This window comes from Parus major, chromosome 1, assembly GCF_001522545.3.
Source record: "Parus major isolate Abel chromosome 1, Parus_major1.1, whole genome shotgun sequence".
In the NCBI taxonomy this organism is placed as follows: domain Eukaryota; kingdom Metazoa; phylum Chordata; class Aves; order Passeriformes; family Paridae; genus Parus; species Parus major.
This window is the reverse complement of record NC_031768.1, coordinates 32,516,801-32,805,158: the sequence shown is the minus strand read 5'-3', so window position 1 is coordinate 32,805,158 and position 288,358 is coordinate 32,516,801. Positions and strand designations below refer to the sequence as shown.

At 40.0% G+C, this 288,358-nt stretch overlaps 7 protein-coding genes and 1 long non-coding RNA gene across 24 annotated transcripts in view; 4 read left to right on the top strand and 4 right to left on the bottom strand.

Annotated features, from left to right (window-relative positions):
- SLC9A7 (solute carrier family 9 member A7) overlaps positions 1-66,431 on the top strand; it is a 69,194-nt gene extending 2,763 nt beyond the window's left edge. The window contains exons 2-17 of one of the 2 annotated variants that reach the window (XM_015635859.2): positions 29,462-29,661; positions 30,977-31,054; positions 31,730-31,806; positions 32,454-32,566; positions 33,872-33,977; positions 34,266-34,407; positions 37,395-37,500; positions 37,860-37,948; positions 38,049-38,162; positions 40,540-40,651; positions 41,998-42,151; positions 47,634-47,693; positions 52,344-52,407; positions 54,993-55,075; positions 58,301-58,406; positions 64,685-66,431. In XM_015635859.2, coding sequence (XP_015491345.1) covers positions 29,462-29,661; positions 30,977-31,054; positions 31,730-31,806; positions 32,454-32,566; positions 33,872-33,977; positions 34,266-34,407; positions 37,395-37,500; positions 37,860-37,948; positions 38,049-38,162; positions 40,540-40,651; positions 41,998-42,151; positions 47,634-47,693; positions 52,344-52,407; positions 54,993-55,075; positions 58,301-58,406; positions 64,685-64,933 — 1,853 coding nt within the window. In that variant the 3' untranslated portion in view covers positions 64,934-66,431. The remainder of the gene's footprint in view (positions 1-29,461; positions 29,662-30,976; positions 31,055-31,729; positions 31,807-32,453; positions 32,567-33,871; positions 33,978-34,265; positions 34,408-37,394; positions 37,501-37,859; positions 37,949-38,048; positions 38,163-40,539; positions 40,652-41,997; positions 42,152-47,633; positions 47,694-52,343; positions 52,408-54,992; positions 55,076-58,300; positions 58,407-64,684) is intronic. The other variant, XM_015635869.3, reaches the window with a different exon arrangement.
- Positions 66,432-83,022: 16,591 nt separating this feature from the next.
- CHST7 (carbohydrate sulfotransferase 7) lies at positions 83,023-87,297 on the bottom strand. The gene has a single exon (XM_015644344.3). It carries the CDS (start codon positions 86,955-86,957, stop codon positions 85,554-85,556), a length of 1,404 nt encoding a protein of 467 aa, XP_015499830.1. The 5' UTR covers positions 86,958-87,297; the 3' UTR covers positions 83,023-85,553.
- Positions 87,298-115,585: 28,288 nt separating this feature from the next.
- TUBGCP5 (tubulin gamma complex associated protein 5) lies at positions 115,586-139,387 on the top strand. 5 transcript variants are annotated; one of them, XM_015639714.3, is made up of 24 exons: positions 115,588-115,824; positions 118,346-118,399; positions 118,483-118,591; positions 120,575-120,671; positions 121,273-121,383; positions 121,915-121,994; positions 122,463-122,598; positions 123,978-124,095; positions 125,497-125,586; positions 126,299-126,392; positions 126,708-126,954; positions 127,077-127,279; positions 127,937-128,052; positions 129,368-129,636; positions 130,525-130,723; positions 132,117-132,305; positions 132,873-133,055; positions 133,311-133,395; positions 133,496-133,616; positions 134,280-134,458; positions 135,216-135,341; positions 135,951-136,039; positions 137,139-137,239; positions 138,339-139,387. In XM_015639714.3, the coding sequence occupies exons 1-24, from the start codon at positions 115,673-115,675 to the stop codon at positions 138,383-138,385; spliced, it is 3,195 nt and encodes a 1,064-aa protein (XP_015495200.1). In that variant the 5' UTR covers positions 115,588-115,672; the 3' UTR covers positions 138,386-139,387. The 5 variants fall into 5 exon arrangements, 4 of the variants coding, with proteins under 4 accessions (XP_015495200.1, XP_015495217.1, XP_015495207.1 ...); XM_015639721.3 differs by lacking the exon at positions 115,588-115,824 and adding an exon at positions 115,900-116,015; XR_002002233.2 differs by lacking the exons at positions 137,139-137,239; positions 138,339-139,387 and adding an exon at positions 135,632-135,815 and having other exon boundaries at positions 115,586-115,824; positions 135,951-136,040.
- Positions 139,388-145,892: 6,505 nt separating this feature from the next.
- On the top strand, positions 145,893-220,887 carry CYFIP1 (cytoplasmic FMR1 interacting protein 1). Of its 3 annotated transcripts, none has more exons than XM_015628422.3 (31): positions 145,893-146,054; positions 164,515-164,638; positions 165,196-165,285; positions 165,833-165,910; positions 166,965-167,066; positions 168,544-168,725; positions 169,779-169,875; positions 170,014-170,142; positions 171,568-171,672; positions 171,834-171,925; positions 173,185-173,302; positions 174,018-174,140; positions 176,649-176,774; positions 177,060-177,226; positions 179,000-179,147; positions 180,550-180,697; positions 182,364-182,520; positions 183,084-183,180; positions 183,554-183,630; positions 183,727-183,835; positions 184,410-184,529; positions 186,379-186,578; positions 193,298-193,385; positions 204,272-204,415; positions 205,907-205,997; positions 213,740-213,870; positions 216,153-216,225; positions 217,347-217,441; positions 218,575-218,813; positions 219,675-219,822; positions 220,259-220,887. In XM_015628422.3, the coding sequence occupies exons 2-31, from the start codon at positions 164,522-164,524 to the stop codon at positions 220,421-220,423; spliced, it is 3,756 nt and encodes a 1,251-aa protein (XP_015483908.1). In that variant the 5' UTR covers positions 145,893-146,054; positions 164,515-164,521; the 3' UTR covers positions 220,424-220,887. The 3 variants fall into 3 exon arrangements, with proteins under 3 accessions (XP_015483908.1, XP_015483899.1, XP_018862290.1); XM_015628413.3 differs by lacking the exon at positions 180,550-180,697 and adding an exon at positions 181,003-181,156 and having other exon boundaries at positions 145,894-146,054; XM_019006745.2 differs by lacking the exons at positions 145,893-146,054; positions 164,515-164,638; positions 165,196-165,285; ... (10 more) ...; positions 177,060-177,226; positions 179,000-179,147 and adding an exon at positions 181,003-181,156 and having other exon boundaries at positions 180,613-180,697.
- On the bottom strand, positions 197,009-202,216 carry LOC107204782 (fibronectin type III domain-containing protein 9-like). 2 transcript variants are annotated; one of them, XM_015628518.3, is made up of 2 exons: positions 201,802-202,216; positions 197,009-199,457 (listed from the first exon to the last, which is right to left on the bottom strand). In XM_015628518.3, exon 2 carries the CDS (start codon positions 199,333-199,335, stop codon positions 198,628-198,630), a length of 708 nt encoding a protein of 235 aa, XP_015484004.1. In that variant the 5' UTR covers positions 199,336-199,457; positions 201,802-202,216; the 3' UTR covers positions 197,009-198,627. The 2 variants fall into 2 exon arrangements, with proteins under 2 accessions (XP_015484004.1, XP_033369551.1); XM_033513660.1 differs by lacking the exon at positions 201,802-202,216 and adding an exon at positions 199,616-200,401.
- Positions 220,888-222,393: 1,506 nt separating the features above from the next.
- Positions 222,394-236,497, bottom strand: NIPA2 (NIPA magnesium transporter 2). Of its 8 annotated transcripts, none has more exons than XM_015628436.2 (8): positions 236,285-236,497; positions 233,258-233,314; positions 229,370-229,430; positions 228,788-229,003; positions 226,908-226,964; positions 226,040-226,130; positions 225,360-225,520; positions 222,394-224,418 (listed from the first exon to the last, which is right to left on the bottom strand). In XM_015628436.2, exons 4-8 carry the CDS (start codon positions 228,924-228,926, stop codon positions 223,781-223,783), a joined length of 1,086 nt encoding a protein of 361 aa, XP_015483922.1. In that variant the 5' UTR covers positions 228,927-229,003; positions 229,370-229,430; positions 233,258-233,314; positions 236,285-236,497; the 3' UTR covers positions 222,394-223,780. The 8 variants fall into 8 exon arrangements, with proteins under 8 accessions (XP_015483922.1, XP_015483967.1, XP_015483928.1 ...); XM_015628481.3 differs by having other exon boundaries at positions 228,788-228,944; XM_015628442.3 differs by lacking the exon at positions 236,285-236,497 and adding an exon at positions 236,171-236,202.
- Positions 236,498-236,586: 89 nt separating this feature from the next.
- On the top strand, positions 236,587-240,520 carry LOC117244246. Its single transcript, XR_004496954.1, has 2 exons — positions 236,587-236,923; positions 237,042-240,520. It is a non-coding gene; the product is annotated as an uncharacterized LOC117244246 (long non-coding RNA).
- NIPA1 (NIPA magnesium transporter 1) lies at positions 240,160-255,684 on the bottom strand. 2 transcript variants are annotated; one of them, XM_015643022.1, is made up of 5 exons: positions 255,467-255,684; positions 252,119-252,166; positions 248,056-248,146; positions 246,667-246,827; positions 240,160-245,429 (listed from the first exon to the last, which is right to left on the bottom strand). In XM_015643022.1, exons 1-5 carry the CDS (start codon positions 255,624-255,626, stop codon positions 244,918-244,920), a joined length of 972 nt encoding a protein of 323 aa, XP_015498508.1. In that variant the 5' UTR covers positions 255,627-255,684; the 3' UTR covers positions 240,160-244,917. The 2 variants fall into 2 exon arrangements, with proteins under 2 accessions (XP_015498508.1, XP_015498518.1); XM_015643032.3 differs by lacking the exons at positions 252,119-252,166; positions 255,467-255,684 and adding an exon at positions 250,431-252,050.
- Positions 255,685-288,358: the final 32,674 nt, after the last annotated feature.

Sequence of the window (288,358 nt, the reverse complement as noted above, 5' to 3'; positions counted from 1 at the left end):
ATTGAATTTAGTGCTAAAATTGAATGTTGAAACCGTATCAAGGGTGCTGCTCTGTGAAAGTTAAATACTAGCAAATGTCAGCTGCTCCAGCAACAGTATTGCTAGCATTGCTGATGCAAGTTATTGTGGAGCAATTAAAAAATAATCCAACAGAACCCAAGCAAGCACCACACTGCCACAACAGAGAAATAAGGAAATTGAAACTTTGCTGACACATGTCTTTCAGCTTGTGATAATGATCATGATGCTTGCTGTTCTTAGTGTTGGTCAGAGTTGGAGGATAAAGCGTTCCAAGACATGTTTTTCCTGAAGAGGTTCGGTGGTGACTTTGTTTTACGGACTTATGTGCTCTGCTGAGAAGCATCACCATGTGGTAGGAGCAGCAGGACATGGACCATGCCCCTGGACAGCTCAGGGTGGGATTAAGGGTGAGAAGTGATGGTGGGCCCTTGTACTCTGCTCCTTAGGAGGCAACCACCTGGATAAGCAGGTGTTTCCTAGCAGATCCAGTGGCAGCACTGCCAGTAGGCAATTTGTCCCTTTTGATAAGTGGCAATTCAGGCAACTGGCCACCCACGAATCAGCACAGGTGTCAGCCCTGCCAGGTACCTTCTTGTCTGTGGGGCTGTTCTGGAATGTCTGGGGCCACACGTGCTAGTGGTGCAGATAAAAGTAAAAGCAAACTGGACTTCGGTACAGTGAAAGAAAAACAGTATATGAAGGGGAATATAATACTTCTATTGCCTTTTGTGGCAAATGAGAGAGAAGCTGTATGTCTTCAGGAAAAAAATATTATATCTGTTCTGGAATAGTATGTATCAGACTAAGTTTCTCTGTTCACAGAGTAGATACAGAAGAGGTCTATTTTTAGCTCATCTGGCTCTCTGTTAGAATTCTAGTATCTACACTTGCTAGAGATGACCTGACTCATCTCCACTGCCAGCAAAATAATGTCAGTTTTGGTTTTTAATAAGCCACTTTGACATAAGCCTCCTAATACTAGATTTAGGATCATAACTGAGCACCCAGTTTTGAGAACATTATCCTTTCTCTGTCAACCTGCTTGTTCTTCCTGAATATTATTTTAAATCACTTCACTAAAGGCTTTAAAAATTAGTCTTGCTCAATTTTTTGGCTGCTCAATATGTTTTAATTGTAATGAATTTTTTTTTCTGTAAGCTTGCTTTATGGCCTGTGGCTGGGTGGAAAAATTATAAATTCATCTTGTGAGAGAAATTTAGAAGAAATGCTATGTAGCTTTTATTAATCTGCATGTATTTCAGATCTGCTCCTCAGGCAGGGGTAGTTGGATAGCTTATAATTGCTGCTGTTTCTGAAATACCTTTGGAGTACAATTCATCTCTAGTCCTCAGGGCAGTGATTTTGGGTTTCTTTCTTTGTTTCTGTGGGTTAGGATTTTGTTGTTGTTTCTGTGGGTCTGAGGGTTTTGTTCATTTGTTTCTATAAGGGTAGTTATAGGTTTCTATAGGTAATCTTTAATTAAGATAAATTAGTTCATTTTCATGTTTGTTAACTTAATCTTCACCAGAAGTTCTGTCAAATCAGCACCAGAAAACCCTCTGATCATGGCATAAGCCAAAGAAGAGCGAAATGGCAACATGGATTTCTTTTGCACGAGGAAGCCTTTGTTGCCACACCTGGCTGCTAAAGCTGGTACTGCTCTGCAGCACTGTGTAATTACACAGGAACCATGCAGAGGCTGGAGGGGGAAGGTGTTCCTCTGCATGTACTGTAATTCTCATCTGAATTAGAAAGTTATCACAAACAGATGCCAGATCTGTAATACTGCAGAGCTGACACGCCTGCCTGCCTTCTGCTCCTGTGTGAGTGCTCAGGTTGTGTTGGCTGGCATGTGCTGAGCTGAGGGGAGGTAACCTGATGTCTGGTGCACAAGCTGCTTTGTCAGAGTGAGATGGTTCCATGATAGGTTAATGTTGCACATCTCTGGGCCCTGTAGGAGCTTGAGGTTTTTCCTTGCTCCAAAATAAATTTTCTGAAGTGGACACACTTCCAATTTTTCATTGCTACTTTGCAATAGAAATATGTCTCTATACAGGTCTACCAATGATTCCCCCTGAAAGAACACGAGGACTGAACTGCTCTGTAGATGGAGAACATCTGCAGCAACTCTAGTAACTTCTGCTCTTGGTGAAGATGAGGAAACAGAAAAGGAGATGGTGAGGGGGTATATAAAAGCTATCAAGTCCAACAGCATGCCCAGAATTTCTTCTCATCTTTTCCCCATCTCAGTGCTTCTTTACTTAGTCTTTGGAGATCTGTATTTCTGGCAAGAAATTGTTGTGAGAGAGGTCCAGGTTCTCACTTGTCTCCTTTTTTTTTGGTAAAGTAGGCCTTTGTTTTAAAGATGGTCATAGAAAGGTGATAAGGAAAGTTTCCTTGGCTGTGTTAACCAAAAACTGTGACAACTAGTGTGTAATCTTATCTCTGAATTTCACAATACTGCATTGTAAATTTTCTGTTATGAACTGTAATTGGTCATTCAAACAGAATGAACAATTCAGATACTTTTTTTTAGAAATGTAATTTAAAAATATTGTGCTGAACAGAAGTATTTATAGCTGTGTATTCCTTTGCAGCGTACCTTTAATAAAACTTTCTTAATTCCTGTGCTATAGAAAGATTAGAACACCTGAACACTGAAATTGCCTTCACACAAAGCAATTATCAACACAGCAGGGAACGCTTCTGGGTCACCTGTACAGGCAGTCCTGGGCACCATCTAGGAATATCTGTGCAACCTGTGAAATGCCTTTAACTGAACTTGTGAAACACCAGAAGCTGAGTGTCCTGGGCTCACTAAGAGAGTTACTAGAGAGAGCTCTAGACCTCTGCTCTGTGCCCTCCCAGCACAACTGGAAGCAGATGTAGTCCTTGCCTCTGACTTATCCAGACTCTCCCTTCTCAATGGATTGGCCTTGACTCCAAGCCAGGATGTGTTCCTGCAGCCCGCATAGATAGCTCTGGAAGCAATGATGGGAATTGATTCCCTGTGACAGAAAATTGTCATGGTTCAGCTAGCTATGATCCCTTTATATCCTCAGTCCCCCAAACCTCACTTTGTAGGTGCATAGCAGCCCTTAACCCTGCTCCTTCTTTCTCAAAGTTGAGCTCCCTTTACCAATCAGCTCTGCAGAGTACTTCAAAACATCTTAATAGAGTTGGGTGAAACCTTTTTCTCACTTCTGGTAGGGAGCTATTTCCACCCCCATCTGCTGCTATCTGAACAACCATTATCTCCATTAGGTAGAAATGACAGCTTCACCTTCAACTGCTTTAGAAACCGGATACCTGAAGCAGGAACCTCAGCTCCACCATTATTAAAGTATAAAAAAAAGGTTAGAGGACACAGTTTGCACTCCAGAATTATGTATGGCCTGTTAGGGGCCAGAAATAAAAATATTTTGCTGTTCTTATCTAGGCCTTTAACAGGTGTTGTGTACCATGGATGCTCTCTCCTTGCTTATGTGCTGAATGCTGAGCTGTCCCTGTGTGTTCAAGAGACAGCCTCAGTATTTAACTCAAATCTGTTGTTTCCATGCTGACAGCCAGAAATACCAGCTTGTAGACTTAATTTTTTTCCCCCAACACAGTGTACTTATTTGTGACTCAGGATTAAAGCTTTATCCCCATTAAATACTGAATATAGCCTTTCTCACCCTGCTTTAGACTAAGTGGTGTCTACATTGAAAGAATGTGATACAAGCAATTCTTTTAGAAGAGTATTTATGTTGAAGGGATTTTTACTAGTGTTGTAAAGAGTACACAGTCATTCTCAGCAGTTCAGATCTTTTCTGTCTACGAGAGATAGGTAATTTAACTAAAGTGCACTGCTTTTTTCTCCCCTATTAAAAAGCACTTCAGCCTGCAATTAGCCGAGTGTGAAGGGAGAAAAGCAAAATTGTGGGAAACTGCTGGTTTGAGTTTTTTTCCATGCACTGAAATCAGACAAATCACTTTACTTTAGGAGGACCTAAAGGGCCTTGAGAGCTATGGTGGAAGAAACTGTTGGGCTTTGCTTCTTTTCTTTCACTGGGGAGAAAGAGTTGAAGACTCCCTCTAAATTAAAGTTGAGGAGATGAACTCTGCTCTTAGCCAGAGGAGATCCGTGATTTCTTGTGCTTTCCTCATGGCTTTGGTATTCCATGTTGCTTTCCGAAGGCTGTGTGGAAGCTCTCCATTCCGTTTGATGCAGATATATGTGTGAGTGATCCATGGAGAAAGATCACACCCTGTCCTGGCAGAGCTCTTGTGGCTGCAGCACTGCTGCCAGGGGTGTCCGTGGGCTTGGCTACATTGCTGGCTCAGCAATGGGGCAGATCTGCTGCCACGGGAGGGTCCTGACCCTAATGCCACACTGGTGGGACATGCAGGTTTGCTGTAGCCTGGGCTACTTCTCCACACCTGTCACTTTCTCTGTTTGTAGCTTTTTCAAAATGTCTCTTCCTTGTTGAAATACGTCTGTAGTAGATGGTTTTAAAGGCCCCTGAAACCACCAGAGTACCTGTTGAATGTTTTAAGTGTATTTGAATATATTACTGGTTCCTCCTCTGTTGCCTTGTAAACTCCTTGGAAAGGGAAGTTTGAACAGCAAAGCTGTGGGTCTTGGTGTGCTGGATTTTTGGAAGTGTTTAAATAAAGTTGACTGCTTATTCAGAATGCCATTCCATAGCCATCTTTATTTCTCACTTAGACTTAAAAAAATAAGCTAGGATTGAGGAGATTTTAAGTAAGTTTGACACGTGCACCTGCTCCTTTATTGTGAAACTGGGGGACTGTTTTTATCAAAAAAAAAAAAAAAAAGGGTGGAAACAAAGGAACATGCTACAAATGTATTCTAAAATGCAATTAACTTGTCTGTGCAGAAGATGACAGTCTTTAATGTGCTGGCTGTTTATGGGAGTGTGGTGTGTGCACCTGCATCTCTTGCCATCAGTAGCTCGGTGAAGAGAAAGCTGCTTGGTGTCACCTACGTGTGAGAGTCTTCCCTGTGTCAGCTCTGCAGCAGGGCACGCCTCGTCCACGAGCGGTGCCGACATACTGGGAACGTGGTTTCTGCTTCTGAGGCTCAGAGGCTGCTCCGTTAGTTCAAGAACCACATTAAATGTGAAAAGTGCTGTTAACCTTTGCCACTGCTTTGAATATGAGATGCTAACAGAAAGAGGTTGTAACTGATGATAGTTTAAAAATAGCAAGGGTCCCACATGGGTATGACTAGCTTTTGGTTTTTACTAGGAATCTGTTAGAATGAGTGCTATTTTCTTCCACACTAATTCTAAGAAATTACTTCCCCCACACATACACTTCTTAGCACTTGATATCAAGTCCTCCAGTAGTGAAAGGGGGCCTGCATTTTAAGTGCCATATGCCTCTCTGCCATTGTTTTACCACTTCACAATCCTTCCTATTTCTCACTCCTTTGTAACAGTCTTCATTGTACTTACTGATTGTGTAATGGCCTTTCTCCTGAAAGGGTTTTCCTTATCCACGAGAAAACTTGACTGTTCTTCTTAAAATGCCTTCTTAGTGAGAGAATACCAACTTATTTTAATTGGCTTTTAGCCTTGCTGTGTAATTGAACTCTTCTTGGGAGCCTAACTTCTAAAGGCTCCCTCTGAAGCATCAAAGTGGCAAACACAGAGGGCTCCCTGGCTAGCTGGGAGGAAAGGGTATTCACAGGAAAATTGAAGAGTGAGTGGAGTTGACATCACTGGTTACGCTGCAGTTTTGCACTCTCTGGAAAATACAGGAATAATATGGAAGAAGAAAACTGGTGTAAAGGCTTATTTCTGTTGGGGAAGTGCCACCCAATTGTTTCTCCTGGATTATATTTGATATTTTAGATGATTATTATGTAATATTATATATTAAGAGATGAGAAGGCTGACTGTAAGTGACCTTTCACAGACATGCCTGGCAGGGTTGGCTGTAGCATCCTCTCCTGGCTCATGAAATTCAAGTGGACACTTCTTGTTTGGTTTGTCTTGAAGATTTATACTTTGAGAGTCATCTTCATAATCTGCACAGCATAAAGGGTGTGGCATTGTCATACTTATTTGCAATACTAGTGTCTTACAGGGAACATATTCCCACCAGACACAAGTTACAGTGAATCATTCTTGGAAGAAGAAAAGTATTTTGAAGATATGTTGGTGTGAAATAACCTTTATGCTAGAATTGACTTTTATGTAGGCAGCTGAGTGTCAGGACATTGTTTCAGGGTAACCTTTATTTCTTTTGATCTCTGCACAGCAGTATGTCTGACTTGGCAAAAATTTGTTTATGAAGCTGATTTTTATATCTAGAGACTTTTAACCTTCTTTCAACCGTGTTCACTTGCGTTAAAACAATGTATGCACACACAATCTTTCTGATTATCTTTTGCAGCGATACATAGATTATAAAATTAATATTTTCCTCAGTACTACATGACTGAAGAGTTAGTGAGTGATTTCCTAATGATGATCTGCTTGTTAAGCTGCAGTAACAAAATATAATTGCAGCATACAATGATTATACATGTGCCTGCATGAAACAGAGAAATGTCAACATAGATATCTTGGTGATACTTAGTACTTGATTATGTCCCCCATTTCCTCAGGGAGCCATAAAAAGGGGTTTATTGCTATTGCTGGCAAATGCTTGAGTCTACTTATTTCAACATTTTCATTTTTTGATCCTAATGGTTTTGGGATCTCTTCCAAAGTATAAAAGATGGGATAGTTACATTATTTTTGTTCTCTGTACTTCAAACAAAAATATCTAATCTCATTACATCAGGTGCTTATGATGTTAGATAGTGTTTTTTAAACCCTAATTATAGATAGGGGTTGCATAATAATAATAATGCAGTAATTGCATTATTCTTTGTTCATACATATGATATAGCCCCTCTTCTGAAGACCTAGAGTTTGGGGCAGGAGGTGTAAATGTGACCTAATCTGCATTTTTGATCACTTAACCTGTGAAAGCTAAGGCCCCCCATCAGGGTCTCAATCTTCTAGGTACTGCTTGAACTTATAACTATGTTCTTAAAACAAAAACAAACCCTAAAATCTGCCTCTGAAGCACTGGGTTTGCTATGCTCACGAACCAAAGTCAGAGGTTGTCTTTACTTCTCTGTTACCAGGCCACAAGTTGTTTTTCTGCATCTCTACCACAGCTCTAAGAGAAAGCTGAGACTCTCAATTTTTGGAGCATGATGTCTACAAAATTTTTTTAGCCTCCTTTTGCTCTTCTTTCTTCATTTTCATGATGATGACATATAAGCCCAGCTCTCCAATGGTTCCTGTGGGTATTACTATTGTCATGTATTTTAGCTCTCCTAGAAATTGTATTATGCTGACTGTCCATTTCTTTTGTGGGAATCTCCTAACACTCTTTCCTTGTTACTTCATTTCTCTCCATGGTGCATCCAATAACTCATCTTAAAGCTGACAGCCTAGATTCCTCTCCATACATCAGACATACTTTTTTTTTTCCAGTCTAAACTAAAAATCTTTGCTCACTTCCCTACCTCATGGGAATGTGAGGATTGGCTCAATATCAGAATGGCTGAAATAGCTTGTCATTTTTATCTTCCTCCTGCTACCACGGTCTTCATCACCGAGACTGGTTCTCCTGACCGCTAATGAAACTATCTGTGCCTTGTCTTCACCTGTAACCTGTTTAAGCTGTGGAAGTTATTTCTAGGTAACATGTGAGTAAGGCATGAATTTGTGTGTCTGTCTACATATCTACAATCCAGGCTTTCATTTCAACATTGGCTCCTTTGATGTCCTGGTTCTCGAGGCACAGGAGAATTTTGTTCAGATTAAACCTTTGCTGTTTGTGTTGTAAGAAACTTCCCAGACCCTCTCTTACTTTGTTTCAGCATTCTCAGCTGTCCTCAGTAAAGTGAAAGATAAAGATGCCACTATCTCTAGGACCATTTAATTGTAGCAAGAATCAAACTAACATTTTTAACTTGCTAATAGACTGTGTCAAGACCAAAACCTGATTTTTAGCCCTTATACTTTAAAAAGAGGCTTAAAGTTTGACTTGTGAGTCTTGCCGCCCTCCAGGTCTCTTTTGCTATTGCAATGTATGGATTTCACAGCTCTGAGAAGAAAACTTGGACTATTATGATTATTTACCCCCAGGATTATGTTACAGAATTTTCCTTGTGCAGTCAGCAAGGAAAATTGAGTTTATTTGCAACATTTATAGTAAGCAACAAATTTATAACAAGTTTATAAGAAAATCACTCTTTCAGTAAGTTAAGGTTTCCAAGATCTTCAGAACACTTAAATGCAGAAAAGGGCAATGCATAAGAACAATAACTGGAGCTTTTGTAATTATGTCAAGCTGCCAGAATCCCAATGATACAACATGTGCATGGCATTTTTGATCCTTGAACAGATCACATTTGACCTGTGTGTGTTCACCCACACAAAACATGCATACCTCAGAGCTGAATTACTTTCCAGAATAGCCTGTTCTTGTGTAATACTCTGTCTGAGCACAGAGACAGACTTCTGATGCTTCACTTGATTGGAAACAGTATTTCTTTGCATTTGATTTAGTGTAGAAAAAATACCATTTTACGTGTGGATATGGTATTTCTTTAATGATACCAGAAAAAATTGTCAGCTAAAACTTAGGTTCTTCTTTCTATTGTCCTGATACATGAACTGAGTGTATGTTGCGTGGAGAATATAAAAAGGTCTGTGAATCATATACTGAGATAAATATATGACTGGTGGAAAGCTGATACACCTCAAGTTAATAGTTAGGTATACTCCTAAATTTAACTGCTCTTACTGTAGGTGGTTTTCCTGTTACATTGTATTTGCCTTACTGGTTGAGAGGCTTGAAACAGCAGCTTGTTGACAAATGCAGATTTATGGGAAGTTCCTGCTCAAACAGGGGCTTTCTGAGGTTTGGAGGCAGTGGACTGGTGCAACCAGGAAGGTGTTGAAGAGCTGTTAAAAAGGTTTGGGAAGACATTACTTATTTCTGTTAGCAGCAGTTTGCCAGAGATCCATTCCATAATGCTGAGCTTCAAAGATAAGGAAAATTAATTTGAAAACAGTATCATGTTTTTAAATTGTCTGTAATGTCTGGAGCAAAGCTCATTTTCGTCCTGTAACTCAAACTGACCAAGTTCCTCGGACTAGAAGTTACTACTGGGATGTTACATTTGCAGGAAATGTTCTGTTAGACAAGTGGTTGTATTGACCAGGAAAATTTATCTATGACTTAGGATTTCATGGTCTTGAGAATCAAGCAGTCTTGTTGTAAGCTTCAGTGAGCAGGAGGTCAGCCAGTACTGAAAAAGTCACCTAATCTGGCCAGAAGAAGTTGCAGAACAGATTCCTTCAGCAACAGGTACCTCAAGGAGAAATGCTTGGCTGAATTGTGTCTGTAGAGAGAGATGAAGGCAGAGGACTCAGGCTTATTGAAATGGACTAAAATGCTGACTATGGAAAGAAATAAATATTTGGGGGGTGGGATATGAATTTTTTTAGGGGTGGGAAATAAATGGCTGAAAAACTAGAAGTTTTCTGCAAAGAAGAAAAATATTCTGATTTACTAGTCTAGTTTTCCTTGCTATATTCCTGTGCTATTTATTTGACCTTTCTATTTAGTCTGTGGGTCGCAGTCCAGTAACCTCAAATCTTTTAGATAATAAATAGGATATCCTGAAAAAGAACACTTTCTCTTAGGAACTTTACTAAGGAGGGGAGTCCTGGCTGTGACTGGGGTTAGGCTGTTGAGGTGTACGGTGACAAAGGTTTTTGGAAGTCAGTGCCTGTTACACCATCTCTGAGCCACCACAAGTAAATTGCTCAGACCTTAAAAATATTTTCAGTCACCTGTTCATGATGCTGCTTTTTTTCTTTTTATTCCTCATTGCTTGATATACCTACAGGAACAGTATGATAGCAGGGGCCAAGGGAATAGTTGGACTAATGCTGCTCATCAGCTTGAAGCTAGAATCCAGTTTTTGTCACTGCTTGTTTATATGGGATGGGGAAAAAAAAAGTGTGCGTATTTACAGCTCCATGAAATACCAAGTATCCAAGCAATATAAGACCTTTTGATTTTAATTTTTGCCTCTTAAAGATGGAAAATAGTGCTAGGTCTCAAGTGCAACAGGAAAGGTTTGCTCAAGGTTGTTTGGGAAACTCAGTGCTGAATCAGATCATGAGCTGTGATTCTGTCCTTACTCAGTGATTTCCATCAGCGTTGTCTTTACAGTTCCAGGAAAAGCGGAACCCCTACTCTGAAGCAGTTGATGCTGTGCATGCTCTCTGCTCTTGTAATGATCACACAGCTAAACACGATCTGACTTTGCATATCCACCCGTGCCTTTTTTCTTTATAATAGCCATGCAAAGCAGGCAGGCTGCCACGTCTCCTATGGGAGAAGTGGTGTGAGTCAGAGAGTGTCAGGGTGATGGAGTGCCCTTCCCCATGGTTGGTTCTCAACCTAGCACAGAGGAGTGGAGTGATTTCTTGTGGCCCTTTTTTTCTGGTCAACTATTATGAAAAGAGGTCACTAATTTTCTTTAAGGGTGTCTGAGTATTGGTAAACCAATTAATGGGGGGTTTCCTGGGGTTTCCTGCCTTGTGGTGTTTTGGTGTTTGCCACAAGTGTCTTAATATTGGGCTTTGTGTGCATTACTCATGTTACAAGATCCTCTCAGTCCTTTATTTTCATTTGGTTTGGTGCAAATTTTTAGTAACTGTTGTGGCAGAAGGATTGTGTCACACCTTGTTAACTTTCAGTTGAATTTAATGGTAAGTTTTCCACTTAGACTGCTGGAAAATATGATCTTTTACTCAGAGAATAATCAAAACTAAATCCAGTCCTCAAAGCAAATACTTCTGTAGAGACCAGTCAGTATACAGGATAATGAATATGTGAATTTTATCTATGTAGTGATATTATCTGCCAATCTTTTTAAAAAATTGTTATGTTTGTGGCCTGCAACTTGGCAGCCTGGCACTCTGAGTGTTTTCCCAATGATCTGGCAGCTCAGTCTGTCAGCATTTAGCATGAGCAATTGGGCACACCTTTTGTCAGAGCATTGCTATTGTAACAAATATGTCACTTTCTCCTGCACCCATCTGGATCTCATAGCCTGAAACATGTTGATAACAATGATAATGCTGTGCTCATCCCTGAAGTCCTGTTCCAGCTATTTATTCCAGAAGAATACGGTAGGCTGAAGAGTCTATCTGATTTCTCAGGATAATTAGCTCCAATCCCAAAACTGGTTCTCAATACCTAACAGCTAGGTAACACTTCACTGTAAGGCGTAGTTATCCAATTTGATCTCCCATTTATTGTTGCTTAACCTGCTCATATTTCATAACAATTTCTCTTGCTTAAATTGATACAGGTTGTTTAACATAAAAGCAGAAAAAAAAAAATCTTTTTACTGGGTGGCATTTGCAATTGTATAATTTATTTTTAGAATTTGGGAGAAATTTTTTTTTATTTGTGTTGGGCTTTAGCAAAAGCTTTGTGAAGCTGGTTTGCCTGCTACTGAGGAAAGGCTCACTGAAGCAGGAATTCTCTTGAGGTCCTTGGCATGAATAGACATTACAGCAATAATTTTTCTTTTCTCAAGAACTATTTTAATTGCTGTAGCTTCAGAACACATCATTGTCAGGACCTGACATGAACATACTTTTGTACAGAAGCAGCAGAAAGCTCCACAATACCTGCAACAATGTTTCAGCCTATCTGTAACCTCTCTTTATTTCTGTCATTCCTTCTTTCTTTGGCTTACTGATCCCTAAATGAAAAGGAATGGGGAAAGGTAGCCCTTCTGTGTATTTGGGAGGGAAGGTACTGTGAAAAAACTTTATTCATACAGAAACACGTGATTTTTGAAATACAACTTTTAAATGATACAGTGCTTCACAAATCATTCTTACTCAATTTCTACCATTTTCCTGTTTTGTTTGTAATGTGTATGTTTTCTAGCTGACCATTGTACAGATCAGCAAATCTTCAGTGCATCCTCTGAAGGCTTGGATTTTCTTTGGCTTGATTTTCATTACAGCCCTATTGCCATTCTTTGCAATCTGAAGAAAGCCTGCATTCATAAGTATTACTGCATCTGCAATGGATGAAGAATAAGTAGGAATGATGAACTCCAGCGGTCATGAATGGGCAGATTGTCCCGGACATTTATTCAGTTGTCAGTATATTGTGGAGTATTTGGGCTGAAAAAAATGTTAGCATTGGGTAACATACTCTTTTTTTTTAAAAGCACAGTAGAGTACTCAGAGAGGGTGTATAGTCCAAGACACACTAGCACAGTACACGCTGTCTCTCTTCCTAAGTGTGATTGATTTGTTTATTTCTCACTGAAAGCTTGTAATTTTAGATTTTAATTCTGCTTTCCATTGCTAGCTCTGCTTATCTTATCAGACAAGCCTTATCAAAAGGTGCTTCCAATTCTGAGTGGGATGCTGCACTGTGTTATGCCAGGAGCACTGAAGAAGGAATACTCAGCTGTGCTGGTGGAATATCAGAGTTGATTCTGGAGTCTGAAATGTTCCCTTTGCTTCTCAAATAAAAATAGTACTGTGACCAAGAGTGCCTTCAGATTCCAATTTACCCTTGATGGGGCAGGTGTTGGTAAATGCAGATTTTTTTTTTTTTTCCATGGTGTTTGGATAAAGCACTTCAGCAGTTCTGTCCTCGGTGATAACAGTCTCTTCTGCATAAGATGTTAACTGAGAAGTTGCTGTACTTTCAGGTGCCATGCAGCACTTCCCAGTGCTCTGTTACTGGGGCAATTTAGGAATATCTCATGTTAACATCTGGTTCAGCTACAACCAACACTTCAAACAGATAAAACATAGGAAGCTAGTACAATGTAATTTAAAATAGTGAATTACAGTGAGATTGTTTGGTGTTTTAGAGGGTATGTGTGAGTAGTGTGTCTGGTACAGACATGTCTTGACTGCCTGGGGCTTCTGATTCCATTGGCAGTAGCTGGTTTAGCAACTGCACAAATCAAATACATGTAGTAAAAATACAGCATTTCAGTGGGTGTCATTTATTGCACACAGTATTAATATTCTGGTCTGAAGAAGGTTTTCTTGCCTTTGAGATTTCACTATGAAATCTCTTCTGGTTGAGTCAAGCAATTATAGCCAGACTTCGATGCAGCTACTGAAGTGGTGAATGTTAGTGGTGCTTTTCGAAGACAATCTTCTCTGAACAGTACTTTGCTACTGGTAGTTTGCTATTGACAACTCTTGCATGAAGGCCTTTGAATAGCAAACTAAGAGCTTGAAAAATAGCAGCTGTTTCAGAGAGAGAGGGCAGGAAGCAAGCAATGCGGAAAAGATTTTCCCTTGATGAAGACACAGTGCTATCTATATAAGCCACCTAGGTGCATATTTTGAACACTGGTTTCTTCAGCTTTTCTGTGAAATTATTTTGTATGTACTTGCAATCTTTAGGATCTTTGCTAGTGCTAGACTTGAGCACACAGTGTTGTGCCCTTTTGCATTTCTCTGCTAATGTACCTGTGTTCCCTTGTTTGACAGGAACTGGTGTGACTGCGTTTCCTGACATCAGGACATCTGTGATTATTGCTCAAATATGTTGTTAATTTAATATTTGCACTTCTGTAGACATCAATTGCCCAGCTGTTACCTGTCAGGCTGGATTTGTATTTCTATAGCCATGTCACAGATACAATTTTTTACATGTTCCTACTTGATGATTTTGACAGGTCACACTGAAGGAACTGGACTGCATAGTATGTTTGTATGAACCAGCTTCCATTGTTATTCTGACACAGAAAATTTAATAACAGTGTCCAATATTACTATACCCCATGTTCAAGTAGACTCCTAGCATATTTCACAGGTCTCTGGATACTGCAAAAATAATGACTGTTGTACTCACACTCTGAAAGTGTACCAGATCAACCTGTGCGCTGCTTCTGCCCATTCTAAGAAAATGCATCATTGTGTTTGTGCCACTGAGCCTCACCTGTGCTTCCACTGCACTAGTCCAACTTGTCCTTTATCTTAGACTCAAGGATATTGTGTTTCCAGCAGCAGTGAGGAACAGCTCCTAGATACTGTTGGAGATAGTGTATCCAAAAGAGCAGTTCACCTGGAACAGTTTACTTCAGAGGCCTACTATCCTCATGGTGGTGTCTGTTAGCTTCTAGCAGAGAGGTTCAGTGTGGTATATATCAAATTGTCATCACGTCACATGTTTCTGTAAAGTTTTCTTCCTTCTGTTCTTTGGGAATGTGATGGCTGCTCCCAAGTTTCACACGATCATTTGCAGAGCTGTGCTATGACTTTATCTTGCAGGTGAGGATTTGTGGCAAGGAACAAGATCTAAAGCATTTCTGCAGTTTCAGCTGCTCCTTTCTGATGCCTGCAATTGGGGTTTTCTTTTCTTATGCTCCCACATATACTCTCATGTATCAGTGAAACTTAGAAAGCCCACAACTCCTCTCAGTTGAACCCCTAAATACTTATTTGTTCAAGAATGTCAAGTCATGCCTCCTGGTGAAAAGGGACTTGTGGTTGTTGGCATCACCTGGTAGCTCTTATAGGCTCAAGCCTGGAATCTAACTGCAGACAGCATTTAAGACTTTGTCACTCTTGGAAGAGACCCATCTTGCTGATAACCTTAACAAATTTCAACAAAGTAGACATGATCCTAGCAGCCAGCAACCTTCTGTGAGGAGTAGCAAGGCTAATCTTAGAGTAAATCCAAGGCATGTGTTGGAATGAGGCTGAATTTTATGTTTGAGCTGTCTAATCCAGCTCAGTGTTCTCATGCTCTGCCTGCTGATTTCTGGGAGTGGAGAGCAATTTTCTAAAGCAAACTGAAATTAAGTTTATTGTGCTGCTTGTGCAGAGTGGAACACTTTAGTTTGCTTTAGAAAATTGTGTTCTGCACAGAAACATGCAATTGGAGTTAAGATGAAGCAATGATAGCAGTGATGGAGGGAAAAGCCAGGGGATGCAGCTCCATGCAGTTTTGGTTACAGCTTCTTTGCACTTTGCTTCTTGGGGAGTATTTTTGTCTTTGCTTTGTTGTCAGTCAGTTTGCCATCACCCAGCCCTTTTCCTCACTCTCTGAACAATGTCACAGTGCCCTTCCCTGCCCCAGCATTCATGGGTTTTCTGGTGTCCTGTGAGTCAGTGCTGTAGTTCTGATCAAGGTAAATGTGGAAGTCTAGTTAAACATAAGAACTGTTTCTAATCTTTCATAACTAATGCCATAATTGTGATGGAAGCCTCTTTGGAAAATATTTATAATTTTATTTGGATTTTTTTCTTCCTTGTGTAGTAAATGATTCTTTTAACAGCTAAAACAGCTGCTCTTGTTATTGTGACTTTTTTTGTTATTTAAGAAGTCTTGACTTCTTCTTTATTTTTTAAAATCCCCTTTAAAAATCTTTTATGGAGGTCTCTAGTTAATCTTTTACAGTAAATTTATTTTAAAGCACAGGCATCAATGAGGATAAGGCTTAGTCTAGCAAGATAGAATTATACAAATTTTATTTGATAGAACTTGCCTTGTTTTTATGAGACATTTCCTCAGAAACTAGAACTGTGAAATACTGTTCTGGCAGAAATATTTTCTACTACTTGTCTGGAAAAAAAAAAAAATCAAATTGCTTTTTATGAAATCATGCCTTTTGCAAAATCTACAGCAATATTAGATGAGGATACCACAGTGACTGCTCAACCTGCCGGTATTGGATTGCAAAGTCTTGAGCCTTGTTGACATCTGTGCAATTTGTCTGGCCTTAATATTTAATAAGCCTCATACTCTGCAACCTCAGAGTGAGAGCAGCTCTTTTAAAAACCACCTTTTACTTTTGTCAGAGTCCTTACCCAACTCTTTAAAGCTAGAGGTGTGCTTGGAACACCATGTGTGATGGGTAGAGCAGTCATCAATTTTATGGCTCCATGCTCCTGTTGTATTAAAGTTTCAAGGAGTTTGCAGAATGAATACTTTGTACAGCATTTCAGGACATTGCTCCTGCTCAGTGGGGACTGTGGCAAGACTCAAGTTGCCTTTTTAGGAGGATGAGTATTAGGAGTGTCCAGGTAGTGCTGCAGCCTGCATGTTCTGATTGCCCACTTGTTGCTGAATGGTTCATTGGGACCTAGATTTTCCACAGGGCACAGAGGAGATGAATGAGAGGGGCAATCCATATCTGTCAGTGAAATAGCAACAGTGAAAGCAGCAGATAAAGGTCTGCTGAAGTGCTAGGAAAAAGCAGCTGAGCCTGCTCCATAAAGACAAACACATTTTTGTGTTTGTCTCCACTAAAAAGCCATATAGAATCTTAGAGAAATACAGTCTGAAAAAAATTGTTTCAGCAGCATCTATGAACATACGGACTCTTTCATTCCAAACTTCTGATTTAAACTCTGTTTTTGTCTTTGTATACACAGGAGTCAATTTTTAGCATTGTTAATCATCTGCAGGTTCCCACCAGTTGGACTTACTTGTTAGAGTGGAAACTGTTCATCCTTTGCATTGTGTACTCCAAATTTGCTAGCTCGAGCTGGAGGCTGTTTTTGAAACTACTGCCTCTCCCAGTTTTTGGACAGTCTAAGTGAAGAATCTGACTTCCTTCATACTGCAAACCCTTAGTCAGTAGAAAGTAATGCACAAATTAAAAGTATTTGTCATTACATTGGTGTATTTCACCAAGGCAATCCATGCTGTAGGTGATAAAATTTTGAATTACTTTTGTGTAAGAAGCTGCGTAGCTGAAATTGAAAAGCTCTATTATGTGGTTTGGGAGTTTTCTAAAACTCTTCCAAAACATTTCAGTCTTTAAACCCACAGAAGTGGCTTTTTTTAGGTCTCAAAAGTGGTTTTAGCAAGTAACATTCAGCTGACATCTAAAGTAAAAAAAAAAGTAAATTTTCCTTTCTTTTTTTTTTTTTCCCTGGAGGCTTGAGTAAATTGTTATATATTTAATATTTCTTTTTCTCTGTAGTTATGACAGTTGCAAGTTGCAAATGCTTTGTCCTAGTAGGTCTTTAAGTTTTGAATCTGAGATTGAACTTTAAGATTTGTTTGCCAGACTTAAGTCGGTTTTAACTCTTCAACACTTTAGTTTGTTTTGTTTGCAGCTGCATACTTCTTCTTTTTCCCCACTCATGGCGATGAACAGCCTGAAAGATTAATGTGTGGGAGCTGCTGCAATCTGCTAATGTCTTTTAAAAGGCAAATCGTTAAATCAGAACTCTCTTCAAGTGCACCAGGGACTTTGAGTCTGAAAAAAATGAACTTCATTTAAAGCACACCTCTGGCTTTTTTTAACGTGAATTGCACAAAAGACATTCAATGTCTGCCTATGAGGTTTATGTGAACTCAACTCTAATACTCTGTGACATATTAAAACGTGTCTTCTGAGGTGTAAAAAGTATCATGTTGTGCTGAAAATGCTCTGTTGAACTGGAAGCCTCAAGCAGTGGGTTGAAAGGAAAAGTTATTTATCTTCTGACTTGGTGCTTTGAGCAACAATGGGAGAAATGGGAAATCCTAGGCTGGTTTCTTTTTGTTTTAACGCTTGGCTGCTTGGGAGAGGAAGAGATGACAGCTGTGTTTCCTGTTGGCTCTGGGCAAGTGCCATTCACCACTTCTAGTGGCTTCCCTAAATGTCAAGGGTACTGGTACCAAACCGAAGCTTGATGGAGGCAAAAAGGAGTTGAAATGAGTTGCCCTAGATATTTTACCTCCACTGAAGTAAATCTGAGGTCTTTATGTATTAGCTGGTCAAGCATTTGTGTTGTGAGGATATTAATAAGTGCACATACACTGCCGTTTAACCTGTAAATTCACATGGTAGAAAATCTTGGAGTAAGAACTTTTTAAAGTTTCAAGAGGAGTTTCTTCAAGTGTCTAATTAGTCATCTATCTCTTAACCATGTTGTCCAAAAGCAGCAGTACTAGCATGTAATTTTTAGAAACAAAAATTCAGTTGCATGCTCTCTGAGGTAGCTCTCTCCATGAGCAGTGTTGATGGATATAGATTGTCTCCCCACTTAGGGCAGGGTGGAGTAACCTTTTATCTATACATGTCATTGTTCTGTGGGGCTTTTTTTTCCTTCTGTTTAAACTACTTATCTGATACCAGGGCCCCAACAGGCGTATTGCTAATAAATGAGGTGCTTTTTCTGTGGTTTGGGATGGCCGTTGCAAGCTGGACAAAATGCATTATAATATACTGCATGCTGCTGTCACTGGCACTTGTATTGTTATGTCACAGAATTTTCTTAGTCTTTGCAGAAGTGAAATTGGATAGAAGCCAGAACTAGCTGATACTGTATTTTACTTGAAAAATCGAAATGGAAAAGTGAAAAGAAAAGGCTGTGAAGGTTACATTTGAGAAGAGATGTGGCAGGTTACTTAAACTCATGTATGCAAAAAGGGTAAAGGATGTGCATGGAGAGCAGCAGTGCTTGGATTCATGGCCTGATACTCTTTGTCCTTTGTTGTGAGCATGGGTGTGGGCTCATCCCATCCTCTAGTCAAGGGGGAGTTGTTCATTCTTCTGGTGACAAATGTATAAATTCATGGGGTTTTATAAGTATCATGTGTGATTAATTATCTAAAAAGCAAGTTGACTTAAGCAATTTTTCAAGTGGGATGGTTAGACATAGTTTTATTGATGAAAATGGTTATTTTTGAATTCATATAAATCATGTCTTGAGACAAAAAATTAAGGAATTTTGGAGGGTCTTCTGGTGATGCTTATCTGAAACAGACCTGAAAGTGGCGTGGTATGAAAAAAGTGAAATGAAGATCCTTCTTCTGGCTTGGTGTCTTCCTGACAGAGTACTCATCTACCTTGGGATGCAAGAATTGCTTTATAGTGATTGTTTTGCACATGTCCAAACTCAAAATTTTAGTGTAGGGCTAAGAGCTGTTGTGTTGAAACTGTGTGTGAAAACCTGCTGTCTTAACATAAGAATTTCTTATGATTGTTCTTGAGGTCGTATTTGTTCAAGAGAACATGCAGGAGAGAAGAATGAATGGCCAAAAGACAGCATAAATAAAAAATATGGTTTACACACTCAAAATGGGTTGTTTAAGAGGAAGTTCATGGGGTGCCCAATGGTTCTGCTCATGTAGGTGGGATCAGCCTTTGGAGGGGGGTTTTACTCCTTTTACTCCTTACCTTTTTCAGTCGTCCTGAGGGGTCTTGCACCAAACCCTTGTGGTGTCACTAGCTGCCCTGGATGCCAGCTGGTCAGATTATTCCATGTAGCAGCACATGGCTGCTCTTCATCTCTAGTAAATCTGATTTTATTAGCCCTCATCTGACACCTTTTACCTAAGAGGAAACATGAAATCATGGGTTCCCATCCACTTCTGTGCCACTAATGAGACACACTGGGGTTAGAGGGTTGGTGTGCAGAGAAGAGTTGAAATGTGATTGCTCAGGCACCTTATTGGCACCACTGCTGCTAAAAAAGGTGTAAGGGATGGCAGAAGCACAGGCTGCAGCAGTACCTGACATCTGTTGGGAGCAGGCAAGGAGGCATCAGTGTGTAGCAGGAGCAGAGCAAGAAGTCAGTGGCCAGGAACTGTAGGGTGAGCTTGGCTGGAAACAGGTAAAGCTTGTGCCAGTTTAGGAGGAAAGAAGGAGGGTGGTAACAGGCTGTGTAGGAGGTTGGGAACTGCAGCTGTGGGACCTCTGAACAATGTGCTGCTTGTAAGCAGGCTGAGCTTTTGGATGGCTTTTTTTGTTACAGCTCAAAGTGCTTCTCCAGCTCACGGGAATCAGTCAGGAAGGCAGAAGTGTCATGAAACTGCTCATGAAGTGCAGGCTGTGGCAGAAGTCATTTGCTGGCTTCTGCAGATAGTGCTAAAACAACTGCTTAAATTTGAGCTACATATGGAAAAAAGTAATAGATTCCTTTGCTCCTGCTGTCCATAAGGTCTTAGAAGCGCATTTGCCAGCCTTTTTTTTTTTTTGTTCAAAGCACATATAGTGGGATGGATGTTAGAACAGCTGTACAGTGGGAATGACAGTTGTGGTGTGGTTGTGAGAAGGCCATGGTCGATGAAGTGCCTGTGCTCAGAGCAGTCACTCAGAAAGGAGAAATTGAAAACATGGGGCTTCTTGGCTCTGCTTTGGGATGTCTGTAAAGGGCAGGTTGCTTCTCTGAGATGGGATAGATCTTCTGTTGGACTGTGTGTGCTTGGATGCTGTAATAACAAGGCTTCTATGGTCAGACATAATGACCAAGAAAAGCCAGAGTTGTCATCTTGCTGCTATTTCTGTCTTTTGGGTCAGTGCACTTCTCTGTAAGTCACAAACCATTTTATCTACAAGTGCTTGGTCTTCTGCCCACAGCTAAGAACATGGGGCTTGCCTCAGCAAAAAATTATTTTCTTGAAAATTCAGTCAACCTGAAACCTTTGTCTACTCTACATGTAGAAAGTTATGTTGTTAGTAACTGGAAAGGGCTTGGTGCAAAAAGATCTTTGGGAAGAGAGAGATACTGGAATGATTTCAGTTGTCTCAATGAGAACTTTTCTGGTACAGGTTCTATTTCATTCACCTTGGTCAAATTTCTTCTTGTCCTTTTCCTCCTAAGACTTTGTTTTGGCTCCTGTCCTAGTCAGAAGTTCCCAGAAATGGCTTTTAAGATGAAGGCCTCCACACACATTACTTTCTACAAATTAGCTAAGGCCAGAGGCTGGGATGTCAAAATGTTCCTAGTAAGAAAACAGATCTGGCTACACTCCTTATAGATATTGTGGGACCTCTGAACCCAAAACTCTACCAAGATGGATGTATTATGTATTTCCTGCCTGCCCCTTCCCCCTTCCTCCTCTCCTTAAGTCAAAATGAAATGACAGTGTCAGCAAAGAGAAAATTATGCTTAATGAGTTTCAATTGGGTTACAGATTGAAGCCTGACTCCTTGCAATGACAGATTAATAACTCCTTCTGCTGAAGTTTTGGGGAGGGGGGAATAATTATTTTCTGGTTTTTTGTTTTGTTTTGTTTTTTTAACTGGAAATCTCATTTCTTGCTAGTGCCTGAGCCAGGTGATACTACTGTAAATCTTTTTGTAACAAAAGACTTGACATTATTATTTTTCAGACTCTGAGGAACTTGTGGCCTCCTGTTTGAGATATGCTGAGTGTTCTAACATTCAAATGGGAGAAGAAGCAGTAACAGAACACAGGGAGTAAATAGAGAGCTTTTTGTTATACACCACAAAAACAGGTACTGGTCCTGCTGCTCTTCTTGGTGCCTGCCCACATGGTCACTGATGTGCCTGGGGGAAAGAATCTCAGCATTTGGGGTTTTACTCTTCTGGCTTACAAGTGTGTGCTGAAAGAAATGCTTCGGGTCTGCTGCTGCAGGGGACTGGGAGCAGTTGCAGTTGGCACTCTCTTAGGTGTGAGGGAAGGAAAGGGAGTCACAGTGGGGCAGAGGATGGTGCCTTTGTGATGGTCCATTGCTGCTCACACCTCTAGGAACAAGTGTGGTACTAGTACATGTATGGCTTCCACTACTTGGGTTTTATAAGGAGGCAACTTATATTTTGAGAACTATACAGGAGCTTTTAAAGTATTATTTATAAAGCATTTAACAGCAAATGCTTTGTTAAATCTGTGTTGCATGAAACAATGATTATGCAGTAGCTAAACTTGAAAACACTTGAGTTGAGATTAGTTGCAGACTCTGTAGTTTCTGGCAAATACTTGTGCCTTTTTTAACTGTGTTATTTTATTTCTGAGTTGAGATTGTCTCTTTAAATTGTGTTTTGTGGCTTGTCCAAGGTCTTTCCCTGAGTCATTACCAAGGCCAGGGTTGGCTCAGGAGCCTTGACCCATAGTCCTATGCTTGGACCAGAGGCCACATGTGATTACCACAGGACAGCAGCTTCTTCCAGGGCTGCCTGTCACTTCAGGCTGTTTGACAGATGCTGTCAGGTTGGGGTGTGTGTTGTAGGTTTAGGGGTTTGTTTTAATGCTTCTAAACTTTTTTTTTTTTTTTTTTCCTATCTGGATTTTAGATTCTGAGAGAGAAAAAAAAGACTAATTTTTTCTTACTGGTTATCATTTTGCCACGTGTTTATTGTCATCTTTCTGTGGTTGCCCTCTTGCTAATAGGGTCCACTCATCCCTCCAAATTATATGGAACAAACTAATTTATTTGGGGTTATTGCTCTTCTATGAAAATATAAAACTGTATGTGAAACAAAATAGTTCTTCTGAAAATAACTTTTGAAATTCCAAAGCAATCTTCTGTTTAAATCTCTTGATAGTGGAATTTTTAAAACATTCTTCTTCTACCTTGAACCTATTCTTTAACCCTACCATCAGTAAAAATATGCATTACAGAATAAAGCATACCTGCCTGCCCCTGTAGTTCATAATTTTTTTTTACCATTTTGCTATACATGTTAAGTTTATGAATCACACCACATGGCACAACATGTAGAAGAGCTAGATCCCTACTCTCCTGTGAGGTTTTTGGATCCCAAGGCTTGCTAGAACGCACAAGTGCGGAGTGCACACATATCTGGCAGCACAAAGCTAGCAGGTTAATTTGGCATTTGGATCTGCACAGCGTGCCAATAACTTTTTTGTGTAATCTGTTTATTTAAATTCAAAACTATGCTTAGTTGGGCTTATTTTAAAAGTGGATAAAATGCTTATTACAAAGATGTCCTTGATAGCATACTGCTGTGTCTGCCTACAAGGAGGAGGAACTACCCGCTTGTTTACTGTCTTTAACTTCCTTATCTAAAATAGCCCTAAGGCAATGACAAAGCACGACCTAGAACCTCGTATTCAGAATTTTAAGGTTTAGATATCCTCAAAATTTTTTCTAGGCTTCAAGAATTGGCATCCTTTGCTTTCCTTTCCCATTGGAAAAGGCTGGGCTGGTTTTATTTATTTATTATTTTTATTAGAATGTAGTGAGGATCATGTGCTTATGCTGCTGAACATAAACTGTTTCCCATTTTTCAAAGTTTTCATCTTCTGCAGTGCTGTGACAAGCTGGTGAATGCCACACAGGCAACATTGCACCGTTGAGAAAACAGTTAATAGATCGGCCCTGCTGAGTGCAAGAGAGAATTACACAATCACAATTAGGTTGGAAAAAACCTCTGAGATCAAGTCCAATTTGGGACCGAATGCCACCATGTCACTAGACCATGGCACTGGGTGGCACATGCAGCTCTTAAATGGCTCCAGGGATGGTGGCTCCAGCACCTCCCTGGGCAGACATGTTCCAATCTCTAATCAGCCTTTCTGTGAAGCAATTCCTCCTGATGTCCCGCTTCAGCCTTCCCTGGCACAGCTTGAGGCTGTTTCCTCTTGTCCTGTCGCTGGTTCCCTGAGAGAAGAGGCCAACCCCCGCCTGGCTACAGCCGCCTTTCAGGTGGTTCCAGAGGGTGATAAGGTCACCCCTGAGTCCCCTTTTCCTCTAGTTTAACAATCCCAGCTCCCTCAGCTGCACCTCCCAGGATCTGTGTTTCAGACCCCTCACCAGCTCCAGCACCTCAATGTCCTTCAAGTGAGGTGCCCAGAACTGGGCACAGCACACCAAGCATGGCCTCACCAGAAATACAGATGCTACCAGAGGCTTGGGGCTCTGCAGACACCTGCTTAACCCTTCTTCAAGGGGTTCTGTAGTGGTGTTCCTCTGCCCTCCTGTACAGGGTAGTACAGTGAAGGACAAGCAAATGCTTTAGAGAGTGAGTTAGAGAAGCTAGTGCTTCTGGAGATCGTATGTAACACATGATCTGATTTTTAAAAAATTTTAATGTTCAGTGTTATTGTCTCAGTTCTGGATCAAAAAAAATGCTTGAATTATTTTGTGCAAGTGTTGAAACTTCCTCAGAACTTGCTGTGAAATTTGAAGGTGTGGACTGGTTCAAAGGCTGGCACTGTAATAGGGAAGATATTTTATCTGTTGGTTTTTAGGCTATTTATAGTAAAACTTTCCAAGTGTGGTATCTTGATGCATGCAAAAATCCAGAAGAAAAATTATCTATGTGATAAACGCTGTGTATTATTATTAGTCTCTCACCTTGAAATTACATGCAGGGCTTGATTTCATCCTTCTTGCCAATTTTTTTTCAGCTTTGTTTCTTTGCCCTCAAGCTGGTAGAAAGTTCAGTTTGGAAGTAGGGAAGAAAAATCTAGACTTTTAAATGTAAGAAATCCTTTATTTCCCCTCCTTATTCTTTGTGTGTATTTTCAAAAGCAAGCAGTATTTTACTCTATCACCAAAGAAGCTGGTGTCCAGGTACATAAAATGTGCTGTTCTGCCTCTGTGTGGGCTGCACTAAGGGATGACAAAGTCTGCCAAGCCAAAACTGGCTGTCACCTCTGACAGTGTTGCCCAGCTTCACAGACCTCTCAGTGGTTTGCTGTAGTGTGACTTCCAAAATACACTGCTGCAATAAAAAAAAAAAAAAAAAAGAGAAAGAAAGAGAAGTACTAGTAACAAGTGCTTTATGTGATGTATCACAGTACCTTCTTTCCTGTACTTCTGTGGAATTAGCTGAGTATCTCTTGGTCACCCCTTTTGCCTGCTTTTGATAGGGTCAGTTGAGGCCCAAGGCAAGTGGCAAGTCAGGGTGAACTGAGGCAGTAAAAGCAGCCCCTTCCTAGTCTGCTGGATCTTTTGGGGTTTTATGATGAGACTCATTGGTATTTATTTTGCTCTGAGTTAGGAGTGCAGTCTGTCACTTAGACAAAATAAAAACCCAGCTCCAAAGCAACAAGAAAGCCCCAAGACCTGATCCAGAAAGCAATTGACGTGATTTTAAAGGAATTTTTGAAGTATGAAATATCTGAGGGGTCCAAATGTTCATGGGAAAGACCTTGGGAGGTAATCTTGTCCAGCCCTTTGCTCACAGCAGGACCCCACAGCTTGGGTTGCTCATGGCCATACTCAACTGAGTTTTGGCTATGTGCAAGGAAGGAGATTATGCAGCCTTTGTGACAGCCTGTTCTGGTGCTTAGCCATTTCATTGTTTTGAAAAACAAACCTTATCTGATATTTTTCGCCTGCATTGCAACAAGTTTGTTGTCTCTAGTTTTAATCACTGTGAGCTTTCCAGAAGATTCTGTCCCCCTCTTCTCTGTCTCTCCAAAGAGTAGCTGCAAACAGCAGTAAAATCTCTACCAAGTCTCCCTCAGTTTGAAGGTTGGAAGGGAGGGACCCTCAGTTTTTAGCACCTGGCTTTTTACCAGAAGTGTATGAAAGAAACTGTTTCTGAACAGGTTTGAGCTCACAGATTGATCCACTCCACTGATTCTCAGATCAAGTTGGATTCACTGATCAATCTGTGTGATGTGAAGTGTGAATGCCTCTGGTTCCTGCAGTCAGCTGCCAGCTGGCGCTCCCTGAAACCTCAGGGCTGCTTCAGCAAAGAACTGGGCTGGAAATCACACAGACCATGACTCTTACCAGATAAAGGTACTTGTGGCTATGTGTGTCTTTCTGAATTCATGTTCTCGCTTCAGTGGCTTCTGTACTCAAACAAAACCAAAAGTAAAGGTGACATTTTAAATGGTGTATTGTTAGATTGGTGTTGACCCACCCACTAAAGGAGGTTTAGATTGGATATTAGAATCATTTTTTTCACTGAAAGGGTGGTCAAGGATTGGAATTGCCCAGGAAGGTGGATGAACCTCCATCCCTGGAGGTGTTTAAAAGATGTGTGGGTGTGGCACTTAGGAACATGGTTTAGTGGTGGACTTGGCAGTGCCAGGGTAACAGTTGGATTCAGTGAACTTAGGTATTTTCCAACCTAAATGATTTGATGACTGTCTGAAATCTAATACTTTTAATTATCAGTAGTGATTTGTTTCAGAAGGGACAAAATATTCCCAGATTTAAACCCTTCATTTCTAGTAAGAAGTACACAATCTGTGTAATCAGCATTGTATGGGCAAGCTGCTGGCATAAATGCTCTCTCTGCTAAATGCAAGTCATGCATATAGGTTATTAAGTATTAGTTTCTGAGATAATCCTTTGTAAGAGTCTTTGAGCAATGATGTAAACTTGCCCTTGCAATAGCTACCACAATCCAAAACTTTGAAAGTAATGCTCTTCTCAAATTTTGAAGTATTTGTACTCATTTATAGCTTTTTCTCTCTTGTGGCAGTCTTGCAATAAAAGGCAGTGCTGGATTTGTTTGGCCTCGAGGTTCTCTTTTTGAAGAGGTAGAATGTTCTTAAGCAGTCAGAAAAATATTTGCTTTTGTTCCAGGTTCTCCATATACTCTTCAGCAGGAACACCTTGGGTAGGAGTAACACAGAGTTTATGCACTGATTCTTCTGTATCTCTTCCTAGATTCCAGCAACCATTCCAAATAAACAACAGAGCTATACTGAATCGATGCTTATGTTAACAGCCTATAAGTAAATCTTAGTCTAGGCTTGTCCATTGAACAATTCCAGGTATCTCTCTTTCTATTCCACTTTTCCTCTCCAGCTGCAAATCTGATGTTTCAGAAATGGTGGAAATCCATAGAGAGAATTACTAAGGATGCCCTGGTCCTCTGTATAACACCTAGTGGCAGACAGCTTAGAAGGGCATCCTTCCTGAGGCTATAAACCAGGCAGTTTCTTCTGCCTGAAAAGCATTTGGGGTTTTAGTTTTTTGTGATCTTGGGGGGATGACTGAGCTGTCTGAGCTTTGTTAATGTTGTTTTATCAAGTGAGATGGGATGTAGAAATCACTTAACAAGTCCAGTAATTTTTTAGTGTGTTAAAGACATGATGTTCATTGGAAAATGGAGAATTCTTCCATATAGATTGTTGTGAAGGCTTCAAATGTTTTTAGAAAAAGCACTAATGACTTCTGTCAAATGTATGCTTTAATGTTTCACTTTAATGTTCCAAATTTGTTGGTTTGGGCCTATATGATATATATAGCAGTATGCCTGTACCTTTGTACAGTCAGGGAGCTTTCCATTCTTCTAATTAATCTTTTGAACTAACAGATGTCTAGTATTTTGCTGATGAAACTGGCTGTGGAATTTGTGTATCTTCCCCTTTTGTTTTCATACATATTTCCTTTAGTGACTGAGCTGTGGGTAGCTTCACCCACTGCTTCTGACAGCCTTTTGCCTCAACAAAGGCACCTGGTCCAGATGCGTCCTGCTGCAAGACAGCACCCTGACAGCAGAGACCACATGTTCCTAAACTGCATGGTGCTCAGTGCAAAAAACTCATCCTTTTTGCTGTTTTACCAAGAGGAGGTATATGAAAATTCCCTGTAGCTGTGCTACTGGGCCAAGGGAGAGTGAGGATATGGGATAGAATGTTTAACTTCAAATGCTAAGTACTAGTTATGAATATAATTGTCATATAACTGGTATGTTTTATTATGGAGGAAAAGGTACAAGTGGATTATATCCAGTTATATAGTGCAATCACCTCCTGCTCTCAGGTTTCTCTTCCTAATGCAGTAGTAATGGGGTTTCCCATCTGCTTTTACAATGCATTCAGTAAGGACAGTCTCTGACCCTAAGAAGCTACCAGTGTCCCCCTCTCTATTCTCAGCTGAGCAGCAATATAGAATTGGCTTTGTGCCACAGCTATGTGTAAGCTCATCTGTACAGTTTTCTTCTTGCATTCTGATTTACTACAGGACTTCTGGCTGATTCTGGTTAGATCAGTTTTTGCCAGTCAGTCTTCCTGATGTATTCTGTGAGTGTAGCTCTTCCTAGATGTGAGGAGGGTGAGAGCAGCAGAAAGCTTAGGCTGCTTGCCTAAACAGCAAGGTGAAGGTGTCTGTAGCCATAACAGGTAGTGCAAGTGGTTTGGAGGTGACTGGCTGTAAGCTGTCACTTTGTGTCACTTTGTGTTTCTGCCTCATCCATCATGTGTAGCTGTAAAATGTTCTGGTGGTGTTAGGAGATGCTTCTATAAATCTATGTATTTAAATTGTTAGCATTTGAAACTTCAGTAAGTAAATTTATCTTGCTATGGGGATCTCTGTGTTCTCTCAGAGTATGTACTTCCCTTTTCTAAATAAAATATATCTTAATATTCCAGTTTATCCAGGAATTATCATGTTGCTGCTCTGTTCTTAGAGAAGGAAGGCTGGAGAGGAGCCTCCCACTAATGTCACAGCTGTTACCTGTTGTATCTTCTTTCATTAAAACAGTTTATCACTGTGGGCTTTAGGAGAATGAGGTGTGTTCCTTTGGTTGGCTTTTTGGGGGTGCAGTTGGGTTACTCTTTGCACTGTGCCATAACAATAAGTCTATTTGGGTTTTTGTTGTGTGTGGTAGGTTTTTTTGTTTGTTTTGTCTCATTTATTTTTTGGTTATTACCTGTCAGCTTCATTTACTATCTGGGGAAGCTATGGATGCAGAGGGAGGGTCACAGGGAGCAAACCCAACATTGACTACTGACTTGTCAACAAAAGCATCAAACATCCATCTTCATCTTGCACTTGTCTGGAACACAGATTAAATTGCAGATCACCCTGAGGCAACAGGGGAGCCTTTAGTAAGTGGGTATCAATTTGTTTACTTAGCAGACCAAAACCACTTTGACTGCTCTTATGTGTTCTCTCTGCAGATGTTTTTTCTTAGTACATTGCAACAGGAATGGTGCTCAGCTAGAACTTTGTGCTTCTCCAGCCCCCTGGCACTAAGTTATGAATTATTTTTGTCACTGTGTCTGATGCATTTGTTACTGATAGTGTTTTCTGGTTGGATTTTCTCTGCTGCCTAAGTAATTTGCCCTGTATTCCTGAACCCTGGATCTCTTATGATTGCTCATTTACACCGCATTTTATTTTTGTTTATATGAAATGTGGAAAGTGCTTGCGAACAACATGTAGCAGCTTCCTCGTGCATGTCATCTGTCTTTTAGTTTTAAAGTTTGTGGAGCACACAGAAGATTATGCAACAGGCATTGTTTGCTTGTCTAAAATTGTAAGACTAAAAACGGCATCCTTGCTGCAGCCATAAAATAATACAGCAAACATCACCATTCTAGATCAGGTGTGGTCATGTGTTTCCAGCAGTCCTTGTTTTCTGGCAATTGCTTGGTTCTGTCCTAAGGGCAGGTGAAATGTATTTGAAGTGTCCTAATGTTTGGCCTCTCATGTGACTGGGGGCTTTCACTTCTGAGGTGTGAATGAGGGTGAGGAGGACAAAAACTGAACCGGAACCTTTTGTTTGTCACTTCAGTCAAATGCTGGATCCTTCAGATTCATTGGTGGTTTTGATGTGCTCAGACCACCCTTCCCCTGCAGAAAACTGAGAGTAACAATTCACTTCAATGTGTTTATGATGCCCATATGCTTGTAAAGTTCATGCACAATCCCTTGGATGACGTTTGAAACTCGTAAAAATGCAGGAGTAGCAAATCAGCCTCACGGTTTTTTACCTCTCTTCCAGGACTCATAGTTGGGGTGATCCTGAGGTATGGGACTCCCTCCACCAGTGGCCATGACAAACCATTCAGCTGCTCGCAGGAGAACAGGCCCTTCACCACCCTGCTGGTCAACGTCAGCGGCAAGTTCTTCGAGTATACGCTCAAAGGGGAAATAAGCCCTGGGAAGATCCACAATGTGGAGCAAAATGACATGTTGAGAAAGGTGAGGCTACACCATTTCACCTGCTTGGCCTAGTGTTTCTCCTTCATCTGTGCTTCCCTCCTTCCTCCTGCCTCCATCCCATTTGAGCCTTAGGTAGTGTGAAGTGTCAGTGTTCCTGATACGAACAGCACTTCAGTGCTTACTTCAAAAGCACCTTCTGTATTATATCACTGCTGGAGAAACACTGCTCTGTTACATGTATGTGGTGTTTTCCTAAAGGTCTCTGTTTGAAGACTTAATGTATGTTTCTAACACCTGTAGAATTCACAGAGACCAGCTGAACCAAAAGAAAAAAAGCCTTTTGCTGCCTTGTGTAAATGCAATATAAGGAAAATTATAATTTCTTAGTGAAAAATGATTGTTCCTTGTTGGTTTGCTTTTTGGGTTTTTTTTCCCTAGGGTCTTAAAATCTGTTTATTGTTGGGAAATAGTTAGTGCTTCCACCCTATAAACCACCAAATAAGACAGTCTGGTGTTGGAAGTGAAATTCACCTATCAGCAGTTGTTCAGATGTGTTATTTGCCTTTTGATTCAGTGTCAGGAATTAATCACTTTTGTATGTATCAAAGCTAGACTTTGAAGCATAGGATTGTGATCTACAAGTATTTCTTTCTGCAGATTATGAAGAGAGCTTAGTTGTCTGTATGTATCTGTCTGTCGTAGGTGTCTCAAGTTAGCTGAAATGAGTCCTACTCTGGGAGGGCACATTTGTAGTGTTTGTCTTCTAACTTGTACTTAGGCAGTGGGTGAAAAGAGCATAGATAGTCTCATATGTGTGAAGGTCTTCTGTTTGCATTTTAACTGCTGTGTTTTGTTCTTTAGTGTAGTGTAGCCCTTCATGGATATCTGGAACCCGTACTGAAATACATGGAAGTGGTGTATTATCCAAATTTCTGAAAACCAGTCTTGTATCTGATGTGATTGGCTTACAATAACTATTCAGTGGTTAAACTTGCACAAAAAGTAAGCTAAAATAGCATTTCATCTGCAGCTATACTAATATCAGGTATCACAATAGGAGAGGTCTCCTTCAGCATCATTTCTACTAGAAATTTTCAATTTAAAATAGGGGACTGTGTTTGGGACTGCTTCCAGATCTCGAGTAGCTGATGTGATGCCTGTTCTCTCTATTTACCAACAAGAGCAGCAGCTTTTTGCTGCTACATACAAACAGAGCTGGCCAATGTTTTAGAGGCTAAACTTACCTATTTCAACAACCAAAAATAGTGGTTGTCAGAAAATGAATGAGGAAAAAGTCCTAACAATTTGTATATATCTGCTTCTAATTGAAATTTCATATTTTATTTTCTTTTAGGTAACATTTGACCCAGAAGTTTTTTTCAACATTCTATTGCCTCCTATTATTTTCCATGCTGGTTATAGCCTGAAGAAAGTAAGTGCAATAACTTCTGAGGAGAATAGATCCTTTTTTTTTTTTTTTTTAATGTGAGATTGCTGATTTTTTCAGGATTGTAGTCTCCTTTCAGGCATTTATTTACAGTAAGAAAAATCTCATTTCCTCCAGAAGTGGTTAGGTCATATTGGTTTAAGAGAAAATACATATATTTTGGAGTATAAATGTATTAAACTCCACTTAATTTTTCTGATTTGTTTTTCTTTGAACTTAGCCAGACATTAATGTCAGTTTCATTTAAAGTAAAAGATGTTCTATTATGAATTGTTTTGGTCCTTTGTCATGGGGTAACGACATCCTTCTTAAATGTTCAAAATGCAGTAAATTATGCTGAGAAGCAGACCTAATCCTGAGTCCCAGTGGAGATGTGCCAGACCCTTAATGGCAGAAGGGCCTAGATTCTAGTCTTGTTTGAGGACATCATGAATTGGTGCTGGTTTCTGTCAATAAGCTACTTGTAGGATCTAATACATGGCACAGATCTGGTTTATTCAATTTATTGAAGCTGGATTGAATTCACGTAGCAGTAATTGAAATGTTTCTCTGAAGCAGAGGTGTGTTTCTGTGTGTTGATGCAAGTGAAATATTGGGCTACATGGTTCTGAATGGCAATATAACTTTTCTAAAGTATATAAACCTCTTTTTCCTATGCAGAGACACTTTTTCAGGAATTTGGGGTCCATTTTGGCTTACGCTTTTTTAGGAACAGCAGTGTCTTGTTTTATTATTGGGTAAGTGAACTCTGATATCTGCTTCTCTCTACACTAAAGTTTAAGCTGAGAAAGCACTCTCTCTCTCTTTGCCTGCATATGTATATTTTATGTATGCATATACACACACATTTAGTTCAAGATAGCTGGTCATGTTGGTTTGCTTGCCTACAATCTCTTAAGCTGCTCATATTACTGTGCCTTGTATACAGATATTCTGAAAAAGAGAAATCCTGAATTGTATTGGTGACCTTGGCTTGTCTCTCAAAGAATTTCATTAGAGAAATAATCTATTATTATAGACTAATCTTACCTCAGAGCTTTTGACCTGTATATTGTGTTGGGAGAAATAATACCAAGGGGAATTTTGAGCAGGGAAAGTTTGGTGGAAAACAGATGACACATGTAGATTCTGTGCTAATTGTGTGAAGATTTCAGACTTTGCTTACTGGTTTTATATGATGTCTTCTGGATCATTTATTACTTGACTTGCTTCATAGGGAAAAGGGGAAAGTTCACTTTGAGAGCTTTGTGCTACACTGTGGCAGTGTCCCATTGAGCTGGAGCAAAAAGAAACCTCTCTGAAATACTGTCACTTGTGCTTTCCCTTGGCCTGCCTGAAATGCACCAGCTTATTTAATTTGGAATGTTTTCTTCTTTCTCTTCAGGAATCTCATGTATGGGGTTGTGAAACTAATGAAGTTGGTGGGTCAGCTGTCTGATAAATTCTATTATACAGACTGCCTCCTCTTTGGAGCGATAATATCTGCCACTGATCCAGGTAGCTTGATAAACACTTTTTTAATAACCTTCCAAAATAACCATATTGTTAGGATTTTCAGCTGTTTATTAACAGGATTCTATTTCTGTTATATCAGATTACTATCTCTGAACCTCTTCTCTGAAATGCATGCAAATTCTGAGCATTTTGAAAGCTATTCTCTGCTGATTTTTTACTGAACTGGTATGACATCATGGTATATTTGGAGAAAAGTCTAACTCTCCTGTTCAAATACTTAAATATATTTTTTGTTAGGTGGTTTCTTGTTAAGTGTGCATCAAGTTTAAGACTGCAAATAGATGGAATTATTGCTTTTTCTGGGTAGCAGGACTTCCTTCTTCAGCTACATTTTTTGCAGATGGGTAATTTAAGAGCAATATTTGAAGCTTTTAGGTTATTTAGGTGGGGATTTTTTCTTCTTTCAGATCAACTTCATGTTTCACAAGTTAAGGCAGAAGAACATTTTTCTGGCCAAGTAATTTCAGCTTTTGCCCAAATAATGTAGACATCCTTCAGAGTCAAACAGGCTCACATTGAAGTCTCTGCTTGACAGATCAGTTTGTAGGTCAGGGGCCAGGGTGGGGAGTGCTGAAGTTATGAAGCTTGACATTTAAAGCAGTTTATTTGAGGTGCTGTGTGGTGATTAGTGTGAAAAAGGGAAGTAGCTCCTGTGATTGAGCTGGGCTCTGAACAGCTGGTGGTTGCATGCAATTTATGCAAAAAATCACCATGTGATTTCTGAAGTGTGTATATGGGAACATTTTCAAGATAATGGTCTTTCATCTCAGAATTTTCTTGAAAGAATTATTATAAATATTTAGCACGCTTGTCCTTTTTAAATTATGTGGAAATTCACACCTGTGGCATAGTGTATACTTAGGGGAACACTTAGGATTATTTGTACTGTTTTACAATGGTTGAAATAATAAACCTGTGTCAACAATCCAAACAGCTTTTAAAAGCAGGAAGAGCTGCACAACATTTTGCTTGCTGTCTTAAATGGAACATGTTTTAAAATAATACCAGGGCTTTGGTAGAAGGGCTTTGTCTGCCCCATGCCCCTTGATCATGGGGGCCTTGCTATGAACACTGCAGATGGGAAGACAAAAGAGCCACCTCCTAATGGAGCTGCCCTAAAACTGATGGAGGAATTGCTTACTTGTGGGTAAACATGGCTATGGCTTCCCATTTTAGTTTTGATCCCATACTTCAATTCCTGGGTTGTGTTGCTTTACCCAAACTGTAAAGTCTGTTCCACAGCTCATACAGTCATTCCAGTGTTGTTTCCTTCTTTTCTTTCTGTAGTTACCGTGCTAGCAATATTTAATGAGCTGCATGCTGATGTCGATCTCTATGCCCTTCTGTTTGGAGAGAGTGTGTTGAATGATGCTGTTGCCATTGTATTATCCTCGTAAGTAACTATGTGAATTTCTACTGTGAAATTACTAAATTGCTTTTGGCATTTGTCTGAAATAAATGCTTTTTCTGAGAAACATTATTTTAAGTTTAAATGGATTGCCTTTAACTGGATTGGTAACCACTGCAAACATTTCCCAAGGCCCCTAATGCATGCATAAGCCAGAATGACACAGATGCCTTCAGAATGGGATTGTCTCTCTGTGGCTCAGGTAGTGTTGTTACAGAATTATTTTTTTTTCTGATGCCACTTCTAACTTGTCATTGTGTTCTCTCTTTCTAGATCTATAGTTGCCTACCAGCCAACAGGTGAAAATACCCATGCTTTTGATGCTGCAGCATTTTTCAAGTCTGTTGGTGTTTTTCTGGGAATATTCAGCGGTTCTTTCATGATGGGAGCAGTGACAGGGGTTGTGACAGCTCTGATATCCTTTTTCATGTTTGGTTATTCTAGCTGAGGTGGCACATATGGATATTATCAGGGCTTTTCTGTTTCCCATTATAGCAAAACTAACTCTAGCTTGTTTAATTCTCAGTATGAAGATGTGGCCAGTATTCATGTCACTTCTTTTCTATAGAAAGACATTATAGCACCCACAGAAATCAACCCTTTCCAATAAAATTGAGACCATAGTAGAAGTCTTAGTGATGTTGCTGCAACAAACCAAGGGAGGGCCATTAACAGGCACATCCTAATAATGTTTAGTTTTTTATGGAGTTAGAAAACCTAGTTTTTATTATTAGTCTTGAAAGACATCTCCTATGATAAATGGTATTTGATTTGTCTTCAGCAAAATCTCTGTTATTTCTGGAAGGGGTAAAATGTGATGTTTTGTACTATGATCATGAACCTGTGACTCTGAAGCAGTAATGTCTGGACTGTTCTTATATACACACTGTCCAGATTTTCCTGGCATGTCTGCATAATGGAAACCCTTTAAGGATATCAGGGAAGATGTGCTGTTGATGCTTTAATGTTCAGTCTCAGTTCCACTGATCTGCAATCAAGGGGACACAGAACCACGATTCTTCCTTTGGCTTTTAGGCTTTCATCCATCCATAGCTCTCACTGCTCAAATGCAGTTGTTGTGGGTTTTGCCTTGCTGGCTGGCTACTAGTTAAGGCTGAAATGCATTCAGATCCATTTTGTAAATTTATGCTTCTGAAGCAGCAACTAATCCTTGCTTTTTCTAATGGTTGTGCTCAGGAAGATGATGTGAGGCTGTTCAGAACAAAGCCTCTGTGGTGGCGTGTTGTGTGTGTGGTGGGGATATTTTCCTTTTTGTTCTGTTTTGGTTTTGTTTTTTTATCTTTGATTGTTTAATTATATGACTGTTTTCTTTTGGAAACATCCTTAATGTCACGCACTGCTGCAGAAGCAAACAAAATTAGCATTTTACTATTCATAGCTGATTAGAACCCATAAATTATGGATTAATATTCCTTTAGCGTGAAGTACCTATATCTGTAGCTCTCTGAGTAAGGGGTTTCATGCAGTCATGCACTGTCCTTTGATAATAAATTGAATACATGGTTTCCAAATGATGTAGATAATATGCAAGGACTTTTTCTGGCTTTCAGCTTTCAAGCTGCCTGTGGTTTTTTTTAAATAGTTAAGTTATAGTACCATATCGTATATTTTTACTAAATTGCAGCATCTGACTGGTTGAAAAGATGTGAAATACATGGCCATGTCTAACAAATAAAGAAAAGGGTTAAGAAAAAATAAAATATCAATAAATAATTATTTCATTTCAGTTAATGTTTCAATTTGACCAATTATAAGAAATAATGAAATGTTTTTCTTTTCTTGCCTTTCTCCCACCTTGATCTTCCTCCAAAATGATGAACATAGGTTTTAATTTCAGATTCAACGAAGTATTTTGGTATGGTTACTTACAATTACAGCAAGGGGAATAAACAGTTTGATTCGCAAAACTGCCAGAAAAGACTGGAAATAAGGAACCGATTCTGACAGGGACCCTTGCCTAATTTCAGGGGAACAAGTTTGAACCTCCTCCTCCTCTCCCTTGGAGTGACTGTAGCTATCCAGTTTCCTTAGGCATCCATGAATTTCCCTTGAGCCAGGCATTGGGAATATCTGAGGACTCTGTGGGGAAATGGGTTCCAGTTTTTTTTATGTTGGATGTTGCTGCCTCAGAAGCATGATCTTACATCTGTTTAGGGGAAGTGGTGGGGAGGAAATCAGCTGAGCTCAAAAGTTTTAGAAATGGTTTCTGTGCAGAATTAATAGCTGCTTAAAAAGTATGCTGCATTTTATATTTGGTGTAATGCCAACACAGAATTTAAATTTTTTTTTTAAATGATGCTCTGGGCTTTGTTTTGAGGGCAATCTTCTGACAAAGGTCATAGCTGTGTGTCTGGAATATATGTTTGCCCTAGTCCAAGTCAGCAGGGGATGTCAGCAAGAAGTAGGTGTGAGTGGAGAGTTGGTACTGATTGCCTTCATATGAACTGTGCATAGCTGTTTGCACCTCAGATACAGTGTGCTGTTCAGTGTTTACCTGCTCCAGAGTAGCACTTAGGAAAAAAAACCACCAAAAGGATTCTGTAAATAGGTGAACAACTTTTTTTTTTTTGTAGTGTGTGAAGGGCTAAATTTAACACTACTGAAATCTGTTCCACTTCTTCAGTAGCTGTATGAATTGTTAATTCAGTGTGTGCTTTGATGTTCCTCAGGTTTTACTCTCCTCTGCAAGATGAACTTGGTTTTTCTTTGCTTTGAAACACTGAGCTGGTCTGAGTTGGCTTTTTCTCTAAAACACATCAGCACAAGGAGAGGTAATACATTTTGTAGGCAGAAATTGTTTTGCCTTAAAAGTACTGAAGTAGCCATGTTTGCTGGAAAAGACTTAGTAACAAATCTAAGAAAAATTCTTGTGAATCTCACTAGTCTTAGGGTTTCTGTAGTCAAGAAAAGCTCTGTAAATTAAATGTTTTTGAATGCATTTTATGCTTTATTTGGAGGTGGGAGTGGGACTCATAATTGAGGTTGGCAGGGGGAACAAAACATCATTCCCCCACCAATTCCCTGAAAAGCCAAGGCCCACACAGTCTAAAAGGAACAGCAGGTGTATATCCCCTCCTTGCCAGTACTTCAAAGGGAACCATAGAACAAGATAATATTACCACTAAGAGGTGGAACCACACACGTACATAAAGGACATATATCCATTGTGTCGTGGATAAACAACAAAAATATCCAAAACTGATTGCTGCAAGTTGAGTCTGAAGTTTGCCTTGATGTGTTGGAATTTGCATTTTTCAGCATCAAAAGTGCTTTGTTTTCTAACAAGCATGGGCTGTTAGTTCATAAAAGTGTTTTTCACAAATACTCTGGGAACAGAGAAGCCAAAGGATTTCTTTTTGATCCCTTAACAAGTGACTTAACGTGACAAAGTTTACCAAGTTGCACTGCTTCCCCCTGCTGGAAACGGCTCTCTTCTTCCTGATGTCCTGGAGCACTTTCTTGCTTGCAGAAGCTTGTGGATTTACTGGTGAGTTGCTTGGATTCAAGTACGTGGAGACAGAAGTCCATCTCAGCAGCCATTTTTCCACTTTCTCATTGAAGCTTTTCAACGAGGAATATGTTTGTGGTTAAAGTTGGGTTGTTGGGTGTTTTTGCATTCTGTTCAGTGTTGAAGCTGCAGCTCACTGTGTAACAAAGGCAATGGTTTGATTCAGACACCAACTCCTGGTATCTCACTCACTTGAATGGAAGAGTTATAGAGTTATAACTGTATATAAGAGTTATATAAGGTTAAGAATTATGTATAAATTAAATGGATCTCGTGAAGGGCAAGTGTGGTAAGCTGACAGTAAACAGGCTGATTTTCACATGTGGTTCTGTTCACAGGTGTGGTGGCTGTCCTCTTCTGTGGCATTACCCAGGCACATTATACATACAATAACTTGTCAGTCGAATCAAGAAGTCGCACAAAGCAGGCAAGGATGTCTTTTACCTTTTTTACAGTGCATTGCTGTACTTTTATTTTTAAAGCATCTTTTTTACTTGGCCTTTAACATGTGATGGTTTTCTCTCTAGCTCTTTGAGGTGTTGCACTTCCTGGCTGAGAACTTCATATTCTCTTACATGGGCTTGGCACTGTTTACTTTCCAGAAGCACATATTCAGTCCAGTTTTCATTATTGGAGCTTTTGTATCCTTTTTCACATTGTATGAGGTTTCTCTATTGTCTTAGGGGCCCAAAAACTTGTGATGTCTGTTGGCTTTACCAAACAGAGAATGGTGGCCGGCCTAAGTTTTCCTAATGTCTCACAGGCACAATAATTTTGAGAAAAATCTTTGGTTATACCTTACATCAAAGCCCTCAGGCCTCTGTGCCACACAGTTGTTGGCTCTGTACCTAAATGTTAGAAGCCATATAGTTTCAGTAGATAAATAAATGAGTATGCTTTACTGCATGCTTTTGCCATTGACAGCCAACACTGTGTTCTTGTATTTGAACTTTGGAGACCTGGAAAAGGATTCATTTTTCTCTCTGCTTCCAATGGCCCCTTGAGAAAGTAAGGGGCAAACTTCAAATACATAAAAAGGAATGTGGGTGAATAGATCATCTTTAATGAGCAATGTCCCCAAGGTTGGCATCTCTGGTGATGGGAGGAGAAAGGAACTGAGCTGGGGTGAAGACCATGACATGAAGGGTTCCCATTTAAAGATTCTGCCATTTTCTCTGGTTGACTTGGTACCTGACTCTCAAATTCCCCAGAACTGAACACTTTGTAGTAGTCACACTCATGTAAGCTCTGCATCCTGCCCCTGTTGAAATGGATTGTATAACTCTCACCTCACTATATACCTGGCTGCTTGAAAATTCAGCAGAATTGTAAGTATGCATGAAGAAACGGGAACTAATTTTCCAGTCTTCATTTCCCTCTGCCTGCTGTAGGAGTAGGGCTAATGGCAATGGAGGCAAAACACTGTAAAAGGACATATAAAGATGGCCATGTATGAGATGCACTTCTTTCCTCTTTTCTCTACTGTTTCCTCTACTACTTCTCAGGATTTATCACACTGTCTTTATTTTCCTTTGGCCATTTACATTTTCTGGAATAGTAATAAATTTTCTCCTGTGTTGCCTCCCATCCACTTTTCTGACCTTAGAAATGCTCCAGAGCCTTGCAGACATTGGATAAAAACATGAACAGAATAGTTGCATCTGGTATACTAAACAATGTAATTTTTCATGCTTAGTGTGGCCTTCCATCTTCTCTCAAGTAGTGCTGTCTGCCCTGGGTTTGTTTTCAGTAGTTGTTGCTCTACCTACTCGCCTTTTAATACATTCTCCACATATTTTTCTACCACTACACTTAGCCTCTGTTGCCTCTTGAGTGCTTTTCTACCTTTGTGAGGAGGGCATCTATTACTAGCACCCATGTTTTACTCAACACCTGTGGTCCCCATTGAATTAACAGCTTGCAGGGGTGAAATGTAGAGACATCACCAGTTGTTGAAAGGCTGGACTGTAAAGGCAGAGCTAGAGCCTCAGCATCCTTGGCAAAATCTTAGCTATTATGTCTGCATACATCACTCCTGATGGCTTCTGATGTCTGATTTCTGCAGTCCTCAAAAGGACTTGTATAGAAGTTGTTTGGAATAGTTACGTGAGGGTTATTGTACAAAGTAATAATCAAAATCTGATTTTCCTAGAGATATTCCCTGCTGACAGTATTGCATTGCTTTAGCTATGGCAATAACCCAGTGGTGTCTAGAGCTCTTATACTCTCTTTATTTCTTTTCCATGGGAGATGTATTATTCTTCTAATGTTCCCATCCCAGCAGCAAATGATCAGTGTTTGTTTGGCTTCTGACCGTGCTGGCATTTTACAGGATTTCAGCCCACCACTCTATTTTTTCCCCAAAGTGCTCCTTATACCATGGAGACTGTTTTCAGCTTTCTGCTTCTTCACTGGAACCACTGGATGTTTTGCACCACACTGGGGATGCTTACCACCTACTGTCATAAATTTCTGCAATACTCTTTCACTATTCTTTTCAACTTCATTGTAATGCTGACAAATGGCTTTTGGATTTATATTCTTAGTAACTCTTTACTGGTAGGTGTTTGCTAGCCAATAGGAGATTTTGCCTCTGCAGGAGTCATAATGGGGTGGCTGCTTGCTGGTCTTAAGTTGGTTTTCCCCTCTGTACACAGGACTGCATTTCTGTTCTTCCAAAACTCAAAATTGAGTGGTGATGGTGGTGGTGATAATTATTTAAAGTGTGAATTTTCAACATAAAGTCTTCATTTGTACAACTGGTCATTTTAATACTAGGTATAATTTCACTGTGCATCTGAAAACTTATATTAGCAAAAATTTGCATTTTGTGCAATCACTTTTGAATGCACAAGTTGCATAAAATTGGGGAAGTCTGCTTTAGATACACACCTACAGGAAGAACACTTGATATCATGATGTAAATCTCCCCCTAAAACAGAAGCTTTGTATTAAAGCCAGATACTAAAAACTGTATACCTCAACAAAAATAAATCCTTAACCCTCAGCTGCAAACAGGTTGCAATCTTTTTGGGCAGAGCTGCACATATTTACCCCCTCTCCTTCTTGTTGAATTTGGGCAGGAGGCATAAGATCAGTTGGAGCTTTCAGCACATGATGATGTTTTCAGGTAAGAGCAAAAATTCTGGGCAATGCAAAAAGCCTTAATTTTAACTTGTAAGCAATCAACTCTGCTACCTTCTGTTTTTATGATCCACGTTCATGCATCCTAAAGGGAAGGCTTACTGATTGTTGCAGCATGCCATCATGTACCCTTCAGCCTTTACAGAAAGTGTGCCATACCTGGGGTGGGTGACACCTTGAAATGCTACATGCTCACAGCAGGCAGCACCTCATGTTGGGAATAGAGCATTTTCACTTGAAGTGCTTGTGAAAGACATGGGAGAGTTGGGTTGTACCCCTTCCAAAAGGCTGTTTCTAGCTGAGATGATGTTCGCTTTGTGCAGATTCACATTGTACAGATTCCTGCTGAGAAAATCAAGATGTATTTACCAGTGCCCTTTCCCACTTAGTTGGACAAAGGTATTTGACTTAAATTGCCTTGTAATTTCTGTCACACAGATGACTGTTTAAGTTTGTAAGGCAAATTATGTATTGTGTGTCCAAACATGTGCATCCTCCAGAAGTTACAGGGAATCCTCTGTACACAAGAAGGTATAAAGAGGATAGAGCCCGGCTATTTTCAGTGGTGCCCTGTGCCAGGCCCAGAGGTAATGGGCACAAACTGGAGCACATGAGATTTTCTGTTTGAACATCAGGAAAACTTTTTTACTATGTCCAAGCATTGTACAATTGCCCAGAGAGGTTGTGGCATCTGTATCCGTGGAGATATTCAAAAGTCATCTGGATGTGGCCCTGTGCAACCTACTGCAGGGTTGTTAAAACAGGGGAATTGGACCAGATGAACTCCAGGGATTCATTAAAACCTTAACCATCTTGTGATTCCTTTACGTAAGAAGTCTCCAGATGGCCTGATGCCATGCCTTCTTCTTGCTAGTGAAGTTTCATAACTGGGAGCAGAGGAGAGGAGGAGAGATACAGTCTGCCTGTGACCATGTAATTAACTAGAGTATTTTTCTAGCTGATAACAAAACGTCATGTCAAGAACTCACATTTCAATTATGGATTCAACTTGAAAAGTCTGAATTTTCATCTGGATTCAGGGAGCTGCTAGACTCACATGATGTCTTGTTGTTGTTCACAACTTGTTTCTGTCTTCCTTTCCTGTTAATTTTCTAAAAGTATTTACACCTTTTCACAGCACTTGTGGATTCTATAATTTCTGTTGTAAATTATCTCAGAGCATAATTTATCAGGGAATCTGAGGAAATTAAAACCTGCTGGAGCTCAGTGCTATCTGCCTGACATTTTGCGGGAGGGATCAAGGAAAGGTGCTGTGCTATCCACAGTCACGGCTGCACTTCTGAAGCTGTGTTATTTCATTCTTTCTGATAGGTCTCAGGGGAGCCATGGCATTTGCTCTGGCTATACGAGATACTGCTACCTACTCCCACCAAATGATGTTCTCAACAACTCTGCTCATCGTGTTTTTCACTGTGTGGATTGTGGGTGGAGGTACAACCCCCATGCTCTCATGGCTGAACATCAGGTCGGTATGCAGCAGTGTGCTGGGGAAACTTCACTTTTCAACAGGCAGCTGTGCCCATTTGGCATAGCTCTACAGGACTTGCTTGATGCTGGCTAGAAGCATTTAGAACATGGTATTTATATATATATATATATATATATATGTAGGTATTTAGGGCATGATATTTTAAAGAGGAAGGTTCTAGTGCAGTCTGGTGAAGAAAATGTACTGATGCCGCCGGGATTCAGCCTAAAGGTGCTCTGGTGTCCTGCAAGTAGGTATCTAGGTCTTTGCAGTCCAGCAGGATATGGAATAGTATTGCCTGATAAAGCAGCTCTATATTGAAAGGAAAGAATTAATCTAGTCCTATATAAACTTCATATTATACTAAGACTGTTCCCTTTCTTTTGGCTCTTCATAATGGGCCTGTTATGGTTTTTAAGTTCAGTGGATTCCTTACTGGGTGGTGCTAAGCTGAATGTACTTTAAACAAAACCTGATGTTATCTTAAGCAACTGGGATAAATGGGATCCTGCTGGTCTTCAGGGTGTGTTTCCTCCTGTTTTGAGGAGATCTGTGAAAATGGTAAGTTCAAATGCTGGTTAATAGTTACAACTTTTGACTGCATGTACTTTTATATTTGAGAATATTTATCAAGAGATGTGCTAGAGAATCACATATCAATCATTGATAAAGACATATATATTATAATTTTGGAAGTTTTGGAGGCAAAGATAAATAGAGGGGAATTAAAACAATACGAGCTGTACAAGCCCTGGGTGCAATCAACCATTACCCTGGGGCTTCTTCAGTCATCAGCAGTAGGACAGGACTGAATTCTTGCATGTGGCCCAGCCTTTGGCCAACTGCAAAATCCTTCTGAGGTAGCAGCTTTTTTTCCTCCCATCCTCTTCCATCGAAAGCAGGAAGCATCCAAGGTTATGTACTTCCTCCTTTAGCTAATCTAGTTCAGCAGTGGGGCTCCATAAGCCTGGCTGATGAGCTGGTCCTGCAGGCAGAGAGGACTAACCCTGTCTCCATTCCAGGCTTACCCCTCAAGGCGGCTAGACTTGCAGAAGCCATTAGTGTGACCAACCAGACAGAAGAGCTGTAAAGGCTGAATTCCTAGAGAAGTAACTATCAAAAGATAGCTGACTGAAGCATAGTTTCGAGTGTTTAGCTGTAGTTTTAGGGGGAGATTTACCCATCCTTGCAAGTAAGCAGTAATTTTAACAGCCACTTTTTTGGCGTGGCTGACAGGAAAGAAAGGGTGAACTTTCCTATCCAAGGAAGGGTAATACATGTAACAAGGGAACTCTCCATAAAAAGCATTTTAGAGAACCCCATGGGTCTGCCTACAGCTGGCTCGGTAGGCACTGACCTGCCAGAGATGGAGTCTGTACTTTCTGGGACCCCATGAAATCAGATTTGTGCCAGGAGGTGGCGGCCGTGTGCCGAGAATTAGAAACGGTTCCGCTGAGATCCCTTCAGTGGCTAGAACACTTTCTGCTGGGGAAAAAAAAAAAAAAGGTCCTGATTTTACAGATTAAAAACAAAACAAATAATTTTCCAGCTGAATTTTAAAATTATGCCAGTTATCTTTTTTCCATCCCCTTCTACTGAGTGGAAGAGGTAAACAGGAGGTGATGAAGATGAGATGCTGTCCCAGTGCCTCGCTCAGCAGCAGGGTGTATAGTGCTGATGCATCCTGAGCCTGTGCAGTAGGTAACTTGTCCCTAGGATGCTTTCTGAGCCTTGATATGTGCCCATTAAATTCGATTGCCAGAGGCTGGAAATAAGTGGTTGTCACATACAGGATTATTTAGCAGAAGAGAGGTTATAAGATAAAAGGTTGTTTGCTTCCCAGATGAAGTGATGTAGAAAATTAATGCCATGTGTATGTTGGACTTAAATGTCAGGATTTTTGGGGACTCCTAAGAGTCCAGTTCTGATGTGAAGGTCATGCCAGGTGTAACAGGAAGAAAGGCAGGCTAGTCAGCCATCACCAAGTCCTCATGAAGCAGCTGGCCTTTCTTTAGTGTGAATGTGAATAGAAGGCCCATGTCTGGGTGTGTCAGAGGAGCCAAGCCAGACACCAAAACCAAAAGGGCTTATTTGAGGTGGTGCCTGCATTTAAGTAGGGCTGTACTGGGGAGCTGGCTCCAGTCAGGAGTGTCAGCCTGGCCTGTTACCACTGAATTCAGGGGAAGCAGCTGTGTGCATGCAAGGGGCAGCGCCTACACAGGATCCAGAACTGTTTTTCTGAAGCCAAGAGGAAGAGGCACATGCCTTCTGGCCACACCATTAGCTGTGCAGCATTTGGGATGCATGCTTGGTTCTTTACTTACTGTTGGTGCCTTCCCATGAAATATTAGAAGTAGGGTAGAGAGGCTAACGTGAAAATTAAGTTTTGGTAACGTAAAAAGCAGTATAAGGAGGAAAATAGCCAAAAAAAGTCTCTGCCTCCTCTTGCTAAATTTCAGATATTGGGATGAGCAGGCATCTTTTCAGATGGGGTAGGTTACCAGGGACACTGACAAGGCTTTCATATACAGCTAAGTGAAGAACCTGAGGTTTGTAGCAAAGGCTTAACTTCAGCTTACTGCTTAACTGGTTGGAAAAGTGAGGTCACAGCTTCAAAATCTGAGTAAAAAAATAACAGGATCTTTAGATACTTTTGATTTCTGCCACTTGACGCCAAGGAAATTAACACCAGAAACTGGAGTTAAAGCCATGGTATCATGTGTCAGAGTTCCTTGGCTGACTGTCAGTGAAACACATCCAAGCATATGAGTGGTAAACAGTTACATTTTCTAGTAGTAGATTTTTTTCTTAGGAACTAAAGCATGACCTGAATATTAAAAGTATAATCTCATCCTTTAAGACCTAAACAAAGAAACAATTTCCTGGCTGAAGCTTTAACAGTTTCAGCAAACTTGAGAGCTATGTAAACAAAACTACTGGCAAAATTCCTCTTTTCAAAAAAAAAAAGCCAAACAGCTGACTTCTTGTTTCATTTATCTGTCCCAGGAAAAAAGAGGGAACTCCTAACATTTGTATTGCAAAACAATGTGTTTTCCATTTTTGATTAGAGGTTAGTGACCTGGTTCTTTTCATGTTGAACGAAGCAGCACACGGATTAATGCCTTCCTCTCCATAACCCGCTGCAAATGCGGAAGTTATTGCTTATTTTAATGAAGTCATTTCAGTTATACTTAGAAACATTTTTATTAATCTGAAACCATTATATCTTACACTTGAAAATTATTTAGGTTTCTTTCTACCATAAAAGCTAAAGGTTCCACAGACAACGTCAACTTAGACATTTAGTGCCTTATGTCTGACTTTGCATATACAATCTTTAAAGAGCTTACTATTTAACAATTTTTATTTTTCTGTAAAAGAGCAAACTGAAAAAGAAATGTGGAAATATTAACTCATCCAGCTGCTTTGTGGGCTAACCTATCTGTGATGGTGGTGAAAGTGTTGCCTTGCTCCAACACATACTCCATTCCCTTGCCCATGGTGGTGCGATGATAAAATGTGCATTTCATACCTGAGAGTGCTGGGATGGCAGGAGGCAAGTGCTGATGCTGGGATCCAGCCTCATGCTATGTTCCATGAGGTGGGGGATGTCTGATAGGAGGTTGCATCCTCCTGCTTTGCAGCCTGTTTCCATTATTGTATTACTTAGATCCTTCACTGTGGCCTTCAGCCACCCTCTACTGCCCTTGAAGGCAGATGTACAGACACAGGGGCTGTCCCTTGCCCTCACTGTGGGCTTTTTGCTTGCCCATCTCTTTCTGTCTAGTTGTCTTTCCCTAGTTTTTCTGTTCTTCCTCCTTCTTTCCCTATCTCTAGTTATTCATCATCGGTCTTGAATTTCCCTTAATAGTGGAGTGGCAGTGCTGCCTCCAGGCCTCTGGCCTCGCCCCTCTGGGGCTTTCCCTTGGTAGGAAAGAGATTACCTCTTCCTCTGGAAGTCTGGAAGTCAGTATGGAAGATGCTTCATTTTCTCTCTTCTTGTTCTCTGAAACACAGCAATTCACACCACAGAGAAAAAGTGTGGGGAAGGCACTGTAGCAGTTGGGTTGAGACACATCTGGAGCACACAGATGATATGAGTTGAACTGGCAATTCTTGGCCAGCAGTTTCAGGAGTCATTGTCTTAGTTAAGTGAAGTCAGAAAAGATCCAAAAGCATCCCAAAAACAACCTGAGACAACTTCTTCTAATTCCATAGGTTTTAGGGATTGGGTTTTAATTTTTTAAAGACATGGTGGTGATGGGAGTTCTCCTCTTTCTCAGACATCTTCTGAGAAACTACTGAACTCTTCCAAAATAGCTAAAATTTTCCAAAAATGCTGCACTCATTACAGACATCTGGGAAAACTTTAGTATACTCACTTGGCAAAGACACAGGAAAGAGGAAGAAGTCATAGAAGAGAAGTTACTGGGCAGTTTTTAATTTTAGTTTTTGCTGTGCATGCAGAACCATCTCAGTGATGGCCTTGGGGAGCAGAGTGCTCTGACCTGGAGTGTATGTTGGCATGGGAAAAGAGCTATTGAATATGGAGTCCAAAACAAAGCTATCTGAAGTCTGGTATTTGCCTCAATATTCAAGGATTAGATGAGTACATGCTCCTCGTATCACAAACTATAGCCTTAAATATTTGGTTAGTCAAGATGTCAGCATGCAACCAGGGTGTGTACGCCTGCTTTTTCTAAAGTGAGGCCTCTGTGGATTTCTGATCATCTGGGCTTTTATTTCACATAAGCCATGTATAGTTCTTGACCTTGCCTTTGTGGAAAAATATGGGGGAAAAAACCCCACAGGCTGCTAAGAAATGTATGTGAAAAATACTGGAAGCCAAAAATGCTTTCATTTGCACCTAAAAAGAAAACCCCACAAACACAACTGAAAAAGGCAAAGCAAGGAGTAAAAACAGACTCTGTTATGACTGGAGATGAAATCAAAAATGGAGAGTCAATTTTTAGTTAAAGCAATGGAGTGATTTAGTGCTTGTTACCAGTTGGTTTGGAATGCTCTGAAAGCAGGCAGTATTGGATGACCCTCTCTCATACATGTGTAGCTTCTCATGACTACTTCCTGTGATGTCTCTTTCTCTTTCAGACCATGTGCAGGTCTGAAGTGCTAGGAGTTGTCTTAGATTGGCTCTGTCTGTGTGCAGCACCAAAGAGAGCTACTGAACCTGGTTTTCTGGGGGATGTAGTCTGTCATTAATACAGATATGTTGCCAGTTGGGATCTGAACAAATGAAGGATGTTACTGGATATGTCAATCATACATTGCTGCTGTTGCTAGTTTTGGTTTTTTGGTCACTTTGTCGTTGCTCTGCCACTGCTGTTCATGTATGTTTTGTCTTTTCTGATTTGGTATGGATTTTTTTTTTGTTGGTTTGTTTTGTTTTGCTGAAGAACTCTGTAGAGCTCCCATCTCATGAGCATTTTGTTACTCACATTGCATTCTTGTGCTGTACCAGAGTTGGTGACCATGTTCCATCGGTGGAAGAGATGAGTGAAAGCCACTGGCTGTATTTCAGGTGACACTGTGCTTTCCTTGATACCACATTAACCTGGTGCTTGGCTTTTTTCATCTTTGTAACACTGAGTGTGTGCTCTTTTTCTATACTGTGGCATGCTGCTGCTGCTTCTTTTCTGAGAGTGCTGCAGGTGTTCCTCACTCTGAGTCTATTCACTTATTCTGAGCTGTGGGAGTGTGGATCACACATCATGTCTGAAAAAATGAAACTATAAAACATATTCTTTCACTCTGTGTATAAATATTTAATAAAGCAAAACTTGAATCTCTGGCCTTGGAAGACTTGAGAGCGGAAAACCATGGATTTGATCTTCTGATCTTTAATCACAAAGGTATTCTTCAGCATTGCTTGAGATTGAGGAAACAACTTTTCAGGTTGGAAGGAGCTTCCTAGATGATTTAGCCCAGCTTCTTTGGGGATATATTTTTAAAAACAGAGATATCAAACAGAGAAGAGTAGGATTCTGTTTTGGTGTTTTTAGAACAGATAAATGGTTAGAGAGAGAATTTAAAATAAGATAAATCTCCAACTGACATCTATAGGGGATGTGTATTTATATGTGTGTGTATGTGTATAAAAACAAACAGAATATTCATGTAAAGAAAGCTCTTTGGGATGAGGCAGTGGAAAGTTTTCATTACCTTGTCACACTCAAAGATTTTCATTTGCCAGAGATGCAATGTGTTAGTTTGTACAGACAATCTGAGAACTATTAACTATTACAGTCATTCTTGGCTGTTACCATAGTAATTACACATGCTAAATCTAATAATGCCTGGTATTTTGGTAACTTGTCATCCATGTGTTGTAGAGCCCTGGAAAAGTTTCTGAAGTATCAGAAGAAATTATTCCACCCATTTTACAAAGATGTAGTAGAGAACTTGATGTAGTTCTGTATGCCTTTTTACTGTTCATTTCCATCCACTTAGTTCAGTTTTGTGTGTGAACCACTTTCTCCCACACTGTTTAAATTACTGAATTATACATAAGCTTAATGTTTTGAGAGATCAAGTCTGAGTAGCTTCTCTCCTACTTGTGATGCTGGAGTTGTAGCTGTAGGGTAAAGACCAAGAAGTCCAGGACTCAGTTAAGGGCAGAAATGCTGTGTTTTGGTGTTGGACATTAGGAGCTCCAGACCAGTCCCTTTGCTATTACAGAGACCTTAAAGCTTTTTTTGCCTTAAAAGAAAAGTTTCATTAGGAGGGAGTGAAGAAATACACTTAAGTTGGATTTTTACTATAGCGTACTCTTGCCTACAGATTCCAATGACTTTCCAAAGCTGAAATAAAAATGTCTGAATTTTATGTACTAGTAACTGTCTGTACTGAAGGAATAAGGTGTCTATCAGATACCAAAGTGATTCCAATGGGGGAAATAAATGTATTTTTCACCAATTTTGAAACATATATGCATTGTCACAGCTAAAAATACTGCTCATATTCTTCATCTGAAATCTTCTTTTAAAGAGTTACTTATTTTTACAGCCTTGGGGAATCCCCACACAACTGCTGCAAAGGGCTCTCAGAAAGAGTGGAGGGGAAAACAAAGATGCTTGCTGGCATCTGCACAACCTTGGCCTTGGCTGTGCCACATCTGCTGTGCCATTCAGTCCCCATCACAGAGGTGCCTCTTGAATAAAGTGCTTTTTTCACTCTGCCTTTCTGCTATGGGGTTTGAGCAAAACAGCCCAGCCTTCAGCCAGGCTGCCCTCTCTGTGCCACTGACCTCTGGGAGGGGATCTGTGTAAAACCATCCAGTAACAGTTTAATTTAAAAAACAGGTTAAGTAAATGAGAGCTGATATTGACCTTTGCAGCACATTTAAATTGCAGGAAGCTTTTAAAATATATTAAGCACATGAAATTGATTTTTTTTTTCTCTTCAGCATAAGAAGAAAATCAATGTTGAGGACATACATGCATTAGCTTTACTCATATTTTTAATTATTGAAGTAGTTAAGCAAGGGTGAAGTAACTAAATGTTTTTTGTGCTTTTCACTGTAAAGGAGGTAGGGACAGACTTGACTGGTTTTTGGTATTGTTTTATTTCAGGTCATAAAGGTGACACTTTCTTAGAATTCTAGGGGCTGGGCCTACAAAAAAAAAAAGAAAAAGTGATGCTTGTCATGAGATCAGGGTATTTAACCTTGAAACTTAAGCAGGCAGGCTTGCTACCAAAAAGTAAGGCTTCCTGTACAATTGATGCTAGGGTAGTGGATAAGAGCACATTGTTTGAAAGATACAAAAATTAGTTGTGAGAATTCAAAATGGAAACATATTTGGTGTTCATCTCTGAACTGAGGAGCAGACTTTGAGAGTGAATTTTTTAAAAAATGTGATTTATGGAAAAGCATGAATTATCAGCATTCAAAATAGAAATTAATTTGAATAACTTTGGAAATAAATTAAATGGACAAGTCTGTGTGGATATACAATTTCAATATTGAAAGGAACATCTGTGGTATGATTTTTTTCCTGAAATTGGAACCATTTTAATATAGAAAAGTTTTCTTTACCTCTTCAGCGCAACAGTGAACCCAAATTCCTGGTCTGTGATGTACTAGGACTTTTCACTGAACAGTGTGGTCATCCTGCCTTTGGACTTCAATTAAGTCCCGTTCCCCTGCCTAAGGGCAGCTAACATCCACAAAACAAATGCAAACCTTGAAAGTCAAGTAAAAGCTGAGACACTGAATTGTTTGGTTTTCTTATGTACTGTGAAGTGATTAGGTAGCCCATGGAATAAAAACTATTTGGAGAATTCAAGCTATGCTCATCTTTTGGAACAAGCTTCTTGAACTCCCCATTCACACAGCCAACATGAGCCTGGACCTTCCCCCAGGTGCAGTTTTGAAAGCCACAAATATTTTTCTTTTATTTTCATGTGTACCTATAAAGGAATGCATGTATATACATATATTACTGTACTGAGTCAGTTTCCTGATGTTGTTTGTCGGCTTTCTGGATTAGATAACCAGTTTCCCTGCCAAAACCTGTTCTTATGTAGTGATAGCCAAAGCAGTTACATCTCAGCCCTTGTAAGCTCCCAGAGCTCTTGTGTGTGCTGTTTTATTTTAGCATGTGTTACAAATCCAGTACTCAATCTGTCTATCGTGTGTTCCTTTAAACTGGTGAAGCTTTTCAGTTCTGAGGCTGGTCAGTGCCAAGGAATTTCCAGTCTAAATGTGCCTAAAGTTTGAGATGACTCTGTATGTGGAAAAAGAAGTGATGAGGAAAGAACAAGAGGCACAGAAAAAAAGAAAAAAAATCCAAGCAAAGGACTGGGTCAGCACTAGTTTTATAGGAGGCTGCTGGAGAGCAGCTTTCTGGATTTTCCCTGAACTACATTAACTCATGTGAGTCCACAAGGATGACTTAAAACTTTTCTTCTTCTAGTGTTCCATCAAAAAATGCTGTCCTGGAAGCTGTATGAAAGTGTTCTCTTTTTTTTGTTGTTTTTTTTTTTGTTGTTGTTGTTGTGGTTTTTTTTTTTGTTTTGATCCAAGCATGGTATCCCTGGGACAAATCAATGATATGGTCTGACTAGCAAGGTTCTCTTGGTTTCTGGTGATTCATACTGTTGCATAAACACCATGGCTATAAATAGCTGACAAGAAGTCCAAGTAACAAGGAAATTGCAGCAAACCAGTCCCTTCTAAGAGAGAAGTGATGACATTAACAAAATCTTATTGTCTGAAATGGCTGTTGCATGTGTTTTCCCACACTTGTTTTGCAACATGGTGGAACTGAAATACAACCCATTTGAGACTGAGAATCTTATCTAAATTTTGAGGTTGGAGGTTTAGGTTCTACGAGAGATGACAGACATCAGGAGATGAATAGGATATAAAATAGACAAGTCCAGTCTACCCCTAAACCAGGCGAGAAAAACCTGAACATAATTACAAGGATTAAATGCCAGTCTTGGCTAGGAGCCCTGTGTGCAAGGATGGTTCAGTAATAAGATGCTTTCTAACTATGCAAAAGTGAGCAGACAGTTTCTTCTTAACATATTATCCTGTCAACACCCACCATCTTGATACACAAACCCTGCCTCACTCAGATGGAAGGCTGGACTACAGGCCACTTGTTAGCCCACTGTGGCTGTGTTATGCTAGGTGAATGAAACTTGAAGCAAATTAATGTTGTGACCCTTTATAAAATATTTTTTGCATTTCCTATAGTGCATTAAAACATAGAGTGTGTGTGTCATTTTAAAATAATGTATTTCAGCCTTTCTCGGGTTTATCTGGCAGTTATTTGCTGTGGGAAATATTTAAGCTGGGCTTTATCTTTAGTTTATGTTTCCTTCCTGCTGGAGCATGAGGGATGCTCTCCACTGAAGAGGATGCCACCTACTTTTTAAGGCAAAAATAGTATTTGCCATTGTTCTAAAAAAATTGGCAGCAAAGGTAAGCAGTTAAAGTTGATGCCAACACAGAGTTAAAGCAGTTTCTTGAGTGAATAAGTATCTTATTTATAGCTATGTAACTGCAGGTTAGTAATGGACAGCTCTTCCTCAATCTATTCTTATAACCTCTCTTGCAGCTTTGCTGGGTGCTTAAAGTGCTTTTAAAATGCATTCTGCCAGACTTATAGCATTTGCAACCCTCAGTAACACCTCTTGCTTTGTTTTCCTAATGTTTCTGTAGGGTTGGGGTTGACCCAGATCAGGATCCTCCACCTACTAATGACAGCTTTCAAGTCTTACAAGGAGTAAGTAATTACATAACTTTGCTATTAGGCTAATCTTATTTTATAACTAAGACAATAGAAAACTGCAGAAGTTGTATGCATGGATAAAACCTTTCTCTCCTAGCTGGCAAGTCAGTAGGGGATTTTGCTTTGCAATATTCAAGTAATGCCCACTGAAAAACATTCAGTGCTTTTGGGTGTAACACTGTTGTGGTCACATTTCCGTGTACAGATAAGGCATCAAAAACCTTCCCAAATCTACTAATGTGGTCTATATAACAATGCATTTTCCTCTTCCCCCACCTACCCAACATGCTTGCTCTTAGCATGCTACTGCATAAATAGTTCTTCTCAGTTAAGAGGTAATACTCTTGGCACCTCTTCCTTAATTGATACCAAATTTTGGCCCTTGGACTTGCTTAGAATCCAAGATTACGTTTGCTAATCTGATCTTGACTCTCGTATACCAAACCACATGCCAGCAGGATCCTGCCTGGACTACCTATCACCTGGGTGAAGCAGAAGGAGCACGGGCAAATTGTCATTTGTATTCAGCAAACTATTGCTGTGAATCTTTAGTGAAGCTTTCCATGCATCAGTAACAGCCCAAGAGTTGACTTTTCTTCCCTGAAATATGCTATTGGCAAAGAAGATTGTCAGAAGAATGCTGTTCATAGCAGAATTTTCAGTTTTGCTCATCTATAAACTTGAGTTGATTCACAGGAGGAGGGAAAGGTCTAGAAAAAAACCCAAAACAACTCAAAAATTCCTCAGGTTTAATTGGCAGTTTCCTCTGTCCAGACCTTGGTTTGCACTCTTGCAGAGTTCTGCTTGATGCTGACTGTTCAGCAGCACAGCCGGGGTTCTTAGGTAGGCACCTACTTGAGGAAGTTGAATGGCAGGTAACTTTGGATCTAGAGGATGCTTAGGGAACAAGTGTTGTATGATGATGCTGGTGTTCAGGCTGGTCAGAGATAGATGAATGTATCTGGGATTACTTTTTCTCATAGTGGTTTTTCTGCCTTGTTTTTTTTTATTTCATTTTGGTTTGGTTTTTGTTTTTGGGTTTTTTTTTGTTTGGTTGTGGGTTTTTGTTTTTGGGACTTTTTTTTTTTTTTTTTTTTCAATCCTTTCTTTTTCTTTTCTTGTTACATGTTGTACAGGTAAGAGATACTTGCCCAGGAAGCATCTCTTTCATTTCAGAAACTGCACTTGGCATCTCTGTGTTCTTTGCAAAAGCCTGTGTCCAGCACACAAAATAGATGCTGAAATGGTGGAGCTGGCTACCAGTAAGGGCGAACTTTGTTTCGTAACTATCTGGAAGCAATCAAAAATCCAAGCCTCAAAACACCTTTTACAGAGAAGGCCACAATTATTGCATATAACCGAGGTTAGGAAGTGGTATTGTGGAAAGACGGCTTTGGCCGGTTCAGACTGAGCTTGTCAGTAACTGAGGAATTGCTTTAACAGGAAACAGGACATGGGTATTCTGTTCTCAGTCAGTGTCTGCTGTGGAAATACCATGTTTGTTTTTTCCCATGTAAACATAAAGAACTTACCCATTTGTTTTCCTCTTTAGCTGTGCATTGCATCGCTAATGTAGTCCATTAGTCAGTTCCCTTTGGATTCATCTTTCTTTCACCAAGCCAAGATTAGCAGTATGTCACAGTTAAAGAAAATATATCATTTGGGAGGGGGAGGGAGAGAAAGAGTATTAGGTTTTACTCTTGGTGGATCATGGATTTTTTGCAGGTCAGAAGTACACAGCGTAATCCTGTCTTGTTCTTTTCCAGTAGTTTGGAAGATGATTCATACAAGGCATTCATTTGTTTTCCTGTGTTTAATTCTGGCCTCTGGCCACAAATAACCCCCCCCCATCCAAACAACAAACAACAAAACAAAAACACAAAGCAAAACACTCAAACCCTAAACTAACAAAAGTAAAAACAAATGCAGCTGCAGACCAGCTGGTGTGATGATTTGCAGCACAGATAGATATGAGATTATATTTAACACTATTAGCCCTTTCAAGGTTGATCCAGCATTTCTGAGATTTGCATGACCTCCCTCAATTGTGATCTTTATATGCATTCTCTGCTGAGCATGTTTCTTTTAAATGTGATATATTTAATCAGATTTCTGAGAATTTATCAGATATGGTAATTTTCACGCTTAAGAAAAAACCATCAAACCTAGAGTTAGACCTAGACCTAGAGTTAAGGAAGCCAACCAAGAAATAAATAGGAATCCTTCTTGGAATATCAGTGAGGCTTGTTTATCAGTTTGGAAGTTATTTTTCTATCTGTTACTATTCTAAGAGTGACATAAAATTTTAAGCTCCAGGGAACTTGCTGGTAGAGGAGTTGTTAAAGTAAATTGAATGCAATGAAGACAATGTAGTTCTCTGTAGTCATTTCTGGTCTTTCTAGGGAAAGTAAACTCAGTATAAGCAAGGCTCTAAACAGCTTTCTTCTGCATTTCAAGCACAGTATTGATGTAATTTGTTGTTTTTTTTTTGACAGGACATTATATTATGAATTATCAGAGGGTATAGTTCTGTGTTTTTCTGCCTGAAGTAATTGAATATGTTTCTATCTTACTTTTAGGATGGCCAAGATTCTGCGCGAAGGAACAGGACGAAGCAGGAAAGTGCCTGGCTCTTCAGGCTGTGGTATAGCTTTGATCATAAGTATCCTTTTGAACACAGCTTAGTTTTAAGGCGTGAAATGTTCACTTTTTCCCTTTCCATGTACCCATATGTAGCCTTAAGCACTTGATCTTCCTCCTGTTTGACTCTCAAGTATTTGACGGGCTCAAGGCACAGAACTGAAGCTGGAACTCACTGGCTCAGCAGTCAGACCTTTCCTTTCCCTAGCACAGGGCATGTGACACTTGCTGGAGGACAGAAACCACTCAGAGATCAAGTACCTTCCTAAACAACAAGGCAGACAATTAACTATTTCAGGTCCTCTGGTTTGTTCTGTTAATCTGTTCTTATTTTCAATGGCGCTCATAGCACAAATTAAGTTTCCAGTTCATTGCACATGTCTAAGCCTCAACTCATTGCTCTGCAGAGCCATCTGCTTTTGTGATGAAGTCCCAAAATCTGTGGTTGATTTCTAAAGGGAAAGTTCTGGAACTAAAAATCTACATGAGATCCAGCTTACCTCCTTAAATATATCCAGAAGGTACTATGGGTGTTAAAGCAGAGTCTCTGAGTGTATACAGAACTGTACAACCTTTCTGAAGCTATTATTATACTATTTAGATAACCTTGTTTAAGATTCTGAGCAACTTTTGTGTAGCTGTCCTGTATTTCATACTTGTGGGTTTGGGTTTGGTTTTTTTAAATCTACTTAATAACTTAATACTGATTAATAACTTAATCAGTATGTCATCAATTATGTCACATTAAGTATGTCACAGCTGCTCCTCCTCAACAGCTTACACAGTCACTTAGCAGAAAATGGCAAAGATAATCCTGTGGCCATGGCAAATCACTTACACCTAGAAACCCAAAGAAATTTCAATACTGAATTCCTAGTAATTTCTGGGGCAGCTAACTATACACAATGACCAGTGATAGGGCCCTAATGTTCTTGCAGCTGGCATGTGAGTCTTTTCACTGGAGTCTTGGCCTTTGAATGATGAAAGATTTCTGGGCTGGTTGAAACACAGTAGTTTCCTTCCACGCCTTGTGCATGAGGCTTTCACACCCAGGCTAACCCAGCTAGCATGTTGAAAGTGTTTGGATCCTAATAGCACTTCCATCTTTAGGATAAATTCTGTTTGTGACCAATGCTTTCAGATGCAGTAGTACTGACCCAAAGCACAGAAGGGAGTGCACTTGCTATTTTAAATATTCATAAATGTTCATAATTCCACATTAACTCTTCAAATTCTAGTGACTGGTCTCAAAGTGCCTCAAGATCAATTTTTATTATTTAAAAAAAGAGAGAGAGACTTTGGTGTTAAAAGCATGAAAGGATCTGGCTGTGGCTGACTGCTTCTTTTTTGTCTTTTTAAGAAGGAAACAGAGCTGTCCTCTTCCCCTGCCTTTACAAAAGGGATGTGCCCGATGAAAGAAGTAGTTGGCGATGCTGACTTCCCTCAGCTGATGCTTGCAGAGAGCAGTCCCTCCCTAGCAGCTGCAGCAAAGGCGGGGGGGAGTGCCCAGAGAAAATTACACCCTAACTACCTTACTACTTTTAAGTTTCACAGAAACTTAAAGGATCCTGACAGTACATTCCCTTTTTTTTTTTTTTTTTTTTTTTTTTTCTCCCCAGTGGTGGCTAGCAATATTTAGGAAAAGTTTCTGTGAAGTTTGTGCCAAGGAAACTGACACTGAGAGGCAGGACTGTCTTACTGTAGGCAGAGATAAAAGTTTGCTCCTTCTGTTGGAAGAAGGCATTCAAATAAGCATTGGCTGGGTGGGCTTGAATTGTGCAGATGGGATGATCTTTAGAATTGCCGCCTCTATATCCATGGCTACATGGTTTTTTTTGCTGGTGCATTCACTTGGTTTCTGGGTAGAAAGGCAGATAGTCTCAAAATTCACTCTTTGCAAGAGAAATTGCAACTTGAAAAATATGTAAGTGATGGAAAAGCGTGCTCCAAAGCTCACTATTGCCTGCATGCTCTGTATGCATGGATAAGTGGGAACTTCATTCCTGTAGAATGCAGAGTTCACTTAATGTTGTGGGCTGTTCCCTGGGTTCACCCATAGCTGTTAAACATGGAGAAAACTTCAGCTTTGATGAAGTAGCAGATTTCTTTAACTGGGCTTGTTTTTTCATGGCTGAGTTGCTGCCTGTCTGGCCTGGGTCACATGGAGCCTGGGTTAGTGCAAGGGTGAAGAGCTTGTTTCTTTCCAGGAATGGGTGTAACCGCACTTTTAGTGAAGGAGGAAAGGAGGAAATGTAACTCTGCTGGAATAAACAGCTATGCCAGGCACTGCTAAAACAGTCCCCTTTTAACCCCCTCTTTGCTTAAGCATCTTAATGGGTTAGGAGGGAAGCTTTTGCATTTACAAATGGACTTGATTCTCTCTGTGCTTAGAGGCCTAAGAAAGTAATTAGAAACCCTGCAACTTATATATTTGTATTTAAAATAAAATTGATTGATTCATGTGCTAGTCAAGATCAACATGCTGCTCTTTAACACAGACATGTATTTTGACTCTTGGGTATTTTTTTCAGGCATGTCATCAGTGTGGAGTACTCATGTGAAAAGTGTGGATTTACCTGAGCACAGACCTGTAAAATAGGAGTAAAGACACTTTCCTTTCCCATGGCCACGTCCCCTCAGTGTCATCTTGGTAGCACTGCTTTCCTTCAACACTGTGGTACATGGTTCTTGCATACAGTTTTCCCTTTGCCTGTCTGAGGCTCCATGTGGTAAATGTATTTGCACTGCAGAAATGTCTGTGGGTATTACCGGGGTAATATCTCTGGTTGCACCTCTGTGGCTCAGTAACCAGCAGATCAAGTGGCTATACTGCTTTGAGGATGTTGAATGAACAGAATTTCTGTATTTCCCTATGCTGAGCCACACAGGAATGTCACCTTGCTACCTATAGCTTGCAACCTTGACACCATGCTCCCATCTTCTGAGCAGAAATACCCTCAGACCTTTCAACACTGAAGCACCTTTGCTTTCTCCTTTTTACTTGAGAGCACAGAAGCCGGAAACATTGCAACTGTTTGAAACATGTAAGAAGAAAGTTAGCTAGTGGTCTTTGCAGAAGTTTAGTGAGTAAAGAAACTGCTCTTGAAACAATCAAGGGGAAAATGTTGGGAGGGTGTACAATTCTTGCATATCACAGTTTAAAGGCAGAACCACATTTATGTACAATTGTCTCTTTATTTTCAAAAGTGGTTTTTGAGGACTGGTGTGTTTTCCTTAACTACTTAAGTTATTTAAAGCCAATTCTCACTCACAGTGGCCCTCCGTTGACCACAACACTGCCCAGCTGGTGTGGCCTGATAGCCCGCTGTCTGACAAGTCCCCAGGTTTATGATGTAAGTAGAACAATTCAGTACCTCTTGGTTTTGTTTTTTATTTATTCAACTTCAGCAAATTGGTGTTTTTTCTTTTTAGGTAATGTCCTGGTTTCAGCTGGTCTTACAGACATACTGCAAGAAAGTGCTCATTTTCCTAGGCAGAAAAATTTAAGATACTCTCCCCTGAGGCAAAAGCTGCTATTGTTCAAGATCAGGAATTATCTCATTGTTCAAATACTATATTATAGTATTATAATGTATTAGAAAAATATTAGAAAAATATAATTTGTATTTATTTTTATGTTATATTAGAAAAATAACATTTAAGGATATTGGGAAATTACATGCCTAGTCAACAACCCAGTTCAGTGAATCACTTCATAATATTCCATCCCTTCTCAAGACTTTTGGACAAGATTCTTTGCCTGTTACTGCTAAACTTAGAGGTCTCCTTAGAGATGTCATTGACACACTTACCCAGCTGGAAAAAAAACTGGTGGAGTTTCCCTTCATTGTTTCCACTGCGAAATTTGAGATCAGATTTCAGAAACTGTTAATCAGTTACTTATCTCAGTCTAGCAGGTTGCTACACTGCCTTTACAGCAGTGTCTTGCAATAATTAATGCTCTATTTTATCATTCTTGCAGGATCCTGATCCTTGTCATTCGTATCTGTACAGTGTTTCTGAAATCTACAACTTTTCATGAGCTGCTTGTAAATAAAACCATAGTACTATGTGGGACATCTCAAATCTGCAGGTTCTCTGGAATATTAATATCTCTATGCTTAGGTAGTCTTGGACCAATTGTTTATTAATCTTTTCTGAGAAAGTTATGAATTCTAATTGCAGCCTTGAAATATTTTCCTACATTTCTTTCTGGGTATCATTAGCATCTTACTTGTGCCTGATAGAGAAATTTCAAAGAACTTAGAGCTACCTGTTGCCCACTTGGAACTGTAGTAATGCAAAAAATTGGTCTAGTTCCCATCTTTGCAATGGACTGGAGGTCTTAAAACATGTCTAGATTGGAAGGCATGCATCAGACCAATTAACCCACATTTGCATTACCCACATGTCTATGTATGTTCCAAGAGAGAAATTGTCCAGTAACTGAGGATCTAACCAGAATGAACATGCAAGCTTTAGCTCTCATTTTCTCTTATAGCTGGCTCTTTTTCTTCCCTCTTCCCCCCTTCATCTCATTACTCTTCATTGTTGGCTACTACCAGATGTGGAAACTTACTATTTAATAGATTGGCTCAGTGATACATACAGGACATTAACTTCATTAAAAATGCTTGTAAGGTTGCATACTTTGTTAAGGTGTATAATGTGCAACTTTCCTATTGTATTCTCTTTCCTGTTCCTATTTCAGTGCAGTGCTGCATTTGTCTTAGGAAAGAATATAATTTTGATGTTTTATTTCTAGCTTTTTTTCAAGATTTCTGAACCCTGCAGTTGCTTTGGGTCTATTTGCTTCTTTACATGGCTGACTTTGCCACAGCACTTGGCTATGACATAACATTACTGGTTAATAAGCTGTGAAATTTTTTTGCCTTTCTGTTATATGCAAGTGAAGCAACAGAGACAGACATGTTTTAGTGGGGACAGAAATGGCTTTGGAATAGTGCTTTTGGGAGGTATTTCCAGGAAAATTAAATGGTACCCTGTGAGAATTAAAGACTGAATATTTTCAGTTAAACAGGAAGGGAAAAAAAAAGTCTGTAAATACTTAATAAAGTATAACATAACTGTAAAATATGTTTCCCAAACAAGTATTAAATCCTGGATCTCACTCCAGGTACATATCTGAGTTATGACATCTGTGTGAAAAACGAGGTTCACTCGCCTAATAAATTTTAAAAGGTTTAATATAAACAAAAAGACAATTAGGAGACAAAAATAATAAAGCAAAGTGTTAAAACGACTGGGTGCTTGGCTCTCTGCCAAGGGCACACCTGGTGTTGTGGAAACGCCCTTTATATGCCATCCCCTGCTACATGGATTTATGCATGTTCAATCTTTTCCAGGAACTGTTCTGCATGGTCACTCCTTGGGTCTGCCTTTTTAGGTTTTAATGTCTCTTTTATCATCTTTTTATTTGGGCTGGGGTTCTTTCTTCTGCAGGGAGTCAGCAGCCTGGGCCCCATCATCAGTTCACTGGAGGTTATCTTGCTTTGTACAGACAGATCCTAACCCTAATGTCCAAACTTCTTCTTGACCTACACTTAAAAACCTTTTAGCTACCATCAGGAGAAAAAAGAAAAAGACAGTAAAAGCTATTCTAACAAATATTCATCTTAACACTTGCAAAAAGCCAATATCACAATATGTATAACATCTATATAGAGAAGAAAGCAATAAATATGTGGCTATGCTGACTGTATATTTGTAGATTGCTTTTAGCTTTTGTTGGTTTTTTTTGTTTTGTTTTTTTTTCTTCTCTGATTTTATCACAACCTTACTTAGAATTCACTCTCACTTCCACAAGTGGGAGTTGGCCTTTTTAATTAAATGCCACAGGGGGGTTCAAAAGTCTGAAAGTCAAATAATCCTGCAATGCAGGCCACCCACAACTTATTCCTCAGCATGAGATTGTGTCCTCTAAGCCTCAATTTGCATGGAGTATGTGTAGGGCTCTGAGTCAGCCCACAGGGGTGAGGTACAGTGGATTTTTTCCAGAGATGATGTTAGTGTTCCTTGCTGACATTCTCCCACTGCTTTAAGGCTGTTCCACTAGGCTGTTTCCAGCCCAGACAGACAAGTTGGAATTTAAAGCACGGAAAGTTGCTGCAGTTAGCTGTTAAATTTTGAAAATTATAATTTTAATCACTATTTTTGTCTTTCTGGTGTTGTCTTCGGTGCATGACCAGTTGGCAGGGTTTTCCAGCTTATCCCAAACTGATGTAGGTCAGTTATTTTGCTTTTTCTTTTGAAACATAGTTTGAAACTTCTAGTAATTTTCTGTTCTATCAGTCATTTATTCCAACTGAAAGAAGTATTCCTGAGGATACTTTTTTGCTGTTTGTTTGTTTCGGGGCTCTTCTACACTTTAAAAAAAGTGTATTTCTTGTGCATACACAGTGACAACTTGGTATGGAACTAGAAGTAATTGAAGTAATTTATAAATATGCAGGCCCAGTAAAGAAACTTGATTTGCAATCTTTGGAGGAGATAACTCTCAAAATGTATAAGAAAACTGTTCAGCCAGGCTGCCTCCTTCCCCCTCCTTAGTGCTTCTAGCTCCATAGCAAAAATGACTTAGTTTCCTTGGAGATTTTAAATTCAGCTGAGCAAGAAACTAAATGGAGCATTAGGTTTAAGTTGGAATATATTTTGCATGCATGGTACTTAATGCTTTCATTTTGGAGCCACAAGATAAGTAACTTCTGATGCAAGTTTTGTTATCAGCAGGGCCTGTGTTGTGTTCAGCACCAGCATTTGTGATGGCTGCCAGCACTTTGCACATGCATCACACTTTGCCTGTGCTCTTTTTTTAACATTATCTCAGGAGGCAATAAAGACTGGCTTTGCAAGCAGCAACTCGTTTTAAATAAGCTTTTGTAACAAAAAACATCGCCAGCATGCATTCTTAGGAGCATGAACAGCTTTTACCAGGAAGAGTCTGCAGGGAGGTGCCTCAAGGTTATGGTCAGCACATCAAAGCAGAGTTCAGGCTTTTGCAGAGTTTTGGATTCAAGTCTTTAGCCATTCTAGTGTGTCAGTTTAAGCAGTGTCATTCAGACCTGTGTTTTCTGGGTGAATTGAAGCTTTTCCTACAGAACCTAGGGGATTGCAGAGGCCTGTTTAGGGTTATTCTTGGGAGTATTTCAAGTCTCTGTGGATCTATTTGGATACATTTCCTGTCTTTCTTGAAAGAATTGTTCATGCTGCATGAAGCACGATAGGTTTATTCACCCATCCTCTTTGTTTGCAAACATAGTAAATCTGTATAGTACATGAGATTTTTCGTGGGTGTTCTCTGGGGAAATACATGAAATAAAATCCATGCTGCTTGCAGTAGTACTTAGAGTGGAAACAAATAAGTGGATCTTGGCTTGTACGAGGCAATGTTTGTTCACTACCTTGAGAAAAAGCTCAGTGTTTTCTCTGGACCTGATCACGTTTAGGTACATGTAAGCGTAGCCTTGGACAAACCAAGAAAGACAGTCAGGACTTGCCATATAGTATAAAGTGTGTGACCCTCTTTCAGTATCATGCTTCCAAGAGCTCCTCAGCCTTTTGGGGAAGCTCAAGTGTTCTTACCAGTTTCTAACCCGATAGGTGGCTTCAAGGGTTTGCTGTTCAATAGCATTGTGGAGACAGGAGGTGCTTTGGGAGCTTGCTGCAGCCACTTCACACGTGGCCCTGGTAGAGCAACACCTCCTGGTGATCTGCTAGCTCTGCCTTCCCCTCCTTGGTGCTTGTCCAAGGGCAATCACAGTGAAAGGGAACGTTTGATTACACCTTTGCAGCTTCTTTGGCTTTTTAAAACATAATCAGTCAACAGTCACAAACTGCCTGTTTCTTGTTCATTCTTCTGATTTTCATCCTTATGCCCTTCTTCAAAACAATATATATCCAGATAGCAGTTTTTCTTAAACTGATTATTCTGTGACCCTTTTAATCATTTTGGTCTTGCACCTCAGACCTTTAACTTTTTTGCAACTAAAAGATTGCAAAGGCTGTTTCTGCCGATTATAGCTGAACCCTTTAATTTCTCCCTTTTTTTTCCTATTTAAGATGGTGCCAGTAGGTCAGCATTTTCTTTGTGATCAAAAAGACAAGTGTCCTAACCTGTATTTTCTCTTTGAGAACAGTGCTCTCTATCAGACTAACCCTGTCTCAAAAAAGCAATGATAAATTTGAGTGCCATTAGGGTTCTAAGAAATTAGCATTCCTTGGAAGTAGAGCTTGTCTTGCACCCAAAGCTGAACTGCACCATTTCTTTCGCTGATTTTGGCAAACTCCTGACATCTCTTCTAGTCCTCATTAGTTATATATTCTGTATCATCTAGAGGCTTCTGCTGCTTTATTTTGTCTGATTATCTTTCTGACATAATGACAGGAAGCTTTCCCAGGAAGTTTTATTTAGCCAGGAGCTGCATTTTTCATCATGGACAGGTTAATCAGCATTTTCAATCTCCAGTGCCCTGAACTCCTGCTCTGCAGTAGAGGCAGCACTTTCTGTTCACGTTGATCACAGACATCCCATCTCCCATGGCCTGTGCCCCCCTTCCTTTGCCGCAGTGGAAGAAAATAATGCATTTTGAGAATGTAGCCTGATCCGTGTCCAGCCTACCGAGGGAACAGCAATACACATTTCAGCTCCTGCTACGCAGTACGGAGCCATTCATGTGGGGAAATAATTGCTTTCAGTTGCAAGAAAGCAAGCTTATAGTACTGATTAGAATTTTCCTCAAATTTGAAGGAAGCCCATTTTCTGACCAATTTTTCAGGCTATTTTGCCTTCTACCATGTTAAATGGGAGTGAAACGCAGTACAACTGCGTTTTGCTGTATTATGCTATGATAGAGAAATTAAGTGCTTTATTACAATTCAGCAGTTTCTATTCTCTGACTATATATTTCATTCCATCTCTGCCAAAACAAATTCACAGGGTTTTGTGAGTGACTTTCTAAAATTATTTTTGAGAAGAAAACACATCAAAACTAGTTACAAAACTATGAAACAAGCACTTTGTTGTATCTATCCTTTATGGCTCAGGAGCATTCCAAAGAACTAGGTCAAGTAATTCTTTATTTAGTAACAGGTAAAAGTAAGGACATAGTTTGAATGAATATTGTTAGTTCTTGATGTATAAAAAAAAAGTGGCGAGGAATCCTTGAATATAGAGATTTTGGGTTTTCTGTGTTCTTATCAACTTGCGTGAAAAGTTTACTAATGAATTTGACTAACTAGCAACAGAAGCAACTCTGTATCTGGAGTGGCTCAACTGTGCTTGATCTTCTGTACTGCCTTTTAAATTGTCATGCAAAACCCAATATGTACCACTCATCTCTTGTACTTCTGGTGTACTTCCAATGTTACTGAATCCCAGGTCACCCGTTCCATAACCTAGTTCTTGGCTTCAGCTCCCTCTCATCTCTCCCCAGTAGCTGTAGTTATACAGGGAACAGTAAGCTGATTTGCAAACACTGGGTTCAAGGTTATTTTTAACATTTCTTAAGGTGGAACCTTATCTCTCCTGCACTGACATGAAGGTAAATTCTTCAGTAATGTTCTGGGCAAAGAAAGGTGCTGCGCATTGTATAAAGATTTTTCTCTTTTTCAGAATCAGGAGCAGCTCCGAGAAGAGGATTCTGATTTTATTCTGAATGATGGTGACCTTACCGTGACATATGGTGATACAACAATAACTGCAAATGGTTCTTCTGGCCCACATACAGCTACCACTAACCTTGACAGCAGGAGAACAAAAAGTAGTTCGGAGGAAGCACTGGAACGTGATTTGGGAGCAGCAGATCATGAAGTTACAAGCAGGGGTACCCGGCTAGTATTTCCTCTGGAATACAATGCATGATTACTGACTCAGTAAAAATAACTCTTGCTCTGTGAATGGATCAAGGAAGACTGCAGGCCACTGTGTCACTTGAGGTGGGGGTGTTCATTTAAACAAATTAACACGCATAAGTGGTTTTACTAGGGTCTGAAGATGTCACCTATTTTTTACTCAAGATGCTGACAGTGGGGTTTTCTATATGTCTGAAAACAGACAAATGAGAAAACTGGTTATTCTCCTCTTTCCAACTGCTTATCAAATCCAAGTATAACTAGCATGCTGCAATTGTCTTGTTCAGCTGCAGCAGCTCTCTCTCTGAAGAGAGGTACATGAAAATGTTGTCATAGAACTGAGCTTGTCTTGGCTTAGCTTGAGAATGTGAAAGGACAACTATAAACTTGATAATTATTAAGAGACAAAAAAGATTGTGTATGTATCTGAATGTGGAGAGATCCCTTGTTAACTTCTCTCATGAGGCTGAGGAAACTCAAGTGAAATGGGACAGTAAACTTCAGGGTTACAGATGTGTGACTGAAAGACTGGGGAATCTGTTACTGCAAAATGTACTTAATCTATTTCAGGGAAAAAAAGGGAAAATAAAATTTCTTTGCTGGCTATCTGTCTAAGTAGGAAGGCAATGAGAGCTACTTGTCCCTTTAGCTTTGGGCAACTTGACTATTACTCTTAGCCTAACTTCTAGTGCCTCAAAAGAAAAACATCCAGCTTCCTGTGGTGTAAGATGTACCTGAAGCCGACATGAGCCTGGAGCCAGGCTCCCTCGGGTAGCAGTCACAAAGTAAAATTTTCTTGCATATGAAGATGGTTGGAAACTTGGGCTGGGGAAAACAGCAGATAGGAGGAGGAGAGAAAAAAAGAGAGAGGGGCAGTGTTGAACTTGCATGGAACCAGAAGGTTTCATATTGCTCAGAAGAATCCATGGACTCTGCTTACAGTTCTTGTGTGTGATAAACAGCAAACATCTAATTAAACAGATGAACAAATACTACTGTTTTTACCATTTGTGACTATCCTAAAAGAAAGCTGTTTACCCTTGTTCTCTTTCTCAGAGTAGATGTGAAACTTCAGTGGGGCATTGCACAACAGCATATAAGCTACAGAAGTGATGAACTGTAGTTATCATCTTAAATGTGAAAAGGGAAAACTCTCTGACTAGTATTTAGCCCATTTACATGTAGGCTAGCTTTAACTTATTGCTAAATGCTTTTTAATTTCCAGATGAGGAGATAATCATTGTCTTTGCCAATAGCTGAAAATGTATGCTTTGAAGAGCCTTTCAGCTATTTGAAGCATGCTAAAATGTGATTTCATTCTCATGTCTCAAAAGATTTATTTTTTTAAAGAGTTTGTGGCCCACTAATGTGATGTAATATCAGTTTGTCCAAAAAGTGTGTTTTTCTTGCTGCCATTTCAGTTGTTCCTCTCATAAAATTGTGTGTGAGTAAATACCCACTGTTTTTCCTTAACTATTAAACTTATTGGGCTAACCTCAGTACGTGAACTTCCTGCTGCAGAGAAACTTTGCAGTTGTGTTGTCTAGTCTGCTTTCTTTCAAATGTGTTCTCTAATGAGCGATCTACCTCCCTATGTCCCTCCAAGGTAAATTTATAAAGGGTATTGATTTGTAATAACTGTCTCACATTATTAAGAAAAGAGACGGGGCAACCAAGAGTCTTTTTGTAGAAAAATTTTAAGAACAATACAGAATCACAGAATGCTCCCACTTGGAAGGGACACACAAGGATCATTAAAGTCCGGCTCCTGGCCTTGCATAGCACCATCCTCAAGGGTCACACCGTGTGCCTGAGAGCGTTGTCCAAATGCTTCTTGAACTCTGTCAGGGCGGTTCTGTGACCACTTCCCTGGGGAGCTGTTCCAGCACTCAAACACCCTCTGGGAGAAGAACCTTTTCCTGATACCTAGCCTAAACCTCCCCAGACACAGCTTCAGGCCTTTCCCTGGGTCCTGTCACCGGTCACCACAGAGAAGAGATCAGTGCCCCTCCTGCTCCCCTGATGAGAAAGTTTGATTCTTAAATGGCTTTGCCCTTAAATGGTGCAGAATAACAAACCCTGGTGAAGATTGCTGAGCAGAACAACTCCTTTTCAGGCCTGCATGTGTTTTGGAATAAAAAGTCAATTCCCTTCACCTCCCTGGGAGCACAGGCAGTTCATCAGTTAAAGCTGAGGAGCCGTGAGCAGATCCTGTGACTGCCAAGAGCACTGCTACAAGCAGGCGCCCAACACTGGAATTTTCAGGGTGCTTTCCGTGAGAGGTGTTCCAAGCACTGCTGCTGCTGGCTCCAGGAGCAGCTCTGATCCTCTATCTCCAGTTATCAGAAAGGAGGAACACTATGACAAGTGTGTTTACACTCTGTGTTACATGTCTATTATGCAATGTAAACTGGCTTTTCTGATAAGCCCGAACAAGGCTGTGAAGGGTGAAGTTTCACATACTTGGTACTTGACCAAGTCTAGCCCTATTCCAAGGATGCATGTTTTCTGGCCTATGAAAAGACAAAAAAAAGTAAAATTATTTACTTTTACAATGAAGAAATTGCCTTTGGGGAAAGGACTACAGGAATTTCAACTGGAGGAGTGAAAAAAATTTCTTTTTTAGCTGAACTTCCGAAGAGCTGATCTGAAGCAAGTAAATAGCAAAGGTTAAAATGACGTCTATTATTAATGAAATCATGGCTACTATGTTTTACTCCTGGGGGGGGAGGGAAAGCTCTCACAGCAGGAATTCTAGCAACTTTAACAGATAGTGTGAGCTGTTCATGCTACTTAGGAGACCAAATTCTGTGATTTTTTGTCTTTATAATAAGATTGGCATGGTCCTTCATGTATAATATCAATTTAACTCCAATTGCAGTCTCTTTTTAGACTTCAGTACTGGTCAGAAGAATGTTTTTTAGTCTTATTCTGGACAGTAAAACTCTAAGAACTAATATGCTTCACATGCCTTTCAAAGAGAGGTTCAGTGTTTCTTTTAACTCTGAAGCAGCTCCCTGGAATAACATGCTTGACCTCAGCCTTGGCAGACATGGTGTCTGCTTCTGCACAAGTGTGGGAATGGAATTTGGATACTCTCAAGCCTAAACTTCATATGCTTTTCTTTAACATTTGGGGGAGGACCTCTTTGGGGGAGAAACCAGAGGAGTTACAGATGCATCAGCAGGGAGCTGAAAATTACTGAACTCATGACCCACTGAAACCTTAGAAGAAAGGGAAGACAATCCCTGACTAGGAGACACAGACCATCCAGGAGAAAAGCAGCCAGTAAATACCCTGGACTGGCTATAAACAATCTTGGTCATAGACTTGCAGACTTGCAGAAAGTAGGACAAAGCTGCTGAATAAGTTGAACACATGAATCAGTTGAAACCATGTAGATTAACAAATTCATATATCCCTATACTGAAAAACACTCTGTAAAAAGTAGCCCATGCAAACTTTATTCTCAATGCAGAAGCAGGGTCTTGCTTCCCAAGGTTTAGGGGAGAGATTAATATGGTGCAGTGAAAAACCACATATTCTTCTTGGTCTGGAATTTTTGGGAGTGCCATTCTGAAAAATAACTTCCACTAGAAATAAGCCTGCAAAGTGAAAGAGGAGGAAAGTGTGGAGGAAACAGTGAATTACAAAGCCAGGAAATGGTTTAAACAGGCAGCTCTACTGTGGGAACAGCACTGCAAACAATTACTATTCTTAATCTTGCAGTCCTAAATGCTGAGAAGTTATGCTGGCTTCTGCATACCTTATCTAAAACAAGGGCACTGGGATAATGTAAAAGTAATAAAACCACCCCATCCTAACTGATCATAAAATCAAAGGCTTTTACAGGGCAGAACTGACTTGCTTCTACTCCAGAGCAAGGAAAATAACTTTGAACAATTTTTTTAAAGTAACCTCACATCATTTCTTATGTTTTCTTGATTCTAAAATGCCTATGGTAATGTTGAGACCAGTTCTATGGTAACATTAGTGTGATAAATATGGAGGTGCCTTATGAAACATGCACACATACAAACAGGATACAAATGCTTATCTAATGTTTGAATCTGTGTTGCAGACTCAGATAACATTTCATATCTTCATTTGATACTTGCAATTTATATAAGGTTTTTGTTATGGAAATCAAACACTTGCAACAAAGCAATTGAACATTAGAATCAGTTCAGGTAATAAAATTACTTTTCTGGTCTGGCTGCTTTATTCACTCTTCCTCTGGTATTTCTTGATAATAATCTATTTTGCACTGCCCCACATGGACTTGCTGACGTCCAAAATGCCAGTGGGTTTGAAGATTTATCTAGGGACTGAATGTTAACTGGGTGAGACAGCTCATTATAATTTATACTAGAATAAAAGACTTTATTAGTTGCCTGCACTGTCTCTGTCAGGGAACTTGCTGGTGAAGAAAGATATCTGCAAGGAGGGAGAGAATCCCTGGCTTATTGGGCACCTGCTAAGATGCCATGGGAAAAGCCAGTGCTTCCCTGAGGTTCTTGTGCAGTAGTACAGAGCCAGAAAGGATTTCTATTGGTACTTGCAAGGGAGCAGCAATCTTTGTCCTAGGAAAATTAAAAATATTTGGGTTAGTTCTAGCTTTTATTAACATAGTAATTTTAAATTTAATTTTCTGAAGCCACATTTCCTGCATTTTTTTAACCTTTTGGAGCTCGAAAATGTCACATAGAAATACATTAGATACAGATTTTAAAAAAGGAGAGACAGAGGCAGAACAGTCAAACTTCACTTTGGTGCCTGAGTACAATTTCAAAGCTATGCTACTCTGCTAACTTATGCAAATTTGATTAATTAAATGGCAATAATTTGAAATGCTGCAATTAAAGGTCGCTTTTCTGCTTCTAATTGAAAAAAAACCCCTCCAGATTTGCATTCCCTCAGAGAAAGTGAATGCCCAACTTAAAAGGTTTTTGCTGTAATGTTAAAATACTTAACTTTAGGCTATGAGAAATGAATTGGATTTATTTTTTAACTAGTAAAATCTCTGAAGTTGTTATTATTGAAGCAAAGAGAAGTAGGTCATGCAGTTCCATGTTGTAATATATTTATGACTTTTGTTTCCAGACTTTAGTTTAATCAGGGAGGTTATCCTCCACTGCCTGATTTTGAATTTCAGTCCTAAATTGCTTGGCTTGAATGTCTCGATGTTGACACAGATTAATACCAGAAAGCAGAACACCAGAAGGCATTCTCTGGATCGTATCAGCCGATTAGTAATAGCTGTTGTGAAATAACAACTCCCAGCACACAGGGTCATTTGAGGTAAGTTTGTCTGATTTGAGTTTGGGATATCAGAAGTAAAGAAAGAGAGGTAAAATCACATGACCCATAGCTGGTTCTGGTGGACAAGGAGAATGTAAGCCATCTAAGGATGTTCCTAATTTGCTCCCTTCCTTCAAGGAGACAGGCTGCTATGCCCTGCCTTTGCAGTTACAGGCTGACTGCTACAGGTTACCAGTTAATTAGGTTTGGTAAGTTCATAATACTCAAAATGAGAAGCAGCACTTCACCTGAATTTTCAGGTTCTTGTAGCTCTTACCCTCTTGTCACTTAAGATATAAATGTATCAGAAAGGTTTCAGGCGGTGTCTTAGGATTATCTCAAACATAAAAGTGCACTAGGTATCCAAAGCATATCATGCTGTCCTGACTAAGACTGCTGTGGTAGATAGTCTGTCCAAAACTTTTGGTACTTCAGTTCCCCTGAGGCACCTAAAGCCTGCATGGTGTGATAGGTTCAAGCTGGGAGCAGTCCAACCACTGTCAGGGAGGGCTGTAATACATCTTAAATCCTATCCTCCCAAAGAAACACAGCTTTTTATGTGCAAAAAACTGGGTGCTACTGCACCAAATGTCTTTAATGATGCTGAAGTAATTGCTGCAAGAAGAGATTAGTAGAACTGGAATATAGTACTGTATCCCCTGAGACATCTTCATTGTGTTGGCAGCTACACACCTGTCCTTTCAATATTTGCACTTGAAGCAGTGAGGATGTAAGGAGAACAGCAACTCCCTGCAGTAACAGGGCTTGGGTTCTTGGCCTTCAGCACACCAAAGGTGTGCAGGTCTCCAAGTCCCAGTTTGGGAGCTCAGTATCCTAAAGAGGTTAAATGGCAAGGAATTATCATTTAAATACAACAGTGGGTGGGAGGAGAGAGAAAGCAAAATATTGTGAAAGCTCTCCATGTTGTGGGGATAGTAGCAGTAGAGGATGGGGAATAAACACCTGCTGGGCTTTCTGCCACTGGCTGGCTTGTGTACAAGCTTGGCTAAACTTTCATTCATGTGGACAAAACGCTGCAGTAACTTCAGCTTTGGGTCTCTTGATTGAGGCTTCATCCAAGGAAAGAGATGGTAGTGCTGCTTGGAACTCCTGTTCTATCAACAAATTTCAGGTTAGTTATGAAGATGGTGTAACTTGTGGGCAAACAGTAGAGGTTCTCAGAAGCTATGAAAATAGGCCTCAGGAAAGAAAAAACAGAGAACTTAGAGCTAGCTGCAGCTGCAAGGCCTGAAAGTAACAAAGATACAATAATACAATATGCAAGGACATGAAACAATAGTTGAGATTTTAGGCTTGGCCAAGATAGACCTTAAGACTGCAGAAAAATATGCTTACCAAGATAATAGAAAGTTTTAAGCTTAAAAATAGAGTATTATGTATTGTTAATAGAAAACAAACAAGCAAGCATTGTTTGAAGAAGGTGTACGTGTGCTTTTAGTGATTGGATAGAACAATTGTCTGTAAGCTTTAGCAATATGCTATTGGCTGAAAAACCTATAAAATGTTCTGTAACAAAGAGATCTCCGGCTGCTCGTGGCAGACATGAGCTTGTTCCATCTCCTGAGTCTGTAGCTGAGACTGGTGCCCAAAATAAAAGCTGGTGATGTGTCACCCAGCAGTCCCATCCCATTTGTGAAAAACCTCCAACAGTAACTGTTCTAGGTCAGCATCATCTTTCCATTTCTTATTACTTCCTTACTTCAAATAGACCTCGGATTCTCTGGGAAATAGCAGGTACAAGCTGCTGTTGGCTTTTGTGGAGTTCATTGTTTCACACTGAGTTACACCACTGGTTGCACTAGAACAAATAATCATAGTTGTCATTTGTAGTCAAGTCAGAAATAGGTCTTCTCTTCTTATTTGGCTGATAGTAATGCAAAACTTACTGTGGCTTGACACATTTGTGATACACATGAACATTGTATTTTATCTCAGAAATGAAAAAGGCTGATACTTTCAGGTCTTTCCTCAAGGCAAAGCCAGTGTCTCAGCTCTCTTCTCACAGTAAAGAACTGATTTGGAATTCCCTTCCTTAAAATCTAATTAATAGTTTCCACCTTGGAGCCCACCAGTTGTTGTGATACCTTTTTAGGAAGGGCTGCAAGGCACAGCAAAAAGTAAACATTATTATGTAGAGAAATAAAATACAGATTTACATCAACATGGCTGGGATAGAGAGGTGTTATAACTTTTAAATCTGTCATTAGAAAGAGTGAATGATCATGCAGACAACGAAGGTCTGGATGATATACTTCATTTTGTAAGATATTTGGAAAGTCCCTTCTCAAGAAGCCTTGGCCCATGCTGTCTTAGTCACTGAAGGAAGATGAATCTATGAGGATTAATAACAATATTTATTCTCTGTTCTGTTTCTTACCTTTTCATCAGTTTTCACAGTGGAAAGAATTTACTAGCACTGTCATCTAGAGATTTGCAGGGCTGGATCTGGAGAAGGGGACCATAGGAAAGTGAAACGTGGGGAATATTCAGGTAATTTTGGAACCCAAGGTTGATTGTAAAATGGGATGTTGCACTTAGTGAAAAGCAGCTCCAGTGTGTGTGTGCCTACAAGTGCAATGGCCTATAAAATAGCTGCTTGTCTGTCAGAAAGAGCTTGGAATCATCCTGGTTAGTGTTCAGAAGACAGCAGGAGTGATTAAAAAGACAATGCTGAGAGCTGAAGCCAAACTCACAAGCCATCTGTTGAGCTATAAATCCAGTGCAGGAGCTGCTCGCCGGTGCTGTCCAGAGCAGCGATGTGTGGGTGGCTTTGCCAGTGCTCTGGGAGGACGTGAGGTGGAGCCCTGGCAGAAATACCAGAGGAGAGTCTGCTTTATCCCTCATTATCCTATCTTATATAGTTGGTAATTTTTCAGTATGCTAACATCAGCTGAATATTTGAACCAGATCAAACAAAGGAGGAGTGGAAATAATGAAAAGAGATGGTGATGAGAATTTAACTCTGCTTGAAGAGCTACAGAAGTTCTGCACACTGCACACTTTCTTTCCCCAGCCATTCTGTATTTTCTTAAACCTACTTAATAAAGGATATTTGTCAATCTAACATTGCTTCTGTTCCAAGACTAGGGCACCTTTGCCATGACTAAGTTCAATATTCTCAAAGCAACTGAAGTTTGTTAATCCAGTTATTGATTAGTTTTCCTAACCAAGAGTGAGTTCACAAAGTAAAAACTATTCCTGCTAAAGTAATCCACAGTCAAAGGCAAAGTGATTTCTGAGAAGTACTAAAAGTAAAATAAGCCATGTGTGTTTTGAAGTTAGGAGCTGTTTTATTTTTCTTTTAAGAAGAATGTTAAGAAGAACAAAAAGTGACAGCTTACATTCAGTTTTTGTTTAGGGTAACACTTGAAAATGTGATTATTTCTATATACACTATGTGTCCTGAGACATTTCATCAATAAAATAAAATTATCAAATCCATCCATATTAAAAATCTTAAACAAAACCATGTCTGCTCTCTTATTATGGGACAAGAAATCAAATTTAAATACTAAATTATTACATACAATCTGAAAAAGGGAATTATAACCTGAGGCTAATGTACAGCTATCCTGAAAGCACCTTTTGTTCGAGAAAGGATGAGTAATTAAACACATGTCACAGCTATAGAGAGAAACTTGGTTTATGGCATGAAATTTTCTATAACAATTGCAGTACTGAAATGCACCTGTCTTTTGCTAGAACTGCCAGCCTCGTCTGCTCAGCAGTGCTTTTCGTTTTTACACTGCAATGAAGAGAAAGTGCTTCTCCATGGTTTGCTATGCCCCACTTCTCTCTGTACACTGGTCATCCTGTGCAGAAAATTGTTTCTGTGCTATTACAGCAGTGAGTTTGTCTCGTGTGGTAGGTTTTAAAGCAGCAAACAGAAGTTGCACTCAGTAGGAAGCAGAGCTCTCCTGGTAGCCTCCACTGTGCGGCAGGCAGCCACCTCCCAGCCCCTGGACCAGACACTGTGGGGTTGGATGTGGCTGTGGAGCTCCAGCCACCTGCTCCCACCCAGTCCCTCTGTACTCAGACCTCCATAGCCCAAAAGAGCCAGCTGGGCTAACTGAAGAGTGGGATTTGAACTGTGTGTATCCATGGTCAGTGATGTGGTTTCACACCAGCCAGCAACTAAGGCCACCTGCTCACTTGCCACCAGTGGGATGGGGGAGGGAATCACAGGGACAGAAGGGAGAAAACTTGTGGGTTGAGATAAAGACAGTTTAATAGGGAAAGCAAAAGCTGTGCACACAAGAAAAGCACAACAAGGAATTCATTCACTATTTCCCACAGGCAGGCAGGTGTTCAGACATCTCCAGGAGAGCAGGGCCTCATCTCACACAACAGTGACTTGGGAAGACAAACACCATCACTCCAAACATCTCTTCTCCTCTGGGGCACCTCTGTGGCCAGCTGGGTCAGCTCTCCTGGCTGTGTCACCTCCCAACTCCTTGTTCACCCCCAAACTCCTCTCTGGTGGGTGAGGAGCAGAAAAGGCACTGATTCTGTGCAAGCACTGCTGAGCAATAAGGAAAGTATGCCTGTGTTATCAGCCCTGTCTGTAGCACAAATCCAAAACACAAAGCTGCTCTGAAAAAATCTTGACTTCCCCAGCCAAAAACAGCTCAGTTGGGCTTTTCAGCCAACAGCAGGAATTTGGGGTTAGACCCCAGAGAGGCAGTGGTGTTGAGCAGCTTCAGTGAAAGAGAGGGCCCCCAAAGTGCATAGTGCATCTTCATCTAATGGATCATGGGAGAAAGTCCCTTCAAGCACAAGAAACACCCATGTTGGTAAAACCCTACTGGAAAAATAAACAGGGAAAGATGTGATTTACCCTGGGCACTGGTATTTAAAAAGGGAGGAGAAGGGAATGCCAGCAAATTCCCAGATTTCCCTTCACTAGGAAGAAATTAATTGCTACAACACTATGGTCAAATGTAAACAGAACTTCCCTCAGGCTATTGTAAGCTATCCATAAGTGCATGCTTCAGTACAGGTGCCCTGTCTGTGTGGGGCAGGACAACAGCAAGTAAGAAAAAAAAAAAGAAAAAAAAAAATCCAAAAAGATTCTAAAAAACAAAGATGGTCCATACTGGGCTTTTAGCCAATAAAATCTGCAAAGACGGATATGCAATTTTTCTTGTAGAATTACACACTTTATTTGGAGAATAATACTATGCTTGTATGAAAGCACTTTGTTACAAAAATCAACCTGATTTTACCTTTTAGCAGTTATTCCAAAGCTTGACTGTCAAGTCAGGATGTGAAGGATTTCAAAGGATGCAAACTTCACTCGGTATTAATTGTACTTATGATATTACAGGTATTCAAATTACTGTTTACAGTTACATATGTCTAATACTACAGTTGGCTTAGATTAAGGAGTAACTATCATCCTCCCTGGATGGTTTTTACCTTCACTAGTTTAAAACCTCTCAATATCGGAATTAACTTCTCATGGGTAGAGCAGTGATGGAGCCCTGCAGGCACTCAGAAATAAGTCCCAGGAATAATTCTGTAGGGCCCTAGACTACTTGTGCATTCCCCAGATCAAAGCAGAGTTAGAAGATGAAAAAGTTTCGTTAATTAAATGTCTAGCTCAAAATTATTCTAGCTATTCTGTAAGAGATCACAAGAGACTTGTCTTCCACTTATCCCTGGACCTTTTCTTTCATGCAATAGTACAGATTTTTAAAATAATGTTTATTAAAGTCACAGCCTAACTGAAGGACAGGATTTTTGCTGTGAGGGCTGGGGCATCACTCACCTGCTCAGCAGCGAGTAAAGGAGTTTTACACTCTGCATACTGAGGAGTGCTCCAAGGTCAGCCCTCAGGAGTTCAGTGTCTCAGAACTGGAATCCCTCCTGGCAGGAATCTGTGAAGCTGTAAGTACAGGCATGACCAGACACACTTTGACAGCTCCAAGCAACCTGAAACTCGGTTTAGAAATAAGCCAAGTTTATGCAGTCTTAAAATTGCTGACTAGCTGCTTCCTTCAGGGGTAGCATTACCAATTTACAAGCAACATGTTAAACTATGGTAGAGAGCTAAAAGCAGCAGGAGGGCCACTTTCCAGGACAGAACTATCAAGGCAGCTACACATTAACTACACAGCTTGTCAAGATTTTAATTCCTTTCCTATTAAGGAACAAAGTTTTAAAAATATTGGCTAGGTATTATTATTATCACCCAATCTGAATAGAACTGCTTTGATTGTAAGTCCTTAGAAGAGTCAACTAGCAAATATTTTAATAAGAATTTACAGAGTCAATAGGAAGATATGGTTTCCAATTTAAAATTTAAGGATGCAAAATGAAATTCATGCTAAAGCAGCTCTGCATTTACTGCAGCAGCTTGAGGCTGAGTCCTGCTTTCTAGCAGTTTCCACACTTTAGACATTAAAAACCTTGTAAACAGACAAAACCAATTTTCCGGTAAGCGGAAGCACCTCTTTTCACGCAAGAAATTGGTGTTATATAAATGACTGAAATATTTATCTGGTTATCTGATTTGAGGGCACGAAGGCAGAACTGGGACTTAAGTATGGAAGTGGATCAATAAACAAGGATGAACAAACCAAAGTGCTCTATTGAAACAAAAACTGTAAAATGGAGATCTCAATTGGAAATGAATAAGTTTGAAAGCTGAGTGTTTGGGGGAGAGTTGTTATTGTTGTTTAAAAATACAGTTCTATAGCTATATGCTTGTGACAAGAACAAGTTAGCACAGAGCAATGGTAGCAGGCTGTTTTCTGCATCCAGTAAGAGAAGCAACAGCCTTAAACTAAATCAAGACAGATTAAAACAGATGATTGAGAGCAGTTTTTTAACAGTGGGCATACAGACATAACAGAGTAAATGACTGCTAAATGAAGTCTTTGTCCTTAATGATTTTAAAACCATCTTGGAACAAGTGACTCATCTCTAAACCCACTGGAGAAAGAGTTAAGTATCACTAAACGTTCTCAAAATGGTTTTATTAAAAAAGGGAAAAAAAATAAGGACCGGGGAGCGGGGGGGAGGGGTGAATACTCACAACAATTCAGTCAAGTCATCCCTGCTCAAGCAGCAGCTGAAGTGATTGTGAAAAGCCACTGAAAGTTTTTTAAATCTTCCATCAGAGAGGCCTCTGCTCTACTTGGATTGATCTCCCACAGTCCTTTCCCATTACTTTAACAAGTGCTGCACTTCAGATCCTATCCAGAGCCCACCTGAAACTAGTTTCATGCCTGTGCATAAATAAACAAGGGACTAAGCATTTCACAGCTGTATGGCAAAGCATTAAAGGCAGCTCAGCCACAGCAAGGGCCGTGCTAGGGCTGGGTGGTCCCACATCCTGCACTTGCTGGCACAGCTGGGATTTCTACCCGTGGCAAGTGAACAAGCACACAGCCTTTGCTTACGCAAACACATCCCACCTTTCCTTTCCCTTCAGCTCTTCTCATCTCGAGAAAAAAAGGGGCAACAACTGCTTTGTTAATGGTGCTGGCTTTGTGCTCCTCTTGATTTATTGTACAGTTCCAATATATTTTATTCAAATACTGGCAGAGGCACAATTACCAGATTTCCTCATAGGAAATGTTATGAGACGCTAACCTATTGCAGAGTACTCCAGAACAAACTGGAGTCTGGTGTTAAGAACATTTCCATGAAAGTCAGCACTCCTTCCTTTTCACAGAGCACAAATGAAGCATCTTTAAACTAGGGCTGTGGTCTTTGTGTACATTAAAGCTGATTTTTCAGAAGATGTCAGCACTCTGTACAGATCTTCCTGTGGATCATGGGACTTCTGGACTACCAGCTTCATACCTAGTCATAACACGGTAGTCTACCATATCAGTTCCTAAATTATAGGAGTTCTCTTTTAAAATGAGTTGTTTCTTCCATCCCTTCCTGCCATGCTGTTCTCATGGTTAAAAAAAACCCTACCTTCTTCCAACTTCCAGGCTGAAATGATTCATTGCTGATGTGTAAAAATCTATTCTTATGCCAGTATTGTTCATAGCTTCATTACCTCTCTTCCACACTGCTGTTCACGCTGCTGTGCGCTGCTGTCCTCTTTCAACCTTGACTTTGAGACTAAATAAACCACACAGCTTGGTCCTCTCCAAGTTATTCCACCTGACATTTCTCTGTATCTATTAAAAATGTTACTTCACTCCCTTGGGGCTCAGGTGCCTATGACAAAGAACAAGTTAATACCACCATATATTTGCTGTTTAAGTGACTAGCTCACTCAGGGCTTCAGAGTCACCCCTTGAGCCACCAGTGCTCCCTGACCAGGCACGCCTGAACACTGACTGCTGCTGCTACAGCAGTTCTTCAAAGCCAGCTCCAGCATACCAAAACTGACACTCAGCTTCTGCCCGATTTGGACTTGGCCTCTTCAGAAAATCTAACTTACTTGTCTAACATCTCACAGACACTGTGGCACCAGGGACTAAGTCCAGCTCCTCTGAGAGCTTTTAAATACCTCAGCCATGAGATACTGCCTCCATCCTTTTACCTCCTTCAGTCTCCTAACAGATTGCTGCCTGCTTTCTAACCTCTGGCACGGACCAAGCAGTGCTCGTGGTGCCAGACATGCTGCACGATCCATTCCTGCCCCAGGTGTGTCCAACCCTGAGTGCTGATCAAGTGCTGCACTGGAGAAAAAACAGCCACTTGTGATACATGACTGATGAGGAGCATGAAAGGAGAGGCAGCAGACACTGAGTCTGACTCTTTCAGTGCTTGACTTTGCAGCACAGACATTGAACGCCTCTGTAAGCGTGCATAGACAAGAGTTTTCCTGGCATTTTTAAAAAAGCTTATACTGAAAACAATAGATGTCAGTGATATACATGTGAGTCACTGCTAGAACTGGGACTTTTAAATCCAATGCACAGATGCCTGTCACTTGAACCAAGGACACAGACAAGGACCTCCCCCAGACTCCTGGGTTCTGGTGGCTGGTGGTAATGCCCACTGCAGAAGTGACTGCAAAGGCACTCCCAAATGGAGCTCAGACAAAAGCAGCTCTCATATCATCCCTTGTACTCACAGACCGAGCCCAACAGTAGCAGAAGGTGGGCAAAAACTTTATTTTTACAAATCTGAGCTTTAAAACTTCAGTTTTGCAGGAGAGGACTTCTTCCTGTGCATCCCACCCTAATGCTGCTAGGAGAGCAGGTGGGCAGTTGATAAATTCCTTATACGGAGGGAAAGAGGGGAGTCTGTTTTGCAGGAGACATGTGTTTATGTGGGCTGGAAAAGGTATAGGGGAAAGCAAGTCACCATTGCCTTGTGGACCAGCTTGACACCCAGGGGCTGGTTCACTGCCAGTTGTCTGCACAGCCATTTGAACTGAGACATGGCAAAAGCTGTTGAAGAGTTACCAGTTTCCCCCTGCAATTTGGACTCAGACTCACCCTGCTCTCCATCTTCTCCCCCTTCCTTCCCTGAGCTTTCCTTCTCTATCCCCTCCAAACAATACACTCAGGGCAATTCCCAGTTCTTGGTCCCTACTTCTAGCTTGTTGTGTCCATGTTCCTTCCTTCCCTCACATACTTCTAGCCAACTTTTCCAACTAAAGCAGTCACAACTTCCTGTCTCTCCTCATCAAATCCCAGTCCCTAATTCATCCCACACCCAAGTCATTTGCCCAACAAATCCCACTACCCTCAACTAAAAGTGAATTACTTTCCCCATTCCCTCATGTTTACCCCATTTATCATCAATGTCTTCCCCCTCTCACCTATAGTATTTTCCATTATTAAGCACTGGAAAGCTGAACACTGGATTTGGGGGTCTTCCTTAGGAAGAACTACAACAGGGAAAGAGGGGATAGGGAAGAAGGCATCAGTGGGAACCAGGAATGGCAGCCTCCTCCCTGCTGAGCCCAGTGATGAAGCCCCTGCCATAGTTACATGGTTTTGATTCCCGCTGTACCACATTGAGTTTTCTTTGGGAAAGAAAGAGGTTTGCACATGCTCACTGGAGATAAGACCAATGCAGTTTTTATTTGGTATAAAATAAAGATATACACACATACCAAAACCACTTTTACTGAGCACGTGCTATCCATTTTATACAAACATTAATATATTTGGCCAAATCAGAATAGAAAGCAGAGGTAAAAATAAAAACATAGGGGACATCCTCTACAAAGAGGTAATTTCCCCCTACCCAAACTGGAGTTCCTGTCCCGAAACACTGAACTGGCAAATGATTTCCAAGCAAAAATCTTTGAGAATATTTGAACACAGGCTAAAGACAACCACACCCTAAGTTAAAAAGAATATGCAACTGTTTTGACTGAAATTCCAAGAGACTTAAACCTTATGCCCATCACAATTCAGTCTATATACAGCTGAAGTTTGGCAAAGTTGGACCTTTAGAAACAGGGCAACAAATTTGGAAGCTCCAGGGAAAGACTGGATTCCCACTTAACAACAACAAGAAATGGCACTGCAGGTGCCCCTGGTTAACAGCAGAGCTTAACATCTCAGTGCTGGAAGCAAAAATTTCACAGTATTCAATATCCAGACTGCAGATCCTAAAACATTAATCAGCTTCCAGCCTGTTGCTCAGAGCTGAGACTGCCAGATATACATCTCAGCAACAAACAACAGGCCCCTTAATCACTGAAACCCACCACCTCAATGTGTTTGCATCCAGCATTCACGTCTTTCAAACACAGCCAAGAGGACAGTCTGGACCTGGCCCCTCATACACACACACACACACACAGAGCCAGCAGGGTGTTGAAAACTGCAAGTGCAAGGTTTGACAAATCGTATTTCTCCCCTGTCATTCTCCATGGCGGTAGGTGTCACGTCAAGTTAAATGGGAAAGACAAAACAACATCTCAGGTAATCCCAGTGCTGCACGGATTGCATGGTGACTGAGAAATGACTTGCACCATCAGAGAGTCTCAGTGACAGCTCTCTGTGTCCAAGGAAGGAACAGAACATGCTGTCAGGCTTGTTGGTTCTCAGGGTTTCAGTTGTTTAATTGTGTTACCATAACAAACCCAGAAACTCTGCAGTATTTTTATCATTGAGCTTCACTGAAAGTGGTGATACTGAGAACTTAATGCAGAAACTCAGGACTTTCCCTGATGCCCAGACTGATGGGGGAGGAGGGGGATAATATGACTCATGCAATACTGAAGTTGTTAAATAAGTAACTTCAGAACCATTCTAACACTTCTATGAGGTACTGCAACTGATGCCAAACTATTTCTATTGTACCTGCAGTATGTAAGTACATACTGTGGATATCTACAAGGACTCCCACAGTAATATCCTGAGGAGTAGAAATAAGGCAGGGCCCAAGTATTTCTTGGCCCTGGACTCCCATCATTTCCCACAAGAATGTCATTAGTTTGCCTCCCCAAAAGAAACAATTTAAATACAGGTATGATGTTGTAAAAGAGCAGTTAACATGGAAATATCCCAGCCTTTTATGAATAATTACAGTACTGAAGTTTCTATCTCCCTTAACTCAGTGACAACCAGAAGTTAAGTAAAGTAAACACAGATGACAGAAATGTCTTGTGAGCATTTGTCAGTTTTGTACCCATTCCCCACTATGATTTTTTAAATAAATAGAAGTTCTTAATTCATTCTAGCACAATGTAGCACAAGTAGGCAATTTTCATCAATCTCAGTCTGAAATACTAAAACTTTATGGTTGAGTCCTGCACTCCAATTCTAAGCTTTCCAAGTTCAAGTTGGCTATAAAAATACTGTTCTCTTGCTTATCATGCTATGCTCTGCTCTAAATGAGAAGTTACGGCTCAATTTTCTACATCATCCAGTAGAACTGTGACTTCACCTCAAACTGCCCAAGCCATAAATGTCCAGCTGCTCTCAAAATGCAGTCTAACTATGGATGTCCTGCTTTCAGCAAGTTCTGGTTGGTACCAAAGATCTCTGCCACTAAAACTCCATGCTGGATGTCATAATCAGTCCTGTTTCTGTCTTTTCAGGTAAATACCAACACTGACATTTGCTTTTTCTTCATGGCCTGAGTTTCAAGACCAAGTACATGCTGTAATGCTGAATGATGGTGTCCAATGCCATCAAAGCACCCTGAAGAGAAAAATGGGATGCATTTGTTGGTGAGCAAATAGTCCTCATTGGGCAGGAGAATTTCAGAAAAACCTTCAAACATGTAACTGAAGCTCACATGTCACACCACCAGTCATTAAGCAATTGTCATCCACATACTGTTCTAAGATGTCACTCTGCCCTACTTGCTCCTTTCTCAGCTTTGGATATTCCCTATGGATTTTTTAGATGAGTTTTCTAATGAATTCAGGTGCACTGAATACAAACCAAAAATTGCACTTGCTATATTTTGTACATTTTGCCCAATGGAGCCCTTTTCACATTATACCAAAATGAAAATAAAAAATAAAAAAAAATCACTCATGGAGAGCAACCAGGCTAGTGAAAAACTTTTGCTGACAGAAATAATTCCTGACACAGAAAATGCACCTATCGTAGGATATCCTGAGTTGGAAGACACCCACAAGGATCAGCAAAGTCCAACTCCAGGCGCTGCACAGCCCCAACAGTCACATCGTGTGCCTGGAGCATTGTCCAAAAACTCCTTGAGCTCTGTCAGGCTGGTGCTGTGACCACTTCCCTGGGGAGCTGTTCCAGTGCCCAGCCACACTCTGGGTGAAGAACATTCTCCTGATATCCAACCTTAACCTCCCCTGACACAGCTTCAGGCCATTCCCTGGGTCCTGTCACTGGTTACCAGAGAGAAGAGATCAGTGCCTGCCCTTCCACTTCCCCTCATGAGGAAGCTGTGGACTACAATGAGCTCTCCTCTCAGTCTCCTCCAGGCTGAACACACCAAGTGACCTCAGATGCTTCTCACCCTTCACCACCTCTGCAGCTCAAACATGGAAACAGTTTCAGAAAATACCAAATAATTTCCAATAAAAGGATTTCCCCACAGCTATAAGAATCTAGTAAAGCTAGATGTTAGCACTTCTTAGCTTATCATGATGAACCATTTTAAGTGAAATGAAGTGTGAATTTTGAAAGACTGATGAAAGATATTTACCACCTGAAATGGCATGATGAGATTCCCTGTCAGGATGAGGAGAATGCTTAACTGTTGCATCACACAATTCTGTGACTGCAACTTGCTAAGAAAAAATCAACAGGATATACTGGATTTTAATCTCACATTCAATTTAAGAAAATAAGTACCATATAATCTTTTGGCATGCACAAAAATCTTAATTTCTTTCCAAACCTGTCAGTGCAAGCCAGGCTGGGTGTAGTCCCAGAAAAGCCTTCCAAAATAGGTTACCTGACACAGGTTACCAAGGCATTGTACAGGTATTGTCTATCTATACAAATACCATTATTAAATGCCACTGAAACACCCAGAGACAAATTTTGGTGTCACAGGCACTGTGAGAGAATGCAGAAACATCCCTTAGATAATACACAAGATTTCCCAGCACAAAATGAAACCCTTTAATTCTTACTTCAAGCAGAAGCCCAAGGTTGCAAAACTGTAGGAAGTACGCTACAGGAAAATGGATAAATTTGTTTAAAAACATTTTTATGGCTACATTTTCCTGTCAGATAATGAAAGAAACCTGCCTCTTGTGCCAACATACTCTCAGATGGGAAGATCAAGGGAAAAAAGGGCTAAAATAAATGAAGGTTCATCCTAACTTACTGTCATGCTGTACAACATAACATTCAAGAGCACAAAAATGTACAGTGTAATTCAAACACCTCCTCCATGATAACATAACATTTTTGAACTGCCTTTATTTTCAGCATTTTATATAAATACCGCTTTCTTTCTGATCCTGGATTATTCTCAATTTGAAATCCATATTCTGGGTTTGTATGAGGACCACATATAAGCATCCCTAAAATCCTGTTCATTCTTGTGGGGCCATTTAAAGACTACCAGACTGTAACAGACTCAAAAGCAGTCTCTATGAAATGAGGAAACTGCAGCCCTAAACTACAACTGAACCTTCTATCTCCACTTCAAGAAATTAAGAAACAAAGATACTTGCAGATACACACACACACCTTCTGGCACAAGTTGCAGGATATCTGCAGGAACACATAATTTTAAAATCCAAAATAAAACTCCAGGGGTTTTTTTGTTTGCTTGTTTCAATTGTTTGTTTTTTCAATGAAAGATTTTATTTGTGAACTTCAAGATTAATTTGTCTTAGCCTCTTAGGAAACATTTGTTTTTGTCCAGGAGTTGCCAGCTGAGAGGATGTTATTGTTTGGCAGGGATGTGATCAGGAGGACCCTGAGCACGGCACAATGTGTCAGCCCGGAAGAGAGAGAAGAAAAGTGATTCTCTCATCTGACGGAGAAAACAAAACGGAAATGTCGAGCATTTGCCTTCCAGTTTCATTCACCCCTACACGTGTTCCAAAGAAACATGTTAGTCACCAGCATCTCACATGAGTATCACCAAACTATATCAATATATGTATATAAAAAAAAAAATCCTACTTTCAAAACAATTCCAGATTTCTTATGAAAAGCAAAGATTTCTGCCACAAATATCTTTGAAACACATAAGCAGGCGAATGCTTTCCCTCTCTGCATGACTGCATACCCTGCTGCTCAGAAGGATGGACAGAGTTGGACACAGTTCCCCTTCCCTCAGCCCCCTCCCTACAGCACCAGCAATGAATAGGGGCAGAGACCATCCCTGCAGAGCAGGTTTGGAGCAGGAGAGCTGAGTCCTACCCTGCAGCAGGCACCCTCCTGGCTGTCCAGGGCCCTGCTGACCTCGCAGACTTCACAGAAGCCTCTTGTGTTTCAGCAGCAGTAGGCCAGAGGTCAGTGTGATTCAGAGCTCCAGAAGGGCAATGCTCTCACAGAAGCACCTTCCAGGCCCTCTAGTTCCTTGCTGAGAGTCTTCACCTGGGGGATTTTTAAATTTTCATGCAGTTTGTTTGTAGCATACCCGTGCTTTATACAGGGTCACGGTTTCATGCTAAAAGGCTCCAAGAGTGATGCCGTACTCGGAGAGGACGCCTCTCACCAAACCCTTCTCATAAATAAAACATCCCCCTGCCCTCTCCACGCAGCCCAGAAGGAACACACACAAACCACAATGAAGCCAAAGTGGCAGGGAGTGCCTGGGCTCTGCAGCGCTGCCTGTACCCGAGGCGAGGCGAGTGTCCCTCAGCCGGGGCTGCCCCCGAGGGAGCGCCCGGCCCACCAAGTGGGCGCCTACCATGGCAGCGGTGACCCCCGCGCTCAGCTCTGCCCGACGGCGCCCGTCCGGGACGTGGGGCTCGGGCGCTACCGGGTGTCGCCGGCGCTGAGGGGGTAGGCGAGGATGCTCATGGCCTCTCCGCACGCCGCCTCCACCTGCCGCACCTGCTGGCGGCTGAGGCGCTCCCGCCAGGCGTGCACGGCCTCCCGCGCGTCCCGGGCGGAGATGAGGAAGGGCCGGTCGGAGGAGTAGGCGGCTCCGCGGGTCATGTTGAGCACGAAGTCCTCCAGGGCTGGCGGCACCGTCAGCCCGGCGAAGCGCAGCAGGCGGCGCAGCTCGGCGCGGGGCTCCCGCACCAGGTCCTCGTAGCGGAGCTGCGTGTAGCGGCGGCGGAGCCAGTCCGGGGCGCGCCGGGCCAGGAGGAGATCGCGGAGCCAAGACTGGCAGATCACCTCCAGCGCGCCGCCGAGGAAGAACTCGGCGCGGTGCTGCGGCTGCGGCGGCCGCCCGCCGCCCAGCAGCCCGGCCGGCAGCAGGAGATGCTGCTGCTGGTGGCGGGCCGGGCCCCGCGGCTCGGCGCGGTGGCGGCTGCGCAGCACCTGGACGCTCTCCCGCAGCAGCGCCTGCCGCGCCTTCAGGCGGGAGTTGTGGACGGCGCGGGGGTCGCGGAAGAGCTGCACCACCCGCAGGTTGAGGCCGGGCTCCCGCAGCAGCGGCAGCAGCGCGCCCAGCTCCAGCAGCCGCACGTCCTTGATGACCACCACCGGGTACTTGCGGCACTCGGCCTCCAGCTCCCGTAGCGCCCGCGGCGGACACGTCTCCTCGCAGGTGGCGCCGTCGACGAGGCCGATCTCCCCGCGGGGCCGCGGGGCGGCGGGGCAGAGCGGCGGCGAGCAGATCACCTTGTTGGTCCGCCAGCCGAAGATGCTGGTCGTGGTGAGGTTGTCGGCGGCGGGCGGGGCGGGGGCCAGCGGGTCGCGGGGGCCGGACGGGGCGGTGTAGAGGCGCAGGACGGAGAAGTCGCATCGGAAGAGGGCGCGCAGCATGTCGCGGAGGGCTCCCTGCAGGCTCAACGCGTCCCCCGGGTAGAGCGCCTGCCAAAGGTGCCACATGGGCTCGTACAGGTAGAAGACGTCGGGGTGCTGGTTGAAGAGCTCCCCGAGGAAAGAGGAGCCCGTTCGCCAGGTAGCGTGCAGGTAGATGTGCCGCTTCCCCGCCGTCCCCGCGCTGCCGTTACCCGCCGCCCCGGCCGTGCCCGCCTCATCCTCCTCCTCTTCCTCGTCCAGCGGCGGCCGCTGCTCCCAGCCCCACTCACTCAGCGCCTCCTCCAGGCTTGGGCAGCGCCGCAGCAGCGGTTCCTCGTCCGCTCGCCCGCGCCTAGCCCCGTAGTCCAGCGCGTAGGGCACCAGCAGCAGCAGCAGCAGCGTGTACAGCACCAGCACCGCGGCGAAGCGGCGATGTTCGCCTCGCCACCGTCGCCGGCCCTTCATCGCTGGGGCCGGCTCGGACCCCGGCTCCGCCGACCCTCTGTCTGCCGGCGGGCGGCTCTTTGCGGAGAAGCAAAGTTAGCGGCGGCGGCGGGGATGTGGGCGGCGGGCGGTCCTCCCCGCCGGGGAGCACGCCCACGGGCACGCCGGCCCGGCTCCGGGCCGCTGGCCGCGCCGCCCGCCGCTCTCGCAGCCGTCTCCTCCTTCTCGTCCTGCTCCTCCTCGCAGCGCGACGCGGAAGCGCCCGCACCTGCCCCCGCTGCCGCCTGAGAAGCCACCGGCGGCGGGGCGCGGGCTGCTGCTGCTCCCGGTGCCGCTGCGCCGGGCTCCGGGCCGCCCCTCGCCCGGCCTCCCTCCCTCCCCCCGGGCAGGGCCGGAGGGCGGGCTCGGCACGGCGGGACTCACCCCCGCCCGGGAAGGGGCGCACCGAAAAGGAGGTGTGTTAGCCAGGACAGGTACCGAGCAGCCGAGGGGGTCCCGACAAGGACTGATTGCTCCTTCTATTCACCAGCGCCCCGGAGAAAGAACAAATAAGACACTACAGTAAGGAGAAGAGGTGCAAATGTATTTTTAGGGTAGACCACAGATATTAAAATCTGCAGTGAGTTTCAGAAATGCTGCAGTTCGGCGCTGTAGAGAGCTGCGGGGTTTCTCAGCCGCACTTTTGTCTACGTGTGTGTGCTGATGGGATGCGGACATCTCGATCATGACTCATTGCTCCAGTTCTCACACCTGTAAGTTCCAAAGCTGTCTGAGCGGGTCACCCTTTGCAGCTGGAAGGAAAAAATGGGCACCCACAGAGGGACGTTCAGCCTATTGTGGATGTCTTCCTGATGGTCCTCGCCAGCAGGAGAGGAGAGTTAGGAGTAGTAACAGTAGGAGCATAAAGTTACCAGTTCAGAAGTGGACTTCTAGTTTTTTCGACATCTAAGATTAATTGACATCTCCTGGGAGATGGAAAGTCAACAAGATGTTGACTTCAGGTGTTTAAATTAAAATGTATAGTCTCAGAGTCTCCAGCCCAGCCCCTGCCTCACCTTGGAAGATGCTCACATAAGGAGATGGACCATGATCCCATGATCCTGGTTAAGGCATCCAGACGTCAGGAAAGTGAGGTCCCTTTCCTGCTGATAGTGTAGTGGGAGCTGCTGACAGTCCTGACCTCTGCCTCCAGAGGTGGTATCCTCTGTAAAACACTACTAATATTTAGGTATGGTGTGCAGGGAGAAATTCAGAGAGGATAACCCAGTTCTTGCCCTCGGTGTATGATGCTTTGATTCCCAGAAGAGCCTTTGTGGTATATAAGCACCTTGTGGTTAGATACATGACACAGCCTTTGTCAATGCACAACAGAGAGCAGAAACAACCCATTAGTTTCATGGGTTCTAAAAATTCTCCATCTGTAGTACAGATACATAGATACACAGCCTGAAGATTCTGGACATAGTGTGAATGTCTAGTTATTAAATAATAATCTAATTATGAATTTGTCAGGCAAAGCCCAAGGACCAGAAATCAATGCGAGAGAGAAAAAGCATACTTCTCTTCTGTCCAGGTGGGGAGCCAGTAGTCTGCCTGCTCATGCTTTACTTGCCCCATGTTAACAAGTGTTAAAGGCTGGGCTTCCTTCCCTTTATAGCATGCTGAGTGAGTACATGGTGCCAAACAAGATTTGTGAGCTCCTTAGCAGAAGAATGTTGAAATTATAGCATTGGAAAGGAAATTCTGGAAAGTAAAATTCTACATTTTACTGTTTATATCTTTAAACACCAAGATACACCAGTATCTCACACTTAGCAATGTGAGTTTCACCTCTGACTCAGTAATATCAGGATTTCATCCAGACTCTCAAGCAACTAAAGGAGAACAACAGAATAAAAACACGCTTGCCAAAATCAGGTTACAGTCTTGCAAAAAAAGAACCCTTCCTCATCCAAAAACCATGCATACTAAGTATTTTGAGTCTGACTTGTAGCTGATTTGTGTGGCTTCATGTAAAATAGTAATTTGGATAGATTTACCAAGATGGGATCCTGAGAAGTGCCAGTGAGAATGGGTAACTCTGAGATGCCAGGATTTCCCCTTTTTAAGATAAAATACTGGGTTGGCAGTAGCATCAGCACCACTGGTGGCCAATGAGCCCTGCCGCAAGACATGTTACTTTAAACTAATTCTGTATGGGTTTCTATGACACATCCTTAGGCCTAAGAACTAAAATCAAGGTCTTAAACCTGCCTAACTGAAGTAAAGCTGTCTTTCAAAGAATCAAACATCTCACAGAGTAAGACAACCTGTCAGAAAAATGTGAAACCATAGAAATAAAACTACATATGTCTTAAGCTGATTTTTTTTGCAGACAGTGGAGCTACAAACTTCTGTGGCAACTGTTCTAGAATAATTAAATAAAATAATTTTACCACAAGTTACATAATTTAGTAAAAATAAAACCATAGTTGTTAAAAGATTAGCAGATCAAAAAAAGAATGATAGTAAATGTTTTGTTCTGCACCTTCATAACAGTTCCTCTCCTGCAAGAGGATTAGACCGTGTTTACTTCAGTTGTTTTGGGTTAGAGCTTTTTTGGCACAGAGGGATTCCAGCAAAGCCAGTATTTATTTTGCCACCCAGCAGGTGCCTGAACTAGGCACTAGTAATCGTTGAGTTCCAGCCTTCTTGAAGCAAGTGTGTACTTCACAAAAAGTACCTAACCTGAGCATTAGGGAGCGGACTGCTGGTCTGAATGGAGTGGGAAGAGATCAGCTTTCTCTTTTATCAATTTTCAGTTCCGTACTGTGTTCTCACTTCAGCACAGATAAGAGGGGTGATTTTCCTATTTAGGCTTTTTCTATAAACCACAAAGACACCATTTACATAATACAAATGATCTGCATCTCCTAAGATCAGGACAGTTCTGTAACCAAGGGAGATAGCCAAGTTATTCACTGATCTGTGAAGTGGTCTTCCCATTTGGCATCCAGTTCCTGCCATTTTTTTGGTGATAATTCTGTGCTTAATATTATTTTTTTAAAGAGGGGGAAAATAATATGGCATAACATGTTCTACATACTTTAGTATTGCAGTATTTCCTTTCTAGTTTCCAGGCTTGTCACTGTAAGTACTGGCTGTTTTTAATATAACATAACATTGGCTTCCTGTGTATTATCTCTCTAACTTAATTTTTGCTCTTCTGTCTCCCACAGTGCTTCTACTGTCAAGAGAGACAGTAAATGCTGGAATGCAGCATTTCAGCCTCAATAATTTTTATCTTCTCAGCAGAGGCTTCAAAATAGAAATAGTTGCCTCTATATCTTGCAATCTTTCAGCTCTCCCATGCTCTTGTCATTTTCACAGAGTACTTTGTGAGTAAAAATAGCTTGATTTGCTGATAAAATTAAACATGCTTTGCACACAGAGCACCGCCCTCAAACATCCTGACTGTTAATGAGCTCTCTGCTTGCACATGTTGTCACTCACAGGCTTCAGCCAAGAGGAAGTCCGTGGTTAGTAGCAGCTTAAAAGCCTTCCAGAAGCCAACAAGCGAGGACAAATGTCCTTATTTTTGAAGTTACTTTGTCATCAGATGTTCCAACATGTGCAATACCACATGTTTTGCATATGGGACCAGACTTAGTAACTCACATTTCAGAAATGACATGTTGAGAATAGTGGAAGGACAAGTTGGTCCAGGCGAGATGGCTGGTTGCGAAGGGACTTTTTATAGTGTAGTTTTCCCCAAAAGTTGAACAGAGATTGAGGACCTGCAAAAGGTCAAAAATGTCACAGAAATTCTGAGAGACTCAGCGGAAATTTAGAGGATCTGAGGAAGGTGGGAAGTAAGAGAAAAGCAGAGTAGACTTCTAATCCAGGGTAAGCAGTTGGGTGGAAGCAGCTTCAGATGCAAAACCACATTCAGAAGGTAGCAATTCAGCTTTCTGCACGTACACCTGATGTCACTCTTGAGCATCTGCAAGGAAGACAATGAAATGATGCAGGGAAACGGGAGCATTCTTAACTACCTCAGTCTTGTCTACTCCTGATCATTACACTGGCAGAAATCCAGACCTCTGAGTTTCTCTGTGGGCTGATTTGAGAGAAGCCAGGTGTACAGTTACTGGTCACAGCCAGGACGGCTTCATGAGAGGAAAGTCCTGCTTATCAAACCTGATTTCCTGTTATGACAAGATAACCCACTCAGGTGATCAAGGGCTTGGATTTCAGTAAAGCTTTCAATACTGTTTCTCACAGGATGCTCCTGGACAAAATGTCCAGCACACAGCTGGATAAACACATGGTGAGCAACTGGCTCACAACAGGTCAGGCATAAAGGATTACAGTGAATACAGACATCAGGCTGGTGACATGCCACTAGTGGGGCACCACAGGGCTCTATCATAGGTCTTGTGCTCTTAGACATCTTCATAAAGGGCTTGGATGCAGGACTGGAAGGGATATTAAGCAGGTTTGTAGACAATATGAAGCTGGAAGGAGCTGCTGCCTCCCTCAAAGGCTGGGGGGCCCTGCAGAGAGACTTGAACAAATCAGAGGCTGGGCAATCACCAACAGTATGAAGTTCAGCAAGACAAAGTGCCAGATTCTGCAGCTGGGATGGGGCAGAATGTATGGACAGACTGGGGAATGAGATGCTGGAAAGCAGCACCATGGAAAGGGACATGGGGGTCCTGATCAAGCTGAACATGAGTCATGAGTGTGTTCTGGCAGCCAGGAGGGCCAACTGTGCCCTGGGGTGCATCAGGCACAGCATCACCAGCCGGGCAAGGGAGGGGATTGTCCTGCTCTGCTCTGCTCTGCTCTGCTCTGGGGCAGCCTCACCTGGAATATTGTGTGTGCAGTTTTGGGTGCTGCAATATAAGGAAAATATAAAACTATTAGAGAGTGTCCAAAGGTGGGCAACGAAGATGGTGAAGGGCATTGAGGGGATGCTGTCTGAGGAGTGGCTGGGGGCATTTAGTCTGTTCAGCCTGGAGGAGACAGAGGAGATACCTCATGGCAGTCTACAACTTCCGCATAAGGGGAAGGGGAGGGGCAGGAACTGTTCTCTCTGGTGAGCAGTGACAGGACCCGAGGGAATGGCCTGAAGCTGTGCCACAGGAGGTTTAGTTTAGATATTAGAAAAAGTTCTTCACCCAGAGGGTGGCTGAGCACTGGAATAGGCTCCCCAGGGAAGTGGTCACAGCACCAAACCTGACAGAATTTGAGGAGCATTTGGGCAACACTCAGGCACTAGGTGTGACTTGGGGATGATCCTGTGCAGGGCCAGGAGCTGGACTTTGATGATCCTTGAAGGTCCCCTCCAGCTCAGCATATTCTGCAATCCTGTACAGCTTCAGGTTTTGGCTAATACAATTACACAGCCACCATGCAACTCATACCAACCAATGGCTCTGCAAAAGAGCAAGGGTAGCAGAAAGGCATGAGAGTCCTCTGTACCCCTCAGACTGAGGGAAGCTGGCAGCTGAGTTTGGGAACCAACAGCATGTATGGAGTTGGAAGGGAGCAGATGCATTGCAGATGCATCCCTTCTCTCACAAATTCCTCCAGTTATTCCTAAGAACTGGTAAAGTTGTAAAGTTAGGCCTGCTACTGCTCTCTGCTTCCTGACATATGGGCTGGGTACAGAGAGTGAGCTGAGAAGGTGTTCAGGTTAAGCCAAATTCAGCACTGTAGCCTGTGCTTGGGCTCAGGGTTGCTTGATAGCCCAGTGCAGCATTGTTGAATCAGCAGGCTGATGGGTACCTAGCTATGGGAACTCTTCTGTGCCCAAGAGAAGCAAAGACGTTTTATTTCTGCTTTTGATTTATTTAAAAATTGAGATATAGTTAATATACTACACTGTAATTGACAGAGCAGAGGTTGTCTGTGGCTTTCCAAGAACATGAGATCTGAGTATTGAAATGGCAAAAAACAAAACAAAACAAAAAACGAAACAGGAAGGTTTGGGGGTTTTAAATTTAAAACATAGTTATGCCTTCAGTGATCTTGTGAGCTTCTCCAACTTCCTCTAAGAAAGAAAGCTAATGCCATCATTGAAGATGATAGAAAATGCTACTAGGAAATGTAATAAGAAAATGCAGGAGGTGGAAGGCAGAGCAAAGTAAGCTTATGTATTTGTTGAGGTTCCAGAGGAAGCTCAGAAGGAAGTCTATTAGTATTTATAACAGTGTAAATTCAGATAAATCAGCAACAGTGAAAGAAAAAAGCACCTATTCCGTAATCCAAGTCAATACTAATGTAACTTGAGTTTTCCTAAATTCTGCCAAGGATGACTCTAATCTGAAGACTTTAAATCTCTTCCCTGTCGAGTGGGCTCTGTTGTCCCATTATCAGAAAGGCAGTTCTCTCACAGCCCAGAAACACACTAGACCAATAGCCAGCACCTCCATCACACCACCTGGCAATTTACAGTAGCTGCTACAATAAAATTATTCCTATGGTAATGTGTTTGGGGTCTCACAGCTTTGAGTACAAGAATTGCCTCTAACTCATAAAATGAGTGGGAAATAATAGTTTTTAATGGCAGAAACTGTGAATCTTTTTCTGCTTTCTCTCATTGTCACAGGCTTACTATTACTGAATTAGAGATGCTGATTAACAGCAAGCTTTTGCAACTTGACAAGTTAAGCCATTGTGTTGGCATAATTAGGGAACTAATTCTTTCACAGGTCACTCAAGCAAAGAAATGAACTAGAAAATTTAAGACCTATTTTTAACGAGGGATTTTTTTGTCCCCCAAAGCAACCCCTCTGACAGCTATTGTAACAAAATACTTGCAATTCTCCTGCACTTTCTTAAGGCAACACTTTCATGCACAGAATATATTTTTTTGGACTGAGTATCTATCTGCCTTTTTATTCACTTCAGTATATGTGCAAATCCGTACTGGCATATGCAAATGAAAATGCTGAGTGCTCAATCACTGCACCTACTTTATAAATATGTCCCATCAAGTTTTCTAAAGATAATTTTGTAAATTCAGAATTTCTGAATAATTTCTGCAAATTATTCCCAGGAGACATTACTGTGCCTGTATGGAAGAAAGACAAATGCCAGAATGTATAATTCACTTGAAAATTAATCTTGTATATGCTTGTGCCAGATTTTTTAACTTTCATGAGGAAAATGTTAGCAGGGAAAAAGATACAGATTCTGGGAAATTCCTGGGTTTCCAGAACTTCTGGGTACCAGGTGAACTCCCTGCCTGTCATTACTGGTTATTAATGAGGAAGTCTTCTCTGGGCTTGTTATGCTGTTAATTGGGGGTTTCCAACTGGAATGGTAGTCAGCAGACCACAATTTCTTTTTTCAGCTGTCTAATGAGTGCAGCAGATTTGAAAATTGGTGTTAGTCTCTTGCTTTGGGCCTTCACTACAAGCTTTACAAAATTTGTCCAAAACAATCATAGCACAACTAGGCACCTGCAGCACACCATTTATTTAGTGGGGCATCCTTATGCCTGTATGCTTTAAACACTGGATGAAAATCATTTTGGTTTTACTGTAAACTTGTGTAAACAAAGAACTTGCACACTGCTTTCTGTAAAGAGAGACTGCTTAATTATTCTCTGGGCAGTTTTTGGCATGCAAATGTTAATTGTCAGGCTTTGTTACTTTAGCTACATAGACAATTTAATGCACTTTCAGGTTTTATATGACTGAAAATTGCCTCACAAAATTTACTAAAGCTTTAGCACAGAAATCATCTGCTCTTCAGTAGCTTCACTCTTATTATACCTATTAGAAAAATGAAGAGAAAATATACAAGCCTAGCTCATGAAACAAGTGGGTGAACAGGAAAAAAAACAGAGTAAAAGGTCATTACAGGATATAGGGGCTGATTTTCTAAGGAGAGATAACTATTGTTCTAGCTGACTAACAATAAAAAAAGTTACATGCAATTGCTGAACTGCTGCAAAAATTTATTTCAAACATGCAGCTCAAAGAAAAAATATTCAAATACATCCTAAAAACTTCAAGCTGATTTCAGCACAGTTTCTGCAATACTCCTCAGGTTCTCTCAGAAGAATTGAGCTGACTATGGAAATGTTCTGGGAAAACCTGGTCCTCTGTCCAGGCAGATTTCACACATTATTTATTAGCTGCTGAACTTTACTGTAGGCAGAAGAGCATGTAGGCATTGCTGGTGGTCAAATCAGGCTGCTCCAGCTTGCTGGCCATGAGGAATGGCCAAAGCTGGAGCACATATTTGAACTCCCTATACCTCTGCTCTGCTTACAGGAAAAATTATTCTAGTTTCTTTTGCTGTATTCCTTGGTGGTGGTGGTTGATTTTAGCTTTGTCCTTCCTTCACTGTCTTCTATCCTCTTACCTATGGGGTTTTTTTATGTTTATCCTTTTGCTGGATGGTCCTATCACTCAGCCTCCAAGAAAAAGTATTGATCCATTTGAAGCTGAAGCAGCTGCCCAGGCAGGAGCTACAGAGGACTATAGAGGACTTTTCATGGTTTGTTTTTTTTTTTGGTACTGTGGTGAAATGCCCCTGCTTTACATCTTGTTTTGAGAAATAGTCACACTTTGTGGTTTTACTGGGTGGAGATTTTTATTTGTGATTTCTTCTCCAACCTGTCATTGGGAAATATGCCCTGAAAACACTGCAAGACTACTGGCAAAGCAGGAAGAAAGTTTTACTAAATTTTCTAATATTTTAAGTATTTGAAATTCTTGTCACAGCTGCTTCCATCTGAGTTCTGAGGAAGGTAAGTTACCTCAAGGAAGGTAACTCTAATGGGGACTTTACCTGACTGATAGGTCCAGGCTAGGCTGAATTGAGATCCGTGACCATGGGGGGGGAGTGGGGGAGCCCCATGGGATTTGTGCAGGGACAGTGGGTGCCCTGAGGGGCTCAGCATTTTGAAACTGACAATTTTCCACACCTTTGGCTTTCTTTTCTTCTGGAAGTCATTTTGCTGACACCCACCTACATCTGAGCTGAGCTGCTGCTGAAAGGGACCAGGCTTTCCCACTTGCACTCACTCAGAATTGCTAAAAAACATACTAGTGGGTTATTGTCTGTGTATCTTCTTGAAAACATAACACAAACATGGCAAGGGTCTGTCTTCTCTGAGCCTCCTTGATGCACACACAACTGTTTTGCAAAGGGACTGGGATGTCCTCTTGAGTATGGGGACTGAGTCCAATAACTTCACCATGAAGAGTCGTGACTGCTCCCAAACTTAGCCAAAGTAGGGAGCTAAACAGTTGCTTTACATTTTAGTTATTTGGGGGTTTTATCTACTTGGTCTTGGTGCTAAGCTTCCAAAGAGGTTTCACCCCAGTTCATGGTCTATAGAATGACTTGAAATAGAGGCATCTCTTAGCAGTGATACGACCTTGTCTCTTGAGTAACTCAGCTACAGCAGACTCATCTGGGGAACACTGAGGACCTTCCTTGAGGCTCTGGTTTAAGTCACCTCCTGAGAGATACCTCCTAAAAACACAGACTTGGTCAGGAGTACATAGTCCTCATCCAGCTCTCCTGGCATTGTGACTTACTGATAGTCAGTTATCGAGGATATCAGTCAATTTAGCCATGCCTGGTGCTTTGAAAAACTCTAATTAAAGTCAGTTCCTTCATTCTTAACCCATTTTGTTTCTTGCTCTTATCAACCTGGGTGGTTTTTTTTTCTTTTCAGTATGAACTGCCTTTATTCAAGAATGTCTTGGGCTTTGATGTGCTGCACCTTACAGCATCATCAAAAGGGTTTTGTATGGAAATCTAAATCACTGCTTTTCACAGTAGTTTGGCTTTACTGACTAGAAGGGTTCAGATGAAGCCTAGGGATTTCTCAGTGCCCTCCATCTTCCTCTGGGGAATACTGACAGTTATTCTGCAAGGAAGTCAAATAAATCACTTTGCTTAAATATTTTGTCTGGGATCTAAGATGCTCTGTGTCTATTTACTTTGTTAACTTACCTTTATCCTGTGGAAGTCCTAAAAATTTAGTTTCTCTTTAAAGGGCTTCTGCAAAAACAAAGTAATTAAAATTATCTCTGTTTGTGTTAAGAGACATGTTTTCCTTCCCTACATGGCTCAAATAAGAGCTTCCTGTGATCTGATTTCCAGCCAGACATGTTGTAGGATGGAGTTTTACTGCCTCAACCACAGTTCCTTCTGTCCAACAACATGCTCTAGTAAAAAGTAGTTGATGTCTTTTCTGATTTAATTAGTGATGCCTCCAAATGTCTCCTGATGAAATTATAACTGATGTCAACACCAAAGTTTGGCTTTGCTGAATGCTGTCTCAATTTCTGCTGCCATTGAATCAGAAGACTGTCAAGAAATTTAAAATAACTTGATGTGCTTAGTAATTATAGTGACAAATCTCAAATCTTCAAATGATGGATTTTTGTCAGTCATCAGTACTCTCAGCAGTCAGTAGATAAGTATCTTCACAGCTGCAAAAATGCACAGGTTTTCACTATAATCCAAAACACCTTGAACAGTATCTATAGGAAAGGAAAAGCAGAAAAGGATTGTAAATTTAAAAATGTGTTTATCTATTTCAGTTTGGAAAAGAAAAAAACAGTCCAAATGAAACTGCACATGGCTAATATTTCAATCCCAATTAATTTCCAAACAAATTGAATTGCTGTCTTTCTATTACCATTTTAAGATGCATAATTTTGAAGTTCAGGAATCAGAAAGGACTAATTTTCTCCATGTCTCTTTGAACAACTTAAGTTTTCTAACAAACTAAACTAAATTACTTAAAACTAGAAAGGGTATTTCCTGTCTGCACCTTACATTTCTTCTGCTTGTGTTAGCTCTGTCTGCTCTTTTCCCTTTCTGTGTCAGCCTGCATCAGTCCAGAAGGAACATCTTTGGAAGAATGTGATTCTGGACCCAAGGTCTGGATGTGGCTGCTAGAATCACAAACTGAATAACAGGAAATGGCTGAAGTTTTATTTTGATAGAGTGGTTCTGTTGACAGAAATGCAATTTATTATGTATTTCTGATGTAAAAGGATGTATTTCGTGGTTGAAACACAATAAAATGAAATGAGTTACAAATCTCTCTTTAATTCTTATTATGCAGGTGGGATTATTCCTGTTGATCTCACATTACTTTCACAGAACCTTTATAATATGAATATGAGAAAAATAGTTTCAGTAGGTCTTGTAACAAACATTAATTAAACAAGAGCACACAACAGACTCAAATCTCCAGGGTATTTTAGATGCAAAGAATTGTTCACTTTCTTGATGAAAATATTTAAGATCTTGTTAAAACTGGGGAAAATTTTCTCACCTACATTCTCCTGCCTGACAGGTTTTGTTCTTTTTTTTTTCTCCCCCAGTCATATAGTATTCAACTCTAAAAATCACTCTATGCAGCTGGGGACCTCCCTTCAGCTCTGGCTGGAGTGCTGCTGATGTATTCTGAGCTTCTGCAGTCTTTGAACTTCTGGTGGCCAACACTGTTGCTTTTCCAGCCATCCTGAACAAACTTAACATGGTCAGTTGGACATACTCAAACCAGTTGCAGGAGCCCAGCTGATCAGCATATTCACAGCAAATTTGACATGTTTGAAAGGTGCTGAGACTTTGGGACTAATATTTTTGGCTGTGTCTTTTTGGCTGCTGATGTTGGCTGGGCTGTGTATAGACATGGGCCTCTTATACCTGTCATGTGCAAAGCTGTCAGTATCCTTGTTGCAACAAAAAACAGGTAAGAACATGGCTATGGATGTCCCCTTGGCAATGATAATAAATAACTGAAAATAAAAGGTGGGAAAAGCTGGGCTCACTGACTCTTTCTCCAGCACATAGGATTCTGGAAGGGCAGAGTCTGGCACTGCAGGCAATGAGCTCATCACATAAAATAATGTTTTCTCTGCTTCAAGGTGAATTGGAGAGCAACTGGGAGGCTTAGCTGTTGACATTGGGATGTTTTCCATGATTTTCTGTTTTGAGGAGACTGGAAAGTCAGTCTCTCCTCAAGTATCAGATGTCTCAGACTCACTTGATTATTTTTTAGGGGTTTTGCACAATTCAAACTACAAGATTTATAGATCAATCAGGTAACAGAATCGTGACCACTTGAGTTTGAAGCAGACCACTAAAAATGCAATCATTTTTATGCAAGCAACTGAAAAAGCACTCACAATTTGCAATGTTATAGACTGCTGTTCTGATTTATTTCTTTAGAAAAGTAGTATGACACATATAAACAGGTTCTTAATTTCTCAGCACAGCCTTATCAGACTGAATGGTCTTAAATGCCTTTGTTTTAGTAGAAGTCACTACAGAAATTACTGTCAGGAAAAAACCTCTAACACAACAAAGCTTGCTGCTCAAACATAATTTCATTGAAAACTTACAACAAAGAACTAATGATTTATTTAATCAACTCTTCTTTCTTTAGATGTACTTAAAATCAGAAGACATGCTCACAGTAGCATAGCAAGTTGGAATAACCTTCCTGTTCAAAACTGGGTCATTTATCACCTGACTCATTTCTGAAATCTAGATAGAGGAAAACTACACAAAACCTTACCAAAAGGAAACAATATCACAGGTAAACCTGTTCCTAGGACAGCTTTTCTCTTCTGACATGAGCCTGTGCCTCAGCAGCTGCAGGTGGTACTCACTAGTCCACTGCTTTTACAGCTGGTGCAGGCTGATTGCCATTGGGATTTTGTACCTGAGGCAAATCTGACTTGGCCATGTAGCTTCTAAGTCCACATGGGGGTTTAAGGATGTTATGTTTAAGAGAATAACTAAATTAAAATCCCACTGCTCAATTTGAAAAATCCCCTGTGCCAGCAGGTTTCTAATTTGTTCAGGCACTTTGGCAGAAAACATCTGCTGGAAGTAGCTGGCATGATTGAAGGAGGGTATCAGAGCAGACTGCAAAATGTCACCTGCTACAGCAGGGTGGTCTTTTTTCATATTTAAAAATACATGAATATGCCAGTGCCTCTCATTGCTATTCTGATATGTCCCATGTCCCTATATTTAAGTGAGTTTCAGCTATGAAATGCAAATGATGACAACGATTTTATGGTTATTTAAGTGCCAAAGGCTTTGCAGTGATATTCCAGGCACCTGAGCCTGGAATACCAGTGATGTTTCTAATTGAGACCTGAGCAATGTGTGCCTAATTCTCTTTGTCCTCAGTGCTATCCACAGCATATGCAATATTGCAAATGGTTTCTTCCTGCACGAGGCTGAGCCCTCTCACCTCTCCATTTCTGCTGAAAGTGAAATGTGGTCCTGCCATGCCAGAATTTAAATTATAATCTGTTGTATTAAGCCTTATATTAATCTACTTTAGTTACTTTTATTTTAAATGCAGTGGTGTAGTCATACAGATATGCAGCCTTATAAAAAAATTAAAGTAGGCTCCATTTAAGAGAATAAAAGCTTGGAATTCTGGCTTTGTTAATTAATTGAAGCTAATTGTGAGGAATACTTAGGATTTAAATGTCCTAATATAAAGTGCTAATTTAAAGGATGGTAAGTGACAGCCACATAGCAGATAGTGTGTTGTTACAGATAAGGCATGAAGGTAGGATTTGGGCTATCTGGATGCTGTTGCCTTTTCTTTTATACTGAAGAACTGCATGGCTTGGGACCAATTTGAGCCTCTCAGCATTTGTTTGTGTTGATCTTGACTGGGAATAATACTGTAATGAGTGAAATACAGACAAATACATAGCTCTTTGCAAGAATTGAAAATACTATTATCATTAAAAGGACACAACACAAATATCCAGGTTTCAGGGTAAATTGGAAATTCACTGCTCCTCTAGCCACACCATCTGCTCAGGTCTACAGGCAGAGGAGACTGGTGTAGTATCTAGAGATAAAACAATTTGTAGCACAGGGGAATAAAAGTATCTCTGCAGTGGACATATTAAGCTGCTTTTTTTTTCACATTCTAATCTGTTAATCATGCACAGGGCTTAAGTATAGCTCAAGGCAGGCCAGACCTTGAGTGATTTAATTTTGTGCTATTTATTGAACTGGATTTAATTTGAAGATATGTTGTTACCCACTGCTCAGCAGTTCTTAAAAAAAAATGAATGTCCATAATGAGATTTCTGCCATGAATCAGGGATTGTGTGTTTAAAATGGGTCACGGGGCTGGTCTTTCCAGGCTCCTGCGACAGCAGCTGCACTTAGAAGTCGTGCAGGTTAACCTTTGCAGGATTCACTTGAGGGGCAGATTTGGGGGCACTCCTTTTAAAGCAGCACCCACCACCCTTGTTTTTTTCAGTTTTAATTTGCTTAAAGCAACTGCAGCCAGCAGAGAAAGCAGAGAATAATAATTAAAAGAGAGAGTCATGTTTGAAGGTGAGGGCATGGATTAGTAAATCTGAAGTAGGTCACTGAAGATGGAAGCTGGTAGCTCTGCCAGTCCAATAGAGAGTCCACAGGAATCTCTGATGAGAAAGGGACAGGCCCCAGTTTCAGAAGCTGCAAAGGGTTGGGATGCTGAGAATCCCTAAATGTGGTCAAGCATTTCTAATGCTTTCTTGGCCTAACATTTATAACTGCTGAGGACATCACCACAAATCTGAGAGGGAAAGAAACAATCAAACATGTAAATATATTTTGGGATGATACGAAAAACCAGCAAAATAATGGAGACTATTAAAGTGTGCTGAAAAGAAGTAACTATTAATTTAAAAAAATTTGCTTTTCTAGTTTCTGGGGGCTGCTTCTGCAATGCTTTTACCAGAAAAGCATTTCTTGATGGTTTTATTGTCCCCTGTGTATTTGTGTGAGTGACTTTAGAGTTGAATGCATCAAATACCAGAAAATTCACTGGCCAGGCCTGGAGATGCTGCTCTTGTTCAAGGTAAAGCCAGATAGACTGGAGGCATTGCAAGATCTGGGACAAAGTGATTTCGAAGTGTTCACACCACATCCTTGCTGAAATAGTATGCAGGAGTACATGTTTATAAGATTTACTCCTAGTTTGCATTGATTGTTCTGTGACATCTGCTGCTGTTCCTTATCTCATATATGGGACTTGGAGGTGCTGACCAGCAGCAAAACCTGTCTGCTCCTTCAGGACAGCAATTGTTGGCAGTTGTGAGCATGGCACATTCCTTTGGCTAGGAACATGAAGAAATACTTCTGTAAGGAATTAAAAAACTAAGCAGCACTATACTAAAATATTAAATACGCCTGTTAGATCATCTACTTCCTTGGCCCATAAGCCAGTTTGCTTCATTTAGCACAGTGAAAGATACAGATATTACCTTTCATGATTTCAAACTGCATAGCAAAGTGAGGAATCAGATCCCTCATGAACTAACTGTATCAGGAAAGTAATAAAAAGGTTGAATGTAAAATTGCCAATGTCAAACTAATGCATTTCTTTTTCTCTCTCTATCCGTTTTAGAGTCAGACAAGGAGTAGTTTCAAAAGTTACCAAGAATTCAGATATTTTGTTTTTCCTTCTTCATCTTCTCTCCTAAATTTTCTCTTTGTCATGATCCTGGCTTGCTTAACAGAATTTATTTGTCTAGTAAATGTATATTTTTGATATTGTCACTGTACACCCAAGCATTTTCTTGGAGTTTACTTATAAAATCCTCAAGGCTGAAAGTGCTGAAAAGAGAAAGGGCACATAAAGAAACAGAAACCATTTTTCTGAGCAGCCATTAGTCCAATACATCTGCCATGGAAGCCCACGCTATCTGCTATTACTCAGTAGTGTTTTGGGCAAGTGAAAAAGGTTGCTTCTGTTTGTTGGGTTTTTTGTTTTGTTTTTGGGGTTTTTTTAATTGTTTTTTTATTATTTGTTTGTGGGTTTTGCTTGTTTGTGTTTGTTTGCATTTCTGTTTGCTTGTTTGTTTGGTTTGTTGGTGGTTAGGTTAGTTTTTCTTTCCCAAATTCATTAAAAATATGAAAGAATTTTTAAGGGTTTTTTTGGGGTGGGAATTATGGCCATCACAGCTCAAGATGCTCATGGAGGGCCTAGACAATTGCATTAAAACACAAATCTAAAGAATACTGAAAAAATAATCCTGTGATGATTACAAAATGTATTATGTTTCCTCTGTAATGCAATCAGCCTATGGGCAGTTGGATGCTGTCTGTATGTGACAGCAGTCACAGAGGATCATTTTCTTTTCCTCACACCTCCATATTTCTTCACACCTCACCAGCCCACTTTAATCTCACTCATAAATGGCTTGGAGATGATTATACTTACTGAGTTGATCTATTTCCAGAAACTAGTGGCAGAATGAGGCTTTCAGGAAAATAAGGTGATCTTTTCCTAGTTAGCTGCTTCTTTGACCATCATAGTCTCCTCAGAAACATGCCATTTTTGTTGTTCCCTCTTTCTATGGCAGCTGCACATTTATTCCCTCCAGCCAGCACCTGTTTCTCTGTCCACAAGGGATATAAAACATTATTTAGTAGTTGGTTAAGTCTCAGAATATAAAAAGTTGTATACTCTGTTCCCAAGAGTCACAGTTTCAGCTGATCTCTTCTTAAAAATGGCCAATGGCACATGGATCAATATCTTAACTGAATTAAGGCTGTCAGTAACAAGACAGACATTTCAGTAAGTTTTCTTTTGATTTTCTGACAACCACTTAATGAGCTTTAGCACATACTCTTTTGTCAAAGTTGGCATTTTTTTTCACCCAGATGAGAAAATTAAGGGATAATATCACTGACCTCTCATGCCCATTCTGCTTTCATTTAAAATGCTGTGAAAGACTGGATTTATAGCTAGTTTGGGTGACCTGAGGGGCAGCTGCCTTTGGCTGCTCCAGTTTTACTTGTTGGCACTTGGCGTAAACTTCACAAAATGGTTGAGGCTGGCATGGACCTCTGTCAGTCTTCTGGTCCAACTCTCAATCTTCTAATCTTCACAAGTTTTTGTGCATCTATGTAGGAAGCATTTGCAGCTGAGATGATCACCCTGTCTACCCTCATCAGTCACTGGAGAGAGAGTGGCAATCTCAAAGTGCACTTTGTTTGCACAAGTACCAGATTTCAAATGGGATGATTCATGGCCAGAAACATCTATTGCTCTCAGTTGACTGTAGAGAGAGCCCAATGCCAAAGCAGATGTCTACACTGGGAATGTTGAATTGGAGCAAATTTATCCTCTCTCATCTTTGTATTTAACTTTTAAACTCTCCTGACAGCTTTATGAACCGTTTATGTTCAGCTTACTTCTGAACTAGAAAATTTCACCCATGAAAATGGGTTGAATCTGCAGTGCCCTGTCTGAACTAGTTCACATTTGATAAATGTTTTGAAATTCCAGCTAAGTGATGATGGCAGACTTTCACCATGTGTCTTCAGATCTGGTGCTTCCTTAGTAGGAGTCCTTAAAGAAATCAAAAAGGCTTCAGTGCATTGTCCATATATGTCAGAGAGGACAAATACAGTCCAATAAATCTCTCCATGGGCAAAGTGGAAATGGGATACTATCATGCTTTAGGTATGTGCACTCCTACTTACACTCAGGCATACCCTCAGTAATTTACTAGCCTCTTTCAGACAAGTCATTTTTTCTGACTCATGAAAGACAGAATCCAGTGCTTCTTTCTTTTTCACCACCCTTTAAATAAGAGCAATCTGTTTCTATTTGTATTACCTTGCAATAACTTAATTTGCTAAATACACTGAGCAATATCCCCATCCCAGTAGCTTGTGCACTTAACCCGAGTAAGTGCAGCCTTCTGGCAGCCTTCTCTAAGAATCTGGTCTTTGCCAGAGAGTGTATTTCCTGCTCATGTGAGGAAGTTTCCAGTATTTTTAACTAGAAGTGTCCTATGGTGTGTCCTTAGACTGAAGGAGGCAAGATCTTCTTCCTGCCCTCAGGCAGGCTCTCTTGCTCCTGCCTACACACAGATCAGATTCAAAATATGAGAGGTGCATGTCTCAGCCTGTGCAGTGTGGGCTGGGTTGTTACTGGTTTATGCTGGAAACCCACTTCCAGCAAAGCACTCCTCAACCTCTCTGTGCTTTTTCCACCCTCTTCTGTTGTTTTAGTGTCAGCTTCATGGTGTTTTGTATGTAAGAATTCAATTTCTGCATTTGTTTAAATGACCAGCTTGAGCTAGTTTGAGAAGAACTATTTCAAGTACCTGAATATCTGCCTGCCCTCAGGTATCAGATCATCATATTTCACATAGCTCTAGGATTCTCAGAAGCTGCCCAAATTTATTGCCATCTGCTTCTTGGTCTACAACTTCATTGCATCATTGACTGATTTTCTTGCTCTTTGTTATAGCTTTTCTATTTCCATTTCTTTTCCTCTTTTTCTTTTTTTTCTTTGCATAGACATTTCATGTTTCATATAACCAGTATTAAGCCAGCTTCTCTCCAAGTCTGACTTGCTTAGAAGGCATCACTTCTTTCATAGCTTCTCCTTGCACAACTTCCTTCCAGAAGGTAGCAGGAGAGTCTAATTTAAGCATGTGTGGCTTAATGCCTAGGTGCAATCTAGTGGATATTTGTTATATTGCTCTCCTTTGAAGTCAGGCTACCTGAACAATTGCCAGCTTCTGCTGAAAGTATTTACCAAGCCAGGTGACAGCTGCCAGATGACCGGATGAAAAGCAAAATAAATTAAGAAACTAGAAAGTAGATTCAGAAAACAAACAAAAGAAACAGAGCAACCACAAACTTCATTGGCTATCTGTGTTTAAGGAGATTCCCAAGGTCCTCTCCTTGTTTTGTTCAGCCAGGAGCTGCCAGGACACGTCTGCAGCTGGCTGGAGTCAGAAGCTGATTCCCTTGACAAGCTGTGTGCTCTGGCATTATCCCCCTGAGCTACAACCTGCTGTTTACAGCAAAGCTTTTCCAATGAATTTCTTTGGCACACTGGTGATTCAGCTGAGTACAAACACACTTCTGGAGACATCCTGTATCCCACGGTCATGACACTTCTGTTCTAAACACAGTCCTAATTTATGACTGCCCAATTTGTGAAACACTGTCTCAGATAGCATTAGCTTGCGATCTGCCACTTGTGCTTTGGAGAATCCAGGCTGGCCACCTGGCCTGCCCTCTGTTAGTATCAACTTACCAATAGAAGGGTCAATTACCTTGTGAAAATATCTCCCTTTTGACAAAGAGGCTAAAAAGCACCTGGATTTATGAGAATCTAAGCACATAAATTTTCTATATTGCAGGCCTCAACAGCTGCTTATTTTACAGCAGTTTCAAGGAGAACAAGAAATATAGCTTATAACTAGCTTTAGACAGTGAGTAATTACCATCAGCTGGGGATTGCTACCACTACAAGCTTGCGGGGCCCTTTTTTTGCTAACAGGAAGATGACAAGTTTGAAGGGGCTTGTGAATTTGAAAGTGATAAAATGAGGTGCTCTTCCTTAAAAGGATTAGAGTTACATCCTAGTGGTATAAAGAACTAAGTCCAAGTAAGTTACCCAGGTGTGCCAGCCCCAGAAGGAAATTCACGCATATACAACCAGCCAGGGCAGGAATGGCTTGTCTTCAGACAAGTTAAGCACTTGTGGGACCTACAGGAGTACAAGTTACTAAAGCATACCTGATCATAAGAACAACCTACAATATACTCTGGAACCCTTTTACAGCTTTTCTGCAGTTTGTGGCAGTGAAAAATGTCTTTCAAAATTGTTAGGACACATCACAGCAAATAATGACAATTCCAGCCAGATTAAAATCTTTCTTTGAAACCTTGCAGAACTAAGCATTTGCTCCCACAAAGCCCTTAATTCTCAGAACTTCTCCACCCATAAGCATGCTAAGATTATGCAGTTTTATTATATAAAAAAATAATCACAGCTAGGAACTTGCACAAAAAATAGCAGAAAAAAAAATAGAGAATAACTTGACAGAAGCTCATCCATATCCAACTCCCTTTCTGTGGTTTCCAGATGGCATCCATATTATCACTTGTTATGGAAGTCATATTGATGATGTCCTAAATCTGTCTTTCAATTGTCTTCCTGTGCTTAATGCTGATGTGGGCTTGTCCTAGTTAGAATTCTTGATACTGTAAGAAGAGTCTTCCCTGAGGATCTCCTAGGATCATTTACTTTGGAATAAATCAGTCTTTCTTAATAGATATCTTAGACATCTTTCCATGTCCTCTCACCAAAAAAGTGTGAAGTCTGCACTGAAATCGTATATTTCTGAGAGAGACATTCTTAATTTATGAAGGTGATTTGTTGCTTAGACATTCATTGCTCATTGCCTGTATAGATAGGTGAAACTATTTTTTCCTTGCTGTTCCTGTTATACTGTGCATTCTGGTGTTTTGGAATGCATCTAGCAATATATTTTGATTTCTTTTTTTGAAGTACAATTTTTTTTGCATTGAGTAATATTTTTGACAGATCAGGATGTTCATAATAATCAAGATGATCCAAAGGAATCCATCTGCTCACTACAGTCACCTTCTTCATGGCTAGCAGGGCAGAAACAATACTGCAGTTAGGGTGAGGTGGATCACACTTGTAATTCTGGAGAAGTTAGCACTGGCAGGTGCCATGCTCTGAGCCTGTGCCCAAGCTGGTAAGGCCTACCAGCACCTAAACTGCCACACACAGCTCACTACCTTAGTCCACATGGAAGCAGTCCATAAGCGGGAGGGATCATGGAATCATGCATGCCATCTCTATGAAGAAGCACTTCAGTGTTGTATTTCTGAGGTCCTTACAGGAGTGTCCTCCTCAGTGCAGCTGGAGTATGGTCTAGACACATCTGGGTGAATTACGTGTAGGAATCTATCTGAACCTGATAGGCTCCTGTCATTCACTTGGGTTCAGGGAAAGTGTCTGTGTTGTCTCTGGACTTTTTTCCCAGAGCAATGTAGCTACATTCCTGTCTGGTACCAACCTGTATGTCCTTGCACCTGCAAAACTCTTATGTGTCAGACCAGGAGAAAGTGGCAAGCAGACCATGGCCCTTGCAGCCACTCCCAGTGGCCTGCTTAGCTGCTGTGTACAGAGCTCAGAACATTTTTTAGAAACTGCTTCTCTTCACTTGTTTTGCTTTTCTGAAGCTTCCTTCAGTCTTCTTTCTTCTGCTGCTTCCCGTTAGGCTGTTTTGCTCTTGCTGTTTTCTCCCAGCTTTATCAGTAGCTCTCTCATGTTTTTACATATTTTCATTTTCACAGCTGCTGTTATGAAACTGAAGCAGCTCTTCAGATGCTGTAACACTGAGTATTTCTGTCTTTTATGCTGAAACACTGAGTGTTTCTTTCACTGGTGGGCTACTGAAGAGGTGGCTATAGGCCCTCTCTATTTCAGGGAGTTTCCACTGATATGCCAGTGCTATGACTATGTTTGACACCCAATGGGGCATGTACATTTGACAGTAATTGTTAGATTTTCCTCAAGTGTCTTTTTGCAGCACACTCTGGAGAGTTTCAAGGCATTTTATATGTCTGTAAGTAGAGCCCCGTGAACCAACAGTGTATTCACACAGCAACATCTGACTTAATCATTCACTATTTTGATTAGACTAAGAACCAGTCAAAACGTGCCCAAGATTTTAACATCACTGTTATTTTGCATTAGAATTGCTACCTAGGCACTATATGTCATCCCTAAAGGCCTCAAGGAACACATGCTATATAGCAAGCTATAACAAGAGACTTCACCTTTACTATTTTTAAATAGTTTTCCATTACTGTATGTTTGCTTTCTATTTTTCTGGTGTAGAAATAAGCTCTAGTAGCTCTTACTCTGAGTGGTTTTCCCTGTGTCAATTCTTCTTCTGTTTCCAACAGCACTGAGACAGCCCTGCCAGAATTCTGTCACAAAAAATTTGGAAGTTGATGACAGTGATTTTTGATGTATAATTTGCTCAAAGTGGGCCACCTGCTAACATTAATTTTAAGGATATTAAAATTTCTCCATTTCACCAGAAATTTTGTCAGTATCTCTAATTTAATTTCACATTGTTCAATTAAATTTTTGTTGCTGGTGTGATCTGCAAGGGCCTTGTTTTCTTCTGTATTTTACAAGAGACCATTGCATTCTCCAGATTAAGTTGACCTCTTGCTGAGGCCAGCTTGGCTTCCAATAGTTTTTTCCTCAGTGAGACTTGTTTTATGCAATGGGACATCCTCTGAACATAGACGTTGTTGGGTACAGATGAAAATATAATCCTCTACCTGGGGTTTAACTCTTGGGAATGGTATGCTAAATAACATTATTTTAATTTCCCAAATCCTCCCTCATCGATTGTGTCTTTTTTCTGGAATGCTGTAAGAGGTCATGGTGGGCAAATTCTGGTCTCATAACTCTAGTCTCAAAACTCTCATGGGAAAATGTTTAAGTAACTGGATAAACATTCCTCCCCTGCTGTTCCCCAAACTATATACTTTATATACTTAGTCGTAAATCAGCTGGATTGTTCTGGGTTTAGCTGGGGTAGAGTTAATTTGCTTCAGAGCAGCCAGTTTGGGGCTGTGTTTTGGAATTGTACAGGAAACAGTGCTGATTACACAGGGATGTTTTCCTTATCTCTGAGCAGTGCTTACCCAGAGCCAAGGCCTTTTCTGCCCCTCATCCCACCCCATCAGTGAGGAGTATGAGAGTGTAAATGGAGTTGGTAGGGGACACAAGGACAGCTGGCCCTAAGTGACCACAGAGATATCCCATACCATATGGAGTCATGCTCAGCATATAAAGCTGGAGGAAGAAGAACAAGAGGAGGCTGTTTGGAGTGATGGCACTTGTTATCCCAAGTCACTGTTATGTGTAATGGAGCTGAGCTTTCCTGGAGATGGCTGAACACCTACCTGATGATGGGAAACAGTGAATAAATTCTTTGTATTACTTTGCTTGTGTGTGTGGCTTTTGCTTTCCCTAATAAACTCTGTTCATTCCAACCCACGCATTTTCTCACTCTAACACTTCCAATTCTCTCCTCCATCCCACCAGGGGAAAGTGAGCAAGCAGCTAAGTGGGGCTTAGCTGCTGGGTGGAATTAAATCATGACATAGATGAAGACTCCTAGTTCCCTGATAATCTAGAAAAATGGGCTAGTAAAACCTTCATAATTTATAGAGTTGATCCTAATTTAGCATCTCCAGAGGGATGTATTTGCTAAATTCAGCAAAAGGCATAAGATAGCTGTACTGTAAAGCATAAAGCAAATGCTAATTAGTCTGTAAAACTGCAGTCATGATCTAATGCAAATACTGCTTTTTCTGTAGTGATGTGCTACCTGCACAAGTTGTGTGAGTAAACTGCATGCAGGCATCAATTTCATCCCCTCTCTGACAAAAGGTTTGGGCAATATACGAGTGTGGGATTTGATGCAGATTATTTGATTTTAAAAGGAGAATTCAGGAAGGACCTTAGTCTTCAGCACTGTTCTTTGTATCAAAAAGAAAGCTCAGAATTCCATTTTCTTGAACAGAGAATCAGAAAAATTGACAATTTTTGTCACCAAGCTTCTTCTCACCAAGCACCCAACAAATATCTCTGCACAGGGTTGTATGGTTAAGTCTGTTTAGTCTGTTCTGAGGTCTGTCTACCTCTTTCATCACCTGGACTATCTCTCATCCTTCCAAATGTCACTGGATCAAAACAGTTCTTAGATGCCCATAGTAATTCCTGAGAAACTTCTGAGCATCTGTCATTTTACTTCCTTTTAGGCAGAGAAATTTACCAGTGGTAGAAAGCTTCCTTAATCTCTGCTGCCAGCACAGGTAAAAGAGGTTGCAATTTTCTTGCAATTATCTCAAATGTAAAATGAAGGATTCTTCCAGTTATTTCAACTTGTTTTCACAGAATCACAGAACATACTGAGCTGGAAGGGACCCACAAGGACCATCAAGTCCAACTCCTGGCCCTGCACAGAACCATCTCTAATAGTCACACCATGTGCCTGAGAGTGTTGTCCAAATGCTTCATTGGACTCTGTCAGTCTGGTGTTGTGACCACTGCTCTGGGGACTTGTTCCAGTGCCCAACCACCCTCCAGCTGAAGAACCTTTTCCTAACATCCAGCCTTAACTTCCCTGACATAATTTCAGGCCATTCCCTTGGGTCCTGTCATTGGGCATGTCTAATCATATTAAATTACCAAGTTTCCAACAAGTTAGCCTATTATATACCAATTACATCACTTGCTCTATGTTCATTAGAAATTTGCAGCTCAAGGACAAGCTAAATTAATTCCTTGTACTTCGTTTTTTCTTGAATGTCATCCATACACTGCTTTATCTATGTCTGCATATCACTGCAGCTGACAAAATCAAGCAACCATACCACTACACAAGTCATAACATTTCTGCAAATAGGGATAGAATAACAACACACTTCAAGAATGATCTGTCATGGGTGGAAACTTAAGCCAGTGCACTTATGATGAGAAGAAAAATCACGACAGTTCTAGAAGAGCAATATAGTTTCAGTTAGAAAGGGTACAATGGAAGAAGAAAGCATCTACTCTTTTTCTGGTTTTGGAAAAGAATAAAGCAGTGTATGGTAAAACTATCTAGGGAAGTTAAGTGGGTGGGGAAAATTAAAAAGTCAGAAGCAGTATATAAATGGCTGTGACAAGCTCCAAAAACTGAAACACTTGCTACCATTTGTGGAGGTCAAGCTTGCTTCCCACAAGGGATTAAAAGAACGGTTCCCCAGCCTAATTTACAAACAGATAAGAAAACCTGGGGCCAGGGCAACTCCATTCACCTTTTGCAACAATATAACTGAAGGAAATGTACTATATCCAATTAAAAAGTCAGAGTGAAACATCATCATTTCAGCAAAGAGGTGAAGATCCAGTTTCACTAAGCTACAGCCTGACAGCTGAAGTGCAACCATTCAGTGACACCAGAGATCATAGAATATCTTGAGTTGGAAGGCACCCATAAGAATCATCAAAATCCAACTGTTGTCCCTGCACAGGACAGCCCCAGGAAGTACATCATCTGTCTGAGGGCACTGTCCAAATGATTCTTGAACTCTGTCAGATATTTCAAACTCCTAACAATTTGCTGTCCAGGAGATAATGATAGTTGGGATACAACAGGATTCTGATGACCTGTGACTGGGTCTTCCATGACACCAAACAGTAGGTGTTACAGCTACACCTACTGCCCTGATGGGATGGATCACATAAACCTAAGCTGAACCTTACACCAAATCTTTATCAGCCTTGCACAAAGATGTTTTTGATTTACAATTAATGATACTCTAAACAAAGGCCTTGAAATGTCTATTCAAATATACATGAAACTAACAGGAAGTGCAAACAATTATAAAATTCAGACTTAACATTAGTCTCAGCATTTTCAAAAAATCTGTCCTGCATTCAGTTGTGAAACTCCATCAGATGAAAAATTGAGTTTAAGAAGCCAGAATGCACTTCAAAGATAAAAAGTAGAAAGTTATCAGATGCCCTCCTTCCTGTTAAGGATAAAGATCATGTACACCATCTTCCTGTTGCTTTTCAGAGGCAATTTTGTGTGAATTCTAGTGTAAATGATGAGCTATAGCCTCCTCTAGTATTCAGTTACCTGGATTGATTTTTGCATGACCATAAAAAAGCAGCTCAGCACATCAGTCTCGTATATCTTAAAGATGGTGTTAAAGTGAAGTAAAGCCACAACAGTGTTCTGTAACCCTCCCCCCAAAGCTAATTATTAAATGACTGTTTCTGTAGATTTACTGAAAAACTACACACCCCCCCGCTCCTCCCCCTTTCCATAAAATCTTAAGCACTTCTTCAAACACAGTGTTTTAAATATACCGTCCATCTGTTCTGTGGAATTCACCCAGAGCTTTGTTGGTAACAGAGGTGGGAACAGTGATGCATGAAGCATGAACTCCTGTGGCTGGCTTGTTGAACGATCCCCTGCAGCCTGAGGGGTTTCACCCCATGCATTCCTTCACCTGCCTTAGAATGCTGCTTAGCAGATAGGTTCATCAGTTGGGATTGAAAAGCAGAGGAGATGTTGCCTGCCCAGTTTCTCTAAAGAACACAGTTCACCAAAAGGTTTGCATTGCAATTCCTCCTCCAACATGTGACTAGGTACAGGTGACATTGTAATATGACATCATTACAAAAAGGGAAACATCTCCCAAACATAATCTAATCCTATGAGAAAGGAAGGTTTTACTTGAAATACTTCTAACACATAGTAGTGTGACATGGAAGGACAGCTGGATGGGAAAAGACAGTTACCACATGAAAATAAAGGAACAGTAAAGCAAACTATTAAGTTCCTAGTATTAAACCTTTCTTAAAAACTCAGTTTAAATTTGCTTCTAGAGCAGGTCTTCATGCCCTCTCCCTGCCCAGTGCTCCCTCCCCAGCTGAAATCAAATACCAAACCTTGCTACTGTAAACTGGTAAAACAAAAATAGAAATTAGGCTTGTGATGAGGGGAAAAACAGATTTGTAGCTTTAAAGGCTTTTATGACTTTGGCAGCACAGATGTTACACATTTGCCCCAGCCCTGATATCCTGTTTTGAAAACCAGCAACAGATTTCTGATTCACCAGTCACAAAAGGTGTACTTTCATTGCCTGGAGGCTTTCCACTGCCTGGGAGAGTAGATCTTCCCTCACTTCTTGACACCTCCAAAGGAATAGATCAGTGAAACTCCCAGCAAAAGAGAAACAAGACTATTTTTAACTTATTCCCTGTTTCGTTTCACCATGCTGCTCCATAGGCAGTATAGCTGAAGTTATGCTTTGAGGGGAACTGGGCTTGTACAAGACATTTGGGAAGCAGGAAACCTTTCAGACGTCTCTGTCATCAAAGTCCATGTTTCATTACACTCAGCTTGTGACAAGGCAGCTAAGATCCGGAATCCTTCTCACAGCAAATATATCACTATTTCTTTTGTGATGGAGGTGCTGAAATAAGTGGCTGCCACACTCCTCTTACCACAAAGGGCACAGGGGACACACACATAGTCTTGTTGTGCTGGAAAGCTTGGAACTTCCCCTCTGAACAGTGATTGCATGGGTTGCACAGGTATGCTAAAATACATAGGAGTTAAGTGATAACCACAGTTATGCTCTATAAAGAACACTTGAAGTCTTACTACATAAAAGTTTTGTTTAAAAGCCGATCACAGCATTCCAATTATTAATTACTACTAGACCAATCATTGGAGTGTCTACTAACTGTGCAGACTGTTAGTTAACAAATAGAACAAATTATGGCTGATGTTTGGCTACATCAACTAAGGAGGAAAAAGAAAAGACTGCTGCTAATCTCATGTGGAAAACACAGGCAATGCCAAGAAGAGATTGAGGAACACCAGTAAAATTTTAGAGACTTTTCCTCTGAATGTTCATTAAGTTAAGGCTTTATAAGAAAGGCCCTGGAGCAGAGATCCTCTGAGCTCATGCTCATGCTGAGCATTCTATGTGCAGGATACCACTTCCTTGCAGTTCCGAAATCTCATGTGCTCACATGCTCAACCCTAAGGTAGGATGTAGCCTACCTAGATAAAATCATACTAGTGTTTCTTAATATGTCCTAACTTATAAGAATTTCAGTTATTTTATCTTAGCCACTATATTTTTAAATAATTCTTCACATTATGTTGGTACATGAAATATATTTTAACTTTATTAGGGTATTTCTGAGGCCTTCTTCCTACCTCTCCTCCTGATCCACTACTGGCTATTCCTTTCATTGTGCCAGTATATTTCCTAATGGAGAAGAGGAATAAAAAAATTTGGTGAGGTGGATTACAAACCAGTAATTGTTGATTAGATCAAGAGGGACAAAGCTCAACAGGATAGAAGGATAGAACAACTTCAGGAATGCAGGGATTGCTACAGGAATTGAACAATAATACCACCCCACCGATTTGGCTAGTTTCTTTCCAGAAAGTGTTTCATAGCTAGGCTGTTGTCCTTGCAGTCCTATAAAACCACATGAACAGACAAAAGCATTTTAAACTGATCAGCAAAAGTTTGACATGGAACTGGAACAAACTGGTTTCCCACTGCACTCCTGATGTCCCTGCTCAGGATCTGTGGACAGAACATCCATCAGCAGTGGTTTCTCCAGCTGTGCAAAATCAGAGATTCAGTCAGGGGGGAACACACGGGTTCTTATTCGGATGAGTAATCATTCTAGAAACAGTGTAGTCTTAATCTGCACCAGGGGAAGTTTAGGCTGGACAACAGGAGGAATTTCTTCACAGAAAGGGTGATTAGGTATTGAAATGGGCAGCCCAGGGAGGTGGTGCAGTCACCGTCCTGGAGTCGTAAGGAACGGCTGGAGTTGGCACTGAGTGCCGTGGTCTAGGGACATGGTGGTGCTGGGTCATAGCTTGGACCCGGTGGTCTCAGAAGGCTCTTCCAACCTAAGTGATCCTGTAATCAATCTAATTCACAGTTACTGATCCCGGGTGATTATTGGGATGTTTTGAAGACAAGTGTAATTTCCGTGAAAGGGGGATGCTGAAGCAATGGGGCTGGATCGGCGGTGCTTCTCCCGACGAAGAAGAATCCTGCCGGCTCCCTCTCTCCCCTTCCTGCCGGGACCCCCACACTCATTCCCGCCGGGTCCCTCACAGCCCCGACCCCCCCGCCCCGTGAGGGGCCGAGCGCCCGCCCCCTTGCCGCTCACAGCGCGGCCGCCAGGCGCATGCGCAGCGCGGGGAAGCCTCGCGAGAGGAGGGGTGGGAGGCGGGAGGCGGTGGCGGCTCCGTGTGGCGCCGGCGGTGCCGCCCCTGTGTCCCCCCCTGTCCCCCTGTGTCCCCCTGCCTCGACACCGGGCCATGGCGGCGCCGCCCGGCCCCCGCGGCCGCTTCGAGCAGGAGCAGGACCGCGCCGTCCGCGCCCTGGTGCGCTGCGTGACCGGCCTGCCGGAGGAGGAGCTGGGCGGAGACCGCTTCCAGGCGGCGCTCAATTTCGCCTGGTCCAACTTCAGGTCAGCGGGAGATGGAGGGTCCCGGTGCCTGCGGCGGGGGTGTGGGACGGAGCCGCGGCCCGCCGTGCCCACCGTGCGCCGTGTCTGGGGAAGCGCCGAGGGCCTTGTACGAGTCTCTGCCACGCATCAATGACCGCTACTCCGTCACGTTTGAATCTTGGTCTTTTAGGGATTTTCTGCTATGTTAAAAGGTGCCTTTCAGCGTGTTCATTTAGCCGCCCAGAACTTTGTTGGAGGTAGATGCATTATGGTTGTGTGTAAAGAGCAAGTGAGGAAGGCTCTGCCAAATTGAGATAAACCTGGCTAAGGATGCTGTGCTGCTTGTCTGCAAGGTTATCAGTCTGCAGGAAGAGAACGTGTTTGGTGTTATTTGGGCTTGTCAGAAACGAGGTCTTTATTAATTTCTAAATACGTAGTAGCCCTTTATATTGCCACCTAAAATGCCCTTACTCAATTTCCACACTTGAGTGTGAAACTTTCCGTTTCCAGTTATCACGGTTATTGTTCCAGTCTATTTTGCCAGCTTGAGTTGTACTCGATGATCGTTGTGGGTTCCTTCCAACTGAGAATATTCTGTGAAAGCTGTGAAACTCTTGCATGATGTATTTCCAGTTACCGGTACTATCACTAGCTGCTGCCTTTTTGGAATCAGCTAGTAGCTGATCCATATAAAATCAATGCTACTTTACATTTTTCATGCTGATAGAATGCATTTTTGGAGGAGCAGTAGCATAACTGCATTGCATCTGTGAATCCTAATTGCTAATAGGTTCAAATAAAATATGCAAATCTCACCCTCAGTTTTGGTCACCAAGGTGCTTGTGTAGCTGTGTGCTCTTTTAGATTGGGGAATTCTTGGTGTTTTATTTGGGTTTTTAATGTGCCTTTAGAAAGCAGAGGGGGTGATGCAGAGTGAAATTTTTGATAGGGAGGGTTGGGAAGAAGTTTTTTTTTTCATGCCAGACTCATGCCAGATTTCTTACACAGATTTCACCGTTTTCTTGATGTGAACAGTCACAAAGGAATGTGCATGGAACATCAGCCTGAAATTATCTAGTATTACATTTGCAAACAGTGAGACCTTAGGTTGTAGCAGAAACTCTCTTTAGTTTCAAGTTTGTGATACTTGGGTACTTGTGATTTGTATTGTTAGATTTGACGATGTTTGTGTGCTGTAGTTCTTGGATCCACCTGTTTATTTACATGCAGCTCTCTAGTCCTCTTTTATTCATGATATTCCCAACTTGCCTAAAAAAAAAAAAGATACTTTTTTTTTGTATGTCTGCTAGTCATTAATTAAAGATTTGAGTAACAGACTAAAGGATTTTCACTGATAACTTCCCTGCAGCTTAATTTTACTTTTCAGGACAGATTTTTGGTTTGATTTTTTTATTGTCTTTTCAGTGTGATATTCTAACTCTTCCAGTTCTTTTATTTACCAGCATTTTGAATTAATGATTTCCTATGTAAGCTAATGTGCTGTAATAAATTAGATATTTTCTTAAACTTAAATGCCACCTATTTAATCAGTGCTATATTTTATTGTGCTCTTATTCCAAATCCTTATACACTGTTGAAATCAGACTAATGTGTATGTAGTTACAAAGTCTTTAACATGGGCCTATCTTCATCCTGCAGTGCTATTATTAAAATCCTTACTAACTGCCTTACAATTTCACTTTCTAGTTCATTACTTTGGCATTGAGGTGATTTCATACTGTCTTTTGAATTTCAGTCTATTTAGTTTAACTGTTGCTCATGACTGGGATTCAGCAGTTTTCATTTATGTCTGTGGCCATGAGAATTTTACCATTTTCTATTACCTGTTGCTGGAAACATTGATTTGGTTCTGAGGACATACAGAGTATCTTGACCTTGTACTCAGTGTTGTCACATCTTATTCCCTGTTTTTTTAATCTTCGTATCTGAAGAACCTATTCATAGCCTAATTTAGTCTCCAAAGTCCATTTTACCTTTCATGAGTTCTTGTTTTGTCCCTATACATATATATACCTTTGTTGATATATCTGTCTTTATTTTTGATCAAGCTCTCTTTTCTCTTTGACACTCTCCCTTATCATTTATAAAAATGAGCTTCTTTTGAGTTTAGAGGCCTTGCCATGTGGGTGGTTTTTTTTTGGCCTGGGATGCAGGTCCCAGATAATTTTGTGCATTTGACACCGATGCCTTTGACAACACAGTTCTTGATCTCCTTGCTCTACTTGACTTAGCAGACAGCATACTTTAATTTCTTAGTTTGCTGGTACAGTAGTAATTTTCCATTCAGCTTAGAGTGCTGTTTAGATGTAACCTGCATTCAATTTTTTCAGTCTTTCAGGCCAATTATATTTAATCCTTCTTGAGCTAAGATACGCCAACATTGAATTTTGTTGATGCTTAATGCTGTTGCTAAGTGTGCATTATTAAACTAGTAATGTCTTCATATATGTAATGCAGTTTTATTTTTTTTTTTTACTTCAGCTTCCTTTTAAACATATTCTAATGCAGATTTCTTCCACAGATTTCACCGTTTTCTTGATGTGAACAGTCATAAAGTAGAGAGAACAATAGAAGGGTAAGTTTTATGTCTATGTATTAATAATGCATTGGTTATATATATATTTTTAAAAACCTTCTTGATACTATTTATGTTATTAGAATACATGAAAAATTGGTAATTCATTCTGACCTCGGAAAAGCTGCAAGCTGGAAAAGACTAACAGAAAAATTTCTGAACTTGCCACTCCCAAGTACTGAAGAAACAAAGGTACGTACGTTGCAAATTCCTTGTTGTTTTCTCCATCCCTCTTGCATTTACACTGACAATGGGAACTTCAGTTGTAATGTGTTGGAAATTTCAGGTGACTTAGTAGCAGACTTTGGAGTTGCTGTTCAGGTCATGGATTTCCAGAAATGAAAATGCATATATTGTCTTCTCAGGGTTTCAGGACATGGGGTTTCATGACTGTGAATCTCATTGCACACTCACACAGAGCAAGTGTTTTAGGGTAAGCATTGTACAAATGCTGTAGCTGGAGTCTAGGTGAATCTAGATTCTTGTCTGTTCTAAAACAACAATGACCTGAGCATTTCTTATTCTTTGCCAATTCTTTTACCTTAAGTAATCCATCTGGGTGTTCTGGTTTTAGAGTTTCCAGTTGGAATGCTCCTGTTCTGTAGCTTCCATATTGAGACTGTGTGTGTGTTTTGCCATTGATACATTTTGTATCAAGTCAGTTTAGGATATGGAGTGGATGAAGATGGCAAAGTTGTCTCACTCAGTTTCTTTCCAGTGTGGCAGTGTAATAATGAATTGGATCTTAGAAAATTCCTGCTGTTGGGAGATCTAAGCTGATTTAAGAGGTGGTGCTCCATGTAAAGATGCTCTTTAATAGAATTGTGTCTTCTGAGTTGCAGTCTGATTTTACTTCTCATCAAACTGACATTAATCTTTCTTTGTGTGTTCTAGGTTCCTCTTAATTTGTGGGGAAAATCCAGGGGCCCTTAATAGCTTACACATATTCAATTACTGTACTGAATAGCAGTCTCTGGATTTTTGAAAATGTACCTTTAATAGTGCTTCTTCTGAGATTTGAGTGAAATTAAAACCAACCAAACCAAACACCCAAGAAAGTACTTAATAATTGAATTTTGCAAGTTTCCTAAGATTTTTTTTAATTTCCTTTTCTTTTTAAAAATGCAACTGGGGTATGGCTGGAGGTAAATGAATCTCATATTAGGGAAGTTAAATGGCATTTAGTTTTTAGCAGTGACACATAACTGGAAAGATTAGATATTTACTGGTTTCTATGGCTGGTAAGTGGAGCACCAGCTCACACGTGTGGTTCTGTCAATGACCTGCTGGTTTTCTTTGACAAAATCAGTAATGTTCAGTAGGAACATGTTATAATCCTTGTATATGCTGCTTTGTCAGAAATTTGAATTATTTTTTCTAAAATGCAAGTGGAACTCATTCCAAAACAGCTTTGTGTGTTAATGAGTGTGTGAAAGTGTATAAGGATTTAGACAGCGGAATCTCCACATGTCTAGATGTGAAATGGTTGACTGAAGATCTTTGTAAAGTTACAATGAGGCCAAAGGAAAATCTTTTTATAGTAAGAAATGGTTTTATACTGGTAAACACATTTTAGGGAATAGACAATAATACAAATTTCTGGACCATCCCAGTTTTGGCACAGTATATTAACCTGATTGAAGGCCTTCTGTTTCACAACTGTAATATTGGAGTTTTAGATTCATCCTTAGTGATCTGTGTAGCTTTTCAGATCTGAGAAGGTAATATAAACATGATATTAGAATGTAGTGATTTTAGCTAATGTAATTTTAGCCTCTGTTTGAAATAATTTGCCATGTGAAAAGGGAAGCTAAGGCTTGGTTTCCTGCCAGCCCATACCTGTGTCCTTCCAGTTCATCAACATTTTTGTGGCTGTCCATTATCCCTTGTCCTGTGGTGACTTCTTACTTGCATCTTTTCCATATTCTCTGATTATCAGCTCAGTAAGAGGCAGCATATGCTGTGGCTGCTTTTGAAGGACTTGTATACTGTTTGGCTAATTAGTAGGCAGAAGAAAATGAACAATTCAATGTCATATTGCAGATGTTCTTTTTGTAATTCAGGACTGGGGAATGGGAACTAATGGGGAGCGTTTCTGCAGATAATAGGCTTTGTTACTAAGCAAAATCTTTTAGACCACTTACAGACTTGCTTTTTTTCTAATGTGTTTTAAAGACGGATACACACTATTCCATACTGTCTCTTCTGTTGTGTTTGTCTGATTCGCCGTCCAACACCACCTATGTGGAAAAACCAAGAGTCAAAGAAGTGGGTAAGTTTATGAGATGTTTATATGGCTAATGAAAGATACAAACTGCTATGCAGTCTGATAAGAAGGAAATTTTTCTTTTCCATTTTATTATCTCCTTCATTTCACATTGCTTTACTGATTGTCTTTATAATTTGTACATTTAAAATACCTTGCAAGTCTTTTCTACCCCTTTTTATGTTGCATCACTTATTTTAGTTTTCCAGCCACTGATGTACATTGGGAACTCTCTTTGACTTGGACCACAATCACAAATAAACGTTCTCCATCTGTTCAGCAGTGCTTACATGCTCAAAGACAGACAGTGGACTTCTGTCCTGAGTCTCTGTCTTGCATCTCAATATTAGATCTCTGGAAAAAGTTTTGGTGATGTAAATTCCTGATGGTGATGTAAATAATCAAGGAAAGGGAGATACATTTGAAGGTTTCCAGAGGGAGATCCCAGCTGCCTGCTTTCTAAAGTAGGACTTTTTCACTCAGTGCCTGAAAATGAGGCTTGTGCTTAAATTTGAGTGGATACCATCCCCCATTTGTTTACAGTGTTGTATCATAGACTGAAAGAAGAATATTTCAGACTAACCTAAAGAAAATCTTGCATCTTAAGATTCCTTTTTGAATGATCTCTGCACATTCCCTCGGCGGTGTTTTGAATGCACTTTCAGCCCATTCCAGGAATGTGAATATGAAGAAGTTATCTCAAACAACACTAATTACAGTTGAGTAAGCTTCATGTTTAAGATATCATATGTTGTAAGTGTGGTTGTTACTTTGAAAGTATCGCACATCACATCATGGATATGTGGTATCTTTTTTGGACTGTTAGACAGTTCCTGGTTTACGTTGTTTACAGTCTGGGATCCTTGTGCATATTTAAATTATTGAGCTAAATGGGACTTACTAGTCACAATAAGTGGTGTGTTGCATTCTTGCATGTTTTTCCAGGACTGAAGTGTAGGGTAGCATAACATAATATAAATGTTAAATGTGCTGATGGCACGTTGTGTTGCGTATTTTGAGTGTATAAGCAATAAAGTTGAGAATTAATAAGGGATATACATGGTTGATACATCACAATTTATGTCATATTGAACCTTGTTAATGGAACGGTGGTGTAACCTTAAGTGGAAGGGAATGTCTTTTGTTTTAGCTATAGAGTATCAAGATAGTTTTAACTTTGGAAGTGTTTTAGAGGAAAAGAAAGTCAGTTATGTGATACTTACTATTTTTATATTTATGTTTCTCTTAGAAAAGGAAGAAGAATTTGATTGGGGAAAGTATTTGATGGAAGGAGAAGAAATTTACTTTGGCCCAGGCATAGATACACCAGTAAGTAATTTCTTAAGGTAAAACTCCAACTGTATAAACTGGTTTGAACTGTGTTAAAGACCTGATTGAGTTGTCCTAGTTTGTGTGCTCTGCATGTTGATTCTTGCAGGATTCCCCAGTACTCTGCTCAATACCACGAAATAACACAGACTCAAGCAGAATAACAGAATAACTTCTGTTTTTTACAATGTTTTGACTTAGTCCTGCAATTAAACTGCCTGCTTCTGCCGACTCTTGCAGAACCTACTGCAGTTATGTGAACTTTTCTAGAACTCTGATTTGCTTTAAACATTATTAATGTTTATATAACTTAAATAATTCTCTGTTAGACAGTTATGTTAGTCCTATTGTCCTGAATTTGCTTCATAGTGTAAAAAAGAATAGTTAATGTTGGCTTGAATAGGAGCTGAATATAGAAATGTCTGCTATGTTGTACTGAAGTGTCTTGGGGTTTATTGCTCTTCACAGGATTGGTCTGGAGAAAGTGAAGAGGAAGAGGACACTCAGCCCTTGAGCAGGGAGGACTCGGGTATTCAAGTAGACAGGACACCTTTGGAAGACCAAGATCCAAATAAGAAGACAGTACCTAATGCTTCCTGGAAAGGTTAGAATAAGCTGTAATTATTCTGATATGTCTACTAAAATTTAGCAAGATAATGTAGTTTTTTTATTATTCTTTAGTGAGGTATTGTGTTACAGATCTAGAATTGTAATATAAGGTGCATGTTACTGTTCTTTACTGATTTATTTTTTTCCAGTAAAGAAACAATATATCAGAATGTGAAGCAAAATTTATTTTCCAACAGAAATAGTTGGCTCAGTTGTGGGTATGAAATGTTTCTGGGGAAAAAAAGGTTTTATTTAGTTAAAATACTAGTGGCTTTCTCTTGAATAGCTTCGGAGTATTAAATGTAGCTGTGTATTTTTTTCACAAAATATTGTGGTATAAATGACAGCTGCTTAATATATATTATATAAGCAGTAGCTATCTAACTGGGATTAGATAAAGTTCTGTTGACAATCACATTTTAGAAAAAGCTGTTTTAGGTAATGTACTAAATGGCTGATAAAAAAAGAATGTTGTGATAAAGCTGATGACACTTGGCAGTTTATTTTTTAAGTCAGCCTGTTTTTGTATATAGCGTTTGAGAATTGCCCAAGACAGAAACACATTTTTTGAGAAAGAATCAGGAACCATGTATATCTTCAAGCTTCTAGAATCATATATCCTGAGCTGGAAGGGGCCCTCAAGTATCATTCAAGTCCAGCTCCTGACCCTGCACAGGATCATCTCCAAGAGTCACACCTTGTGCCTAAGAGTGTTGTCCAAACCCTTGAGCTCTGTCAGGCTGGTGCTGTGACCACTGCCCTGGGGATGTTCCATTGCCCAACCACCCACAGGGTGGAAAACCTTTTTCTGATAGCCAGCCTAAACATCCCCTGACAGCTTCAGGCCATCGCCTCAGGCCCTATCACTGCTCAACAGAGAGGAGGGAGTCACCAGAGAGTCTGTTCCTGTGTTTCTCCTCATGAGGAAGCTGTGGACCATGGTGAGGTCTCCCCTCAGTCTCCTCCAGGCTGAACAGACCAACTGACCACAGCTGCTCCTCACATGGCTTCCCCTCTAGGGCTTTCACTGTCTTTGTAGCCTTCCTTTGGACTCTCTCTAATAGCTCCTTCTTATATTGTGGCACCCAAAGCAGCTCACAGTACCCAGATGAGGCCTCAGCAGCACTGAGCAGAGCTTATTTTTTAGGACTTTTGCAGCATTTGGGAAATGCGCAGAATTACATTTCTGTATAAATTAATTTGTGCACAGTGGTATTAAATTCCCAATGCAGTAAAGTGCAAATGGTAATTCATTTGAAAAGATTTGTGATTCTGCAGCTGAGTGAATAGGCTTATTAATAACTTCTTCCTGTGTTTTATAAGCATTTCCTGCATAAATAAAAACGCCTTGCTGCCTGTCTCATGTTTTCACAGTCGGTGAGCCTGATGCCCGCAGCTGGCTGGAGCAGCACGTGGTTCCTCAGTACTGGACAGGAAGGGCTCCTCGCTTTTCACATAGTTTGCACTTGCATTCCAACCTGGCTGCAGTCTGGTAAGAAAACAGTAAAATATTCCTTCCTGGCATACAATGCTAAATACTGACCTTTTTAAGCCTCTTTACTGTTGGAAGCATAAAGATACTATAGTAATTACAATTCACTTAAGAACAGAATTAAAGGGGTACAAATTAATAAGATGAACAAATGAACTGCCTTTTCTATTATAGATTCTTACCCTTTTATTTAATTTTTATTAAGTTTCTCATGTCAGAGAGAAGGGTTTAATTTTTCAAAAATGTGTATCTGACTATTGAATTTTGTTTAGCTTGACCCTTATAAGGTCTTTGAGGACCTAATATAGGTGAGTTATAAGTGGTCCTGGAAGTGAGGAGCCCCCAAATGTTTAAATTTTTGAAATGTTTTTGGTGCTTCCCTTAGAAAGTTAAACGTAAATTTTTGTGTGGGGAATAAACTTAAAACAGTACATTGCCATAATTTACCATGGCCTTGAAAAGAAAATGAGAATTAAAAATAAAAGGGAGTCTAATTCTTTCCTGTCCCAAATTTTGATGTATTAGCTATGAAGTTCATTAGATTTGCCCTTGGTTTTCTTAATGAGTTTTTTAATCAAGGAGTTATTTTAGTATAAGGTGGTTTTCTAGCCAGTTAAAAACTACAATTTACAATCAATATTAGAAAATGGGTAACATGAATAAAACAATACTGCTTCTTCTGCAGTGTTGTTAGATGTGATATATAGGTGGTATTACTTAATTTGGACTTGTTGTTATTGAGTGTGATTGCATAACTTTTGCCACTGATATTAATGAGTAAAAATATAAAAATGTACATAATCATTCTACGCTTTGCTAAAATATGAAAAGGTACTGAGGAAGGTTTACAAAGAATTGCGTAAGACAGGATCTCTAGAGAAAATTCGTAGATGGATATGAAAGTTTCCACTTCTTAAGTAAGCTTTTGAGCTAAAGGGAGAATTTTCTTATATGGCTTAGAGAAATTGGTATTTTACTTTTTAGCTTGGTATTTTTTCTAGAAAGTAATGATAAGTTTTCACAGCACTGAATGAGAAATAACTGAATAGAAATAACTGAATAATTTTAAAAAAAAACAACCCCAAACCTACAACCTCCCTCCCCCTCACCCCCCCCAAAATAGTGGAAATTCAGTACTTCAGGCATTTGCTACTTAATTTCTTGTCTTGCTATGTAAGGTGAGATGATATTCGAGTGTTTTCCATAGTATCTTGCTTAACAATATGAAAATAAACTGTGCTTTTTTTTGTTTTATATACTTTAAATGTCCCTGTGAGGATTGAATCTGCTCAGATGTGAGCAGAACAAAACTGAGCCTAAAGATTATTGCTTCATTCTTACTTTCAGGTGATTCAGCTGTTATTTCAGCCATTATATTGTTCTAATTTCCTTTTCTCTAAGGGACCACCATTTGTATGCCAGTGATCCTTTGTACGTGCCAGAAGAGAGGACACTGGTCACAGAAACACAGGTTATACGAGAAACTCTTTGGTAAGTGCAACATCACAAAGCTTGCATTTTAACATTCAGTATTTCTCTCAAGGAAATGAGAGGTCTCTCTTTGAAGATCTCCAAAGAAGGAATTCTTACTAAGCTTTTAATTTATACTGTTTCTGACAGTAAAGGTGCTGCATGTGTGTTAGCCATTCACATTTGAGGCACTGGAACAGGTTGCCCAGAGAAGTGGATGCCTATGATGCCCCATCCCTGGCAGGTTGGGTGGAGCTCTGAGCAACCTTGTCTGGTGAGAGGGGGTGTCACTTCATGGCCTGAGGGCTGTAACTAGATGATCTTAAGGGTCCTTTCCATTCTGTGATTCACAAAGAAGAAAGTAGCTTACTGGGTTTTTTTTTAGCATTGATTATTCAAGTCTAATTGTTAAAAAGAACCAGTTTGTTCTTATCTTGTCCCTATGGATTTATAAAACAATGCTCAGTTTTGGAAAGAAGACTGAGTCATCTTATAGCTTGGAAATTATCTCAACTGGAAAGAAACTTTAGGAAATATTTACTTCATGCCAGTGTTTAATAGTTCTTGTTCTGGCAACAACTTACAGTACCAATAGCATCGTACTTGATTTGTGGTCTCCTGTTACTCAAAGAAAATAAACTTTAAGGCAAGGGAGAGCTAGTTTTTTATTAATTATATATAATTATAAGTCCATTAAGGGGGAAAATTACTACTCTTTTTGTTTTTTTTCAAGGCTACTTTCAGGAGTGAAAAAGCTTTTTATATTTCAGCTGAATGATGGAAAAGTGACTGTGCGGAATGATATTATTGTAACTCATTTAACCCATGTAAGTTGTTTCTGAATCTCAGAGGAATATGTCATTAGAAAGATATAATTTGTGGGAATAGGAAATTAAACTGCTTGTGGAAATTTCTGCCATTTTTCTACATATTTCTACATTTGTGTTTTGTCTAAAACAGCATCTGACTTAATAAAACTGAATGGGCTGTTCCTGTATCTGAGAATATGATGAAGCAATAGCAAGTGCAGAATTCTATAATATTTTAATTAATAAAAATAATATTGTAATGCCACTTTAGGCTTTATGAAATACAGTTTTTGTTAGATAATTCGAGAAAGGTTTTTTTTGTTTTTATTTTAGAATTGCCTGAGATCTGTATTGGAGCAGATAGCAGCATATGGTCAAGTTGTGTTTAGACTACAGAAGTTTATTGATGAAGTGATGGGACACAACCCAGAAAGCATAATGCATGGAACAGTTTCCACTCCAAAGAAGACTACAGAAGCCCCATTCAGAACCTACCAAGCTTTTATGTGGGCTTTATACAAATATTTCATTAGTTTTAAAGAGGAACTTACTGAAATTGAAAAATGCATAATCAACAAAGGTACAGTGCAAGGGATGTTTTACATGAGGGGGACACACAAGTAATTAACACTGACAAAATTTGCTTTTCTGTTGGACGTTATGTTATGCATCTTGTTTGTTTGTTTTTTTTTTAATTTTCAGATAAAACAGTCACACTTTCAATAGTAATAGATAAGCTGTCTCCCAGACTAGCACAACTGAAGGTACTTCACAAGGTGTTCAGCACAGGAGTAGCAGAAGTGCCACCTGACACTAGAAATGTTGTACGAGCATCTCATCTGCTTAATACCCTCTACAAAGCTATTCTTGAATATGACAGTGTTGGAGAGGCATCTGAGCAAACGGTAGGGGAAATAATTCCTTCCTTAACAGAACAACACACTAGAACTAACTAAATTACTAGAATTAGTAACTAAAGCATCATTGTTTTTTGACGTGAGTTCACTTAACCTGGACGAAAATGGATTTATGACAGGATCAAGAGCAGTAATTTTTGAGGACTGAGGGGAAGGACTGTGGAAAATCAGAGGCCAGGAAGCTGTTTTGAAAGAGGGAACTTTGGAATTGCTTTCCTTCCTATTTCTACAACTGCATAATTGAGTTAATGCTGAAATGTGGGGGTTTGGATTTTTACAGGAACTTGATTATACTATTGAAAATATAGTTCATGTCATTATATCCTTTTGTTTTCCTGATTTCAATGTTATGAAACCACAAAGTGTTTTATGACTATCTGTTACTGTTTCAGGGATGTTAGAGTGAGAAAGTGTTGTTTGGATCTGTGATGACAGGAGTGACAAGAGGGGCCATGAACAGTACAGGCTTCCATTAAAAAAAAGCTGTAGTTTTTAGTTTAATATTTTATCTTTAAAATGCTTAAGTGTAGTTATATATATATAACAAACTGTGATTGCACAATTTAGAGATTAGACTTCACCATATTGCTTTCAATTCTTAGTATAAAAACATTCAGCCAGTTTTATTTTTTCCTTTAAATTCAGGTATCCCTTTTGTTCTCTCTCTGGGTTGAAACTGTGAGGCCATACTTACAGACAGTGGATGAATGGATAGTCCATGGTAATTTGTTTGATCCTGCAAAAGAATTTATTATTCAGAGGTAGGGATGCTTGATACTAGACACACAAGTAAAGTAAACCTGTTGTAGAACCTAGAGTAAAGGGTGACGCTAAAAGTAGGTTTTCACATTTGTTATTTTGCTTAAGAAATAAATTCATAATCATATTTCTATAACTTGTCTCAAACTTTCCATTAGGGAAATTATATAGATAGGGATCTCTACCATGTATTGTTGTAGAGTAGAAAGCGATTATTTTGGGTTTTTCCCATCTATTCTATTTCTAGTAAATAATGAGCAGCCTGACACTGAGTGTACTGAGTTTTTTTAATAGCAGGTAACCATTTCTCAAACCCAAGACACTTGCAAAAATTACAAAATTTACTTTTAAATTCCTCTACTAATCTTGTTATGAATCAAATGCTATTTGGAATTAAAATACTCATTGCTTCTGACTTGTAGTAAAATTAATAGGTGTCTTGAATTACATGTGCATACCTTAAACATTACTTGAGCTGTTAATTTTTGTTCCATTACTATGCTACATTTTGTTGGTCCCTTTTTTTTGACAGCTTGGAGTGGAAAGTGAATATAGAAATTAAAGTTCTGGCTTGTTATTATAAATCCATTTTTCCCTATCTGCCAAACTTAATTGAACCTGTGTCTGTTAACATATGTTGAAGTGAGCATGAAGAAAGACAACACCTCTAGCAGTACTATTGTAATAACTCCTTGGTAGCAGAGATCCTTAGCATCCTTATTATATCCTCTTTTTGTGGTTCTATAATTGTGTTTTCAGTTCTTCCAACAGGGCTGATCTCAACTTATATTTATGCTTCATTTTAATTATCTAATTTTAATGATGTAATTTAGGTTTTTCCATCTGACTTCAAAGACTAAACTGTGTATCTTATGTAAACAACAAAAAAATCCAAAGCAAACTACAAATTGAGTTTCACTTACTCTAGAATTTTCAGCTTTCCTAGTAGTTGTTACTTGACTTGGAGGTTTGAAATAAGTCTGCAATTCAATCACTCATCATTTTGACACTAGGGATGCATGCCACTGTGAATAGTTAACGTCCTGGATAAATTTAATTATAATTGCTCTGTTTGACTTGCTTTTGGGGCTTATTTGGTTGTACAGTCGTTTAATCTCCCATGAGCTAATTGTTTATCATTTCCAGAGTTTGAGATAGTTTGCAAATAAGGATGAGCTAATTTTATACAGTTTTGAAAATACTTCATGACTGTTCTAAGAGAAAAGCAAAGCATAGAATAAAGAGGATACATATCCTCTAGTAATGAAGTTTCCTTTTGGAAAGGAGAATACTCAAGAGCTTTTTATTTCTTCACAGAAACAAAAATGTTCCAGTTAATCACAGAGATTTTTGGTATGCTACCTACACATTATATAGTGTGTCAGAAAAGACAGAGAATGAAGAGAAGATGAGTGATAATGCCAGTGCCAGTTCTGGCAGTGATCAGGCTCCTTCAAGCAGACAGCACACAATGGTTTCTTTTCTGAAACCTGTGCTAAAGCAAATTATCATGGCTGGAAAATCCATGCAGCTGTTGAAGAATCTTCAATGCAAAGATGGTTCTCCACAGCAGGCTGCATCAAGAGGTGAGATGTAACTTGTACACCATTATGCCTTAGGCTGTCTAACAGTATGGGTGTATTTTTGATAATGGGCTTTCCCTGGCATTAGAATAATATAACACTCTGTTGAATGCCGGTATCGTGGTTGGTAATTTCAGGTCTGATGGAGAATACTCTTCCAAAGCAAACAAGTGAAAAGAGCAAAGTGAATAAATTTGGCAGTTCCGTGTTCTTATTATTTCTCTAAATTTTTCTCAAACTTCTTCTCATGTGCTTACAAAACAATATTTTTTATGAGACAAAACCAGCTTGTATGTTCTAGTAGTCAACTGATGTTTTTTTATAAATAATTGTTTTCCATTACTCAGTGGTTGAGTAATCTAAACTAGCATTTGGAATTTTTATTTTTTTTTTCAAGCTTTCTCATAAGTAGATCAAAGATGTTTGGCTATCTAGGATATTCATCTTGAGTGATTGTAAAATATAATACAACATTGTAACTAATGTTGGGGTTGAGGTTTATTTTCCTTTTTTTAAAGGAAACAAAATATTTTCATCTTGCTGCTTCTTCATGTTTGAAAGTAGAGATAGTTAAATTATTTTGGAGACTCACTTCAGTACATACTGAAAGATTGTCAGGTGCTAAAAATTAATCACCTTTGTACCTGAGGTAGGAAGTTCTTTAACAACCTCCAAAATATTTCATATTTCAGATATTCATTCTGTGGATATGCATACAGTGCTTTTGAAAATATGCCTGACGTTAGGCATTGGCCTAGTCTTATTATTTTGAATATGTATTTGAAGGTATTTTGTTTTCTGAATAGTGGTCTAAATATAATATTTTAAAAGTTAGCTTGTGAATGTTGGACTGTTCAGACAACATTTTCTCCAATGTGTTGCCTAATTCAGATGCTGAACGGAAGAGTTTATATACACTGTTCTTGGAATCGGTGCAGTCTCGCCTGCGGCACGGGGAGGAGTCTGTCCCAGACATTATTACAGAACAGCAGGCCACAAAGCAGAGCCTGATAAAGATGCAGTCTATAGCAGAAAGACACTTGGAGCTGGATGATGTCCATGACCCGCTGCTGGCTATTAATTTTGCCAGGTAAATGAATGATCTTCCTGCTGTGTTGTTGAGAGCAATATTCAGCCTGGTGACATTTGGTAGATCACATTTTCATTATTGTTGCTGCTGCTACTGGAAAAAAGCAAGCTCAGAATAAACACAAACACTAACAGTCAGTCAGAGAAGATAAATAGGCACTCTGCTTGTGCATGGTTAAAGAAAAACTAAATCAGTGAAGAATGTGCTACTTGCCATTTGTAGCATAGAAAATTGGAGTAGTCCTTATTATAACAGGCTTTTAGCAAATAAGTGGTTTAATAGTGAATGCCATTTTAAAATCTGAACTTTTCAATGAATTTGCTTGGTTTTTGTACACAATGTCCTTGATTTGCACCAAGTATATTCTTAGAAGAATGCAGCTTTGGTCTTGCTGTGCTTAAGTCATTTAACTGTAAAAGCCTTCCACAACTCAAATTACTTGCATAAAAATCTTCATTCTTCATAGTGAGGTAAGTCCTGTAGAGAGTATAAATGTCCTGGAAATCAGCAGGAAAGGTAAACTCTGAAAATCTTATTAGGTGATTACAAATAAGAAAATAGCTATTTATGTTCTCACTAAATATTGTGTAAATACATGTTTTAAAACTGACATTAAAAAAGGAAGAATTTATTTTAAAGAAATCTTAGATAGGACTTTGTTTCCCTTATTTTTGGGATTTTTCTAGTTGTCAGAATTGCTACATTAATTCAATATCCAGCTCATTCAGTCTATGCAGGCAACAGCTGCTATGAGCCAGACTTCCTCTTAGAATGGTTACAACTGGCAACTAGCTTTTTATAAAATATTACAATAATTTGATATTTTTTGTGTAAAAACAATTAAACTTACCAAATGCAGACCACAGATACTCTCTTCCATCATATAATATGTAGAGACCCCATAATTAAGATGCCTCAAACCAGTTCTCCATGTCTGGGATGGTTTTGGTTTTTTTGGTTTTTGTGTTTGTTTTGTGGTTGTTGGTTGAATTTTTACTTTGCTTCTTTAATTTTATTTTTCTTTCCTGGGAAGCTCATTTGAATGCTGTATATGCACAATATAGTTCTAAAAGTTCCTATCAAAGTGGGTTTGTTTAGTAAGCTGTATAAAATCTGAACTTGATGTTTTTCAAAAGTATGCCTTAAGCAGTTATGTTATTGTAGAATGCTGTCCTCCGTGATCCTCTCATGTCTGGTGATACACAAGCAGTATGATGGATCATTTTATAGGCTGGATGCATGCTCTGCTTAAAGTAAACTTTTATTATCCCTGCACCATATATTTCAGAGCAGATGACCCAAATCTGATCAAAATCTTCGAAGGCATGACATTGTTTTGTACCGTGTGTGAATAATGAGCCTTCTTCCCTAAGTATCTTGTTTTATTTTGAAGATTGTATTTGGAACAGAGTGACTTTCATGAGAAGTTTACTGGTGGGGATGTCTGTGTGGATAGATCCTCAGAATCTGTGACGTGCCAGACTTTTGAACTGACACTGAGGTCTTGTCTTTATCCTCACATAGACAAGCAATACTTGGAATGCTGTGGTAATTTGATGCAAACTTTAAAGAAGGATTATAGGTAAGTAGATTTATTTTTCCTTAACTTTTTTTTTTATTACCAGTGGTATGTCATCACTAAAAGAAGCAATTCTATGTTGTGTTTCTACTCCAGTTTGATAAACGGCTATAAAAGTCATTAAGAAGAAAAGGGGAATATGGCATGATAGACTCTTGGGTAAAAACTTGGTCTAGCTTGAATCAACAGCAAAGCTGTTAATTGTCATCAGTGGATGCTTGGTGGGATATTATTTCAAACAGTATTTATTAGTAGTGTTGTCATTTGAAATTCATTTCAGGGAGAGGGATGGGATTTCCACACTATACTATTCCTGAGAATTTCCTAGCCTCTAGGATAGCTTCCAGTGGAGTTAGTGAAGCCGTTAAAGCTTACAGGGAAAAATGCCGTGGTTAAACAACGGATTCACTGTAGACTTTGTAGACTTGGAAATCAGCAATGTTTGCATCCAATACTGAGTTCTTGCTGTGTAGAATTTTTAAGATTTTTGTTTCTGTATTATATATAGTTGTGTTTTGCATTCACTTGTATGATGAGACTTAAGAAATGTTACGTGTTTCTCTTGTTCAGGCTCGTAGAATATTTGCAGGCAATGAGAAATTTTTTCTTACTTGAAGCTGGAGATACCATGTATGACTTCTATACATCTATTTTTGACAAAATTAGAGAAAAGGAAACTTGGCAGAATGTTGCTTTCTTAAATGTTCACTTGCAAGAAGCAGTTGGACAACGCTATCCAGAGGACAGTGCAAGGTAAAGCGTATAACATGCTTTAGTTATGTTTCTTTCACACTTAGCTGTATTAATGTAATGCACACATAACACACTTAGCACACTAATTAAAATAATGTGTTTTAATGAAGTTTTGAGCTGTTTTCTCTTTCCTATCCATGTCCTCTGGATTAAATCAGACAGTTAGTGGTTAGAAGTGAGAAATAAAAATTAGTGAAACTAACAGCTCATTTAAAACAGATTCTCACCAATTACATCACTTGTTTCCTTGCATAGGTTGTCAATATCATTTGAAAGTGTTGATACAGCAAAGAAGAAACTCCCTGTCCACACCTTAGATGGTTTGACATTGAGTTACAAGGTAGTAAATTAAAATGGCTGCAGTTCTTATTCTAGAACAGATTTAAAATGTTGTATTAAAGTGACTTATATTTTCGATCTTTATTATCTTCTCCTCCTAGGTTCCTTGGCCTGTGGATATAGTTATAAGCTTAGAATGCCAAAAAATTTACAATCAAGTTTTTCTGCTCTTGCTGCAAATAAAGTGGGCCAAGTATAGTCTAGATGTTCTACGATTTGATGGTAAGAGACTTCTTCAGTGTAAGATACTCTGTTTTGTGGTCTAAGGATATGATTAGTCTTCTGCTTTCTACAGTAAGCAGTATAAACTAGTTAGAATTTTGATTCATTCTATAAAATAATAATCTCTGCTAGTGTTGCAAATTACCTATATTAAGCTGGGTGTGTTTTTCGCTTCTTGTCAGCCTCAGGGACAGCTCCATTCATGCATTCTCTTTGATTCAAGTCTAGTTAGTTATACTGGAAACTTGTTACTTCATTCTACAGACTTTTCTATTGAAAGAAAGTCTGTCTACCACACCCTAATGTTTATGTATAATCTTTTTATGAGTAATACCTTGCAGAGAAGTTAAGAAGACAAGATGAAAAAAGTACTCTATTTGTGATTGAAATAGTAAACTGTTGGGGGATTACACAAGGAGAGTTTTTAGTATTTCCTTCACCAAGTAATGTTTATACTCTTCCTGTCCCATGTAAAGTGGATATAGACTTCATGCCTTAGAAAAAGAAATTAGGAAGTTGATGGGTTCATCTATATTTTGAACATCAGCTAAGTAATTATCTTCCTAAAAGTATGTGGTTTTTTACTGTTTAAACTTTATGGGTATGACTTTTTGGTTAAGTCTTTTCCCAAAAAGCACAACACTCTTTTTTTATTTTTTTAAGAACTAGTCTCTGCTGCAGAAAACTCACAGAATAAGGAAGCAACTTCATTAGAACAAGGAACACTCCCTGTATTTGGACCACAAAAAGAAAATATAAAACAACAAATACATCGCATGTTCCTCTTAAGAGTGAAACTTATGCATTTTGTCAACAGCCTGCACAACTACATCATGACTAGGGTTTGTCTTATATTGCAATTTAATTTATATTAGGAGCTTGTAAATCCTAATAATTTACCTTTAAAATTATTATTTTAATTATTATTTTTATTCATATATATTTTATATAATATATATTTATATTAATATTATATATATATATATAATTATTATTGTGTAATAATTTTTCCTTTAAAATCTAAACAGAAACCCAAAACAAAAAGAAAAATGGAAATATAATGTCATTTCTACATGTTTCAGTTTCAACTTGGCCATTTTAAATCAGTTGTTCTAAAAATGCTTTAGAAGTTCTGTATGCATATGATTGATCTTCGTGTATTACTGCTTCTTTTTCTGTTTCTCCCAGTGCTAGATGACTTAAGCACAGTAATGCATAAAGAGTTTCTCAAAAACCTCTAGTACACAGTGTATACATGACTTTCCAAATACAAAGGCAATGTCTTTAGATACATATCTGCTCTATTGTTGCCTATTTTGCTTTTAATAAAATTAGTGTATATTCCCATTCAGCCTCGCTGGGGATAGTCATGCCCTTGTGTAGTGGCAGTATATCTATTTATGTGAGGTATGTTGCTGTGTAGTTATGAGAAGAGCTTGAATTTTTTGCTATTGATGGTAATTTGGAGGCTAATCCTAAAATTTGAGAGGGAAGAGCAAATGAACCATGAAATTTCAGGTTCTTAAAAAATCTATTTGAAGAGAGGCATAATCACTTGTGTGCAGCATGGAATTTAATAGCTTTGGTTTTCTTTTTAAGATTCTCCACAGTACAGGCTTGGAGTTTCAACATCAGGTAGAAGAAGCCAAAGATTTAGATCAATTGATAAAGATTCATTACAGATATCTATCTACAATTCATGATCGCTGCTTACTGAGGGAAAAGGTGAGTAAAAAATTAGTATATTTGATGTACTGAGTTACCAGGACATGAAAATAATTTTGTACTAATCATGCTGTCTGTTTTGCAGCATACGTACTAAACAATATATGGGTACTCTTGAAGAAGTGGTAGCTTTTCACACTCCAGTGTGAGATCCAGTTTCCCTTGCTGTTCTCAGCTCAATTTTATCAAGGAAAGAGGATAAAATTAAATTCTTTATATTGGGTACTGAATGACTTGTTTGTTTCTAGAAGATGGGAGGTTCTGAACTAACTGTGGCTTTTTACTGTTAGGAAGATGATGCATAGTGGTATGGCAGGAAATGGAGGTACCTGGATAGCTTTGTAACCTTTTATCCCACATACTGTCTGTCCAAAGTCCACATCCAAGTAGTCAGCTGGGAAATGAATTGGAGAATAAATACAAACATCTTCACTTTGGAAGAATCACATTGTACTTAGGAGATGGTTTTTACAGGTCAGATTAAATGGCATATGAAACCTTTGTTTATAATAAGAAAAATAAAACCACTGCTTATTTCAGTGTAATAATGAAAATTATTATTCCTAACAATGAATTTCTGTCTTACTCCTTGTGTTTTAATTATTTTAGGTGAGCTTCGTGAAGGAAGCTATAATGAAAGTGTTAAATTTAGTACTGATGTTTGCAGACCGTTGGCAAGCTGGTTTAGGGGCTTGGAAGTAAGTACACGTACCTAAAATTCTGCGTGGTCATAATTTTGCAACTCTGAGTATGACTTTGTGCCCAGAACTGCACCTCCAGGTGAGGCTGCACCAACGCTGAAGACAGCAGGACAGTCATCTCCTTTGTCCATCTGGCTGTGCTGTGTTTGATGCACCCCAGGAGGGGGTTTGCCCTCCTGTCTGCCTGGGCGTCCTCCTTGCTCACTCTTCTTGACCAACACCCCCAGATCCCTTTTTGCAGCCACTCCTTTCTGCATTTATGCTTCTGTTTGTGCAACCTGCTGCTTCAAGGATGATACTGGGCAAGTCTCCAAGGCTTTGTCAGACACGCAGAAGTTGATGTATGGTCCTGAAGCCAGCTGGTGTGGACTGGCTTATTTCATATTTTCAGTACTATTTTATTTTGGCACAGGTGCTACCTCAAACTTCCATCCCGTTCTCCTGTGACATTAGGAAGTTGCTATTTTTGAGTGTTTTTCTCATTCAGAGTGTCAGAAATAATTAGTGAATGCTGTTGTTGAAGACTGAAACTCAGGGCATGTGGTTGCATGTTCTTGCATGTGGCAGGAAAAAGTCATAGCTGGTGTCATCTGTATCTTCTTGGGAAGGGAAAAAGGAAAGGAGTGACTGTTGTGAACTGTGTCTTCTCCCTCGTGTGAGTGCTATCTGACAGAGTCCTAATTGGAATTCAAGAGATTGCCGGACAGTAAAGCAGTGTGGGTGTCGTTGTTTTACTGACCATATAGGTTCCCAAGGTTCTCTAAAGCAGTAAGGACCAGGAAAGGCTCTCTTACTTCCAAACCTATGTAGGAAAGATAGGTGCCAGTTAGAATCACACAGCTCCTCTAAGTCACTGCAGAGATGTCTAAAATGATGAGGATATTATTAATGCCCCTTTGATGGCACACAGGTGCTCCTGTCAAAATTGCCTTTGCTTTTCAGAAGTAGCATGTGTAGGCAAAACTGAAGTATTATAAGTTCAAGCCAGAATTCTATGTAAAGAGTACTTTTGTCATTTACTGTGAAATTTTTGTCATATTTTGAAGATAATATAATGCTGGTCTGTTAAGCATTCCTCTGTTAAACTGTTTTGTAGGATGGAATCCATAGAGAAGATGGAATCTGATTTTAAAAACTGCCACATGTTTCTTGTGACTGTTCTCAACAAAGCTGTCTGTCGAGGCTCTTTTCCCCATTGTAAGTACATGAGGCTTTTCACATACCTGCACTCACCCAGGTTTGCTTGGAATGTGTTGATGTTTTAATCTATTCTAATGTTGGCATATTTTAAATAATTTCATTTTGTGAGATATGCACAGATACACCAAGACTTTCCTCTTGTTAAGTTGAAGTCATTTTTTTTTTAGAGTATTTGTGCCAAGCTTCTCTGTGACAGCTATCTTCAGTTCATCTGTTTACTTGATAAGGGGAAGGTGTGTAGCCAAGCAAGTGACAAGCAGTTTTCTAAATTAATGAAACTAAGTTCTGGGGGCATAGAAGAGCATTCTTTTTGATGGTATTGGGAATGACAGCTGTGATATATCTTGACCAGATAAGATTTTAGTGTTATGGTGCCTCAGCTGCAACTGCACTGGGCTCTTGGCTGTGCCCATCTGTTGGGAGTTACTCCCTTGGCAGTAGAAACAGCAGAGGATGACATAGCTGTGCTTCTACGTAGGACCTAGTACGAGCTTAAATTGTTAATCAGTGGCAGTTTGAGTTAGGGGGGCAACTGCTCAGTGTGGTTGTGGGGCATCAGGGTTAGCTGGGACACAAATGGATGTTCTCACAGGTTTTTACACCATCTGTAGATATGCCCAGGGTACATGACTTCGTGGTGGACTGAGCAGTCTTAGGTTAAGGTTTGGACTTGACTATTTTAAAGGTCTTTCCCAGTCTATAACCTGTGTCTAAGACAGACAATATCTGCTGCCATCACTGCTACTCACATCAACAAGAGCTTGTCTGCAGAACCATCTGTGAGAATGGCTCGCTGTATATAAACCTCCCCAACTTTTTTTTTGGTGCACAACTGTATTTCAAACAAAGTAGCTAATTTCTTACCAGTTGTTACCACATGAAATAACAAATGGGTAGCTGATGATGCCTGTGGTGAAATATTACCTAAGCTGTCAGAGACTTACTAAGTATCTTGCTGTCTGAAGTCCCAGAGTACTGCAATTTAAAAAGTAAGCCGGTATCTTCCTATTAAAGGACAGAATTGAATATTGCAATAAATGTTTGCAGAGTGCTGCAAATGCAAATATTAACCACGTTTTTATGGCTTGTTTCACAGTGGAATCTTTAGCTTTGTCACTGATGGCTGGCATGGAACAAAGTTAACACCCACTTCCACTGAATTAAGGAAGAACTGATAGCAGGATTTATGTTGAAATTCCTGTGTTAAAGAACCATAAGCATTTTGCACTCCAGTTAAAATGTATATAGCTAAATGATGCCGGTGTTTTGGAGCTGTGTAAAATATTTTAAAATGTAAATAATGTACAGGTAAGTGTGTTGGTTGTGGCAGTGTGTGTATATGCTTCAACATCAAAAAACATGTATAGTGTAAAATTCATTCCATGTAAACAATCTTACTTGAAAATACATTAAATGTGTTTCATGCTGAAAAAAGAATTTTTCTTTCTTTAATTATGAGTAATTGATGGTTTACTTTTTCAACTAATTTTTCAGCTGTGAATAGGTCACAGGGCAGTGTGCAGTGGTGTGACTCAAATCTCGGTGTTTAGAAGGTTGGTTGATTTAATTTTTGGCCTTTTTTTCTTTTGCAAAAAGGCTAAGAAGCATTCATCTTCTTTGCTTGGTGGTTCTTAAGAAACCTTTAAGAACACTGTAAAAGAAGCTGATGTAAAAAATACAAGATTAATTTATCAAAATGGATTATACCAGAACATAAAACACCAGTATTTTTTATGTTAAATGTTCAAATGCTTACAAATTTTAATGGTAACTCTGGTCAGTTTAAGTAGGATTAAGATGACAGTGTGTAATGTATTAGTTTTAATGATTGGATTGTTGAGGTGTTTCAAGGGTGGTCAGATATGACTTGACCTTTATCATTCTTTAAAGCCTTTTGCAAGCAAACTTCTACATCTAATAGCTAATCTCCTCTACAACATTCGATTGTGATATAGAAGGGTACATTTCTAGCCAAGTAAATGCAGAACTTGTTCTGTGCAAGATGACTTGTCTTGTCTGCTCTCCATTAAAGTTTCTCTGGAATTCTGGCATGAATATACCTGCATTAAAAAGACAAAATCAATCATAGCTATTTATTTAATGATTTTTTTTAAATAAATAAAAGATTTGATAATTAGAATTTCACTGTTGTGTGTGTTTCTGCTGAAATTCAGTCAGTAACCTAAAGTTTGAGAGGTGTTTCTTTAAGGTAAATGAAATATATTACTACTGAAACTAAGTGGCTCATTATTAAACTATTTTTTTCAGCTGTAAACTAATAATTACTTCATATGAAAGTGAATATTTGTGTTTGTGTTTGAACCGGAGGTCTCAAGGTTCTTCCAAGTTATAACTATGAAATGTTTTAAGGAAAATAAGGTTATTTTTTTTCAGGTATAACACTGAGAAAGTTTCTGCTGCCCCGTAACATGTTCTTTTTTGTTTGAGTGGAGGTTTTGCTTTAGAGACTGTGTTTGTATTGTCCTTTGCTACCACATAACACACTTTTCCAAGTGGATGTTTTTTGTGGTAGGTGGACGCCTATTAACAAAAGTAATTTGTACTTCTAGTTTATCATGACTAGTTCTCATTTAAAATTCCAGATTATGTATTTATTGCTAGCAGAGACAGTGCACTGTTTAGTACCTTTCTTACTCAGAGAAAAATTGAGTAGCATACTAAGAGTTTTAAAAGACATACTTGTACTTGGAAGTTCAGCATTTCTGTGCTCTGGTTCATTACTTTTTGAGTAGGTCCTGTACTCTGTGCTTTTGAACTATCTAACATGTTTGCTTTATTTCTGCTTCCTGTGCAGTGATTACCTTTAGTAAAATTCCTACTTTTCATAGCCTTACCTTGGATAATATTAGCTAGATATGGGAGAAAAAAAATCATTTAATCCTTCATGTTGTTGAAACAGTAATTCCTAGTTAATTTGTTTGCAAATTTTACTTATTTTATGTGAAAGACCCTATGAGATTTTGCTGTTTCACCCAATTTCCTGCTTAGGGATTAATGTTGCATTCTGCAGAGAGACTTCTTTGCATTTTGTAGACAAGTGATGCCTGCATGCTGTTTATTCAGCCAGCTTCCAAGATTTGCTCATCTCTCATCACAAAAGCACAGTGGAAAATCTGGCTCTGGAAACATTTACTGATTCTAGTCATGGACATTATCAGTGTTTAACTTTCTGTGTGTCAGTAGTACTTGGCTGACAAATTCCCTTCAATAAGTCAGTCTCATGGCATTCCTTTTTCTTCAGAGCCACAGGAAAAAACCCACGTGCTGTCTTTTAGAGTGCATGCCCTGTGATGCCACCAGAACCTTTCCATTGGTCCCCTGGCAGTTGTTAAGATGGATATTTAGGAGAAAAAAGTTTTTTACATGAGATATGCAGTATTTTAGCTGTATATTTACTCAGATTTCCTTGTAACATTTTCTGGTTTTTTTACAGAGGAGTGTTGTTACTTGGATTCTGTCCTGAATCTGCTTCTTCTGGACATTTTGACCTTGTTTTCAAATTCCTGCTTTTGTCAGTTATTTCTGAATTGATTTGAATCTTAACTTTTGGATACTTTTGCTTTTTGTTAGAGGAGACACAACATTTGAATATGCTTTACTTGCACTTCCAGAATTTCAAGTAAGCAATTTTGGAGATTTTAGGAAAGGTGTAATCTATTCTATGTGTGTATAGATTTAAAGGATTTCTGCCATAGTCTATTGTTTTGTGAATTGTCAAGTTTAGCTAAAGGAAAGCATTAAATACCCAGCAAAGCATGTAGAAACAGAACTTTCTAAGCTTCTGGAGTATAAAATTTTTTGGAAAAGAACACACTCCATTATTGGATGCTGTCACAATTTCATTTCTACCTTTATTTTTTCTCATTAACTTCTGGGTGTAGTCTTAGCAGAGTTGCAGCATACAAGCCCTTATCTGAATCGTTACTTCTCTTTCTTTATTTTTTCCTGTGGGCTGCTGTTATCTCTCGGCCACATTTTAGCACTGAGTTCGTAAATTCACCAGTGCTTTCTTTGCTGTCTATTTTTAATATCCCCTAATTAACCACTGGGTCGTTGAGGACCTTTGCTTGTGTCAAACTCTTGATAAAGAAAGTTAGCAGCCAGTTGTTGATTGGATGGTTTCCATGGGAGCATGGATTAAAGATAGCAATGCTAAATTACTGGCTGATTAAAAATATAAAATATTCCTCTGACGTACTTTTTAATCTTGCTAACTAAAGATTTGCAAATTTTTCAGCTTTCTTCTTGTACTACTTTGCACACTTAGAGAAAAACCTTTGCTCACTGATTGTATTGGTGTTTGCTGGCTGTTGTAGTGTCTTGTTGCTGCACTGTGCATTGATTGCTGGGAAGGTTGCACAGGATCACAGGTCTGAGGGCCTAGGGAACTAATGAAGTTACCAGGGATAAAGAGACAGGGCTGGAGTTTGGGGCAGAATTGTCTAACATACATGCTCTGATTTCTGCATTGATGTCCTGCATGAGCAAAAATAATGTAATTTGTAATTGGATCAAGAAAGGATTTAACAAGTGTTATTGTCTATGAGGGAGTTGGGAGGGCTCTGGGGTGGTTTGGCAGCACAGTGTGCAGCAGGTTTGGAAAGCAGACTGGGGGGACATGGGCCCGTTGTATACACATAGAGAGTTACATCCCTATGAGTTAACAATACAGCCTTGGTCTAGTGTTTCAGGGCGCTGGAAAGCAGAATTAGGGAACCCTGCTTGCTCAGATCCCTTTCAGATGGTGTCACTCAGCACTAGGAGGGATATGGGAACCAGAGAGCTGCAGGTGTCATCATGTGCTAATAAGTATTTATGAATATGAAGCACACCTGCTGTTCTCAGCTGTGCTTTTGGCAGGACATGGGCACTCAGGAGTAGGAATCTGGCTTTTCCTGGAATTAAAGGTAGGTATGAGTGGCCAGATCACTGCATTTGTGTAAGGCCTTGTGAAGTGAAGGGCTCATAATAGGAGTTACCTGTTTAAGTAGCTGGTGTAGGCTTCCTGCAGTGGGTCAGGTTCTCCCTTTGCTCATTGTGACTTCTGAGATGCTGCTTTAGGTTTGGTCTCTTCTGCTTAAGCTCTCCCAAGTGCTGTCCTCTTCATAGGTGCCTATCTCCTGAGAGCTGAAACAATGCGTTACTCTATGTAATGTGGAACCATATAATATTTTTGTAGCCTTGCTGGCTTTAAACCTTTTGCCAGATACACCATCAAGTCTGTGCTGACTTGCAGTGTGAAAAATCTTGTCCAGTTTTTTAGAGTATGGACAGATGGCTGATATGTTGCCAGAAGTTGGATTTAATTTTTAAACTGATTTGTAGACAGTTACCTGCTTTCTTGTATGATGTCCTGTTCTTGAGGTCATTGGGACCATTACCTATCATGATTTTGTAAATACCTTTCTGTCTCAGGTCATGACTGTTTCTTGTGCTCTTTATGAGGATGAAAAATCTCTGAACTCAGCAGGTAAGAAAAATTAAATGAATAGCTAGATATGTTGTTAAGCTTAAACACCAAAATATTTGCAAAACCAGAGAGTAACATCACCATCTTAGACACAGTAGACCACAAGATCCCTGTTGAAGTTCTCAGGCTGCTGTGGAATGAAACTCTTCCATGTAATCCTATGGGATCCTGGAAAAGATTCTTTCATTGCCTTTGGATAAATACTTAAAAGCCCAAAGAAGAAAAGTAAAAATAAAGTGAAATTATCTAGAATTCAGGAAGTAGACCTGTGGCTGTCCTGCAGCACAGGGCCTTGAACAAAGGTTTTGTCTAGTCTTCAAACAATTGATTAAGCTTGTTACTACCATATTATCTGATACTTGTGTGGTTTTGGTGCAGGGTACATAAATTGCCAGGAGCATGATACATTACTGTTGCAGATCTTCCTAAAGATTGTTGATGGGCATGGGTTAAAATCAGGTTAAAATAAATTCCACCCAATAAAGGATCTCAAAATGCCAGTTAGTCTGGCCTGATGAAAACCACACCTAACTTCCAGAGGCTAGGATATCAGTTAGTGAATTGGATTGATTGGGAATATGTAGATACATGTATCTTTAGCTACACATAGAAGGTCTGTATTCAGTGTAGCAGGGATCATTGAGAAGGACAAATACAGTAGAGGGAGAAGAAGGTCATGGAGACCTCCTGAACATCTTTAATCAGGTACTGTCATTGTACTACTTAAGTTCCACTTAAGTTTCCACAGAAAGAGCAGGGAGTTGTGAGTGCATTACAGAATTAAATCAGGCATCTGGAATGGTATTAGGTGGCCTCACTTAAAATGGTTCTGATAGGCATGCCACATGTTACATGAGACCATAGACTTTCAGATGGTAAAATGTGATTGTCTAATTCCTATATCAAATAATAGAAAAAAACAGCACAGATCTTGAGTAGCTGTGTACCATAATCTACTTTTTTTTATATGATCTTATGGGTTATTATAAACTGATGTATAGGAATGCTAATAAAAAGCAGATTGCCTCAGCAGTGGGGAAGCAGCTCCTTTGCCCAGTCAGGTATTTAGATGAAAATAGCAAGATGTGGGGCATCAGCCAATCCTTAGGACAAGCTGTTGTTTCCTGGACAGGAAAGTGGTGCTTGGCAGTCTTGCTTTCATACAGAGCAGCAGTTCCTGGCACTAGCTGGCTTTCAGCAAGTAGGGGAGCCACAGTGGTGGTCTAGCTTGTGACAGACTGGAAGACTATGAAGTATTGCCCATGTGGGGTCAAGCTGGTGTTTATCAGATCTCATGGGGAGCTTCTGACTTTGCTGTCCTTGCTGCTCTGTTGTGGCCCCGTAACAGATGTGTCTCATTGCTGATGTAAGCCGAGTGGTTGCATTAAGACAAGGCTGTTCTGAATTTGCACTTGCTCAGGACAAGGAAACAAAACTAAGTCTGCATTACAAAGGCAAGTAATTTACTTAATCAAGCTCCTTGTCCCAAGTAGAGTTTTTAGAAAAGGGCATAGGATAGATAGCATCCTGTGGATTGGAGACAATCAGGTGTCATGTTAGAAATGGAAGGATCCAGCTCTGGTTGTATATTACACATTTGCTTGAGATGGGTTAAAAAGTTAGGCTGATAAGAAGCTGTGATGGTTGAAAGGAATTGAAATGAATTAATTCGGTATATGCACTCGAGATGTTTACAAATATATACAGACAGAGAATAGCAGCCATGTCCTAAAGAATTGTTTCATAGAAAAGACTATGTTCCAGTATTAGGAAAAAACGTGGCTATGAGGATGTGTCTGATATGATGAAATAGTAATGTTAACATCTTGCAATGATGCATAACTTCTCCACAAGCTGTGGAAATTGTTGATGATATGGAAACTGTGGAATAATTGGATTGGATCATACTTGAAATAATGAAAACTGGAGGTTTAGCACCTTATCCCCATTCTTCACAGGCTTTCTTTTAGATGCTATTACAAAACGATTATTTAAAGAAACTTGAGGCAGTGCAAACTTTTTGGGGAAAAACTCAACTACCAATAATTGAAGTAAAACACTTCTGTTCTCAGCACAAAAATCATATTGCACAGTGTCCCCTGAACAGCTGTTGAAAACAGAGCCTTAGAAATGCTTGCTTTGGCAACAATGTGCAGTCTGATTATGATTAGAGAGTCTTTTCAAGAGTAAATAAAATGTTGGATGCAACTTAAAGTAGACAAATACAAGCAATACAGTCAAAAGTAGGTTTTGATGAAAAAATGTTTGGAAGTTCCCATGCTCTTAGGTGACTATTCTCTATGTGGAGTAGTTTGTGAATTCCCTCTGCCATAAAATAGTGGCTGGAAAGTGCAATTTTGAGAAACGTCCATGAAAAAGAACAGTTTTCCGTGAAAAATAAAAGGGCAGTTTGATTTTGTGGTGCAGTGTGAAGTTCATTAGATGGAATCTTGAACAAGTAAAGCTGAACTTCAGTGGGAGAACACTGCATGGAAAAAGTAAGAAAACTTTAAAATAGGAAACTACATATGTTTGATGTGGTCTACAGAAAAGTTAGTGGGAAGTTGTCAAATAGCAACTTGCCGATTTTTTTATGGTTTTGCTTTTAATTAAGTCTGGTTGTTTCGGATACGAACACCACAGGCATGAGCACTCTGCAGGATGTTTAAAGGTTTTTTCTCCCTCACGCGATCCCTTTTGATTTTTTAAGGTTAGGTTTTTCATCTTTACGGCTGGTGTCTTTCCCTCGCCATGCTGGCAGAGTTGTGAAGTGGGAAGCCCCTCCACTGACCTGTTACTGCCCTCCCCGGTGCCCCTGGGGCGCTGGTTTTCTCTGCGGACGCCGGATTGTACCGTCTGGGTTTGTACGAGTGGGCACGGTCGACCTGGGCGTAGATTTGTGTTCCGAGAGACAGATTGCCCCGTGTACAGGGCGTAGGAAGAGTCGCTTTCATTAAAAGCACAGGGCCGGTCCGGGACGCAGCTCAGCCGCCTTCAGCAGCTCCGGGAGTATTCCCGGCTCCCCGGGAGGAGGAGGAGCTGGAGCCGGAGCCTGCAGGGGGCGGGAAGGGGCGGCAGGTTTGGGATGAGGCGGGAGGAGGAGGAGCTGGAGCGGCAGGAAGGGTGTTTCCCTGCGCAACTCCCGGCTGAAGTGAGTCAGACAGGAAACTCCCTGCCAGGCGCGGCCCAGGAGCGGAGCCGCCGGGCCGACGCGACCCTCAGTGGCCGGGCCGAGCGGAGCCCCCGGGCGGGCGGACAGACAGACAGACGGGCTCCTCCCGCCGCCGGGCAGCGCCGCTCCCGGGAGCCGGCGGAGAGCGGGTGAGCAGCGCATCCCGGGGCCCCTCCGGGCGCCTTCGCCCCCTCCTCTCAATTCGGGCTTTTCGTCTGCGGGGCCGGGCTGCTCCGTGCCCCCGCTGCGCCCGTCTTGCTGGTAACCGTGAGCCCCGTACTCTTACTGGGGGGTTGTTTATCCCCCACCCGGTATCTGGTGCTGCCCGGAGCTGGGAGGTGCCGCGGGGGTCCCGCTGCTCGGGCGGTGCCCGGGGGCGCGGCGGGCAGGGCCGTGCGGAGCCGTGGCCGGGCGCTGCGGGCAGGCGGCCGTGCCCTCAGGCGGGATGGGTCCCTCAGTGGTGCTTACCTAAAAGCCTTTTTTGGTTTTTATTTCTGGGTGTAAGGTTTAGCTTGTTCTCTCGCCTGCTTGGCCCGTGTGTCTGCAACATTCGAGTGGTCAGAGTTCTGCCTCCTAGGCTATCTTGGAGTGGGCTAGATGGGGAAAAAAAAAAGTAAAAAGCTCTGTGCAGGTTCATCCCACTCGTCAGAGGAAGTAGTGTCTGTCTAAGGACGTGGAATAACTTCCTCACGAGGAACTTGAGAATTATCCAGTAAAAATAACTCTGTTGTTAATGACAGCAGCGCTATAAGCTTGAAAATGACCAGATGGATGGTCTGCAATCCCATCCCTCCTGTCTAATGAGAAAAGGTGAAGATAGACATGCACTTCATCTTTCTGAGTATTCCTGTAGTTCACCAACATCTCTGCTAATTATTTGCCTTTCAGTAGGTTCTCATTGCTTTGATTTTTATTCCTGTGCCGTTTGATGGCAGGATGGAGTAGCATTTAGACATGTAAATGGTTGTTTGTGCCAGGAAGGCTGTTGGGAGGAAGTTGTCTTTGTGGGATGTAGCCAGGCTGCCTGAAGTGCTGGCTTGGAGAGCGAGTATTGGAGGAGAAGGAAAGCTAGCTGGAGGAATTTCTTCTTAATTAGAAGGTCAGGCTTTTCTGTAAACTGTGGGAAATGGAAAGCTTAGGCTAATGAGCAGCTCCAGTCCTTATTACATTCCGGTTACTTATTTGGCATAACTTTATTATAATCAGCTTAGTGAACATGTACATATGCTGTGTTGTTGGGTAGTGTTTTCTTCAAAATTGAGTTTCTAATAATACTGTAATGCAATTCATCAATCTCTGAATTATGTTTTTATTAATGGTACTTAAGGAATTTTATGCTCTGAGAATGTCTGAGCTATGTGATAGAAAAAAACATTGCTACTCCTTACTTAAATTCTGATTCTTAAATTAAATGGGACTTAAATTAACTTTTACTTTTAAAAAAGTGTTGTTTGTTTTTTTTTACTTTTGTAAACACAGAGTTTCTCCTGTTCTAGTGTAAAAGGCTCTTTAAGCTTTCTCAGGCAACTGGTCTGTGAAGTCTGGCTAGTATAGGCAGCCAGTTGTCTCTGTAGCTGCCAGGAGGGAGGAGGAGGAATTTGGAAGTCTGTACAGCATTGGGAAGGCTTAACCCCAGTATCATCAAAGATTGTTTGGCTTGCCCTCTAAAAAGCATATGTCAGTCTTTCTTTGTAGCAGCTTAGATTTTATTTTATTTTTTTTAATAGGGACTATGTACTTGATGGAATATCTCTAATGTACTTTGGTTTTCAGGTTGTCACAGCTAATTTATGTATTCTGAGAATAAACCTCTCTGAGTCTTAGAAAAACACCCAAATACTCTCCCCCCCACTAAACACCCAAATACTCTCCCCCCCCAACCCCCCCAAACATCCCTGCTTGAAGATGGGAAAGACTTTGTTTTATTTATAGGTCTTGGGTTTGTCAGTTTCTTTTGAGGGTCCTGATGTGGAGAGTGGAGTGGTCTATGAATTATTCTCATCTCTGCTAATTTAAAATTTCTCCCATAATAGATATCACAGTGTTTAAACTTAAAGGGAGGTAAATATCTAAGTTGTTTAAATTTTTTTTAAAAAATATATGTTATAAGAAAGGGAATGTTCCACCAACAATTCAGACTTCTCAGTTTTTAGCTTCTGGATGTGTGACTTACAAAAAAAGCTCATTTAGTTAAATTTAGTTTCATTAAAAGTCCTTTAGTTATGTACCTGTAATATCCAAAGTCTTCATTAACAAAATTCTTGTTTCTTCAATTTGCCTTAGATGGAAATTGTCCTCTGGCCTTAAACCAACAGATTCTCTTGGTCCATTATGCTGACTTTGTAGCATAATTAAGTAACTACCAGAAGTCTGTTCCAGCTATGTGTTCCATGTTAGATGTTTGTGTGATATACTCCTTACGTTTTGTTTAGTGCTTTGTTTATTCATTCTGGGAGAGACTTGTCTTGGAAGGTGACTTGTTCCCAATGGTAGGCTTTAAAATCTTGCTGTAACTCGCTTGTCAGAATCATCTGATTTTTATTTTTACATTTGTTTCTTGAAGATTTCCAAGATATTCAGGTTGAGGTGGAAATTTCAGAGTGGTTGGAATTGAGCTGTAAGATTGGAAGAAAAAGATGAAACAAAAAATCCCCACAGAGCTCTTTTTTGTGGAAACAGTTTTATTCATCCTCTGGCCTGAAACTGCTAGAACTGCTTGCAATGCTATACAGGAGAAAATTAATTTTAATGCAATTTCCATGCCTGTCTATGTGCATGTCAAGTGAGTTTCATTTTGCAGTTTTTGCCCTGTGTTCTCTGGGCAAGTTCTTCAAGTGGTTCTTTTGCTGTAAATGAGTAAAGTAAAATACAACAAGTAAAGTGAACTTGAATGCTGGGCAGCAAATTTTACCCTGCTGAGTCGAAGTCAGCTGTGCGATTGACTTCACTGCTCTTGAAACAGTGACTGTGTGAGATTTTAAATTTCCACTGCTTATACGTCTTAAAATAACTTCAGCTACTATGGCAAGCCCCAACTTAATAAGCAGTTATGCTTGAATCAAGCTAAGTGCTTGTTTACCTAGGGATGCTACAGGAGTTTGGCACAACCCAGGCGTGACGGGCCAGTGAACTGGCTCGAGGTGGATCCATCCATGCGCGTGGGAATGGGATTCATTTAAACATTACCTGAGCTTCCCTGTGAACGTGTTCTCAGGGATGAGGTAAATGTAACAGGTTTGTAAATTCTTGATATCTGTAGAACATATACCTTGTTACAAGTGGCCTCTGGCTGACTTTACTCTTCAGGGGCATCTTGCTACTTTTTGGCTACATATTTATAGTATTTGTATCTAGAACAAATAAAGCCACCAACCCTTGTCCTGGTTTTTATGCAGAACTGAGAAAGTAAAATGAAAGAAGGACATTTTGACATTGTGACATATGACTGTATACCTACAAAAACTCACAGCTTGGTAATGGTGCTTTATATTTTAAGCTACATATGTCAGTTTAGGGTTCTTTACTGCACGTCTGCCCTTAGAAGCTGACATTAGTAGGGCTCGGGGGCACACTTTGCTGTGTAATACTGATAACAGAGTACGTATTGATTTGCTTTGTCAAAATGTAATTCCATTAATCCACATCACTGCCCTTCTGGTGGTAAAAGTAATGTATGATGCATTGATGAGACTTGCCACAAGAAGACAGAGGTTGCAAAACAGCATTTAATCTTTCTATCTCTTGGCACCAAAAATATTATATGATACTTAGGGTAGCTCTTTATCTCTTGTAAACACACTGGCAAAAATCCTGAAGCTTGTTTTCTTTGTAAGATTGAAAAGATCTTCTCTGTGTCAGTATGTACTATTTACTGTCTACCTCTATTATGTCTCTAAATATATGTGCACTCACAAATGTGTGTGAAAATCCTGTATTCACACACTTCAGTGTTTTGGGGGAAAAGTGGCTATCTTGGACTTAAACTGTAAAAAGTAGAGTTGTGGTAAAGGTTGTTATGGCACAAATAATCATCAGGCATTTGCCATCTCAGAAGAACCCCCCTTTCCCTCAGGCTGACCATCAGCAGACAGCAAGTGAATTTATAGCTGTGTAGCCTTTCTGCAGAAAGACCATTGTGGGAGAGGTAATTTAAGATTGTGGGCAGGCGAGTTGAGCACAGATCTGGCTTGGGGTGTTGGAGAGGGAGCCCATCTCTCCAAGCCTTCCCAGCTGGTGGTGGTCCCTGCTCCTGAGGAGCAGCACTTGTGTTCTGCTGCTCTGTCCCTTCCCCACATTTTCTGTAGCTGTTTCATTCTGCCAGACCTCTGTTCCTGCTGGAAGGGATGGGGTGAGGGCAGGGCATCAGTCTGATGGTGAGCTCAGGGAGGACTGTCAGGGTAGAAATCCCTTCATTGCTAAATTAGCTGCCTGCTAGGCACCCACTGTGTGGGCCTTAGCCAGCTGTGGTCTGCTGTGGATTTGCAGCCCCCTTAGTCATTGAAGTAAAACACGTGAGGTCCCTGCTGTACTCTTCTCAAAGACTACAGAGAAATAAAAATCAGGTAACACGTGTGGAATGGGCCCTCCTGTTCTTGCTTTCATCAGAGGTAAATGCCAGGGCAGCAGGCTGTGGTGCCCTCCTTTTCCTGGTTTGTGAGTGCTCCCAGCTTACACAGTGGTTTTTTTGTGGGGTGAACTTGCCTGATTTCTCTTTGCTTGAGCCAAATACTGGTAGTATTTAGTATTTTATTCTAGTTTAACAGTCTATCTTTCAGCAAGCCTTTCACATGGCTGGTTTTTGCAGATCTGCTTTCTGGCAGTGTTGGTCAGGAGGTAATAGAGTGACAAACTTTTTTTCCACCAAGTGCATTTGGTGGAAAAAAAATGTCATCCCTCCTCCCCTCCATCCACTGAAAGGCATCTTAAGAATTCAGGCAGTGTAGAGACTTATACTTACTAGATGACACTCTGCAAATGATTAGCAGGGTTGAGTCTCAGTAATGTTCTTATGAATTACTATATTCTAAAGTAAAAGGAAAAAAAATAACGGTACTTTTGGTTTTAGAAACAAACATTTAAGAACCAGTACTGTGGTTTTATGTTAGGCTATGAGTCTCAAGAGTTGATACACTTTGTAGTGATTCCAGCTGTGCAAATGACACAAGGTGCTTTTGGAGATTCTTGCTTTATACACTACACCTATACAAGAGATTTTTTTCCAGGGTTCAGATAAAAATATGTGAGTGCTATACTTCATTTTAAAGTACTTTAATTTCTGATAGGGACATGGACACTTTGTTGGCAGGAAATAAAAATGCTGTTGAACTGAAGCTATTTATAGCCTTCTTTCAATATAACTCTAATTCTTTTAAGTGGGTTTGGTGATATAAAATCAATAAGGAGAGTACCCTGAATTATAGATTCTGAGTGTGAAGTTCAGGCAAACTGTCATGACACATGCCTCAAGATAGATGTGAATGCTTGTTAGGTGATATCTGAAGCAAAGCTTTGGATGAATTTTCACTGAAGCTGCATATTTTCTTGTATAAAATGCTACATATGGTGAGCTCTTTCTGAGGAAAAAGAGAGCTTAAGAAATTAAGATTTATTTATTTTTTGTTTTCTCTTCTACTTTGTCCTGTACTATTTCCTAAGTTTTTTTAAGAGAACTACTAAACCACGATTTACTCCTTGTCTGATTCACTCTCTCCTCACAGAAATGCACATAATGATAGATTTTTTAACAGCTTCTGAAGTCTGGTTGGTTTGTTTTTTTTGTTTTTAAATACTGTAATTTTGCAAAAATTGTAGATTATTTTACTAATTTAGATAATAAATAAAAAGCTACTTTTAAGTGTGGATTATACAAATTGGCCTAAAATGTCTTCCAACTTACTCTTCACAGATGAAGCTGTGTAATTTTTTTTAACTGAAAGTGGAGAGTGTTATATTGTTGACTTACCAAGTACCTACAGGTATAGAGGAGTGGGAATGGCAGCAAACAGCCTCCTTTTCAGACTCATTTTATTGAAGCCTTTGTTCAATTTTTAAACTTAAAATAAGGCAACACTGAATCCAGAGCTTCAGCTGCAGGCTTGCATTTAAAGAGCCCACTGGATTTAATTAATGCCTGTTGTGTCATTGGAGGACATATGCTGTAAGATGGAGCTGGATGCAAAATGCAGAGACACTGTGGCAGGGAGACCTGGAGAGCTGTCCCAGCAGTGGTGTGGTGGGTGTCCTTCCCACAGGCAGGGTGTTGCCAAGCAGATTCCCCTGAGAAGCTGTAAGACTGACCCTGGAGCAACCATCTGTGTAACCAGGCTAAGGCAGAGAATGCTGTCCTCCCCTCCCCTGAGAAAACAATGTTGTTTTCCTTTATTTCTCTCTAGTCTTGTGAAATAGAAGTACAGAACTCACATGCTTTATCACGAACTGTAGTGATAGGACAAAGAGTAATGGGTTCAAACTGAAAGAGATTAAATTTATCTAAAAGATGTGGAAGAAATTCTTGACTGTGAGAGTGCTGAGGCACTGGAACAGGTTGCCCAGAGAAGCTGTGGGTGCCCCATCCCTGGGAGTTCAAGGCCAGGATGGATGGGGCTTTGAGCAGCCTGGTCTAGTGGAAGGTGTCCCTGCCCAAGGCAGAGGGGATGAACTTTGTAGGGTCTTTAAGATTCCTTCTATGAGTCTAAATAAACAGTCTGTCTAAGGCTGATGGGTTGTGTTGTTGCTTAGATGGAGATCTGAGGACACCAGACTCTTATCTTTCTCTCCATCTTTGAGGCTCATCTCTTTTACCTGTACTGAGTCTTCCATCTGGTGCTCAGTTCCCCCATCCCCAGCTCCATTCAGCCCATGTACACAGGTGTGCCCTTTTAGTTAAAGTACCAGCACTCTCCTTACACCAGACACAAAGGGCAGCCACTGAAACCCATGCTGAGCAGATGTGAGCAATCTGTGATGGAAGACTTCATCCTGAGCCATGCCAGGCTAATTCCTTGTGAACTTGCTCTCCTTTCTGGGGTGGTTATTGCTTTTGCTGCTCCCTTTCTCATTCTTTGCAGGATGTTCACAGTGGGACTGTTGTCTTTGCTAAGCAGAGATCTTTTCACAACTGTAGTTGTAGTTTTCACATGCTTTAAGTGCTGTGCTTCAGTGCTGTGCTTCTGTACTGAACTTTAGTCTTGTCCAAAGCACTGCTGTGCAGCATTGCTTCCTACCACCCATACAGCAGCGGGATGAGGAACAGAAGTACAGAAGAAATGCATGTTGAGAACAGCTGCAGGAGAGAGCAGCACCAGCAGAATGCAAAAATGAGTGTGGAGGAGTGAACTGTGTGAGAGGAAAAGAAAGCAAAAAAGAGAAAGGGAGGCAGTTGGTCAGGAAGGTGAAATGGTGCAATTCAAAAGTGTAATACTAGAGACTATTAATAGGGTAAGGCAAGGAAGTGTAGCAAGACAGATCTCAGCATACCTAACCTAGAATGAAACAATGCTTGAACCTTTAACTTGATTGCAGTCTGAAGAGAGGCCAAATATTGCAGAAGGGGGTTCATTCTGTATGTTAGTTAGTTCACTCAGAACTAACTCAGTTCTGTGAAAATTAATTAGTTAATCAGTACAAACCCTCTCAGCCATCTAGCCCCATCAACAGCAGATTGTTTTTAATTTTATATTTGTGACAGATCTTGGGCTTCAGACTTAGGTTCACAGATAAAGCAAACCAGACAAAACATCTCTGTGAATTCTTGTAGCATAAGTGCCATTGCAGAGGGGAGCTGCGTGCTGCAGGACAAACTTGAGAGACAGGCCCTCCATCCTTGTTCATCTAAGTGAGATACTTTTGGAGGAGATTTTAGAGGCTTAGGCTTCTCCCGTGCCATCATAATGGATTCTCAAATAAAATAAGTGAAATTAACAGAAATATTTTTTTCATTTTTGAAGTATGTGCATCCTCTGCTTGAGCTTCCTACAGAAGTATAGCGTATCACCCTATATTTTAACATCAGTTAAAATCAAGTGGTATCTTCTAAAGCTTCAAGATGTGGAATGATGCTGCAGCTGCACAGTTCTGGGCCAGGCTGCCCTTCGAAATACTTGGTTGTTATTGCTGCCTCATCATCCACTGCAGATGCTGCTGCTGTAGAATTAGTATGTGCTCATCCATGTGCTCCTGCTGGCTGCAGGAAAAGAGAAATACATCCTTGTGGTGCCTTGCTAGCTCTAGTGGCTCTATCCTGGTGCTATGGTGCAGGAGTGCTAAGTTTGCACTGTGTTGTCTTGTTGTGGGAGAATTTCTTACTGATGCTGTAAAAAGGAGGAGTTAGTAGATATACATGTGGTGGCAGGCATCAGGAAAGGCAATTCTGGACTACCACGACTCACCAGTCTTGATCTAGACTTTATCCAAAGAGCCTGAGACTCCCCCATTCCTAACCTGCTGTGATGATAGTAGAGTGTCAGACCTTCCTTTTATTGGAATGTGCTTGAATTCATCCAGGATATTGGAAAGAGAAGTTGCTTTGACCAGCAAACCAATTGTCCTCTTGAGTCCTGGTGGTCAGTGTGTCAGCAAGCCATTTCAGCTCTATGACAGCATCCTTAGCAGTGCTGTCCTTCTGGCCTTGATTATCCTGTGGGAGGAATGACTCACTGAAGTGTGGCTTTTAGGTTGCATTAATGGTGCTGCTGTTGCTTACTGATTCTGCCCAGAATTCAGTTTTCCAGGTGATAAAGCTGGTTAATCACTGAGCACTCAAACCTTGCTTGTACAGTCGTAGCACAGGCATTGCTTTTGTAAAGAGATGGAAGGGATGGGCATTGCTTGTTGGGATGTTTCCCTGCCTGCAGGGGACAGAAGCTGGACAGGTAGCAGTGCAGATTGCATGAAGAATTCACATGTGACTGAACACAAAGAGCTTTTAATTTAGGAAGCTGAGACTTAAAAAATAAAAAAAAAAAAAAAAATAAAAAAAAGAAAAGAAAAATCCATGCTATTAGCCTCATGTTCTTCTCCCAGTCTATGCCTACTTTTGGGAGCATGCAGTTATTGTGAGCCACATCACCCTGTAGGAATTTAATACTAAATTAATTGTCTCTATTATATGGCTGTTCTTCTGGGACTCCAGTGATGTTTGGATGGGAAAATACAGTGCTGGAATTTTTTTCTCTTTTTCACATGTAAACCTTTTTTAAAATTCCATTTGCAGATGTATTTTTGAAAACCTAACAGTATGTCAAATCTGTTGCACAAAGGACTGTCAGCTGCTGTTTGCTTTCTTCTGTCTTTTACTTTAATCAGGCAGGCCAGTAAATGATGTGAAAAGCATTTTTCTTTGCTCCTTCAGCTTATGCAAATCTGTTGCTTAGGAACGGAAAGGAGCTCCAGTCCCAGAAGGAACATCTTAGGCTGATCCGCTTGGCAAAAAGGCAGATTGTGCTGTCCAGAGCACAGAAAAAGAGCATTCAAACAGAGAAGATCCATCGTGTTCCTGTTCTCTGAAGTGCTTTAGCTATCAGGGTGTTAAAATGTTTTCTGCTCAGTCTGAATTGATAGGTAAGCAGTTGAATGGCTGAGGTGTTTGAAATTTAGTTGAAATAGAACTAAAAGGGAGTTTTTGAGAGAGATCTTGGAGGTTTGAAATAAAAATGAATATTTTCCTAATTGCTGTGCTGTTCTTGGAAGAGAAAGTCTGTTCCTTTTGTTCTCTTTCCATTACAAAGGCCCTTTGTGATTGGAATCTCATGGTTTAAATCAAATAGGAACATTACACAGAATACTGAATCAAATTTTTGTAATAGAAAAATTATTTAGTTGATTTTCTGCAATCCAGTAGCATAGAAAAATGACACAATGGGGCAGAAGAAACCTGAAAATGTTGTGTTGCTATAGGGATAAAACTTAACTTTGCTGCTGGGCTGACCAATTCTGTTCTTGCAGGAATGTTGTCATAAGTTGCCATGGAGTTTACTGGGGTTGGTCCTGAAGACCCCAATTCAGCAGGCCAGTCAATCATCTTTTTAAATATACTTTCATTTTAATTTCTTTCCTTCAGTGTGTGCACTGGAATTATCTTTGTTTTTTTTTTGTTTTGGTTTTTTTTTGTAAATAATATGCTTCTTTTTACCCTCTTTAATTACAATACATAAAATTTTCCTGATTTTCATCACAGAATTCTGTCCTTTTAAATAGGGTAAGCTTTGATTTATTTATGCAAAAAGCATTTATAATAATTTATTAATATTTATATTAAATATATAATCATTTATTTTAAGCAAAACCGCTTGTGGATACATATTTCAATTAATGGAATGCATGGCAATTTTAATCTTCAGTATCCATGATACTGTATTTTAATTTAAGATTTAACAATTCTACTTTTGCATACTTGGGAAAGAAGAGAGGCAATGTCAAAGGAAGTTGCTGTTTAAAGTGCAGACATGCTTCCTCTTGGTCTTATTTTGAGCCTGGGGACATGTACAAGCACTTGGAGATTAAATGCATCTATTTAAAAGCAAAATATGTCCAGTGGACTGCAAAAAGGCGTGGGGCATCCCCTCCCAACGTAGTTTTTCATTTAAATGAAACACTATTTTCATCTGCAAAGTCAGAAAATATTCAAAAATTTCTGCAGTTCAGCATTTTTTTATCATTGACACTCCACCTTCATTAACTCATTCTTTGGCATGATGCCTCTCCATATTTTTAATATGAAATATATTTTTTCCACTTGCAATTCCAGTGTTGGAGAACTTTTTGGGTTACGTAGAGAATGCTCTTACCAAAACAAATTCCCTGGATGTCCCAGAACTCCTCTGCTTCCTTGGGCTGTATTGTCAAGCTAATATTTGCATGTGTTTTATTGCTGTTGGACATATACTGGTTTCTAAGCTTACGCTGTCCTGGGTGCAGCTGGAGATGGGGTGTGCTGAGCACATCTGCTTGTCCCACTCACAGGTCTCTGAATGTTCTGTGGTAACTTCTCCTGCCATGGGGAAAGAGAGAGAAACTGTGCTTGAGTGTGGGTCAGGCTTTGCTGATCCCAGCTCAGAGCGTGGTGTGAGGCCCCTGGCTGTCAGCTGCAGCCCAGAACTGCTGATTCAACCCTTTGTGACCAGGGGCCCCAAACTCTCCTCTCCAGCACTGGGAACTTGCCCCGCAGTTTGATGACTATAGGATGTATTTTTCCTGGACTGTTTCAGGCTTTTTGAAGTGTAACTATTTGCATTTTGAATGGATGCATGCTAAATTTATATTCAGTTTTCTGTGTGCTATTGGTTAAATTAAGTTAAAAGATGTGGAGAATTTTTTTTTTTTTTCTCCCAGAGGTGTATTTAAGATACTGGTACAGTGTGTAGTGTGGTACCAAGAATGGTGAGGTAAGACCAATGCAATTCCTCTGACTCTTCTCCCCCTGAGATTGAGCAGTGACTCAAATCTTTGCACATTCAGCTCTTCCCATGTGCCTGGCCAGGTGTTGTTAGAGGTGCTGGGGTGGATGTGTCTTTTGGGGCAAGGAGGGCAAGGAAAAGAGACAGTAGCAGTAGTTGGGCTGCTCTGAAGAGTACAGGACTTCAGGAGAGGTTTGCTCCACTGTCACTGCCGTGGGGATGTTTGTTCAGGAGCAGATGGGACATGCCTCAGTTTACAACACCCTTTTTCAGAATCAGTCTGAAAAGTGAGATGAATGATTCAAGGGAATTTATTTAATCCAACACATTTTCATCTACCCTTAGTAGCTTGCTGCAGCACTTCATGGCAGGGCAGCCTGAAGATGCAGCTGAACAGAGATGCAGTCCTTGCTCTCAGGCTGGTGGGGATGTCCCAGTAGTGCATCAGAAGTTGAGCTGAAGAAAGTGTGCTCCTTTACATCACTATCTTTTTTGCTTTTATTTTTATTGGCGGTTAATGATAGAAGGAAATCATCATCCCTGAACAGCCGAGCTGTTGCCTAAATGAGATGAACCTTGTCAGCCCTGCACGGTGAGGATGGTTGCTGCATGTCCATGTGTGATACTGGTGTTGGGGGAAGGTATCATCCACAGCATTGACTGCTGACTCAGATCTTTCCCCTGCTGTGATATCAGCAAAACCCATCTTTCATTTCCCATGGAAGTTTAATTTTCAGGGCACAAGATGAGCATGTGGTAGCAATAGACACAATAGTTGTGTCCACTGTCTGATCTTTCCAGTATGCAGCAGTATACCAGAAGGTGTACTGTAAGGAGCTGACAGCAAAAAACATCCATTGGAAATCCATTTCTGAATTATTACTTAGTGCAATCCACCTTGCTTCAAGAGGGAAGCCTGCTGTCTTACTGCTCTGATGGTTGTATGAGGATAAATCCTTAGGGATTTGAAAGTGAGGGTGCTTAGATGTCCTCAGGGTGTCAAACCTTTGTGAATGATGAAAAGCAAAAAAGTTCCTGTCAGCTGTGGGATTTAGATTTTAATTATTTTTGTTTATTTCAGGGAAGTTTGACATTTTTATTTCAACTTCCATAAAGTAAAGCAATAATTGTCATAAAGTAAATGTCTCTGCTTGCTCTAAATCTTCTGAAGAAAAGTTGGCTTTCATTGTAGCTTGATATTCTCTACCTTTATTTTTATAACTAAAGGACCAAATTATACTGTTTATCATTTTTCTGTGGGAATGTTCACTTAACAGTCTTGGTATAGGTGATGACAGTTTGCAAGTAATTTAAATGGCATATGTACTTGTATTCTCCAAGGACTTTCTGTTCTTTCCCTGTGTATTTTCAAGATACTCATATAGCTTTTGGGTTTTTTAAGATGTTTTGTGGCAACATGATACCAACCTCATCATCTCCCTGTCTTGTCTAACACAGCCATAACATTGCATCTGGTAACTTTTGGGGTGAAGGGCTTTATTTTTCACCAGTAAGTAGATATCATCAAACCCAGTTGCTTGAGGTAGAACTTTTATGTAGTGAATCAATGTCTTTTTGAAACTCGGCTAGATAGATTCCTAAGACCATTAGAGGGCATTTCTGGGAAGTCTTGGCTGTAGGCAAAAGAGGAAGGAACTGTGTGGTAGTTTCTACATTTATAAGAAGATCTCAGTAAGGATACAGTTACCTAAGTTCATTTGCTTTACCCACATTTATTTAGTTCTTAACTTGGTTGCTAGCTACAAACTATATATGTTGGATTCTGTGTACTGCTACTGAACATGTATAAGAACTATCTTGCATTATCAAGCATATTTTTTCCTGTTTTAGCTATTTATAGGCTGAGTCCTGCTTAACTCTATCACTGAGAGAAAGCTTAAAAGCTTGTTGCTTAACTCTCTAGTGTTTGGGGGATTTTTTTTTTACCTATAAGCTTGGGAACAGAATAGTTACAACAATCCTTTCTCTCACAGTGATCCTGAAATTAATGCTCTGTTCTCTGCTTTCTCAGTCCTTTTTTTCTGTTGGAATGCATGAAATAGAAGCCTCTCTGAGTCCCTCAGAGAGAGAAAGAAATGCAGGGATTGAATTGGAGCCTTTAGAGAAACTAAAATATATTAAGCCACAGACATGAAGTAAGAGTGTAAGCTTTAGTTTTAAGTAGAAATATCTCTTAAGTGCCTTAAGAGACTGTGTTAGCTAGTAAAAAGCCCTAAAATCTAGTTTAAAGTTCAGTAGTGTTACCTTTTACCAACTTAACTTAGCTCCAGACATAATGAAAACATAGTAGAATATTGCTTATATTTCTAGATAGAACAGATGGAATTTATTTGCATAAACAGATAAAAAAATATGCATAGATTTTGGGTAAGAACTGACACTACTTTCATACATCAGAATTAAGCTTAGATTGGTGCAGGAAGAATGTTTTAGAATTGTGTTTTTAGCTTACTGGATGATATATGAATAAAATTTGCCTGTATTGGGGTGAACAGAACAACAGAAAGAAGGAGGGCAACAACAGAAAGAAGAAAGGAAAGAAACTGCTGCTGCTCATAACATTAGGACTTTAATACTCAGAACTCTTCGCCTTTGAGACTGATGTATTCATGCAATAAACAACTTTACAACAAGCAACAACTGCTCTTGTCTTTTTGGAGACCCAAGACCCATGAGAAACTTGACAACCTTCTGTAGTTCTTATTATTTCTTCTGGTCAGTTTTCTGGGGGTTTTTTTTGTTGTTTTTTTTTTTTGTCCAAAACATTTTTCCCCATGATTTCCTCCTGTTCAGATTTTCTTCCAAATAATCTGAAACTTCAGGAGGCCCAAAAGAACATGGCTGAAGATGCATGCTGGCTGTTTTCTGATATGCTTGGAGTTAAGAATACAGACCTTGTGCAAGGACTTAGACATTATTCTGTAGGGATGGAGATGCGGAAATGATATCTCTGCTAGGACTGACAATCATCTCCTCTAGATACCAAAGCAATGTTGTTAGCAGGGGTCTGCTTACCATGAAGTTACATGCTGAGAGCAATGGTGCAGAATTACGATATTTTAAAAAGGTTGCCAACTCTTCCTGTGAATATTTTCAATAATAATCCAATTCTGAAGTTAAATCAAAATGTAAACAATGCTAGAGGAGCTTTCTGTTTTTGGTTGATTTTTCACATGGAGAAAATGTAAGAGGCAGTTCAGTGAACTTCTCCACAGTACAAGCTCTTCTGAGCAGGTCAAGCCCATTGTGGTGCTCATCTCTTTCAGAACTGAAGAAAAATGTGATATCCTAGTTTAAGCTAATCTGTGGCCTTGCACTAACATATTGAAAAACTCCAAACCCTGGGACTGGTATCTCTTGATCCTTGGACATGGTGGGACTTGGTATTGTGAGGCTGAAGTTCATTTTGAGACAGGAATTTTCTTACTTTGAAATCCAGAAGAGGAACTGAGAATCAGCACAGGCATGGCTCTCCCCTGCTTAGAGAACTCTGTGTGCTCATCAAACACCAAAATTTAGCAAAACAGCTTGCTGGTGTATGATTCCCCTCAAGGGAGAATGTCAGATCATGAATGTTGAATGTTCACCATTTAACTTGTGCACAACCAGGAAAACATGTTCTTGTTAATGCATTTTTACTTTAGTGCATTAAGGGTGGGTCATAATCCAAAGATACCAAAAAGAAAAAATATCATTTCAGAAGTAATGCTTATATGTCTTCTGCCTGAGAAAAGCTATCCTGGGAAATCTCATGTATCTCATGTGGGTACAGAACTGAAAACACAGCTTTGTAGGAATTTAGTAAAAAAAAAAAATTATCAGTTTGGATAACTGTCCTCATATAACTATAATGATGAGCATGACTACAGCATTTTAGTTTGTTCTCATTTATGTGAACTCCTAATCAAACTTTTTTTTTTTTTTTTAAGTAGGTCTTTTAAGTTTCTTATGTTTGCTGTCATAAAGGAATTTTTTAAAATATTGGCTCTCCTGCCCAGCAATTTAATCTGTTAAAAACTCATGACTCTAAACGAGGCAAAGCTATCCAATTTTGTGTCTTAGGAATTTTAGCTTTTCTTAAACTCATTTTTCTGAGCTTAGGGAGAAAAAAATCTGGTTTTGCCAGCCTTTCATCATCATACGTGAGAAACAGCTGTTGTCTTTTGGAGCTTGTTTTATCAACAAAGATAAAGACGGGGAGAAAAACCCTGAACCAGTTCCAGCTGTCGCTCTGCCATTGCTGTTGTCAAAACTCCTGCTCATTTCTGGGGAGGCAGAGGGGAAATGTGAATCATGCCCTCACAACGTTTGCAAATGTGTCAAAGCTGGGCAGGAAGGAGCTGCTTCCTCTTTCATGTCTTGCTAGATACTGGAGTGCAAAGGCTGGAGAGCAGGGACATTGAACTTGGACAACAAAACACCAGGCATGTAGATACCTTTGGTAAAATTGCAAAGTGGAGCTGTCAGCAAGCAACCTCAAAACAAGAAGACATTTACAACTGTGCCCAATGGCCTTTGTTTTCCTGCTCTAAAAATGCTGATCTTTAGGAAATCATGCTGAAGGACACATCACAACCCAGAGGGCAGCAGGAAGCTTTTGTTTCTTACTTGTGCCTCTGGCCTGTTAGGGAGGGTGTCCCAAACCTGTGCTATTAAATAGATGGCAGTGTAAGTCAGCTGGGATTTTGGGTTCTATTTTTAAATTGTTTTCTAAGTATTAAAAACAAATCCACAGATATTCTAATGTCTTATAGTCTGAACACAGCTGATGCTGGAGGATTGCTCCTGTGCAGCTGTAAATATTGAAGCTAAAAGCATGCAGGTGTGCTTTCAGAATTGGGATGTATGGGCCACATCTTCAGGATATTCTCTTGTATGCTGAGGAAGTGCAAGTCAGGAGCTTGGATTTTGTGAATGACTAGCTCTGTTCAACTGCAGAACTGGAAGCCATTGGTGGACCATGTTTTAGGAGGAGAAGGAAGATGTGTGGACTGGGGAGAGGGTGCTGATACTTCCCTTGCATGCAGTGACACCTTGCTTTACACAGATAGTTGCAGATAGTTTTGCAGCACGTAGTTTTTGGTGTAGAACAGCTGGCCATTTTCCCCTATGGGTTTTAAAACATTTTTTGTACTGCTTTTTGTGGGGAAGAGGGCTATGGGCCCACTGATCCCACCCCTGGCACATCCCAGAGTAGCTGCACACCGGCTGTTTGTACTTTGACAGGGAGGCTAAGAGGAAAAAAGGTTTCAAGCTGGAAGGAGCCTCACAGTTAATCTGTTTTCTTTTTTAGCTAAAGCTTGATTTGTAGATACTCAGACTCATATATAAAGATATAGATATAGACTTACCTGTAGATGTTCTGTCTAACTTGTCAGCTCGGTTTCCTCTAGGGTAAAACTGTTCAGTCTGGCCTCCTCACAGGACTTTTGCGCAGCCATGGAAGTTTTTTGGTGTGTGTTGGTTTATTGAAGGGAGGATACCATGTTCTTTGCTGGTCTCTAATTTGAGAATAATTGTGGTTCTTGTGTTGGGGCTTGATCTGGGTGTAGGCAGGTGTTGGGCAAACATCATGGAGCAGGCTTCCCAGCCAGCACTCCTGTCAGTCCAGTCCTTCATCCCATTTTTGGCAAGGACTACAAATTGCACAATATAAGCACTGGTTTGTTTATTTATTTTAACAAAAACTCATATGTTCAGGTTAGGAGCAAGGCTTGGGCTGGGCATTCAAGAAGAAACAGATCTATGAGTCTTTCTGTTTGTTTTTGTTTATAAAGTTGTTGGCAAGCTCTCTCCGTATGTGGTACATTAGCTTTGAAGCAGTGGCTTGGTTCACAGGGTTGGTCTCTGGAGATAGCAACCAGGATTGACTACCTGTCTATCTCTCCTTGGGGTCTGGGTTTTGGTTCTGGTTTTTTTTTTTGTCAGCTGAGCCCTTCCTTGGAGGTAAAGCTGCTGTTTCTGTGGATCTTTCTCCAGGAATCTGTAATTAGGCAAGAGAAAGTGAGGAGGTGTTTCTGCCAGGCCAATAAAATTGCAGTGAGTGGTGGGATCACCAGCCCATATCAGCTGTCTTGCAGTGAGTTTTTGTCAAGGCTGCATTGGGATCTGCTTGTACTCTCCCTATATGTGGGGATGGAACAGATCCACAGGGGTGTCACATGCCAAGCAGGGTCCTGCTCCTCTGGGATGTGGGTGCTTAGTGTTCCCTTCCTCCTGCTTAGAGCTCAGGGCAGTGCTCAGCTGCTCCTTGCACCATAGGTGTATGGTTTTTCTCTGGTAAATGGGGGAAAATAACTTGCAAAAAAATTGAGACATCTTGATTAGAGATATTACCTAAAAATCAATATTTTTTTCACTCCACTGAGGAGAATGAGTAGATCATTATACAGAAGTGGATTACTGAGTTGTTCCACCCCATGTTTTCTTCCTAAATTTTCACAACATCATAGAATGGGTAAGTTTGGAAAGAGCTACAGAGGCTCACCTGGTCCAACTTCCATGCTGAAGCAGAGTCATCCTGGAGCACATGGCCCAGAATTGAAGCCAGACATTTCTTGAAAAGTTCCGGTGAAGGAGACTCTACAGTTTCTCTGGGCAACCTGTTCCAGTGCTTGATCAGTGGTCACAGATGGCCCAGATTTCTTCCCATTGCTCTTCTTGGTTCAAAACCCCAGGCAGTGGCAGCAGTTGAAGGTTATGGAGATTGCCATGTCCCTGAGGGGTCATCAACTACCCAAGCAGATCTGGATGTCCTGGGACATGAAACACTGGAGACTGCTGGCATCTTTTGACAGCCTGGTCTCCTAAAGATGATGTGGTTATAGAAACTGTAGTGTATAAAGTTTTGAAAGCACGTTGGCTCAAAACTGAGCTTTAGAATCATCCTGTCCTTTATTGTTGATGTATTTCTGGTGTCCAGCAGTGGGGGAGGAGAAACATTTCTCAAGTCCTAAAAGTAAGGACAAGGGTGTTGGTCTCAAAAGTTTTATTTAAACTTGTATTTGAAAATCAACTGAGTTTCTTTTTGACTGTTTCCCTTCTGTTTTGGTTGAAGGGAAACTTCCCATTTCCCACAATATAAATTGCCTACTCTTCATGTTATTCATTTGTTTAGTGTGAATATAGTAACACATATAAAGTTATATCTGTGTGTATACATCTACATATCTATATATATGTATTTTCTAACCAGGTGCAAAATGACTGCTCAAGTGACTCTGGAGGATGCCTTGTCCAATGTTGACCTCTTGGAAGAATTACCATTGCCGGATCAGCAACCATGTATTGAGCCCCCACCATCATCTCTTCTGTACCAGGTATTTTCTCATTATAGGAAAAAGTTTCCATTTCCCAGTGCTGTTAAGAAAGAGTATGTTTTCCCTAAAACCAAAGTGTGTTTATATTGGCAATATATATCAAAATTCTTTTCATAGAACCATAGGATGGTTTGGGTCGGAAGAGACTTTAAAGTTCATCTAGACCAATGCCTCTGTCATGGGCAGGAACACTTTCCACTAGACCAGGTTGCTAAAAGGCCCATCCAGCCTGGCCTTGAAGACTTCCAGGCATGGGTCAGCCACAACTTCTCTGAGCATCCTGTTCAGAGCCTCACCACCCTCACAGTCAATAGTTTCTTGCTAATACCTAATCTAAAACTACTCTTAGTTTGAATCCATTCCCGTTTGTCCTGTAACTACATGCCCCTGTAAAAAGCTCCTCTCCAGCTCTCTTTCAGTACCCCTTTCAGTCCTGGATGTTGCCATAAGGTCTTCCAGAGCCTTCTCCAGGCTGAAAAATGCCAGGTGCTGAGTTTTCTTTCATAGGAGAGATGCTGCTATGGAAGACTTAATTCTATGTTTTCCTTTTTCTGCAGCCAAACTTCAACACTAATTTTGAAGACAGAAATGCATTTGTCACGGGTATTGCAAGATACATTGAGCAAGCTACAGTCCATTCTAGCATGGTAAGTAGATGTTCTGATACACACTTTGGTGTTATGTAGAATAAAAGGAGAGGAATGTGCCTTTTTGCAGTTCATTATAAGAATTATGGTCACAGAAAACAGGTAACCTACAACATTGCCAGGAGGAGGTAAGATGAAGAAGTGTGACTTTTCTTTTTTTTTCAAGCACACTTCTCAAAAAAATTTTTAAATTGCCTTTCCTCTTGAGCAACTATTGCTGTTCAATGGTTCCCTTCTTTCATGGCATTCTTGGAAAATTAGGAATAATATGTCTTATAATTCTCTATTTTTAGAATTTCTAGAATCTAATTTCTATTTATACTTACAGATCACAGTGTCATGAGTTTTGGGAAGAAAGAAACCAGTCTGATCTGGAGAGCTAATAATTGATGATGCATTGATTCAGCTTGCAATATGTGTGTTTGTACATATACATTCTCTTAAGAGAAATAGGTTCATTTGGACAAGGGCTTGGAATGACAGAAGACACATGGATATAATCCTTTTGTATTACAATTCCTAATTGTATTGAGTGTCTTCCCTACAGAATGAAATGTTAGAAGAAGGTCAGGAATATGCAATCATGTTGTACACATGGAGAAGTTGCTCAAGAGCCATTCCCCAGGTAAAGGATGAAAACTACTGTCATGCAATGTGTGAACTTCTGTGTTGTTTTAGTGTGGAGTTACACAGAGATTTGTCAGTGAGATACAAAGTGGATTCTGCTTTGATTCCTGAATTGTCGAGCTGGACATGCCATAGAACAGCGTCTTTTAGTACTTGGGGACCAGTTGAATTTTATTTTTTTTACAAGGCATCTATAGCAATAGCTCATGGACCTCATGTCAGTCTTACTTTTTGGTTCAACAATAGTATAGGGTTAATGTGCTTTAAAAGGAAAGCTTTTGATTGTGAGATCTGTTTGAGATCAACATTTCATTTGAAGGAATGGACTCTTCCCACTCCCCAGTTTAATACTTGAATTCAAAACAGGTAGCATAGCTTGTAACAAGTAATATTCAGGTTAAACACCTAAGTTTCTAGACACTACTACTTCAAGGTAGCCACCTTCTAAAGGTCAGAGCTACACCATGCTTTCTTGACCTGCATACAAAAAAAAAAACAAACCCTCCTGCTATTTAAATAGGGCACAAATCAGCTTCAAGTGTCGTGGGGTGGGAAGAATATTAAGACGTGTCAGAAAACTGAACACAATTATTACCATGAATTGACTCCTTCCTTTTTAAGGAATTTGTAATGCAATTATTTTTATACTGAAATCCAAGGAAGGCTTACCCTGTGGTTTAAGTTTTTAGAGTGGAAGTAAGGTAACCTGTTTTAATTTACAGTCTGGCCCTATTTTATGCATGGTTTTGAGCAAGTGGCTTAATGTGAAAAGGTTACACCCTACACACCTTGCAGAGGTGTTTGACAACTAAATTACTTGCTGTAAGGTGTTAGGGAAATCTTAGATTATTTTGGGGTTTTTACACACAGTTAAGCTTAGAAGATTAGCATAAGATTAGCAAACTTGGAAGTTTTTGTTTTTAAGTTTGTCTCTTAATGTTGATAATGCATTTTCTCAGGAAAATGCATGAAAATGAATGAATGAAAATCTTAGTTGTTGAGGCTTTATTGGGGAAAGTTCCAGGTATAACAACCTCTTCAATTATCCACAGGTCAAGTGCAACGAGCAGCCTAACAGAGTAGAAATTTATGAGAAAACTGTGGAAGTTCTGGAGCCAGAAGTGACAAAACTGATGAATTTTATGTATTTTCAGGTAAAAGGAATGGGAACAATATTTGTCAGTAGGTTTGTAATTTTATATTCCTGCTTCATATTGTATACTTCATATTGTGTATGTACTCAGGTTCTGAACCTAGTCATTATATGTTAGAAAAAACACACCATATTCTCTTACAGAAGGGCAGAAATTTTAATGCCTATCTTAAAAACTTGAGTCAATCTCAATTAAGACTTTCAACAAAGAATCAAAAGTAATTGTGTATAGTCCCTATGAAGCACATGGGGACAGAGATCTGTCACTTTAGGAAGAAAGGAAATAGAAATAGAATGTGTTTCACATATAAATCTCAGCACAGAAAGCATTTGCTGGGGAATGAGGGATCCACAAGTCTGGACAGCAGAGCAGCAGGTGCAACTTTGCTATGGCGATTCATAATTGAGGCAAGCCCAGTTGTTGTGACCTGCCAGCCACCCGAGCTGGAGAATAGCAGTCTGTCTTGCTTTCTCCTCCCTCCTGGCAGCTTGCCATCCATTTCAATGGACTGAGGATGTTTCCAGGCATTATTCAGAGATGGAGCAACTTGAGCCTGTGAGACCCAGAGCACACAGAAAGGAGGAGATTGTTGAACTCAGTAAGACCCCGGGTTGAGGAAGGCAACAGGAAATGTTACATTTCGTTCAATCTCCTTTCATTCAAGCAGATTAGAGCTCTAAAATCAGAACAGATTTCTTTTTACATTTGAAGGTGCTGTCTTTTTCATATTTGTAATCTTCATCTGAAATGGCCCTGGTGTGCACTTGGAAATAAGCCCTCAAATAAACATGTGCCAGGATGACTTAAGAGAGCTGGCATGTACAGTGTGCTGTGAATTTTTTGTTTGTTTGAAGGGAGCGTTCATATAATTTGCTTTTTAATTCATATATATTTACTCACCAAAGAGAATTAAATTCCTTTTTTTTGAGGGAATTTAAACTTCATAGAATCACAGAATAGTTTGAGTTGGAAAGGGTATTGAAAACCATATAATCCAACCCCCATGCAGTGAAATGGGGTATTTTCTACTAGATCAGGTTGTTTAGAGCCCCATCTAACCTGGCCTTGAACACTTGCAGGAATGGGGTATCCCCAGCTTTTCTGGGCAACCTCTTCCAGTGCCTCACCACCCTCACTGTAAAAAACTTCTTCCTTACATCCAATCTAAACTGACCCCCTTTTAGTTTAAAAAACATTACCCCTTGTCCTATTTTTTATTTGTATTTTTAGTTACTTTTATCTGCAGAGAAGATAGGTCAGGCAAGCTTGGTGGCAAAAATCACTGGTGGGACTTGTAGCACACATCAAGGAGGAGCTGAAAGGCCTGTACTCATGCCTTGCTAGTTTTGCATAGTTTAAACGTTTTTCTGCTTCACTGGAGCTTTTCACTGGACCAGCTCTACATACATGATAAAACTTTTTCCTTGGAAATGTCATGGCTTTTAGTCCCTGTTTTTTCTGTCATTTCCCCCATTAGAGAAATGCAATTGAACGGTTTTGTGGAGAGGTGAGACGCTTGTGCCATGCGGAGAGAAGGAAGGACTTTGTGTCTGAAGCCTATCTGATCACACTGGGCAAATTCATCAACATGTTTGCAGTGTTGGATGAGTTGAAAAATATGAAGTGCAGCGTGAAGAATGACCACTCAGCCTACAAGAGGTAAGTGGCAAGGGGCAGCAGGACACGAGCCTTTGCTGCCAGGATTCAGGCCTCCCACGAGATGGCAGCAGCTGCTTTTTTTCTGACAGCTTTTTCTTCAAAAATAGTCTCTTCACACATGGGACAAGCTACCTTGAAACTAGGGATTGCTTGACTGTAGTTACGCAGTTTTTTTTGTGCTGTTCTTCCAGCAGCAAAAGGATTTTCTGCCTTTAATGCCAAGCTGCCAACACTTATATCTTGGTGTATGCTAAATGTAATGCATATACTTTGCTCAGTAAAGTTTCTGTTTTGAAGTTTGAGAGGCAGCTGGCTTTCTGGTCACTTGTGCTACTCCTGATCTATTCTATTCTTGGCTCGCATTTTGAACATTTGTAGCTGAGAGTTGTTATACTTGCTACTAAGATGTTTCAGCTTTGCTGTTCAAAATCACTGTCGGGCATAGCAGGGAAGGGAGGGGGTGAGATACCTGTGGCCAAATTTTGTACTAGATCTACCAGATGGTGTCAGGTATCTTCTGTTGAACACAGCAGTCAGAGCAGCAGGGCAAGATGGCTTTCATGCCAGCTCTAGCATCTGTGGTCTTTCATGCAGAAAACTATTCAGTCAATGACTAGCCAAATTTACCTGTGTTGCTCCTACTTGTGTGAGATTTAGTTTCTCCCTCCACCTGTTGTAGTTGTTGTTGTGCATGGAGACCTCTTAAACTTACTTGGCTTGCTTTTCTTTTTCTTTGGAGGTGTGTTTCTAGAGGCCAAATGCTTGTTTTCTGGAAGACTGACTTTTCCTGGGTTGTTGAGTGGCTTGGATCTATAGAGCCACAGCTGCACGCAGTTGGAGCATATAGCCAATGTTTTTTTCATTTGTGTTTTATTGGACCTTCTAAGTAGGGATGTAGTGAGGAATTCAGGATAGTAAACCAAAAAAAATTATTTTGGATAAATTAAGTCACTCTCTCTCTTCTCGTGAACTTTTCACCTTTTTTTGAGGATATAGATTTACTTACAAACAGTCCTGGCCAAGGCAAATACAGTTTTTCTTTTGTTTTTAAAGAGCTGCTCAGTTCCTGCGAAAAATGGCAGATCCTCAGTCCATTCAAGAGTCTCAGAACCTTTCCATGTTCCTTGCCAACCACAACAAGATAACACAAGTAAGGTTGAATGTCTTCTCGCAAGTTACCTAATGCTTTGCGAAAGTATTAAAATAAAGTTCTTCCAGTTTGGTAGTAAATTTTTTCCCAGTCAGTATAACTAGTTCACTCATATCCTTTTTTTTTTTTTTCCTCCAGTCTTTGCAGCAGCAGTTGGAGGTCATCGTTGGCTATGAAGAGCTGCTTGCAGATATTGTGAACTTGTGTGTGGACTACTATGAAAACAAAATGTATCTAACACCCAGTGAGAAACATATGCTTTTGAAAGTAAGTTTCTTTTGGGTACAAAACTTTAAAAACAATGTTGAGGAAGGGCGCAGGTGTTTGAATTCCAGATTGTTTCTGGTTCTTTTTATTTAAAGGAACCAGATTAAGCAAATAATTCAAATTACTGCTTTTCCCCATCACTGTATTTTTTTTTTTGTATTACATGCTAAAATTATTTGAAAGCTTTTAATCCATTTTTGTTTTTCGTAAATTGAAGTTGACCTATTTGAACTGCATTAAATTCTGTGGAATTGTGTTTCTATGAAGTATGATGACAGCAGAAAGGAATTACTGCATTTTATTTTAGATATGTGGCAAGATAGTTTAAAAAGCTTTTGGAAGTAAGGTTGTGTATCAAATATTTCCAAGAACAAATATCTTGAAATTAGGATTAATAAATCAGTTTACTTAGCTGGAGTATGTACTTGTAATAAGAGGGTGCTGGGAAGTATGAAATGTGGCTGATATCAGCTGTACATCTTGCAGTGGTAGAAAAGATAAAGAGTAAGAGCTAAAAATTTATATCATGAAAAATATTTTAAATCACTTTAATGTTTAACTTCTCAAGAGCTCTCTTTATTAGGAGTAAACATAAGTCTTCTGAAACCACACATAAACTCTAGAGCATTTGCGTTCTATCTGCAAGGGTGCCCAGTGTGACTTTTGTATTTAGGCCTTTTGTTCAGTAGAGATGCTTAGAACACAGTAAGTTGCTCTGCTTGGCTCCTTTAAATACTAAATGGAATCCAAGAATATGCTGAGTTGGCAGGGACCCACAAGGATCATTGAGTCCAATTCCTGGCCTTGCACAGCACCATCCCCAAGGGTCACACCATGTGCCTGAGAGTGTTGTCCAAACACTTCTTGAGCTCTGCCAGGCTGGTGCAGTGACCACTTCCCTTGGGAGCCTGTTCCAGTGCCCAGCCACCCTCTGGGTGAAGAGCCTTTTCCTGATAAATTTCTGACCTTATGTTAATTCAATGCTTTGGACAAAATGTAATTAAATTTCTTCTAGATCCTTCTGAGCTCTTGTGGAGGTACTGAAAGCCAGAAGTGCAATCACTCATAGATGTTAGATCTAAACTTCTGTTACCAAATCAGTTTGCATGTACAGAATTTAAATAAAATGGAAGTGAAAGGAAAAGCACTAAAAATAGCCAGACTCTTGTTTCAATGAGATTATTTTTTAATGCTAAACTTTAAGGGTAACTAATCAGTCTAATGTTAATGTTAAAACTGGTAATACAGGTAAAAAAAGATACAGGTACAGAAATGTATGTATTTGAAAATATATTCTGTTTGAAGGAGGTTGGGTGTTTCAGGATTGGTTTTAAAATGTTACTTTTTTAATTATATGAAGAACAGACTTACAGGATTTTACTTCTGTGGTCCTTTTGTGGAAGGCCTAATTTTTTCCTTTTTCAGGTAATGGGCTTTGGATTATACCTGATGGATGGAAGTGTCAGTAACATCTATAAGTTGGATGCAAAGAAAAGGATAAATTTAGCCAAGATAGACAAGTACTTTAAGGTTGGTTAAGATGTGTTTTTAAAGGTAGTTTCTCTTGCATTTTAAATATATTTTAATAGAAAAAAAGATCAATTTGGGATATAATATGGATAAATAATGGTTTCCTTTCACTACAATTTATGTTAGTAAATTATCTAATCTGATTTGTTCCCTGTGTGCAGCAGTTGCAGGTTGTCCCACTGTTTGGTGACATGCAGATTGAACTTGCCAGATACATTAAGACCAGTGCCCATTACGAGGAAAATAAATCCAGGTAGGAAGGAGAAAGAAACAGAGTGGAGCATCTGGGATGGGAAAGATCTGACCCTTGGAGTATATTTTCATACTCAGCTGTTAGTCCGTGTGTCTGTGGTAATTAATAGGATTTTCACTTCATCATGCTTTTGGTGTGGGTATTTCACTATTAATGTATTCATGTAATGGATACAACTAAAGAAACAGATGGTTTAAAAGCCTTTCTATGCTGCTGAGCTCATTCTTGTATCTGTGACATTTCTTATCAGCTGGGTTGGAAGAAATTAATTTTATCTTACACTAATTTAGTTTTTATTTTTTCCTTTAAATTTGGAACTTTCTTTAAAAGAAATGAAGGATTTTACTAAGCAAGGTGAGCAGTAGTAGTGCATGGGTGACTAGGCATGTGTACATTATACATGGAGCAGCAACTTAGCTTGTCTCCCCCCTATTTTTATTTTATTTATTTTTTTGGCTAGGTGTGCAGCACACTGAAATGGCTGGAAAATGCAGCCAGTTGTTGCATTAATGGATCCATGGTTTTTGGTTATTGCTTTATTTTAGTGAACCTTTCTGTGCTCCTCCATGGACCTTGGCTCCATGCAGTTACATGAATTTAGGATGTTGTGCTTTGCATTTTAATTCCTGCAGAAAAAAACCACATAACTTGCATGTAATTGCTAAGAGAAAATCAATGGCAATGGGACTACTGAGCTACTAAAAATATGAGGCTACTTAATGTGACATTCTTGGTAGCATGTTTTTTGTGTGCCTCTTTATAACATGTTAATAGTACTTGATAATGTGTCTTTTATAGCTGGGAGCATACTATACTCTCTTCAGAGTTCAACAAGAATAAACAAAAAAATATCTGCAGGTGGCTAGATGTATCTTACAGCCTATACCTGTACTTCTGCCCTACCTTTTAATCCTTTTTGATCTTGCACTCTTAAAGTGAGATGCTGGTTCATATTTCATAGCAGCAACCTTTAAAAAACAAAAAGTAAAACTCCCAAAAGAGAAATGAAAAACTTCACAGTTTTTGCTTAAGACTTGGAAGAAGTGCTATTTGAACTCAGAAGGGCAGTTCATCACTAATGGCTTGTGCAGGGGTAAAGGTAAAGGTGTGAAGAGAGGAAAAACCTCAAACAACAGGGAAGGAAAACGTATTAAAAAAAAAAAAAAAGTAATGCATTGTGGATCTTTCTTTGCAGTATCAGTTGTGCTGTTTATTGTCAAAACTCATCTAGGTGGGGTTTTTCTTGTCTTCTGAACCAGATGGACGTGCACATCTTCCAGCAGCAGTCCCCAGTACAATATATGTGAGCAGATGATCCAAATCAGAGAAGACCATATGCGTTTCATATCCGAGCTGGCTCGTTACAGTAACAGTGAGGTGAGTGGGGACCTCATATATGAATACATATGCAAATTGCTCCTCACTCATTAACAGTTAATGACTCACTCATTAAGTATCTGAAAAGCAGGTAAATCTCTGGCTAGCTAAATGACAAATCTTGGCCACCTGAGTCAAGAAAAGCTGGCTGCGGGTCTAATCCCTGTTTTCTGAATTATATTTGCACTATTTAAATTTACCGTAATAATGACACATTTACAAACTCTAACGTCCTTCTGCCTCTTCCTCTCTATGTATCTCAGATTTATCCTAGAAATTCTGGTATGTCTCATTTAGGATATGTTGTATAGTCCTTACTCCAAACAGGAGCTTGTAGTAGTTTAAACAAAACTAGGTTAAGAGATTAGTAAAAGAATACAGAAATGCATATGTATACATACTCTTACTTATATAGTATATAGAGACAACAAATAAATATGTATATAGTATGTAATTGATATCTTGAATTCATCTGCAACAATATTGTGGTCATTGGGGATACCAGTGATTTCTGTCTCTTGACCAAAATCTGTGAAGTTTCATAAATCTCTGGAAGAAAAAGCTGATGTTAGATGGCAAAGCAGGTGTTAGTATATGATGCTGTTTTAGTGCTTCAATCAATGTAGAAATTTGGCTATAGGTGCTGAATACAGCATGTTCTGATGTGGATTTGGGTGTGGATTTTTTTGTTTGTTTTTTTTTTAATAATGTTTAGGTGGTGACTGGGTCTGGTCGACAGGAAGCTCAAAAAACAGATGCGGAATATCGGAAGCTCTTTGATCTCTCTCTCCAAGGCCTGCAGCTTCTCTCCCAGTGGAGTGCCCATGTCATGGAAGTGGTATGTAACATGGGAAATAAAAACAGATGAAAAAGAGGAGGCTTGTTGAGGTTAGACAGAATAAAATAGTTTTGCTTTACTGGACTGAAAAATGCATGTTGTGTTTTCAAAGGATCACAGAATATTCTGAATTGGAAAGGACCCAACAAGAATCTTCTTCCCTTAGTTTCCCACTTCCTTCACTCCTTTTCTCCTGCCTCAAACCTCATTCTTAGAGGGGTGGCATATGAGGTTTTCAGAGTCTAGGAATAATGTTGCTGCTTTGAAGATCCAGTAGCATGTAGCTCACACAGTACATTCAACTTGTTCTATTTAATGGATAGGTTTTCACCTGTGAACCTTCACCAGATGTTTTAATGTCACTCTTGATACAAATATTTTGTGGACTAAGACTTCATCATTTCCTTCTAAACATTGTTAAAAAATGATATTGTTAGAAACATCTGTACTGACATGCAGTCACTGAGGAGGTGACAGAACAGCTCCAGCTGGCTGTGTTTAGACATCACCGCTGAGTAAATTGAAGCATGTATGGTTTTAACACACAAAAATGGATGGAAAGTCTCCCATTGGCTTTAGATGGGGCTTTTAATCAAAAGGAAAGTGGATGCAGGAAAACGAAAATGTGTGAGGAGATAAAGGAAGGGAAATAAAGAACATGCTGGGTTGTTTCTCTATATTGTAATAGTTTATTTTAAAAACAGATGCCAGTTAGGAAAGTGACTGTGCTTTTTTCCAAAAAGAAGCTGTTTAAGGCAGAAATTGAATAGGAGGATGTAAGAGTCCTTGTTATGCTGCAGACATTGGATAAAAGCTGTGTGCCTTAGCTGAACCAAAACATGTTATAGGAAGGATTGAAATGTGATTTACTGTATGAGAGAAGCCTGAGTTGCTCCTCTTCTGCCTCAGATATCTCAGGAGGCATGAAATAATTTGCAGTATGTGACTCCAGTGCAGTCACAGTGGGCATAGCTGGAGAACAAGTTTTCTGTCTCGTTTGTATTTTTAACTGCCTCTTTTAAAAGCCAGTAGATGAGTCATGGTTTTCCTTGTATTATCCTATTCCTATTTAAATCCACAGTGTATTTAATGGTGAAAATCTTGTTCTCCTTTTCTCTACTAAAAGAAGAATTTCTTTCTTATTCCTTGCCTCTGCAGCTCCTAGACTTGCACCCTTTATTTCTGTCATCACAAATTGCTGCATCCAGGTCTCTTCACAGTAAAAATCTTTCTATTTTAGTGTATCTCTGAAGGAAGTCTCTCATTCTTAGCTCTGTTTCTGTCCTACTCATTCCAAGACAAACTTTCTCTGAGCATCACAGCATGTTTTTTGGCTATTCTCACTGCCTTTCATTGTCTTTCTATTTTGTATGGATTCCCATAAATACTTCTTACCTAAGTTCGTGTTCACCTTCTTACTGTCCTACTGAGAATTTATTCTGATATGGAGTATCCTAATTATTTACTTGTCTCCACCTTCACTGAGTATCCATGAACATAGTCACATGCATCATGTTCAGATAAAAACTTGCAGCATGTGTTTGTTGTGCATCTTAACCCTGCCAGTTTAATGCCCCCAAAGAGCTTCATCTTTTTTTAATCATTTCCTCAGTGTCCTCTTTGTGGCACTCAGGTTTCAGGGTGTGATGCTCCCCTTTGCCATAGGTGAATTACTGCTGTTAATGTGTTATAGTAGGCAAATTTATATTGCTCTGTAATATAATGTTTATGCTAAAGTGGTGTCAACCAGATCTTACTATGTGATGAACTGAAACTGTCAGAAAATTGTATTTAAGTGTGACTAGGATTTTTCACTTGATGTACCCTGATGGATATTAGACCAGCCTGACACTGCTCAGGAACATTTTGAGCTGTTTGCATTGACTGAGAAGGCAGTATTTAGGAGAAGTGCATGCTGTGCAGATCATATTGTCACAGATAATTCCTCACAGCTATTTCCTCACATTTCAGCTGCGTAAACTTAAATATCAACTCCCCTCGCCCCCCAGAAAAACCCCAACAACCCAAAACTGTAGTTCTCTGGTTGTGTTTTGAAATCTGAATGTGAATATTTCATCAAGTAGAAAGTTCCTCTTTTTGTGTGTGAGTCTGATGGATTTTTTTTTCTTATGTTCTGAAGTCTTCCTGTGTTTCTCATATTTGAAGCAGAAAAGAAACTTTTGCCTGTGTTAACATTTGCACAGTAGAAACCACCCTTAAGTGTAATACCTGTCGAGTTTGAGTTGCAATTCTTTGGAATAATACAGAATCACAGGTTTTCAGGAAGATTTTAGGAAAATTATTGTTTGGCATTTCCACCAGATAGTAATTTCAGAATTTATGCTAGGCTTGAACATAGTACCAAATACTATTCTTCAAATATTCATGAAAACACTAATTCTTGAAGCATGCTATTTGTATCCAGCTGTGTTTTGTGTTTCTCAAGCATTTTTGTTTCTTTTTGTTCCCCCATCTTTTTTCCTCTCTCTTCTGCCTTGTGAACTGCAGTACTCATGGAAGCTAGTTCACCCAACTGACAAATATTCCAATAAAGATTGTCCTGACAATGCAGAAGAGTATGAAAGAGCAACAAGATACAATTATACTAGCGAGGAGAAGTTTGCTTTGGTTGAGGTAAGAGAAATGTTTTTCTCTAGGGATTTTCCAAAGATTAATTCTATACAAAACAGAACATTCTTTCTAAGCATTTTGCATACCCAGTGCAGAAAGCCAGCCTGCCATGTGCTGACTCTGAAGCAATGTGTGTTCCTCCATTCAGTGCATAGGAGCACAGCAAATCTATCCTTTATCGTTTGCAACTCGTTAATTCCTCTTTTCTCATTTTTTGTATTTAAAAATGCACTGTTTGTACAAATATAAAAACAAAATACAAAAGATACATTTGTTTTTTTTTTGCAGGTGATTGCCATGATCAAAGGTCTTCAGGTGCTGATGGGACGAATGGAGAGTGTTTTCAATCATGCCATTCGTCATACAATTTACGCAGCTCTTCAGGACTTTGCCCAGGTCACGCTTAGGGAGCCATTAAGACAAGCCATTAAAAAGAAAAAAAATGTCATTCAGAGGTAGCATTACTGTTTTCATCTTTTTCTACATTCTTTCCTCCAGACCTTAGTAAATTAGTTGCAGAATTGCACAGATGTTAAATTCGATCTCTCTAAGTCTGTACTCCCAATCTGTCTGGCATTCGTGGTTAGCTTGGCTGGATATGAACTGGAAGTTGAGGAAGTCTGAAATTAAAAATGAGTGGCTGCCAGCATGGCTACAGCAGGAATCCAGGCTGTCCTAAGATAGGACTACTTTAGGAAGTCTTGTCTTCCCTCTTGTTTATTTTTATTTTAAGAAAATACAAGTACAGTAATACTGAAAGCAAGATTAGTGTCTGTATTTTGATGAAAGGTTTCACTGTCCACTTTATTATTCCATTGTGTCCTTTCCTTGTGTCTCATGTTTGTTCCACTCTCTCTTCTCACTGCCTCTCAGCATTCTGTTTTACTTCTCACCTTCTGCTGCTTTTGGCTTATTAGCCTTATACTTCTCTTCCAGTGCTCCATCTGGCCATGCTGATTAGTGACATTTCCTGACCTTATTTTTTTTGTCCCTAATTGTTTGCTTTTAATATTGACTTCTTTATAATTTGTTTACTCCCACGTTTCATTGCAAAGCTCTTAGAGGTGAAAGTCCTTAACTAATTAGGCTATTGCTAAATGCTCTGACTACCACAAAAATGTCATCATAAGCTAAAAATAAATAAATTGCTCCACATTATTAGGTGTACAGGAAGAGTCCTTTTGTCACAGGATTTTAATGAAATAGAAAAATATTACTTTCATACCTGCCTGAGCAATAATATTTGAGATCAAGAAAATATCTATTTTCTTGATCATTCAACATGCCACAGGATATATCTGACTGTGTTCCTGCCAGATATCTGAGTTCCAGTTCAGTATTTGGAGATGAAGCTGTTTGTATAAATTTCAGCTGAATTTTGGAATCTGGATTTCTTCTGGAAACAGGAATTCTGCTTTTTTTTTCATTTCAAGTCATCATTGTCTTACTTCAATTTGGTTAATAATCTGTTTTGGTTTGATTAAATATTAATTGATTTCATAGTGAATATGTATTCAGATTAGTATGAATTTGGTTTGATTGATCCAGCTCTGGGGTCCTCAACACAAGAAAGATATGGACCTGTTAGAAAGAGTCCATGAAAATGATCAGAGGGCTGGGACACTTCTGATATGAAGACAGGCTGGGAGAGCTGGGGTAGTTCAGGCTGGAGAAGAAAAGGCTCTGGGATGCCTTTCAGCTTTCCAGTACCTTAGAGGGGCTTATGACAAAGAGGGAGTAGGACTTTTTATGCAAGCAGAGAGTGACAGGACCAGGACCAGTGGTTTTACTGAAAGAGGGAGGCAGATTTAGATTGGGTATTAGGAAGAAATCCTTTATTTGGAGGGTAATGAAGCACTGTATCAGGTTGCCCAGAGAAGTTGTGGATGCCCCATCCCTGGAAGTGTCCAAGGCCAGGTTGAATGGAGACCTGAGCAATCTGATGTAGTGAAAGGTGGCCCTGCCCTTGGCAGGAGGGAAGTTGGAACTAGATGGTCTTTAAGGGCTCTACACTACCTTTTCTGATAAACAGCACACAGTGTTTATTTTATGGATGTGTCATTCTTGAAGACATTGGTGAAATTCTTTGTTCTTGGTTGGAATTACTCTGAGCTCCTAAATTCTGTTGCAAAGTTTCTGTGCTCATGGAAGAATGCTTAAAAAAAGTAAAGAGTTCTATCAGGGCACTTGGATGCGCTGCAGTCTGAAGGAGTGGGAATTGTGTTCAGTGTTTTGCAGGCCATAAGGAAGACAGTGTGTGACTGGGAAGCAGGTCATGAGCCATTCAATGACCCAGCTCTAAGGGGAGAGAAGGACCCCAAAAGTGGTTTTGACATCAAAGTCCCAAGACGTGCAGTGGGACCTTCGAGCACTCAGGTATTTTCCTGTCTGGTGGCTGTGGTATCTGTCAACAATTATTGCATGAGGTGTTTTCTTTCTGTCCTGAACTATTTTAAAATTACAGGTTTTATTGCGGTCTTTTTTTATGCTAAAATTCTACTCTGATTTATATTTGCAAAATTATATGCACTTAACCAAGATCCTCTGCCTGTAATTGCAGATTGCTGTAATTTTCTACTCTGATACATAATTTTTCCAAGTGTTCAATCTCTTTAATTTGATTTTCTGGGAACAAATATTTTCTCATTGAGCTCCTTATGTTTTTTAAATAATATTTTTGAACTATTTGAATTATTTCTTGCCTGACTCAAGACTGACTTCTGTCTCTGGTATGGTTGGTAAAAACTTTTGTGAAGTCACACTATTCAGTAGATGTCTAGTAGTTTTAAAATATGTTTAAATTATAAATGAACATCTGTTAAAATATGGGAAAGAATATTACTTCTGACAAAATCCCTTGCAGTGTTCAGTAATGAATGATAAATCTGGTCCCTAGAATCTAATTTGTCTGCTGCTTCCACTAAAATGACATATTTCAGATGTTTTCTGTGGTAGTCATCAAAATTCCATACCTAGATGCTCATTCCTGTTACCTCCATATAGTTCTCTTTTTTATTTCATTTGTGGATTTGTTTGGAGAGTGTATGGTCTGATATTCATAGCTCATCTGAGAAATTGGGGTGAAAAACTGAAGGCAACTGTGGTTTGTGAAGACAATCTTTTAATACCTAAAATTTGTGGGAAAGAGAGCACATATGGTTAATAACTTTGGGTAATAAAAAGTTGCTTAATTTGTGATAAAATTGGTTTAATGAAGATTTTGTTTTGATAATTGCAGAAAAATTGTTTTGATTTCTAATTTCCTGGGGTGAAAGAAAAGGTTAAATATCACTACCAGTTTGCTTCTCCGGTGCTTTAAGGGCTTTGCTTCACCTTTGCAACAGGCTTTTTAGAGTATGTGTTTCTATCTGCTTTTTCTGCTCTTGGGCTGGCACACTTGTCTGTCTGGGTAGACAGGAAGGCAAGAGGTCAAATATATCCATTTTAGATAGGTTTTCATGTGGCTCTAAAATGGCTGTGTATGAATGGATAATTGGTGCTACCTGGAAATTTTTTCTGAATCGTTTGATAAGCTAATGGCTCCCTGAGCATCCTCTGAAATGAGCAGGAGCTTTCCCTTTGCTTGAGGGAGCCCCAGATTGCAGTGATTATTCTGAACAACCTTTCTGTATGACCTCCTCTGCATGCTTACTGTGCTGCTTTTCATTTTTAACAAACTAACATGTTTTCTCTGCTTCTCTTTCCCATTCCTTATTTACCCATGTGTTTTTATTAACGGATTCTCTTCCCCTGCCTGCCCCTGTCTGTTGGTTTTTAGCTCTTCATGGTTCGCACTATGACAGAGTCCTTAAACTCTGCTGAGCTGTTGAAGCAGCTCAAGTCTCTGGGATTGGAAAAGCTATTGCATGTGACACACAAGTTTCTGAGGCAGTCCTACATCTATCCGCCTCTTTTAAACTTTGGTGGTAAGACATTACTTATTACTTTTACTTTTTGTGGTGATGTGAACTGTTCCACTGCAAATGGTCTGCTGCTGATTGTCAGTGGAGGTCCCCTTGGCATGGGTAGGCGTTTGTGCTGGTGTGTAGGCTAGTGTTGCATCTGTTCCTCTTGCCTCAAAGGCTTTTGTCCACACAGTGCCAGTTTTCAGTTTGAAGTGGAGCAGTCGCTTACTGATAGTAATTCTCAGTGTTGCTCAACTAATGTACCATGTGTATTTTCCTTTTTTCCCCTCCCCTTTCCACCGTAATTGTTTCCTTTAATGATACAGCTTTACATGGTGAGAACTATGTTAGAGTCCCTCATTGCTGACAAAAGTGGTTCCAAGAAAACCTTGAGAAGTAGCCTTGAGGGGCCCACCATATTGGACATAGAAAAATTCCATCGCGAGTCTTTCTTCTACACTCATTTGATAAATTTCAGTGGTAAGATATGTAGATGATCAGTGTCCAGCTTAGCATGTCCTAACACCTCTAACACGACCTGGAAAATGTTTCCGATTGCCTAAGTCAACTTAACCTTTGGTTTATATATCCAAAGCCATGGTCTGTCCAAACTTTTTCTGAGATAGTACTTAGTATTGTCGTGGGATTTTTATTTTGACTTGTTATACGTTTGTTTCTAATGCGTCAAATTTCATATTGTTACCTCCCTTTTCTATTTTCTTTATGTATGTACTTATATAAACAATAAGCCTATACACACTGAAATTTTTTAAAGGAAGTAGTTTTTTGTGTTTTGGGAGATTATTTTTGGTTGTTTTTGTTTTAAGTACAGAGGAAACAAATTCTCTGTTGTGGTAAATTCGATGTCATTTCACTACTCTTACTATTCAGTTAATTGTAATCGGAAACATGCTGTCCTAAAGAATTCACCTACTGACATTGAGTGTACCTAGTCCTTGTCATCACCATGCTGTGTTGTCTTTCATTTTTGTTTTGCTGCTGGTCTCCTTTACCCTTGGAGAAGGGGGAGCCTGTTAATATCATAGTGCTACTGGGGAACGGCGCTGCAAAAGGTCTTCAGAAGGTCTTAGTGTAAAAAGTTCATTCCTGTTTTAGTTCACTAGCCTTTGGGAAAAGAAGGATGGTACCAAGTATTTTCTGGAGAGGTGGGAAGCACACCTCTGCATCCTTGACAACATCCTTAGAAACTTGTTGTTTTAATCCCTACTTCATGTGTCTGTCATTTTCTGCCCATCTAATCAACAGGAACATGTGGAGCAATTCAGTCCTCCATAGGGAAGGATGGTACTGGGAGTTCCAGTGCAATTTTGCTTCCTTCACTTGCTGCTTCCCAAATTCAACATATGGCTTTCTCAGCCCCCAAGTGAGAAATTGAACTAGAAATCCCTTTTTACTGGTGTACACAGTTTTTTATGTTTACCTGATAGTCTCATCCACTTCCACTCTTTTGTTTTTTCTATAAGAAGGCACCACTTTGGGGGCCAGTGAGGAGTTCAAAACTCATGGGCTTTACATTTTGAATTTGCTTTAGATTATTTGGCCTATGTACAGCTTTAGTGACTTGCACCTGCTTTTTTTGTTTTGCATTGCATCATCGGAATCACAGTTGTATTGTACCTGATGTATTTCAATAAGAAGTGTAATTCTCCCTTCTTTATTCTGAAAGAAACCCTGCAGCAATGCTGTGATCTGTCCCAGCTGTGGTTCAGGGAATTCTTCTTAGAGCTGACCATGGGCAGAAGAATCCAGTTTCCCATTGAGATGTCCATGCCTTGGATTTTGACGGATCATATTTTGGAGACAAAAGAGGCATCAATGATGGAGTAAGACCCACTTGTGTTCTTCCACTGGAATGATTATTCTTAATGATTGCCATTTCTTATTATAATGTTGCTGCTTTAATTGGTTTTTACAAGTAGTCATTAAGAAGGTATTCTAAACATTAATAAACTTTTTGTCTTACATTTGCCCATTTTCAGATTCTATTAAGTTTTCTTTTTGAAGTGAATAATTGAAATACTAAACCTTTCATATAGGTATCATTGCACCAGCCACTTATTTTGCTCCTTGAGTTCTCCTTATTCTTTAAAGATGTCAAACATAATGTATCATGGTAGAAGCCTAGTTCCATTTTGATGGACAGCTACATCTAGAAAACAAGTTTTAGACTTCAAATATATCTACACCTTTTCTTGAACCAGCTAATATTTTCTTAAAGGAAAAATTGTGATCTTTTTTATGTAAACTAAAAAAATAGAAAGATCCTGTTTTCATGAACCACTTGTGGATTACAATATTGACTGGCTTGCATCATCTTGACTGCACCTTCCAAAAGAATCATAACTTTTATACACATGTAACTCTCGTGTTTTATTTTTTCTTGCAGGTATGTTCTGTATTCTTTGGACCTTTATAATGACAGTGCTCATTATGCACTTACCAAATTTAAGAAGCAGTTCCTCTACGATGAAATTGAGGCAGAGGTAAAGTAACCTTACCTACTGGAGAAAAATAATCTGTACCTGAATGTGAAAATCATGCTAAAGGGCAAGGCCTTTGTAAGAGATAACAGAAAAACTGAGAAGACGGATCAGAAGATGAGTAACTGGTTGGGTAATATGTTGTGAAGAAACCTGTAGACCTGTGCAAAAATGCCTCACATTAATGCTGAAAACTGTAGACCTGTGCAAAAATGCCTCACATTAATGCTGACAATTGAATGACATCTTCTCTTGTACTGGGAAATTTGGGTCTATTAACTTTCTTGACTATGTTTGATAAACAGTGGGAGGTCTTAGATAAGCTCTTTTTTTTAATTTTAGGTATCTCTTAACATATGATATTTTTCTCCCCAAGGTGAACCTGTGTTTTGACCAATTTGTCTACAAGCTGGCAGACCAAATATTTGCATACTACAAGGCAATGGCTGGCAGGTAGCTATTCCTTCCACTATGAGAGCTTTTCTTCACACTGTTCTGCTCTGCTTTGCCATTTAGTACACCTTAAGCATTTTCTTCCTTTCTTCATAGCCTGCTTCTGGATAAACGGCTGCGTTCAGAGTGCAAGAACCAGGGAGCAACCATTCAGCTGCTGCAGTCCAACCGCTACGAGACACTGCTGAAACAGAGACACGTTCAAGTGAGTTAACTCCTGCCATGTTGTATTTGAGTTGCTTGGCAACTTTCCAGTGGTGTTGGTTTATCTAGGGAGACAAAACTCATTTTGTGCTTCATGTTCTGTCATCTCAGTAGCATAGCTGAATATTTGAGATCTGCTTTGTTGTTGCATGAAGGTGTAAATTAAGAAAAAAACCTTAAAAGATCCCATTTTAATGCAAATGTCTGTTGCAGTTAAGAAAACATGAGCCAAATAGGAATGCCATGGATGCTAGCGTTGTCTTCTTAGTAATGTCTTTCACCAATGTTCAGTGTGTTGTTGGCACAATGTTATGGAAGCATAAAATGCTGATATAAGTACTTAAATGTAGATGCAATGTGTACTTTTACTTCTTTTTGTGAGAACTGGGATGCAAATTTTAGTACCGCATTTGCTCATGAATGTATAAATTTTGTCCATCTGCTTTGTTTCAGTGTGTTTGGGATGCAAGCTCCCAAAGTGAGAGTCTGTTCATCTGTGGACTCTCATAATCCTTGTACAGTTTGTCTTGTAACCTGACTGTCAGTTCAAAACCTCACAGCATGTTTCCCTTTAGCTCCTTGGCAGGTCCATAGACCTGAACCGGCTGATCACTCAGCGCATTTCGGCAGCCATGTACAGGTCGATGGAACTGGCCATCGGCAGATTTGAGAGCGAGGATTTGACTTCCATTGTGGTGAGTGTTGTGTTGGGTTGCTGTTTTGCCAGATCACTGACACAGCAGTTGAGGTGAAGCAACCCCAAACCTATGGGAGCTGAGGGCCTTGGGAATAAAGTGTAAAGAAGGCATGTACTCAGAGCTGTGAGAAAAAAAGGAAGGCAATCACCTTGTGACTTGAATTTTTGTAAGACCCCGCTTCTGCCCATGCTTAGAAATTGCAGATCAAAAAATCAGCCTTGTGCTTGATAGAATCAAAAGGCATTTATTTACTCAGGCAGCTTGGTTTTGTAGCATGACAAAAATATTTTTTTTGTGGAGGAATGAGATCTGACTTGTGCCTATGGAAGAAGAGCATCTGTGCAATATTGAGGTGTCCTTTTGAGTTAGTTTCCTGATTAAAATGCTAAAAACCAAATTTTATTTCAAGACAGCGTGAATTTGACAAGTAAACATGCAGTCAGAAAGAAAAATACCAGGCACTCAGTTCTGCTGGAATGAAAAATAAATTAAAAGCTGTGCAAAAGAGTTTACCGTTTTTTCAGTAATAAGATTTTTACGGTGACATTTTGTCATGCAGTTAAATATCTGGGTTTAATTTTGTTCTTTACTGAAATCAAATACTGAGGCCATAGAGCCTCTTGATTTCTGGATGCTTGGTTTTCTAACAGAGTTATTGAAATGTAATTTTTCTTTGCTATGTGCAGTACACTCTTCGTGGCTAAGGGAACAGAAACCATCAGTTGTGTGTTCCTTTGGTCACAGGTTGTGTTTTGGGGTTTTTTTGGTTTTTTTTTTTTAATGTAAAATATTTTCTATTGAAAACTGGTTGGTTTCCTCAGCAAGAAACTGACCCTAACAGATTAAGTAATCTGTAATTGCTGCTTTTTTTCAAGCACAATAAATTAAATTAAGGTATTTACAAGACTGAGCTATTTTTTTCCCCTCAGACTGGATTTTTGTAATAATAATAATCAGAGTAGTTTTTTTTTTTTCTTGAACTAACTTTCTCACAGATTTAAAACTCCTTTGAAATATGGAACACTTAAATCAGAGAGTAGGCTTTGGGAAGATGACCAGTAGTTTCACACACAGCTAGAAAAAAGACACTGGATATTTCTTCAGTAGATCATTGCATAATAATCTTATAAAGCAGTGCCTGGATTTTTTGGAAGTAGAGATTGTGTTATTTTTGGTGTTTTCAGTGTCTGACGTCAGATAAGGAGATTTTGTTTTTTATTCATTTTAAAGAAATTACCAGAAAGGATACTAGGAATTTCTTGTCAAGAGGAGAAATGTTATAACATGCAGTACTCATATATAGTTATGTAGCCTGCAGCTAGTGGTTTTGTGGGCACAAAAACCTTCACAACATTTGTAAATGTTTGATCTGGTCTTTCATTGCATCTTAGTACATACTGGAGTAGACCATGAGAAGGATGGTAAATGTGATGTTATTCCTAACATTACCACTACAATAGTTAGTTCTCCAGTTACTCTAGTGGTGAAATGACATAGTGATTGCTTGTAAAGTAGGAAATGCAGAAAGGTGCTTTTGGCCTGTGTCTGACCCCATTTAAATGTTGGGGTTTTGAGTTCAGTTTTGTTAAGTGGAGGAGGTGTTGTTACAGATCTGTGTTTGAGACCCCTCTGCATCTGAATACCCTTGAAGTCTCAGAAGGTTTAAGAAACAATCCCAAGAGTACTGATTCTTTCCAGTCCTTATTGTTAGAGACTGGAGGAGAGTCACCTGTACATTTTGACTTCTTTCTAGTCTTCTTTTCCCTCAAGGTTATTTATGTACTTTGTTCATTTCCCCCACTTTATTAAATGCATCATTCTCTTTCTTTCCCCTTGTGTTTTGTAGGAGCTGGATGGCTTGATAGAGATAAACAAAATGACTCACAAGCTTCTAAGTAGGTATATGACCTTGGACAGCTTTGATGCCATGTTCAGAGAAGCCAACCACAATGTTTCAGCCCCTTATGGCAGAATCACTCTTCATGTCTTTTGGGAACTCAATTATGATTTCCTTCCAAACTACTGCTACAATGGATCCACTAACAGGTTAGCAAGGCAGCTTTTTATTTGCAGCTTTTTATTTATTCTACCACCCTCCTGCAGCTTCCTTCCTAGCAAGTGCTGACAAGTTCATCTCCATTCATTTAGTGTTTTCCATTTCTAATGCTTTACTTGAAATGCAGCAGGATGAGTCATTTTAACAAGTACTGTTAAATGTATGAAAGCCTGTTATTTGTCCACAATAGAAGGCAAATGGAACCACGGCATCCAAATTCTGACATTTTGATGACGTAGTTATGATGTGCTGTAAAACAGAGTGTGTCAGAACACTGCTAAGTGCATATCAGGAGGGTATTTTGAAACAGGATCTTCAAGTGTGAGATGACAGAAATAAAATTATATTCCTGATTCTGTGCTAATGTTAAGAAAAAGATTTTCTCCTGGAGACAGAAAGAGTTGAGTATTCACTGCAAACTGCAATTGCAGCCTTTAAAGAGAGTGAGTAATGGAAATAGAAAGAGGAAGGTAGGTTCTAAGGTTTGAATGGGGGAAGCACAGTGTTCAAGGTTTTGCATATCTGTGCTTCCTGCTCATGTGCTGTTTTTGGAATTTGTGTTACTTTTAGTCTTTACTCAGGTTTTGGTTAAAGCCCCATGAAGTGACAGTAAAGTGATAGTGAATATTGAACTGTAGGAAGAGGAGGAAGCCTGTTCTCATCTTTTACTGTCTCCTTGGAGAGCTTTCCTTGTCTGACATGTTCTGTGATGGTTGTGTTGTATTTTAGATCCAAGATTCTGTCTGCAAAGGGAAAAAAAAAAAAAAAAAGGTGTTTTTTTTTTTGTGGTTAAGTTTTACCCAAGAAACTTCTGTTACAGGAATCTGTTTGCACAGGAAAAGTCAAATGTATTTCTGAGGGAGCTTCTGGCAGTTGATATGTCTGGAGATCAGTATTGGAATATTCAGTGTGCTGTATTGAGACTCAAATAAGCATAATATTAAGAGAAATCTTGGTGAAATGCTGCTTCTCTGCCTGTGAGCTTTATTGAAAGACATTCAATAGCTCCTATATGTTTAGTCTGTGTTCATCCTGGCTACAAGGGCTGACATAGTGCAGACCACAGCACTTGGGAAACAAGTGTGAGGTGCCAAAGGACATTAGCAGGATCCTGTAGCACTGTTGCTTGTCTGTTTTTAAAATCTGTACACAAGAATTGAGTTAGGCTCAGCCTGTTGGGTAATTAATTCAGGATAATTAATTTAAGATATATTAAAGGGAGCCAGATCTTAGGCAGTATGTGTGCCATGTGTCTGATTTCATCAAAGAAGTGCTTTGGTTTCAGTCGAAAGCAGCAGTGTGGAGAGAATTAATGTATGTGTTGCACATGCTATACAATGCCCTTTGATATTTTTGGTGAGAGAGGGAACAGGCAGTTTTTAGCCTTTTTATAGTCCTTAAGCATGTTCATTACTGCCCTGCTGTTTGCATGAACTTTAAATTGATTGGCTCTCACTGCAGTCAAGTGTACAGGTTATTGAGTGCAAACACAGGAGTACACAGTGGGGAGCTGTGTGAGAGCTGCTGGTTTAACACTTGACTCTTGATAGGTAATGTCTTGCATGAAGGTTATGTGTAAACAAGGGAAGAGAAGTACCAATTAAAGGCTGAAAGAAAGAGGAATAATCAAGATGAAAGCAGAGAGGTTACTTGGTGTTGTGAGGGGCTGGAGGCAGAGTTCCCAGAGAATCTGTCATACCTGTGACTTATCTTCTTTTAATTTGACAGCTTGGCATAAGGGTTCTTCTTTTAAAGTTAGTGTTTTGGTCACATTATTATGTTTCCAATACTCTTTTCCCAAGAATGGTTGAATGTGATAACTACATACATGTGTAAAAGAGTTCAACTACTTAGGAACCCTGCAAATTTAGTTCAAAAGCTAAATCTCTTCATGCAGAAATGCTGAAACACATTGCATCTTTTATTATTTGGGACTTAGTATTTTTTTTTTATATCTGATAATGTACTGAGATTAAAGAGTGAAGCTGCTATTAAAAGATTTAGCAATTTAATAATTGGAGTTGCCATTTATCTGAAATTTAGTCTCATTAATGCTGGCCAGCTGCACAGACTCAGGGACAGCAGTTTGTGGAGAAGGAAGGGGGAGATGAGTGAGGGGACCTTTGCAGATGGGCCTTAGCAGGGAAATCCAATATTTTTAATACAGCTGTTAGCCATTATGAAAGAAATAAAACAAACCTTTGGATAGTGCACAAGCATATGAACTGCAGGTGAGGTCTAAGTTGTCTCTAGTCCAGTATCCTGATGCTGTCAGCAGCCATAAAGGGGCAGAATATGAAAACATGAGAGGCTTGAGTTGATATATTCTCCCCAGAGCCTGCCAGCCTCTAGCAATGATTAGATGTTTCTGTAAAACAAAAATGGTGGGATGTTAGTGCATTCAGCCTAGCCTTTTACAAAGGTATTTATTTTTCCCCATTTTTTTGTCCCATCCCTTTTATAAAGCTATTTGAAGCTTTGGCATTCATTATGTACTCCAGTGAGACGTCTGCAGTGAAGCTTGTGCTGCATCTCTTTTAGATGCTCTCAGGCTATTGTCCACCAGTTCTTGTACTGAAAGTGGCCAAAAACAGGTGTTTCCCATTGTTGTCTTTTCTATGGTGCCTGGGATTGTTTTTCAAGAGCCGTCTTTCATGTTGACCCTCAGTTGCATGTCATTTCAAGCCAACTCTTTCCACATCAGGAATATTTGTCATGCATCTGAACTTTTTCCTTGTGAAATTAGGTTACCTAGATTCAAATGACTCAAATACAACTTCCACATTTTTGTTCTTTGTTCCTTTCCACTGTCTGTAGTGTCCCTTTTTCTGCCTTATTTTCTTTACTGTTTCTAAGTTGGTCTTTTCCTTCCTTGACAGCTTGTTTTGTATTAAGGCCTAATAGAGGAGCAAGTGTGAGACAGACTTTTATTTATTTGAATGAAACATTTTCTGTGCTTTCTTGACACAAATGATACAAGCTTTTGGAGACAGTCAAACTAGTAGCTCCATCTCCTTTAACAGATTACCCAAATCTGTGTTCTCTAGTATAAATTCATGTGTATAGCAGTATGATATGTTTTTTCCAAGGATACAGATTTGTCACAGAAGGAACAAAAAGACCAGCTTTTTATTTTTCATTTTTCCTGACTGCCTCTCCTGCTTCCTTTTGTGAGCTCTCTCTCATACTACTTTTGAGACTGGTTTTCACAAGAGAACAGCTGTGTCTTCTTGCGTTACATATACTCTGACAGTCACTGTTCAGAAAAATTTTCAGCCTTTGCAGATAGTACTGGAGCAAACCTGAAAAGTAGCAGTGAAAACCATCTAGTTTCTGCTACAAAGAGCCAAATGGTGCAGGGATATAGACTTATGCAAAGCAGGGGTGACTGTAGTCAACTCCCTTTCCCCTTGTTAAAAAACAAGCAACCAGCCAAAGTCTTTCTGCCAAAAGGAAAAGCGACAGCAATGGATTGGCAGATCTGTTACTCTCTTATGCACTGTTTTCCTTGCTGTTTCCTCTGTTCTCTCCATCCTGGCATCTGTGTTTAAGAAGGGTGAGTCAGATCTAGTGTTCACTGAGAGGAGGTGTAGGGCTACCGTTAACTCTGCTAGACAGGACAAACTAATTTGAAAATGCTGGAAGCAAAAAGCATTTTTACCAATTAGACAGGGAAGTGCAGGAGAACGCTTTCTGTAGGAGCAGGGAAGGAAGCCTGTCATATCTTCTTACTTCTAAAGTGAAGCTCAGAAAATTTATGAATGAGGTTTGTCTGACTGGTGCCTGCAAGGCAGCAGGCTCATTGACTAAAGCAGTCTCTTTCAGTTATCTCCTTAAATAGATTATAGTAATTAAAATCACAGAATCATTTAGTTTAATTTGTGAAGTGCTCACTATGAGTTCCTTCCTGGTAGATATCACAGAAAAATTAATATTAAATGATTTGATCTCTAAAATACTTTGGGGGCTCATGTTGTCCACTAGTAATTCACTTGCAAAGCTTTGGTAAGCCAGAAGGCTTTTTGTCTGCTTAATCTACTTTGACTGCTTACAACCTGTTCTGATTAAAATGGATAAATTGCTGTGAGATCATCAACACTGATTAAAAATGAAACTGATTATCTTGGAGTATGCTGAAACCTGTATCCAATCAGTATTTTACTTTCAGGAGAAAGTGAAAGTTTGCTTAGCTTTAGCTTTGATATTCAAAGAGATGTTCCTCTTTCTTGAAGGAGGGGAAGGAGGAAGCAGAATGTCAGAAAGAAAGCACACACACAGACATTGAAGAAGTGTGAAGATCTGTAGATGATGCTGAGCTGTAAGATTTTCATGTAGCCCTTAGCTTTTAGGGAAGAAATTTCTAATACTTACCTGAATGATATGTTGGGATTAGTGACATACCTTCTAGGATGATGCACTCTTTAGGCTGCTTTATCCTCAATCTTAGATGTTGCCTCTCCGTAATTTAACAAGTGATTGTCATCTTTTGCTCGTTTCTTTACTCTTTTTCTTCCTCTCTTGGCCATTTCACCCAAGAGAATATAAGCAAGTGTGTTTGCTTCAAGTCTTTAAGAAAACTTTAAGACTATTCTGAAGCATTGGAGATGGAGAAACCTCCAAGCATGCAGAGAAGGCTTGAGCATTTACTTGCACTGACTGGTTTTCTCCCAGACACTAATTACATTGTAATTGAGATATATACACACAATAACTTTTTGAAAAGTCTAAGAATTACAGTTACAGCTTCCAGAGTTATGGGATGTGCCCACTTATATGTTACTTGGAGTAAAAATACTCCTTGCCTTGTGAGTATTTTAATTTAGTGGTAACAAATTTGCTCTCCCCAAATACCTTTGCACTCTGAAACCCAGTCTTATCTCAAATGACATAATATCTCTTTTGATTTCATTTTAGACATTCTCTTAGGGCTTGAAAATTGATGTCAGTTTAAAAAGGAATGGGATTTAGAGAGAAAAAAGGGGCAATAATCACTGGCACTGTCGTATGTTGCAGATTACTTTGAATTCCATCAAATGTTTACATTATCTCTGGTAAACTCATTAATGAAGTATCTGTAGAATACAGATTCAAGTAATCGCTCTCAAAAGACAGTTTTCAGTTTCTATGTGAGAGAGAAAGGGAAGAAACTTGTAAACTGAGGAGATACGAATGTAAGGAGATCTAAATAAAATATATATATAATATCAAAAATAATGCATATAAATAATGTATTTTTCCTCAAAAGCTCTAAAAGCAAACTCTTTCTGGAGGACAATAATTACAAGTATTTTTGGGAAGAGTGGCTAAACTGTGTATGAACAAGTATCTGTACCTGTTTTTGAGAAGGTTAAAAATGCAGAAAATACTGTTCTAAAGTTACAGATTCTCACAAGAATGATTCAGAAATAAAACACAGTGGAAGTAATTTTAAGCAACATAGTGCAGTTTTTATTGGTCTGGGTGAAACAATTTTTGATTAACATGGCTGGTTTTGTTTATAGCTAGAAGATGGATATGTTAAAAACAGAATGCCTCTGTTCTTTCTAGGAATAATTAATAATGAATAATTAATTTTGTGTGCTGATGAAATGTAAATACTTTAAACAAAAAAAGATCAAGATACAATTATATCATATGATCTTATAATGTAAGGCAAGTTTTCTTTCCTGAAACATTTTCTTGGATACATTTGTTTTGCTCAGGTATCACTCAGACCAGCCTGATATTATACAACCCATTTGATGTACGCTTCTTAAATAGCTATTTTCCTTCTTTGCTTGGCATATTCAGCTTTGCACCATTTATAAATAAATACTTTTTAATCAAGGTAAAAAAGAAAGTAGCCATCCAGCTTGTAAACACACATCTCCCAATAATTTTCCTCTGTTTAGTGAAGTTAAGCAGAATCAGAGTTGTAGCAGATATTGATTTATTCTTCCTGCACTAAAACTGTGGTGCTGCCAAATGTGCATTACAGTTAACAAGGGGGAAGATTTGTGCTGCTTGTTCACAAGAGGACTGGGAATGGTGACTGTGGTGCCCTCAGTTGTGAGTGGGATGGCTGATCCTGTGTTTGGCAGTGCTCCCTATCTTTGTAGTTCTCTTGCCATCCTCTTAACATTATACAAAGGTGAAGCTAAGTGTGATTTCTGTTGGTACATGGCTCACACTGAAGTATGATCAAACTTTTGAAACACTGATTCTGCTGTGAGGATTATACCTTTCATCATGACTTTTTTTAAAGCTAACAGTTTATCATATTTCTCCTGATGTGAATTTTGGAGGAAAAAAGCTCCAAAACATTAAGCAGAAATGTCATGTTCTTCTTTGAAGGTGTACTTCTTTCTCAAGGACTTAATTTTGCAAGCACAGGGGGTTTCCTTATGCCCTGTGAGATGCTATTGCAACTTTGTTAGTTACTTCCCTATTTGCTGGCCTGGGCTAGAGTAGAGGTGAGGAATATTTTTAGATCCTGCACACCATGGGAAGAACAGCAATTGTTGAACTGCAGTATGATTTGTGTCCATGCTTTTGGGCAATTCAGGCTGTGTGCTTCCCCAGTTTCTACTAGGGCTGAAAGGCTGCTGGTCTGGCTTTGATTGTATATGCAGACAAAAGCAGTCTTCTACAGGGTAGGGTGCATTAAGTACACACCTGCTCACCTAAGTATTAATAATAATAAATAATTCTTGTTTTTATTTTTATATAGATTTGTTCGGACCGTGCTGCCATTTTCTCAGGAGTTTCAGCGTGATAAGCAGCCTAATGCACAGCCACAGTATCTCTATGGATCAAAGGTTGGATTTAATTCCCTTTATCATTATGGTTTGCTAATGTTTAAAGATATCTTTTAAAATTATGGCATATAAAAGTATTAGAAATGGACTGAAATACATTTTGTGTGTATTTTAAATGGAATGTACTTTTTTTAAGACTTTGCTGGGAAGTTCAGCCAAAGTGCAGTTGACTAGTCTGGTGGTTAGTCTTCTCTGATAAAGCAAAAAATAAGCCCTTCTCTCAGCCACCTTGTATTGTTCAGTTGCTTATAGTGGCAGAACAAACTCAAAGTAAAGATTAATCACTCATCTGGTGAAGTGAGAACAAGAGCCCACCTTGGGTGCAGCTCTCCCTTCTTCCAGTGATGAAGACTGTGATGACATAAGAAAAGGGAATAGATATGAAAACCTGCTTCAGATATTATCTGACTTAAAAGAAATATAGATTAGAACCATCTTAAACTATCAGATACCAAACTACTTCAATTATTTTTTTTTTAAATGTAACATTTCTTTGGCATCCACAACCCAAGAGCCACAAACTCATTGTGGTGAGCGTGGTGTCTTGGCCATCTCATCTCTGTATTAGCACCATGTTTCTTGCTTTGCAGTTAGGTGGGCTGGGAAGGTTTATGCAAGTTTTCAATACAAGGGTATGCAATGTGCAGTCACATACTCTGTCCCTGTGGCAATCCCCAGTGCTGAGGTTGGAAAGGAGCTGGTATGACAAGTGACAAGTTGGAAGAGTACTTGGCACAAGGGAACAGCTGTGGGCTACCCAAGTGAGGAAAGTTAGCCTGTACGCACAGGACCAATGCTGTGCTCATGTGTGATAGATTTGTTCTCCCTGATCACTGCAGATTTATTTTCTTATTATTCAGAATTATTTGCTGAGTCTTAATGACAGTTAAAGACATAGTGCATTAACATATATTTGTGTTTTTAATATCTAGTCAGAAATATTGATCTACTTCAAACAGCAGTAAAAACCAGCAGTGCTATCTTCAGCAAAGAATTTGAGACTGTATGACAAGATGTCACTCTAAATTTTTCAATGTCTTATTAAAATCAGAGTGGCAAGCTGAAGCGTGGAAAAGAGAAATGAAAATATAAGGATTAAATCAGAGGTTGGACAATAAAAATATTAAAATTATTTATTATTATTTACAATTATTTAAAATATGTACTCAATTATATGTCTAATTTATACAGGTGTGCTCTAAGTGTTATGGGTGGCTACTCTCAATATCTGCCTCCTACTTAAACATGAACAGTATTAGTCCTTGTCTTACTCTTACTTTCTGCACATCATATCATAGTTGTATGGTGCAACTTCAACCCAGTAATCTAGGTTTTGAGGTATTTCAGGAGTTACAAATTTCAGTGCTAAAATATCTGCTGCATTTGTAAAACTTTCATGCCTTTAAAATGTGAAGGAGGTGGAAAAGGATTCACATGTCTTAATGTGAAATGTAACAGTTGACTGGTTCTATAAATAGTGTTTTATGTAATTGTTCTCCAAAAAGTAAATGATAGGAAAGTGGAATTTTCTTACATTAGAGTCATTGTATTCTTTATTATTTTAGGAACTGACCAGATACAGCACAGAGCAAAAACCTGACTGAATTTCATAAAGGTTGCTAACTTGATTTATCTAGATGATGATACAGTGGGGTGGGTGACAGAAGATTAACTGAGGAACACTTTTTTTACCAGTCAGGTTACATTATTAAAACGAGTTTAGTTATTGTCACACTGAGAGCTATACGTTTTCAGAATTGTTTATTTTTCTACTTGAGCAGCAGCAATCAAGGTGGGGGATCTTACTTGCATATCTGGGGCAAATTTCCTAGCTAGAAAATTACATAACAATTTTCATAACTAAATAACTATAGATTTCATAACCTGTATTAGAAAATACTCATGACTCTCTGCAATTTTAAATTTTAACAAGAGTATGTTTTATTCTTGAATTGAGTGTATTTTGAAATTGAGGATATCTGAATGAAGTTTTTAACATTTCTACTTTATATAGCCGATAACAGATAGGAATTCTTACATTATAGAGGCTGCACTACCTCAGGAATAACTGAAGAAATTTTTTGTTTGTATCTCAGCATTTACATATTCCCAGATATTTCCAAATGGATCAGAGCATCTGGTCTATATTAATGTGTATTGATACTTAGCACAGAAAGTTGTAGCAACATTCTCTTTAGCGCCTAAAGCTTGCTGAGTGATATCTTCATGTAATTATCAAAACAAAAACCCACAGCTACAACTTACTTCTTCTGGTTGATATGGAAGCAGAGCTGTCAGGTGGGAAGGAGCCAGCCTGCAAATATCTCATTAGCCTTTTAAGTGAGCTGGATTATTCTAAAAGTTTGGTTGAGCATGATCATTGAAACCCCTTTTACTCAGGTAAAGTATGTGTAGGATTAACGATATCAAAGTTAGCAGGATGGAATTTGGCAACATGGGGTGAATGCATGAAATATTTTGTAATATATATATATAAGAAAATATCTTTTCTGGGGACTTTAACTAACTTTGCCTGATTTTATAGAGGTTGTGTAGACCAGAAGGGTTTTCGTTCTGTCTTATACAACAGTTTCCAAATATTGTCATGTTTTTTATGTCTCCAGCACTTTGTAAATGCTAACTCATTTATTCTGTGAAAAATACTCATTTGAAAGGTACTTCTCACTGTGAATATAATGGTTTTTATCTACTGCTGGTGCACAAATTAAAATCAGTTTGCACAACGTTGCAACTTGTATCACTTTGGAAATCACTTAAAATGTTTGCCCTGTACTCGACTTAATATTGAGTGGTGAACTACCAAATCTAATACAGAATTGTCTGAATGAACCTGAATTAATCTGTAATGAAACTTTCTCAGCAAGAAACAAAGAATAATGAGCATGTGATAAGTTTTTCAAAGCTAGAGCAGAAAACAGATGACACTCTGCATGAGCTGCTCGTTTGCAGCAGATGCGAGATGGTCCATTGCTTGTGAGATTATATAAATGTTTATCTTAGTAGTGCACTGTAAACTCTGTGGGTGGAATGATTTTATATTTAGAGAAGGTAAATCCCTTGGGAAGCACTTCCATGGTAGTAGCTCTTTGCCTTCTCAGTCAGATATAGGCATGTCTTTTGTTTATGTGTGTTTGTGTACAAATAACAGAATGCAGTAAGTAAATTGCCTCCAAACTGCTGTAAGACTGAACTACTCTTTGTTCTCAGTATGGCATGTATATGTGTATATAACATAAATGTGAGTGTGTATATATATATATATCATATATATATATATCTTATATATATGTATTGCACTGCCTTAAAACCCACATAAAGAAATGGACATGCAGAGAAGTGAACAGGTTTTCAGGAGCCCAGGATGTTGGATGAGATTGACTGTGTGTCTCTTGGCATCATCCCTTTAATGTTAAAATAATCTTTTTTTGATCAGAGAAGTGTTACTGTTTACTTGATTGCAAGAAAATTTTAAAGCATTTTCTCTGTCCTCACTACCCAGGCACCCCTTTTTGGCAGTAAACCTGTTGTGTTGTCTTCCTGTTCTGGTGAAGGTTTTTCAGTGCCTATTTCATGTGACACCATCATTTGAAACAGCAGTGAACTGTTATTCTCACAGTTTATTTGAGACTGACGTGCAAGACAAAGGAGAATGTGTCAGCTGGAGGAAGTGCTCTGCAGGAGGCGGAGAACACGTTATTGCTAACTTCAGACAATAAAAATGCCTTTTGAAGTGTTTTCTGAAAGTCATACTCGCCCCTGTTCAGCAAACATTTCTGTGTGTCCTGCTTATCCTACTCAAAAACCCCCCAAAAAACAACAACAAAAAAACCCCCAAAAAACAAAGATTCATCACGCTTAGGCCAGTTTCTCCCTAGCACTCTGAGAGTCGATGAATTTCACAAGTCGTGGGACTTGCTGTCAAATAGAGTAGCTGAAAAGATCCACTACCTGCTGTGAAATATTCATGGGGGGCTCTCTTGCCAAAATTGGACCCTCCCTGCCCCAACTGAGCTCCCAGGGCCCGGTGGAGAGGGATGGCAGCAGCCCAGCCAGCAGTTGGTATCAGCCTTCACTGGGACAACTGACCAGTGTCAGAGAGATGACTTCACACATACTTTTATACCAAGAGCAATTAAGTGCCTGCAGTCACAGTGCACCTTTGGTTTTTTTGGTGTATATACAGCAATACAAAGATTTATTATGTTTTTAAGGAACACAAATGCACTTACGAGGTTTAAAGCAGGGTGACTTATACATGTAAATCAGACAACACTTGTCACGTTGTGAGGGTGAACAGATTTCTCTCTGAAGGACCTTGGCCCTTTGCCATGAAGCTCAAGGCAGAGTGAGATGATCAGCAAGTTTTCTTGTTACAAAAAGCAAATGCATTTTGGCATGTTTTTACTATTTTGTCCCCCTTCATTACACAGAATATACTGTGCAATTAGAAAGAAATTTGCAGCTGATTAACACACATTATCATTAAAACTGTAAGGGAAGGGCCAGGAGCTGTGTCTCTGAATTCCATTGCCTCTGCAGGGAGTCACTGGCCCACGGATCTGAAGGTAGCTTGTGGTGGGAACAGGAGAGTGCAAAATGTGATAATCTAGGATATTTCCTCAATTAGATGTGTCCTTACAAATTCATTATCTTGCATGTATTTAGAGTGAGGGAAAATGAGATAGATGAGAACATACAGTTAAAATCTGTTGAGTTTACAGTCTGAGACTGACTTCAGTGTATATGGGAGGGATGGACAGCACTTTGGGCAGTGAAGTGTGTTGTCTGAGTGTGGTACTGCTTTGTAGTGTGTTTTGGGATACACTGGCAAACCACTGCACTCTGTGTGTATGTTCCAGTTGCCTATAGTGTTACAGCCTGAGTTGCCATCTGAAAACTGCTCAGTTTTATTCATGCTAGTTAACAAAAACTCTTTTGGTCACTTTTGATTACTTTTTATATTTGTTTGCTGTTTTAGACTAAAAAAAAGCAACAAAAAATCCCCTTGAAATGTAAATCAGTTACTTGCTACATGCTTAATTTTTAAATGATGGAGGGTGGCTGAAGTGCTCACTTCTTGGGCCTGTGAACCTTTGCATACAGGCTGCTGGAAAGAGGTGTGACATCAGAGGTACAGCCAGGAGTGCTGTGGTGAGCAGTTGGAGCTCCCTGTTGTGAGCACCAACAGTGCATGTGATGTGTTTGAAGTAGCTGGGGTACCTCATGTAGCAAAAGCCTTCTCCTGGACAAAACATCTCTCATTCATAGCAGAGCACTGTCCTGTTACTGGGACTCGTTCCTGACTTTTAGAAGATGGCATGGTGAGCTCATTGCACACTGAGGGATTCTCTATGATTGTGGCCAGCTGGATGCCACCTGAATGCTTTTCCTCAGTGTCCTGTGTCTGCTGGCTCTGCCTGCTGAACTCAGTTGAGGTGTATGCCACACTTTTGGTCCATGGCTGCTCATGCTCTTGTTTGGAGGTCCTGTTCCGCTCTTGCAAACGCTCGTGTCTCCTGCGGCACAGGAGGTGCAGGCAGCCGTAGAGCAGGACTGCAGCGATGATGAGGAGCAGGACGCTGCTGGTGAGCCAGATTCCCAGTGCCAGCTCTTTCTTGGTGTTGCTTGCTGATGCTGGGTCTTGTTCCAGAGTATTAAAAACTCTGCACTGGTCGCTGGAGGGGTTTGCGGACTGGCAGGTCACACACATGATGTATGTTGTGAGGGGAGTCAGGTTTTCAACAACGAAAGAGGAGCGAGTGGTGGGCACCCTCTCTTCCTTCTGAAAGCTCTTTCTGGAGTAGCTGGATAGCATGCTGTTCCAGTTAGGATGGTACATGATGCTGTAAAAGCTGTCAACACAACTGGCCATTTTTGGCCAAATTACCATTGCTGTGTTTCCTGTGATGTTTTGGACGGTTATTCCCATCAGGATGTTGCTTGGGAGTTTTTTTTCCTCTCTTGATGCTGATCTCCCTGTGGAAAGGGAAGATGTTCTTTGGAGAAGCTGCAGCACTCTGAGGATGTTGTTTGGATCTTAATCGTAGTGCTCTGTAATGTAGGAATGGAGTTTGTTAGGAAAGTATGCTCTCATCTTTGGTACTGCAGTGTAAGAATGGGAATGAAAGTTCATAAAGTTTGTGGTGTTTTGAAATGTGTTTCTTTTCCAAGTGAAAGGGTAAACAAATAAATTCAACCAGAGCTGCTACCTGTACAAGTGACCAGTTGTATCTTGAGAGATGGTGAATTTTTGCAGGATTTACAATTTGGGAATCACTTCCTTTCACTTTTTTTTTTCCCCCTAGGTGATTGTAAAAAAAAAAAAAAAATGCAGTAGTTGTTTTTTTCTCTGGTCTGTGTATCTTGCATTTTATGTTAAGTGGCAAGAGGGGTTAGCAGGAGTGGATATTGAGGAATAAATGCCTCTACCATCCACAAGTCCTTATTTTTGCCAGTCACAATCAGTTGAAAAACAAAAGCTTATGTGGAAACTTGACCACATATTATTTGTCTCCAGTATCTTACGTTAGTTTCTTATTCACAAGTTCACATTGAAACACCTTCTTTATGAAAACAGGCTGAGAGAATTGAGGCTGTTCAGCCTGGAGAAGAGAAGGCTCCAGGGAGATCTTACAGCACCTTCTGGTATCTACATACAGCAAGATACAGCAATACAGCTGGAGAGGGGCTTTTTACATGGGCAGATAGTGATAGGACAAGGAGGAATGACTTTAAGCTTAAAGAAGGTATATTTAAATTAGATATTAGGAGGACATTCTTTACTGTGAGGGCAGTGAGGCACAGAATGGACTGCCCCAAGAAGCTGTGGAGGGTGTCCCTGCTTGTGGCAGGGATGTTGGAACTAGGTGATCTTTAAGGTCCCTTCCAAGCCTTCCAAGGCTTAAGGTCCCTTGCAATCACTGTTCTGTGATTCTGTGATACTCTCCATGTTTTGCAGTTGAGTTGCACATCTGTATCCACTGCAGCTACACTGCGGCAGTGGCTGTGAACACTCTACATTGGTGGTATCAGTATCACAATATTTAGTCTTGATGCTAATCAGCCTCGTGGAAAAGCTTTGTCAAGCTTAGTGAAATACAGCTTTCACTACAGCCTACCTTTTGGATAAATAGTGGGGATTTAAAAACATTACTAATGCTCTTTGCTGTTTTAAGTAATTTTATGTAATCCCATAGTCTGTCTGTCCTGAATTTATACTCCTCCTCGTCCTCAATTTAAATTAGAAAATCTGCCAGTATTTTGAGATTCTCAGTATGTGTTACCACAGTAAACAGTGAAAGGAAAACATCTCTTTTCTGCAATTTCTCTAAGCACATCAATTAAAGAATATATAATAGCAAGCAGTGAGTACTTCCATTTGTTTGGCTTGGGTTTTATGCTTTCATGGTTGTGATGGTAACTTTTGAAAAAGAGCTTACCTCAGCAATTTAATCTGATTCCTTAGTTTGATTGTCAGTTTCCAGTGGCACTCCTGGAAGTTGTTTTCCACTTTGAAAATTTCTCACTTTTTGAGAAACATGACAGTAACACTGTCATTGTTTATGACTTTGTTGTGAAAATGAAATCTAATATTTTTTTAAGATCAAGTTTAAAAATCTGAGGAATCTAATTTCCTGGCTAAATAACAATTAATTCTTGAAAATTCTCCTGAGGAAGAAAGCTTATGAGATTTGCTCATAACATATTATGAAATTATTCTGTAATACTTGTATTTTATACTAGATAGGAGACTGAGAAAATGTATATTTTATGGGATATTTTTTTCATGGGATTTAGATAGAGACATAACATTAATATAAGAATTCTGTGCCTGTTTATGTACGAAAATTGTTGCTCAAGGCTTTTGGGTTATACTTACTGGGAAGTGGGAAGAAAAAATATGTATGTTTATTTTCCTGACAGTGTAAAACCACGGATGTGACTGATCTGGGTAGATGCTGCTTTTCTAAATCTGTGGTAAATGCACCCTTTTTAATACAGTAACAGTATAAAGGAACTGAGTTTGCTATCAGATAAACTTACCAAACAGACACATTTTGGCATCTACCCAACTACTGCAGATATTAAAACAGGGTGCATTAGTGAGATCAGAGCTTTTACTTGCTCAATTACCTTCTCTTTAGCTGGTAGATCCCTATTACTTAAAATTATAATTATTTTTTTTTATAGAACACTTTCTAACACAGCCTACGAACAATAGTTTCAACAGTTTAATCCTCATAGCATTTTGTAAGTAGAATGAACTATAATTAAATAACAATGACATACTTCTATTGCTACAAACCGTCAGTTATTAGAAAACATAAAATTACTGACATGTAAATGTTTGGAAAAGCCATCTGATGTTTTTATGGATCATAAAGTCAGTACTTACCTTCACTCCCTGATGGAAATTCCAGAACAGAATTTCTTTATGGCAATGCTGCTGTGAAAATGTTACAAACACCAAATTTTTTGTATCCCTTTCTACATGAATTATTTCCTGGCTGATCTCTGTTTGCCAGTTTGCTTTTTCTTCTCCTCAGATTCTCTGGACTGAATTCTCATTGCTTGGTGATTTCAGTTTTTTCCTCCGATGCTGCTGGTGGCATGGTTTCTTTGTCTCTTCCACTTAAATTCCTGCAAGAGCACATCTTGTCTAAAGATGCTGTTGCCTTGCTTTTCAAAGACCACAGAAGAGGAAAAAAATAATGTCTTTTCCCCCCTCTCTTGCTTGCCTCCCCTTGGCAGTATGCTGCCTGAGCATCCCTGTTATATACTCTTGTGTGTGGACCAGTGATGCTGTGAGTGATTAATGTTAGCACTTTGATGACATCAGCAACTAACAACTCTCTCTTTTTTTTTTTTTTTCTTTTTTTTTAATTGAAGTAGGGGAGGGAGTAGGTATAGCTTAAAAAATAATGAATGGCAACATCCCTGCCCTCCCTTTCCACCTCCACCCCCCCTCTAGTTAGTGGCTTCTTCCCTAAGAATTTTGCTTTTGTGTCTCACTGTGGGGGAAGTGGTGTTGGTGTGTAATGTTGTTTTCCAATCCCTTGTTACAATTTGGAAAGATCCACTAATCCAACATTTACAGGTGGACTGTAAAATTTAGGTACTTCCCCAGGAGGTTTGCATGAACGATTTATTTTTAGATTGGCTGGCTTCATATTGTTATGTACAGGCAAGTTTTTTAAATATTAAAATCGTGTTTTAAGGGCTTGCTTTTCTATGACAATTCCTGATGTGTGAAGAGAGATTCCCTCCCCTTAACCTCATGGCAGTTAAAGGCTTTAACCCACTAAAATAAAATTCTCCTTGTGCTGTAGCCAAAGTAGATAATTCTGACATGTTTGGTATAGGAGACCTACCTAATTGGAAACATTAAAACCAAAAAATGAAATCTCATCTTTTAGGGGCAATTGTATAAATCCTTAGTTTATCAGGACATTCATCTGCACATATGTTCTTAAGGTTTTACTAGTTCTCTCTGCTGTTTTTGCCCCAGACCCCATTTTTGTATGTGAAGAGCTATGGAAATGCACAGGTTATACTAGAGGGATACAGCTTTAGGCTGTCCCCTGGTGGGACCCCTTTGGAGTTTGGCCTTTTAGCCAGCTCTCATGTAACAACACGACTGTGTTCTAGGATTGTAACAGTTATCCAAATGTCTATTTTAGTTTGCATCTTGCAGAATTTTTAAATTTCTAAGACCTGAGCTGGAAACTGGTCTTTATATAGAGACATATGACATACATAAAAATGTGCATATTCTAAACTGATTGCTTCAAAATGTGACTTTTAAGTCCTTTTATGAGAATAAAACCCTTTAAGAACTTGGTAGAGTTTTCTGACTCAAATTCCAACTAACTTAATGCCACGTATTTACGGTCTCTGGTGTTGACTTGCATGGGTAGTTAGGGTGGGATCTGCATTGGAGGGAATGTTCTTCCTGGAAAATCTTCTGTTGCAGCTGTGTGTGAAGTTGAAAGTTTAGCAGTATGCTGTTTTCCATGTGTGTATTAGAGAGAATAAAACTGAAAAACACTTAAGGAAATACAACAGTCCCTTCTGTAAGAGATGGCCAAGATTCCCACTAAAATAAAATTTCAGTGTATTAGGAGAACAACCCACTTGCAGAAATGGAGGATGCTAAGTTAACCAACATTCTCTTATCTGCAGCTTCAGCAAACAGTTCCTAAATCCCCACATCACATCAGTCTGTACAGCCTTCACTTTCATAGAAATAAACCTGACTATTTATACAAGCCTTAAGGAATTTCAAGAATTTCCATGAGGTTACATCCCAGACTTAGATTTTCTTTTATCTTGTGTACAATGAAGAAGTTTGAAAAAGAAAGATCTTTATTAATGAGTTGCAGAAAGCAGTAATTGCAGAAGGCTTTTTTTTTGTAGTTGAGTACTCAGAGACTTAAAACACCTATTTTGAACAGAAAATTTAAATAATTTCTTTCAAGATGTTCTGTGCATAAAATGGAAGATAAAGGAATAGAAGCTGTGCTTTAAATTCAGGGATCTAGACATGGCATTGACTGCTTTTACCCTTTTCTGCTTGTATAAATAGATAAGTACAAAAGAGGAAGTGTTTCTGGCTTTATAAATGATAAATAGAAGATGTCTGCTTGAAAAAAAAGTGCTCATAAATTTGTCTTGCTAATAGAGAGATTTTTGTTGAAGTTCCTGCCTTACAAAAGAGAAACTGTGTATTTAAACTTCTTTCAGAGACAGATACAAAATTTTTGTTTCAGTTTTAATGTGCTTAAAAAAGGTATTTAAATTACATTATTATTGAGATAAACAGGCAGACAAAATTCTCATTAATCATATCTGTTTTCCTGTTTTAGGCATTGAATTTGGCATATTCCAGCATTTACAGCAACTACAGGAATTTTGTTGGTCCCCCTCACTTTAAGGTCATCTGTAGACTTCTTGGATATCAGGGCATTGCTGTGGTGATGGAGGAGTTGCTGAAAGTTGTCAAGAGTCTGGTATGCTAATTGTCTTTATTTTTCTGCTAGTCCAAATGGTTTCTTATAGGAAATGTCTCAGGAAAAACAAAGTGAAAGTGAGATCCTGGATAAAAGCAATTAAAATAACTTCCATTGAAATAACTTCCATTGAAATTCAATATAAGCTGTATTTGCAGTACTCAATGTCTTGTGTGAGCAAGAGAAAGAAGTGCCTTGGTGGCCTGAGCAGTGTTTTGAAAACTTTGAATTCTTCATTGGAGGTTATTTTAATTTGTAGTGACCTGAACTGTTAGGGCCTAGGTAGGCTCTGGAAAAGTATGAATATTTTAAATTAGTTGATTTCAACTTAAAGACCATACTGTACCTTCACTTCCTTGATACTTTTTGAGAACAGCTGTAGTGTGCTTTCTGCCTGGCACCTAACTTCAGGGCTCTCATTGCTGACACCACTGGTAGATGACTCCTTACCAACAGGAGTTTAACCTCTGTGCTTGATTAGCAGTGCTGCTCAGGCCAGTTTTGAAGACATTATCCACACAGCCTGGGTATCCTGTATTGGAAAGGGCCTTCCTTGTAACTGGGAGGAGGTTGAGGCACTGGCTGTTTGCTATACTGGTAGAATCTATATATACAGCTATAGTGCATTGCAGTTAATTTAAGCCAAAGAAATTATATTTTCCTCCGTGCTGCTTTTAGGAGCATGCTGCCAAAATAATCCAACTGCACCAGGGAAAGCTGTGGTATTCATAATTGTACTTCGGCACTTGACACATTTGGCAGTTTGTTTACAGTAATTCCCACAATGTTCTAAGTACATTTTTTGTGCTCTAGAAAGGGTGAATCCTGCTTGAAAAGGTGCTGTGATTTAATCTTCAGGGAAAGAGGAAAACACTAATATTTTTCAGGATTTGAGTATCAAGTATTGGCTTGCTGTGTTTTACGAGAGGGGTTTTTTTAATAAGTTAGTGGTAAATTGCCTCAGTTCATTAAAGGTGGCATCTGCCTGATGCAGATGCTTAGATGTAGGGGGACAGATAAGAGAGAGGTATGTACTGGTAGGAAGACAGGCTGACTGGAGGCTGGGACTGGCTCAACTGGTATGTCCAGCAGAACCAGTTTGGGCTGTTGCAGACATTCCTAATCATAGGGGGCTTTTTTCATGTGGGTTTTGTACACATTCACATGGTTTTTGAATGGTTTTGAAAGCATTCAAATGCAACTTTTTAAGCAAAAAACTAAAAGTTAGTTAGACAGTAAAGAGACTGTAAGTGAAAAATATGTTTTCCTCTTTTTTACCTTCCTGGTCTTAGCTGTTATGCCACAAAGGTGGCTGATGCCATGTGAACTCTTTAAATTGGAAAAAATTCTGTTTTTAAAGATGATGATTGGCAGAATCAAATGCAAGATTTTTAGAGCTGCTTCGGTTCATGTAGAGTTTGAATGCAGTTTGTTGTAAAGTTTCATAGTTTAACAGCACTGACATGTTTGCATACATCTGTTTTCTCTTAGCTACAAGGGACCATTCTTCAGTATGTCAAGACCCTAATGGAAGTGATGCCTAAGATCTGTAGGTTACCAAGACATGAGTATGGTTCTCCAGGTTAGTTTTTATTTTACCGTAGCAGCCTTAATGAGATGAAACTAACCACTGTCTTCTGAAACTCTTATATGTCTTTCCCTCCCTCCTTTTTCTCTTGATCATCAGTTTTTCACCTGGCTTTGGTTTTTAGTTTCCTTTTCTTTCCCCATAAAAAGAAGTATTGAATGCTGTGCTTTCTGAAAGTACTCAATGAAGTTTTAAGACTTCTGTATGTAGGGAAAAAGGATGACAGTCCACATAGAGACAGCCTTATAACACAATTGATCTTAAGATGGGATGTCCACAATAGTTTCTGTTTCTCATCTTTCTCATAACCATGTTGAGCTTTTGTCTCAGCAAGTTAGCCTCTCACATTTTTTCTGTCTAAATGTCTAATTTAGATGACCCAGTTCTCTGGAACAGCCTCTATTCCCTTTGCCCTCACCAAATGCAGGATAAAAGGTGCTGGGGGACAAACTGGTCCTGCCAGAAAAGTTATGTCTGAGGCTTGTGTGGGGTGCATCTTAGCCTCTCAACAGGAGGTGTGACAGTTGCAGAAGAAGAAATGGCATTGAAAGCTGCTTGCCACTATGGAGAAATAATTGGCTAATTAGTATTTATCACATTGTTCCCTGAAATTCTGAATCTGCTTTCCCCTTCAAAATATTCCTCCTCCACAACTTCTAATTAACACAAATTAGTCCTTCCATGTGCCACCCACCTCCTGAGTTTATTTTTCCAGAGTTACTTAGTTTTATTAAATGCCACTCCAACTGGAATGAGGTTGGGTTTTTTCTGCTTCCCACAGCTTGCTTGACGTTCATTACCAATGTTAAACGAAATTGAGGTCTTACTAAGTGTTTCCTTCCTGTTTTTCTCCCTGGAGCAGAGAAATGGATGAATCATGGTAGTTAGGAGTATAAAAATAATCTCTCTGGGGCTTTTAGCCATTCATTAAGGTCTGACTGCAAAAGCAGTAGGTATTCTCAAATATAGACAATGCATCACCAGGATCTGTGATGCTACAGGTGACATAAGGAAGCTTGCCAGAAATCCTCACCTGTAAGGGCTAAATATTTGGCAGTAGATGCCCAGAGATTTTAGGAGAAATCTTTTTCTTAAGGTTGAAAGACAATCCATCCTGTAGGAAAGGCAAAACTTTACTGGTGCAATGGTAACACACTATTTTCACCTCATATTTACTCTTCCAAAAGAAATGTCATTTGTTTAGATGCCTACTGTACCAAGAGATCAGAGCAACTCTTGGTTTTATAATGGAATATCTGAGTTTTAGAATTGCACTGGATCTCAAAACCCCACCTGATTCTCTGCTTCTTTACTGACCCTGTTGCTGTCAGGTTTTGTCTTAACACATGGAGTTTTCATGTTCTGAACTATTTCTAGCAGAAGACACATAATAACCCCCTGGAGAGTCTCTTCCAAGAAATGCAGAAGCAGCCTTTATAGCACTCTCATGCCTTCTCTCCCTTTGCTTTCCAAGTTGCCAGACAGAAAAGGCTTGGGGAAGATCAGGACACCTCCATCGCTCTCTCACATCAAGGGAAAAACTGCCCTGTGCTCTGACACCTCCCCATGATGGAGCTGTCTGCCCTTGGAACAGCACTGGCTGATAAAGGAAAATGTTCTGTGTGATGAGGATGTGCTGTAGATTTTTGCCTTTATCAGGAGAGGAACTGCCAGACTGTAGAAGGGCAGGCTCAAAGTGTGCTTCCTTCGGTCACCGTCCTCTTGTTTCTGTGCTAAATTCTCATCTTTAGCAGTCTTTGCCACACCTTGTTTATGTGTTTTGTCAGAGAAAATGCAAGGCAATACACACCAGCTGTTGTCTGTTCCTTTCTCTGCCTCCAAAAGCTTCCTCAGAAGTTGATAGCTGTAGTAGTGAGTGAGTGCTGTGGGGTATGTCTGTTTGCTGCTTCTGTTCTTTCATAACTAATAATCTAATAATTTCTTTATAACTGGCACAGCCTACATACATATACAGACCAAAGCTGTGATTACAGTCTTTAGATGAAGTATGTAGATTTACATCTATCTAGAGGTATCATGCATTTATTAATTCAGAATTAATTTCCTAAGTCCATTCTCCACTTGCAAAGTGATTTAAGCATGCTCAGTAAGTAAGCCTCTAGCTCTTTCATGCACTTCAGACTTTTCATTTGGAGAGTTTTGTTTGGACTTTGCTGATTGCAACTCCTTGTCTCCGTACATAATCAGCCTTCTAGACTTGTGGATTTCTAAATGGTGATTTATTGCTGCTAAAAGGAGCAGGGTACAGACAGTGGCATCAGAGTTGTTCAGGACTCCTCTTTGCCAAAGGGTTTGTTTCCATAGGAACAGTCTAAAGCAGTGGGGAACTTGTTCATCTTGTAGACATAAAAATATTTGTCTAAAAATACATTAAGCATAAGGATTTTTAAAGGGACCTTTTAAAGTTGCTAAAGCTCTTCAAGGAATATTTGCTTTGTAAGAGTTTAAGCTTGAAATTTCATCTTGGAGATAATGTTTTCTTCTGTTATTTTTTGAGTATTTGAACATGTATTTTCTGCTTTTGATGAATGAATATCCTGCCACTCTAAAGTGTCGTTGAATACCATGAGAAAAAGTAGTTTGTCAGCTCTGTTGTGAGATGAGGCTTTTGCAAGTGGCATACCACCCTTCCAAAATAAACTTTTTAAAAGCTCAATGACCTTAGAAAGATATAAACTTCATGAGAAAGTAGCCAAATTGTGTATTTTTTCCTTAGTATAATATTTCTGTGTTTCTTCTTTTTTTAAAAAAAAAGAAATTAATAAAACCAAACCAAAGAAACAGAACACTCAAAGGTGGTGCAGGACAAAGCACTTGTTATTCCAGGCCATGACCTCTTGAAGTCCCACGAGTTGGCATGGCAGTTTGGGGAAGCCCTCCAAAGCCCCGTGCCACCAGCTGCTGTGTTCCCATCTCTCCCTGAGCTGATGATGCTGCTGGCAACACTTTGAGAGCTGTTTCTGCACAGCAGTCTGGCAAAAAAGAGTCTTCCACCCCTTCTTTTTCTGGAATACTTCAGGTCAGAGTCTAGTAAGAACTGCAGCAAGCCTGGGCTGGGAAGCATGGGGAAGGGCAGCAGTGGCTGGAGGCTGCAGGGAAGCATCACTTGGGGCATAGTGGAAGGGTTTGTAATTCCACATATTATTCCAGGTTTTTGATCAAACTCAGATAAGGAGGAGAATAATTCAAGTGAGGGCACAATGGTTTAAATCTGCTTTGGATGAAAGAAATGTCTTCATAGGTCTTCCTGAAACTGTCAGTGGAGAAAGATTTGGGAAGGCATCACAGACTATTTGAAAGAATTTAGGGGAAAACCAGACAACCTTGATAATTTAAGAGGGCATTAAGAATTAATTAGATACACAGAACAATGGAATATTTCTTTCTAGCAAAATAAACCCCAGGCTCCATGGTCATAATTCCTGGATACGTGTATGTGCTTAAACCTGATGAATTCCCATTGAAGGGAATGAATGCCATCACTGTTGATATGCAGAGTCAATGATGTCTCTTGTAAGCCAAAGAAGTATTTGGATGCAGCATCTGAAGCTCTCTATGAAAGTGAATATAATCTAAAGGTCATTCTAGCACCCAGTTTCTTGGGAGCAGCTTTGCTGTAGCAGATTAGTAGATTTTCATAATAGTCAAGTCAGTTCTTTGCAGAAAATAACCCAAAACACAACTAGACCAAGAATTATAATCAAGATCCGATTTGTTTGATTCAGTTCTAGAATTAATAGCTCATTTTTGTCCTAATCTTTTAGGTACCAAAATTGTTACAAGCTCTGAAACATGTTTGATTTCAGTCTGTAGGTGTGAATTGAGAAATGGAAGGTGACCAAAGTGAAGGAATCCAACCAGCTTTGAGTTGCGTGTGTTGATTTGCCCTGACTTACTAAATTAATCAGTGTACAGACTGCACAGCTGAAACTTGGCATCTGCTGTTTGAGTGCTGTTGAGATAGGATTTTGGAAGCAGAGAGGGACCCTAATCCTTTACTAATCTTCTGTACTGGATCTATTCTAGATCAAAAGTCTTTGCTTCTGTCGAGATCTGTGTAAATCAGAGACTGGGTTTATATAATCAATTACTATGACACCTAATGTCGTCCCATCTGCAGGAATAGAGGGATTTAATTAAAACTTCTTTCTGGAAGAGGAGGAACAAAAAACCTTGATTCATTTACCTTTCAAAATTCTGTGTATATATAACTAACTCAGTAACTTATGAATTCCACCCTCCAACAGAAATAGAGGAAGAAGGAAGGTTGCAGGCAATTAAATGAAATTAACTTTCCTAAGACACTTGTTCTTTTTCCAGGGCTTTAGTAGGCATGCATAGTCTTTCATAAAAATACACTTCTGTGTACTGTACATAAAAGTGCAATTCTGAATGGCATTGCTCAAACATTAATGAAAACATGATGATTTATTTCTGCCACAGGACTCCTCTGGGGAGCAGATTGGTCTTTCATCAGAAATAACCATGTAGCTCTGTAAACTTTCTTCTGTTTTGCTGGTAAATCAAGCTCTTGATCTAAAGGGAAGAAGTACACTAATGATGGCAGCATTTGGAACACCAGCATGCTAAATACTGGCTGTCATATTTTCAAAATAATATCACAATTTATTCATGAATGTGTGTGGGTGTGCATATTTATATATCTGTATATGGAGACTGGGACTTTGAGTGAAGAATTAAGGAACTTTGTTAAGGACTTTGAAATGAGCTCTTGTCACCTGGAGTAATTTTTATAGTATGAACCTCAAGCCTCTTTGACTTTTACTATCCTGCTGCTTTTGGGTGGACTTAATGTCTCATTTTGGTTTAAGTCACGCTTTCAGTATGAGTCCCTTGTTTCTGGTCACAGTTCTCTGTGCTGCTCCTGGTTTCTCTCTGTGCTATCCTGCTCTTTTTTATTCACTTTAGGTGACATGGGTTATTCTCAGGATTTCACTTCCCATGAAAAAATATTTCTTGTGTTTCCAGATGTCAGCCTTTCTTGTGAAACACCCCACAAAACCCACAGGCATGGTAGGAGATTGAGTGGAATCTGAAAACACTACTCTTTTCCATCCCTGTCGTTACCAGTGTTTTTTTCCGTGTTGCAGCAGCAGAATCTTCCTTGCTGTTCTGCTCAGCTTTTGTTTTTCACCAAGCTGCTCCCCACCCACCCACCATACAAGCTAAAAGGGAAGAGCATGGCCATGACCATGCATGTCACCAACATCCTGTTTGCTCAGATAGTGTTTTCTCTTCATGGTGACCCTGTGGAGGAAGTCTACAGTTCCTCATGGTGTTTCAGGGAGTCTTCCAGGCCTTCTCTCGGTTCACCATCAGTCTCTGTGTATGTGGCACAGATCGTGAGACCAGAAACATTGTTCTAGTTTGATTTCCTCTATGGCACAGACTTAAGTCCAGCATAACGCATCAGACTTTTGTTTGCAGAAAGTCTTGGAATGAGGAGAGTATTTGGCTTCTAGCAGTTCATCCTTAGAAATCCTTTCTTTCTAGATGCGGAAATCCTTTCACCAACAAACACAAAAGAAATACTAGGGTATGTAATTAAGACACACTGGACATTTGTGATAAAGCTGATTTCAGTTCCCTAACTTAACATTTTCTTTCTAGCATCAAAAACTTTTTGAAGAAAAATTTTCAACCTTTTCAGTCTCATCTTTAAAATGGGAGTCCCAGCATTCAGCACTGCAGCGTCCCATAGCCACGGTGGGCAGGTGTGTTTAAATGACAAACACAAGTGTTCACTGCTCCTCACCCACCTGGGGATTGTCACTGGCTGGTAAACTGAACTGGCAGTGTTCAATGAATTCTGACAGCCTTTCCCACAGCTTTTCCGTTCCACAGTCCCCGTTTTGTGGGGAGGTGGGAATTGGTGATGTGCTGGCATTGTTTGCTTTTTAGCTAGTTGTAAATGTGTTACCATGGAATAAATTAAACTCAGCAAGCACTCGCTTGTTTTTCAGTTCTGTTTTTCTCTCAAGTCACCAAAGTACTAAAGTTAGGTCTGAAATTCGCCTCCACTGAATATATGTGAGAACACTCATTTACTGGTAATTTTCTATTGACAAAGAGTTCTTTGAGATGTAACAGAACCAGCTGTGCATCCCCTCATGATGCACTTTACTGATATTTTGTATTACTCATTTTAATGATATGAGGCTTTCTGTAGAAGTATTTAGGTTACCTATGTAATTCTTTCCTTCACTGTATGTTTTCAAGTTCCTCTGCTGAACTTGAGGAATTTCCTTGCAAGAGATATGCTGCAAGCTGGATTTCATGTTTGTGTGTTCCCTCCAGCCACTGCCTCATTAGGTAGTTAGCCAAGTATGATCTTCTGCATGAAAAGTGTTCTTCAGTTGTGTCAAAGGAATTAATGGGAAGGTGCTGAAGGGCATCTATGTTCTCTTTCCTTGTCTTCTCTCAATTGCTTTAGGTGCAGTTGGGTGGAGGTTTATCTGGCTTGATTCAGTGTAATGGGAATGAACTGCCACTGCCATGTGCCATATGCAATTTGAACACTTTTTATTATACATTTTCTTCTCAGTCAAGTATTTTGGTGGCTTTTTAGAAGGCACAGGTATGTGCAGAAAGATGGAGAAATGCTAAGAATTAATTTTAAAAGCTGAAGAGCTGTCTGACCTAGTGTAGTTCTCTTCCTCTCCCATCCTGCAAATGGCTTTAACCTCTGAAAGGTAACCAGACTGGGGCTCTGCAGAAGCTGCTGAGCCTGTGGTGTCCTGGGCTAACCAAGGGACTCTGCAGCCTTTCTGGGGCTGGAGGGCAAGAATCTGGAAGTCCCCAGCATGTTATGCATCACCATTGTTCAGGGGAAGTTTGATAAAAAAGACACACATAAACTATGTGGGTTTGAAAATCATAATTTTAGCTGTTTTTTAACAACTTTTGCAAAACTTTGACAGAAACTGTTCTGGTTGTGCTTGTCAGCAGGATCTGACGTACCCTTGCCCTCACACCTTGACTTGTGATCTCTGTATTTGCTTTGAGAGGTTGCAGATCACCTCTGGCCCTGTAGCACTGTCAGAGTCATAGCCTGACACTACCCCTCTTCCCTGTGTCTGAGCTCTCTGCTCTTTGCTGGCTCTGTCATCCATGAAAACAGCACCTGTGAATTGAGTGTGTCAGTGGTGCAGCAGGTTGGGGAGTGGTGGCTGGAACAGGACTTAAAGTAGATGAGAGCTCTAGTCTCTCTTCATGCTCTTGAGTATTTTTTTCTTACCTCTCATATTCAGTTCCTTTTCCAGGAGTGAAAAGTTAGGCACTCCACTTTGCATGATTTATCTAGTTAAAAAGGTCAGTGCACTGGCTTAACACTTCATAATCTCTGAGGTTTAATGCATTTAAATGCTGCTCCCTTCCATTTCCTGTAGGCTGCACGTCTGGAGATAAAATCTCATGTGCTGACACATGGACAGAGAACTCTAAACCTGCACCCTTGGTTATTTGTGTTCTCAAACAGTGTATGGATGCACATTTGTGCAACCTTTGAATAGACAAATGGGTTAGAAAAGGGCTTTTGAAGCAGAAATTGAAATTAATCCTGATCTCTATGACTCTTATTCACCTGGCTGGTATCTTGTCAGCTTTCCTGAGGTAACAGTGTGCCTGTGTGTTTATCACTAGATTTCGTTCTGGCTCCTGAGACTTTATTTTTTTTGCTTCTCTTCTGATTTCAGGTATCTTGGAGTTTTTTCACCATCAGTTGAAGGACATTGTTGAATATGCAGAACTGAAGACTGTCTGCTTCCAGAATTTACGGGAAGTGGGAAATGCTGTCCTGTTTTGCCTTCTCATTGAACAGAGTCTGGTAGGTGCCTGCTGTGCTAGTTTAAAATCCATCTGTCTCTCAAAATGTACTCTCATATTTTTGTTACTAACGTCATCAATAACAAGGTTGAAATCTGTGAGTTTGCTGTTACTGATGGGCAGATGGGTAGAAACAGTTCCCTGCACTCATCTCTTACAGTCTTGCAGGGGCTTTCATGTCTGTTAGACACAGTGATGCCTGACTTTGCTGGGTGAGAGACGTTGCCTCTTGCGTGGTACCTGAGGATCTGACATTGCAATCTTCACCATAAATTAAAATCACATATTTTAATGTGGCACTCCTGCAGCCAGTCACAGTGTGGCCACTCTTTATGTCAGCGAGTTGTGCATCTGGTACTGCTGTATTCCTTTCCTGCATATCATTCCTGTTGAGGTCTGAAACATCACAGGGTTAATGTGGACATCCTTGGACACCCTTCTTGCTGCCTGGATGGCTGACAGTGGTGCAGAAATTCACTCATCTGTCCTAGCCTGAATGAAACTGTGAAATGTGTTTCTGATGTGTTTGAGCTGCTTCTGATATATCTAGAGTCTACCTTACACTGTGTAAACCTGCCCACTGCTGAGGGCACAATGCTACAACTGATCTTTATCCCTACCTTCAGTTTTATTTTCCCATCCTTCTTCCATGTTATTACTATTTGCTGTCCAAACAAGATGCCCAGACCTGTAATTTCTTTGTTTTCAATGCTTTGTTTTCAATGCTTACAGAGGAAAGGTGGGCATTGATAATGGATCAGAACACCAACAAGTGTTCTGCCTTCCCTTTCTTTACCTGCATGGTGCTGTTGAATGTTGTGTTGGGGGGTCTCTTCCTGCTGTGCATTAGGCACCCTGCCCAGGCTGTGCAAGCTCACAGTGCTGCTGAGGCTGGGCAGCACGCAGAGATCTTTGCTGACTGCAAACCAGCCACGTCATTTCCTCAGCAAGCTGGCTGGGGGCCTGCTGTTGGACAAAAATAAACCCTCACAGAAGGCTTCCCTAGGGGGTATTAAAGCTGTTGGTGTTAGATAAGGTAATGAAGACGTGCTGTTCCTCCAGGTTCCTGCTCATGATGTTACAGGATCCCTCCCTCACGGCAGAGAGTAGTTGTAGGGCCAGGTGACAAGCAGCATACCTGTAGTCATGGTGCAGCTGTAACAAGATGAGAGAAGTGGGATTGCTTTGGATTCAGAGTTTGTGCATGGTGAAAGGCCAGACAGGCAAGGGCTGTCACTCCCTCTTGGGAGGACTGAGGCTGTACCAGAGTGACACCAGCATGGAGGTGCCTTCTGTGGGACACCACCAAGGTTATCCTTTCCAATCATACACTCGTGCTCACTGCCTCTCTTGTTTTTGTCCTCAGTCAGGCCCCCATGTCCTGTCATGTATTTCAATATTCCACTGTGGTCATCCCTCATAACTAACCTAGATTTCAGCAGAGTGCAAAGTGTAATTCTGAGTATATCTGTGATAGTGGTTGGGTCTTGTTCATCCTGACTGCCTAACACACATTTCCCTGGTTGACATCAAGGAATTAGACCTGGAAAAAGCACATGAGCCCCAGCACCCTAGCCTTGCTGAGAGTATGGATGATGACCAACTTTTCTAATATTAGTGTTGAGGGATTACAAATTAGTAGGGCCTCTGCTTGAAAAATGAGGAGAGGGTTGTAGCAAAGTCCTGAATCTGCTTCTGGTCATCTCTTCATTTTTCCTGTGTGTACAGACAGGAGCAAAGAAACAGGAGACATCTGCCTTCCTTCCCCCTGTCCCTAAAGATGTAAAATACTTCCTAAGAAGTGATTCTCTGCTGCTGTCACAAGTCTCTGCCTGCCTGGCAGGGAGACGCTCCCATTAGGATAATGGGTTGTGGCTCTAGTAAAAATAACCAAGCAGTGAGTCATCTTCTTCCCCTTTTTGTCTTCTTTTTTTTTTGTCTTCAGAGCTGTCTGCCACTTTCCCACCAAAATTACTCATTCTGCATTAGTTCATTTAATAAATACCCTGCCCTTTATGAACTGCCATCTGAGGGTGGGAGGGGAGTTGCTGGAGTTTATTTGGGAGCTCAGAGTACCCTGGTGAAATGGAGTGGTCTTTGGGAGGGATCCATGAGGAGAGGCAGGGCTGGGAGCGGCTCGCTGCTGTGGTGACAGAGGCTGCCTGCCCTCTGGTGTTTCTGCAGTGGCATCGGCCAGCGTTTGGAATCCTGTTGTGGGGGTCTGGTGTGGTTTGGGGATTGATGCTTCTGTCCTAAATGCCTCTCGTTTTCTTTTTGTCCCAGTCTCTAGAGGAAGTGTGTGACCTGTTGCACGCAGCGCCATTCCAAAACATCCTGCCCAGGGTTCACGTCAAAGGTATCGGCAAAGGGAAAATACCTTCCTTGGGTAATGCATTCCCCTTTTCCTTCCTGCTGCTGTGGTTTCAGTAACCATCTCCAGCCACCCTTTACCACAGGGCTGGTAATTGCAGGACAGAGGTATCAGATCCAGGCCTGTTTGCCTGGCTGAAAAAACAAATGTTTCCTGGCGATGTTCTGTGCAAATTACAAGGGGAAGAGGAGGAATGCCATAGACAGGGAAAAGCAGGATGAATGCCCAGGGCAACACTATCCTGCTTTGTGGATATATAGTGAGAGGCTTGTTGGAAGCTGCTATTTAGCTTATAGAATTGTCAGTTAAATGTGGTGTAGGGAGTCTGTCAGCAAGTAAGTAAATAAAAGTGGTCCCTGTAGATTTTTCATTTCCTTTTCACTAAACTGAGTATGCAGTACTGAATATTTGCAGGATTGCTTCCTATGGTATCTGCTCTCCTCATCTTTCATCATCAGAAAGTGAGCTATTCCCCCATCCCCCTTGCCCTTCCTTTGTGTTTCACCTCTGTCTCCTTCCTTTTCCATTTCTCATTGCTGGAGCAGCTGATTTGTTCTGCTTGGAGAAATCCCATCAGCTATAAAACTCAGAGAATATTTCCAAGATCACAGTAGCTGTTTGCATTTTACATAAAACTAACCAAACCATTACAAATGTTATTTTCCCATTTCCAGACAACATTTCTTACTTGCCAGTGCTGAGCAAGTGCCAGCTGCTTTTTGGCCTTGCTGTACACATGACTCCATCCTCATTTTACCTCACCTTCTAGAGATAAACATTTTATGTGTAAAGACAACTTAGTTGTCTCAGTACAAGTGGGGATCAAATATCTTGGCAGCAGCAGCATAACAGAGCCTTACATTCTTCCTTGAATTTAGTTAATTAGATGTACTCTACTACAAATCCTTCTTTCTGTTTGCACATGTAATGTAGCATTTTAAAATATGTATTTCTCTAAAAGTGAAAGATTAACCAGCTATTTAATACTTAAATTGCCTAAAAAGTACACTGTTTTCTTCCTCACTGGATAAAGATTGTGTTAAAATAAGAACTCTCTTGGTTAATTGCAATTTATAATTGTGCTCTTCACTTCTTTTTCCTTTCAGAGGGTGAAAGACTTGATGCTAAAATGAAGAGACTGGAATCAAAATATGCTTCACTACATTTGGTTCCTCTCATTGAAAGACTTGGCACACCCCAGGTAATCTCTCTCATTTGTGTCAGAGGCAATTCAAGAAATTTCTGAGCTTTAGAAAGCCTGTCCTGATAGCTCTGTCAGAACTTCAACCTGCACATCCAGCTGCTTCACACATATTACTTTTATTTAGATCCATTAGTTTGGTGAAGTTATTAAAGCTTAGAAGTGTAAAACATTTGAGACTGGGCCAGAAGTGACACATCTGGGGAAAAATGCTAATTGGTATGTATGTTTACCATGGGATACCCTCCCAGTGTAAGGTTCAGCCTGGGAGCTCCTCCTGCAATTTCCACCAAAAGCACTCTGTGTTCTTGTGCACATATATATATATATATATATATATATATATGTATGTATATATAAACATTTTGTCACTCTTTCAGCCATTTAGAACCTCTTGGAAAATGAGCTGTCATTTGAGTTGAGCTCTCCTGGAAACAATGACCAAAGGAGAACATTCTTGAACTGCCTTTGCAGCTTCAGCACTCTTCCCCTTTCTCCCAGTGGAGCAGTGCATTAATCCACTGCTAACCTTTGCAGTTTACTATTGGTTGAGATGTGAATAGTAGAAAGTAAGAGCAGAATGCCCTGAAGCAGAGTTCAGACTGCTGTTGTCATTGTAGGTGCTGCAGTTCAGTAGGTGCTGCTGCAGTAGGAGAGAGCTGTCTGTGTGGTGGCACAAGCTGGGACAAGCAGCATTGCCTCCTATGGATTTTGTCTGAGCCTGTTGGTGCTCCTCTTTGCAGCTTTCTCATCTCTAACAGCAGCAGCTGAGGGAGGTGTGCAGGAGAGCTACAGGAGAGCACTGAACTCTTTGGTTTTGCTTTCTGCCTCCATTCAGACACAGAATTCTTTAAAATTCCCTGAGATAAATCCAGGACTAGCATTACTGCAGTTAGTGTTACTCACTTTGAGCCTGTCTGCTTAAAAAGGATTTTACCATTTTCTCTGAATGTTTTTCCATTGATCCGATCCCCAGGTTAGGCAGTGTCTGACCTCACTTGAAGTCAGAACACATTTCTCCTAGAATAAACCACGTGAATCTGAAAAATGTGTTGTATTTATTTTTTTAAAATAAAATTTTGTGGTGAAGTGGCTTTTACCAGGGTTTTGCACTTTGTTTCTCTCCACTTCAGCAAATAGCAATCGCAAGGGAAGGGGACTTGCTGACCAAAGAACGCCTCTGCTGCGGCCTGTCCATGTTTGAGGTCATCCTGACGAGGATCCGCTCCTTCCTGGATGATCCCATCTGGCGCGGACCCCTGCCCAGCAACGGGGTGATGCATGTGGATGAGTGTGTGGAATTCCATCGCCTCTGGAGCGCAATGCAGTTCGTCTACTGCATCCCCGTGGGAACACACGAGTTCACTGTGGAGTACGTGCTGCCAGCTGCCCTGGGGGCAACAGTGCTTGGCTTGTCCCGTCGTGGCAGTGGGGCTGGAACGGAGGCGTTCGTGTGCCTGTCTGCAAGAGCTTAGTGCAAAACCAGGGAGAAGTGCTGCCATCACCACGAGGGGCTCATCATCCACTAACACAGATGCTATTGTATCTGTAGTGAAAATAACCCTCTATTTTAAGTATTGCCCAGTGTATTACGAATGATCGGGTGACAAACAGCCTTAGCACGTGTCTTTCAATAGGGGCTGTACCCCTATGAACACCCAGCTTAAATAAAATAGCAGAATATTTGTGCATCTAAGTTTTAACATGTATTTCTTTGAGTCAAGAGCAGGAATAAGCACTTGGAATTTAACAAGTTAACCAGGAACTGTTTGTTCTTGGTTTTGTTGGTTTTGAGAATATCGTTATTGAAAAATTGTTGAGCTGTAACATGCCTTTAACTGAGCAATTAGAGAACAGCACAGGACATTTACTCCCTTTCATGCCTGCAGCCTAAAGGAGCAGAGTGGTGTTGAATTCCTGCTTTGTTTTCTTTGCAAGCCTTGTTTCCACTGAAAATGAAATGTAATGCCACAGGAGTCTAATGGACAGTAAATGTTTTTGGAGTAACTCTGTTATGTGAAATTAAAGGAGGAAGGGAGTTCTGTTTTTTTTGTTAAGCATCTATTTGAATTGCTTGTGATATCTCCAATGATAATCAATATACCCGAGCTTTTGCTTTCCAGATGAATGTCTAATGTATTTATTATTTAGCGTAGTGGCTGATCACTGTGTTTGCTGTGACTGTTTTGAAAATGTAGTTGAAACCTGCTCTGTGGTGTGTTTCCTGTTCCAGGCAGTGCTTTGGGGATGGCTTGCATTGGGCTGGCTGTATGATCATCGTGCTTTTGGGACAGCAGCGGCGCTTTGATGTGTTGGATTTCTGCTACCACCTGTTGAAAGTCCAAAAGCACGATGGCAAAGATGAGGTTATCAAGAATGTGGTGAGTTGAAAACATCTGTATTCACTGTACTAATAAAGACAACAACTCATATAAAGTGGCAATCTTTTTTTTAGAATGAATTGCTGAAAATGAGGGCACCAGGATTTCCAGAAACAAAAGATAAAGGCATTAAGGCTGGAGTTTGAAAACTGGTCAAACAGAATTCTAATGTCACAAATATATGAGATTTTCTTAATGCCTTCCCTCTCATACATGTTCATTCCCATAATAAGGCTGCCTTAAATTCAGCTTCTTTGTACCCAAAGCATCACTGTCAAAAACCAAAATGCGCCTTGGATTTTCACTGGCTTAGCAGTGCAAGAGAAACATTTGTAACATTGCTGGGAGAGGTGAGGTAACGGCATTTGCTGCTTTTCTGACTAACGTTTTTCATATCCAAAGCTAATTCCTGTGTCTGTTCTTTTGATGTTTGCAGCCTTTGAAGAAAATGGTTGAGAGAATTCGCAAGTTCCAGATTCTGAATGATGAAATAATTGCTATTTTGGACAAGTATTTGAAGTCCGGTGATGGAGAGAGCACACCCGTGGAACACGTGCGCTGCTTCCAGCCACCAATTCATCAGTCCCTTGCCAGCAACTAGATTCTCACCTAACAATACTTCTTGCACCTCTTTAGGCTGAAAGTGTGAGGAGAAAAAAAAAGCAAGAAACAAAACCCACACCAACAGTTTTAAAGAATACTCTCATCTGTGTTTTTCAGTATGCCTGTGCCATTTGAGGGGCACACTGTTCTCTCCAGTTTCCAAGCACAGTAACTGTATACAATCCATACTTATTTTTCTAGACTAAAATTTTATACACTTTGATTAAAATCCTGTAAGATTTTTGAAATCTCTTTGCATTCCTGTCCCGAGATGGCCATTTTAGACTGGACTGGTATAATTTTCCCCTGAAGCTATAGAAATAATGGCTGTGGAGGATAAAAAAACGGTTCTGTAGAAAAAATTTTTAGAAATCAATGCATAATTGTTTGTATTAGAGCCTTAATTGCTTAATTTGCCTTTATTAAAAAAAAAAAAGAGAAAAAAACAACAAAAGAAAACAACTCTGCTCGTGCTTTGTGAATAATTTTCTAGTCAGTTGATTCTTCTTCCTCTTTGCAAAACTCTTCTCAGAGATCAGTAATTATGGAAATGAAGGCTATTTAAAGTGTTTGTTTCAAAGTTATTTAACATGCAGGTGCCCAGTAGGATTCTGATCTTTTTAAAAGGTGGAAGTTTGATTAGAATGGGGACTGTTTACTCTTTCCTAATGAGAGCTTCTAACACAGTTTATATTTTGGTTTGCAATACATACCTGTGTACCCAAACATGTTTACAAGTGATGAGGAATTCTTGTTTATGAGAACCTTGACTACAGTGATCAGGTGTAATCCATCCCAGTACATAAACTCTAGTGATGTTTATCATGATTTATTATGGAAAGTATTTGCTAAATTTCACTTGCTGTATAATGCCAACACTGCATCAGTAAAACCATAAAACTTTGCAACTATAGAAATTTAATTTTAAAGCAAACTATTCAGCCAAAAGTAGTGTAACTACTGCTTGCTTACTCCAGGATTCTGTCAGTTTGTCAGCTGGCTTTGGGATCAGCCCTAACTAAGATGTTAAGATGGCCAGAACAGACAGATGATGTGTTTCACCCAGGATATGGATTCATGGAGGTGTTACTTGGTTAGTGTTTCTGACCCATAGTGTGAAATCAAGAATGCATCCCTTTGAGAACCTGTTTTTCCTTTCCTCTTACTTGTTCATGGTTAGGTTACAGTACATCTTTTCTCCCAGTCAGCTCTTTCCAGGTGCTTCACAGCCACGAACTGGCTCCAGCAGTGGGTAGAAATGAGCATCTGACAGAAGAGGTACACAGGAAGTGAGGAATATGTAGGTATTGGAGTGGCACAGAACTCGATTTTGAGGAAAGAAATTAACTGAAACTTCCTCAGCAAAACAGGATGGAGATTTTCCAGGCACTCTACCAGCAAGTTTCCACAATCACAGGTTTCCCTAGGACATCTGTGCTTGGGAGCTGCCATTCTGGAGTGGTGTCTGTCATGGTGAGGGTGCACACAAGGCTGCCCGGTGCGTGGGAGACAGAAGTCAGAGGCATTTGTGCTTTGTTACACCAGCTTATTGCAGGATTTCTCTTACAAGGTGTTTAACAGGTGATTTTCTTTAAGAAACAGTCTTTGAGTTCACAGAAGACTTTTGGTCAGCCAGATGCTTCCCTGTGCTTCCAGCTTCTGTTAAGCAAATAAACAACTTTCATATTTGCTGACATCATCATTGGTTTAAGGATATCTCACACTCCTAAGGCTTTGGCTCTGCACTGCTGCAGAAATGGTTAATTAATAAAGCCTGATTTTTTGTTTAAGAACTATTTAAAAATAACTAATTATGATGTGAATAATTTCTAATTCTTACCAGTTAACTTTCAGCAGGAAGAGAATTGGTCTCTTAACACCATAAAGCTACTATTAAATACATACTTTATGATCACTGTGGGGAAAATAGTTTCAATTTTGGATAATTCAGACATTAGTCCTAGGAGATGTTTGTTTCCCATTTTTATAACACAAATTTTTATTATTTTTTAAAGAAGGATTACAGACTTGATAGAAACTAAATATTCTTTGCCTGGTATAACCTTTCCTACCTAAAAGGAAAAACGCAGCAAGGTGTACAAAAGGTAGAACTTATTAATTTCCAATTAGTTCTTATTAAAAACCTTTTTCTTGTTTGACACCTTCACCTCTCCTGTGTGTTGTGACTCATACCAAAGGAAGGCAGCAGAATTTTGTTTCACAGGTGGTAACTTGGTTTTTTTTTTCTATTCCAGGAAAAAAATATCTTAATTTCTCTTAAACACTAAGCACTAAACCTAACAACATCCAGCAGTAACTAATCAGTATCTGTCCCAAGTATTTCCAACTTTGACATGCATGGTAGAAAGTTTTTAAAAACCTTCCCTAATTTTTATTTCCTGCCTTTACAAAAGTGAATTACCACCTACCTGCCTCACCCCTACCCTTTTTTGTTTTTAAGCAATGTCATTAATGTTTAATTTTTTTGGCTCTTTTTGAAAAACTCAGTGTTGCAGCTACTGCCTGTGTTGCTGCAAACAAAATAGCAATTCTGTAGTTCAAGCTGTAACATCAGGCACACAGAACAAGTCTGCAGAGCCAGGGCAGCATGGTGCAGCACAGACAGAACCTGACCTCTGTTACAGAAGAGGGAGCAGCTTTTTTAACTATTAGTAATGATTCACATCCTTCCTTCTGCATAAATTGTCATGGCAGGAGGTACTATCTCACCTATCCATGCAGAGCACAGATCCTGCCTTCCTGTTTCTGCTAGCCAGTTACTCTGATTTGGTAGAGCTGGGCTTTTTTCATGCAAATCCAGCAAGTTTTGCACACAGCTTTACCTAACCAGTATTTTTGAAGGATCAGTTGTGCTTGGTTGTAGCCTTCCCTTTTCTCTTTTACAAACCAGGACAGGAGTAGTTGCTGCAGCTCCTGTTTCAATATGGTTACAGTCACTCCATGGTCAGTTGGGGCACAGGTACAAAGGATCCAGGTTCACTGCAACCTTTTTACCACCAATGCAGAAATAAAGCCATTTATTTTTGATAAAATTGTAATTAGTGCAATACATCTTAAAAACAGAAGAATGAAATGAAAGTATTTACACATAACTTAAGCAACAAAACCATTTGTGGTCTGAGGTCATTTTAGTACTTTTTAAAGTAAAAATAAGGCAAATAAAAAACATTTCAGTGTTCTTTATCCAAACTAATTGAACTCAAAAATCAACGATTGTCTACACATACTGTTAAAAAGTACATGAATTTCCAGACAAGCTCAGACATTTCACAGCAGAAAAAAAAAATTCCAGGGTTACAGAATTGTTCTTTTCTTAAGTAACACGTAGATATTTTCAGAAAGCTGATAGGCTTCCATTTCTCCTGGCTGAGAGACTCTCACTGGATTGCATTTCACCTAGGCAGGCAGAACTTTCTTCATCATCATTAAAGCTGTCATATGTGCTCAGCAGAGTGCCATTTGCTGCTCTATCATCCTTCCGCAGAGAGAGGGGCAGGTTTGCTAGGGTGAAGTTAACATCTTTGAAGGCATGCAATAAAAAGATCCCCACAATAATAGTCAGGAAGCCGCTGAAGGTGCCGAGAATGTCATCAGCCGCCATGTGTTGCCATTCCTTGAAAAGGATGGCAGAACAAGTTAAAACAGATGTTGTAAAGATGACATAATATATTGGAGTCACTATTGAAGTGTTGAATATATCCAGAGCCCTGTTTAAATAGTTGATCTGCGTGCTCACACAGACAGTAAGGCTTAGCAGCAGAATCCAAGACAAGGGATGTTTCAGCACTGGTTTTCCTGCAAAAAGTTCCTTTATAGCGATGCCCAGACCTTTGACACAGGAGACTGATAAGGCTCCAATTACAGAGCAAATTGTTATGTACACGAGAATGTTGGTCTGTCCATGGCGAGGTCCCACCACACATATTAGGATTAAAGACACAATGACAACCAGCGTTGCGAAGACCACAAAACCTGTGGTGGGGGGGAAAAAAAAATCTTGTTATTTACAGACACTAATGGACACACTTGTTACTTATGGACTCTATTTATCAGCAGCACGGGTACTTATCTTACAGGTGCAAGGAAAACACTCATTAACAAGAGGACCAACTCAGCTTAAACAGAAGAGTTCAGGATGTTCATTCTTCCTCCAACATCACAGTTTAGATGATTTTAGATTGAGCAAGCCAAAACAAAGGAAGTACCTCAGGCATGCTGTATTACCTTTACCAGTCTATTAGCAAGACTACCACAGGAATAGATTGCTAAACTGCCTTACACCCAGACTCAGTGAGGTGTAGATGCCACCAGACACAGACCTGAGTCTGAATTGAGTTTTTTAGGAGATATTTTGGTAGATGGCTGTATTTATCAGCAGGTTTCCAATGATCAGGTCATTCCTTGAGAATAGCTTTTTAATCTCTATGCTGACTATTTCCTTATGTCTAAGATGAGAATTGCCATTGTATAAGCAGTATTTTGCAGATGTGCATTTGTGAGTGCCTCTTCTTCCACGTAGGCATAGCAGCTCATCTATAGGACTTCACTTCTCAGCAGACACCACAACACCTACCTTTTTATTTTAAGGACAGGTAAAAGTTGCTCTTAGAGATGACACAATTCAATCAAAATTTATGGAAGTTTTGTTTATCCACCTGTGCTGCTGCATTTGCTTAAACAGTCACCTCAGTGGTTGCCATCAAGGCACTTTATTCAAGGCCAGACAAGTTCATTGACATCATGCAAAGTTCCCTATGGAATCATGTTACAGAATTCAAATCTACTTCATTTGGACAACATGCCTACAAGAAACAGACACAGGCCATCTTCCTGGAACTTGAAAGCAGCAGTAATGAAACTATTAAATGAAGAAATGATGGTCTCTGTATATATCAAGCTGGCATTTTTCTTACCTGGATCACCTAGTTTGTGAGACATTTCATCCAAAGTTTCTACTTCTTCCTCTTGTGGAGCGTGAATTACCATCACAGTTGATCCCAGTATACTTAACAAACATCCTATTTTTCCATGTAAATTAAGTTTTTCATTTAAAAAGAAGGACGACAGAATGGCACTAAGAAATAAAAAAGGCACCAAGAAACAGGGGATTAGCAATATTCATTTGCTCACCAAGTTACAGGTTGTTCTGTAACATGCATACACAATCTGCAGCTTAAAAATAGCTATTTTCTATCTTGAGATACTTGCCATGGACAGAACTACTGTTAATATTTGGCCTCTGCCCAGAACCCATTTTTCATGCTGCCTGCCAAAAAAATGGTCTATCTAAGAACCTACAAAAATAATTTTAGAAAGACAAAAATCTTTCCTTAGGAATGAAAATACTGCTCCGCTGCAATCACCATGTTTTTGAAATGCAGAATAGCTTTTCAGAGATGGACATATAGATGCATTGCTAAAACCCTTTTATATCATAGCCACTAGGTATTTGGAGAAAATTAAAAGTTACTCCTGATGTTTATAAGCACTCTATTGTGAAGAACAAAGCCCATTTATTACAGCATAGTTCATATTTCTAATGAAAGTTTTACTGTTCTCTCAAGTCACACTGCTTTCTGTTAGTGTTTCTTACCTTACAAGAACACTGAGAGCTCCTAGAGGAGTCACTAACGTAGCTGGTGCAAAAGCATAGGCAGCAAAGTTCGCTACTTCTCCAGCTCCCACTGCAGAGGAACAGGAATTAAAACCCAGGAGTTAGGCTGTCTCATGCAACAAACCTCTGATCCAGGGAAAGTGTTCATGTAGACACAAATGTGCAGCAAGAGAACAATGGAAAATTCTAATGATGGCATTCAGCTAACAGTACTAGCAGAACACACCCCTGCCTCTCTTCCCCACTATTAAATTTTAAAAGCTGGCTGTGGAACTACAACAGGTATTAGAATTAATTCTACCAAATCAGAACTTGCTTCATTTTAGTGTCTGTGCTGTAGCTCCCCAGCCTGCCAGCTTAACTCATGAAGTTCTGCATGGAGAAATTGGCAATAGCAGGATATAGCACAGAACATACAGTAAGCTATAATTACCTGAATACTGCCAGTAAGGTGAGAGTTCAAGCAATGAAAAAAATTCAGAAAACAGGCATAATCCCAAAATATGCTTCCCTTTAAGAAATCCTATATATCTAAGCACTTCTCTGCTAAGACAAAAACCAGAGTGCATATAGATATGCAAAGACATACAAAACCAGTATCTGCCTAGTTCCGCTGCACAAAGTGGGCAGTTACCTTAAAGGAAGAATTTCTGGTGTGAGAGAAGTTATATTAAAATCATTAGAACTGCATCCATCAAATCACCAGGTAGCATTATCATGTATTGTAGAATCCCAGTCTCATTCCCTTTTTTGTAACCATGCTGCCATCTGTGGCACAGTTATTTATTAAAATTATATAATGCAGATTGTATTTTTGACACTTACATGAATAATTTTTGATACTTACTTGAAAGAAGTCCAGCCCACCACAGCCATTCCTTAAGGTATGCATGACCACCTTGACCTAAAATTGAAAGAACATTGGCTATTCCGCTAAAAACACTGACACCCTGTCACTAGTAACACTGCCATGACATAAAATCATTTTTGCAACCCATGCTCTTAAAAACATGAGCAGCCTTTTGATACCTAGGCTCTGTAGGTAGAAGGGTTGAAATCAAAGCATCTTCAACTTCTGATGTGCCTGTGCCTCCTACAGCCTACTTTGATAACCAGCTATTTTATTTCTTTTGTATTAGAAATGGCACTGATGATATCTGCATTAACCTGAGAAACAGTTCTTTCAAAGCTCTGAAATTACATGAAAAGGCAAGTTGTGTCTCTTACTAAGACTGCTGCTCTGCAGAAATTGTGCATGGTTTATATGTGGTTTATTACATGTGCAAACATCACATTTTCTCATTCCAAACCAGAGTGCATGAATTATGTATCTCAAGATCAACCATCTTTTATAAGCAAAGATGACAGGTACTGAATAAAAATATTCAGAGTCAACCTTCTGAATCATCTGAGGATGCTGCAACTTTCCTATCTAAATCTTAATTGTCTTTCAATTTAAAACCGTTGCCCTTCGTCCCGTCAATGCAGCACTGTTTAAAAAACAAAACAAAACAAAACAAAAAACAACCTCTCTTTTTTATAAGCCCCCTTTAGGTATTGGAAGGTGCTATAAGGTGTCTCAAGACCCTTTTCTCCTCTAAGCTGAACAATCCCAACTCCATCAGCCTATCCTCAGAAGTGTTTTGTCCCTTTGACCATTCTCATGGCCCTTCTCTGGACTTGCTGCAATAGGTCCATGTCCTTCCCACACTGGGGATCCTGGAGCTGGAACAGCACTGCAGATGGGGTCTCACCAGAGCAGAGCAGAGGAGCAGAGCAGAGGAGCAGAGCAGAGGAGCAGAGCAGAGGAGCAGAGCAGAGGAGCAGAGCAGAGGAGAGCAGAGGGGAAGAATCCCCTCCCTTGCCCTGCTGGTCACACCTAATTTGGACATGTTTGGCTTTCTGGGCTGCACATTGCTGGGTCATGTCCAGCCTCTCATCCACCAGCACCCCCAGGCCCTTCTGGGCAGGGCTGCTCTCCATCTGTCCATCCCCAGTTTTGTGTTGATACCAGAGGTTGCCCTAATACAGGTGCAGCACCTTGCTCTGGTTCTTCTTGAGTCTCATGGGTTTGCACAGACCCACTCCTCAAGCCCATCCAGGTCCCTCTGGATGCCACTTCCTTCGCTCTAGAGCATCAACTGCCCCCCTCAGCTCGGTGTGCTCCACAAACCCACTGCCAGCACACTCAGTCAATCCCACTGTCTGTATCACTGATGAGGGTATTTAATAGCATTGCTTCCACTATGAACGCTTGAGGCACAAAACTCATCACACTCAGTTACTACATGTAATTTTTAGTTTTCTAAAACAATCACACTCAGTTACTACATGTAATTTTTAGTTTTCTAAAAGACTGACACCCAAAACCACTTAACACTCTTAAATTCACTCATTCAGGAGCACAGATGTAGTTAACAGTGCTGCTTGCAAGTTCAATTTGCAAATGCAACTTAGACTTAACTGACATACAAAGGAATCCTTTGACAAGTGTCCCCAGAAGGCATTACATATGCATTAAATGGCATGTGTCACACAGAGTTAAGGGTGTCTGACACCAGAGAAAAAACACACCAGCTCTGTGTTTTAGGTTTCATATACATGTAACAAAATCCCAAAAAAGAGAAAACAAGATGAGTAGTTTAATGAACTAATGAACAGAAGTAATCTTCTGTTAAACAGCAAAATCTAAACATCAGCAATTTATTAAAAGATGTATGTATTTACCTGCTCTCATGGAGCCTTTCCTGGCTAACCGGAGGAGACCTTTCTTTTTCAGGATGAAACTTCCTCCAATGAAAATGCTGGAACTCATAGCCAACACCAGACCAATACAGAAGTCATACTTCCCACGAGTTTGGCTCATCTCGTAAACTACTGAACACTGTCACATTGATCAATAAGGAGCAGAACTTCTGTTACTCAACAAAATATGATGCAACACTGAAATATGAGTAAAATAAACACATTAGAATTGTGGTAGGAATAGGTGCTGTATAGGAAAATCCTCAACAGCTCACGTGACTGGTTCTCCTGCAAGTGGCCTCTGCTAAGAGTGGGTAACAAAAAAACCAAAAAGGCAATCTGAAGCATGTGTAAGCTTGCACTAAGGATGAGTAACTAACCAGTCTGAACACAAAGAAGGAAGGGTTTCTGACCTGGTGTATAAAAACTGAAACCCAAACAAACAGAAATTCTTTGAGAATTTAGTGAAATTTTACAAATATGTCATATATTTTTCTATTCATTGAGTATGCAAATCTGTGGCACACCATGTAACTGACGATACTGATCAAAAAAATTACTTACATTGAAATCAGTCTGTAATGGAGTTTGAGAACAGTTGCAGCATTTCTTCCATATAAACTCACTAGAAAAATGCAAGAGAATATTACAAATATGTTTAATCAGAGAGCCATCTTCAGAATACAAACAAACCTCACATGCACGCACATGCAATTTCTCTTTAACAGGAAAAATCTGGCAAGAAATAAGGCCTTTGTTAATTTATTTTACACAGCTTTCCATACTTGTATGAAGCACCTTTCAATATTACTTTTCCCTGTACTTTTATGCTTTCAACTTTGATTAGTTTGCTATACTTCTAGGAAAACCTAATAGAGAGCTACTGGCAGGTTAGCATTAAAACCAAACACAGATCCTCTCACTTGCATCCAGTTAGGCTGTGAAAAAGTAGAAGACAACAATATGCACTCAACATAACACTGCTTCAAATGCTGCACAGTTCAAAATTGTCAAATCCATTTTCCTTAATCTTTGCACAGTAATTTTTAATATCTTATGCTGTTGGATAAACTAAGTAAATGACCTACAAGAGAGTGCTTTCACTTTCTAGAAACTTTTTAAAAGAAACTAGATTCTCACATGATACAAAACCACCTATCAAACAAAACCAAGAAAGACAAATCATCAGTGCATGAGAAAACCCAGCCACCCCACCAACTGCATAAAATATCATCCTGGTTTTGGATTCAAACAGGACTCTCAGTCCCTTGAAGAAGTTTTTAATGCAAGGAAAATACAAGATTTTTGCGACTGTTCTCTCCACCATCTGTTCCAGCAGGTGTAAGGCACTCTGTTCAGGTAATTGAGCTAAGAATGTTCCTCCAACTCCAGCTGGTGCAAAATGTGACAGTGGTATAGCAGCACCTGGGGGAGGTGCACCTGGGGAGGGGATGGTTTGGCTAAGCTTTATACTTCACTGGTTTTTTCAACAGTTGCTACTTTAGCTATATTACTAATGGGATTATTTTTACTGGTGTAACTGTTTACTAAAAGACAATCCTCCATATTTTCCAAAAATTTTCCAAAAGTGGAAAAGCCACTTTTTTTTTTCCTTTTCTTTTCTCCCTGGCTTGCATACCTTCACCTACACTGACAGAGGAAAAGAGCATCAGTTAGTCCCATCCTGACACCTTCCACCCACTGCATTCCAGAAACAAGGGAGAAGCACAGGCTGCTTTTCTTTGCAGCAGAGGAAGAATCTGATTGTAGAAGAATGAGAAAACTTGTGTGCTCACAGGTAATTTTACAAATTTAGACTTGAGAAGGATGCTACACTTTAGAACTAGTATTTCTACTTTCTCCCATGTCCCAAATACACTGAAGTGTCCTGTCAACCACTTTGTTAACCTTGTAAATAACTCAAATCTCAACCACTTCAGTCATATAAATTCAGATAAATTACTGCTAGCTCTTACCATCAAGTTGATTTGTCCTCACAGACATAGCCAGTCCTATTATCTGCTTGGGATGGACTGTCTTATTTCCACCTAAGGTTTATTCAGATGTCTACAGTTGCAGACAAATGTCACACAGTCATGGTGGACCCAGCTTCCCTCTGTATACAGCACAGATATATTTTGCATGTGTAGAACTGACACGTGCAAGGTCAAAGCAGTACCAAGCACTGGAAGTTTTACACTTTAGGAAATCAGGACTTTAATTCTAACTCTAAGACTTAATAAAAGAAGAACTAATGCATGCTCATAAATATAATCAAGAAAAATTATCTATGGGTATGAGAAAAAAAAAATGCCAAGAAACGAGCAGTTTCTGGAATAAATAATGCCTCTCATGTTTCTGCCTTGGGACGTGCCAAAGCTGTTGCATTCCAGCAGCCAGGGCCACTACTAGGTTCTAAACAGAGAAAAGCCAGAAAATGTAGGAGCTAAATACAGCCGGCAGTTGTGCGGTTCTGCAAAGGTTCTCTAATCAAGTTCAAGCTGATTTTAACACATAGAACACTTCATCCACCCAAGACCAGCGGTGTCATGGAGGAGGAGTAGTAGTTTCCTGCTCTGATTTCAGAGAAGTAATGAAGGGCTGAGACTGTGAATAGGAATTCACAGAAGCTACAACATCTACCACGCCTCCAAGAGCCACTCATTAATGAACTGCCTGTGGATCTGCTGGTGTCATGAGTCATAGCTCCCAGTGCGCAACAGTGCAACGACACACTGCACAGGGAACTGGATTTGAAGGTTATCAGACAGGGAGGGATGGAGAAACTCAGAATGTGGAAAAAAAACTGTGGGAGATAAGCAAATCCAGATTAGCCACAAAGTTTTTTTGGTTATTTTCAAGATGTAACCAAATGTATCAGAAATGCTAGCAAGATACAGACTCTCTGGTCCAAAACACAGGGTAACACACTTCTTTGTCTCTTTTTTCAGAAGTTGTTTTCTCTCAAAAGCAGCACAAACACAGTGCTCAAAAGATGTTACATTTATTGTAGCAAGTGAGCTCTCTAAATATTCAGAAACATTAAAAGTGGTGTAATGAGAAGTAATATTTTACATTTAAAAGCAAATAAGCATAAGTAAGAATGTGGGAGTTAGCAGCCAAAGAAAATTAGTATCACTTCCACAAGCTGTAGGTTGCATGGAAGCAATAATTACAGCTGGGAAAGGCAGACAGGGTACATTGTTCCAACTTTGCTTACTTGGCCACAAGCCTTCTAGAGTTCAGTAGACTGTCTTTGAAAGACTTACAAGAAAATTTACTGTAAATATACACTAAATTATTTAAATTCAAGGATCTTTTCTAAAACCTGCTCTTATCAACTATGATCAGGATAATGCCATTAAGCAAAAAATTACTTTACCAGGCCATTTACTTCAACCTTTTGCCATGTTCTACATAATTCACTGCTGCTCCTCTTTATAGATAATTCAGCCAAGCTTCTCTGATGAAATACGTGCAAAGGAAACTTCAGAAACATGACAGCTATGCTTTGATGCCATTAGGAACTCTCATTATTTAATCATCTTCACTTTCACTACCAAATCCCATTGCTGGAAAAAGATGCAAGTCCCTTTATCTTTGCATCCACATATCAGCATTACTCTGCAGGTTAGGTGCTTGGCACCTCCTGCTGTGCCACCCTCTGGGTCCTTTCCCAAAAGCTTTTTCAAGTGCAATTTCCAAAGCTGCATACAGCACTTTAGCTTGAGTTATTATCACTTCTGCAATACAATGGTAGACTGTATTTCTTTCTAAACACCAAAACAGGTGAGTATTTAGCCTTTTTTCTGCAGTCATCTGCTGTTGACTCATTTTCAACTTCTTTATTAGTATAACCTCCTGCATTTGTACAGCAAATTACTCCTGCCTGGGTGTAATATCTTCCATTTACTCCAAAAAACATCACTCTTTTTAGAAATGTTTGCTGAAAACATTCAACCAAGGTTACACACTGGCAATCCTTCCCTGCCCAATGTTATTGATTATTTCTTTGTCTTTTGAGCCAGATCAATAACATTAAACAGCCAAAGATTCAGACACTATGGAAGATTTTTAAACAAAAGCCTGCTTTGGCAAGACAATAATATTCTAGGTACAGCCATTCTGCATCTTTTGAACTGTTCTGTGATACTTTACTGTCAATTCTGCTTATTTACTTGAGCTCCATTAGAAGTTTTATGTTTCTAACATTGGAATTAAGCACCTACTTAATGCCCTTCTAGCCATAAGGCTTTTTTGTCATGGAAGAAAACGGGGCTGAATCAACAAGTTGCTCTGACAAATACACATTGACTATTATGTGTCATGTTCACTATTATGTGTTCCCTTGCTCCTTTCCACAAGCATAAAACTACACGAAACAAACATTCCCTAACAAAACAGAAATCCAAATGTTCGGTGATGAGCCTGTAGAAGGCTCATTATACATACCAATTTTGTTTCAAAATCCAGAGGAAATCACTTCTTAAGTATTTAGAAGTTAGGTTTCTAAAAGAGAAGTTAAAAATAGCATTAATTGGCATGTTGAGAATTTGGCAAAAAAATTATGCCCATTATTTCAAGGCAATTTTCATTCATGACACACGGGACTTTACAACGTCCATCTATGCTTTAAAAAGGAAGAGGATTTTTGATTTAGAAACACTTGAATAACAAATCAGTGTGATTTTAGATTTGATCTTCCTTAGATACATCTTGCCTGATACTGCAGTTATTTAATCCCTTTGCTTTTCACTTCACAAACTGAAGAAACTAACCTGTGATCCAAGTTATTCTTTAGAAGTACAGCATTAAAGTTGAACTGAAATATTTTCCTAATTATTTCAGTTTCATTCTGTAACTAAAGTACTAAGGCACTTTTATTGCAAGATAACTAAATTTTAATTACTGGTTTTGGTATGGTGAGTTTTCAGAGGATGTTTATATAGACTCACAGAATACACTGAGTTGAAAGGAACCCACAAGGATCATCAAGTCTAGCTCCTGGCCCTGCACAGGACAGCCCCAAGAAACCTACTATGTGCCTGAACACATGTTTAAACTATGTCAGGCTGGTGCTGACACACCAGCACTGGGGAGCCTGTTCCAGTGCCAACCACCCTCTGGGTGAGGAACACTCTCCTGATAAACCTTCCCTGATAGAGCCTCAGGCCATTCCCTGGTTCCTGTCACTGGTCATCAGAGAGAAGAGATCACTGCCTGCCCCTCTGCTTCCCCTCATCAGGAAGCTGTAGACTGCGATGAGGTCTCCCCTCAGTCTCTTCTGCAGGCTGAACAGACCAAGTGACCTCAAATGCTCCTCATACGGCTTCCCCTCTGCCCCCTCACCACCCTGGCAGCCCCCAGCCCTTTGGATACACAGAATGCTGGGGCAGTGGGGAGTATGAACACAGAAATATTTGTAGTAAGATTACTAAAACCCTCCAATTATACCTAATTATTAAAACCAATTATTAAAACCTTGCTCATGTTCCATCCACTCACAAACATCTATTTTAAATGCTGGTATAGAGAAAATGTTGAAGGACAGACACAACAGAGTGTTAGGATAAAAGAGCTCAAACCTTTAAAAGGCACGTGCACCTTTAAAAGGTTTGATGAACACAGTACCTACTGTATACACTGTTCAGGAAATAACACATTCAGTTTTGTACTGCACATTTTCCCCAGTACAGGATACAGTTTTCCAGCTCTTACCCAAACTTATAATTATTTACACATAGGCAATTTAAAATCATATTTATGTTATATATATGCATATACATAGTGTTAGAGGCACTATCAAGTGCTCAGAAAGCAAAACATACCTAAACTATCCTAAAGTTGTCTATTTTAAAAGGTTTAGATAAACTATGGGGAAAATTAATTATTTACAGCAGATTTCTATTTATACAGCAAAAGCAACAGCACTCCATTTTATGAGCCTAGGAGGAAACAAAAAAGTGCCACATTAAAAACCTATTCTTTCCATGAGCTACTTTTACTTATACTAAGTCATTAAAAAATGACCTTTAATTAAAGCACTTTCACATAAAGCTAAAAAGTACCTTCAGTAAAGCAGTGTTATTCATTAACTGCATACAACCTACAGACAGTGCTTTTTGACACTGCATTGACTGTTTTCATGGAAAGCTATCAAAATAGACTCAAGATAAGACTTGCCTCATCTTTGCTGTACCTGGCACATGAGTTCCACTCTTGTGGAAGGAATAACCAGCACAGGGTCACTGAAGTTCCCCCTTTGGTACTTAATATGGGCAGTTTCAAAAGTAAGAAAATTCAGGAAGTTAAAATCCTAGATTGGACTAGTCATTAGTCACGGCTACTCCTTTGACATGACTCAACCTGTTATAACCTGCCTTCTTGTCGCCAGGATTTCATCATGAGAATGAAGTACTTTAACAAAAGCAGAATTAGTGTGACACTGAATTCTAAATACAATGATGCCAATGAAACCTTATGGAATAATTTTATCGACAAAGCTGTTACCTGCCAGGGAGAAAAACCCTAACTGTACATAATGAGGCACATCAAAGGCATTAAGACAGAACCACAATGACTTACACTTATCGTGTTTTCAGTACAAACAATGTTAAAGACATCGTAGTGAAATAGAGAAAGTTGACTGCTTGAAAAAGATTGGGGAAAAAACAGAGATGAAGGAGTTAGATCCAGGCAACAACTTCACAGTGTATGAATGAACAAATCTTCACTCTGAATTACAGAATCAACTAGGCTGGAAAAGACATGTGAGATGGAGTCACCTATGACCCAACCACCACCATGTCAACAGACCTTGGCCCTGAGTGCCATGTCCAGTCTTTTCTTAAACAGCTCCGAGGACAGTGACCCCCGCCTGGTACCTCCCTGGTCAGCCCATTCCAACATCTCATCACCCTGTCTATGAAAAAATTCATCCTAATGTCCAACCTAAACCTCCCCTAGTCAGCTTAAGACTACAATGAACTGCAATGCAAAGCTACGATTACTTCTTCCACGTAAAAATGATGCACCAGGGCTCTGAAGTTCTGCTGAAGGTGCTCTGGAACCAGGCTGCACAAGCCTCAACCTGGGATAATTCAATCCTGGACCAAACCGAAAACGAAGCGGTTTAGTTCCCTGGTTAACCACACGCACACGCCAATACGGGGCACAGCTGCTCCAGACCCAGCACACTGTACCTGGATACCTCTGCGCGGTCGGAGAACCCCGCAAACAGCCCGATTTAGAGCTTTTAATCTCGGCCTTCTCAGACCAAACCACAAGTTTCCCACTACGGAGACACCACCCTCGGGCAGACCCAAGGCCCGGAGCCCCGCGCCCCCCGGCCCGCTCGCTCCTCACCGCAGCGCCCGGCCCCGAGGGCCTTGCGCCGAGCGCTCCGCGGGGAAGGAGCCCCGCCTCCCCCCGCCCCTGAGGGGCCGGCCAGGCCCCCTCCCCGCCTCTCCCCGCCCTTACCTGCGGTCACGGCCCCTCTCACATCCCCGCCGGGAGCGGCGAGCCAAGAGGAGACGGGGGCGGGGGAGGCCGGAGCGGGCGGCGGGAGGGGCCGGTGCCCGTCCGCTCCAGCGCCATGAGGGAACGGGACAAAACGGGACGGGACGGGAAGGAGCGGCAGCAGCAGCCCAAGGCGAGGCGGTGTCCCGGGCCCGTCCGCCCCCTCCGCTCCGCGGTTCCGGCAGCAGCCGCCGGAAGGGGCGCGGCCCGGCCCCGAGCCCCGCCCGCCGCGGGTCACATTCCCCTTCCCGCAGCCGCCTGCCCCCGGGCCGGCCGCCGGCTCCCGGCGCTCCCGCGGCGCTTGCTGCGGCCGCCCTGCAGCCCGGGTAGGGCATTCCCGCGAGCCGCCCCGGGCCGGAACGCTGGCAGCATCCGCTGCGCTGGGTTCATACTCCTCCCAGAAAATCGCACAATCACAGAATGGTTTGGGTCGGAAGGGGACCTTGAAGATCATCCAGTTTCAACCCACCCTGCCGTGTACAGGCACATCTCCGACTAAACCCGCTCGCTCAAAGATGCGGCCTGGCCTTGACCACTTCCAGAGATGAGACATCCACAACTTCTCTGGACAACCAGTTTCAGCTCCTTCTCACCCTCACAGTATGGAATTTTTCCTAATATCTTATCTAAAACATACCGTCTGTCACTTTGACGAGGTTCCCCTGCCCTATCGCCATGTAAATAGTCTTGCCCCATATTTCCTGTAAGTTTCTTTCAGGTACTGGAAGGCTGCAATTGGGTCACCCCGAAGCCTTCTCTTTCGCAGGCTGAAATGAACACAAGCTGTTTGCCATAAGAGAGAGAGACATTTTACTGGACCAGGTAAAGGGAATGGTTAATGAATTGATTTAATCCAGGTCACCCACTCTCAGCACGTGCTTTAGCCAAACTGCTTTTATCTCATACAAAGTAAATGGATAAATACAGTTAGACAAATATTTGCCCTCGGCACACAGCAACGAGTCTTTGAAACAGTCATAACAAGTGTCAGGCTCAGAGGGTTCTTTGGTTTCTTCGGGACTGTCTCTGAGCATGCTTTACACAGCTGCCTTGTCACATTAAGTGTGAACAACCAACACTGCCAAAATACCTGTGGTAGCTCCACATGCAAGATGCAGCTCTGCCTTTTTAAACTTAAGACAGTTTTGTCACATGCCTTAGTGACAGCAGTTCCTATTTTTTAGTCTTCTCAGAATTTGTGTTGACAATATCCCAGTCTGCACAAGCAGCTGCTTCATTTTTGCTACACCTGGAAACAAAACCAATCTTGGCTTTCCCTTGCAGTATACCCATAACAAAGCCACTCCTCATCACGTTACCTGCTGTGTTATATCTCATTAAAAATGGTCCTTCACTGTCACAAAAATTAAATTTCTACACCACTCAAAGCACATGCACAAATGTTAGGCCTATTTTATTCTTTAAGGCAACATTCCATTCCCTGATATAAAACTAATCTAGCATTCTTGACATGAACTTTCCACTTACAAAATAGTGTTATATGTGTGTGTATATAAAATATACATGTATATGTAAAATATATGTATATATAAAATAAATACTTTAAGATAAAAAAGCTGCTAAGCAATTTACAGTCATTACCTAAGTAATTACATGTAGGACACTGGCTTTTCTGTGTTTTACCAAAAGATAGCAAGTGAAGTCTTTGAAAAAGTTAACAGCTGGTGAAAATGGTTTCTCAAATGGATTAAAAAATTAAAACCTATACCACCTAAACCATACAGTACAAATAGAAGCATCTAAGTACTGATTGCTAGGTTCAAAGTTTAAAGGAGCTAAAGAACTTAATGTGGTTGTGATCATGATAAATGCTGATAAAGTGTATGTGTACATATTCCTGAGCTAAGAGCAATGTCTGAAGCAAGTCAATTTAAGTCTTCCCTTTCTACTCTTGTCTCTCTCTGCTCTCCTCCCTTCAAAAACACCTCTGAACCAAGCTAAAACAATAATGAATAAATACCTGAAAATATTAACTGGACTCCTCTAAGCATTTGTGTAACTTCAGTTGTTCTGTTAATCCCCTCGCTTATGTTTTTTTTCAGTTGCTAGTTCTGCTTAACATACGTACATCTGTTCAAAGTACAAATTCAAGTGCTTTCAATTTGGCACACAATTTGGCAATTAAGTGTTTATTTCTAAGCCAAGGGTTGTGCTCAGTAACGGAAAATACTCAAACTATCTCAGAGAAATTTACAGCACAGTATTCCTGGCATGTTTGCTGAGTATTTGGCAGGAACTCCAAGCATGAGAATGGTGGTAACCTGCCTAATTTAACCTGTTCTCATAGGGCAATTCAGGTGCACAAACCATCCTTGTGCCCAATGAATTTCATGAGAGTGGTCAATATAGGTTCTTTTGCATGGCTATGGACAGGATTTTTTAGGGCATCTACTATGTGTATAAACATCTTGTAAAGTTTAAAGGGGCAAAGAGCAAAAATACGCCTGTACAACCTCAGGAAACTCTAACAGGGTCCATGGTGACCATTTCCCTGCTGGTTTTGTGAAGACAGCTGAGCAGAACAAAGAAACCGCATCTGTGAGTGTACTTGTACGACATCTGCAGTGTCACAAGGATCTTAAGGGACACTGGTTAAGTTTTAAATTTGTAGAACAAACCTCACAAAAATCAACAGGAATTTTTTTTCTTTTGACACAATGAGATTTTTTTGTTTAATGCTCTTCCAATATGAACTGCATTGCTGAGATAAATATATGAAGTGTGTTGCTGAGATAAATATGCTTAGGATTGATTATGTCCCAGACTTTCAACAATATCAGTGGTGTAAATGGCACATTTGCCTTTACAACAATGCTGCTGCCTTAGAGGCCTAGCTCCTGAGATGTACAAGGATAGCTGAATTTTCTTGCTAACAACATACAACATCCTTATCCTACCTACTTAAAAATCAGAGATGCTGCATGCAGAAGTGAAAGCCTTTCTTGGTCTATCTTGGTCTATCTTTGTACATTGCATGAATATCATCAATACCTTAAAAACAAAATTGCAATAAAAAATCCATACCCATCATTTCTGCTGCATACATTTAATATTATTGATAAGCTAGTGTCCTTGTTTAAAGATAACTTTGAGTTTTGACTGGCAGTAATATCAATGCATCCCCTAAAACACAAATGCACAGAATGAAGCAATTTTTAATCATAAATCCCACGATTAAAAAAAAAAAAACAGCCAACCAAAATCTAACACATACACACACACAGACTCTTAAGTTATGCATTTGCCAGCACCTGCTATGAGGGGCTAGGAATTTCAAATGAAGGATGAGATGGGCAGTCACTGTAATTTTCCAAGCAATTCTTCCTACAGAGAGCTGTTATGACAGACAGTAAATTAGACTGGTGACACGGACTTCTTTACAGCTGTTGCCACGAGATGCACACCCAACTGTGGAGCAGTAAATCTTGAAACAGAAACTCTAGCAAGTAAGCAGGGTACAGCAGTGCAGGAACAGAGCTCATGTTAACCCTGAATACACCGTTTGAAGCGACTCAAGCCCCAGCAAACATTTCTGCTAGAGAAGTCTTCATTCTACCTGTGATCAAACTTCAGTCCAACGAAGACATTAAGCCTGGTGGTAGATACTGGTAAAGGGCAACTGAGCCCTTTGTAGGCCAAATGATCTGTACCCCTGCAAGAACCTGCTATTCTGATTAAAAACAAAGCTGCTATTTTATGAAAGGGTAATAGAAATAGTTTAGGCTTATGAATTTGAATTAGCCTGTAAAGCGGTGTGTGGGAAACTTGATTTCCCCCTGACCCCATCTGCTAAAAACGAGTCACAAAACAAGCACTGAGCTAGAAATAAATCATTTATTTCAAAACAATACAGGTTAATAAATAGATTAGTTATCAGAAAACTTAATAAATAGCCTTTTATAATTTACACAAGGCAAATACAACATGCCTATAACTATTTTTTAAAAAGCAAAGAGAGTAAGCTTGACTTGTAAGCCATTAACAAATCTATATATACATTATTTGGAAGCTAATAAAATAAACCGTATTTGTGTAATCTGTAGTAACTATATTGCAAAAGCATTGAAGCAACCAAACCTAACATTGTTGCCAACTACCTTTTCCCTATATCCCATTAGAACTACTTTTTACATTCAAGAAACAAAAAAGGGAAATTTAAAAAAAAGGAAGAGAAAGTTCCACAGTTTTAAAAAAAATTGACTTAAAAATACCCCTTTTGTGTAATATTTTCTAATATTTTCCACTTTACAGAGCAACTGTCTGGGGAGGGATGTAGACATGGAAGGACCCAACACAACCACAAACAATAAAGAAACTTATTTGCAACTTTTAAAAAGAAATTTCTTAATCTGTAACATTTCAGCATTGCTGCCTGATAACTTGGGCACTAGTAATGATAACTGTTGACAACATTGGTGCTTAACACAGTACACATTAAAATTCTGCATTCTGTAAGCCCACAGATAGCACCAAAGAATTATTACAATGATAACAGGTAAGATATAAACATTTGATAATGCTTGATTTAACAGGAAAACTTCAGCAGTTACACCATTTCAAGACAACCGGGGAATATCTGTAGAATCCTTGATGTCTTAAATTTATGAAACAAGAATGTGTGTGGGGGGGGTACAATGTGCAAATTCCCACTTAAAGGATCCCCTAGTTATTAACCCAAAATTTCTTCAAATACAAACCCTATATTTTTTTTCTAAATAAAATGAAAGCTAAACCTCATTTCTAGTGTTTCAACAACTTAATCCAGTGTTTCGATTTTGCAGTGCTAGTTGCTTCACAAAAATACATATGTTCCAATATAAATCAGTATTATTAATAGGAAGCCTCACTTGTCGAACTGTGATATGACATGTTCTTATTAATGTTAGTTGCAGCTCACTAATAAGTAGGCTCTATTTACACATACAGAGTCCTGGAAAGTCAATACAGCAGATAACTTGTTTAGATATTTTTCTTTTTTACAGAAGTATTTAAGGTGTAACAAATGTGATTTTTTGGTTGTATCAAAAAGGTTTCTATTCTCCTACTGAACATTTGAGGGAATTTTGTGGTTGACACCTAATAGAGATTGTGACTGACAAATGCAAATCCTCCATACACTGAAGGGATAATGATCAAAGAGCTATCCTCAAGTGAGTACCATGTAAATATGTTTGACAAGTGTAACAGAAGTCAGACATAGGAGTGAAGCGCCTTTCATATGGATTTGAATGTCATTCAAATGCATTCCACCACTGTAATGAGTCCGCTTTTTGTATGTGTAGCCTCTCCCACTTGTACTTTGCAATCAGAACTGAAGTCATCTGGCTTGCAGCTATCAATGTATATAACACAATGAGAATGGGAAAAGGGCCGACCCATGAGGGGTGCCAGAGCTCAGGAGACAACCGTGCACATTTGCTCCCTGAGATGATGGAACTCAGATATCTGTCTTATTCAAAGTGCTTACTTGTCAAAGGTGTGGAAAAAAAGGGGGAACAGCAAAAATTCAACAGTGCCTCCTCTCAGATCAGAAAAGCAATGGGACTAAAAAAGGTAGGACACCTAGAAAAAGGAGGGCGTGGGATGGAGGGGGAAAGAATCATATCAACAGTGACAACAGAAAATGCTAATACATTTCTAAACTTAGAACTGAACCAGATCCAGGTACAGCAGAACTTGAAAGAACACTGCTACACACTGAACAAAGTAGCAAAAATAAAGCTTTCAGTTACTTAGCATTCAAGAAGTAAAAGGCTGCAGATACAAATGATGTGCAAGGCCACGAGAATTTCTTTCACCTTATGTGCTGGCTTTTGAAATATTTTAAACATCAAGGTTAATTAGACATTTCTAGAAAGCTCATCACAGATGAGGAGCAGCCAGGGAGAAGAGAACTATTCTGACATTTATCAGTGGTTACAATGGCCAGAGGACCACAGAACATGGTTGCTACTTTATTCTTCCTCTGCATAGTGAGCACTTACCAAGTAAACTTTGTGTGGTGCAGAAAATGTCAAGGTTTAGACAGGGCAATCAAGTTATTTTTAACCTAATATTTACTAATAATTTGCATATGCATCTAACGTACTAGGACAGGCACTTTATAAATAATTGAGAATTAATTTTAAAACCAACCAAGACAGACAAATATGGCCAAAGGAGGAATGAGACCACAATGATTTCCATTTTAACCTGAAGATTTTCATAGAAGTCTTCAGAGATTAAAGGCTAATACAAAACCAACATACAACTCATGAACACTGAAGCTGAACTTTGAAAAGATGACTGCTTCAGAAACTGGATAACATTGTTTTAAAAAGTAGGTTAGTACAAGTCTTGTAACCTATGTGCAATTCCACCTTCAGTCAAAAGAAAGGGAGTTAATATGACAAAATATAAGTGTTTGCTGAGAACCAAGATACTATCTTCCAATCAGTAATGGACAGAGGCTAGTTTAACCAGATTTCATAGCCTAATTACCCTCATCTACAATTCTCAAACTTTCTAAAAACCTTGCACAGTATTTGAAAATCCATGGAGATGGTATTTTCTCTGCTAGTGCTACTCTACTTCATTAAGATACCCAGTTACTGTGTGCTGGCCTATAAGTGCACATTTCTGCCAACTCAGAGCCATTCCCCTGCAATATGGAGTTTTAAAACAAGCTTGCAAATAACATAGTAGGGCTTTTACTCCCTCAGAACAGTCCCTTCAGAACACTAAATCTTTTTGATTCACTTCTGCAATTATTGCTGCCATTAGCAGGGCTTACAGCATTCATTTTAAATGAAAATGGAAGTTGAGTTTTAAGGAAACCTCAATTCAGGTCAACAAAAAACATCACAAGAGCAGACAATATTACTCCCCACTAATCAACATCCATGTTCCTGTCAGGCAGGAACAAAGCTACATTAATGATTCCTTGATAAAGCGTTGGGAATTTTCTCAAATACTGTCTTGTAATTACACTGGGATTTTCTGTTTTCTCAGGAGATGTTCTGATCTAGAGATGTTGAGTTCCACCATACTCTTCCATTTTTGTACTTACATGGAAACAAACATTCATTGCTTTTTAAGCTTTCAACTTTTTGACTCATGATGTTTTTGCCACCAAATATAAGTAGAACATGAAATTAACTATTTCATTCTTTAATATACTAATGTTCTCTAAATGGTTTAAACAGAGCTGTTTGGACTTACCCTGTCATAGCTTAAGCTGTCTGTACTACTTGTGAAAATATTACAACTGAACTGTTCACACAAGTCTATGAATTACCAACCTGAATGTCCCTATCAGTTGCCTAAAACTCAGCTCTCTGAATACTTTAGTTTTTTCAGTTTTTCACAGGTAACAAGAATATCAGATCATCTTTTTTGAGTTATGAAAATCTCATGCTCTTCTCTCTCTTTAATTTCTTTTTTTTTTTTTTTGTGGTCCCTATTTATCAGCTGTTTCACATAAATGGTCTCCTGCATTTAGTCATTTAACTAAAATAAAGGTAGGCTGGACTGATTTCAACACTCCTCTTCGCATTAGGACTATGAGTTTTTCAGAAGCTGTCAAGGCATCCAGGGGTTTCAGTTCAGGTTTGTAAATTCTTCCAAAAACACATGGTCCTTCTAGATGCTTTATGTGTTTAGAATTTTAATATAGTCCAATATTGTATACAGTGAAATTGAATTATTAAACGAGTATAGGCCATCTGAAACAAATACATTCACAATTATGCAGTATTTTTTGATTGCAAAGGCACTGAAACAGTTCTGAGCTGCTTACAGATAAGCCACCATGTAGGCAATGAATCTGTGCATCATTTCCGCATCCTTCACAGTCTTTCTACCTGCTCCTAATTAAAAACTCTCAGATGAATGCAGTATGTCTTAATGAATGTAAGTTACAAAGAAATGCATACCTGGACACTACCATGAGCTGATAAGTAATTAGTGAAAGATATGTAAGGGTCCACTGCTCTGTATAAATAATTCAATTTAAAACTCCCCCATGTCTTCACCGCATGGCAGACAAAGTTGCCAAGACAGCCACTAAAAAGAACAAATCTGCAGCCCATGATCCAACCAACATTTGTCTGAGAATTCACAGCCTTGACGGTGAAGACATTGCTATACTGAGATTCACAAATTGTTCCACTTACTTTCCCCCTCTTATTTTAAGGTATACATCACTTATGATGAAAGGTATCAGATTGAGTGCATTAGAAACTGATGTCCTCTGCCCACAGAAATGGTACCTCAGAAGACACAAAACAAGCTTTCACACAGGTCTGTCAGAATATTCACAGAGCTTTTCTGATGGACTACCTTTTACAGTGAGGAAATACATTGGTCTCTATGCTGACTCAATCAGTAGTTCCAATTAAGGTCATTTATTGTGTTGACTGGGTTACATGGACAGCTGTTCCTTTGAAACTGGATGGAGGCCTCCAATTCATTTCACATAGGCCACCAAATTGTCAGAGGGTAGTTACCAGCCTGAATCCTATTTGAAACAGTGACCTAGAAATGAACAGCTCTGCATCCTTCCCTGAGCCATCCAGTTTCCCCACAAAATTATTTTAATCTGTCTTCATGTTAGGCTTGTTTAAATCTCCAATATTAAAGTTGAATTCCTTGAAGACTTGTATAAGAACAATTCCAATAGATACTGTGGTGAATCCACAAGCCATGCCCAAAAAATCTACGACTCCTACATTACTCCATTCCCTGAAAAGGATGGCTGAAGCCAGCAGGACTAGGGTGGTAAACACAACGTAGTAGATGGCACCAAACACAGAGGAGTCAAAACACTCCAGTGCCTTATTGATGTATCTGAACTGAATGATAATGCTACATCCTAATACTGCCAGAAGCACCAGACAGAGGTACAGAGCCCTTTGACTTGATGGGTTATTGTGAAAGATATCTTGAGCAGCCAGCCCTATGCCTTTTGTACTGGGAACAGTAAAACTGCCCAACAGAGAGCAAATACTGATGTAAACCATAATATTAGTAGGTCCATGAGCTGGAGCTATCCAGAAGATAAGCAGGAGAAGCATTAGCAGCACTATGCAGAGATAACCCACGAAAACTGGAAAACAAAAAGAAAACAAGAAAATATCAAGATGAGAACTCTTGGTCTTTTAAAGATTTTAGCAGGCAAATCATGTCCTAGCAGTGAATTTCAGGTATACATCACAATTAAGATTTGCTATTGAAGATACATCCAAATCACTGGGCATCCAGAAATACTGGCACCTATGACTGATGATGTTGTCATGTTCTTTGGGAAAAACAAATAACCATGTAGAAAATTACACACTCTGGCATATTTGAAATGGATTTCAGATGGCTTTTTAAAATCTTACTCTCTTTTCCATACTCCTTAAAGCCTCCTATGACAGACAGAAGGATAACACCTCATTCATAAACAGTTCATTAAGGCACAGTGTGTGGACTCAGCAAAGAGCTTAAACATAAAGATCTCATTAAGATGAGCACATGAGTAGAGACAGTTAGAACAAACATGAGGCCATATTATTTACATTATACCATCAGTACATGTGTTTTAGAGTTTTAAAGAAATATATAGCCAATGCACTTTGTTCAGATTTAAATGGTAAATTGAGACCAAGGTATTTGATTACTTTTCTTTGTTTGCAGATTTTTTGAATAGCTGATGTTATTAGGTTTGAATTTCTCTTGCTTAAAGCAATACAAGAAAAACAATAGTTGGCAGTTTAGCTCTTAAGCAAGAAAAATAAAAATGGGCCAGGAACATATCAGTACCAGTATGTGTCCTCCAGCAGCTGGTGAGAAACAACAGGCATTTCAGCATATGTCTCAATAGCCTATTTCTACATACCTTTATTGTGCAAAGAAATCTGGGAATATAACTGGTATTTAGTTTAAACTTTTAATTAAAAAACATGGAGAAATAAAGGAGAGAAGAAAGACGGTATTTTTTTGTTTTGTATAAAACAAATTGAGATCCTAGATTTATACTTTTCATCTCTAACTAGCAAGATACAGTTTTTCATAATATTAAAAAAGTTCAACAGGCCATTGTTCTTAGCTTGCTGTGCAGGATAAGGTTTCCAAAAGTATCTACATTTTCCTTTCTGCACACATCCCAGTAAATATGACAAGTTCTAAGAAGAGTAGGGCATAGTTTTCTTACACAAAACCTGTGCTGGTGTGCCTCTGTCACATCATGATTTCTTCACAAGTCAATTTCCCTACCTGGTAGAAGTGGTAAGCCTCTTCCTCAAGAGTGTTCATGCTCAACCTCAGAAAATCATTATGAATTAATAAAAAAAACAAACTACCTGGATTTGTAAGCTTCTCTTCAAGCTCAGCCTGAGTTGTTACACTCTCGGACTTTGGGGAATGGATAATGAGAACAACAGACCCAGCACAGCTTAGCAAACATCCCAGCTTGCCAAGAATGTTCAGTTTCTCTTTCAGTAGGTAAGAAGCTAAGATGGACCTTTGAAGAGAGGAAGAAAAACAGAAGTTTGACTACATCCTTAATAACAGTGCTGTGCCATATAAATTTCCCTTTTAAAGGAACTATCAAATGTTGATGAATTCTCAAAATGTATTTCTGAGTTATCTGAGGAATCAGGATCTTCATCCATTTGCAGTTTTACTCAATCCTTGACATCTTAGGGAAAAAACCCAAAACAACACAACAAAACAAACACAAACCCTAACAAAACTCCTAGCCACAGCACCCCAAAAACCAAAACCACATCACCCCCTCAAAACACCTGCAAACCAGACATCTGACCCCTGAGGCAGACATCTACCCATTACCAATTTGGTGAGCTGTCACAAAGCCCCATTTCATAGGTAAAGCAATCATGAGGTAAAAGTGACTTTTGGTTACAAAGATCCCAGGGCTCAGCTCAGACATATAGCAGACCAAACTAAGGAAAAATATGTGGCCTAAGTTAAAATAACAGGTGGCACTTAGAGCACCATCAGTGTGTGTTTCATAGTGATAGAATTAAGACAGACATGAAGCAATGCCATCTACACTCTGAAGCAGATGACCAGTGCTGTAACAATTCAGCAGACAAGAGAAAAATCTCAAGGCAATGCATAGCTTTGTTTTCAAAGAGTTGTGCTTTTTCACAGCAGTAGTTCCACAACTGTAGTTCATCTAGTCACAAAACATTAGGTACATATTAAACTCCTTAAACTCACTGCCTTTTCTGTGCCTCCCACAAATCTAACTTCTAAGAAGCTGGGGGCATAGATACGCAAGGAACTCCCTTGAGTTTTCCTCCTTGGAAAGAGGCCAGACCCAATGAAATGAAATCAGCATCAATAAACACATGTGGGCTATGGATAGCGGGGTAAAGAAACACTGTGAGACAAAGGGAAAGATCTACATAGTAAGGGAACTGTGAACAAGAGAATAGGCAGAAAAGTCCAGAACAACCACAGAGAAGGGGGAAAAAACAAAGTTTATCTGTTCCAAACCACAGTGAGAGCTAAAAGCAGAAGATACTCAGGAAAACCCTTCTTCACCACTGCCTTTCCCCAGCCCAGCTTTCCTGGGGAAAACAGGAATAGGTGACATTATAGCACATCATGAACAGCTATAAGCCTGACATTCCTCAGTGGACCTCCAGTGAGCACTGAGTCCATCTAACATTTTATTAAGTAGTAATGACATCCAGATAAGAACAAGAAAAGCAAACTCTTACCCAAATGGAACGCCAAGAGCTCCCAAGGGTGTCACTAGCACAGTTGGGACTGCAGTGTAGGCCAAGAAATTCCCTATTTGACCCAGTGCCACTGTTAAGAGAACCAGAAATAAGCCTTTAAACCCCTTTGTAAAAATAAGTAATCAAAACTTTCCCAATACTGTTTGGGAAAGACTGACCTAACTGGAAAACAGATGTTACAATTTGCTTAGTTCTGTTAATTTTGCATGTAAACAAAATGGCTGGAATTTTTCTATAGTTTTGTATTTGTTAATACTCTTGTCACACATGAGTATCCAAGTGGGCACAATAATCAATCTCATTTGTAACTTAGTTAAATATAAATAAGACTATGAATTAGAAACACTCGTGGATAATAATCTCAATATTACACAAATATTTGTATGAGGAGGGGTAGAAGTATTTATAATTCATGGTTTCATCTTTAGAACATACATCCATGTAAAACAAATGTACTTGATTATAGTTCCTAACAGCAGTGGGTTTTTTTGGAAGGGAAATAAAGACAGTGCTGAGGAATCTTCTACTGAAACACTAAGCACATGCATAAAGGCCCTTCAATACACTACATCAACTTTTCATAACACTATGTAATACCCAAAGTCATTCCTGACAACTGTAAAAAGAACATACCTGACAAGCCACAGTAACAGCCTCAACCTTATTTTGTTTTTTCTTTATTATTATATTATTCTTTATTATTATTTTATTTTGTTTCTTTCCTCCAGTAAAAGCAAATTCCAAGATATACTACAGTATTGCACATCACAGCTGTGATAATAGTTCATGTGTTCAAATTCTCAGTTAGAAAATAAAAGCTGGATGGGTTTGCAAGTGCTGGCAAGTTTTTAATAGGTCAACATACTTGCATAGTTACAAGGTCTGTGGTAACTGGCAAGAAGCTTGAGATTGAGCACAAATTACATAGAGCTCAAATTTCCTGCTGCTGTTAAAAGCTATTATCAGCATTTAAAAACATTTCAAGAATCCAAGATGTCTTTATGCTCAGGCTGGCACCACACTCAACTATCAAATATCGTTATTATCATCCAATTTTTTTACAGCTGCAAAGCACTCTGCAAACATTAATTAATTTACCAATTTAGCTCACATTATCAGTAGAGCTGAAGACCTGTGTAACCTACAGGAAATATGAAGGAGACAAACAAACTTGCAAAACTGCGGAGTGTGGCAAAATTATACTAATTAAATTCACTGAGGCTTTCTCTATGTGCAGGAGTGAGACAGAGAAATGGATGAACAGCTTTTCTAAGGCACAAGAGACAATGGTGGTCTCTCTGTCCTTGGGAATAGAGTAACTCGGTTATCAGCCTCAGGCTGTTTGGAGATCTATGTGGCAATTCTGGCATTATCTTCAAGGCATCTGAAGGCATTGGGGCAGATCTTGGATGGAGAATGGTGCACAGCTGGCACTCTGCATTTCTGCAGATTACATCCATTTCCAAATGACTTGGTCAAAAGATTGCTGTTTTTTGGAGGTCAGGTGTCTTAACTTCCTGTTGGAAGAACTCTTAACAGATGGCACCAACATCAATCCATAAAGTAGATCTCTGAAGCTTCAGTCAAATGGAACATATTGTAAGGCAACTGAACTTACAGGAGGTTTTCCATGTCACCATAGAGTAGTGGTAACAGTCCCTTACCACCACAAATGACAGATCAGAACTAGTTAACACCAATTAAAAAAAGAATCTCGGTTATTGTTACCATCTACCTGATGTTGGGGACCTTTGCTGCCAACCTATCCAGTCCTCTCTGAACAGAAATTCCTCATCATGAACATCAGTGCCGTGAGTCAAGACATTGACTTCAGTTCTTGAAGGCACACCAAGCTTTTAATATGATAAACAACTACCAGTACCCTCAAAGTTATTGCAACACAAAACTTGATGTACTCTGGCATGTCTCCATTAGCAAGGAGACCAGGACTAGACCTGTACAGCAGAAGATATCTATTCTAGGCATGCCAGGGGATTTACTTCAGCCTTCAGTTTATTTCAGGGGGTTAATTTCAGCCTGCTCCCGCTAACTCAAAGGCTTTTTGCAGCTCACATGCATTAAGTATGTTCCTAGAATTCATCTTCCAACCTAGTTTCATTTTACAGACCAGGTCAAGAGCTCCAACTCTGCTATGAAATGTGAAATACAGCCCAAATACAGTTTGTTTGTGGCAACAAACAGGAGATGCACTTCGCAAGTGTACTCCCCATCTGTAATACAACACTAATGCAGATGTTTTCACTGTAAGAACCAGCCACATCTATGCTGCTATCAAAACCTGTGCTGAAACTAATTAATTAGCCAATTAATTAGTTTAATGCTCATTGAAATACCTGTACACATGCTGCAATCAGTCTTTTGACTAGAGTAAGGAAAAGTCCCTTAGCAGAATCTGCAGCCCTTCCTTTGAAGTCTTCAGTAATCCAGTGGATCCCAGGAGCCCCAAACGGTTGGGCAGCATTATGCTGAGTCAGCATGGCAACACAGAAACACTTATTCACCATCTGAACAAATACCACGAGAACAAGTTGATAGAGTTTATGTGGGTTTTGTTAGTCATCCAAACTCCAAATTCTCTTGAGAAAATTATGTCAGCTGTTATCATTTCACCCAGATAACTGGGGGTACTGCTAATTCCACAAGTAATACCTTTCCCCAAACAGCACCTTTCTCTGCATCACAGAGGTGCCTACCTAGCCCTTGCTATTGCTGTTTGTGACTGTGCTGCCATTCTGAGTCTATAACATCCAAGCAATTCTTCTTGCTTGGTTCCTCAGTTTTGTTTTGAAATACCTGCATCTAGCTACTGGAAAAAAAGCCAACTGATATCATTCCCTTAAGCAGTTTTGCCTTCATTCAATTCAGTCAGCTCTTTTAAGCATGAAATTGTTTTCTCTGATTCACCAAGATAAGTCCTGTAATAAAACCTCCCTTTTTTAACTTCTTCTGCTTAGAGATTACAGGAGCCTCAGGTGTGATAAACAGTGACTGACGCACAGATTTATTTCTACTTAGGCAGTAGTGATTCTGTCAGGGGAGGAAGTGGTCAAAGAATTACTTAAACTCAGGTTAAATCAGCTGAGGACTTTTCTTCTGAAGCTCTGTTTCTACACTTGCTGTGAATTTTGTCCTTCAATGGGATCTATCGGTTTTCATTCCTTTTGCATAGCTTTAAGACAACAAAACCAAAAATCAGACTTACCTTGCCAAAGGTAAGACAAAACCAGGGGCACAAGTGGACTCATATACTTCTCAGAAACAGCATCAGAACTTTCCAAATAATTCACAAAAGGCTGGATTAGAGTCTAAAAGTGGGGTATGATTCTAAGCTTGTGGGTAGAACTAGGGCTGATGTGTAAGAAGAGAAAGCTAGTTGCTCCCCATGCTCCAGACACACATCAGAAAATGAACTTGGTGTTAGCAGAGTTACAAAGATATTAAGGGTAAAATTACACTGATCTCATATCAGCACCACAGAAGGCTTTGCATTGATCTTGCAGATTAAAAGCAAAACTGAAACTGTATCTGTTGAACCAGAAACCAAAAGAGGTTTTTTTTTTCTTAATTGAGTCCAGTTAAATGCTTTCTGATCTAAAACATAACATGTACTCAATGAGCCCTTTTGTGCAGAGCAACAATTTTTAATTTGGCTTTGACTTTTATTAAAAACTGAGCTGGCCAGTGCAATACAGAGACACAAACCATGCAGGAACCCAGAGTCAGAGCAGTGTGTGGCTGCCAAGGGCTGCAAGTACTAAATGGTTCAGAAATGTGGAAAGATGTCTGACTCATGTTTGTCCCAGCTCTTTGCCTTTGCAAACACCACGAGGCATGGTAGCCATGGTAAGAGTTTACTAAAAGTGGGATATTTCTAGGGATGGGAATTTCATGTCACGTGAATGGAATTTCATGGAGCGTGAGATTCAAGATGAGAACCCAGATTTCCTGATGTCTCCTATCACCATCTAAGCAAATGTCTCTTTAAAAAAAATAAAAAATTAAAACTTTTTAAGATACTTACTTGCTATAGTGCCTGACCACCATACTATATCAGTTAAGTACGAAGTACCTGGAAGTATAGGAAAATATATTAGAAAAATATGAAATAACAATACTGGAACTATGAAACAGCAGTCTCAGTTAGCAAGGATCTTCATCTTAAACCTGTTCTTCAAGGTTTAAAAAATAATTAAAATTAATTAAAATGAATTTTAATTAATTAAATTTAATTTAAAAATTAAAAAAGATTAAAAGATTAAATAAAAAAAAAAGCAACAACAATTTTGGGTTTGGTTTATGTTTCCAAGTAAGACTTTCTTAAGACAATGTGTTAGAAGTTCTGGTTTCCAGTTTGAAGTACCTATTTGACACTAATGCACTGTTGTGTAGAAAAGCATCCAAAATGTCACCAAATGCTTCTGAGGGTGACATTTAAGCATACAAATTAGAACCACTTCTTGGAAACCTATGGAAACAGAACTTGATTTAGCTCACTTGGTTTGCTAATACAACCTCAGTGAAAATGTATTGGAAAAATTGTAGCTGAGAAATTGTTTTGGCACACAGGTTTGGCAGGACCATGGTGTCCCCTGATCCTCCTGCATTTAAGCACTGGAAAGTGCTACAACTGAAGCCTCTGGATTTCCGACATAGTGCCTTATTTCAGAGAGGAGTAAAAGCTCTGTATTGTCCTTAGTGCTTCCCAAACTGGAGGATGATTATTTTCACTGTCAAATTACAAGCTCTTCCCTTGGGATGTGCACAGGTGCAGCCTGTGCACCACAGAAGTTCTGCTTCTGTAGAACATCAAGGTTCATGACCACTTCCTAAACTAAAGCATGGCCTTCTCTGAGCACAACCTTGGCATCAAGTTACGCTCCTATGTTTTGCTCTTCTTTCTAGCAATACAGGTCTGCATTAATTTGGGAAGATGCCCTCTCAAAAGCTGCCGGAGTAGTAGGCAATATTGTACCTACTCTGAAATCCCAAAAGGAAAAAAAACCCACAGTCATCACTAACTCTGGAGACATATAAAGTATTAAGCACTTGGAAATCACACTATACAATTGAAAAGAGATAAAATATGACTAATGAAAATGGCCAGCTTTAGAGTGGGTGTAGTAATTTTTTAGACTTTTGTTACTGCATATAAAATAAAAACACGTTTGGGGGCAGAAATTATAGAAAATATTGACTCAAGTAAGGTAACTTTGCAAAATATTTGTCACCCACTGCTGTTTCTAACTAGACAAGGATTGCTAATTACATCAATACTATATTATTGATTCAAGAGAGATGAGAGAAGAGACTTGAAGTGCCTCCTTGTTAATTATACAACACCCGCTGAAGACAATGGAAAAAAGACATCATTTGACACTGGCCATCTCAGACTCACAGCTCCAACTCCTAGATTCAAGGCAGAACTCTACTGCTTCATAACACGAAATAGAGAGAAACCTGGGGTATTTTCCTGGATACCTCCTCAATGGGCATGCCAACAGAAAGCAAAACAAAATGCTCAGCAAGATGCACAAACACCAGTAATATCTTCAAAACAGGAAGTTTTACAGCTGCTAGCACTGAGAAAGCAGACACACACCCATCATTCACTTAACCCAGTGCTCCACTGAAAGATTTTCAGGAGCAAGCACACTCAAAATGGAAACTTCCTCCAGCTGCCTTGGGATGCAAAATTATTTTTCTCTTGTGTTTTCTCATTGTTTCCCTTAAAAAAAAAAAAAAAAAAAGAAAAAAGAAAAAGGTTTGTATTTATGATGCAAACGCAATCTCTCTGTGGACAATCCAAATGGGTTACAGCCATCTTGGAGGGAAAGGGAGACTATGCTTGCAAAACAAAAGTTTGTCTGATGCCCTTAAAATGTAAGGTCATTGCAGAAAAAGCAAAAAAAAAAAAATAATTTTTAGATCAGGCTGCCAGGTTGTAGTAACATAGTTCCAAGCTTGCTTTGCTCCACTGCATTCACCCTGAACATGCTAGATGCAGCAGGAAATGAAAATGCAAGTACAAATATATATATATATATATATAAAATTTATTTGTATATTATTTGTATGTGTATGTATATGTTAGTATTTACATACGTGCAATGTATACAGAGAAAACACCTTGTCCTGGTGCTAAAAAGGATTTTTCATAAAAAAGAGTTCCTGGAGCTTATGGACACATGCTCATACACAGACACCATCACCTACAAAAATAAATGACTATTGACTACAGTAATACAATTCAAATGCACTAGGCAACCTGTGTTTACAGTCTTCCCCTTACATAAAAGCACTATAAACAAATTAATATTTTTTTTTAATTGCATTTTCCTATATTCAAAGCATGAACTAAAAAAGCATTTGCAACTAGTAAATGGTGTTCAGCTGCATGCTTTGGGGAACTCCGAATTCAAAATAAAATACAGATCTTCACACCTGTGAATTTACAGCTTTGTTTTGGTTAAACTGTCTAGACAGCACAGTCAGTTCCCGAATATGTTCACCTCAGGAAATAATAATGAGGCATGGGATTTCACTATGAAAAATATAAGCAATAAATTATTTCATGTTACTGATCTGTCTCTTCTCAAAAAGCAGAAACCGCCATGTGACTGATACAACTTCTGTGTGTCTGTGGAAGAGCTGGAATAAACAAACGACAAGATGCGCTGGTACTGTTCACGGCAAGAAACTAAGCCACAGAAACTGGTGGTAAAGTCCCACAAGTACATGAAAAAGAAGAACTTGTGTATGGGCAGGAGCGCATACAACACGCAAGTCCCAGCGCTGTATTACAGCGTGACAGACCAGCGCGCTGACCATGCATCAGGAAGCTGTTGCTGATGCGCAGTTAGCAACCCCTCGCTGCCCTCCTCCGCTAATACATCCTGACTGACCCCCACCTGCCGCCTCTCCGCTCGTTTATCCCTTCCCCTGCGCCTCCATCCAGTCATGGACCTCCGATGTCAAACACGCGTAAGGTGTTACTGAACTGAAGCCGGCTCCCCCGGTCCAGACGCCGGGAAGGTGCCCCCCGCATCAGGCGACACGGCCACCCCCCCGACACAGGCTCGGACACAGCCGAGGGTGCCCGTCCTCCTCGCCGCCGGGTCCCCGGGCGGCCCCCCCGCCTCCCGCCCTCCGCTCGGGGCCGGCGGCCGCCGCAGCGCGGGGCAGGGCTGCGGGGCGACTGAGGGAGCGGCCCCGCGGCTGGCCGGGCCGCCCCGGCCGGGGGCAGCCGTCCCGCAGGGGGCCGGGGCCTCGGCCCCGCACACCCGGGAGGTTTCCGGGGGGTCGCGGGGTGCGGAGGGAGGCCCCGGGAGGCGCGCTCCCACCCGCCGCCACCGCAGCGCCGGGCCCCTACCTCTCCCGCGGGCCCGCACGATCCCCTTCTTCTGCAGGACGAAGGTGGAGCCGTTCACCAGGCTGGAGACCACGGCCACGCTCAAGCCCAGCGACACGGCGGCGGGGCCGGGGCTCTGCGCTGCCCCCTCGCCCGCTGCCGCACCGACCGCCATCCGCATGGCCCCGCCGAGAGCTGCAGGCGCGGCGGCTGCCCGGGCCCAGCGCTGCCGGCAGCGGCTCTGCGCCGGGACCCGCCCTGCGCCGCGCTGCGCCGCGCCGGGGGCGGCTCCGGGCGGCACCGGCGGCAGCCGCGGCTCCTGGCGCCCGTCCCGCCCGGGGATGGCAGCAGCGCGACGCCACAGCACGGGCAGCGCTGCCCCGACGGCCGGTCTGGCCTCACGGCACTGTGCCGCGCTCCTCCGCGCTGGCACCCCGGCGGGAGAGGCGACCCCACCGGGGTCCCCGGCGTGGGGAGATACCGGGCAGAAGCGAGGAGCTGCGAGCGTCCAAGGGCAGGGGGTGCGGAGATCAGGGGGATGTGGAGAAATGTGCACAGGGATGTAGAGGGAGAGGGGGTGACAGCAGGGCAAAACGATGCGGAAAGACAGAGAGGTGCGAGAAGACGTGCAGAGGGACGTTATGCAGGGCAGACGAGTCCAGCCGGGCCAGTGTTTCTGGTGCGGGAGCAGCGCTTCTTTCCAGCGCTCTCGCTTTCCCGTGGGGTTTCTAAAATTCACGTCGGCTCCCCAGTCCGCCCGAAAGCGTGGGATGTTGTTAGGACAGGGCCAGACGGGGGTCAAGGCTGCCATTAGAGCCACCACCGTGACCTGGAGCTGCAGCTTCATCCACGCTGCCAGGTCAATGTGAGGGGCAGAGCTGGACAGTCAGACAGGCACTGTGGGCCTACACGCTGGGAAAGCTTGGCTTCTGCCAGGAGTCGTGCTCGTTGCCTGAAAACTGGGGGATCCATAGTCACTCCTGCAGTAAATCCAAGAATCCGCTTTTATTTCCGTGAAAAAAGTTCACTGTCTTCTAATGGCACGGAGCAAGGTCAGATGCTCATATTTATGAACCTCCTCTCTCAGCTATCATTCAGCATCTTCCAGGTTCTGGGAGGGCAGAACATAAGCCATTGTGCCATTGCAGAGAAGGGCTGGAGATCCCTCTGGTAGCAATACATCTGGGTCATCACAGGGCCTCAGATCTCTCTTTGAGAGAACTCAGTCTCTCAAAGATGAAGTGCTGAGCTGAAAGTAATCTTCCTTGCTCAGCAGAAATATTTTGTATCAGGTACCTCACTGCAGTTCTTACCATTTCCAGATATGTGTTGAAATAAATCAATCCATAATGGATTCCTGTGGCAACAGCTGTCTACGGAAATGAGTTATGGTATCTTGGCTTAATGTAAATGAAAGTGGACATTTTTGTAATTTTGAGCAATTGGGCACGGTTCTTAGCATATATTTTGGCATTCCCAGGAAATATGAGTTTAGAGAAGAAGCAAACTCCTGGAAATATTTCTCTTGTTTGTATATTTCTTGGTTTGCCTACACCGCTTGAGGCAGCTGTCCTAGCCTCCTAGGACAAGAACACTGTGATGACTTTTCAAGGTTTAATGGCAAGATATGTAATACTTACTGCAGTAGTGCCTGTATTTTCACCTAGGTTGCTTCATCAGGTCATTGTATCAATACTGAATGTGATGGAAGAGAGGATTCATCCTTGTGAGACTCACAAGACCTGCAGAATGAGTACACAGGAGGTGGAAGAAGTTATCCATAGCAACCCTTGGAAACAAAGATAGAGGTGAAGACAAATACAGGCTAATTATAAATATCCATTTCTGATCTATATACAGCCTAGTAACATGTACAGAAACATTTATTGCAGGAAATAATTTATGCTTGCACAGTGGAAAAATGATATATATTTAACAACCTTTGCATTTAATTATCAGGCAAGTTTCTAAACACGGCTCAAACCTGGCCAGTTTTTATACTCAAAATCTCTCTCTGGTGTGGTTGAGCCAAGACAAAAACAGGTACCAGAGATCTCAAGGAAACAGTTCATTTCACTCCAGCCATGTCATTTTAATGTCTTATAAATCTAATATCCTACTTATCAATCTTACACATGCCTTTGCAAAGTATGCATTTTGGGTAGGTAATTCTAACATACTTAATTTGCCTTATTCAGTTAGTTACTCTTGCCCTTGCCATATAATAGCTGCAGTGGTCCTAAGGATTAGTCATAGACTAAAATAATATGTGCAGCAGTGATAAATATTAAATTTGCAAATATCTTGAAAAACAGCCTGAATCCACATGATATCTGCATTATTAAGTTTATAAACAATTTGGACCAAGACATAAAAGTACTTCAATGAAAACAGCTGTTATCATTATTTAAATGGAAATAAGATGACCTTTTTTAAACTATTCCATGTTTACTCCTTAGGTCCATCTAGTTTCTGGGGCTGAGTTTCATAGCATCATTGTGATGGCATTATTACTCCTGCCCAAGCTGTGCCATCATGTATTGCAAAATAATAGGCTTTGGGTTAGTTTGGCTTTGACCTTGCAATGCTCAGTATTACTGATGTTATATCAGCCTGATGTCTCATGAAAACACAAATTGTATAGGAGAAACCTCTGATTGATGTGGCATTTCCTCCAAAAAACTCTGCTCCCCTCCATTTGCATGAGTATTTAGGGTCAGCCAAGAGATAGGAGGAGTATTTATTAGACTTTTGTAAATCTCCTGTCCAAAGGAAGGGATAAGAGATTGAGGTAAGTTGGAGTTAGAAGTGAGTGAGCAAAGTTGGTAGAGGTTACATTTTTTATTTTCAGGGACAACGGACCTTTTCTGATTAGGATGGTTTTTTCCCTGATTTTAGGAGAAAGAAAAATGTTTGTGCCTGATCTAAAGGAATTTATTGCTTCCTCTGTAATGTCTTGGATTCCTCTATTATGTTTGGTTTGTGTACAAAATTTTTTTTTTTTAAAATTAAATCAATTGTTGGGCTGTTTTATCAAGGCTAGAGGAAAATCAGATAATTCTGTATCTGGCAAAGAATGAAAATACAGTAACTGAGCCCAGAAGATAATCTGAAACTCCTTATAAAATAGCTGGGAGAGCAGGGTGGAAGTTTACCAACAGCTCGATCAGACCCTGAAGCAACAGCAGTAAATCTCCTTGGCAGAAGCACTTTAAAGATCCACTGTGCCAGCAACTGAAGCAGTGGGACCTGAGATTGCAAACTAAACAGCAAGAAGATGGTGGCAATCCTACTTTTCTAGCTCTTGAGAACCAAAGTAAGAGCAGTTATATGAAGACTTCTGTAATAATCCACTGAACCTAGGCCAGAAAAAAATCTTTAAAAATCCTTTATAGGCAGTCTTGATCAGTTGCTTGGAATATAAAAAGTGCCTTTGGTACAAGTGGGACATCACTGGTACAGGCGGTCCTGCTTTGGAAAGGAAAGGACTTGAATTTCATTGCAGTCCAGCTCTTGATTTGCTGTGGGCATCTATATATATGGATGGGAGAATGAATGAAAAGATACTTCTCTGCAAAGATGGGTCCTGTCAGCTTTTTGGCTCTCTATTTCATTAACAAGGACTTCATTGAGTCTTTGGGTCCAGATTTGGGCTTTAAAGTCCAGAGTGATCTTTGTGAAATGAAATTGTAGTGCTGACTTCTACTGCACTGTTGACAATGGCCATAAGACTGGCTCCTCTGCAGCTGGAACCAAAACTTAAGCTCAGCCTTGATGTCTGAATTTGACTGTCTAGGACTGCAATGAAATACTGCCTTCTATCTGCAATATTAAGCTCACACAAGCTTCTGTGGTGTCTCTGTCCTATGGATTACAAGAGGAGAGGTGGCCCTTGGCATGCACCAGCTCTCCTCAAGGACAGGACAACAGGCTGCAAATCGGCTCAACCCACTGCAGTCTTAAGCAGAAAAGTGAGGGGTGGTTTCATTCTTCAGAGGGTCCAAGGCTGATGCAAGGAAGCTTGTTAGTGATGTGCAATTGCAGAATTGCAGAAGTCTAGTCTGAATGAGTAATGGAATCTTGCTGCCACTTTTGCCCATGGAAAACAACTCTGCTAAATGACAGTGGCCACACATACTCGGGGATAAGAGAACTTCAGCATCCTGAAGAGGTGGTGCAAGACTGATTTTAAGTTATTGACACATGGACTACAGCAAGATTACTGCAAACAGACCATACCATTTCAGCTTTTCTGCAAGGAAAACAGATCTCTTCAGAGAGAGCCTATGCTTCGTGCAGCAGGCTGAAGTGAGATAGCTAGTTCTGATAAGGATACATCATCATGCTGCAGAGAATCCACATTTAACACCATGTCTGCTCACATTTGCTCTGCACAAACTTCTGGAATTCTCTATGACTAGGGAACACAGAAGAAAGCAGAGGTTTCCCAGTTAATCCTGTAGCAGATGTTATAGTTCACCTATATTAATTGCAAACTCTGACCAGGACATTCTTTTCTATCCTAATTTCCAAAAGTTGATTACACAGTCTTAATATGGTGAGTATAGCATGTGTAGATCAAGCTCCATTTCCTCCCATATTAGGAGTGTGGTAAAAGCTCAATATTTTAGCATGAACCTTTAGAACTGGGCTTCCAGGGCATGGTCATTACAGTCATCTTAAAGGCCCCCCCATTTCCCCACCCCAACTTTATTACAATCTCTCATGTGAAGAATTTACCTATCTTTCCCATACCTTGTCTGTTAAATAGACATATTGATCTTCTGTTTGAGATAAAAGGAGTTCTGGCCTGTGATTCAGACTTCCAGATACTGCCTGTATGTTATCATAAGCTTTGTCATGGTGGTGTTTTTTGCTTCATAAGCAGTATACCTAAATAAAGTGTAATAATCATTGACCCATGGTAGAAATCTCTTCCTGTTAAGCTGGCCAGCTGCTGAATTCCATGAGTGAAGACTACATTTTAGGGTATACCTTGGAGTATTGAAGAATTCAAATTCTCCCAAGTGAGGAACATTGGAGGCACTCTTATTAATCAAGTAAACTTGTCAGACTTGCTGGGTAGTTCCAACAGCGCATGTATGGATTTTCTACTACATTGTTCTTCAGCAAAACATCTTTTCTAGCAAACACCTCAAGGAATATTGCAGTCAGCTGCCTGTTCAGAGATCAATCTTTTGTACCCTTGAGTGCATACTGAAGCTGAAATGTCATGATTAATTTTATTTTTATGTATGTGCTTTTGAATGGGGTTTCACTGTTCAATATTGTTGGAAAACTGAAAGTTCATTGCAATGTATCTGAACTGGATTTGTTTTTCCTTCAAACCAACTAACAGGATACCAAGAAAATGACCCCTATTTAACTACTTTCCTCTTGAAGCTTCACTTTCAAGTCACCATGCATTTGCAAACTGTAAAGCCATTGCACTCCTGGGACGCAGTTAATTAGTTCCAGGTGTTTACAGTATGCCACCATAGTAATATGTTCTATTTACTAAATATGTATCTGCCCAGCACTGAAGCTGCATCTGCAGCCTCACTCAGCATTGCATCTGAGAGCACAAAGAAGCAGTCTGTCTGCTGTGGGAGAACAATGCTGAGATGCTGGGATTCCCAAGTAATGGCCTAAAGAGAGTCCTAGCTGAAGAAATGATGACAGGCTGATGCAAATTGTTTTGAGGGAGAGTCTGCCAGACAGTGCATGATGGAAGGAGGCTTTCTATGATGTTCTACAGATCAGGGCAGCTGCAGATACAGCTACTGCAGTAATTAATATCTGTTGTGGTTTAGCCCCATCCAGCAATGAAGATAGCCAGGGTGGGAAAGAGAATCAGGAGAGTAAAAGTGAGAAAACTCATGGGTTGAGATGGGACAGAAAAGGAAGAAAATTATGATGGTAATTATGATAATATCTAGAAGAGGTGTTGCAATTGCTCACCCCTCACTGATTAATGCCCAGCTGTGTCCTGAGCAGGGACCCTGGGCCAGCTCTCCCCAGCAGTTTATATGCTGAGCATGTTGCCCTGTGGTATGGGGTATCCCTTTGGCCAGTTTAGGGAAGCTGTCCCAGCTGTATCCCCACACAACTTCTTGTGTTCCTCCAGCCTTCTGACTCTCAGTGTATGAGAAGCTGAAAATTCTTTGACTTAGTATCAACACTACTTAGCAAGAACTAAAAAACTTGTGTTATCAACATTATTCTCATGCTAAATTCAAAGCACAACACTTCACCAGCTACTTGATATTATTTCTATCCCAGCAGAAACCAGGGCAGTATTTAATATTTAAAATAGAGTTTAATATATAAAACATCTGGTTAAAGAGTTGTAGTGAAAGCCAGCTGTTGTAGTTATTGACCTATGCTGGAAGGAAACCATTTGTCGGGAGGTTAATCTCACTGTGCTCAGCAGATATTCAGTGTTGTGCCACAATCATTGCACGTGCTGATCTGCACCTTTTAATCAGACAAGGCTGTATTTATTTATTTGTGCTAAATGTGACATTAAGATTTCAGGCAAGGTCAGAATGGTGTTATCACCTTCAAGGGAAATTTATTTATCTTCTCTAAATCCTGTCAATGTCCATGCTGAAAAGTCATTTTTCATAGTAGTTAAAGGACCTGTTATCTGATAGGTCATTATTAATGCCTTGTTGTACATTATAGATCCTAACACAATTGGGGTTTTAATGATTACTAAAATGTTTGGGTTGGGTTTGGTCTGACTCCACGCAAGACAGCTGACAAGAATGCTGACTTCTTAGGTGAAATTGGAAGTCATGTTTCTTGTCCTTAGCAGATGAGGAGCAAGAGATGTGGGACAACTGAATTACTGAGTTTCTTCTTACTGCAGATATTCCACTTAGGTATTTGAGGCTTTCTTTGATGTACATCTGTCTTAGGGATTAATTTGATAATGTTTTTTCCTCAAAAACTTACTCCAAAGGATTTGGTCCCTCACAGTTCTACTGATAGTTGTCACAGTGTTATATTTATCCAGGATATATGGAGATTGTGATTACTGGCACCCTGACAGCAGCTGACTTTTGCACAAAAGGTATTAGGTACTCAGCTGTCAGAATGAGTTTGGAGAACAGGAATCCCTGAGCTTAGCTGTCACTAACTTTGAAATGCCAAGAAATGTTTACTAGCTATGTGAGATGTCCAGCAAATATTGCAGGAACCTTCAGGGCAAGTCTTCCTATGTATAGACTGCAGAGAGATAAAGTAGTCTTTGATGTACATCATACTGTCTCTAGTTTTACCGATTAAGAGTGTTTTAATTATGATTTTAATGATAACCACTGCTGAAATGAGATCTTGTGGTAGAGAGTCATGGATAACTGTAACAAATAATAGTGTCTCAGGTTTAATGAGCTAATCTTAAATTCAATGAAATTATGAGGTTCCTTTGTTAAATAAATGTCACTTAGAAAAGGAAACAGAACAGAGCAACACTTTTTTAAAAGGAACCTGTGAGCAAAAGAGTATTTTTAATCTTTTATTTCAGGATATCTTTCCTTCAAACAAGACTGCCTGCATAATAGCACTGTGAAAGGAAAATAAGATAGTTGCTACTTCAGCAACAGAACAGCAGGAGTGCCTGGAGCTCCTTCCTGTCTGAGATTTAGACAATAGCTGGAACAATTCTCTACCTTAATGTTTCTTTTGGACCCTGTTTGGCTGACTTCAGTTTTGTCAACCCCCAAAATTAATATCTGGGAGACTTCCCTCTTTGTGACCTTAAATAAATAATTGTTTTGTCTGTTTGGTTTGTTTGTTTTACCCCTGTCCCCCGCACTCCCCATTTCTTTTTACATCTTCTGTTATATTCAGGGACAATGACAGGTGCAGAAACATCTGCCATGTTAGAGCAGGGAAGGCTTTCAGCCATGGTTATTAGAATTTCTTCAAAAAGAAGAAAAAAACTAACTGATCTAAATGAGAAAATCAATAATAGCAGAATCAAAGCCATAGCTGGCCTTGCTGCTGGAAGGTGGGCTACCATCACATGGTGGCTCGAGGAAATGATCCTCATGCTGAGGGTGCTCAGAAAAAGTGGAGGGATTTTTTTTTTCTAGCAAGAAAACAAACAACCTACTATTTGCAGTAGTGCTTAAAGCAAATACATGTGAACATTTGTTGATCTGAACTGTGAAGTGAATGCATTACTGTTAGGTTCTGAGATTCAGAGCTGAGCTCTTCTCAGTATTTAAATTTGGGCAAGTGGACCTGCTAACAGCAGTGTAGTGAGAAGAAAGTGGCACACTTAAGTGCCACCTGAGTGTCTGGACTGTGAGCTTACTTTTTCACTGGTTCATTAATATTTGGGAAACTTTTTCCATGTGCAGAGGATTGCAAGCAGGAACATTCAAGTTTTTGGGTACCCAGCGATTATTCCCTGGTGAATGTGCGCAGAAGGGAGCTAGGTCTAACCCATGGGGATAAACAGGCCTCACATGTCTGGCATGAAAGCCTCAGCACCCCAGGGCAACATGTTCCTCTTGATCACAGCATTGTCAGTCATGTGGGAAAACATCAGTCTTTGTAGCTCCTTGGAGCAGGATATTCTTCTGTCTTGATGAGCTGTTGTCTTCTACTTGCCTACTGAGGCTTTCCCCTCAGTTTTCTAATTTTCACATTAGCACTGTTCTCTTGAGGCCTTGAGTTAATAATGAATATGAGTCTACACTTTCACTTTCACTTTTTTTTTTGTTTGTTTGTATTTTGTTTTGTTTTATGCATGCTTTACTTATCCTGCCTGGTTTTCTTACTGCCTGACAACAATTTCCTTCAGTCAAGCTGCACATCCTAATTAATTAATTGGACGCTGGGCTGTTGGCTACTGTTTATGATCTTTGGAGAGAACATGGCATTTTAGCACAGCTATTCTCAAACTGGTAATGGATGCTTCATTAGGGATCCGGGGAATACATCTCCTGTTGAGGGAAGACGGTCTGTCCCTGGGGAGCTGCTGAAAGATGAGCAGATGAGCAGGGGAGGTGGGAAAGCAAGAAAATTACCTGGGAGCAAAGTGCTTAAAAGGTTCCCTCTGGGTGAGAGACAGGCTTCACAAAAAACAGGGTGACAGAGGCAATCTGTGGATTTTGAGAGCTGCAGGGAAAAGCCTTCTTCTTCTATTGTCTCCTTGTCCTGCTCAGGGGTACTGGTTTGGCTCTGTGGCTTGCAGCAATTACAGCCTTGTCCTGAGTCTGTTCTCAGCCTGGCTGTCAGGGGCAGCTTTGTCCACTTCTCCCTCTGCCCTCTGCTTGCCATCTTCCCTGCTGCACTCCAGCCAGCACTCACCTTGTGTCCATCCAAACCAAAAGCAACTCTTACGTGGGAGGAGCATCCAAAATCCAGAACACACTTACGGTGAGGGGGATGTAGAAAAGCAATCCCAGGACTGCTGGCTCAGTGTGTCTTCTTCCACACTGCAGAGGAAAAAGCGGCACTTCTCTGCATTCCGAAATAGCGTGACAGCAGCTGAATGCCCAAATGCCACCGTGTGCATGTGGGACAGGGGTTCTCTTTTGTCACAGGAAATACCTCTATAGGGGACAAGTTGTGCTAGTGACTGACTGGCTCCCAGGGAAACAGCTAGGGAACCTGGGAGAACAGATGTCCACTCCGAGGAAATTACAGGCATCATCTCAACACTTTCTCTGTCCCCTCCTGGCAGCTGTCCAGCCTGTCAGACTTGCACCGGTGACTCGGGTGTAAATATTGCAGCGCACTGCTGTTGTTAAGCTCCCAGTGCCTTTGGGAGTGCTCGGCGGAGCTCCTTCCAACAGAGGGAGCCTTAGGTCTATCTCCTGTCATCACATGACAAGAACTGCGATCTTCATCATTCATACAAAACATAACTGCCAGGAAAACTACAGTTTTGGCTGCTTGTCTTCACTTGTTATTCAAATTTTGACAGCCCCTCTCCTTGTCTGAGCTTTCAGAGCTACCTCTCTGCTGGTCTTTTTTAGTGGATTTTTGTTCTAGGATTTGTTTTCAAACTTCAAACTCTTCTTCTGTTCTACTCCTCAAAGTGTTCTTGGTTGTTTACCTGTGTTCCAATGACTAATATTTTCGAAAAGGGTGAAACTTTGTGTTTTCTATCTCTTTTCTAGTGAGACACTTAAATATTGCTGCAATAGGTTTCCTACAGTGAACTGTAGAGGAATTGAGAGATCAATATGGATTATTGAGTTTTTATGCAACAGAAATCATTATCTTTGACCCCATACCTATATGCTAGAATTAATTTAACAAAGTCTTTGCTATGAAACGATTTTTCTTCAGTTTAAGAAATACTTACAAAATGAATCAGCAACTTAACAGTAGTGTGCATATTTTTTTACTCTGTTTAAAAGTCTGGACAGTTCAGACGGTCTATGTGGGTTTAACATAAATTATGTTTAAAATGGTGTTTCAGACAAGAAACGCCCAAATTTAGCCTTTCCATGCAATTTTAATTTGACCCTCTAGTGAAAGTGTAGGCTGATATAGAAATACTGCATCATAAACCCATGAATTGCTGAACCTGTACAAGGACAGGAGTCAAGGAAGAGACTACTACGAGTCAGAGATCTTCCCTTCCTGGAGAAGTTGAAAGATGTCAGATGGCTTAGGGGTCCAGATGGACAGGACTGTCGTTTTCTTCAATGCCTGTGGGATGGCTGGGCTGTACTGCAGTGCTGTCAGAGCCATCAGGACCCTGCAGGCACAGCCTGCCCTGACCAGCCCGATGGGGACCCCCTCCCACATTCTCTGCCCTTTGATGCAGGAGCTCCCCTAAGGCCGGTGTATCAGCTATTTCATAGCAGTGTGTGTTCCCAGCCAGCTCCCTGACATGCCTGAGCTGTTTGTATCTCCAAGACTCAGACCTGATTTGTCACCCTGCACTGCTGTGCCCTGCTTGCCCAGCTCAGGGAATGAGTCCTGCTGGAGAAAGCACTGCTTGCCCTGTGGTCACCCTCAGCTCCTGGCCTGCCTTCCCTGACAGAGCAGCTCTGCTGCTGCTCCCTGGCAGTTAGTGCAGGTCTTCCAGAGCCTGGAGTGCAGGGAGCCTGCTCCCCTGCAAGAAAACCTGCCAGCAATGCTGGTGAAAAGGGGTGATCCTGACATTAAAAACTGCATGCCACCCCAGGGGAGGAGCAGAATTTGGCCTCATGAGAAAAAAGAAAATTGTTACAGAGAATAGGCTGATCGCTGTCACTAACAGGTTGGAAGAATTATTTTTTAATTGAAGTTTTTGCCAAGTACAAAATTGGCACAGCAAAATGTCACCCAATCATGGCATACAAACAAAATTTTATGGTACTCAGCAACTTCATTTTTAAAGGTCATTGCATTCTGATTCTCATATCCTGAATTTTAGATAACTAATAGGCAGTTTCTCTTTTATTATCTCTTTTATTAACTTTTCTTAAAAATAATAGAGGTAATCATGCAGTTTACTTTTTAAAGTCTAAAATTCATTGAGAAATTAAATAAGTATAAAATGACAGCATAGAAGATTCTAATACAGGAACTTTCGAAGTAAATCATTGCTTCAGCAAAATGAACACATTTACTAGCTTCAGATTTAGCTGTTTCTGGATGAAGATCCATGCCTATGGTTCCAAGCCATCTAAACTTGCCATCAGCTTAGCAGAGTCTGTATTTAAATAGTTGATTGGACTTGGATGGCTCTCTACTTCCCCATTTCTGTGCTGCATCTAACATACTTAGGAAGACTAGGATAAAACAATGTTGTTATCATAAGTCTACTCTATCATAAGTTTTCTCTTTGAAAAAAGAAATATTACAGTTTTTGCCTGACATTATTATAGCAAAAAAACTCATTAGTGAAATAGCAGAGTAAACTTTGGGTAATGCTTTCTCTTCTCATTATCCCTTGCTCATGTTGCTCCTGTACATGTTCCTTCCACAATGTGGAGCTCTCTCACAAGGGAAATAGGTGGATGGGTTGGTAAATCCTAAACTTGCACTGAAGAACAGTCCTGTGCTGGATTCTTGGGCAGTAGGCCACCATTTTGGAGGGAAAGATGGTTCTTAAATAGGAAAGCATCAATGCTATGTTTAACACCTTGTTGTAATGCCTTAAATAATTTTCTATACACTTAGGGAAGGAAATTCAGTATTTAAGGTAAGCTATCTCTTGCAAACCATCAGCCAAATACTTTCAGCTCTCAGGGTTACAGCCCTTGGTTCACAGGGTCCTCTTCCCTTTCTTGCCCAACATGAATCTGAATTTTTATAAATTATGTCTCACTTAAGAGCAAGATGGTGGAAAGCTCAAATACACAGGCAGCTCTTGTGAAATAGGCAAAAAACAGATTCTTGAATGCATATATGAAAGGAATTTTTATGTTTCTTTCAGAGAGAGAATTCACTTAATCCTTCAGAACAAAGGCAAGAGCTGACCCCAAACCCTGACAAATGTCATTTTAAGCCATTTCAGAATAGCTTCCTTAGGACAGCAGCTGTACCTGTACTTCATGGGTTGCTGTGCCTGTATAGACTGACTACACCAGCATGTAGGTTTCCTCCCATCCTTTACGTCAAGAAAGGGAAAAGGTGTCTGAGATGTTTTTGATCATTGTATAGGTCTTGGTATATTTTAATCTTGGGCTATGTGACTACAAAAATGGAGAATGTCACTATGAGTATGAAGTACTATCCCCATAATGGAATTATTTTTAACTTGCCTGTGCTTCAACAGGGGAATACTTTATGTTATACACCTATGAGAAATTCATGTCAGTAGGCAGCAGGGAGAAAAACTGCCCACTTACCTCCTCCCCAGCTGCTGAGTTGTGATCACGCCGGTCCTTGCGGCAGCAAGGCAGAAGGGACTGGCTCCTGTTCTCTACCAGCAGCATGAACTGGCAGGCAAAGTGGGCAGAAAGCAAGTCAAGGCTGAAGGAAGTATGGAGAGGGACAAGAAACACTGGTTGAAATGAGGAGTCTGTCTCCACAGAAGGTAGTCCCATAACCATGCTTCAGAGGTCATGGAAGTGAATTCCCATGTACTCTTCCTGGGGTGCTCTTGCACCTGCTCAGGACAAATCCTGACTGCAAAGTGCTTTTAGACTTTGGGGATATGGGAGAGACCCCACAGCTCAAAGGACACATTTTCAAGTCCTTTTAATGTGGTTCACCTGGCGGATCTGAGGCTGGGCAAGATTCACACAGAAGCCATTTGGCATGTTTACTCAAGGAATGCTCAGCCACTGGAATTGTAACTGGTGAAATTATGGTGTTGAAAACATCATTGATGTTCAGGTAGGTTAAAGCCTTAGATGTATCCGTGAGAAGAGAAGCATTTGCAGAAGAACAAAGGATTTACTTGTTCCTTTACTGAAAGAGCTTCAGGGTTTCATAGTGCTTCATGCCTCTGGGGTTTTTGATCTGTTTCAAAGGATAAACTGGGTAGGTTGCTCTTAACTGGTAATTTTTGGTACTGTGTGTAAGTGCTCACTAATGTGCAAGACGCTTATGGTCTAGTCTGTGCTGAAAAAATAATCAGCTATGCAATCTTTCATACAATTGTTTCACTTCCTTGTAACTTCAAATGATACACTTCAGCTCAAATGTCTCCATTTCAACCCACGGGAAACTGAGTTAAAATTAGAAGATCTTATTTTTTGATACAGTTTCTTGTACTGAGAATTTAACTGTATGCAATATTACTGTTATGGTATTTCTGCCTTAACAGAAACTCAGCAGAAGACCTGTGTGGTTAACAAAGTTAAAACTTAGAAAAGTGATGCGTCAAACACTGAGACAGAATCAAATATAGATGGTTCCTTACAGTATTAACCTATGTACAAATATATATGTAGCCTGTTACTCCTAAAGACTAAGGGAAAAGATCTAAAGAAAGGCTGTGTCAACGGGGAATTTCCATTTGCCCAGGTTTCCTTCAGGCCTTTCCCTGAAGCCTAAAGCTTCAGAGATAGCTAGGAGGAAGGAGATTGGAGGCTGAGGACAGGCAGGATTAGATGGCAGTTAATTGTCCCCTTGCTGCTCAAGGACCCTTTGTTATCCATAAATGTTGAAGCTGAATTCTCCTCTGGAGCACTCGCTTGCTTTTAGAGGAGCAGGATTTGCAGGAGGTTTGCTTTTAGTAAATGAGTGGATGGTGCTGAGGAGAATGGATGTGCCTTTGAGAGGCTGGGTCTATCTACAGCAGAAGCTAAAGCCAGCACAGGCAGGTGAGTCCCTGGTAGTACAATGTGGGAGAACAAGGGTGTGTAAAAGAGCAGCCAGGTACAGCCCTTGCTGCATCTTACTCATAGGTAAACTAATAGCCTCTTCCTCCCTTGGAAAAATGAAGCTTGAGGATAATTGCTATTAACACAGACAAGAATTCTTTCCCTGTTCCTCAAAAATAATCTTTCAACCCCAAAATCCAGTCGCTATAAAATTCTTATATTACTAAATGACATGGAAATGAGACCTATTTAAAGGAAAAATGCTTTTTCCTTTTGCATAATTCCACTTTTCCTCGTTTTTCTCTTCAAATTTCAAGTACAGGCTGAAGTTGATTTTTTTCCAACTAGAATAATTACCTCTTTTCTTGGACTAGAAGAGGACCTGATTATCTCTGAGAGGATGGAGGTAAAAAATTAACTCATGCAATGATTTTATTAAGACCAATGCTGACAGAGGCACGGAATCATTTATTTTCCTACTCATAGTGGTATCTTACATATAAATCAATAATTACATTTCTTGCCTCAATCTTTACCATGATGAAGCAGGAGCAGTATCTGAGGCTGCTGAAAATGTTCTGCAGTACAACAGCTGTAGAGTAAAGGAGCAAGAACTGTGCACAAGAGGTGCCCAGAACAGAGCTGGGCTGGGAATAATGCAAGCCATGTGCTTCTCTCTGCTCTGCCCATTCATGAAAGGTGAGGACAAAGCACAGTAGCTTCCTCAAGTCAGAGAACAAGGTACTTTCCATCTGAGGCATCCTCTGGAAGAAAAGTTGGCCAGTCAGCTCCAGAATGCAACAGCAGGCAAGATCTTGATTTTCTTTGCCTTTCATGCCAGAAGTGGATCCAGCCACTTCCCAATACAGGGACTAAAGAGAATTTTGACAGTAATTAAGAATACTTCAACAACATGAAATATGATTTTAGGCTGAGTCTAGCCTAAAATTTTAGGTTGAGGCTACTAGGATAATGTTCAATGTGAATTTTGCAATTATAAATGGCCGTTCTTTTTCAATGAACTCTTAAAGGCTGTTTCAGGAACAGCTGCAGTTACAGGACTAGTGAAAGATGAGCAATAGCTAGATTTAAACTAAGAGAACACTGAGCCCTCAAAACAGTCACAAACAAATATATATCTTTGAAAAGCGTGATAGAGAAATAAAAGCAGAAGGACAAGATATGATAAGGCTTAAATTAATTTCCTTAGAAAGACAGCTATTACTGGCCTTGATCCAGAAATGTAGCTTAAAGAGGCTGAAAGAAGTATTAAGAAATAAACCAGTCTGAAGCATAATTGTGTGGGTGTTTTGATAAAGTGGAAGGGATTGTGGAAAAATGATGGTTGAGGAAAAAAGGCTGAGCTTCTTTATTTTAAGGAAAAATTTCAACCTATTTTTCATTATGATTGAGACCCAAAAATCTAAGTCATATTGGGCAATGGGTGTAGATTACTCTATTAGCCCTGTCTCCATCCAGTAGGCAAGGTACTTTCCTGCTGTGCCAGGGATGAGGGGCTAGTGCAGCAGCACCATTTCCATCTTCTCTGGCACAAAGAAGAAGAAACTCTTCAGAGCTGCCCCTATACCTCTTGTGTAGCATACTACTCCAGCCAGTTAGCCTTGTTTAAAAAGGTCATAATGTGTGTAGGAAAGGGATAAAATGCTCTGGAAGTCTCCTGCCTATAACTTTTGAAGACTTTGTGCCCAAGCCTTGTAGTGTGAACCTGTTTGTGGCACAGACCTCAGTGTATAGTGGTTATCTGAATTGTCTTACTGGCTTCATAAGGTCAGCCCTTAGGGGCTGCAGACTTAAATTCCATTCTGTCAACTCCATACAGCCCATGTGAGCAGTTCCATCCAACAGGTGTGTGTGTCCCATTGTGCAGGTTGCCTTCTCCAGTGCTCCTCTGACCTCATGATATCATTAAAATCCCCATTCTTCTCTTCCAGGAGTCAAAAGATGTGGAATTAGGCTGTCTTCAGAATCACTTTTCCATGGGTACTCTGGAATTTGCAGGTCTAATTTAATTCTCACAAAGTTATTTGAGACAATCTCTGCATTGGTTATACAAATACATCTGGAAACACTTTGGAAATTATAGAAAGAATAAGGAGTTAACATTTGTCTGACCTTAGGATGTCTCATTTACCCTTTTTTGATAACTAGGTGCATTGGATTTACATTGATGCTAGGCAAAATAACAGGGAAAAAACAGCTATAACATTACTGTAGGTCTAATCAATTCAGTAAGGACTGGGAACATTCCAGATTCATTAATTTACTGAGGCATCAGGCAAGCAAGTTCAGTATTGTGGATGATTAATGCAGCAACTACAGAGTGTTCATATGTGCTGCCATGGAAAGATTAGTAAGATCTAATCATGCTGTATATGTATAAATGAATATTCCCAGCTGTGTTCCAATGCAGCTGGAGATGCAAAGCTCGCATAAAGGCTTCCCTTTGGGAGAAGAGGAGAGACATGGTCTGTTGACTGACCTTGAGCAGACAAAGATGTTTTTCCCCTTCAGCCCTTTCTGCCCTGAAGCCCCCATTGTATTTGATAGTTTTTGGTCCATCCCAGTAGGACAGAACAATCAAATGTTATCTGATCATACATGCATTACACATCCCAAGTTCTCCTTCATTTGCATCTCAAGGGGTGCATAAGTTAATATGTTAATGGGGCTTAATGAGGGTCTCAGTTACATTTTGTCAAAATTTATAGTTGACAAAAGAGAGAGGATAAACACTGATCCTCTTCCTCCATGTACTGAGGCAGCAGTAGGGTCCTCTGACCTTTATCAGAGTGTCTTTGTGTGTATCTTTATCTGTTCAACAAACCAGATTTATAACAAGGCTTGTTTTTTTCCAATCAGCCTCATTAATTCTTCACCACCTTAAAGCAGCACTGCTGCTCTGACTATTTAGCATACAGAAGGACAGCACAAGTGCCCTGCTCTCATTGGGCAGAGAAACCCATGTTGCATAATTGGGATTTCATCAAATTTGACCTAAGAATGAGAAAGTCAAGGAAGGGGATGGGACCTGAGAAGAGGAAGGGTAAGTGCATTGTCAAAAGCAGTTTTCAGTGAGCAGGATGGGGCACCTCAGTGAGCAAGCATCTGAATGAGCAATCTTGATATGGCAGAGCAAAGAGGACTTCCAGAAATAGGCAATGACACAGAACAGGATCTCCGTATGATGTGCTCCATACAACATAAAGAAATAGGAGATGCTGCTCTGCTTTTAATGCTAATGATGTAGAAAAGGGCTTGTAAATTATTTGAGAGATAAAAGGAAATGTCTGAGAGTGAACAGCTACAAGAACTTCCTTTACATCCCTATAGGAAATCAAACAGCGATTTGATCAAAACACGTAATCCCTTCCTCATGGTGCGGGGGAATTGATGTTCTTCAGTTCTGTGGGAAAACCAGCAAGAATAAGTAGTTACTAGTTAAAAAAGATGTATTTCTTTGATTTTGTTTTGCAGAGGTGATGAACTGCTGGAGCAAACTCCCAAGAGAAGTAATGGAAGATCTGGTCCAACCATGAGCTGCCTAGCAAAGAAAAGAGAGAGAGCTGTGGCAGCAGGGCAGGTGGGGGTGAGGGTAACCAGATTCATCCAACAGTCCAGATTTCTGTACAAGACTGAAATGATGAATCCAGTCTGAGATCAAGCCTGGAAATCAAGACAGCAAGTCAAGGTCTGGTCACTGGTTAACACTAGGCATAGTAGAGCTGCCATGTAGCTTAGGCAGAGACCAAGAACAAGAGATTCATCTTGGAAACATCTCTAGAGACAAGGTCCCACCAATGAGACTTGTTACAGTTCTCGTTCAAGGCTGGACAGCTGCATAGCCTGAGGCCCAAGCAGTCAAACCCCTGGGAAATGGGGGAGAATATATTCAGCCTCTGATACATCTTTGATTCTAGATGGCTTCATATCTAGACTGGGTACATATTTTACGCCAACTGCTTTTGATCCCCAAAGCATGAAGTTTTAGATTTCATGCTATACTGAAAAAAATGGACTGGATGATGTAATAATTCTGAAATTAAGGTCTACAGTTGTATGCATGATACTATTATAGAAGTTAGGTTAATTTAAGATGTGGAAGGTAATAATCTAAGAATGTGGGAATTGATCAGAAAATATTTAATGAAGAAGAGCTCTTGTATCTTGCCAGCTTTTTCTTGTTCACCTCTGCAAACAGGTAGTACAGTAATTACAGCCATGGTCTCCTTTCGATCCTTAGTTGCACTGACGTATTTTATTAATGTTGTTTTAGAATCTGCAACATTAGTCTTTTCTGCTTAGAACCTTTCTGGTTCTATGGTCTGTCATTCATTGCCATTTCTTGGTTCATGTTATTCCTTCCAGCTCCACTGTTTTCAGTAGCTTTGCTCTCATGAGTCACTTGATCCCAGCTCCAAGTATTCTTGCCTGAAATGCTGGCAAATGTCTCTTTTCTGCCCCTGCTGCAGAGAAGACCCCTGCCCCCCAAGCCTCTCGCACTGTGTGAATGAACACTCAGCCTCAGAAGAGTGTGTCTTCCAGGCTGCTTTCAGGTGCCATTTATTCAGCCTGCTGGCCATGCTCCAGGCCGTTGGGTCTTTTCTTTGGACACATTCAGATGCATCATGTGACACAGTCTCTGAGCCAGGACTTGGGCTAGTCCAGCCTCCCTTAAATTGTATAAACAGGCCTTGGACAGACAGGCAAAAGTGTCCATACTTGAACTCCAGGAAATTTATGCTGTGACCCTCTCTAATAAAAATACACAGGGTGAGCACTTCAGCTGCTCTTTTTTCATGGAGAGGCAGAAGGCCTCTTGTACAGGCAGACATTGAATTAACCACTTACATGGGGTTTCAGTCTTCATACCTCTTACCTTCTTGAAGTTAAGGAATGTAATTCCTTGGTAATTAGAGAAGGAATTTTCTTGTTTCATTCAAAGTACTCTAGAATTTAACAGGTGTTTTGCAATGTATATTTATTTGGTGCAATTTTTAAAAAACTGATGCAGTGTAAGTCCGCCTCTAAATAGTAGAGTACTGGCAATAAAAACCTGTTTATCTGCAAGGCACGCAGCCAGTGCTGCAGCTCCTAAAATGTTTCTTCTCTCCACTAATGGTAGGGTGGATAAAAACTACCCTCTCCTGTCCTTGATCTCCACAATGTCACCATTGTGAAGTGGATGAGTTCCAAAATACGCAAAACTGTTAAACCTAATTGTTGTACAGTTTCAAATGCAACAGCTGCACAAATATCTGGCTCTTCTCCCAGACATTGATTTTGAACTCAAATAAACCTGTTCTAGAACCAAAGAGGAGGGGATTTCAAGTTCATTGAGATAATCTGAGATTTTTCTCACAATGTTTTTGCACACTGAGATTACAGGGTTTACTTAAAATTTTGGCAGTTCAGAATTGGTCTCAGCATCAGCCGTTTGGTTGCTGCAACTCAGAAATTTTTAGCTTTTTTTTTGCAAAGTACTCTGGAGGTCATTCACCTGCATGTGCAAGCAAATCCTGGTGAATATTTTTAGCAAAGTAAGTAATTTATGAGAAGTTCTAATCAAAGGATGCAACAATAAAATTTTTCCAGACTTATCCATGACATAGCAGTGCATTAGAAAATGTTTGCAGAGTTTAAATGCTGTGACTTTTGAAGACAGAGGCTATAGCATCTCATCCAAGTACTTTCTCTTCTGTATGATCTCTTCTGTACTTAGCCTTTTTGGTCCTCTCTGGTAATATATTGGCTTTTGAATATATTTCAAAAATGTATTTCAAAATTGGGGAATGCTGGGAATATATTATTAGTTCCAAATGGCATCAAACAAAAAAAAAAAAAATTCAAGCAAAAATTGGTTGATATATTGTTATTGAAGCCCATAATAAATTATTACACACTGTAGTGAAGAAATAGAACTTGTGTGGTCTGTGTGGCTTTCTAATAGTCTAGTGGAAAATCAGGACTGCTCAAGGGTTGCAATCTTTAGTTAGATGATGAATTTTTTTAAGTACTAAAAATGGCTCTGCAAGATGCCTTCATTACAAAAGGCACTGACCAGTGAAAAAATGGATTGTTTGTTACTTTAGTTACCAGTTGGGTTGTTAATGGAGACTAACTGGACACCATTTTTCATTTCTTCTCATGTCCAGGATGGATGTGGCAAGAAAATACATGGGATGCTTCTGATAGCTAAATTTGAATGTAATATTTGCATAACCAGCAAAAATATCTTACAGTGCAAAGTCATATTTGCTCTATATCACCAGCACAGTTTTGAAACAAGACTCTGAAAAGCTGAACAGCAAAGCTGAATTAATACATGCAACGTAATTTTCATTTGCAGGGTTATTTATTTTGTATTTTTCTCATTATCATCGTTTTTTACTTAGTTGTAGTAATATTTTCAATGTGCTAGAATTAGTGACATGTTATTTGCTATTGTCCATTTTGATGGACATTAATGCTTTAAGGTTCAGACTCAAACTTTATTAGCCCAGTAGCAGCTCCTTCCAATGAAACTAAGCTAACAAGACTGCCATGTAGATTTAATAGCAGGTACCATATACCAATGAAGTAAGGCAAAGCATCTTAAAGTCAGTCTATCGAAATTGTCTGTGTGATCACTAATCTACAAAACATCCAATGTACCAAGCAGCTGTAAAAGCACTGGGATTGATTTAGTATTTGAATTAGAATAGTGAAATATTAAAGCTGTATTGGATGTCCTCATTGCTACTGAAATGCCACTTGGTCAGAGTCAGCAGTCAGCAAGCCTTTGTTATATGCAGAGGAGTTAGTGCCGTGTTACCTACTAAAATGAGAGCTGTTTGCATAAATGCAAAAATTCTGTCCATATTTAGTTTTGGCCACTCAAAGTATCATCCACAAAGCCACTTATGACAGTTATGTAAAGTAGTTGGAGGTCTGTTTGTTGCTCATCTTATAAAGAACCAAGGTGTTGGCTATTTTTGCCCCTCTTGGACTCTGTCAGGGAAACAAATTTACGTCTAAGACCGTGTGAGACTCTTCACACAGAACAGCAAAAGATGCTAAAATCAGATGTAACATGTTTTCCAAAATGTTGAAGATAACTAAAACTTACACTAATGTCTTAGGATATGAAAAATCTTACAGAATAGATGCAGCCATGTGTGTGCAGCATCTGCTACATTACTATCCTTGTAGGCAGGGGATTGACATAGTGGTGAGGATATTACCTCAGCATTGTCCAATACTCTGGACAATTGCTAAAAAGGAAAAAGTTAGGCCACAAGTGGGTTGATGTGCAGTAATATTTGTATGGGCAGGCCCTTTTAGCTCCTCCCTTTCATGTCCAATTCTGTTTACCTTCACTCTGTGACAGCAGAGTTTTCTCTCATCTACTCTGTGAAGTGTTCTTGTGACATACTGCCTTAAAAAGTGGAGGAACTCCCTACACTTCTTTTGGACTGTGGTCTGAATAACTCCTGTATCTGGGACCCAAAAGGAAGGATAGAGGCAAATTATTACTATTAATTAAGCAGTTAGTGAACAATGAAAATAGACAATATAGCCTAAATTACAATTCTAAAGTAATTTGTAAAACAGAGGTTTCTGAAGTTCTTCCTCAGGGCTGGAGCATCAGGGGAAAATCTCACTGTAGAAGAGTCTTCAATAAAAAGTATCTCCTAGTGAAACTCATGTTGGCTTGCAGGTCCCAGAAAAGAGATGAAATTGATGCAGCAGTGATGGGTGATGACCCCCCTCTGGTGATCAGTGACAGCACACAAGGAAATGGAATGAAGCGCTTACAGGGGAGGTTTAGACTGGACATCAGGAAAATGTTCTGCACTAGAGTTTCACCACAGCTGGCTGTCTATTGGAACACCCAGGCCCCCAGGGGACTGGTGATGGCACCAAACCTGTCAGAGTTCAAGAAGTGTCTGGAGAATGCTCTTAGTCATATGGCTAAATTTTAGGTAATCCTGTGAGAAGCAGGAAGTTGGACTTGATTATCTTTTTGCATCCCTTCCAACTTCAGAATGACATATCTTGATATTCTATGATTTTATAGGCTTAAAGGATGTGGTTTTGCCTACAGGTTCCCAAGTAGATTTCAGTAACCATTTTGTTAAATATATTGTCATCTTACATTTTGGAATTAAACTATTTTCTTAATTTTTGTGTACACGTGAAATACATTATCATACCTTGTTATTTTACTATTACTCTAAAGTTAATACGACAAGAAGGATTGTGATGTAGTGATTTTTTTGTTGAGGTGACTAAGGTAAATAAATTTTATTTAAATTTGGACATCATAATTCTCTGCTAGAAAGTATTCTGGTAGTGTAGAGAAGCTGTAATGACAATTTTGAATTGGCATTTTCTGAACAAAGAAGTTTACAGTCAACACATGAATTGCTAACCAAATCTAGTTTGTAATTTCCTGGGAGTAAGCCAGCTGTAATGTAATGTAACACAACTAACACAACTGGAGTAACTGCATTTAACTTATTATCAGAATTGATTTTAGAAATGAGATGAGAGTCCTGTGACCGCTCTTCTTAATTAAAGAAAAAAAAGAGAGAGAGAGAGAGAGAGAGCAAGAGAGAAAAGTATTGCATATTTTTCTGAAAGGTCACAGAAAGAACCAAGACAACCTGATCACCATTCTTTCAACCTTACAATCTTGCTTTAGATTTCACTTCATTGTCTTTCTTTCTCGTGTAGTGAGCAGAAAGATGCCTGTACTTCTCAGTGCAATTCCTCCGTCTCGCTTTGGGGTAGAATGAGTTGCATTTGAGATGTTTTGCCCTTGCCACTGACTCTATAAGTAGTTCAAAGGACTATTGTAGAATGGATAATGCTAGCTAAAATCAATCCTACCTGTACTTTACAACAGTGTAAGTGGGAGGAGAACTGATGGTCACTGACTATAATAAAACTGTAAGTTTCTACAATATTATATCTGATATTGTTTTATTTTATATGCATAATCTTGGTGACATATGTCCAATTATATCTAGTTTATACCCCTGTAAATCAGTTCTAACTGATTTACTCCAGGTCAAACTTCTTGTCTGAGAAATACAGCTGCAGACACAAAGTAAATACAACTGCATAAATTTAAATGGGATTTCAGCAGTTCACCCTCAAAACAAGAAGGAAGATGGTTGAAATCTGAGTAACTCATAAAAGTAAAGTGATCTTTTTACCTATGACATATTGTACATTACTAATATATTAACAAGCATCATTAATATCAGAATCAGAACTATTTCAATATAAATGTAACAGGTTGTAAAACAAGATTTACCTTTTGGCTCTGCTTTCAAATGCAGTATGTTGCCTTCAAAGCCAGTTTCAATTTTCTCAGGTTCTCTTGAGGCTGTGGTAATAAATAATATTATCAAAGAGAAAAGCAAATTATCAAGCAACAGAAAAGAATTTAAAATGCCATCAGTAATTGAAAGGGTTGATCGTATGAGTGACAAATGCTAAAAACTAAAAATCTCTTGTCTTTAATGGATTATGGTGAAAGATAGAGTCCCTCTGGAAAGAAGTAGGAGCAGGAATCAGACTCTTCAGGTGGTGGAAGGAAGATGAGTATTGGTGTTTTGAAATGCATGTGTATACAGAGCCAGAAGTGCACACAGTTACTAGAGATCATTTGTGTGAGTGGCAGGGAAGCAGCAGAGGAAGGGCTCTGAGCTTTGTGATAAAGCAGGAGTCCTCCCACCACAGCATGGCTATCACAGCTTTCTATCACAGAGGAGCAGTCAGTCAACCTTATAGCAAAGGTTTCATAAATGTTTGTTGAAATCTTCAATACTCTCTGTAAATACAGCAGTAATTTGGAATTGATACAGATGAGAAGATTCATAGCAGCACTTTCCCAGGCTCTCATTTTCTTCAAAGGAATATGAATAAAGCTTTCTGCCTTATTCACCCTTACCATAGATATTGGAGGTCTGATTTTTCAAAAATACTTATAACTGGCATGTTGAGTCTGATTTTCCAAAAAAACCTGGCATGAAATCAATGAAATGATGTGTCACAGAGACAAATCTGTGATCTGGTTGAAAGGGGATGCAAAAGTATGGCTCTGAAGAAAGCATTCAAGGATAGGCCCTGGTCCTGCGCAGTGTTTTGTGGTGTTAATACTCTTGTACTGAAAGCAGAAGAGACAACAGGTGCAAATGCTGTTGGTTGCAACAGTTTATTGTGCTTGCAGCCAGCACAACACAAATCAACAGAAGACCTAGTGCTGGAACAAACTGAAGCACACACTGTCCCAGTAGATTGTTTTCCTTCCTGTTTGAGCTCATTAATTTTAGATTACTAAACATTGTTGGCGTCCCAACCCCAAACTTTACGGGCGCAATATACATTATTAGCATATCTGAAATATCATGCCGTTCTCCCTTGAGGATAAAACAAGTTCCTGAAATTGTAGTAAGTGAGGTTGGCAAAACAAAAGAGCTGCAAAAAACTCCCTTTATAAAAGGGCATGCCGGAGAAGCCCTGCAGAGATTCTCCACAACAGTTTTTACACCTCTCTGTAAGCAGAGCTGTGGACAGTTGCTTGATTCATTAGTGCAAGTAGCCTGATGTTATTTTGGGCTGGGATTTATTTAAAATATTAAACGACAGACCTAACAATTTTTCTTTATTCCCTTCCCTCCTCCCCCACTCTGGCCATTATACCTGGGATTGTGCTTTGATCCACCTACCCTTGACCTTTCTATTCCACTGCTAATGCACCTCCCAACACCCTGTAGCCAGGACAATCCATGGCAAAAGATCAACTTGTTCTAACTTTTTTATGTTTTACAGTAAGTTTGTTCTTTTTTCCTTATGAAGCATTTTTGTATGAAAGGATACCATAAGGCTCTAGGTTAACAAATCCTTTATAGAAATACTGCTTCCTTTCCTGCTTAAATGAGTACAGGTTCTCTATCAACATTCACAAAGGATTTCCCTATATACTGAGCAATGTATAAAAGCTAAAATGGTTTTGGCCACCTTCCAGGCATTAGGAGAAATTCAATACTCGGTAGCTTCTAAATGGAAAGAATTAAAATTAGCATCCCACTTCCTTCTCATATATTGTGAGATTTTTCTTACACACTGATTACTGGCTAAAGGTTCTCATCTCTATCTATGCAGGACACTATTAAAGTTTCCATTTAAAGGGCATGAGACTTTTTTATTTTTGAGATCAAATGGATTTAAGGCTTTTTCTCATTTTGGCAAATCACTGTCATTTTGGTTCTAAGTTTTCTGCAATGACCTAGCTTTGCATAATAACTTAGGAAAAAATTGCAACATTCTTGTTTAAACTCAAAATTCAAAATGGTCTTGCTGCTGAAAGTGCCTACTGAACACCTCTCCATCATTTTGAATGATTGTGAAACACTTGGGTTGCATTGTCCATTGAAGGATTAATTTGGAAATCTGAATACTGATATTTGAATACTGATAATCTATTTCCATGGTATTAGGACAATTCTTCCCTCAATATATAGGTTAGTATAACAATGATGATACATTTCAATTTCTAGTGTAATACCATGTTGATTTTTACCAACCTTAGCATTTCCCTGTTGTTTGGGTGGATTTTTAAATTACATCTTGACCATTTTTCAAATCTAATATTTGTAGGTGAACAGTTTTATGAATACACTTTAGCACAGTAATAAATCCTTAGATGGATTTATTATTAGCTAACCTTATATAGAATGTTCCTATATTTGAAAAGGCCTTTTAAATGCAAGCATTTTCTTTTCGGCTTTCAGCTGAGAAATGTATTTAATTTGAAAATGATAGGCAGCCTATGGAAGTTGCTGTTTTCTAGCATATAGAGGATGCTATTTTTTAGGATATGGAATATATTTTCCATCTGAATTACTGACATATCCATTACTGTATGCCAAATGTTTCTAATTTCAAAAGGTCTGTAATGGATATCTGAATATCTGTGTGATGTATGCTTCCAAAGTCTCATGAAGATCTGTCTAGTGGGCATACTCAAGCTGGCATTTCCAAAGCTACTTTGCAAGTCAGAGAACAACATGCATCTCGAATATTTTATGAAGTGATTGTTTTGAATTGATAATTTAAATAAATAACACAAAGAGCCACAGAGCATTAATTATTGTTGGTGAGTTTAGAGATGTAGGATGAAATCTGATCAGACAGGTTTGGGCTGTAAAGCAAGAGACGCCCTGGACAGAAACACTGGGTCTGGCCTGGGGGAAGCAAAACAACCTTTCTTCTCTAATGGAAGACATAAGCTGGAAAGCAAGCTTCTGGGCCTGTGTTTTTCTGGAAGACTAAAAACTAGCGTGGTTAGCATTGTGTGAGTAAGACTGTATGTATAAGTAAGGTTATATGAGGCTGAATTTCTGAGCTTAATGAAGTTGTTGAAAACGTTACAGCTTGCGTTAACAAGGACGGGATTCGCTATAATATTAAAAATAATTAACTATGGAAAATGTAATTAACAATGAATTCTAATTAGCTACCTGTGGAAATTGTGCCTTTATTGTCACAGTTTTTCCTTTTTTTTTTTCCACTCCTCTGTACTCTAAATTGCTTTTCCAACACCACCTCTGCAGCTGAGCTGTGTCAGCTGTGTAATATACTGTGATTCACACAGTTTTCACAAAGAAAAATTGTCACAGAAGAAGAACTTGTTAAAATTTTGGCTGTAAGCAGTATTTGTCATTTTGAACTGGACTAATGAAAGACGGGGAGGGGTTAACCTAATTCTGTTTAATGGAGAACCAACACAGTTTTCACACTAGAACTTACATGACTGCCCAGTACAGGAAGGAGTTAAATCACCTTGGAAATGCAGAAGAATGTAAAGGATATAGGTTGGAAGAGAGATCCATTAGAGAAATGGATGAGAAGTAGCAGGGCAGTTACTACTGAAAATGAGAAAGGATCAGAAAGCCATGCACTCAGATGGAAGATCCTGTTTCGTTGTTCTGAGGAGGTGTGAGAAAGGACAGGATACTGGTTGAAAAAGGCTTGGGTTTCTGAACATGGAAGCTGCTTCCTTTGTTTGGTTATTCTTATCCTTATGTCTATAATATTTATTCAGTAATGAAAATGGTTAATAGAAAGTGCTGTTGTGGCTGTTTAGAAACACTAGTGAATATGGGAAAGGAGGAGAATCATCTTGTGTCCTTGCTGTCCTGTTTTTCCCCCTGAAGAAAGCACTGGTGTGGCATAATAATATGTATTGACCAATTTGAACTGATGACGTTCTTTGCAAATAACGGAATAAAGAAATAATGGGCTTTACCATGAGCTTTTAATTGTATAAAACTGAAATTTAGGCCAACTGCTCCGTTCAGAGAATATTAAAATAATAAAGGCTAATTGTAGGAATTTCTCACTTTCTTTGGGAAAGCCTTCATCCTTCAGAAGCCAGGGAATTCTTTGAGACTTGTTTTAAGCCCAAAGTGGACTGGATTTTGTATTTTGTGTATAATAATACACAAAGGTTTCCAAGCTCAGTGGGAAGGCTCAACACAAATGGCTCTTGACAAAAAAAGTTACAAACAAAACAGGCATTGTCTTGCAGGGAGCAGCTAGGCACTGCTTTTACAGAGATGGTTTTGTGTCCCATTCACATGCATAACACTTCTTGATATTCACTAATGAGTGACAAAAACGCCCCACATTCCACTACTGTTATAACTACAATGGATTCCCTAGAGCAGACACATTTAAAATAATTATTAATTAGTAAAGATTTCATGCTGATGCCAAGAAGACTTGCAGGTAGGACTAGATACTACTCTTATGTAAACATGTACTTGCTTATTTTTATCCCTTTTTCATTAAAAAAAAAATCAAAATAAAAATTGTTCTCACCATTTGCTCGTTGGCTCGTATGGTTTTGCATTTTGTTACTTGAGACTGATCTTATCAATACTTATGAACTCATTTTCACAACTGAAATAAAAGCAATATGGCACTGCCCAGATTGTCCAAAGATACTTCTCTTTCTTCTGCCTGTTCTGCTTCAGATTCTTGTGACAGATTTACTTTATCCAACTAGCATCCCTCCCCACCTCCTTAGGCTGGCCTGACAGTGGTACTAAACGGGGGTGAGTGTACTAACTGCATGAAGGTGAGGGTACCATTCATGCTACCAACCCTACCTCCTTCAGCCTTTTGTGATTTTCATAGTTCCTATGTGCACCACCATCCATTTTTCCTCTACATCCTCCCCTAATACAGGATTCTGACTCTTGTAGAAGTCAGTGTGGCTCTGCCACATTTACAACAAGAGAGGTCACCTGCCCACAGCCTAATATTTTTAAAGTACTCTGTATTGTTTGTAGGTGTTCTAAGAGGGGGACCAGAAAATATGACCCCTTAATTTCAGTGTGCCTTTTATTTTGATGTATTTAATTTTTGTTTTAATCTATAATAAGAATGAATTGTTCTAGAATATGCTTTGAAGTGGATACAAGTAAATGAGTGACTGTGTCTGAGCATGGAAACAAGATTTTTCCATGTCTAACAATTTCTCTGGAGGAAGTAAGAAAGATGGGCACAGGTTTTGACAGATTTGTAGTGAATGCAGAGAGCTGAGGTTCCTTCCACCTCACTAGCTCTATGCCCTGCAGCTCCTGAGGATGTTGGTGTCTCTAAGGTAAAGCCATCATAGAATCACAGAATGGTTTGGGCTGGAACAGATCTTAAAGGTTATCTCGTTCTAACCCCTTGCCATGGTGCAGGGACACCTTCCACTAGAGGAGGTTGTTCAGAGCCCCGTCCAACCTGGCCTTGAACATTTCCAGGGATGGGGCAACCACAGCTTCTCTGGGCAAACTGTGCTAGTGCCTCAAGACTCTCACAGGGAATTTCCTCCTAATATCTAACTGGGGTGTGCATTTGAAAATCCACCAGATCTACTTAATGATTATTTTGGGTGTAAAGCAAGTTGCTTGAGCAAGCTGCAGCACTAAGGATGATGCCTGGAGAACTTATTTGCAGGATCATATAACCGTGATTTAAGATTGAAATATGCATCAGGAGAGTGAAACACAAGGCTTGGAGTGGTAACACTTCAACAATTTCTCTTGAGCTTGCCTTCTGAAGTCTGTTGGACCTTCATTACCTTGGTCAGTCTGAAGCGATACAGCTCACCATCATTATGTTAATAACCTCAGAATAACAGCTATTGGTGGACTTCAGTCCTGCAAATGCTCTGTATAAAGAGAATCTTCAGGTTCCTGAAATGTCAAATTTTATGATTATTTTAAAAATAAAATTATTTTTAATAATATTATCAAATAAATTATTTATGTAGTTGTACCAGCCACACTTTCTGGAAAATGTGTTGAGTGCATATTTTTATAATTGAGAATACCATTTGATATTGCCCCATGCTATTACAGTGCATTTCAAATGGGAAAAAAAAAATGTTCATCAGAAGTGAAATCTAAATCTGGAAATACAAAATAATCCATAAATTCTTCATAAGTATCTCTAGCTTTGAATTTCCATGGTTACTGCACCCTAATATGATTTTTGTTGAAGTGAGTGTGTACCTGCTAATTGGACCAGTGATTCAAATCTAACGAGCTGGATAGTTGGGTATTTTTCAAATTCTTCACATCAGGAATTCCAGCAAAGGCTTTTGCCATTTTTTATTCAATAAAAGTGAGAAAACTTCTGGGCATTAGTGTGAACTGTCTAAAGATGATCATCTTGAAAAGCCAAACCAGAACTAACTGTGAATGTTAGTGAATGTAAGTGAATGTTGCCTATGCAAATTATCTTATTTGGATATGACTTGCAAATCATTTAAACAAGCAGTAGGCACAACCAGTGGGAATTGCGGTTTCAAGAAAGCTTTCATAATTCCTTTTAGACTGTACTTCATACATAAAATAATTAATCATAAAATATCCTGAGTTGGAAGGGACCCACATGCATCATTGAGCCCAACTCCTGGCCCTGCACAGGACACTCCCAAGAGTCACACCATGTGCCTGACAGCATTATCCAAATGCTTCTTGAATTCTGTCAGGCCTTGCTGTGAGCACTTTCCTGATGAGCCTCTTCTGGTGCTCACACTCCGGGTGAAAATAATTTTCTTAATACCCAACATAAACCTCCCCTGGCAACTTCAGACCATTTCTTTGTGTCTTGTCACTAGCCAACACAAAGAACTGTGTCTGCACCTCCCCTTCCCCTCATGAGGAAGTTGTAGACTGCCATGAGGTCTCCCCTCAGTCTCCTCCATGCTGAAGAGACGAAGTGACCTCAGGGCCTACTCATACAGCTTCCCAACAAGGCCCTCCACCCTCACTGCGTCCCTCCTTTGGACATCTTCTATGAGCTTTTTATCCTTTCTATAATGTAGTGCCCAAAACTGCACACATTATTCATGGTGAGGCTGCCCCAGCTCAGAGCAGAGCAGGACAATCTCCTCCCTTGCCCAGCTGGCCATGCTATGCCTGGTGCCCCCAGGACAGGATTGGCCCTCCTGGCTGACAGGGCACTGCTGGCTCAAGTTCAGCTTGCCATCAACCAGGACCCCCAGACATCCTGCTGCTCTCCAGAATCTTGTTTCCCAGTTGGGATCCACATCAAGGGATGCCCCATCTCAGGTATAGAATCTGGAACTTGTCCTTGTTGAAATTCATTGTGCAGCCCTCTGATTTGTCAAGATCCCTCTGCGAGGTTTCTCTGTCTTTGGGGGAGTTAACACCTCTTTCCAATTTAGTATCACAAGCAAACTTACTTAGTATCCAAAGTCATTTATGAAGATACTGCAGAGCACTGGCCCTAAAATGGAGCCCTGCCAAGCTCCACTAGTGACAGGTCACCAGCCTGATGTAACCCCCCTTACTATAACCCTTCGTGTCTGACTCAGGAGCCAGTTGCTCACCCATGGCGTGTGTTTATCCAGCTGAATGATGCATGGGCATGACAATGAAACTGATGGGCCTGTAGTTACCAGGGCCATCCCTCTTGCCCTCCTTGAAAATCGGGACAACACTGATGGAAGCCAGCAACTTCAAAAACATTTTCACAGGGGACCTTGCTAACCAGTTCGCTGAGCAGCCTGAAGTCTGCTCTCCTCATGTCCAGAGGTTAAGTTTTGATGGCACTTTTCTTCCTGCCAACAGAGAATTTAAACTGGGTTGCTTCAGGATTGCTGTGGCCAAGACAGCCACCAATCATCACTTCATTCATGACACCCTCTCAATTAGAAAACTAAAAAATCAAGGAGGGCACTTTTCCTAGTTAGCTGCCTTAATACCTGTAGCAAGAAGTTATTGTCTGGGTGTTTTAGGAATCTTCTGGACCTTTTTGTATACCAGCTGTGTGGTATTCCCAGTTAACATCTGGGAAATTGAAGTGCCACATAAGTACAAGGGTGGTTGATTTAGATGTGTCCCTTAGTTCCTTAAAGAATAATTAATCAGTGTTGCCATCCTGGCTGGGTGACCTATCTTAGACTCCCATGACGACATCTGCTTTATTTGTTTGTCCTTAATCTTTACATATCAAAGCAGTTTTTATCCTATTCTGGATTCTATCAAAATGACTACTTTCTTACATTTACAGTCTGCCAGGTAATACAACAGTAAAGTATTTCCAATCCTGGTGCACTAACATGGAGGTATTTGAGAAGGATTTTAAAAGAAAACTACTTTTGGTTATGAAAGCTCATATTTTGAAATTTCTATGAGTAACTTTAGGGAATTGAGTATTTCTATATGTTCATATAATTTTTGAGGCATTTCAGAAATTTTGTGGAGTATTTTATTTCAAGTGCCTACTGTATCTTGATCCAAGAGAAGTCTGTGATAAATGACAGGCAAACCAGTTAGGTCATGGTTGCATTTTTTACTTTGAAAATGAAGCCTGGAGAATCAAATCCCCTGTTTTATTACAATGCTTCTTACATAACAACAACTAAATGTTGTGATTCTTTGCCTAAATGCCAGCAAATGGTCTCAGTTCTGTTAGCATTTCATTGACATTCAGTCTGTGGCTTCATGTTGGCCAAAGCCAATAATAGTCCCATCTGCCAAGTCCTGCTCTACATTCCTAATTCCTTAGCTGCCAGGGAACAGGAGTCCAAGTATTGTGAGAAACTTTTTTGGTTAATTTGATTTTCAAACTACTAATATACATTCCTAACAAACTTATGCTGAAGGATTATTATTTGCCTCAGAGCGATCAGTCAACGTTTGCCTCCAGACTCCTGTTACTGTCTGCCATTAGCAAGTTCCCCAGCATCCTTATTCTTTCATGTGTAGTGGCACCACCTTACTGTTCCCAGCCTCTGTTCCTTCCCTGGTTACAGAAGATGCAGAAAATTCAGAGTTACTGATGCCCTCTTTGCGTCGGTCTTTACTTACAAGACCAGCAATGGGTAGAAACTGATGCACAGGAATATGAGTTTCTCTATTATGTGGATGACCTTGCACTGGAACAGATTGTGCGGAGGGCTTGTGGAGTCCCCCTCATTGGAGATATCCAGGAAGCATCAGGACACAGAATCAGAGTCACAGTATTATTAGGGTTGGCAAAGACTTTGGAGGTCATCCAGTCCGACACCTCTGCCAACGCAGGGTCACTTAGAGCAGGTTACACAGGAGCACAGCAAGGTGGGTTCTGAATGTCT

What these genes read in the sequence shown, in the direction of transcription:
- CYFIP1 (XM_015628413.3), top strand. Translation starts at nt 164,522, where the DNA reads ATGACTGCTCAAGTGACTCTGGAGGATGCCTTGTCCAATGTTGACCTC. An exon ending in AGAAGTTTGCTTTGGTTGAG is followed by an intron (nt 176,775 to 177,059) that starts GTAAGAGAAATG and finishes TTTTTTTTGCAG; the next exon opens with GTGATTGCCATGATCAAAGG. An exon ending in GCCCAGGGTTCACGTCAAAG is followed by an intron (nt 216,226 to 217,346) that starts GTATCGGCAAAG and finishes TTTTCCTTTCAG; the next exon opens with AGGGTGAAAGACTTGATGCT.
- NIPA2 (XM_015628436.2), bottom strand. Translation starts at nt 228,926, where the DNA reads ATGAGCCAAACTCGTGGGAAGTATGACTTCTGTATTGGTCTGGTGTTG. An exon ending in GTGGGCTGGACTTCTTTCAA is followed by an intron (nt 226,131 to 226,907) that starts GTAAGTATCAAA and finishes GTTCCTCTGCAG; the next exon opens with TGGGAGCTGGAGAAGTAGCG. An exon ending in TCACAAACTAGGTGATCCAG is followed by an intron (nt 224,419 to 225,359) that starts GTAAGAAAAATG and finishes CCCCCACCACAG; the next exon opens with GTTTTGTGGTCTTCGCAACG.
- CHST7 (XM_015644344.3), bottom strand. Translation starts at nt 86,957, where the DNA reads ATGAAGGGCCGGCGACGGTGGCGAGGCGAACATCGCCGCTTCGCCGCG.
- TUBGCP5 (XM_015639714.3), top strand. Translation starts at nt 115,673, where the DNA reads ATGGCGGCGCCGCCCGGCCCCCGCGGCCGCTTCGAGCAGGAGCAGGAC. An exon ending in GAGAGGCATCTGAGCAAACG is followed by an intron (nt 127,280 to 127,936) that starts GTAGGGGAAATA and finishes CTTTAAATTCAG; the next exon opens with GTATCCCTTTTGTTCTCTCT. An exon ending in TATCCAGAGGACAGTGCAAG is followed by an intron (nt 133,056 to 133,310) that starts GTAAAGCGTATA and finishes TTCCTTGCATAG; the next exon opens with GTTGTCAATATCATTTGAAA.
- LOC107204782 (XM_015628518.3), bottom strand. Translation starts at nt 199,335, where the DNA reads ATGGGAATAACCGTCCAAAACATCACAGGAAACACAGCAATGGTAATT.
- NIPA1 (XM_015643022.1), bottom strand. Translation starts at nt 255,626, where the DNA reads ATGCGGATGGCGGTCGGTGCGGCAGCGGGCGAGGGGGCAGCGCAGAGC. An exon ending in CGTGCGGGCCCGCGGGAGAG is followed by an intron (nt 252,167 to 255,466) that starts GTAGGGGCCCGG and finishes CTATACTTCCAG; the next exon opens with GTACTTCGTACTTAACTGAT. An exon ending in AGAGAAGCTTACAAATCCAG is followed by an intron (nt 245,430 to 246,666) that starts GTAGTTTGTTTT and finishes TTTGTTTTCCAG; the next exon opens with TTTTCGTGGGTTATCTCTGC.